The sequence below is a fragment of the Canis lupus genome, chromosome 7 (assembly GCF_048164855.1).
Source record: "Canis lupus baileyi chromosome 7, mCanLup2.hap1, whole genome shotgun sequence".
NCBI classification, from domain to species: Eukaryota; Metazoa; Chordata; class Mammalia; order Carnivora; family Canidae; genus Canis; species Canis lupus.
The window spans coordinates 58,243,606-58,522,489 of record NC_132844.1 but is presented as its reverse complement, the minus strand read 5'-3'; the positions used below and the strand labels follow the sequence as shown (position 1 = coordinate 58,522,489).

General features: G+C 43.1%; 1 protein-coding gene, 1 long non-coding RNA gene, 1 other non-coding gene and 1 pseudogene across 5 annotated transcripts; 3 read left to right on the top strand and 1 right to left on the bottom strand.

Annotated features, from left to right (window-relative positions):
• Positions 1–121,327: 121,327 nt before the first annotated feature.
• CLIC5 (chloride intracellular channel 5) lies at positions 121,328–278,548 on the bottom strand. Of its 3 annotated transcripts, none has more exons than XM_072832797.1 (6): positions 277,946–278,548; positions 168,926–169,035; positions 165,459–165,584; positions 157,917–158,023; positions 132,439–132,623; positions 121,328–126,012 (listed from the first exon to the last, which is right to left on the bottom strand). In XM_072832797.1, the coding sequence occupies exons 1-6, from the start codon at positions 278,468–278,470 to the stop codon at positions 125,845–125,847; spliced, it is 1,221 nt and encodes a 406-aa protein (XP_072688898.1). In that variant the 5' UTR covers positions 278,471–278,548; the 3' UTR covers positions 121,328–125,844. The 3 variants fall into 3 exon arrangements, with proteins under 3 accessions (XP_072688898.1, XP_072688899.1, XP_072688900.1); XM_072832798.1 differs by lacking the exon at positions 277,946–278,548 and adding an exon at positions 221,877–222,290; XM_072832799.1 differs by lacking the exon at positions 277,946–278,548 and adding an exon at positions 221,547–221,749.
• Positions 126,481–126,572, top strand: LOC140637423 (U2 spliceosomal RNA; annotated as a pseudogene).
• On the top strand, positions 222,338–223,613 carry LOC140636932 (uncharacterized). Its single transcript, XR_012034188.1, has 2 exons — positions 222,338–222,456; positions 222,872–223,613. It is a non-coding gene; the product is annotated as an uncharacterized lncRNA (long non-coding RNA).
• Positions 225,203–225,309, top strand: LOC140637417 (U6 spliceosomal RNA). The gene has a single exon (XR_012034536.1). It is a non-coding gene; the product is annotated as a U6 spliceosomal RNA (small nuclear RNA).
• Positions 278,549–278,884: the final 336 nt, after the last annotated feature.

Below are 278,884 nucleotides of genomic sequence, written 5' to 3'. Positions count from 1 at the left end.
AAGACCCTTATTACATATCTCACACCATACACATAAATTCATTTGGAGTGGATCATAGACATGAACATAGTTAAAATCATAAAGTTTCCAGAAATCTTTTGACCTGGACAAGGAACAGATTTCTTACAGAGTACATAGAAAAATAATAATCACAAAAATAATATATTGAAGTTTATTAAAATTTAAAACTTTTCTTCAAAAGCTACTGAACGGGCAAGAAGATGAATGGACAAGTCTTAAATTGGGGATAAGTGCTTGCATTCCATTATTTGTTATAGAACTTGTATTCAGAATTTGTAAAGAACTCCTACAACTCAGTAATAAAAATATGAAGCTTGAACAGGCGCTTCTCAAAAGAAGATAAATGAATGGCCAGTAAGCACACAAAATAGTGCCTAACACTGTTAATTATCAGAGAGATGCAGATGGAAATTACAATCCTGTGCACTATTCACCTGCTTGAATGGCTAAAGCTAAAAATGCTGTCAATAGTAAGTGTTGATGAGGATGTGGAGAAACCAGAACTCATATACCCACTGTTGGAGGTGTAAAGACGGTGGTAACATATTTTAGTTGGCTAGAAATACCATAACAAAGGCTCACAGGCAGGTAGCTAAACAGAAGATATTTACTTTCTCACATTTCTGCAGACTGGAAGTCTTAGGTAGGCAGGCTAGAAGTCCTGTGGGGCCAGGACTGGTTTCTTCTGAAGCCTTTCTCATCGGCTTATAGATAGCCGTCTTCTCCCTGTGTCTTCAAATGATTTTCCCTCTGTGTGTATCTCTTGATCTCTTCTCATAAGGACATCAATCATAGTGGAGTAGACCCATTCTAATGACCTCACTTTATCTTAATTACCTCTTTAAAGACACTAACTCCAAAAATAGTTGTATTCTGAGGTACCAAGGATTGAGACTTCGACATACGAATTTTGGAGGGATGCAATTTAGTTAACACCACACTTTGAAAAAGTTTGACAGTCTTTTTTTTTTTTTTTTAAGATTTTTACTTATTTATTCGTGAGAGACACACACAGAGAGAGAAAGAGGCAGAAACATAGGCAGAGGGAGAAGCAGGCTCCATGAAGGCAGCCCGATGTGGGACTCGATCTCAGGACTTCAGGATCATGCCCTGAGCCAAAAGGCAGCCCCTCAACCACTGAGCCACCCAGGTGTCCCAGCTTGACAGTTTCTAATAAAGTTAAACACAGCTCTATCCTATGTTTAATAGGACTCAACAATTCCACTGAAAAATTTGCCCAAGTGAAATCACATGGTCCCTGCACCTACTAAATGTCTTATAATAAAAATATTTATAGTAGCTGCATTCATAATTGTTTCAAGCCTAAATGTCCATTAGCAGGTAAATGGGTAACTTGCACTATATTCATATAATAGAGTACCACTCGGCAATAAAAAGGAATGGTCTAGGGGCACCTGGGTGGCTCAGTGTTTAGCATCCACCTTTGGTTCAGGTCATGATCCCAGGGTCCTGGGATCTAGTCTTGTATCAGGCTCCCTGTGGGGAGCCTGCTTCTCCCTCTGCCCTTCTTCCTCTGCCTCTCTCTCTGTCTCTTATGAATAAATATATAAAGATCTTTTTAAAAAAAGGAATGGTTTTTTGATACACATGATAATACAGACAACTTTACAAATAGTGCATTAAGTAAAATAATCTGTATCATGAAAGGGTAAATAACAGTATGATTCCATTTCTATGGGGTTCTAGTACAGACAAAGTGGATCTGTTGCCATAGAACTCAGAACAGAAGCTACTTCTAGTCAGGGAAGGGATATTGACGGGAAAGAACTTTCTGGAGTAATGGAAGTATTCTATATCCTGATAGGGGTGTGTTACATTAACATATGCCTTTATCAGCATCAACCACAGTTACATCTAAGATAGATACTATGGAAATTATACCTCTATTAAAAGCTTAAATAAATAAAAATTTAAATGATTACAAAAATTGCCTGAGAACTGGCACAAAACCAAATCTGAATAATTGTTTTTGTGCAAGTTTTGTTTACAAAATTGTGGGCAGGTGCTCAGGGCAGCCTCCAGGCCCATAAGGTTGCCTCTTCATTTTCTCCCACTCATAGGTCAGAGATGAGTTCAGCTTCGTGTGGAAGGGCCCCATATCATCAAGGTTGGAGCTGGTGAGAGCTGCACACTGTTCCTCTTTGTTTTGACGTCTCCCACTTTACCTCCTGCCACCTCTCCTGACTGTCTGCTCTGACAGCAGGCAAGAGGCTTATAGAAGGCGCACAGCCTGTTTCTCTGAGTATAACACCCACTCACAGAACATATTCCCTTCTTTACGTCATCATGCACCATGAGGAGATTCACAAAGAGTGGGAGCCATTTCTAGGAAAAAAGTGAAGCATTGTGAGCGCATGTATTTGTGTTCTGGCACCTTTTTTCCTTTCTGTATGACCTCATCCGGGTGAGCCTACAAGATGTAGGTCATCACCCTCCTCTCATTACCTTGCTGAACTCCCAAGGGGGATACAAAATGTCAGTGATGATTGTGATTATTTCCTTCCTACCCTCTAGGAGGTGGTCTTACTCAACCCGGGGCCAAGGAGCGGGTGGCTAGGCCTTCCCTGATCTGTTTTTGGATCCTCTCAAGACCTTTAAGTAAGAGGGAGGAAAAGTTAAAATAGGGGCTAAATGGAAAAATGAGGATCGCAAGGAAACAGGAAACTTGACATGCTGTGGGTTTTCATTTCTCATGTGCAAAGCACATTTTCTCCAACCTATCATTTCTGAAATAAATGATCCACAATCATTTAATGTGAATGCATCCCAGACCTGGGTTGGGCCCATGTAATTTGGAATCAAAAATGACTGACGGGTTGACAGGAAAGTTTTGCCAATAAATTACATACATCCTGTTAGTACAGTCTCATACCTAAAAATATCTTCAGAGACTAAAGAGAAATTGGCAATGGTTATGGATTGACTGAAAAAAGATCGACCATAAAAACTAAGCAAAACTACATCCCCACTCCCCAAGCTGTAGTTAAAATTAATTTGCTTTTAGACCAAAGTCAAATATGCCTGGGCAACATGTCGGTCATTGAATTCGTTCAGTGACATGTTTGTTCAAACTAGGATTTTGGTGTTGTGTAGACTCAGCAGGTAAGATGTGTGTTTCTTCTTAACAGAACTACAAGGTATCACCCTCCCATAGATGTGGGCTGCATGTGACTCCACACAGTGTTTCTGTCTCAGGAAGAAGAGGTGAGTGACAGCAATAAAGATAGCAGGATTCTATTTCTGGGCAATCACATTTACTTATTTGTTTCATTGCTCCAGCTGAAAAGCAGAACCTTTAATTCCTATAATACCAGCTGTTTGCTGCCCTGTAGCTAGATGTTACTTCTACACAATTGGACAAGGTACAATTTGCCCACAGGAAGCAATTTGGGGCTTTAGACCTTTTCAGAGCATAGGAATTGCCTTTTGCTTCCTTGATGGAAGACCAGTGTCTGGTTGCAAAGGCACTCAAGGTGAGCATAATCCGGGCTGAAATCGGGAAGGCCATTCCTCAGCTACCGCTCCCCATCACTGTTGCCAGTTCAGGTCAGGAAAAGCTAAATAATTTGTTTAACCCGAACCTCCTTTCCTACCTTGAGGGAAAAGTCCTATAAGCTCACTGTAAACACAATTATGCCATGTGGGGCTTTCATTAATCTAGTACAAACCACAGCCTGACATACACTGGGCAGGGTGTACTTGGTTTTTTTCTTAGCTCATTTTCAGCACCAGCTTATCCTCACACTTCTTACCCAGGGTGGTTATTTGTATAGTGTGAATGCGGGGGAAGAGAGGAGTTACCAGAGCCAACCTCTGCCATTGCAAACGCATTTTCCAGGATTCGGAGGCAGTCATGGGTTGTCAGAGTAGCATTTGAAGGGACTCAGAGTTCATCAAGAAATGGTGAAGATTCATTTTACAAATGAGAAGAGTGAGTCCCAGAGGTCACTCAGCCAGGGAGTGGATTTCATTCATGTAACAAATATTTATCAGACACCTCCTTTATGCAGATAGTGAGAACGGCATGGGGGATGCCAAGGCGAATAAGACAGATGTGGAGTCTATATTCAGAAATCCTCTTTCCATTACATAGCCCTGTAGGCTCAGACATTAGCTAGTGACAGCCACAGCTTTGGGCTGCAGGAACATTGTGTTTATCATGTTCGTTCGGCCAACACCCACAATAACAGACACTTAATATTTCATTTCAGTCCATGAAGAATATTTATGTTTAGACATACAGGATATCCATGTACATAGCTTTCAAAAAGTGTTACTGTATGTAAAAAACAAAAATTCCAGAAATAATATTTATGTTTATTAAGGATGATTAGCTGTGGTATTTTCTGTTTTGTTTTTTAGAAATGCTGGCTATGACCCTCTGTGTTAGAAGGTGAAGGATTGGTTTGTAATCGAGCATTCCCTGAAGCTTAGGGGTGTGGTGACATTGGTAGAATTGTGATTTAATGAAGGCTTTCGAGGATTTTAAGGATTATGGCGTGGAGGATGAGGAACCAGATGCTTTTGCTTGCTCAAGGCGCTGGGGACCAAGCGGGAGGAAGTAGGCTTAAGTGGTAATGGCTGTGATTTAGAGTAGGCAGGGGCTGCCAGCAGGAGCATCTTCCTGGGAAAATGCCATCTGCTGGAAATGCAAGCAGTTGGGAGGATGACAGGTTCCATAGATCCTACAGCATAGGAGTTTAGGGGCTTGTGGGGAGAAGGGATCAGGCTTATTGGAAAGTGGCCATGTGCCTCAGCTGCAGCAGGACATAGTACACACCCCAGGGAAGCATGGCACATATGCAAAAAGTTCAGGGACTCATGGATCTAGCCCCTGGGAGAATTACCCCCCCAATCTATAATGCAACCCCTTATGCAACCCATCTTGCTCAGTGCATTAAGAGAGAAAGGGAATACAGTATTATTCATGATAGCAGATTGGTTCCTTTGAGCTCTATGAAGAAATGGGAGATATTATTTGGAAAAGAAAAAGCTAAGACCCAACCAATATCTTCAAATTTTCAAAAAAACTCATACTCAAAAGAATGAGTAGATTTGTTATGTTTCTTTGGATGGTAAAACTAGAACTAACGAGTGGTAGAAAGAGACAGAACTTAAGTCAAAGTAAGAAAGAACTTTCTAGGGCAGCCCAGGTGGCTCAGCAGTTTAGCGCCGCCTTCAGCCCAGGGCCTGATCCTGGAGACCCGGGATTGAGTCCCACATCAGGCTCCCTGTATGGAGCCTGCTTCTCCCTCTGCCCCTTCTCTCTCTCTCTCTCTCTCTCTCTCTCTCTCTGTCTCTCATGAATAAATAAATAAAATCTTAAAAAAAAAGAAAGAAGTTTCTGAGGAGTAAATGCTGCCCAACTCTAAGTGAAATCCAAATTACCAATTTTAAGCAATGGTTGGATTCATTTGGTTACTCACTAACCTTTACTGAGTTCCTTCTTGGTGCAGTATATTGCATCAGCCCGAGGAATATATTGCCTTTGTGGGTCTCATAGAAAAAATTTCTGCATTGACTGAGAAATAACTTCTTAGATTTCTTCCATTTCCAGAATATTCTTCAAGGTTGCAAGTGTGTCTATAACTTAGGAAGAATATCAGTTAAAAGCATATGTGATGAGGGCACCCTTGAATAGTTTTTCTGTGGCTACTAGGAACAAGGACTACCACTGACAGAAGTGATCAATATCTTAGATTCGCTTAGAGAATTTTTGATGACTGAGAGCTTACCTTACACTGTTTATCTTTAAGTATTTCCTATTACTAATAGGATAAGTCTGAGTTGCTTAGCCCAGCCAACTGATCTACCAGTCATTGCAATGTCATATTTCACTGCTAATTCTTCTCCAATGTTGGTGCCTATGCTCATTCTTCCAGCCTTTTGGAAGTCTCTCCTTTCCTCTTCACTGTTCCTCTCATGCTCACAACTCAAGCTCTCCTCCATGAAACCTTCCCTGACCTGCTGAGTCCACACTATTCTTGCTCACTGCACACCCTGTCTGTATCAGTCATTTGGCATTTACACTGTCTGATGACATCTCTTGGGTAGATTTTAACTTAGGGCACACATATAATTTACCTCACCAACTGGATAGCAATCTTGGAGGCAGAGGCCATTCATTCAACTTTGTTCTATATTCTTTTGCCACAGGGCAAAACGTGCCTTCAATTCATATGAAGTTGACTGCAGGTAAGTAAGAGCTTTCATCATCCATTCTTGTTACAACACAGTCACAGCTCAGGCCTCTTATTTATATGAATGGAGAAAGTCTTGTAGATAACAATGCTGAAAACATTTTAAGATGCCGGTGGCAGGCTTATATTTCACATGGGTTTTGGACAATAAGTGTTTTTGTTTTTATTTATTTACAAACACTCTTACAGCATTTATCATGAGCCAGGCACCAGCCATTCTGGTCCATGAGCCTTTAAAGACTATGCCCTTTCTTGGTTCCATTTGCTGTTTCTTGGCCCATTAGCATGCCATCGTATGTTCAAGCCATGTTGCTCACTGATTTCAGTTCTACATGTCAGGAAAAAACTAGAATTCTGGAAAGATTGTAGAATCTTCTGAGGTAATCTCCGTCTTCTTGTGGATTTGCAGCTGTCTAGAATGAGTGCACCCCTCTAACTTCTCTTGCAAGACTTCTAGAATTTCTCCATAGCCTACTTCTTTTTACCCCTCTCTGCATGCCATTGTTTCCCCATAGGACTCTGTTTTTCTACTTCTTGAACCATTTCAGGACTGTGGCCTGTGGGCTCTACACTCCAGAAGTTTTCATCCAATAGTGGAGTGGAGGATGGACCTTAAGAACATTCTCAGAAGGAACATTGCTCCTTGGAAGGCTGTCTCATTAATAAACATGAACATGGAAATGTGGTATGAAATGTGGTCACATCACAGAGAAAATCAGTTTTCTTCCAGAATCAGGGGAATTTAAGGAGAGTTTGTTATTAAACTCTTGCCTTATACAACCCTTCTCACCCTCCCCACATCACACACCCATACACATGCATGTGCACACACACAATCTTTTTATCTGGGCTATCAGATACCTTTTGGAGCTCTAATTAAGTTAGCGTAAGTTAGAAAATCTATGTTCTCAAATATAGAACTCAAAATCTCATTTTCTGGAAACAGTATTTTTCTTAACCAATAGATATGAGAAGGTAGAATTCTTGGATTTGGGGGTTATGACCTTAGTCTGTGACCTCTGCATTTTACAGATGAGGAACCTGAGGCCCAGATAGGCTAAATCATTCACCTGAAGCCACAGGTCCTTTTGTGATCGAACTGGATTTAGACTTTCCATCTCTTGTTTCATAGTTAGTTGCTCCTCAAAAAGGATGGTGAAAAGTCTTGATGGCTCACAGATACTCCTTTTCCTTCACAGGCTCAACACCAACACCAATAGTCGTGCTCTGAAGAAAAGTGTAGGTTAACCGCTGTTTTATTTGGATGCATTCACTCTGGGATTTGTTTTGCAATTGATTGGCACTGACTATTTCCTAGTATCACAATAGGCTAAGGTTGAGTTTATTCTCTTGTTATTCAAATTACATACTTTTCTAAGAGGTTTATTAGATGAAAAGCTTGGGAAACCAAATAGGTTGGATCTTTCCAAACACACAAGAAAGAATGTTTTCCAGATGACACAAAATGTAATCATTGTTAGGGACTGATCTTGTGGATACAAAGGGGACATTGAAAGTACCAACAAGCCTTGTTGGGAGACCCTATATACCAGCTCTTGCAATGAATCAATCTAATTAAGTTTGTTTCAGCAAACACAAAAATTTCTTTTGGACAAGACAGTGCGCTAGATGGAGCTTTAGATGGATATAAGGGAAAATAAGACCTGGTCTTTGCCTCCAGACACTAACAAATAAATGGGGAAATGCGAAGACATTTGAGAAATGTTCTCCAAAATGATGCTTTTGTTTGAAGAGAACAACTTTCTCCATAAAAAACTGATTATTTTTGGTCAGAGATATATAGAGCTACCTTCTCCTTCAAGTTCTCATATTTATATTTTTCCTAACCTTTCTTGGATGTATTTATAATGTCTGTTGAATCCTCCTGATGGAATAACAAGTTCCAAGCATTTCTTTTGGATAAATGAGAACAGTATACCTGTGACATATACCTTAAAGATATGTTGCTTTATTGGATAGAACACACTTTTTGTTAATCTCCATACAACTTTCTCTAAGCTTCTGTGAGTGGGAGAAAGGAAGGGAGCCACCAGAGAAAGCCCAAGGCCATCTTATCTCTCCTTCCTTATTTTGTAGATATTGGTAACACCCTCTCTCAATGTTCCCCACTGAAGAATCTTCTATCATTTCAATTCTCTCAACCCCCCTCTTTGGAATACTTCAGTCTGTCCTTCATTTCTCCCTCGGTTACCCTCTTCTTCTTGTTTCTTTTGCTTTATTTTCTCTCTTTGTTTTCTGAGTTGCCTTGTCCTGTTCATTATGTCTTTGCAAGGTAAGAGAATGAGAACAATGCAAATTACCCTAGCTGGGTTAGGCTATGCTTTTATTCAGGAGTTGGACAAAGTATCTATATTAAAAAAAAAAAAAAAGCAATCATGCTGATGGTGTGGCTGGAATTTTATTGGTCTTTTTGGCCCTGGGTACACTTTGGGATGATGTCTTCAGGGAATAACCTATAGAGACTCCGCATTCTTTTCTTGTAACCAGTTACTTATGAGGATGCCAGTCAGGTTATGGAGCTAGTGGATGCCAAGTGTTTCTTTTTGTTGTTAGGCTTCCAGTATTCATGCAGAAATTTTTTTTTCTTATTTTCCATATACTTCCCACACCTGTTGGTTGCCTGATTAGGTGTGCAAATAAATTGTCCCAATGTTTCCTATGCATATGGATTCTCTCCAATCCCTCTAATAAGATTCCTGAATCCAAGGCTTATATCCTTCTTGTTGGAATCTCATTCTGTTAGAGTTGAAGGCACTTTAGCATCTCATCTAGTAGTATCAATTATTTTTCTTTGTAGCTGGGTAAGCCTTTTTACAAACCAAATTTTATTTTTATTTTTAAGATTTATTTATTGATTTGAAAGAGAGGGAGAGAGAGTGTGTGTGTGGGGGGAGCAGGGGGAGGGACAGAGGGAGAAAGAGAATCCTCAAGCAGACTCCCGCAGAGGATGGAGCCTGATCCACAGCTCTATCCCAGGACCCTGAGATCATGACCTGAGCCAAAATCAAGAGTTGGATGATTAACTGACTGAGCTATCCAGGCACCCCCACAAGCCAAATTTTGAGTTTTAAATGAAAGATCATTGCATTAGTTCATGTTTTCATGTACCTGTATGTATTTGTGTGTGTGTGTGTGTGTGTGTGTGTGTGTAAGAGAGAGACAGCCAGACAGATGAATAGATGGATAGATAGACAGACAGACTCAGCCTGCCACGTGGCTCAATAGTGGCAAATGCCAGAGTAATTATGAGAGGGGAAGAGATAACTCTGTTTTTCTTTACCTGGTTTTGGTTCCTTTGGACTTTCCACAATAATATACATTTGAGTGATTTAAGGATTTTTTTAAAAGAGTAATTTTGGCTCTATGCAATTTTCTTTTATAAGCCAATCTTAAAATCTTATAAGTATAGATTCTCATACTGAATTAGGGACAAGGACTCATAGCCTATCCTCATTCTTGCCTCTTTCCTCTCCGTCTTAATACAGGTTCAAGGAGTATGGTTTGTAAGTCAGCGAACTAGACTCATTCTATTTTATATGTAAGAAAACCTGGAATTAGAGATAGCATTGACTAGCTCAAGATCACACAGCTGGTTAGTATGAGCAAGAAATCAATTTTCAACCCCCTGAAACTCAAGGTATTGTTCTAGGAAGAGCATATTGTCTTTTCCTTCCTTCTTTTGGTTTAAAATCTCCTCTACCACTTTGCAAATATTTATTGTTCATGATCTGATACCACTTTAGTTCAAGCTGAGATCACACTTCCTATTGATCTGTTACTAAAGATCTCCCCTTCAACTCTATCCACTTGCTAGTGTCCAGAACATCACTCCCCACTGATACCTTTCCATTTTCTCATGCATTGAAGCTTGAATTGGTCTTTGCCAGCCACTTATCTGGGCCCTGCTCATGATGTAAGCAATGGTTCTAGAACACCTTGTGCATCAAGTCTATCTAGTGTCTTAGTGTCCATTAACTGTTATCTACCTACCACTGGATTTAGGGAGATATTTATAATAGACCTGTCCCTGTGTTAGGCACATTACAAAAATTTATATTAGTCAATAACTTCTGAAGTAGGTCCTATTTTCTATTTTCCAGCTGAGGAAGTAAGACTCAGGGAGACCGCACAGCAAGTAGCAAAGCTGGAATTTGACTGTAGGTTTGTCTGACTCTAAAGCCTAAGCTTTAGACCTCCAGGCACTCCCAACTCTCAGTCATTTGGAGCCAAGACTTCCTTACACCATCCGCTCCCACATTTATTGTCTGAATAACCATAGTGATTAAGGGAATGGTGTGGGGTAGGCTCTTGCTTTATGAAGCAGCCTAAAATGATTTTAACTCCAGTTTATAAAGTAAAGACTGTGGATGGGCTTGTTCGTAGAATTTTGAAATACTAGGGCAAACAGGCAGTTTGGAAGCTTGAGGGAAGTTTAGGGCAAACAAGGAAATAATACTTCTCCTAGCACGTAATAAAGTTATGGAACTCATTACCCTGAGAGGCAGTACAGACAGGAAATGTAAATGGATTAAAAAAGAGTTTGGACAAATTTATGAATGACAGAGTCATAAAAGGCTTCTAACAGAAGCTGGAATATACGAGGTGTGACTATAAAGCAGTAAAAATCTTTTTTTTTTTTTAACAAACACCAGAACTTGTATATCTAAATAAATATATTTTTCCTTCAAAGTAGTTGCCTTGGGAGCATACATGCTCATTCTAATATTGCTGGCTTGCTCAGATGTATTTGGAGCCCATGGGAATTTAGAGGTTTAAGTTAACCTGCCTCCCCTTTTACAGATGAGGAGACTGAACCCTAACGCCATTACGTAACTTGCCAACAGTCACACAGAAGCAGTTCTAGGGTTAGAATCCCATTTGCCTGCTGCTTTATTACCCCGCTCACTGTCACATGCTGTCTCCTGCTCTAGATTTCTTCAGAGTCTGTGACTAATTCTTTAGGATATCCTAATAGGGGTATATCTTGATCTTTTGTGAATGGGTTTCTGGGACAGCCAAAACCGATTAGATTTAAGGTTGTAAATGAAGATGTTTTTTCAAGCTGTATATTAATATTATTTGTTCAAACCTGAAGCTTTTTATTTTTTATTTTTTATATATTTTTAAGAAAGAGGCAGTAAAATCATGTTCTTTTGCTCCCTGTAAACTGACTTCCTGCCGGCCACCTTCTGGTGCCCATAAGGAATGCACAACACACCTTCACTTTGAGATCACTTCATAGGCCAGATCTTTGAGCTGGGCTGTGGTGGCACCTTCTTTCCCACATGGGTAATGAAAGCATAGTCAAGGAAATTGTTCTCTCAAAGACAAAAGGAAATGAGCAAAGAAGTAGCCCCTCTCGGGACAAGAGGAGATGGCTTTGGAGCTCTCAGTATCCCTGGGAGGAAGGCAGCAGGTACCCTGGAGCTCCACTTCAAACAGATCAAAGACATTTTGAATAATGAAGAAGGAGAGGAGAGATTTGAGAAGGCAGGGTTAAAAGCTGAGCATAGACCACCGTTGTTGTTGCGAAGAAGAAAGAGAATTGCAAAGCTCAGATAAAAAGAGGAGACATGGTTGATCCCCCCAGAGGCAGCAAGAATGGGTACAGGAGATGGATCTCATCATGATCCGACCAAAGACAGAGGTCACTGGGAGCTCATTGGTTTGTGTTCATTCATGCTCTGCCAGTTGAATTCACTTTGATCACTAAATATCCTTTTCATTTGGATTTATAAGAAAAGGGGGAGGAAGAGTGATGGAAGGAAGAGACAGGCAGAGAGAAACCCCAAAGTCCATGAAGCATGTTAGACCAGTTTTGCTAAGGCTTGGAAACATTACTTCTCCAAATGGATTCACGGCCTTGAACCAAAGCTAACAAAGAAAAGACAAACATGTCACTGAAAGTAACATGTTGACATGTGTTGATGCCTTAGCCAAAATTTATAACATAACCCAGAAGGAACACTTGAGATGTCTGGCCATGCATTCAGGTTACTGGTGTGTTTCTGGGGAATTCTGGTAGGAGATATCCCAGAGAGGTCAAGGCCAGCCAGGAAAGCTGGTAGCAGTAGCTCGAGGTCCTATGACTAAGGCTGTTAAAAAAAAAAAAATTAACGTTTATTTTGTGATATTTGAAGCAGACATAGCAGAAAACCTGGTTAGGATAGAAATGGAAGAGAATGGTTATTAGATCTGATGAAATATTCAGAAGAGAATCTGTAAGAAGAGAAAAAATTGTGTTTACACGCACACACATACACTCACATGTACATGGGTGCATGCTAAAAATGGTTACACAGGTGTCCACAGTGCATGTTTTCCCTGGGGCTTGGCCAACTCTGTAGGCATTGCAGGTAAGGATATGGTCATGCAGGTCATGTGGGTAGGTGTGCAGATACATACGTGGCCTACTGTGCGTGAGTGCACATGTGTGTGCTTATGCACATACGGACACACACACACACACAGTCTCTCTCTCTTATACAACAGAATTATTACTTACCCTTCTTGGGTAAGAAAGGGAGGGGGAGAAGTTGAGCCTTCGCTGTAGGTGTGAAGTTGCTAATGGTAGGTAACTGCTTATTTGCAAAACTTCTCCAATTCCACTTAATCCCCCCTTGGCGCCCACCCAACCCCACAGAGCCTTGCAGATTTAGCAGAGATAAGAGGTTAAAAAAGGACCCTGGGATGCTATTTGGGAAGGCCTTCATTTTGGAGAGTCCCAACTGGGTTCCTGGAATGAGGAGAGTTTACTTCCTCAGCTTTGTAGATGGGCTGCTGGGGAGGGCGCCACCTGAAGCAGCACCATCATGTTGGGGCACAATTTGGGGTTTACTCTGCAGTGTGGGGAAGGTATAGATATGGCTGTGGAGTCCTTGCTGCCTTTACTTAAGAATTGACATTCTTCTGGCTCAAAAATATTTTTTGGTGTTTAATGGGTCTTCCTCCCCCAACCCCTCATTTCTGTCTTGCCGATCAAGGGCTGGATAAGCACCTCATCTTTTTCCTGATCTTTGGCAGATGTAGCTCTGGATCCTTGGTGGTCACAGGCCACAGTGGACCCAAAGATGCTTTGAGTTCAAAGAGGGGACTTCTAGCCAGCGCATTTCGACCCATCTCCATGCCAACATCTGGCTACCGTGTCTTAGCCTGGGATCCAATAGACCTATTTTGAAAAATGGCAAATATTATTTCTTTAAAGAAAACCCATATTTTCAAATTACAGTGCATGTTTCAAATTAAAAAATAAATCCTGACAGACACTAAGAAATGAGGTATAACTAGTGCTTACCAGACCTGAAGGGGCAGAGAAAACACTAGAATCATTGGGCCCATGAGAAACCTGAGGGCTAGAAGAAGAGACACCTACCATTCTGTTGAGTCAGTCTCCTGCATGGTCATCAAATGGGGCAATAACAAACTGTGAGAGGTTGTTGTCCTTTGATAAAATAAAATAAATTCCTTGCCACCCTTCCGGTCCCTCCATGTCTAAATGGAGAGAGTCCATTCTGGTTCATTGTGGCCCCTCTTCTTGAGTTCAGATGGACAGATCATTGCTTCACATGTTCAGGTTCTGCATGAAAACTTCATCAGTAAAGAATAGTAGGGATAAATAGGGCTTCTGTGGGAATCTCAGAGTCCCACAAGCCCTAGCGAGAACTTTGCAGCCTGAAAACACCCTCAAAGTCTGGTGCAGGCTCTTCCTCGACACTCTCCTCTCTAGATCTTCCTGCTGCCCAATCTCCAGAGTTTCTCATACTCCCTCAATGGCTGACTGGGTCCACATTCTTTTAATAATCTGAAAGAAGATGGAAAATAGAAATTGATACCATGGATCCATTTATCCGATCCTGCTGTTTTGTGAAAAAAGGCCACACCTCGCCTACTTGAAATCCAAGTAGGTTTGAGAAAAAGAGCATCTCTCAGAAAAGCTTCTTCTTGTAGCATCTCTTTGGACTTCATGCTCTTTTTACTTCCCAGGAAGCATTTTTACCCCTAGACATTCTTCAGACTAGTTTCACACAATAGACTACTGAGACATGAACAGGGAAATGAAGGCATGATGTGTTAAGGGACTTGTTCAAGCTGACACACAATCCAGGACACTTGGAGGACAGTGGAGTCCTGACCGGTGAGTGGATGACCTCTGGGCTGTGCTGCTAAACCTCAAGTCCTGTAGGAAATGTGAGGTAGCATGTGGAATGGAAAGTCAAGCACTCAAGCCAACCAACACATGGCTTTGGAGTCAGTGGTTCTGCCACTGTCTTGCTTTGTAAATGTGGGCTACTTATTTGATCTCTGGACCCCTATCTGCAAAATGGGAAAAATAGTGGGTAATATAGCAATTTGACTTGGCATCTTGGTAAGCATGGCAGAAATTTTGGCATTTGTACCAGATTTTCTAACAGTAAAAGAAAAACATCAAAACGCTAGCTTTAAAAAATTATCAAATATTTGATAACAAAGACACCTCCTGCCTCCCACCCATCCCTGAGCCTCATCCTAGGGATGAGAGGGGGTTTGGGGATGGAATATGCTCAGGGAAGGAGGTAGAGGGTCAGAGATGGGCTGAGGGTTACAAATCAAATGCAACATTTAATTATATGACTTCTGAGCTTTATCCAAAGGGCTCTCTTTAAAATGCCCTTCCTTAGAGATGAATTCCATAGGTTTGGAGGAGGTTTAAATGAGACAATATCTGTAAAGAGCACAGCACATGGCAGGTAAGGCATTCGCATTAGCCCTCCTTCCCCACTCCCTTCTTCCACCCTACCTTCCTCCCTCTGTCCCTCTAGCTAGTTTCAGAGTCCATGCTCTTAACTCTAAGCTATACTGTCTCTTAAGCTTACCATCTCAAAAACTGAGCCCTATCACGGCACAGAGAAATTGACATTAATTTTCTTGGCCTCCACAGGGCATGCGGCCATTTTAGTCCATCAGTTAAAAGATTGAACCCTTCCATCACCTTTACACCCTCTTCTTAAGGACCCTTTATGTTTATCGACTCTCCCCAGTTGGGAGTCCCTAGTGAATCATTCATTTGTCCTCAGTTAGATGGAAAGAGGATGTAAGACACTGTCTAGGGTTCTAGGAAGACCCGGGAGGGAGCTGAGTTGATTTGAGCACCCACATCAGCCTTGTTCATCTGAACTACTCCTGGGGCTCAGAACCACACTGATTCAGATCCCACCCAGCACCTAGAAATAGGGTAGTGGGAGAAGTTCACATGCTGTGATCATTTCAGTATTTTAATTTTAAATTACCCAAGTGCTGCAGAGATTTTCTTTCTCCCCATAGCTGATTTTTTTTTTTTTCAAACCCTCATCCCTGTTGGGGGAGAGATCTTTAAGAAAGATATCCAAAAGAGACTTTTTGGTGAACAAACTTATCAGTTACAGTGCCCATGGAGGCCAGCTTGGGCAAGAGTTTTGCTGGGTTTGTCTGAGGATTCCAAGGCCCTACAGCCTCTCCAGCCGTGCAGAGGTCTTCGAGTTCTCCTTGTAGATGGGGCTGGGCTTGGGGCAGGCAGAGGGTTGGATGGTCCCAGAGTTTGGGGGCTGAGTTGCGGAAGAGCGAGGTGGCTGCATTTCACTCTGGCATAGACCATCATGCAACTGTTTTTGTCTTATCAAGTAATTTTGATCACCTTTCTACACTCAGAAATGTATTTCTCCAACATCATTCCTTTTTTTTTTAAAGGATTTTATGTATTTATTCATGAAAGACACAGAAAGAGAGGCAGAGACACAGGCAGAGGGAGAAGCAGGCCCCCTGTGGGGACCCTGATGCGGGACTCGATCCCACGACCCCAGGATCACGACCTGAGCCAAAGGCAGATGCTCAACCACTGAGGCACCAAGGTGCCCCTCCAACATCCTTCTTAAGGCCTGTAGTGGATTCCACAGGACGAAGGCATCCTTTTTAACTTCTTAGTTTGCCTTTCTGGGTCACTTGCAGTGGAGTGCTCTGATCCTCCCTGCATAGGTTAGTGAGAAACATCTCCAGGAAGAAAGCAGAGGCTGCTGGCTGCTGTCAGGTGCCCCTGCCAGGGGTCCATGGTGCCCTGAGCCCCTGCTCCTCACAGTGGGGCGGGTTCCAGGCCTCGATGTTTGCAGGCGGGGTACATGCGGCATTTCAGCCAACACACACAATTATACCGTTCCTTAATTAGAACCCTCTCTTTCTACCAGAGAAAGCCTCAGCTGCTTGTCAACGAAAACATATTTGTACCGTGGCTTTAAAAACACACACACACATAAATGCCAATTATTCCCCATTCATAGACTCTGGCAAGACACTGGGGAAAGCTGTTTGCTTTCCCTTCGGCCAAATTAAGACTTGCCTTTCATGGCAACTTATTTGTGGGAGTAATTTTCCACCTCATTTAATTAGGCTAATTGATTCAGCAGTTCTGTCAAGGGGTAAAGCAGCGCTGGGTGCTTGGGGCAAATTACTCCCGTGCTCCTTGGACTCACTCTGAGCAATGACCTGATTAGCTTTCCTGTTTTCAAACCTAGGGCAGCCCAGACCCTGTGTGTCTGACTTTGTGGTGCACAGGTAAGTACATGTGGAGAGCCACTAATTTATTAAGTGCTTTGAAGAGAGCTAGGTGCTGAGCCTCGGCGGGTGATTCGATCCAAGGAACAATTAACCCACTGAAGCATGAGACTGAGTTGTAATAACCGGATTCTGGGGACCTAGTGAATTGAGCAGATTGCAGTGCCACTGAGTATTGTCATTCTCTTCAACGGTTAGTTTATAATTTTTATAGGGACCATTCTGGAGGCCATGTTCTAGTACATCCAGTTCAGGAATTGTTATGAATGATTTTTAGGAAAAATAAATAAGGGGTAGGTGCTTAGATCTTGCTGAATTACAGATGAGTTTCTGCCCTCTTTCCAGGTTCTCTCTCTTTCCTCTTTTCTGATAAATGTGTGTTTTATGGAATGTTAGGTATAGAGAAATGGGCTATGCAATAAAAAGGGACCACTTAATGGAGAATGTTCATTGAGGCCATATATGGCCTGGCACTGTCCTTGACTCTTTACTTGGTTACAAAACATCTATTCATTAAATAATAATCATTATGACCTGATGAGCTATATGCAAGTGGAATTCCCATATACAGATGAGAAACAGGCATGAAACGTTATGGGACAGGCCCAGGGATATACACTTGGAGAGCATGGAGGCAGGACTCAAATGCTACGCCCTTTGCAATCCCTCTAGGAAATACTTGTGGGTGCAGAAAAACAGTGACACGATCATAAGCAATGTTTTCTCCTTTTGCACTGATATATAAATATCTTCCTGTTAAATTAGTGAGGAGGATGAGACTGTGTTAAAGTTGGCCTAAAACAGGAGTTGGCAAAATTTTCTGTAAAGGGCCAGAGAGTAAATATTTTAGGCTTTGTGGATCACATATGGTCTCTATTGCAACTGCTCAACTCGGCCTTTCTAGCCCAAAAGCAGCCATAGACAATATGTAAACAAGTGGGTGTGGCTGTGTTCCAATAAAACTTTATTTATAAAAACTGCTGCCTGGCCAGATTTGGCCCACAGGCCACAATTTGCCAAACTGTGGTCTAAAAAATAGTGTGGTATGGGCTTAAACCATCATGAAACATTCTGAAATCTTAAAAAGAAAACTTGTAACCCTTCTATTTTCCTTATGATTTCAAGGCATTCATGTCTTTATGCCCAGACTAACCAATTTCTTGAGCCTCATTCTTTCTCTCTGCTTTCTTCTTACAGGTGACAATTCAATGCACCGCATAAACACGGCCCTGATTTTGCCATTTTCTCAACCCGAAAGCAAGGGTGGTCAGGCCACCAGGGGCAATAGTGAATGGTAGATGAGAGGCAGAGCCCCTTTCCAATAAACAACCTGGGCTGTTTATTGGGTTTCTGAGGCAATGAGGCCTTAGGGAAATTCTGGAGCCTGAGGTTGGCAGAGACACAGTGGGGTATACCCTCTTGTCACTGACCACTGCAAATGTGCCTTCATTCTGTACGCGATCAAGAACACCTCTGTAATAATTTTCCTATCCTCATTAAGTTTGAGTTTGCAAGGAGACTCTCTAAAGCCAAGTTAAATACTCTGAGGCTTTATGTCTGTGATTCAGGCAGCTGCCACCCAAGAGAAGGGAAATGCCTGGCATTAGAGCTTCTCCCACAGAACAAGATCTGGGGAGGGTTGTGCAGAGACTTTCTTCCCAGAGAAATCGACATAACACAAGAATATTTTAATTAAAATAATAGAGACTGAAGAGGAAAAGAAGTTAAAGCAACTTGAACATTCATAAGTACAAAAATCAGCAAAAAAATACAGTTTCTATGATAATTTAAAGGAATAAAAAATGTAGCTTCAAAATATGAAAGAAGGGTCAGGAGAGGAGGTAATACATTTTTCCTAATATATCTTTTCTATTTCTCTTGTCATACACATCATACCTTATTTTTTTTGTAGAAAAGCATCAAATATAAATCGATTTTTTAAAAAAGATTTTATTTATTTATTCATGAGAGACACACAGAGAGAGGCAGAGAAGTAGGCAGAGGGAAAAGCAGGCTCCTCACAGGGAACCCAATGTGAACTCAATCCCTGGACTCAGAATCATGCCCTGAGCCAAAGGCAGATGCTCAACTGCTGAACTAGGCATCCCAAATATAAACCCATTTAAGACAAAATAATAAATAATGAATAAAATAATGGCTTCACCCTCTACAATAAAGAAGACAATTTTCCTTTCACAGTATTTTAAAATATTATTTAGGTCATTGTCTCTGGGGTCAGATGCGTTCTGGAATACAGATAGAGACCCATGGCCATATTAACAGAGCTTGTGGAAAGTGGTACTCTGATATCAGATGGAGGAGGGCGAAGGTGTTCAGCCCAGCTTCGTACTACCTCTGCTGGTCTTAAAGATGTTGTTCTTAGAGATGGCTTCAAAAAGGTATATGAATATGGCTGCACATGCCTAAGAAAGGCCTAGATTGAAAGAGAAGTGGGAAGTCCCCCATAGGAGGGGTCGCTGGGAGTCAGTGGGCTTTTACAGACACCATGAGGCACCACATACATGGCATCCCTCAGAGATGATGTTCAGCAGTTGTTCTAGGTTCTTTCCTGGCTCTAGCCTTACTTCTGTCTTTGGGTATCTTCCTGTCTTTTCCTCTCTTACTTCCTCTCTTCTGTATCCCTTCTTCCTACCCCCTCCAACCATACTCCATTTCCCTGCTTCTGTTTTTATCCTGCAGCCAAGGGTGACCAATGACAAATAAGAGAGATTACAATTTCCGCCTAAGTTCCTGACAAAGAATTGCCAAAATAAGCCTGTGGATCAGGGCTGAAGTTCTGGGTAGAAACTTGAGAATCACCAACGTTCCCAATGAAAGACTCTTTCATAAGAAAACATGCGGCTTTGGTGCAGGTACGTTTTAAGCCAAATTATAGAAAGGGCACAGTCCCAAGCTTCAAAATTCTCAGTGCATTATGTAGGCAACTTGATTAACAGGACTATCAAATGTCTCTCAGAGAGAATGCTTTGAATGTTTTACCTTTTTTTTAAAAAAAAAAAAAAAAAGAAAAACACTTCCAAGTTGACATGTAAAAATTAACTACATTTTTCAACAAGATATTGGAGCTTGTTAAATTGTCATTCATTCCATGGGTATTCATTAGCTATCTCCACATCTGACAGACACCATATTAGACTTTGAAATACAAAGATGTACAAGACACATTTCCTTCCCTCAAGGAGCCTCATGACTAATTTGTTTTGTGCTACATCATAAATGTGCCTGGTATGCTTGTCTAGCTCTTCTTCCTTCTTTGGGATTTTCTTCAGGTAGGGGTGAGTACACATCTTGATTTGCTCAGGACAGTCCCGATTTGTGCGCACAGCTGGAATTCTTGCTAACTCTACCCTTTGCTCTCCAGAAAGCCTCAGTTTGGTTGATAGGATGATATAGTAATCCTAACCATAAGCCCTGATGAATGAGTAGGCCTAAGAAGACATGTTTTTATCTGATGACTGGCCCTTCCATCCACATCTGGTTAAACCAGTAGTGAACATCTGTCTGAAGTAAAGCCAATCAGATTCCCTCTCTTGAAAATTTGCACTGAGACTCAGAGGTTGAGCCAGATGGAGTTGAGCAATGGAGCTGAGGTAAGGCAGAGTGGCCAGCCACCAGATCTATGACAACAACCCAGAGCCATATCTGCAACGTATCCTTGTGAGGGAAAAGGAATCAAGAGCTTTGGACAGAAGCCATGTAATGGGGAGTGAAATCCAAATTCCTTACCATTAATGGGTCAGACACCACAACTGGGCTTGGGAAGGAACATAGCTTCTACTACTCTCCATCCCTTCTCCCAGTAGGTGTCAGAGGGCAACCAGGTGTGGAATGAAACTGCCCAGTTCAGCAGGTGCCATGAGCCCTCCAAGCCATCCTCCTCCCTTTTTCGTCCGAGGGGACTTCTGCTTTCTGAAGTCACAGGATGAGACCTCAAGAGAATCACTTGTAACTTTTCATGTAGACCCTTGAAAGTAAGTTCAGCAAGTAGAAGAATTTGGAAATTTTATTCCCTGGTTGTGACACTGAGTCACCAGTTGTGAGAACCCAAACCAGGGCTACCAAAGAGGCAGAAAAATCTCTGGACAGAGATTGCACAGTGTGCCACCAGACAGAGACAAGGGCTCCCTCTATAGTTCCTAAGAATTGTGGAAAATGGATCATGTACATGTCATAAACCCCAGATTTGGGGTTAGGAAGGACAAATGGGATTTAGGGCCATGGTCTTGACAGAGACCAAAGTTTTGGAGCATCAGAGAAGTGGGTGAATCCATTGGCTAGAAGATAAGTGAAACAGATGGCCTAGTCTCCCAAGAGTCCACATATGCCAAGGGGAACACCTCTAAATTGAGCTCCTCATCCATAAGGCTGTTGGAATTGCTACCGGATCCTTCTGAGTTCACAGATACTGAGCCAAATCAGCAATTATGACCGAGCAAGGTGAAGTCTGGAGGAGCCTGAAAGCTCACTATAGGCAACCACTTAAGAAGATACATACCTTCCATCCCTCTGCTCTCTACCCCAACACAAAAATGGAGAAGAGGATGGAGGCATGTGTGGGAGCTGACTGTGTCTCATTCGCCAGCCCCAGCCAGACTCCCCTGTAGGCTACCCTGGAATCAGGAATGTGGAAAGAGAAGAATGTCCTCTTTGATACAGAGTTGAGGCTTGAAATTGGCAGCACTGACTCTCACAGACCTGAAGCGAGGCTGCTCTGATAATCAAGGTGATGGAAAGTTTGGCTACTTCTCAGCAGGTGGCAGATATTCCATAAAGGAAACTATCTCATGTTTATCTTCTAATGACTTTAGATTCTTCATTAAACCAGTTTATGGAAATAATGTTAGAGCCTCCCTCAAACTCAGCAGTAGCTTTCCCTGGCATACCTGGTACCTTAGCATGCTCAGCTTCCACCAAGCAACTTCACTTTCCCTGCTACCTGATGTGACTATGGCTGCCAAAGTCCAATGAAAATGAATCAAAGAAGGCTATGATGTGGGCAAATTGGATACACACCTTTTTTTAATATGTTGCGATGAATGCCCTTGAAAAGTATGTCATGGTTCATGGACCAAAATCTGTTAGACTCCAAGCCTAAGATGTAACACTAGATTTTATATAATGTCTTGGATTAAGCTGGTACACTTAAGAATGGCATCAGAGGGGATCCCTGGGTGGCTCAGTGGTTTAGCGCCCACCTTTGGCCCAGAGCATGATCTTGGGGTCCTGGGATCGAGTCCCCCATCAGGCTCCCTTCATGGTGCCTGCTTCTCCCTCTGCCTATGTCTCTGCTTTCTCTCTCTCTCTCTCTCTCTCTCTCTCTCTCTCATAAATAAAATCTTAAAAAAGAATGGCATCAGAGTCAGGCCATTGAATATTGCAAAAAATGTTGCCATAATTCACCCTCTATTAATCCTCTTTCTTGTCATAACAGTGAAAGGACACCAGAAGGATGTGTGGATGAGGACTTTAGGCATTTGGATTTGTGGAGGAGACACCCAGCACTGGGTGGGAGCCAGTGAGAGCCTTTACTTAGAACCTACTCTGGTGGGAACTCATGTTCCTAGAAGAGAATGCAGATAAGAAGATAGCTGCCTAATTATGACTTTCCAGGCCTTTCCAGACTTCCTGAAACTGACTTCCTTGATTGTAGTAAATCTCTTTCTACTTGATCCTGGAATGAAGTATACCAATAGTTGTGCCCACATAAAGGAGAATAATTATTATAGCAATTCTCAGGACAGGACATGAGAGCAAACTTAGAAGTGGTTTTAGGGTATTTCTTTCTCCTGCTTTCATGAAGAATTTAGACACTCATTTATCTAGGCCATGTATTCTTAACTGGGGAAATATTGCTGCCAAGGGGGGCAAAAACTGATTGTGGGTGGAATTAGATATTATAATCATTTATGGCCCTCCAAAGCTCAACCTTTTCCATCAATATAAACAGATACACAATATATCTGTAGTATCCAAATTTTGTGTGGGCATGGAAACAATTAGGAAAAAAGTGTATAAAAAGCCTCCCTGGGGGAGATAGAATGAAAAAAATTGAGAAACGCCAATCTAGGAAAGAAAAATAGAATATGGAGCCCTTTCCATCTAAAATGCTTGGTAACATTTTTCCACTCTCACTAGACATATATAAATTCCTCACCAGATGATTCAGATGAGAGAATTAAATTTATCAGTGGCCTTTGCTTCTAAACAGACATTTGCTTTGGATTATCTGGCCTCCCTAGGGTTCTTAGGCACAGGGAGAGCCCCCACACACCAGATTTTGCCGGTTTCTTCCAGGTAGCTTAAATATTATATGGACTTTAGGCTAAAGGAATCCTATCCAAGCTTCATCTCTCTCAGATGTGTTTTTCCAGCCTATGAGCAATGTTAGAGGTCTATGGGTATTTTTATAACTGTGCACTAGATTAATGTGACAAGATCTGGGATTTGTTGAAGGCAATTTATTCCACACCACCAAAAATGTAGAATCAATTCCTAGAATACAGCAAGGCAAAGTAAGCGGATATGAGTTTATGTGCATGAGGACTGCATTCCTACAATAGCTGGATGCATTCTCCCCTCATTCTTTGTATGTTTATGGGCAAAGTTAGCCAGAATTAATCAGTTATATTGTTCTCCAAAGAAATGTCTGGCCAGGGGCACCTGGGTGGCTCAGTTGGTTAAACATCTGACTTAGGCTCTCATCATGGTCTCAGGGTTTTGGGATTGAGCCCCACATTGGGCTCCCCACTCGGTGGGGAGTCTGCTTGTCCCTATGCCACTCCCCCAACTCGTGCTCTCTCTCTTTCTCTCAAATGAATAAATAAAATCTTCTTTTTAAAAAAGAAGTTACTTAAAAAAGAAAGAAAGAAAGAAAGAGAAAAAGAAAGAAAGAAAGAAAGAAAGAAAGAAAGAAGAAAAGAAGAAAGAAAGAAAGAAAGAAAGAAAGAAAGAAGAAAGAAAGAAAGAAAGAAAGAAAGAAAAGAAAGAAAGAAAGAAAGAAAGAAAGAAAGAAAGAAAGAAAGAAAGAAAGAAAGAAAGAAAGAAAGAAAGAAAGAAAAAGAAATTACTGGCCAACTGAAGGCTAATACCTCGGTGGGCCCCAAGGCAGCAAGCTTGGCACAATGCATATATCTCCTCACTCAGTCTGATGTATCCACAGTACTCTCTTCTTTGGCATGCTGGCTGCCCTGTGATACTTGCCAGCATCATGGCCTGTGATCTTTGCCTGGATTAGTGTCCTCTAAAGCCAGTCTTGTCAACCTCTCTAGCAGGTAAGGAAGTGCAGTAGAGCTCAGAGAAAGAATGGTTTGGGTGAGACTCAAAGATACTACAAGTGATTTGCATTAATATTCTTATCATTTGTACCTTCCAGGGATACAAAGCTGTTTCAATAGTCAGAAAATAATCATTATAATTCATTATATTAACCAGTCTAAAGAAAAAAATCACATGATCATATCAATTGATTCAGAAAAAGCATTTAACAAAATTCAACACCTATTCATGATAAAATGCTCAGAAAAATAGGAACTTATCCAAATTAATAAAGAGCATCTTCAAAAACCCTGCAGTTAATATTATACTTAATAATAAAAGACTGACTGCTTTCCCCCAATAGTGGGAACAAGGCAAGAATGTCCTTTCTTACCCCTCTTATTCAACTGGTGCTAGAAGTACTAGCCACTGCAATAAGGGAAGAAAATGAAATTAAAGTTATACAGATTAGAAGAGAAGTAATAAAACTGTCCTTATTTTCCCATGACATGATTGTTCATGTAGAGAATGCTCAGGAATCTAAAAACAAATCCTTCTAGAATTAATAATTGATTTCAATAAGGTTGCAGGATACATTAACTTACAAAAATCAATATTTCTATTTATCAGCAATGATTAAATGGACATCAAAACAAAAAATGCAATACAATTTATAAACACTCACTTTAAATGAAATACTTTGCTGTAAACCTAATAAAACATGTCCAGGATTTGAATACTAAAAAATACAGAATACTAATTAAAGAAATCAAAGTTGATCTAAATAAATGGAGAAACATACCATGTTCATGTGTTAAAAGACAGCCAAGTAAACGTGATTCTTCCCAAATTGATACTTAAGTTTAACTTAATCCCTATTAAATCCTAGGACAGTTTTTTAAAGGTATAGATAAAATTAGTCTGTAATTTATCTGAAATCATTTCTTGGCCTCCTGGTCAAGATCAAGTGTAAAATTTATTGAGAAAGACAAAGAAGCTAGAATAGCTAAAACAATTTTAAAAAAATAAATAAGGAGGAATCAGTCTTTTTGATGTAAAGACTTATCTTATTGCACAATAACCCAGACTGTGTAGTATCGGTGGAATGACAGGCACATACATCAATGGTAGATAAGAGGAAACCCATAGATAGATCCACATAAATATATGATTTTTGACAAAGGTGCAAAGGCAATTCAATGGAATAAGGGTAGATTTTTTAACAAATGGTGCAAGAATAATTGGACATCTGTAGCCCTGCCAAAAAAAAGAAACTTGACCTAAACCTCATACTTTATTTTTTAAAATCTCAAATGGAAAATGGACTTAAATGTAAAAAATAAAATTATAAAACTTTCCGAAAATTAAATCTAGAAGTAAACCATCAGGATCTTGGACTAGGGAAAGAGTTTTTAGACATGACACCAAAGGCATGACTCATAAAAGGAAAAATGATAAATTGAACTTTATTAAATTCAAAACTTGCACTCAACAAAAGACCCTATTAAATGGATAAAAAGAGAAAGGACAGACAAGGAAAAATATTTGCAAACTCTGTATGTGACAAAAGGCTTAGTATCTGGAATATATAAAGAACTCCCAAAACTCAACAGTGAAAAAAATCCAATTAAAACACATACAAAAAACATGAAGAGACATCTCACCAATGAAGATATACAAATGGCAGATAAATACGTGAAAAGTTGTTCAACAATCATTAGCCATGAGGGAAATGTGAATTAAGAGACAAGGTATTACTAAATGTATATCAGAATGGCTAAAGAAAAAACTGTGACAACACCGAGTGCTAGAGAGGAAGTGGAGAATCTACATCACTTTTCCATTGCAGGTGGGAATGTAAAATGGTGCAGCCATGAGTTTGGCCATTTCTTTAAAAACTAAACATGTGATTTCTATACCATCCATTAGTTATACACTTGAGAACTTACCCCAGAGAAAGAAAAACTTATGGTCACACAAAAAAACTGTCCATGAATGTTTATAGGAACTTTATTCAAAATAGCCCCAAACTGAAAATAACCCTTATATCCTTCAATGAGTGAATAAATTGTGGTTTATACTTATACCATGGAACTTATTCATCAATAAAGAGCAACAAATTGTTGATGCATGCAGCAACCTGGATGAATCTCTAATGAATTATGTCTAGTGATAAGATCCAATGCAAAAAAGCTATGTACTGTGTAATTTCATTTGTACAACATTCCTGCGATGTCCATCAGTGGTTGCTAGGGGTTAAGGAGGAGTTACAGGTGAGAAGAAAGTGGATGTAGCCATGAAAGGGAACATGAGGGATCCCGTGGTGTTGAAAACGTATCAGTATCAATATACTAGTTGTGATATTGGACTATAGTTTCGCAAATTGTTACCACAGGAGGAAACTGGGTAAAAGGCACAAGGACTCTCTCTGTATTATTTCTTACAACTGCCTGTGAACCTACAATTACCTCAAAATATGATGTTTAATTAAAAAGAGGAGTTATGGGATGCCTGGGTGGTTTGGTTGGTTGAGTGCCTGACTCTTAACTTTGGCTCAGATTATGACCTTGGGGTCTTAAGATTGAACCCCACATGGGGTTCCACCCTCATCAGGGAGTCTGCTTAAATATTCTCTCTCTCCCTCTCCTTCTGCACCTCACCCACCTCCCACTCACATGTACTCTCTCTATTTCAAAATAAAGAAAGAGTTATATGGTGAAAAGTAAACGTTCCATCTATCATTGTCTCCTGATCATCATCCAAACTCTTTCCAAGGGCAATTTTCCCATTTATCTGTTTAGAAAATTCTATAAAGATACAAGATCAGGCAAGAATACATATATATAGTATTTAATATGATAAGTAATATTAATATATAATATAATATATGTTATATACAGTATTTCACCATAGTTTTAACCTTTATTTATTTTTTTTTCTTTTTAGTTTTAACCTTTATTATGAGATAAATATCTTCTCATAGAAGGGTGATTGTAGTCCTTATCCTGTGAACTGTTATTACCTTTAGCCTGTTTTTCTCTTTGAGTCAGTCTTTTTTTTTCTCCAGTAGCAATTTTTAGGGAGTTTATTATATTGAGGGAATTAGCTTTTCATGACATGAGTGGCAATAATGGATTTTTTCAGTTTATCTTTAATTATTTGACTTTTGTGGGACTATTTTAAAATTTTAAAATTTTAATTTGTCAAATTCATTAATCTTCCTTTGTGTGGCTTATACATTTTATGCCCCACTTAAAATGACCATTCCTCCTCCAAAATTATTTTGTAAATTTGCCACCTTTCTTTGAATTATTTTGTGATTTTATTTTTCATCAGGGACCCAGGTTCCTTCTGCCCTCCTCTAGCAGCACCTTTATCATGTGAGCATTGGTCTTTTGGGTCACAGCATGGGTGTGAGCTTTAAGGCATTTCAAGTTCACATTCTGAGAAGCAGGCAGGGGGAAAAGGAAAAGAAACAAATGAACAGAAAAGTCAGGCTAGTGAGTCTGTTCCTTAGAAAAAGCTACCCAGGAAGTTCCAGGGACCAACTTCTGCTTACTCTCATTGTCCAGAACTGGGTCAGATGGCCACTCCTAGTTTCACAGGAGTCTGGTGACAAGAATTTAGCTAGGTTCCTTGAGATCCTCCTCCCCAAGAGTTGGGGTTCTGGGGCACCTAGATGGCTCAGTGACTCAGTCGTTTAAGCATATACCTTTGGCTCAGGTCATGATACCAGGGTCTTGGGAATGAGCCCCACATGGAGCACCCTACTCAGCGGAAGGCCTGCTTCTCCCTCTCCCTCTGCCTGCTGTTCTCCCTGCTTATGCTCTCTCTCTCTCTCTCTGTCAAATAAAGTCTTTAAAAAAAAAAAGAGTTGGGGTTTTGTTAGTAAAAAAGAAGGTAACAACAATATTAGGCAGGAAGCCATCAGAGCTGCCCCCAGCCTCCTTGCATGACACACAGGTGCATTTCCTCTCTTGTCTCCACGTGTGTTTGCACTGCTTGCCTGACTTCTAGCACCTACTGGAACCAACAAGTAGTCTGATGCCAGTCTGTCTCCACTTCCTTTATAAAAACTATCTTTTCTTCCAGAAGCTTTAAAGCTTTTCTCTTTATTTTTTAAAATTCTGAAATCTCCCCTACCCCTAGTTGGGATCCTTTTGGACATTCTTTTGAGACTTCATGGGCCCCTTCCAATCTGGAGATTCCTATAATTCTTCAGCCCAGGGGGAGTTCATCACTCCCTTTTTTTAAAAAATTGTTTTCTCCTCTCCTTTGTCCCTGTTTTCTCCTAAAATTCTTATTCAACATATACTTGATCTCACAGATTTTTTCTATGTCCCCTAACTCACCTATCACATTTTCCATCCCTTTATCTTGTTGCCTTACATTATGAGCTGTTTATAGGTTGCTTCTAGATCAATTTATAGATGTTCACAGATCAGTCATAAATTCCAGACATCTATTTTGGTCTTTAGTCTTCTTTATTCTATTGTTGATATGATGGTTTTATTTTTTAAATTATCATTTTTTAATTTCCTGAAATTCTTTCCTGTCCTTTAAATGTTCCTTTTTATAAAAGATTTTATTTATTTTAGAGACAGAGAGAAAGAGAAAGTGAACAGGAGGGAGAGGGAGAGAGAATCTGAAGCAGACTCTATGCTCAGCACAGAACCCAACCTGGGGCTTGATCCTAAGACCATGAGATCATCACTTGAGCCCAAACCAAGAGTCTGACACCTAACCTACTGAGCTACCCAGGTGCCCCTAAATACTTCTTTCTTGCAGTAGCCTGCTCTTGGCTTCTGAATGCATCATCTTCTTCAAACTCTGCAAATACTAATTATACTTCTTAAAAATGTCACTTCCATTCTCTGAATTATGGCTGCTCTCTCTTTTCACTCGATTCTTCTCTTTTATGGAATCAGCTTTTCTTCAGTGTTGGATGATCCTTGCTTATAGAGTTCCTCTGCTTTTGTTCAGAACTGTGTGCCTAATGGGTCTCTTCCATGAAGAGGACAGACCACCTGCTTTGTTTATGTAGACAGAGCATGGGCTTCCCCACAGAGGAAGAAGCAGGCTGGAGAACCCAGAGGGGCAAAATAAAGGGGGCTTTGGTTTAGGGATATTGCCTTTCAGTATATTTTACTCCTGGATGGAGTTGCTTTTTTGTTTCTCTAAGAATCTAATGTAGATGATGGCTACAGTTACCAGATGATTTATTTTAATATGGCCTCATACTCAAACCCACACCTGGATCCTTCCCAGCAGAATGCCTATTGTCTTCAAGGATCAACTCTCAGGTTTTATTCTGGGGGCAAAAGTTGCCACCAGACCTAAGGCGTTGTAGGAGGGGGTGAGGTCTCATTGCCTCAAGTGTTCAGAATACAGTTTAAAAATAATAAATACCCTGATGATGACTAAAAGTTCCTAAACAGAATCTGAGAGCCTAGTAAAATGACTGATGCTTATAATTAGAACCATCATGATTCATTGCTTACAGTTTACATTATGTTGAGAATTTTTTATTTAAGAAGTTAGAATAGTGTGTATTTTCTTTAAGAAAATTTTGTGATCTCAGTTAAAATATATAACTTTGAAGGGGTGAGCTTTATTTATTTGGGAAATGTACTAACAATAATGTAAGATAAATAAGGCATTAATCTGACTACAGATGTGTGTGTTTGAATGTGTGTGTGTGTGTGTGCGTGTGTGTGCGTGTGTGTACATGAAAGAACTATAGTTAACTGGGCTTCACTTAGCTTGTTCAATAGTCAAGCCTATTTTTCAATTACCTGTTAGGTGCTCAGCTCTGAGCTAAGTGCTGTGAGTAATTCCTAAGAAAGAGGAAAGGGGAACAGAGGCCCCAAGCCATATGCTTTTCATAATCTGGTAGCACATTCATTATTCAGAGTTATGTTTACATTTCTATTAGGAACTTCTTAACTTGAATAAGATTCTTTGTCTTAATGAGATATTTGAGACATGTACATACACTTGAGAAATAAATGTATAATTTGTTTTAAACTAAGGAATCATCACTATTCCAAATATATGATTCTAACAATCACTAGAAATGTACAAAACAAAAACTATAAAAAAAAAAGAAATGTATGCATGACCCTAATTAATTAAATGTCCAATTACTGGTCCCTTGTTTAACACCATTATCCTAAATAAAACTTCTGTAACATAGAAACATATGTATAGCATAAATTACTATATGTCTTCATTGTGAACGGGCTTTTGTGTGTGTGTGTCTATGTGTATGTGTTCATATATATGTGTGTGAGTGCATAAGTATGTACGTATATTTTTTTACAAAGAGGCTCAATGTAATGCCCTGATTAGGTGAATCATATGACCATAAGGGATACGTAGATTTATAAAAATTCATGAGGATTTATTCATAGATTTTATTATTTAAGCTTTTGTCCCATCTTAAGAACTGATATTTCCCCTAATACTTTTATCACTAATTTTACTTTCATTTATTTTGCCCAATCTATATTTATTAATAGTATTGAAAACCAAAAATCATTATTAATATTATTGAAGAAAAAATGTTTATGTCCCATAAAAATGTGTGTTTAAAAGTTTATAAGCTTTGGCTTCTAAAGCAACTAACAAACTCTTATAAACTGACACTAATTGGAGCGTGTCATCTGTCCCTTTAGAGACATCAGCAATGAAGGATTCAAAAAAGATTTCTGCCTTCATCTTCGAAATCTGGTGAGGTAAAGAAAATATCAATGAGTGTTAGGCATTTTTACACAGGTAGAGGTGATAGGTAGAGATGTCTCAAGAGAGAGACAGGCACAGGAGCCAGAAGCAGCAGAGCCATTTCCACCCCGAGGCCTAGAGAAGGGGAGAAGTGAGGAAAGGTTATCAGAGCCAGAAAGGAGATCTCTTGCTTGGGTTTATACAGGCATCAGTCTCTGGCATCAGAGAGCAGGGTGAGATAGACACAGCGGGACAGACCAGACGACCAACACATTAGAAGTGTGTGTGTGTGTGTGTGTGTGTGTGTGCGTGTGTGTGTGTGTACAAGGGGATGTGTATAGGTCGGGAAGAGGCATACACACTTATAAACCTATCAGAGATGATCTTCCAAGACTGAGGCTTAGTTTGGTACAAAATGCAAAGCAGGTAAACAAAGGGAACTCTGTTGGGTCAATAAAGATCTCAAAGATTGTAATGTCTTACAGATAAAGAATACAATGCAGGAATCTTCAAAACTTAGAAGTGGACAGGACCTTACAAATCTTCCAGTTCTTCTCTTTTCCAGGTGGTGATGAGGCCCAGAATGAGGAATTGGCATTTGTGGGTCTGTGCTAAGTAGAGGCCATCCTAGAGTAGGACCTCGGCCTCCCGGCTCCCTAACTTTCCTTCTTTCCATCCCATATAGCTACCATTCTTCTCTAAATTCTGTTGCCTGTCCAATGCAGAGGATTCCATGAAACATAGATAGTTGTATCTATCTACATAGATACATAAATATTAAAATACACCCAGTCTGTATGCTCCTGCTTTCCCGGGGCAGCCTCTGGCTTTATTCTCTACCAATTTTGAACTAGGTTAGGGTGTTTTGTATGTAGCCCTACCAAGTCGATCCAGAGCATCACTGAGAATGCAGATTTTACTGGAAAATAGAGAGGAGGCAATAAAAATCCTCATTCAACCTCTATGATCTGCCCCAAAGTTACTATTAAGCTCTATATTCCTCCTTTTCTCCTGACCCTCCCAGATCTACTTCTGTTTCCCTTTCTTTCACCTCTTCCCCCCACCTCTCTCTCTCTCTCTCTCTCCCTCTCTCTCTCTCTCTCTCTGCCTCAATCTCCCTCTCACACACACATCTGCCCACACACCTGCCCCAACTCACTTTTTCAGTATTTTTCAAACTGTGGGTTGGTTATAAACCAAGAGTGGGTTGTGAAATCAATTTAGTGGGTGAGACTTAATATGTTTTTGAAATGAAATAAAAAATTTAAAAAGTGAAATAAAAAGTGTGTGTGGTGGAAGAGTTGTAGTGTACAGTGCATTTCCTATTATGAGTCGGAGTGAGAAAAGTTTAGAAAATGTTGTCCTTCATCATGTTGCCATCAGTACATGAAAGTCCATTATTCTGAGAATGATAGCATGGGGCTCAGTTTACTAAAGATCCTCTAGTTTCTAGGATTCACTCTCTATAGGAGACCTGGGGGAGGCAGAAATGACAAATAACAAATAATATTTTCCCATCACATAGGTAATGAGCCTATCAGTTAGTGAGCAGCAACTGAATTTTTGGGGTTGTTGTTGAGAGGGATGTGGAGAGGTTTTCTATCCCTGGAGTAAGGGGTGAGATTGAAGAGCTGTCCTTCAGGATGAGTAGGGAGAAGGTGGTCAAGGCTGGTCAGAGTGAGAGGGGGTACCTGAGGAGCATCCCAGAAGGAGGACCAAGCCACGCAACTGGAAACCTCTTGGATATAGAATAAGAGCTCAGACTGTTGTTCAGTTCAGGGAAGGGCCACCCCCACCAGGCTGGAGGTTCCATGGATATCCAGGAGTAAAACTTGGATTACATGATCTTTGCCTTCTTTACATTTTTAATGCATATTGACCTCTGGTTCATACTCTTTCACTTCAGAAAAAAGATTCTATGAAGACAGGAGAAGGCAGAGAAGATGGTTGTAAATGTGGAGGAATCCATCCAAAGCCTGAGGCACTGACATGGTAAGTAAGGAGTTGGCTGGGGTCCCTCAGGAAGGCATTCTTTGTGTCACCTATATGTGTTCTCAGGTCTTTTAAATAACAGAGTTGTGCTTTCTTTTTTTTTTTTTTAATTTTATTTATTTATTCATGAGAGATACAGAGAGAGAGAGCCAGAGACACAGGCAGAGGGAGAAGCAGGCTCCATGCAGGGAGCCTGATGTGGGACTCGATCCCAGGACCCTGGGATCATGACCTGAACCAAAGACAGATGCTCAACCACTGAGCCACCCAGGTGCCCCCCAAGTTCTGCTTCCTTAATGTCCAAATTGTTAAAGCATAAGTCCATGCCTGTATATTTGTTGGACACAAACCACCTCCAAACATCCCTCAGTTGCTTCTGAGAGTCTGGCAGTTGGCTGCGCTCTGAACAAACCCTCAAGTTTTATCTTCTCATCTTGCTTCTGGCTCAGTGCAGAACACTCTGAGATGGCCTTTCTGCTATCTCATCTGGGTATCTGCTGTTGACGACCCAACTGCACCAACAGGATGGGGCACTGCTCACCTCAAGTTCACGGGAACGTGGAACTGTGTTCTTGGTCTTTACTAGCATTACTAAAAACCCAGATGTACCTTCTTGAACCTGTAAGGCTTCATAGCTGCTGCCCTGCATCCTGGCTGCCTAGAAATGAGCCACCTCTCTACATGGTCATTGCCACTAGCTCCTTCCATTGTCTCAGGGACAGCTGACTTCCACCACTGGAATGAATCCGGTGTATCTATGTCTTAGCATCTGGGGCCAGTGAATGCCTAGCTTCCAAAAGAAACAAGAAAACCTTACTTCCAGTCCAAAGTCAATCCCTCATGTCTTCCACAATTCTAACTTCTTTCCAGTAAGAGTGTCAGTTCCTTGGGAAGATTCCACTTATACACACCAAAATGGATAATAACAAAATAGTCCTATATTGGTGCGTTTCACGAAGTCTCAGTTATCCTGTCTTATCCATTGTCATCTTGAGGAAACTTTCTAGAGATGGTCATTCCTTACTCACTGAATGGTTGAAGTTACCTGCAAAATGACTTTACTAGGAACCATTCCCTCTGCATTCCTCCTCATTCCATTCCCCTTTGTACCCTTCCAATGTCTTCTTTTACTTTGCAAACTATGAATATCGTTCCTCTTCTCTATTCTACTTGGTCCACAGGCCCACTGAGTCTTGTTGATATAGACTAATTCAACACATATATTTTTGGCCATTTATTGTGTCCCAGTTACTGCTGCCAGACTACACAGTTTGCTCCTTCAGCAGAGAGAATTCATAAACTCATCTCGCCATTGTACCCTGCATTCAATGGCCCATGTCTGGAAGCTGCCCAAAAGGAAACAAACATGGAGGAAGATCAGAGTCTCTATGCCTGTGAGGGCTGCTAAAGATTTGCCTTCATTCCAAATGGCAAGAATAAAATCCATCTGGGCAGAGCGTCTTAGGAAGCTACAATAAGCCAGAAGTAGTATATTCATGTAGATTTTATGGGATTCCAAAGTGAAACCATGAATGAGTGTTTATTTTTAATCCCCCTCACAGGGGTCATTTTAATTAAAGTCTTAAGTTAAAGGGAGTTGGTGAGTTTATCAGCCTAACATCTGACCTAATGTATCTTCTGTTTCTTTGCAGGGCCATGAAATTCTTCATGCTCTGGGAGTTTTGTTTTCATGTACCCTTTGACATAGAGCTTTCATTGAGAAGGGGAATATGAAGAAAGAAGTGGTGGCTCCAAGTACCATGAATAGCCCCACCCTAGGGGGAGCAGCTCATGAACAGGGGAAGTGCCCTGCGTGAGTCAAGGAGCTGCCATTTTGCTGACAAGAGGCTTACTGTAAAGCACGGAGGGAGGTAAAGGGAATTTCAAGGGAGGGAGAATGAATTGCCGGAAAGCTGTCCTTTCCAAGAGCATCCTCTTTACTAGTTTGCCTTGTTTAAAATTCGATCCTGGACCAGCGACTGCCCAGCCCAAGGCTTTCCCACCCTGTCCATCAGTGAAGAGAGAGTTGAAAAATCACCTAGGGGAGAAAGGTTGTTAGGAATAATGAGAAAGCATTGGGACAAGTTTGGTCCAAACTTCACGATTTCTTAGTTTCATGCCGAATTCAAACCTTTTGGGGCTCAGTTCTTTTTTCTCTTGGCAAACCACAACATCCTTTTTCTAAGAAAGGAGCTTTAAGAAAGACTTCTTGGCCATCAAATAGCTGTTAGAAAACAACATTTTGATGAGTTAAGTGTAAATGAATCAGAAACATGTGGATTAGATTTACCTCAAAGTCCATGTGGGTTTGCAGGGAAAGGAGGAAAAAGCTTAGGCAGAGTCACACTTGGTGTTTTGCTGGAGCTTATATGAGTGAAAAATAGGTTTGAGGGGTCATCAGCTGCCAACACTAGGAGGCTGTGGTTGGTCCCATGTGTACTGTTGTCATTGTTGCTATTATTATTATTGATTGTGTAAATGGGCATTTATTTTGCAGTGTTTCTTTTTCTTTTGTATGCTTGCTGCTCCGACCCTGACTATGAAGTGAACTGCCCAGCATGCAGAAGGGTCATTGGCAAGGCTGGGCTTGGGACACAGAGCTCATCCTTGCTTTATCACTGGACGCTGCTTTATCCCTCCAAACATATGAGAAGAGAATGTATAAAGGAAGTCCTTACAGTGTTTAAAACGGGATTTGTTTAGATATTATGGGAGGCTTTTCAAGGTGAAAACTACCTACTTTCCAAGGCTCAAGCAGCCTAGTGGCTTCCCAAAGTAGTATGGAAGTAGAAGGAAATTTCCAGGGAGAAGATGTACGTTGATGGAAAGATTAAGTAATGCAGAAATGGTTATACTAAATGGTCTTTAATATTCCTTCCATTCTCCCTTATCCATTCAGCACCAAATCTTTAAATCTTCCTGCATCTATACTCTGAGTCCTTTCCCTTTTTCTTTTTTTTTAAAGATTTTATTTATTTATTCATGAGAGACAGAGAGAGAGAGAGAGAGAGAGAGAGGCAGAGACACAGGCAGAGGGAGAAGCAGGCTCCATGCAGGGAGCCTGACGTGGGACTCGATCCCAGGTCTCCAAGGATCATACCCTGAGCCGAAGGTGGCGCTAAACCACTGAGCCACCTGGACTGCCCCCTTTTTTCTCTTTCAATGGGGAAAGTGTTCTTCACTCTATCAAAGGCCAATTAAACCCTCTACTTATGCTCTAGACCTGCATTATCCAATATGGTAGCCATCAAATGCAAGTTGACTACTGAGTGTTTGAAATGCATCTAGTCTGGATTGAAATGTGCTCTAAGTATAAAATACTTAGTATAAAAAAGGAATGTAAAATATCTTATTAATAATTGCATGTTGAAATGATATTTTGAATATGTTGTAGGAAATGAAATACATTATTGAAATTAATTTTACTTCTTTCCCTTTTACTCTTTCTAACGTGGCTACCAGGAAATTGAAAATTACATATGAAGCTTCCATTATGCCATAGACTCAACAGTCCCCAGGGACTTAGGGACATCACTCTTCTAAAAATCTCATTTCTCAGGCACCTGAAGAAATAGCTTAGTGGTTGAGCGTCTGCCTTTAGATCAGGTCATGATCCCAGGGTCCTGGGATTGAGTTCCATATTAGACTCCCTGCGGGGAATCTGCTTCTCCCTCTGCCTCTCTCTCTGTGTCTCTCATGAATAAATAAATAAAATCTTTAAATAAGTTTCTCTCCTATATTTTCAACTTTTCCCCCTTGTCTGGATCCTTCTGTTAGCTTCCCACTTGTATAAATGGCTCTCCTTTGATACCAAAACCCTCCTTTGATACTACCACCCTGTCTCATTTACCTTCGTAATCAAGCTGCTGCTTCTTCTTCTTCTTCTTCTTCTTCTTCTTCTTCTTCTTCTTCTTTTTAGATTATTTTTATGTGTTTGACAGAGAGAGAGAGAGAGAGAGAGGGAGAGAGAAAGAGAAAGCACACAAGCAGGGGGAGTGGCAGGCAGAGGGAGAGGGAGAAGCAAGCTCCCTGCTGAGCAGGGAGCCTGATACAGGATTTGATCTTAGGACCCTGGGATCATGACCTGACTGAAGACAGATGCTTAACTAGTCAGTTAAGCAGCCACCCAGGCACCCTCACAGTCGAGCTTCTTAAAAGCATCGTCTATATGATCTGCCTGCACTTCCTCATCAACCAACCTTAATCTGTCTTCTCTCACCACCAGCCCAAATTTGCTATTGCTAAAGCCACAAATGGCCTCCACAATGCAAAATTCAAAGGGCACATCTTTCCTGATCATCTCTGCAACGTTTGACATAATTGGTTACTCCTTGATCCTCAGGACTCTCTTTCTTGCCTTTTCCTAGATGCCTGCATTCCCTATTCTCTCTGGCCATTCCCATTTGCTCAGTCCCTTTTGTTGTACTTAGATCTTTCATACTGTCTCCAAATGCTGGTGTGCCTCAGGCTTTTATCTGTCCTTTTCACATTGTATATTCTTCCCCTAGATAACTTGCTCCATTTTCATGATTTTAAACACTACTCATGCTGACCTCCTCCAGTCTCAAGGCTTCTACTGCAGCTCTGGAAATACCCCGACCTCTCTTCTGCACTCCAACCACACATCGAGGGCCTATCCAATTCTTTATTTAGGCATCTCTCAGGCATCTCAAACTTATCATGTCCAAAAAAAAACTTAAAGGCATCCCTTCCAACTTTTGTTCTTAGGCAGTCTTTTCCACCTCAGTAAGACATTACTCCTCACTCAAGTTCCCATGTCAGAAATGTGGGAGCTATCTTCAATCCCTACTGCCTCCTCCACATACAAATATCATCAAGTATTCTCAATTATACCTCAGAGAATATTTCTCAAACCCATCAGCTTCTCTCCATACGCCTGGTCCAAGGGGCACAGCCTTTCTCCTAGATTACCACAATTGTCTCTGAGCTGGTTTCAGCAGATAGTGTTAGAGCCAGAGCTTGAATCTAAGGCCATACTGTTGTTCCACACCACTCATACTCCTTCCTTCTACTCTCATCCTTTATCTTTTTCCTACTGTTGGGAAGTGGGGGAGCTAGAGTTCAAAGTCTCTGGATTTTTAGATTGGAAGAGCAAAGAAGGCCTCTTTGCAGAAGTGATATTTAAGCTACCATCAGAATGATGAGAAGGAACCAGCCATAGGGAGATCAGAAGAAAGAGCGTTCTAGGCACAGAAAAGAGCAAGTGCAAAGGCCCTGAGGTGGGAATGTGCTTGGTGTATTTGAGGAACAGAGAGCAGGCTAAGAAACTTGGAGTAGGTGGAGAGAAGAGTGTGAGCCTGCCTTGAGGGTCAATGGCTACTGTGTGACAAGTGGAAGGAAAGGGAGCCAGGTGGAAGCCTCAACAAGTATTGAGAGCCTCTTTGCTAAGTCAGTGGCTTGAGCTAAGTTCTGGGAATAGAGATGAAGAGAAGTGTATTTATTTGAGATGTGCTTTGGAGGCAGAACCAACAGGACTAGCCAGTGGGTTGAAAGCAAGAGAAAAGCAGGACTCCTTTTCTGAGATGGTGACTACTCAAGAATTTGGATTTGGGCCAGATAAGCTATGAGTATGCTAGTCTGAAGTTCAGAAAAGAAGTCATAAATATATTTTAAAGTCATTGATGTGTAGATGGCATCTAAGGTCACAGGGGCAGATGAGAATTTCTAGAGAAGGTGGATCAATAAAAATGAGAAGACGGCTCATTACTGATGAGTAAGTAGGAGAAGAGGAACCAACAAAGGGGGATGAGAAGGAAGGGCTACAGGGGCAGGAGAAAACCAGGGGAGTGTGGGCTTCACAGAATCTAGGAGGAAACTGTTTCTAGAAGGTGGGAGCAATCCCCTGTTATCAGATGCCACTACAAAGGTGACAAAGATGAACTCACAAGGGTCTGTTAAATCTGACTCGATGGAAGGTTGATGGTAACTGACAAGAAACATTTGAGTAGAGATGGAGGGGGATGCTCTTAAATCCTTTTAAGAAATTTGTGTTTAAGGAATAGCCAAGAAATGGTGGCCAAGAAGGCACTTTTTGCAGATGAGAGATGGTAAAGCCTGTTTGCTCGCTGGTAGGAATGGTCCAGAGGAGACAGATAAACAAGGCGGGAGAGTAAGACCCTGTCTGACCTCCTCTAAAACCAGTGCCTTTAACACCTATTAACAGAGTGACAGTCCCCATGGTCATCGCCTTCTTGAGATCAGTTTGGAGGGCCTGCATTGACTGCTTCTGGTCAGAGGAGCCTCTTTGTGTCTCTCCTCGCCTGGACATCCGGGTGCCCGCTGGTGACAAGTATCGGCCAGAGACACCGAAGACTGAGCAAGGACGCTTTGGTCTGAGAGAGCCTATTCCGGGAAGGGGCTGAGAACCTGCAACTTTCCCTTTGAACACAGTATAAATGCTACTGTAGACCTCAGAGGTTAATTCATTACAACAAAGCAATTAAATTTAGGGGCTGTTTGGAAGATAAAAAGCAGCGAGTAATAACCAGTTTGGAAAACTCAGCCGTGATGGATTTCTATAATTTCCTGCAACTTCACAGAGCCACAACTGGTGACCCGAGGCGGGACGGTGTGACTGCCCGGTGGTGTCAGAAACGCGAGGGGGAGATTATTTTTATTAAACAAGGTACTTCTGAAGCGTTGGCCTCTCTGGCTTCCCCTTTCTCTCTCAAGAAGGTCATTTGCCAGCTGGTAATGCCTTTAACCCTTAAACATACAGTCAGCCTTGTTTAGTCGGGAGGATCATTTTACAAAGGGAAGTGATCTAAACTGCTTCTCCTCCTGGCTAGTATTCTGGGTTTGGAATTTGGACTGCCTCCCCTCTGTTGGTAACGCACCTACGTTGATTTGACTGCTTTGCTTGCCCACCCGCCTCTGGCGGATTTTGTATGAATTATTGAGAAATAAGACCCTTGGCTTGTCCTCTTCTTCGTTACAGGCCTTCATCCATGAGAGAGAAGAACACAGTGCTCTCCTGGCAGGGCTGGAGCTGGGATAAGAGTCCGAGATTTGAATTATTTTTTGGCTCTGTTCTCTGCACCTCTTTCTATCTTACTAAGCATGTAGCCGGCCTGAGCTGTTCATTCCACAGACGTTTCTGGGCACCCACTTTGCGCACGACACCGTGCTGGGCCCCACGGCGCAGATCAAGGTATAATCACATGGCCTCTGCCCTCTGGGAACCTGTCACTGCTCTGTTTCGGGGGGGGGGGCGGGGGGGGAGTACAATGAGGTTGCTGACACAGATGTTTTAGGAGATTGTTTTCTCGGAGCCAAATTGCCCTGTCTCATTAATGACAGGCTCAATTTCCATCAGGTTCCTTGCTGGGTCTTGCAGGACGTCCAAGAGGGAGCTTCCTTTCCAGCGCAGATTGTAATTCTCTGCAGATATGTGTTGGCATCCACTGCTCAGGAACATAATGGAGTTAATTTTAAGAAAAAGCAAACACAAATATTACAGCGATCAGGAGAGCGGCCACAACCGTCTGAGCCATTCCTTCCTTCAATGGAGGAATTAGCTCGTTAAGTAATTTGCACTGCCTCTGTTTCCACGAAGGATTTAAGGAGATGATTTGTCCGGTTCAGAGGAATAACGGTTTCAGGTTTGCAGTCAGGAGACTGAGTTCGAGCCCCAGCTCTGATTATTTGCCACCCTTTTAGCCTGTAGGGCCCAGATGTCATTAAATCATTTGTTCTACCGACTTCTCAGGGCTGGTGGGAGGACGAAATGAGATAGTAATACACATGAAAGGGCTTTGTTAAGGAATAAAGCGCTATGCACATGTTAGTTATTATTTCAGAAACCGAAGTTAAGAAGAGATAAAAATCTTAATCGGGCAGGAATTTTTCTACAGAGCTAGTTGGCAGGTCTTCTCTTTCTCATTTCTTCTCTGTTTGCATCTCAGAGAATTAGCAACCAGATAGGAAGGAAATGCCATTATTAGAATATAGGCTGTCTGGGTGGCAGGAAGGTTTTAGCTGAGGCATTTTTAGCGGTGTGGTTTCCAGGACTCTGATTTGCATACCTGCAACTGTCTAGCCCGCTGGTGACAAAAATATCCCCAAGTGACATATATTATGTGTCTGTTTGCCAGGGTAGCTTTGATTTTTACCTTGAAGCTCATTCTTTTGGGTGGAGCCATTGACTCCAAAGAGATGGTTCAGAATAGCGCTCAGTCCAAAGGTCTATAGAGAGTGTCTGGAGGACCACACTTGGCCTTTGCCACCACCAGCTACGTTATCCTCCCTGAGAGGCATCAGCCTGCATCTGATAGGACCTGGCAAATGGCTCCTTAGGCTGTATTTTTGTATTTTGTGAAATCCATGTTAGATGTATCTTATTTGAAAATTAAAATTTGTATAGGTGCACCCACACATATACACATCCATTTATCTATTGTTCCTTTTTAATCTCTGATCTCTTTTTTTGTTTGTTTGTTTATTCACCAATTGGTGTTGACCAATTGTTTGCTCACCAATTGGTTGTTCATCAATGTTCTGTAAAAATGTGTTTCCCAAAGAGCAGGAACCATAAAGGTTCACTTTTATGAGAATAACTTGGGGTGTTAATTGAAAATGCCGGTACCCATCTTTGAGACATAACAAATAAGACTATCTGAAGGCGGGACCTCAGAATCTGCATCTTCAACAGGCTTCCCTGGAACATATCAACCACACTCAAGTTTGAACCTTTTCTTTAAATATTGTCCACATGGGTTTGGTAGTTTTACCACTATTTCTCTTGGGTTAAAAGTTCCTGGACTAGCACTCTTGATTTCATTTACAGCAGCTGGATCAACTCTTATTAGCTCTACATTCATCTTCAGCTTTGGTAGAGCCTTAACCAATTTTGATTTTATTCTTCTTGGCCTAAAGATCATTCTTCTTTCCAGACAGAACAAAATCAAAGCAGGAATCAGGAAGCTCGGCTTTCATTATACCATCCTTCAAATATCCAGCATTGAAACCAGCCACTAGACCTCTCTGTGTAGTTAGTCCATGCCTGCCACCAAAAGGTCTCTTGTGACTCTTGGATTGTTCCTTGCGTCACTCACCATGGATCAGGGTGACTATTCGGGTTTATTCAGAAGTCTCCCAGATTCAGCACTCAAAGTTCCATGTCCTGGGAAGCCAGAACAGCTAGTTACCGTATCAGGACACTGACCTCCCTGACTCTCTTCTTCCAGCTTGGTCTAACTTGTACATTTCACGTCATACAGAGGTTTGATTTGCTGTTCATCTTTGTCCCTATCTCCTGAATACACTTCTGAGAGTATCCTCTGCAAGAATACTGGTTTATTTCAATTGCATTGCTTTTATTTTTTAAAACGTAGTCGCTTGACTACTGTCCAATGAAGGGATGTTTGGGCTTCCATGTAAACCTCTTGCATGTGGAATCAGAGCTGCCCCAGGAACTGGCTGTGCTTTAGCCTCCTGCCTTTTTGCATTGAGTGGCACATCAGCTGGCTTGCTTTCCTTATCTATTAAGTAGGGTCATCCTCTCAGTGATCTTTTGTGTCATCCTTTTGGTCAAAGATAGAATCTGTATGGTTTAGGATTCATCTGAAAATAAGAACCCAAGTGTCAAGCCAACTAGTAACTAAAGTGGAGTTTAACAAGCCACCAAGTGCTCACAAGGATACTCAAGTATCTCTAAGGTGATCCCATGCCTTCTGTTAATACCTCCTCCCTGTACTGCTTACTTTACCCTCTGATGTGGGTGGTTCTAATGTTATTTTGGGAGGGGGCTGAAACCACAAGAAGACTGTGTTGTATGGAGTTAAAAGAGGGGATTTCTTGAGATCTGAATTAGTCATAGTCAGATTGCAGACATTTGCAACAGACTTAAGACAGTACACTGTTTCCCCTGTGATTCCGTGTCTTCAAATGGATAATAAAATTCTCAAACATTATTTCACGCCAGACCAACTTTTAATTTTCTTTAGTTACACTAGGCCCCCTCACTATTAAAAAGAGGTACATGAATCAGTACCCTGTACTGATTTGTTCGTTCTATTTTATATTTGAAAATAAATAACCCCCTCCAAATAAACCATTTGGCCTCCTTGAGGCATTTCCCTCTTTTCTTCCACTTGAGATCAATAGAGAATTTTCCATCACAGTAATAACTGCCTCCCCATTTCTTTTTAAGATCTTCCCACCCCCATGAGATAGGTTTCCTGCCCGACCCACAAGGCCATGAAATAATACCTTCAAGTTCTAGTGTTGGCCAGACACTCTGCTCTTGGCATGTCCCATCATCTACATCTGGGTGGCATCCTCCACACGCTGCAGCTGACCACAACCTCCCCCACCCTTCCTCCTGGCCTGGTCCTCTCACACACGTGTTCTCCAGTAATCTTTCAGCAGCAGGCTTCTGAATTCTAAGAGAGCTATCTCCTTGACTTATGTTACGCAGCCCCCCTTTCTACAAAAGAATCCTCTTCTTTTGAATTCCAGTTTGAAGACTCGTTCCACTGAGACTTGGGGACACCTGAGACAGAAGAGTCCCTATCATCTTAACTTCTGTTCCTTTCTGCATCAAACAAAAGTCCATCTCAGTTTGTAAGTGCAGTCTCCCCTTTCTCTTCCAGCTACAAGGACACCTTTAAATTCCACCTGGAAATGTTTAAGAAAACTAAGAACACTAAAAGCCTTCCACAGTGATTAGAATAAATCCTCGGATTAACCTATCAGGGTGGAACCAAAGAGAGAAAGGCGCTGCTTTTCAAAGTTATAGTCATGCTACTTCCTAGAAGGAAGACAGACCTTCTATTAGGAATGGAGCAGCTCTTTTTTTTTTTCCAGAAAACGTTTTAATGAGGCTTTGATTACACACCATGTTTTATTTATATGAATGCATTTGAATTAAAGACAGACATAAAATAACTTTGCATAGTTTTTATGAAAATTTCAGTGTCCTTTGGATTAGCCCAAGGGCTCGCCATTGGGGAAGAGGAGGAGGTGGCAAGCAGAAGCTTGGCAAAGAAATGTAGTAAGAGAGGAACTCTGATTTGTGAAAGACAAGAAGGCATGTCATGGCCATTCAAGCCCTCTTGAAGGGCTTAGACAATCAACTTCATTAATACTGGTATCTACTATCCAATTATATTCAACAATATCCAGCTTTAATGGTATCCTGTCTTCTGTTGTAATCCTCCTATGTTAGCTCCAAACTGTCAAAGTCTGTTCCACACAAGACAAGTGTTGGGTTTGTTTTGGGTAACAGAAGGAGGCTGATCTACACTTGGGAACAGTGGTGTAGATAAGAACACAGATTGAAATCAGAGATGATTAGGGGAAAACTGGGAACAGGGGTTTAGGGCCGATGGGTATAGGAAAGTTCCAACAACTTGTAAATACCTTATAGAAATCCTGAGAAATACTTGAAAGTTGCTGAATTCCCCACAGTGATAAAGGATAGAGGCCTGGATTATTTTATGTGAATATTAGACAGGAGTTTGTAGAAGGTTGTAGACCTTGGATCACTTGGGTTGTATTATTTATGAGAAATCTTCTTTCTTGAAAGCAGACAATCTAAAATCTTCAGGGAAGACAGCAAAGACTCTCATAAGCACTATTGCTTAGACTCCAATCCACTGAAGATTTAATTTGCATAATAATTTTCTCATGTTTTGCTACTTTCCTCTGACATAATCACAGATACATAGTAATGTTCATGATTCATGGACAACTCCACTTTTGAACATACATCAAGTGCTTGTACTGTCATGGTTGCAAGGCAATCTCGACCTTCAAAGATAGGGCAGCCAAAGAGGGGAGCATGTCAGGATGTGTGAAACCACTTCGAGGACTGGCCCTCAAGGAGGATGGCTGAATGTCTCATGATGTCACTGCCCGAATTTGAGTTGAATGCCTGTTGATGAAAATATCCAAGGGTGCCAATATGGTGGGTGGGGCTCAGTGGCAAGAGTATTTGGAAAGGGCAAGATTTTTGTCCGGAGGGTGGGTGGCTTGTGCATCCAAGAACTCCAGTCTGTCAGAAGCAGAACCCCAGCCAGTAGGGAAGAAGATGATGAGTGGTCCCCTGAACCTAAGGAAAGAGGCCTGGCTAGAGCTACATGTCCATTGAAATGAATTTGTCTAAGATCATGAAACTCTAGCACTTGACCTGCTGCTTATTATTGTCTCAAGCTCCTGAGGTAGAGTGGCAAAGGGAACATGCTTTATTTCTAACTAAGACTTTGACCCCATATTCTTATCTGGTATCATCCCTGAGGCACTGGGTTAGAACAAATAAAAACAGTAATGACCTCATTTTCGTCCCCCAATCCAAGACCTAAAGTCAGGTCTCTTAGGCCTCTTACCCATGGACCTATCTATGGCTTTACTCTCACCACTCTGATAATGAGGATAATGAGGATGCACACAAAAAGGATTCACACAAAAAGAAGAACCCAGGAGAAAGAGAACACTGGCCATGTTCACACCATTGGCATCTCCTCCCAGCTGTAGCTTAATTGCCTGGGTCTGAGATCTAACTTTGTCCTGAGACCCCATGACTTCAGAACTCTTTCTGTTGGAAGTGGCAGAGAGATGAGAAGATCGGAGAAGCCATCTGAAGAAGAGAGGAAGCACTGAGTTACTTCTAGAAGTCACAGGGTATCATTAATGTTATGTGAGAGCAGAGACTCATGTGAGTAGGATGTGGTTCAGAGTAGAGCATTCATCCCCTTGGAATTAATGGGATGTGGAGGACTGATGGCTGAGAGAATGCGGCTAATGTTAAAGGCTTGTGAGGGGGGACCCAGAAATCTCACCTCATTCGTACAAGCCATCAGTTTACACGACTGATTCCAAACAAATTCTAAACATGCCTATTGGTTGGTATGGGGCTTCTAATTTATTGCCTGGCTTGATTAAGGCTGAGTTGGGGTCAGAACGGGTTTGGGGCTGTCATGGAAAATGTTCAGGTCTTACAGAATGTGAGGCTGGGGCAAGAAGGAGAGATAAGTAGTCCCCGTAAGATGCTGTGATCTCAGTCTTTCCCCAGGAGGAAGATTGACATTAGTTCTCTTCAGCTTTCCTGCTCAGGCAGGATTAGAAAAATAAACACTGATCTGTAGCTATTTTGCAATGACATCTCTGATATACCTGGGAGGGGATCCTGTTCTCATACAACAGCAAGAAACTCTCAGCTGAACTGCTCACTGCAGACCCAGCCATGCCTTTGGCTAGCTGTCACCCAGTTATTCTGATACATTATCTGAACATGTTGGTTTCTTGGCTATATTCATTGCATTTAATACATTTACAATATGTAACAATCCGTTTGACACTGACCTTAATAATTAGGAGGGATGTCAAGACCAATTGAAAGGATGCCACACCAAATCAGAATGGACACCACCGCCGATCAAAGTGGAAGCTGACCATAGCAATTGATGTGCCACAACAGTGCAGACCAGCTGAGGAGCAGCCCAGTTCTGATGAGTGCTTGGAATAATTAATTCCAATAGGAGCCTTCCACTAGTGAGAATTTCAGGAAGTATGATGGGCTTGTTGAGTTTGTGGTTCTTTAAATCCTTGCAAGAGCTGCCTTGAGGCAAAGCTGGTCTTCTTAGCACATTGCATGGCATATGCAGTAAAACATCTTCATGAGGGTAAGGCGGCAGCCAGAGCTTGGCCATTAGCCACCACTCTTCTGCTGAGAACCTTAAAGTAAATGTGTGTGGGGGGTGGAGGCAAAAAGATACATGCCAAGATTTACTTTGAATTCCCTTGAGATAGTTTGGAGGCCGATATGCATACTCACGCACATGTGCCGATGCTCACATGTGTGCGCTCACACAGCACTCCGTGCCGGTTAGTGCTATAGGGGTTCAAGGGAGCTGGGCCCAGGCAGAGGCAGCAGCTGGCAAAGGCATTGTTCATTGTATTGTGAGTGACATGAAATCCACCGTTTGACAGCCAGCCCACATAGCTGTGGTGATGTGAAAGGCTCACTTTAGATCACGCATTCCATTGCTCTGCATGGATTAATATGGCTTTGAAAGGGCTTTTCTTTCTTTCTTTCAAATTTAATATGAGAGTATATGAGGAAGAACATGGTAGCAATTAGCTGCTGCCATGAATTTTATGAGCAGTTTGCTAGAAACCACATTAATGACTCCATGGGTAGTGCTGAGATCAGTTTTGCTATGTTATTTTTTCTCTCCCCCCCACCCCTCTTTCCCTCTTAAAAAGGCCAGTTCCAAGCTCCAGGATGGTATCAAGTGGGTGGCCCCAATGGCCAAGATTCTCTTTTTCAAGACAGGTAGCCCATCTCTGCCTTGGATCCTACACAGAGCCTGCTAGGTGGTTCCAGCCTTGTTTTGGGGCCTGGAACAGCTGTACTGATAGGAAATAGTCTGGCCTTGGTTCTGACAGGTCTCCAGAAAGACATCCCTGTAAGAAGTGTCCACAGTGAGGTTGCTACTAAAGAGAAATTTAGAGATCCTCAATTTTAACAAAGGGAACTAGACTAAAATGTGGGCAACAGCTACGGGGGAAAAAAGGCAAGTGAATAGTCTTTATAAATTCTCAGGAGGCATGGATGGAGACGGTTTAAAGATATTGTTACATGAAGCCAAGGGAAAGATTTGGTATTGGATAAAGGGACTAGATGTAAGAAGCCAACCTCCCTGCACAGCTTCTTGGGCATGTGTGATGGAGCCAACTGAAGTCTGTGTTCAAAAGCGACTTTGAGTTTTAGATCTGGAATCTTGAAAGAAACAAAAATAAATTTGTTACCAAGTCACAGACCTTGATCACCTCTTGAGAGGAGGACCTGTAAGCACAAAACAAGTTAGGTACCGTCCCAAGCACAAGAGGCAATCAGCTGGCAGGAGAGGTAAACAAAACAAGACAAAAAAAAAAAAAAAAAAAAACAAGCCAAAAAATACCTCGGTCTGTTTGAGGAAAAATAGATACGAGGGTGGTGAAAATACAGCTCTTATTTCTGATGCTTTTCTAGGACATGAAATGTTAGCAACAGAGAACTCTGGAAGAAGGAGAGATGAGCTGGTAAACTGAGGCTCCCTCTGTGTTAAGAAGACAGGCCACCTGGGGAGGAGAGAGGTAGTGATAGCTGCCTCCTGAGAACAAGCACCTGCATCTCCCTCTCTGTGAGCCTAACTGAAAGTTGTGGCTTCATGTCCAGGAAAATTTCAGGCCTTTGACTCAAGCAGAGATTCAGGTTGACCATAAATGAAGGGCCTAGGATGAATGATAAAATGTTACCTCGGTAGCACACTTTCCCCCCTAAGATATACAAAATGACCATGGTCTGTTAATGTTGCTTAATTTCAAATGCTTTCATGAAAAGCCATCTTTCTGACTGATAAGTAGAAAATTCACGATAAGAAATCTATAGGAGCTTGAATCTTTAGTGCGAGGCACATCTGATTCTTGGCAGTTTGTTTGGATGGTGGAAACGATACCACCAAATACTGTTTGGTAGAAACAATTCAGTGGCCTGTTTCCTGACATTTCCTGATGAAAAAAACACCGTATTTTAAGTTCAGACGTAAATATTTCAATAATAGAGAACTAGACTGTTAGTCAACTTGGCTCACTGAAAACATTCCCCATTTGAAGGTTTTTTGTTTTTTGTTTTTTTGTTTGTTTGTTTGTTTGTTTTTTTGATCTGGGTTTAGCTTTTTTAGAGTGGGTCATCTTAGAAAACTTTTGATGCCTCAGCTAAATATTGTCAGATTTGAAAAACGCTCTATAACACACATGTGTGAGAGTTAGAAGAGCACACTGCTGGTTGAAAATGTAGCCTGTGTGATGGAAATGTAAATGTAATTTAAAATGTGATCAGGGACGACATGACCCTTTGCCTCCTCTCAAATGAGCGAAATCAAACACCAGGTTAGCGCTAACAGAAAAAATAACCGGCGCTGGGTGCATGAGCTCAGCTCTCATTTCATTGTTTTTTAAACCATGCATGTATGTTATACAAACTCTTCTTGATGCCTTTCACAACAACAAAAAAGTGTAACAAATTAACTTGGAACTCTGAGCTAAACTGCCCTCCTACACACACACACACACACACACACACACACACACACACTCTTAGTATCAGTCAAATCCTCATACGATTTCTAGTTTGGGCCTTGACCATCTGAGTGACACGATGAGTCGTGAAATTAAGCACTGGAAATCGGCAGGGATGGGGGAAGGCTGAGGCCATTGGTGGCGTCACTTAACCTGGTGAAGACGAGGACCAGTTGGTTTAATAACGGTCTCCCAATTTATGGAGGGTTATTAGGCAGAAGATGGTGTCCAGCTGTTTTTCATTTCTAGTGAAGACAGAAAAAAACAAAAACAAAACCAAAAAAACCCAGAGGCTGGGATTGCATCAGGGGAGAGAAGAAGCAGGACCTGGTGGAAGGGTTAGGAGACACTGGAATGAACCACCAAGGAAGATTCTAAAATCCCCATCTTTGGAATTCTGCAACTACTGATGTGTGTGGACCAGCTCGGTGGAAGGGGTCAGTTATCTGGCTGCTAGCAGCGGAGGGTGTCCTCGGGCCAAGTCCCCTGGTCCGTGGCTCCCAGTGGCATGAGCGGCCTGCGGCCGAGAGCCCGGTGCAAGGAGCCAGGAGCCTGGGCCTCGTGGCCAAGCCGCTTGTCTGCGTGCTCGGGTAAGCTGACACTTCACGTTCCTTTCCACTCAAATGGCTCCAGAGTTGTTTAGGATCCTTCTGACTGCCAACTGCCACCTTGAAATAGGGCGAATACTTGAAACCAATCCTCCAGGACATGCAGGCCGGGGGAGCATCTGCAGCCCTGGGTATACGTGGTCACGGGGCACCTCATGGAGGTGATGGAAAATATTAAGCACAGGGGGAAGCCCCTCGGAAAAGAGATGTGGGAAGCAGGAAGATCTGGGTATTAGACTTATCACCCCTCTTTCTCTTTTTAAAACATTTTTTGACACAGAAGCTAAATTTTCTTAATGACCAGATTTCTCTCTCTCCCTCCCTCCCCCCTTCCCCTCTCTCGCTCTCATTTTTCCTCCTCCTCCTCTATCTCTCTCTCTTTCAAGCTTTCTTTACTTAAAAACAAAATATTTAAAGTATGACAATTAAGTCTCATGGATGCTGAGAGGCAAACCCAGAGAATTTGAAGAAGGCAATTTGATTTTTTTTGTCGTTGTTAAAAAAAATAAAAGCCTAGAGCTTTGCTTCACTTAGAAAGGATACTCTTACTTGTGTCTGTTTTAAATATATTTTTTAAGGTGATGAAACATCCTAGGGAACAGAGCTGTATGTGAAGAGATTTGTGTGGAAAGGAGGATTTTAAAAACTCTTTTTTTTTTTTCATCTTCCCAAAGCAGCCCAACCTCATACTTCAAAGAGCTGAGCAGAACTTCTACCTAAGGGAGGCCTCGCCTCCCCCAGCGGGCTCGGTTTCCATACCATGGTTTTTCTGGAAATGTCCTCTTTCCATACGCTACCTCTGAGTCACGCCTCATTGAGAGTGATGATTATGATCTACTCTGGACGTTCAGATGCTGCTGAGAATCGGGAGGATATTTTCAGCCCTGGAATTTGGGCTCTGCCACATGTTTGGATTAACAACCAGTTAAACCTTGCAAAGGCAATATTTTTCTATGCAGTTAGTTTTTATACCAAACAAGGTTTGTAGTAATTGGATGCCCTACTTGAGCAAAACTGTTTACCAGAAAATAAATCACTCCTGGCATTAAGAAAACACAAGGCCAGGGATTCGCCAGCACAGCATCATCCCGTTCATTTCTCATAAACCTAGCCCCAAACATGTGCATTCTCATCTATGATGACTTATGCTTTGAATTGTGGTCTCTTTATTTCCATGCCCATTATAATGCTTACCTAAACATTTCCCTCTGTTTAGCTGCAGTGCTTCTGGTAATGACTTCTATTTGGCTGCTGGGAAGCATTTGCCAGCTTTTAGCAAGCCCTATGGAAGAGAGAGAGAGGGAGATCGAAAGGGGGAAGGCAGGGAAGTAGGGAGGGCAGAAGAAAAGAGACATGTTTTTTTCCTAATTGGCCACAGAATTACGGGGAACTAAAACTTGAAGCAACATCAGGATCATCTCAGTTAGCTCTGTAATTTGTGGATGGACAGTGCGGGAGCGTGCTGACCTTAGGTACCATAGGATGCAGAAAGGTAGGATGTGGACTCAGGTCCTCTGATTGCTGTTGACCTTTGCCCTGTCCTGATGTTCCTTCTGTCCTCCAGTAGTCTTCTTTTTCTCCGGACATCTCGGATGCCTAAAGATGAGGTTACAAAAGCAGGATGATAGGCCAGGTTCTCTTGGGAAGAGAGTGGAACCAGGCTAAAGTTAGAGGGTTTCCACCATGGCAGCCAAGAGAGTCAGCGAGTTCCAGGGAGCAGGACCACATGCTGCTGATACGTAGCTGTGCCTCCTACGAATGGTCCTGCCAAATTGCTGGCAGTCATTGAACACCAGTCAAAGCTGTGTTAGAAGAAGCTAGTAGGAATGCAAATGTCAGGACAAGACAGGAAAATGATCAAAACATATGAGGTTTTCAGCCTTTGAGAAATTTGTTGAAATTCCTATAGAAAATGGAAGAACAGCCTCCCCTTGAGTAATGATTTATTTATTCTACTGACCTCAATCAGAACTGGTAGCTCTAATCATTTGAAATGAATCTAATTGGCTTTCCACCAAGAGGATGATCCGATCCAAGTCAATTATGCTCCTAAACCATAAGTGCTCTAAAAGGGGAAAAGGACCCCAAAAGTAATCCAAAAGATTTAGAATCTTTATTGTAGTTTGACTTTGGCACATTGGAATATTTTGGGAGCATTTGCCTGCTAATGTGTATTTTTGACAATAGGGGCAAACTCGTGGTTTTCGTGAATCCAAAAATGAGTTGTTGAGCATGAGAAGACTTAGTCATTAATGAAGTAAACACATTTTTTTCTTCCAACTAGACTTTTTCCTTCACTTTAACTGGGTACTGTCATTTGCAGAGAGACTGGGGTCATGAACGTAGCTTCGAGGGAATTCCCCCGGCTTGCTTATTTCAGTGATAGTCGTTCACATGGAACCACACTGCACTTGGATTCTAGTGTTGAAACCACTTCTTTAGGCTCTATTTGCATAGGCTCAAAATATCTTGAGAGCTGGGACAAAATTATTGAACCAGCCACATTATCTAACATTTTTCTCTGCAAATACTCAGTAATAAATATACGTTGGAGGAATGAATGAAGGTCAGAATGAATCATTTGACCATAGAATAGACAGATATTCCCACTCACTTAATCATGCAGCAGTGACTGTTGGGTCTCTGCTGTGTGCACTGCAGTGTGAAAGGCACAGCGCGAGACATGCAGAGGTGGCAACTATAGCAGATGGCTCCTGCCCTCAAGTAGCTTACACTCTGCATGGGGCAGAGCCGCAATCTGCAGCCTTTTCCTCTCGGTGACATCATGGAACAAGTCAGCTGTGGGATGACCGTCCTCTCCAAGGGTCCCCAACTACCGTAGAGGCCAGAGTTCCCACCTTTTCTCCCTGTAAGCCTTAACTTCCCCTCCTCTCTCTCTCTTCCACCTACGTCCTATATCAAAGCACACAGCAGAAGGACCAGTGCTGATGGTGTGACACTCCATCTACTTGATTGTTTCTGAATATTATTAGGGGGAAAGCATATGAAATTGTAGGTATTATAGGTCAGAACGACCAGCTATCAACAATTTAATATAGTGCAATCAAAATTTGGCATATTTGTATAAAGTGGATAATCCATAAGGTCTTGGGAGCTCAGATTTTAGATTTTTAGATTTTTCTAAAAAGTCCTTCCTCTAGGACTCCCTCTCAGCCAGACAGGCCCAGTGTCAGAGTTTGATAGTTTGGGGTTGACTGTGCTTCTGGGAGGTGAGAGTTGATGAGGTTTTGTTAAATCCAGCTGAGGTACCTGAAATGGAGGGATACTTTTGGTGTAAAAAGTACTTCAGAAACACCCTTTGTTTGCCAAACAATTTGATTTGGATAAATACAGCGTAAAAATTTCAAAGTCAATACAACTATATGAAAAGATCTAATGGCTCAACATGATGTGAGTTAGTAAGGCCCTGTTTTTACTGTGATCTCTCCTGTTTAAACCCATGCTCCCTCCTGCTGGCTTGAAAACCTACTGACCAATTTCATTTGGACTGAAAAACATTCAGTTAAATAAAAGTACTTAGGTAGTAGATAACCATGATATTAAGCCTCCAAAATGAAGAGGAAGAAGAAGAAGAGCAGGAGGGGGTGGGAGAGAAAGGAAGGGGAAGGGGAGGAGGAAGTAAATGTCTACCACCACAATATAGAACTGCTTTTATTATTTCAGTGAAGATGCTTCAGGACTTTTTTTTTTTTCCAAATAGGTAATACTTTGAAATACAAATATTCTTGGGAAGTTGAGGGGAAACTATTAATCACTCATAATTTACTGGGAGCTACTTTAAATCAAATGTTTTCAGAAACGGAAGTGACTTCAGAAGTATTTTAAACCAGTTCTCAACGAAGGGTGATTTTACCCCCGGAGACATCTGGTAATGTCTGGAGACATGTTTGGTTGTCACAGCTTATGGGTGCTCCTGGAATCCAGTGGGTAGAGGCCAGGGATTCTGCTAAACATCCCACAGTGTGTAGGACCATCCCCTCCATAAAGAATAATTGGTCCCAAATCTCAATAGTATGATTTGGTGAGAAAACTTATTTTCAACCAATACCCTCACTTTTGGAGTCAGATGCCCAGAGCTTGAAGATGATTGACAAAGTCACTCAGCCAACTGGTGGCAGGAGAGGGTGCTCCTCTGCTTCCTATCCAGGAGCACTGGACAAGAGTCTTTTCACTGCACTGGAATGAAAGACTTTTCTCCCAATACCTTGTTGAGACCAGCAGTGTGACTTGAGAAAATGCAAATTTTGATAGCTAACAGGGGATTCAGGGAAACAGGAGGGGATCATTCTCATACAGAGCTCTGGGAAGAAAGGCAGATACAAGTAGTAGGTGGCAAGAGTCTGCAAGAAGGAGAAATGAAATAGCCAGAGAGCTTCGTGGTGGTGATGGAAACCAATCCTAGAGGAGGCACAAAAGGCGCAGTGGGGATATACCTCCCCAAACGTTGCTTGCTTAGCAATTTAGTATGAATATTTTTAGGGTGACTAAGTTGTCCCAATTTGCCTGGGACTGATTTTAAGATGGAAAATCCTAAGTTCTGGGAACCCTCTCAGTTCTGGGCAAACCAGGTACGTTGGTCACTCTAGTTCCCATTCCTTTACGTGAACAGACTTGATAACAAGTTTTCCAGCCAAACTGCATAGTAGTTTGGTGAATTGGATGAATTTGGTGAAGAACACATGAGACCTCTTCCACACATTTTTGCAGCTTCCAGTGAATATATGATTATTTCAAAAAATGTTTTAAATAGTTTATTGAATATGATCTGAATGAATAATAATCTACTCTCAACTGAGACACCAGGGCCCTTTTACAGGGCCTGATGGGACACCCAGAGGAGAAAGTCATAGGATGTCATGCCCACTGTGGGCAACAACATCATAGGTACTGAGGCTGTCATCTGGTCATGTACAAATGGTGTACATTTAGGCGTGGTCAGAGGGTTACTTAATCCTGAAGTAGTCCAGATCTTCTTGTGCTGGTAAATAGTGAAGCTTGGGCTATAAGCAAAGTGGGATGGTTTATATAAGAAAAAAAATTATAGGAGAAACTTCCATTGAGACAGTTGTTCATTCATCTAGTCACTTATTCCAGTACCAAACACTCTGCTAAGTGATGAAGAATAAGAGTTGGGTGGGAACACTTCTTGTCCCTTGAAAGGTTTTTAGTTTGGGACTGAAAGAAAGGTGCTGAGCAAAAATGCCCCCATTCTAACTTGAACAATGTAAAATATACTTCTTTCATAAAAGGGAAAAGGGAATACTCATTGAATACCTTCTATATTCATGTTATTGTGTTCAAGTTAGATAGCTCAGTTTCTCCTGGCAGATGAAACTAGACCTTACAGAGAAACCTCGGATTTTTAGTGTTTGGACATCTGTAAAAGAATGTTTTAATGTAATGGAATTTCCATTTTTTAAGGGGAACATCCACAAGTTCCTCTTACGGACCTGGGAGCCTGAGCCTTGGATGGAAGTGTTTGACCAGAAGACTTCTCAATTCATTCGAAATTTCTTATCTTTTTGGGTTAAATCATGGGGAAATTTTATCTAATTTTTTACTGGGGATCAAGGGCATATGACTCTTCCACATGACCAGGGAAGGCCAACCCCTATTCTACAGGGTTTCATGTAAGCCTTGTTCCTGACTCTTAAAAGTATCCTCAGCTATTTTCCTGAGGCCTGTGATCAGTTTCTCAGAGTTACAGGCCTTCATCTTACTGTTACAGGTCATTCTTCCTGAGACCAGAAACTCTTGAAATGAATTCTTTTTAAGCTGCAAATGAATGCTACTATATATTTTGCCAAAAGCAGAAGAAAAGTACAGCGGACACTGGGTTATAGCAAGTGGGTCAGGAGAGAAAGGAAACAGATGGGAATGGGAGAAGGAGGAAGGAAAGCATAAATGTGCCAAAGCAGAAACTAGAAGTCATGGAGGAAAACCTTGGCCTCTTCTTTTCATTGAGAATTTCTCATGGTCAGGAAGTCAGTGCTGCCATCTTGTTTTTAGGTGCTTCCCTCTTTGTCTTTAGTCTTTAGCACAAAACTGGAAGAATCACTGGGGGAAGCTTAAAACAAAAACAAAGAACAACCTACCCCCAAGCCCCCCTTCCAGAGATTCTGATACAATGGGTCCTGGACAGGACTCAAGCATCTATATATCCCTGAAGCCTCCAGGCCCCAGCCCCCAGAAGAGAGCCATATTGAGAACCACTGTTTAGCATCAACCTCTAAGTTTTACAGGTGGAGAAATCAAGTCCCAGAGACGTTAGATAACTGACAGATGTTCACACGGTTGGACACAGAGGTGCATCCAGCCCTCAAGTCTCCTTCCTGCTCCCCATGTAATAGCTTCCCAATACTGCATTTCAAATGCCTCACAAATGAAGTATAAGACCAGGCATGCTATAGATGGTAGAGAAGTGTCACTTCTTTCCCTCATGGACTTCTTTAAAAAAAATACCTAACATGGCACCTGGCACAAAGCAGCACTTAATAAATATTTGCTGAGTGAAGGAACAAGGCACATGTTTAGTTTTCTCCCCCACGCCCACCAGAAGCAGTACAATAACGTGTTCTCAGGCACTAAAGTGAAATGGAATGTCTTTCACATTCAGTCCCTTTCTTCGGGTGCGTACCTTTTGGTGACTCAGTCTATGAGCCTGTGATTGAGTGGATCATAGAATTCAAGGGGATTTCCATTAAAGTAATGAAGTAGCAGTTGGCTTTTCAGCTTCGAATTCTTTCCCTTGTTAAAGAAAGTGAAACATTATCTTGAGTAGGGTCGGCTATTTAAATCCCGCTGAATGGATTTTCAATAGAAGTGATTGAAAAAAAACATTTTTAATTTTTTGGAGGAATTTGTTCCATTCTGTCTTGTGTTTCATTATAAACAGTTTTTTTTAGCAGAAATTATTCTTCATGCCATAAATGTGTGGTGAATGCCTCCCAACCATATTTCCACACAGACCGCAAGTCTTTGCCAATTTTTTTATATGTAGAGCCCCCACTGATGATGGCTCAGAACTGAAACCCGATCTAATGCTACTAAACTCCTGGATTGAGAAGGGTCTTAAAATCAACTTTAGTGGTTTAGACAGAAATTAACCCAGAGCCTCTGGTTTCTCTCTTTTACTAGGATTGTTGATGATGCAAGACAAAGCCTACTTCATGTTGGATGGTAAGCCTTTGAGGGCAGGGATCAATTCTGTTTTCCTCACTTTGATATTCTTCACACACAGTCAGTACTCTAAACCATGCATTCTCAATGCAGGTGACAGTGCCCCCCAGGGGTGAACTGACTCTTGGGGGAGGGGCATGAGAAAAACCTGAGAACTGGTTTACTGCCCTTCAAAGGGCCACAGTCCATAAGTGGATATACAGTATATCTGTGGCATTAAATTTTCATGGGGAGATGGGGTGAAAAATATCTAAAATGCTCTTGAGGAGAGTCATAATTTTTAAAAAGGTTATTTACTGACTGCCTGAATGTTAATGTATGGCTGGAGATAGTGTTTCATGGCTCCATTTTCTAGAGCTGGACAGGCAACCTGAGCAAACACTCTTGTACTTGGAGACCTAGCCAACTGCCATAACATTTTGACTTCAGTTTGAACTGTTCTCTACACATCCCACTGTCATTGTGATTTGAGATTCTAAGTGGAGCCACAGGCCCCAGGGAGGCCTCTCTGGGCCTTCACCTATTTGAGTGTGAAAATGGGAGAATTTCATCAGGGAATAACTCAAAGGTAATGAAGCTGGTACCATGAGAGTAGCAGTGGCAAGGAGCAAGGCAAAGCAATTTCATGAGGAATGACCTACAAACTCTCTCATACAGAGCATTCGATCAGCACAAACTCTCTTATGGATTAGCTATGGCTCTGCCACTTAGGAGTTTTTTTAAAGACATGAATCTCAATTTCCTCGTTTCTGAAATGGGGACAATAGTAGATGTCATCACTACATCCTAGTGCCCTGGTTAGTATCCAATGGGATCACACACACAAACTATAAGTTGTTAATTTCAGTGTATTATTATTATCCTGGTGACTGAAATACTATTTCCCAATGGACTCTCTGTGCAGAAGCGAGCAAGGATTTGAAGGAATAAGATCATTCCATGCCAGGGGCAAGTTGCAGGCCCTGGAAGATTTCAAGTGACATCCCACATGCCCCTATTTGTATGCAAAGGGAGCTCGAAAGTGAGGCCTCACGTGGAGCAGTTAGTTTCGAGAAACAAATTTGTACAATCAAAGGGGGGCACAAGGAGGACAGCTAACAGGCTCTGCATGAAAGGAAACTATTTAAAACTATAACTAAATGTTAATTATCCCCAGTACAAGTGTACAGGAGGTCCAACCACCTTAGGATGGTTGCCTTGAAAATATTCTCAGTTCCGGATCTTGACCCCCATCTCTGTCCTTGGGTCTCAGTCTTTTTGCAAGAGCACCTCCTTCTTTCTGCTTTTATTGTGTAAATCTGTTTTGGGAAGTGCCTTTCTCCATAGTAGTTTCTCTAACCATAGGATCCATCCCTTACCCAACAGGAGTTCTCCCCTAAATTGGAATCGTTCCATCTGGAATAATCTGCCATCTTGGGAAGTTACTGGAGAGAGTATAAGATGACAGGGTATTCCATGGAAACCTTTTTTTAAATAATAATAAATTTATTTTTTATTTGTGTTCAATTTGCCAACATACAGAACAACACCCAGTGCTCATCCCGTCAAGTGCCCTCCTCAGTGCCCGTCACCCATTCACCCCCACCCCCCACCCACCTCCCCTTCCACCACCCCTAGTTCGTTTCCCAGAGTTAGGAATGTTCATGTTCTGTCTCCCTTTCTGATATTTCCCACCCATTTCTTCTCCCTTCCCTTCTATTCCTTTTCACTATTATTCATATTCCCCAAATGAATGAGAACATATAATGTTTGTCCTTCTCTGATTGACTCATTTCACTCAGCATAATACCCTCCAGTTCCATCCATGTTGAAGCAAATGGTGGGTATTTGTCATTTCTAATAGCTGAGTAATATTCCATTGTATACATAAACCACATCTTCTTTATCCATTCATCTTTCCATGGACACCGAGGCTCCTTCCACAGTTTGGCTACTGTGGACATTGCTGCTAGAAACATCGGGGTACAGGTGTCCCGGCGTTTCATTGCATCTGCATCTTTGGGGTAAATCCCCAGCAGTGCAATTGCTGGGTCGTAGGGCAGGTCTATTTTGAACTCTTTGAGGAACCTCCACACAGTTTTCCAGAGTGGCTGCACCAGTTCACATTCCCACCAACAGTGTAAGAGGGTTCCCTTTTCTTCCATGGAAACCTTTGACATTCCAAGACCTTCAGACTAATCCACTGGGAATGTGGACACGATAATTCTGGTCCCCAGGTAAGGGCTAGTTAGACTTTCTTCTTTTTCCAGTTTTCTGGAGTATTATGGAAACAGATACACATATATGCACACACACACACAGAAATCTTCTGAAGACAAATTACTTTTCAGAAAAAACTCCAGTTTCAACCCATAAGGAAAGACAGAAACACTTTTTTAACCATACCATCGTTTGGTAGGTTGCTTCTCTCATAGTAGAGTTCATGTTTCAAGTATTAAAACAGAGTAGTATTGTTTGTTTGTTTTTTCATTCATCTCTGACTTTTAAAAGTAGCCTCAAACCTTTTGAGAATAAGAAATTTGAAGCACTGGAATTATCATTTGCAATAGTTTAATTAAATTCCTAGACAAATGCCATCCTCCTGCCCAATTCCTGTAGGGTATGGGATTAGTTTCATTCTTCCACTTAAGACTTATTTTCACTCTCTTCCAACATGCTTCCTCATGCTTATTTGTGCTTCAGTGCCTTTAACTATTCTGTTCCCCTGACTAGGAATGCCCTTGGAATGATTTTTTTTCATCTTTCAAGACCCACCTCAAGACTCACTCTCTCTGTGAAACTTTTCCTGTCCTCTTTGGCCTATGCTGTCCTCTTTCTCTGACCTTCTACTATGTTCCACAAAATTGAATAAATAATTGTTTTACATATTTTTTCCTCTGTTGCCAGTGTTCTATTTGCCAGTACACATACTAAGTACTTTATACATATTTATTGGTTGAGTGAAATTCCCCAGATGGCTAGAAGTGAGAGAACATTCTTTTTTTTTTTTTTTTTTTTTTGCAAAACATTCTTGGGTAATGGATGAGAGCTGGTGTTTCCTCGGAGCAAGAGAATGATCATATGACTCTTTATTCTCACTAATTGTGCAACTTTGAGCAACTTACATAGCTTCTAGAAGTCTCAGCTAGGATATAAAATGGAGGTAATGGAACAGCCACTTTGTCTATTTTTTGGAAGAATCAAGAATAAGATACGAAAAGTGGCTAGCTCAGTGCCTGACATATAGCAGGTGCAATCAATAGTAACTGTCATTATTATTATTGTTGTAATTATGGTTATTCTCCATAGTACCCAGTACAGTTCTGCGCATGTTGATTGACTATTTAATCCTGAACAATGAGACCGTTCAATGTCCTTCATTGATCTGTTTCTGCATGATTTGTTCAGGGTGCAGGAAATCTGTTGAGGAAAACAAGTTGGAGGAGAAACAGGAGGATCTAGTAGGAGTGCCATATCTAAGCATTGTAGTCCAAGTCAGGTAGAAATGAAGACTTTCCCACTGAATTTCCTGGACTGGCATGAGGTGTGGCAACCATACCTTAGCTTAGACTATATGAGGAGCGTGATAAACCAAGACTTTGAATAGTGGCTTTTATGAAGCAGCTAAGATAAAAATCTTACCATTCAATTTTTTATTTACAACTTAGAAATTCTAGATTGGTTGACATTGGCTCCATACTTTAAACCAACTGATGGGAAGAAAAATCTGTTATTGATTTACTGGCTTTTTTTTTTTTCCTCTTTCCTCCGAGCACTGAGTAAAATTCTCTCCAAAACAAGTATTAGGGCCCTCACAGCCCTCAGGGACCTGAAGGGGTAAGTGTGGGATGGGAGGCATCTCATTGCTGGCTTCTAGGGTTGTGTCCCTCCTTCAAGCATTCCCTCTGGCAGACCACTCTTCTTCCCCATCCCCAGGGAAGCCCTTGCCCAGCAGAGGGTTCCCAAATCAGGAATCAGCAAACTTGGGCTGTCTTCCAAACAAGGCTCCCTCCACAGCCCCTCCCATGAGCTATCCCCATCTTAGTAGACTCCTTTCCTGAATGGTTTCCTACTTTTGCCATCCTGTCCCCAGAGGGAAGAGTCTAGGGCTGGGACATTCCCATCAAGTAGGTCAAGTTACAAGGAGAAAGAAAGGCTCTGATCCATCCATAGAGGCAGTCTCCTGCTCTGCGTTAGGGCTATGTCTGAAATCGGGCACCACAATATGAGTGCCAGACACCATGCTGGGTACTCAGCGCATGTCATTTAATTTATGTTTCATAACAAACATGGAGAGTGGAACTTACTATCTTGAATAAGACTTGGAGAGCCGAAGCAGCTCACCCAATATCATATGGCTAGTAAGTGGTGGAGCTGAACAAAGCTTTTCCATTGTGCTTTGATCTCTCATAGGACTGGCTTGTTGGGGCTTCCTGGCCTTGGTAAGGTTATACAGGTCACTACAGAGAATTGTGCTCAGATAAGTTAGTAAAAGAGAACAGCCTGGAAGATGGAGCCCTTTCCTTGCTCTACATTACCAGTCCTTCAAAAAGCTGGCCTCAGACCAGGCCAGGCTTCACTCCCACCATATCCTATTTGATAAGGAGTTGCAGAACCAGTAAGATGCAAGGGGAGGGGGAGGGGGACGTCTGGGTGCCTCAGTGGCTGAGCTCCTGCCTTTGGCTCAGGTCATGATCCTGGGGTCCTGGGGATTGAGTCCCACATCAGGCTCCCTGCAGGGAGCCTGCTTCTTCCTCTGCCTATGTCACTGCCTCTCTCTGTGTGTCTCTCATGAATAAATAAATAAAATCTTAAAAAAAAAAAAAAGATGCAAGGGGAGGGACATAAACTTTGCCACTCCATGGGGAAAGGGGGAGTAAATGTGTGGTCATATTTAATCCACACTGGGTCTCCAGAACAATTTGTTCCCAGGGGGGCCTGGGGGCTCAGTTCCTTACTGTACTTCATTTTCATATTGTACTTTGTGCTTTGCAAAACATCTCAGGAAGTATTATTTCATTCAATTCTCTTTTGAGAATTGAGCAGCAGGAGAGATTCTTTTTAAGACTCAAGGCAGATTATGGCATACCTCTGCTGAAAACCCTCCAGTGGCTTCCATCCTACTCACAGTCAAAGTCAAAGGCCTTACAAGGTCCTGGCCCATCTAGTCCCACTTCCCTAGGACCTCAGGGTTCCTATACCCCCCATCCTCATCCCCTCCATAGTTCTGGCCTTGCTGTATTTGAATGTACAGACTCACCTTTGGCTCAGAACCTTTGCATTTGCCATCCCTCTACCTGGAATGCTCTTCCCCCAAATATGCTCTGGGGTTACTTCTTTACATCCTTTGGGTCGACGTCTCAACAGCAGCCTCTAAGAGATGCCCTTGCTGATCTCTCTCTGGCACTCCTCCCTTCCCTTCATGATTTACTTTTTGCCAAGACACTTATCACCATCAGAAATTCTGTAGGTTTAGTTTATTCACTTATTTACCTGCTCCCCCGACCCCCGCCATGAAGCTCTAGAGAGAGAGAGACTTTTATCTGTTTTGTTTATGACTATACCACCCCCCATCTTGCCCTGGGTACTACAATAGTACCTGACCCTGACTCATGATCCATAAATATTTAAATTCAATATGAAATATTGAATGAGAGCATGAATTCTTATAGCAATGATATTTTTTAGTCAAAGTAAGTATTGTGTTATCAGTTTTACAGATGAAGAAACAAAAGCCCAGGAGTTTCCCTGGCTGGTCTAAGGTCATGCAGATGGTAGTAGAGCCATCTAGAACCCTGGGCCATGACCTGTAGGCAGTCAATTGCTGACTTCCCTTGTGGCTATTTCCATGCAGGGACATGAATGAGTCTAATATGGGTTCAGGACAGGGCTGATCCACAGTCACGCAGACTTTCACTATAGTGAGAAGAGGGTATCTCACTATTGTCATTTCCTGGACAGAGAAATATGCATCTCTGCCCGCTGGGTTCAGAGCGGTAGTAATTATGAGAGTCTGGAAGGAAGTGAGAAAAGCATCGGGGACATTTAACAACCTTCACTGACCTGCTAATTATTATTTACAGTAAGACAGAGCATTTCCTCTGCGGAGGCAAAGACATAGAACATATTTTATATATATATATACTTGAATCCCCATAGCACTCTCTGGAAGCAGACAGAGAACAGAAAGAATGAATGGGCAGGTCAGAATGGACTTAGCCTTAGGAGATGAAAGGAATGAATCTTCACTGTCCTTTATTAAATTCCTCCCAGAAACTCTCCAAAGATGGTATTAGAAAATATGAGAATCACATTGTAAACTCTTCAGAGGCTGGATCCTATTTTCATGCATCTCCTGCTGGTGTGATGCACAGCTTTGTGATGGCAGGTTGGAGAAGTGTGTCTGAATTGACTGCCAAGGCCGAAAGAGGCTTTGATTCTGGGCTCTTCCAACCCTGTCCCCAGGGCATGGACCATCCCTGGCCCGGTGCTGCCCAAGCCCTCCACCTCCACTGACAGAGGCTCATATCAACTTGTACTTGATTCCTTTGTCTTATTATACTTCTTAGGTTGAATTACTGTGTGGCTCCTGTGAGGCTCACCCTTTAGTTCTCCTTCTGGACTCTGGAGTCAAAGAGGGTAAGTCTACTAAGTTAGTGTCAGCTAAGCACTTGTACCTACAACAAACATGTTCTCATCTCACAGGCTCTAAAAGGGAGAACTCGGCAACTAGTTGTTCTTGAAAGCAAGACTTCCCCGAAAGTCCTCCCGGGGTGTGTGTGTGTGTGTGTGTGTGTGTGTGTGTGTGTGTGTTATGGGGTGTGGACTGAGTGTTTCTAGTGTGATGGTGCAGAGCATGGTGTTGGAGTCAAGCTGTCTGGGCTCTGCTCCTGGCTGTGTCACACAGCTACATGGTTTGCATATGACACTTAGCCTCTCTGTGCCTCAGTTTCTCCATCTGTAGACTGAAAATAATAATAGTGACACCTTCATAGAGTTGTTGTGAAGATCAAATGAGCTAATCATGTCTGTGAAGTATAGCACAGTGTCTACCTCGCTCATTGGTAGCGCTTGATCCTGTGAGCCCTTATATGCTATTCAGCATCCTTCAGGAGGAAGCACTGATTATAATGTGCAGAAGATACCTGGGGGTCCTGGTGGCATTATCCTCGGTGCCACCCCTTCAGTCCTGCTCTTCTTCCCTCCGTCTTTATTCTACTCCATCCTTTCCCTAGTCTAGTCCCAAGAGACTGTACTCCCAGCTGAACAGCCACTCCTTCTAGGGGGATGTGGTCTGAGACACATTCACAGGGGACCAGAGAAATCTGAAATTCTTCAAGGTCCAAAAGAATGATTCAGAGGGTGACACCTGAGTATGGTGAGTGAGACAGGATATTTTGGGGGGTAAAGGGAAAAGTCTGCCCAGTATCCCCTCACACCAAGCACCCCTTGACTCACCCAATGTGGAACATTCATTGGATGTGTCAGCAGCATCATATCTTTCTCAAATGCTTTAATGGTAACATTCTCTACCTCTCAAATCATGACGAGCCTTCTGATATGGCAAGCCTGCATATTTGAATGAATTGCCAGATTCCTTTAGTCAGAACTAATGCTAAATCACATAAAATTAGAAGAAAAAATGATTGGCAAATGGTATTAATGTTCCAAATGTTAGATGGGTTAGAAAAAAAAAAAAGAAAAGAAATATAAAGAAAGGAAGCTGATATTTTTTGAGAGTCTGTTGTCACCAGGCCTGTGTGAGGCGGTTAGCCTGCACCCTCCTTCCACGGCCCATGCGGTGGTGGTCATATTCTCCTTATCTTCAAAGATGAGCAGTGAGCAACCCCAAGGAGCCTGCATTGAGTCAAGAAATCAAGAATCCCAACCCCAGTGGGTCTGTATCTGAAGGGAAAAACCTTGAGGAAGTAGGGGAAGTTTCGAGCCAGAGATCAGGGGACCAGGTTTCTAATCATGAGTACTGATGCAGGCTGGCTTCTGTTTCTTCGCATATAAAACAGGAATGAGAATATCTATTTAAATTTCTCCCAGGGTTTGTAAAGTTGAGTTTTGATCATTTTATTCATTTATGTGTAATATTTACTTATACACACATGAACAGAAACATGCCTCCCCGCCACAGAACTACCAATGTCCATTCCTTGGGCCCCAGCTCTGGTCCCATGCCCTGGATATAAGGCCCTAACTGTGTCAGTACTTAGTTTCAGTGATTCCTACCAGATGCTTAGATAATTCCTTTATACACCTGGGTCTTGAACTTGTTCCCTCTCTGCTATTACAGGGATTTTAGCACATTTACACTATCTGTCCTTTTCTCTGTATTTTTGCATAATACTGTTATCTTCCTAATCTCATGGTTCCTTTCATAGTTTGAAGTAATATACTTAAATTTTTGTTTTGTGATTCATCAACTTTTAGGCAGTACTTATTGTCTTGCCACTGGAACAAAAGTGCCACAAGGGTGAGAATCTCTGTCCCTTTGGCTCCTTGCTGCCTTCCAGGGCTGGGGATCACCCTGACACAAGGAGGCACTCGCTTGCTATTTGTCGGATGAAAGACTGTAACATCAGCCAAGAGGACACCTGCACTTCCTTCCCCACCCCACCTCCCCCACTTCCTTGTCAGAACTGTACTATTCACTTTACCTTTTCAGGGTTTTTAAGATTTATATTCTAGGTCTTCCAAGTTGCATCTGTAGGCTGGTTTGAGAACCTGAAAAGAGATACACAGCATATAAAATACTGTGATTATGAAAATATTACATACTGCAGAACCAAGGAATGTGACCAAATTGCCTTCCTGAACAAGGAGACCTTGGGTAGAGAACATTCCAGAAGCCAAGGCCAGATGGATTTTTCTTTCTTTTTTTTTTTTTAACACAAGCAAATGCCATCGCAGCCAGTTGTTATCTATGGAGGAGAGTTGAGGGCTGTAAAACTCAGAAAGGCCTTTAAATAGTGACTCCAATAGTGCCTGGGTGGCTTAGTAGGTTAAATGTCTGACTCTTAATTTCAGTTCAGATCATGATCTCAGGGTCATGGGATTGAGCCCTGCATCGGGGTCCCTGCTGGGCAAGGAGTCTGTTTAAGATTTTCTCTCTTCCTCTGTCCCTTCCCTTCCCTCTCTAAAATAAATAAATAAATAAATAAATAAATAAATAAATAAATAAATAAATAATAAAAACAAATAAATAGTGACTTTATAGACCACCCCTATTCTTTCTAGCTGTGGCTCTGATTTGGGAGTATCTCCAGTGCTTTTCTGGGAAGGGTGCCTCTTCCAGGCTAGTTCTCTTCCTGTATGTCTTTCTGGGGTGTAGATAATTCCACTCAGCTTTACCCACTAACATGATCTCATCTTCTTTGAGTTCTAGGCATTTGTAAAATCTTCTAGATTGCTGTTGGGATCCTTTCGTGTTTGTTATGGATTTATTCTTTTGCATTTATTTCGTGTTATTTCAATGAGATTTGGGAGGAAGTATAGAGATAAAAGGAGGCTCAAGATACCATTCTGAACTTGAGCATTTATTTTGAAACTTTTAAAATTGATGAATATTTCTTCAGGGAAGAACTATGAGGCCTTACGGTTCAAGTAAGGCAGGTTGTTTCAAGTGGGTGTTCGATGGGGTCAGAGAACCAACATTTGCATCCCAAAAAACAGGGCTGTGTCATGTCCTTAGAAATAAATGAACAGTCCCATCGGTGCTACCTTGAGAGGTCATGTGTCAATGAAATGAGAAAAGAGAAAATAGTACTGGGATGAGAGGAAAGATGACAGGAGCATTTCATAGTTTATTTTCAAGTGCCAGTAATTTGTACACCTGGAGATTTACTTTGCAGGCAAACGAATTGAGACTCATTGAGCGAAAGTTATATAGCAAGAAGTGTTGGGCTGGTGATAAGCAGAAGGAAGTCTGCAACCTAGTTCTGTCTTTTACATGTTCTGTGGGTAAATAAAATTGGCCTTGTAGGTGTGGTGGGGACTGGGTGAAGCGACACATGGAGTGTCCCCGGCACAGTGTGGGTTCTTAGGGACTGTTAATCCTCATTCCTTAGAGGCCATGGGATGGACCAGCACAGAAGAAAGATGAAAGATCTTTATACCAGCTCTGTTTGGTTTATTGCAGTCAGTTTCATATCTTCATTCTGTCATTCTGTCTCTTTTTGTCTGTTTATCTCCCTGTCTCTTCTCCACTCCCACCCCAACCCTCAGAGCTAGTAAAATCTTTAAGCAGACTTTGAAAGAAAATTGCATGGTATCAGCCACAGGAATGTGCTACCATTTCACGGTGGCCATCCGCAGCTCTCTCCCAGGACCCCAGATGGAGAAGCCCAGCTGGGCACAAGAGCCTTTAGTGGGTCAGCGGGGGAGGATGGGTGTTTCCTGGATGCTCTTTTGCCCTCTCAGACATTTCCCTTGAGATAGAATGATCCCCTAGTTAGGGGACCCTAGACCCCTGGTCTAAGGCAGTCGCTGTCGTTCCATGGTCAGGGGCTGCGGCAACGTTCTACTAAGCTCCTTATCACCCCACTTATGGAGGTGTTGCTGGGAAATCACTGTTGGGGCCTGAGGGAAGCACATTATGGCATAATCAGGACTTGGCAGAAGATGATTTTTTTTTAAACATTTTTATTTATTTATGATAGTCACAGAGAGATAGAGGCAGAGACATAGGCAGAGGGAGAAGCAGGCTCCATGCACCGAGAGCCCGATGTGGGATTCGATCCCGGGTCTCCAGGATTGCGCCCTGGGGCAAAGGCAGGCGCCAAACCGCTGCGCCACCCAGGGATCCCCCAGAAGATGATTTTAAAAGTGCTTTGTCTTCTTCTACAACGCTACCTGCAGATCTACTTGGTCACTTTGCCAGCAACAGTTCATAGGTCCACGTGACTGCCAGGAAAACTGGCATGCCCCTTGCCCACCAAAGTCTGAGTTAGCCCTGCCTTGTGCCCACCAGCCTCTTATCTATAGACATTTCTTCTCGTGGTAAAGCAGATGCCACCATGAGCTCCCCAAACTCCCCGAGGTCAAGCCTCTCCCCCCCCCCCAACCTCACTAGCTGTGTGACTTTGAGCAGTGTACCTAACCTCTCTGTACCTCAGTTCCCCCAACTCCAAAGTGGAGTGTTAACTTCAAAGTGGAGTTACCAATAGAGTTTATCTCAGAGGATTGGAATGGGAATTCAGGGAGTTAGTTTATACATGAAAAGACCTAGGACAGTGTTCTCAACTTCATGCTGCCCAGAGCCCCTGGAGGGCTTGTTAAAACACAGATTGCTGGGTCCCACCCCAGAGTGTTCCTTCAGTTTGCATTTTTTTTCTTGGTCCATTCATTTATTTATTTATTTTTTGTATATTTTTTTAATTGGAGTTCGATTTGCCCAAAACCAGACGAAGATCCCACCAAAAAGGAGAATTGTAGACCAATATTCCTGATGAACACAGATGCAAAAAGTCTCAACAAGATACTAGTTTGCATTTCTAACCAGTTTCCAGGTGATAGCTATGCTGCCTGAGGACCCTCCTTATTATAACAATGCTGCCGGGGAACCAGCACTGTATGATTTGTTATTCATCATTTACTTGAAAGATTAAAAAAAAAAGGAATGCCACAGTATCTTTGGAATACATGGCCTGATTAAATAGTACTTTCAGAAGATTCTGGTTATCAAGGGATTAGCTAGCCCTCCTACAGAGCTGGAAGGCCTGGAGGAGGATTAGAAGGTGGTGGGGACCAGAGACAAGCAGAGCAGCCTAGAGGCATTTCAGTACCCAGGAGCCCCGTGGGCCTTCCTCTGCTGCTGAATTTATGGGTCAAAAAATGAGACAGGCTTTGGGGAGCCAGATAAGGCCTGCCTTGCCTCACTCCCCAAGTATTTTGGGCTCAGCGTGGTACCAGGTGCCGTGGAGAGATCATGACACAGCCTGGGCCCCTGCCTTCAATGATCTCACTTACCCAGTGAAGTTTACCACACACCAAATAATAAGAAGACACTGTAGGTGCTTAAGATCAGACACGGTGCCACCATAGATGCTGTCAGAGGTGACTCTGGGTCACAGTGCTGGAGACGGTGCACCCGCTGACCGGTGCTGCAAGCTTGCTCCCCCGTATTCTAGTTGTATGGCCTTGGAGAAGATGCTCTAGCTGGCTGAGCCTCAGTTATCCCCTCTGTGATGGACAGGACTGCCCCCTCCCAGGGTCCCTGAGACAACATGAAGCACTGCGGAGCCCTGGGAGGGCAGGGACCTGTATATCCCAAGCGCTGCGGCATCCCTGGCTGGTCCCCGGGGGTGTGGCAGGTGTGCCTTACTTTTGGTGGAATGAGCACACTCGGGAGTGCAGCGCTCACAAGGTGGGCTCAGCATGGGTGGGGGCTCAGCATGGGTGACCATCCTTGTTATTTGGGGTGAGGACTGGCCTGATTAGGGGAGGCCATTGGAAGATGCAGCAAGGGCTCTGGATCAGGAGGGATGGCCGGGAAGAGGAGGGCAGGAGAAAGAAGATATTTCAGATGTGGCCTAGGGCATAAGGCAAGTCTGGGGAAGCGAGGAGGGGGAAGGCTGAGGAATAAGCCTGCTGGGTAGGGGGCTGGTGAGGGAGGAGAGCCCCAGGGCTGTGCTTCCAGCGAGGGCTGTTCCTCTCCCCAGGACTGCCTTCTCCTAAAAACCAAGAGGCAAAGAGCACAGGTCACAGTTTCATTTTGTTTCCCTTCTAACTGACAACGCGTTTTTTTTTTTTTTTAAGATTTTATTTATTCATGAGAGACACACACACACGGGGGGGGGGCGGGTGCAGAGACACACAGGCAAAGGGAGAAGCAGGCTCCCTGCAGGGAGCCCGACGTGGAACTCGATCCCAGGACTCCAGGATCAGGCCCTGGGCTAAAGGTGGATGCTAAACCACTGAGACACCCAGGGATCCCCAACAACGCATTTTGATAGAAAAGATCAACCCAGGCATAAAGGACCATTTCATAACGTTCTCCCATCGTGCCTCGGAGCCTTAGATCATTCCGTGCTCAGGAGGTTTTCCACAATTTGGCTGCAGCTTAACATTCCAACTTCATCTCCATTTCTTCCCGTATAGGACTTTGCTGGCTCCCAAAACCAGGGTCCTACCTGGAAAACTCCTATTCAACCTTCAGGACCCAGTCAGTGCCTCGTCCCTACCCCCGCCCAGTAAGAAGAGGTAACTTGTGCTCTTGTGCTGCAGCCCGCATTTCCGGGGCCTCCAGCCTGGAAGGAGAAACACAGTTGAGCAAAGCTCCCTGGTTCCAGCCCCAGCCCCCACCCCGCCGTGACTCTGGGAGTCTCAGCCGCCCTTCCAAAGCCTCCTTCTCTAGTTTTCCTCTGAGTCTCCAGAAGGTGTCATCTGTGTGCTCCTGTGTGCAGCTGTCTATCCCCTCGTGACATTTGTCAGCTTCCTTGTCTGCTGAACGGGGGGCGGGCTGCCAGGTTGCGCAGCTCCCGTCAGCTGCTGCCATCTGAGGCCACAGCGTGGAAGGCTGTGCTCCCTTTCCCGCCGTCCCAAGGCCTGACTGCAGACAATGAGAGTGCAAGGCTACGAGCAGCCTGTGGATAGCTCACCCTCGCCTTGCCCTTCGTGCACCAGGACGACCCTGACCGCTTCCGTGGAACCTCCGCCTTCCTCCTCACACTTCCCAGAAGCAAGCACGGACGTTGCTCCCAATCTACAGGCGGGGACCCCAGCACCAGCGGCGCTCAGGTGTCTAAGTGACCGGGTATCTGCGCACGTTTTCAAGGCTGGGAGAGGGCAGCTGTCAGTGGAAACCCAGGTCAGCTCGGCCCCAGAGTCCAGAGCCTTCGTCTGGCCGCCGCGGTGGGCCAGCGGCCCCCTGGAGATGCAGCAATGCAGTCAGGCCCCCCGGTTGCCTCGGCAGCCGCTCAGCTGGAAATCTCTGCCTCGTAGCAGAAGCTCGACAACCACTAAACGAGTGAAGGGATAAATAATCCGAATCTTCTTCTCATCGGACCCTCTCACCCTCAACGGAGGGGTCCAGGGAGGGTCTCCATATCCTTCCCTAACCTTCAAAATCACATCACTGATGTCGCTTAGATGGGTTTCCTGTAAAGCAGGCTGAGGTGCCAACATCTAGGAAATGGAACTCCCATGTCAAAGGTTCAGTGACGACAAGGCCACCCCGGCTGGTTTCTGCCCCCACCTGCTCATGCAGGCCTCAGCCCCCTGCGGAGCCCTGCCCCGTCATTTGGGGAATCCGGGGAGCACATGCCACGTGCGCCAGTAGTGGTTGCTACGTGGTGTCCTCTCTCCCCTCCTTCCCCCCTCGAGGCCCTCCTGACGATGTCCTCTCTATGCATGGCCCCCCTGAGCTGCCTCACTCTGTGCCCGAACCCACTGCAGGAATACAGCCCACCACATTCAGGGCCTTCTCCTCTGAGATGGGGGCTGGTCCTCACAGTGCCAGGGCCATGCTGTCATGCTGTATCTGCTTAGATGTGAGGGGGCCGTTACCCTACTCTGTGTCACACATTCCATCATCTGGGTCAGATGATGATGTGAGCGCCCCATGACTTACCATATCCTTTGGAAATCCTCTCCACCAGCTTCACGTAGCAGCCCCTCTATCCACAGTGCCCCAACCCATGTTTGAGACTGGCAATTATGTGTGTGTGTGTGTGTGTGCGCGCACTTGAATTGCACATGTGACTCCACGCTGTCCTCTGTCCCCTCCTTGCTCCCCACACTACACACTAGGCTGCTCCTTGCTTTTCTTTCCTCATGATGCTAATCAATCCCGGAATATAGATGTTTGCTGGTCTTGGCTCCTCACCCTCCTCCCTGCTCATCAGGCAAATCCAGCCACATATGGATTCGTTTTAAGGATTATCTGGGACCCCCTCCTCCTGACCATCCCCTAGCTACAGACTTAAGAAGACCAGCTCCTCAGTCCAGACATCAGGTGAGCCAGCCTACTGGGGGAGATGAAGGGCGGATTGAGCTTTATCAACAGGTCTGGCATTTCCAGATTTAAGGCCTGGATTTACTATGAAGCTGATGAGGGCTTAGGTTTCAGGACCTCCTTCCCTGATTTGCATGGAAGAGGCCCCAGGGCTCATATGTCTTTATAAAATTGGCAAAAGTAAGTTATTTTAAGGCAGTCAGTTAAGTGCTGGTTTTTCTGTCCCCGTCTTACCTCCAGTACCTTCCTTCCTGTTAAGTGACATTGGAGTGGCCATGGGCATCCTGGGGGATCCAAATAAAGGGCAATTAGGTTGTTGCCATTTCCATGCATAGTTAGGTTATTGCAAACCCTCCTGATGTAGGAATGGCGGGAATATTCCTATTACCTAAGGGGTAGACTTGTCCCACATCATGGCACAAAGATGCAGGCCCAGAGTCATCTCTCACTGTGACTGTGTCCTATGGCACCTGGCACTGGCAGTATGAGACAGCAGAGGAGAAGCCAGATATTGATGTGTGGAGCCAGAAACCATGTTGTGGAAAGTTCTTCTCAACATTACATGTCCAAAATTTTAAGTGGAAGATTAGGCATCTCACCAGTGCCTAATGAAAACTATTACTGCAAAATACCATAAAAACCCGAAAAAGCAAATTTTGATCAATCATGCTGGAAGAAAGACTAAATTGCCTTTCCTGCCCACATAAAGAAAATAATACTTAATAATCATCAGCTACAGAAACGATGCCTCAAAAAAAAAAAAAAAAAAAAAAAAGCAAACAAAAAAAAAACCCAGTAGTAGGGAGGTGTGTCAGAAAGTTAATTGATAAAGATACTACAGGCATCATCTTGGCTTTTATAATATTTTGGTATTTGATGGCTTTTTAAGATTTTTGTAATATCTTGCAGTTTCTTTGCTTCATTGTAAATAAAAATTCACATTTTAAACACATAATTCTGACAGAATTCATTCTTTGTAGCGTACTTCGTATTTTCTTAACTTTAAGTGTAATTAGCTTCAGGCTAGTTCTAATTGTATTAGCCTGAATGGAATGGTATTGGCTTCAGGCCCACATAATCTGCAGCTGTCCTGGACATGGAGTTAGTCTTTGGACCCCTGCCCCCTTCTTGTCTGAATGTCTGCAGTGCTGGGGTAAGGTGGGGAGAGACACCTTTGTCCCTGTCAGTTTCAGTCATGGCAGCCATAAGAAGGTGTCTTTCTAGGTGTCTGGGTGTCTTTGTAGGCTTTTTCTCCTCAGATCTTCTTATTCTCCCCCTGTTTTCTTAGCTATGATGCCTCAGGACTTGCTGCTCAACCCAGCCTCAGTCAAGACTCCAAAACCAGTTTCTACGTGCCTTCTTCTCTGCAGGCTCCCCTCCTGAGTCCAGCCAGACTTCTGTGGGCCCTGTCTGCAAGGTGACGTTGGCCTTTCCCTTCTTTTGTTCTTTGTTCTCTTCACAGAGAGTCTAAAGATGTGCTCAGGGTAGACAAAGCTCTATTACTAAACAAAAATCCCATGCAACATCCTCATTGCCCGCAGTTCTGGAAAGAGAGGCCCAGAAACATTACCCATTGCCTGAGTCTCCAAGACCAGGGTTTGTGAGGGGTAAAGGAAAGGTGTCTCTACTACTTTTTGAATTGGTAATATTTGTATTTGAGGTCTCAACCCAAACATAGAGAGGCATGAAGACACCCCCGTGTCCTTCTCCTCCATCAATGTGACAACTTTTCTGGTTATTGGTTAACTTCCACTCCCACTAGGTGGAAAGACCATTTTATTTGTAGGTAGAAGATGTGATAATGACTCTGCTACTAATTCACTGAGTGTCCCAAAACAGCTCATTTCCCTCCTGGCCTTCATTTTCTCATCACAGGATGAAGCGATTAGGTTATATGATTGCCACAGTTCCCCAAGGTAAAAATTATCATGAGCTATGAATCATTATGACTGCAAATTTCTTTTATTAAGATTTTTAAAAATGTATTTATTCATGAGAGACACACAGAGAGAGGCAGAGACATAGGCAGAGGGAGAAGCAGGCTCCCTGCGAGGAGCCTGATGCGGGAATAGATCCCAGGACCCTGGGATCATGACCTGAGCCAAAGGCAGATGCTCAACCACTGAACCACCCAGGCACCCTGTGCTTGCAAATTTCTAATTGAATGGAGCTTAACTACTAACCTTTGCAGAACTGGAACTTATATTACCTCAGCTCAGCATTGAGAAGAAATCACAAGAAAACAGATCTGCATTAAGGAAAACAGATGGGAAAACAGCAACGAAAACCAAATTTCAGTACAATATTTTATACCAACTACAGCTGTAGTGTTCTATGGTCATCAAAGCCAATAATCTAAAAGGTCAGTTATGTTTATTAGATTTTAGTAACTAAGGTAGGCAACCAGCAGAAGTATTTTAGAAAGATTAGCACCTTCAAGGTGGACTTTTTGCTATTGTTATTTGTGTGGTTGTTATTTGTGTGGTTATTGTTATTTGTGTGGTTGTGTGGTTGTTATTTGTATTGTTATTTGTGTGGTTGTTTTGCTATTTATTTGTGTGGTTGTTATTTGTGTGGTTGCTATTGGTATTTGTGTGGAAAAAAAAAAAAAAGCTTGTTCTCAGGATTCTCTGTCCTCTCAACAGTTATGGTTAGATAGCATCTTGTCACCTCTAAGTATGCACAGACCCTCTGTCCTCTGCCATTGTTAGCAAAAGCCCTACCTACCCTTCACTTTCTCAGTTAAGAAAAAAAATAAATGGCTGAAGGAAGAGAGGAAATCCAGAATATTGGAAGATAGCAGGGACTTCTCTGACATGACTGAGGACAAAGGCAGTGGAGAGAGACCAACATGGCTTCAAACACTGGCTCCAGGAACTTCCAGAAAGAATAAAAACACAGGGGACAGCTTGGAATGGTAGAAAGACAGAAGGAAGCAGGAGTCATCCAGGTCCAGTCAGGAAAGAGGGACATTTTGGTGGAGTTGAAAGGTTCTTCAAGGCCATCTTTCTGCATTTGTTGAGTCAATGCTCTGTGACTAGCCTCCTTCAGATTCCCAGGTCTCTGGGGGAAGAGCATTCCAGACAGGCATGGGAGGCAAAAGAGCATGCCAGCTTCAGAAGAGGGTCAGCCTCGTTACGGAATAGCTTAGCCTCTGGTTTATACATCAGCCCCTTATGTGTTTGGTTGTCAAACACCTGCTTAAAAGAAATTATCTTTCATTTCTGGGTATGTATGGGCCAAATCTAACTGCTGGATATGCCAGGCTGAGGATCGGTGTGTGGACTGCAGAAACTTCATCAAGCTACTGCTTCCCTGGTTACTGGCCCAGCCCTGATGATACACACTCCCTCTCAACAATCTTCGTAACTGTAACAGAGCTCAAAACACATTTTGCAAATAGATGAGGGCCATCACTGCACTTTGGAATATACTACTTAGCCAATACAAATAGTTTTCTTTCTTTTCTCTCTCTCTTTCTTCTTTCTTTCTCTCTCTCTCTCTCTTTTTTTTTTTTTTTTTTTTTACCAAATTTGGTAGTCTGGTTTATCACTCCCTTTTGCCCTCTGGCAGTTGCAACATATGCCAGTGGTTTGTTGTGAAGCACTGGATCTTTGGGGTTGATGATTTGTCGCTTGGGTCTATGTGGCAAAAGAGGTGGATTCCAAGAAATACATGTTTAAGAAATTCAGGAAGGAGCAAGGAAGTGGATATGATCATTGGCTAATTGGTTTGTTAGGCCAAAAATGCCTTTTGGTGCTCACCACAGCACTGGCGCCAACTCTTAAGCAGCAGTGACCTCCCTTGAGGTCGCTGTGTGAATGACTATGATAAATGGCTGGTTTTGGAAGGTTCGGGATTTTTCTCTCTTTGCTTGTTCTTTTTTTTTTCCTCCTTTGGTTGTTTGGGATCTTATTGAAAATCACAAACCAGAAAGAAAACAGCTGCCAAGATCAGTGGTGAACATTTCAAGAGTCAAGTTACTGTGGCCTGTGGCTCTCAGTTCCACTTGAAGAAAATTCAGATTGCTCTGGTGATCTCCCAGGACATTTTCCCTAAAATACTCACTTACCCTTGGTTTACCAATGAGCAGGAGGTGGAAATGGGCAGAAGGGTCAGTCAAAATAATGTGGCAGGATAAATATATATCCCCTCTCTGTACCATCATCCCCCCCACCCCCCACCCCACCAGCCCAATAATTGTGTCTATATGAGACTAACACTGAGTCAGAGGGTTTGGAACAAAAGCAAATCCTAGAGGCTAAGGACATGGTTTGGGGGGAAATTGAACAATTTTGTAGGCAGGCTCCCAGTGTACCTTCAACAAGTGATTCTGCGGCTGCTTGAGGTTAAGGCACTAGGTCAGCCTATGAGCGTTTGTGGAAGAGCAGAAGGACCTGTAGGGAGGAAAGCTGCTTTCACAGAGTAAAGACCAGGCTAGTAGAAAAGCCTGAGACGAGAGTAAAGAGTCATGCTTTCTTTCTAAGTCTTGCTTTCCTTCTTGCTAAACTGAGAGATCTCAGCGAATGAGTTTGCCTGTGTGGATCCTACTTGCCCCACAATCGATGATGCCCTCCATCCTTTGATGACAAGCTTTCCTTCTATGTTAACTCAAACTCACCTCAAATATTCGTGTCCCCCCTAGATGTTTTCACTGTTACCCTGGGGTGAATCACATAAAGCCAATTTCACGCTGTGATCAAACACATCACATCTTCCAGCACAGTATATTCTATAGTAATAATGTTATTAGTTTCTATCAAGTTGTGGCACAAGTATACCCCAAAGGGAAAAAACTGGAATTGTGGAATGTTTTAAAAAATAATTTCTCTTATCAACAGTGCCACAAATAGTGACTAAAAATATATTGTGCAAAGAGAGGCTGTTGGGACAGCTTTGGAGATTAATTTAGGATCATTTATATTTAGCATCTTATTTTCAATGCAAAAAATTTTTTAGCGCACTTAAAACAATGTCTTTTTAAGAAAGCTAAAATTCATTAATTGTCATTTACACCACTAAATTGCTTAGATTTGCCTGTGCCCTCAGGGTGCATAGATTCTACATTGGAGAGGTCTGAATTAATAAGATGTTATGTTTACTTTTGGAATGCGTTAGACCATTTGTTAACTGTTGAATCACCCTAAGCTAGAGAAATGAATCTGATGTGGTCCACAGAATATATGAAGCAGAAATTCCTTTATCTAAAAACTCTAGGATATATAGAGTTAAATTTAATCCAAAGTGAGATTTCCTGAGGTCTTGAATGCTAATATGTACCGCATTAGTCTCGAGATGGGTAGGGTCCTTCATAACAAAATAGAACACTTGCCAAATCTGGTATCTTAAAGGAGTAATGTAGACTCCAGCCTTCTGATTACATTCTTTGGATATTAAAATTCAGTTTGACCTAGATTCAAAGTGACTAGATACTTTTCTTTTTCTTTTTTCTTTTTTTTTTTCCCTATAAATTTCAGGGAACTTCCATATGAAGGCAGAGGAACTGTATCTAAATCTCTCCTTTAAAGACACTCATAAAAATGCACTCAGCGCTAAAAGTTTCCACCCAAGGAAATGAACAAAACAAGTTGGATTCAAAGGCAACAACAGCAAAAATGAAAAGAAGAAAAAAGAATTCCACAATTAGACTTCAACATGGAAATATGTTCTAAATAATTTAAGTAATTGTGGTCAAATAAAGAACAGAACAGGCAAAGAGCTTTCGTTTTTGCAGGAGCAACATTTTGGTTTCTTTCCCTGTGCCCATCAGCATTGTAAAATGTTTGTGCTGGGAGAGACGTCATGAGTCATCCCCTCTTCCAGGCCCCCTTAGCAGAGGAGGAGCCCAGAGAGGCAATGGAGTTGGCCACTGTTGGGGAGCCAAGTAGTGGTAGACTGGATAAACCGGAGACTTGAACTCAGCCCTCTCCCAGGTCCCACACCACTAGCAGTGAGTGCATCCTAATAGGTACATAGTAGGCCTTTGTGGGAGTGAATGAATTTTATACTTCAAGTTCTTACCAGGAACCAAATCAATCAAAAGTCATCCATCCTTTTTTTTTTTTTTTAAAGATTTTATTTATTCATTCATGAGAGACTCAGAGACAGAGAGACAGAGACAGAGACATAGGCAGAGGATAAGCAGGATCCCTGTGGGGAGCCTGATGCAGGACTCAATCCCAGGACCCTGGGATCATGCCCTGGGCCCAAGGTAGACGCTCAACCACTGAGCCACCAAGGCATCTCAAAAGTCATCCATTTTTTCTCAAGGCTGTTTTTTTTCTCCAGACATTTCTTCTCAATCTGATTTCCTGGATTCAAGAAAAGATTAGGAAGAAGGGAGTTGAATTGGGCAGAGGTTTTTCTCCACACTGAAGTTTGGGCTGGGTGAAAAGATGCAAGATAAAGAGAAAAGGATTACTCAGAAAGAGTTATTATTATATGTGATATTATTATATCAGATATTAGTATATCTGATATTATTATATCAGAATGTGTTCTGAAACACATTCTTCCATGTTTTAATAGGATTGGTAGCTAAGTCTGTGTTCTCTGTTTTTGAGGGAGTTAAAAGTCGTCCTCTGTAGAACAGAATGGGTGCTCACTCATTGTTGAATGAATAAGCGAATATGGGAGGGAAAGAGTGCTATGTGTTTTCTGTACAGTATCTTGTTGAAGTCCCTCTAGCTCTCTGGAAGCAGTCATCATTCCCACTTCCTGAGGCTCAGAGGACATAATGGCCAGCCCATGGTGTTAAACAACTTTTTTGTATACTTCATGCTTTCCCCACTTGCTTCCTCATGAAAGAATCCCACTCTTCACATCAACTCCTTGGTTTCTTTATGAATTTTTTTATTTAGGGAGAAAAAGGAAAAAGATAGACCTCTAATGCGTGGCTGAAACCACAGATGAATAGCAAAAATCAAAATGGCTTTGGGTTGGCAGCTGCCAAACGTCATTGAACAAAAGAAGTTGCATGCCCATTTGGAAGGGGAGGAGGGTGAAAATGGGTGACAGCCCTAATGCTTTGTGATTTTTAACTGCCTTACTTAATCCTGTTTCCAATTTAACAGTACACTCGAGGTCAACAGAGTCCTACATTCTAAGAGGCTTTGTGGTGTCTATATAATGATACTCATATTGAATTCTTGAGTTCCTCTTTCTGAAGAACCTAGCATAACTCCATTGGCATGGTCTTCCAGTGAGAGGAGAATAGCAACTCTGTTTATCCCCATATGTCTTGTGTCTGCCTCAGGGAGTGACATCACCTCTCACTGAGTATATTTCAACTAACGGAGAAGGTCAGGAACAATGACTGGCATTGCCCTTTCCTGGATCCCACTCCATCTCAGAAATGAGCTTTTTATAAGGTCAATGATTCACTTACCAGGTAAAGTAAACAAAGAAACATTGTCAAGTTAAAAAAGATTGAGTTGAAATTCAGAGTGGTGTTGAGCAGAGTCAGGTTGGACCTAGCAGACCCTTGTGGGACACAGGTGTCCTTAGATGAGAATGGTTCCAATGAACTTCAGTGGGGAAGGGCTTGCAATAGGGCAAGTTGCTCCATGAAGCTGAAACTATTCATCCCTAGACAGCAGAAAGGCTGATATATGGAGATGGAAAGCTATCTGATTGTAGAACAACTTCACTTTGTAAAACTTTGGAAATCATAGACTCTGATGAAAAGCTGAGCCCCTCCAGGTGAATCCTATCTTTATAAACACAAGGAAACTGGGACTCAGGGAAGCTTGGAGGCTTGGCCAAGGTCCCAGAATAATTAGCATCTAAGCCAAGTCTTAGACCCAAGTTTCCTTAATATCATGAGTAAGGGTTAAGGTTTCTACCTCTGTCATTCCAAGCAAAAATTATCCATGAGAGTAGGAAACTTGTCTGTCTTATTCACCAAAGTACTGGGCACATAGAAGATGCTCAAGAAATATTTGAAGAATAAAAGAAAGCTATGGAGATCTGAATATTGATCAGGTCCAAAGATAAAACCAGACCAGAACTCCATATTATACCCAGCTTGAACCCTGAGCTGGTTCCCAGGATGTAGGCTGGAAATTCTATCCTGTGCCTGGACTATGCATACACCAAAGACAATCTAGAATCAACATTGTTGTGTTGACCAGGATAAAGGTCAACCACTTTTCTCTAGTTCACAGTATTATAAAGATTAAATAAGTCCGTAGCAAAAACTAGTGAAGAGTTTGAGTTCAATAGTTGTTAGTGGTGGTGATGACAATCATGGTGATGATGACAATGAACTTTGTGCTATATCAGATACAGGTCCTCAGCTTGAAGTTCCTTCTAAGCTTTAAAAGCCTGTCTGACTCAACCTTGGCCATTTTTTTTCTTTCTTTCATAAGTAGAACTAGCACAGATATATTCTTTTAAAAAAAATACAGCAAGAAGCAAAAAAAAAAAAAAAAAGCATGTTGGGCTTCCACTCCGGGCTTCCTTATAATTTGTGGTGAGGTAGGTGAACAAGAAGTGAGAAGGAAGAGAATATTCAGAAGGATTTCCAAATGTGATGAAGTTAGAGCAAGAGGCATGTAAGATTCTTCCCACATTCTTCCATTTCACATGACAGGACAGATTAACCTTCCTGAAATTGTGTAAACCTTTCGTAGCGGCTCTCACCATAATCTATCCAGAAGAACACAAAACATACAAATGCATTAGCTGGGTGTTCACAGTCTTACTTTGTCAGCTCCCCATGATATGCATGGAACATGTGCGATAGCCTGGACCCGCTGGCCGTTGCCTGAACGCATCTTGCAACTCCCACCTTCACATTTACCTTTACTCCTCAAATCCTTCTAATTCTTTGATTTCCATCTTGTCTCTAAAGCCAGTGGGAAGATCTTCCCTTCTACTGAACTTGGGGTGGTGTTTTATTTTGTGTTGTTTTCCTTTCCATATGCTTGACTAGACCTTTATGTACTGCTGCCTTGTTTTGTGATCTTTAAGGTTATTGCTCACACCAAATTATACTCTGAGGTTAGGGACCAGTTCTTATTCACTTTTATTCTCTCTAGTGTTTTCCAGGGTAAGCGTTCATATTTTCCTATGGAAGGAATGATGGAATGAATGGTGGATTGGACAAGAAGCCACAGCTTCTCACAGATTGAAGAGATTGCCGGCATCGAAGAATCAAACTGCAGTCTTCCCCACCCTCCACACTTGATTTTGGCAGAAGAAGATGGCCATTTTGCTAGGGGAGCACTAAAAGTGTGGAAGGATTTGTGTCCCCGGGTGTAGCCCCAGTGAGAGAAGGAAAGTATTTGATGTCCAGTGTCTGCTCAGCCTGGTGTTCCTAGAAGGTCTGCCCCAGCACCCGAGGGCTCTCAAAGTTCTTTCCTTGGCTGGAGTCTTGAGCTCACTGGCTTTAAGGATTACAAAGCCCAGGGCTCTCCCAGCAAGGTGCTCTTTCTATTCACTGCCAAATGATCGACCAGCCGTAGCAACAGCTCTGGATGTGCATCTCTATGTGTGTGTGAGAGAGAGAACATATGGGTCTCACATGAGAAAGATTTGCAAAAGCTGTGATATTTTAACCGGAACCTGGCTACGTGATGAGGACTAGGGAATGGCATGCACATGGAGGCAGGACTGTACAGATTTAGGTTCAGGGATTAGCCTAGTTTGGCTAGAGCTTCACACTGGAGAAGAGCGGAAATTTTAAATGCGAGAGTGTAGTCACATTAGAGATAACTCAGAAGCCAGGTCTGAGGCTCTGAATCCCAAGGAAGAGACGACGGAGCATGATGGCAGGTAGGTCTAGACTAGGGATGGCAAAGAGGTTTCGACTCCTGTCCCAGATCTTTAACCTCCCTATGTGATGGTTTAGTTACCAAGTGGGGTATGGCATTTTCCTTATAAAATCATTGTGAAGGTTAAATTATACAATGTACGTAAAATTACTTTTTGTGAAATGAATGGTAAACAAACCTGGCCAATGATTGGTTCTAGTTTCCCAAAGGGTAAGAGGATAGGTTTTACTAACTGCAGAGCAATCAACACGATGGGGGTCTTGGGTGATATTCTAGGTCAAGCTATTAGGAACTTGGTTTATGAGCATAAGATAAAGAATCTCCCTCAGAAGCCAGCAATGGTTCCCTGGGAACTCTTTCTGGAAGCACAACTTCATTCGCTTTGTTACGAGGGTTGCCTGAGACACCGGAAAAAGCAACAGAAGCAGCATGTCTGAATTTCAGTGAGACAGGTTGCAAGATTCTTCCTCATAACAGGCTGAGGAACAAGACAGAAGAGTATAAGCAGGACAATGCATTTGGCTGGCTTCAGAACGTGCTTCAAAAGCGGTGGAATCAATCAAAGTGATGTCATTCTGCGGACGGTTTCTAAGTGGCACCATCTAGTTCAACATAAGAAAAGAACTTGGAAGAATAGGTAGAAAGTTTGCTTATTGAATATGCAGTGGTGAAGAGCCTGGAAATGAAATAAATGGTAACTAATAGGACCAAGGTTTTAAAAACTCTATTATTAGGAATTTCTACAGTATTTAGGTCTTGACAATAAACGCTGTTTATTTCATGATGACTTTTCAGAACACTATTATCCATGCATCCAAATCACTAACACACTCTCCTCTCTCTCTCTTGGCTTCCTAAATTTCTATGAATATTCTGTTCCCCTGGCACTGAACCAGCACCATAGGAATGGAACAAAGACGGAGCCCTCCTTCTCAAAGACCAAGCTGTAAAATTAGCAAAGGAATAAAAAACAGCTGGCGAAATATGATAGCTGTTATTCCGAGCCCATGAACCTGAAAAGATAGTTTATTTTAGAAGACAAACAAAATCTGCCTTCTGTTTGATCTGGGGCAGCATCCGCCTTCAGAGGCAGTCCGTTCACATTTAGTTATTCGGGGGTTTGGGACAAGCAGTACAGGCGCTGTAAACAAAGAACAGAAAGGATCGGTTTCCGTCTTAATTTGACAGTAAACAGTACTAATTTGACTCTGCAGCTGTTTATCGATACCCAGGGAAAAAAAAAAAAAGTTGCAATTCAATAGAGAGAACAGTAGCCAGTGTGTTGAGGCAGAGTTGTTCATGAGATGGCAGGAGCCAGGCTGTCTTGAATCTCCTGATGTTAGAAGAACACAATGTAAATTGCCACACGATGTGGTTTTCATCTGGCAGCACAGCCAGCAATGGGAGCCTATAGTTTTTAGACTTCATAGAGGGCTCTCTGTAGTGGCTTCATTTTGACTTTCCAATGGATTCTCTGTCAATCATGCAATATTTTACAGAAAAGAGGCCTAGCCCAAGGCAAAATTCTTTATTCACTCACTTTCTCATTTTATGTTTATTAAATGCTTACTATGTGCCCATGCCAAGCTGAATATTGGAGATAAAAAGATGTATATCGTTCATGCTTGTGTGACCTTTACGTTCTGGCTATAGAGAAATTTATAAACAAATAATTATGAAACGATAAGCCGGGCAGCCTGGTGGCTCAGCGGTTTGGCGCTGTCTTCAGCTCAGGGCCTGATCCTGGAGACCTGGAATTGAGCCCCACGTCGGGCTCCCTGCTTCTCTCTCTGCCTCTCTCTGTGTGCGTGTCTCTCATGAATAAATAAATAAAATCTTAAAAAATAAAAAAAGAAACGATAAGCTAAGCACAATCATAAAAGCATACCTTGGCTAATCAAAGATTCTGATTGGGCGAGTTTCCCTTATGTAACATCCATGAATTGGTCATATAGAACTTGGCTATAGTATTACAGATTGGACTTGAAAGCTATCGCCTACATAGTTCATTCATTCACTCATTCATTCACTCATTCATTATATTTTCGGTGACTCTGACAAGGATTAATATGCCAGACACCTCAGTGAGTACTTTTCATGCATTATCTTAGTCCTCATAGCTACAATGTACTACATTGAATCTCTGGCCTGTGGCTATGCAACCAGGAACAGGATTCCAGTTTGGTGAACTCCAAGTTTCATGCTCTTTATAGTAATGCTTCCTTTTAAGGTGCTTAGAGTCTGTGAATCCCAGCAGCTCACCATGGACATTGATGATCATTGCCATATATTTTTGAAAAGGCAGAGGTATTTCAATGAATACAACATTTGCTCTAGTAATTTACTACACTTTGTATCTCAAGCCTGTTAATATAATATTAAACTGCCACTTTAAGATGATGCTCAGTGTCTTCGGCTTATAATAAACAGGATAGTATGCTTTAGTTCTTCAAAACACATTTGTTGAGCACTTACTATGTTCCAGGAATGAATAAGGGCTTTGTCATTACTGAGAGCTACACGTCCCATCAAGACATCACCTCTGATGTTATCCTGATTCTTCACCAGGAACTGTTGCCGGCCTGCATAGTACAAAATTTAAAACAAACACAACTCCACAGAATTTTAAACAATTTTGAAGACATTTGCCTTTGTCATCAAATGAGAGAGAATAGTAAGAATGAACAGCTATTAAAGGAAAAAAAATCCTGTCACATGTTCAGTTTAGTAAGAATATGCAATTTTACTACTTATATTTTAATTTATCTTCCTTTCAGATGCAATTAAATCTCCATCATTAGGTCATATCTGGCCTGGCCAAATAAAGCATTCTATTTAGAAAATGGAACATTGGTGCAGCCAGCATCTCTCCATTTCACTTAAAATAAAATAGAAGCATGGACTTGTGACTTGCAAATTATTTCCCACAGTTGGTTTGCCTGTATTCTGACGCACAGTGGATGTAGGCTTTGGAAATCTGGATGACAAGGGAAAGTACACATGGATTTGGAGAAGGGGCACGATTTGCTCCTTTATTGTATGCTATTTATTTAGGACACTTATCATTTGTTGAACAGGAGAATCAGTGGGGAGGCACAGCCCTGAACATCATTCAAGGGGAATAAAGTGTGAAGCTGAGGTAGACTCGGTTACACTGAGAGTCTATTCCTTGTCCAAGGGCTATAGCCCATTGAGGCTTTTCTGGAAATGTTGTTATTATTCTCCCAGTTACACAGAGAATTTGGAGGTTTCGATACAAGTGATGGTTCTGGAGAAACATAAAACTGTACTGTACAGTGCTTTGTCATCTGGGGGATATTAGGTGCCCTCAGTGGCAAGCAGCACAATACCCTGCTCCTACTGCCTCAAGCAAATAATACGTTTGTTATTTCACATGGCAATGTCAGAGATGGAGCATCTTAGAATTGCTTAATTAAAAGGCTCGGTGAGGTTATCAAATACCCAGATGTTTCCATCCCACTTCACTGCTATCTTCAGAGAGCTGGCCTTAGACTCAAGTATGGCCCCTTATGGTAGCAAGATGCCTGCAGCAGTAGGACCAGTATCATATCCAGTCGTGGCCACATCGAGGGGGAAAAGATACCATTTCTTCCTTATGGCTCTTTTTAAAATCAAGAATCCTTTCCCCCTTCCAAACTCCAGAGGATCTCGCCTCACTTCTCAATGGTCAAAATTATGTTACATGCCCTTCTATCGGTCACCACCAGGAGAAATGGAGCCCCCTCATGAGCTTCGGCCCATCAGAACATGTGCCCTAAATGTGTGGCTGGGTGGAAGAGGTAGAAACCTGAACAAAGTTGGGATTTTGTTACCGAGGAGTTGGGTGAGTTGCTGCTTAGGTAGGCAGCAACAGTGTCTGCTACGAGTGGTCAGGCCTGGCCTGTCTAATCTTCAAACGGCTTTGTGTGGAAAGCAAGTCAGGCATTACAACCTCAACAAGACAGAAGAGAAAACCAAGCATTTTAGTTTTTGCTCAAGGCCACCTGGAATTAAATGGCAGTGTGGAGATGCCGAGCAGTCTTCAGTCCTGAGTCCACCGTGTTTGCCATTCCTTCTGTCCTTGGTCTCGGCATAACCGGAGACTTGCCACCCCTCTGCTGCCTCCTATCATCATCTCTCCTGGTGTCTGACTTCAGCCGAGATCTGTCTTCTCACAATGTTGGAAGTATAGCCAATACTCACACAATGCTTAGCATGCCAGGCACCGTGCTACACCATTAGTCCCACAAAACCCCAAATCACTTACGTAGTCTGAGAAGTTGGGGTTCAATCCCAAGCAATTGATTCTAGAATCATGTTCTGAACCATCACACTCCTCCTATCTATTGCCAGGACTACAGTGGGCTGGCATGAAGTTAATTCAACATTACACAAACCAATGAGAGCTTCTGGGTGGAAATTGATTTAGAAGAGCAGATTATATCACTTCGTGGCCTTTCGGCTAAGATCGAGTGTGGAAGAGTAGATTATGTGCTCTTGGAGACCACTCTCATGTGGAATGGCAGGAGAGTCCCAGTATCTAATCCAGATACTCCCATTTATAGGCTATTAGATCATGGAAAAAAAAATCCCTGGCAGCCCAGGTGGCTCAGCGGTTTAGCGCTGCCTTCGGCTCAGGGAGTGATCCTGGAGTCCCGGGACTGAGTCCCATGGCAGGCTCCCTGCGTGGAGCGAGAGCTTCTCCCTTTGCCTGTGTCTCTGCCTCTCTCTCTCTCTCTCTCTGTGTCTCTCATGAATAAATAAATAAAATCTTTAAAAAAAATCCCAACCGAGCCTGTTTTCTTACCTATACAACGGAGATTAAAGTAACTCCTACTTCACAGTTTAATTGTTGCCAAGATCAAGGAACAATCTATGCAGAAATGCTCTGTAAGTTACAGAACATCCTACTAGTTATTAGTAATCATTATTGTCATCACTTGTTTTCAGAGATTAGGGTTTCCCATGCACATGACTCACTTTGTCTGCCCTCTGAGAATCATCAGAGAGTCAAGAAACAAGAAGCTATGAAGTGATCCTGACCGTCTTGCAGATGGCTGGGGACTCTCATCAGCTTCCTCCTTCCTGGGACCCTGCTATCCCCTGTAGGAGTGTCACTTTGCTCTGCACCCCCTCCCCTCAGACCCACTTCCTCACCCCTCCTACTGGTCTCCAGACACCTCACCTCTTGCCCTCAAAGCTGTTTAACGCTCTTCCCATCCTATGATTTTTTTCTCTAGGTGGCAGAGAAGGTAAGGTTGTACATGACACAAACAAAATCAGTGAATGCACACAAATCATAATACAGACAAACTTCAGTACAGGGCACAGCTCTGTATAGGCTGAGTATCTGCTCACTGGAACTGATTTTGCATGTGCTGCAGGAGACACGGGCCAGAGAGGAGACAGCCAGCCTCCCAGGGACCTGAGCTCATCCTTTTGTGAAGGCTCCCACCCTCCCTGAAATTCTTTCCTCCCCTTTGCCACCCTACCTGGAACCCTACCAATTAGAGACTCATCACCATTTTTTTGTTTCTTTTTGTCTTGGTTTGCTCTTTTACAATATAAATGCTCCTGAAAGGGTTAAGAAAGATTGTTGTTCACTTATACATGATCTACTCAGATCAGATCCCACTTCGTACTCAGTTGAGGATACGCTCATGATAGAAGGGGATCTTTGACTGGGTTAAAGAAATTGCAGGGGGAGCCCCTATTTTTGGAGGCTGGAGAGGAACTTTAAAATGGGTTGCCTGGTGAGTGTGTGACATGCCTCTTTCGGTTACTGCTCCTTCCTGTTGTGTTGAGTTATCTTAAATCTTTCTAGCTATTGAACCAGGGGAGTAGGGGGAAAAGAAGAGAGGGGGAAGAGAATGCAGATTTTCCTTTTGGATCACAAAGGCTTGTCTTTATTCAAAGATGGGAATCTAAGGTGGTGGCATAGACCCAAATGACTCCCAGGGCCCCTGGTGACTGAGAGGACTCCCTCTGGTGACAAAACGCCAGATCTGGTAAAGGAGTCTGAGCTCTGGGTGGTCTGTGCCCTGCTGTGCCCTGTGTTCCTGGGAACATCTGCTCGCTTCTTTGCTGAATTCTATTTACCAAAGAGTTTTGGTTTATTCTCTTGCACTATAACAAAGACCACGCAGCCTCTGTCTCCAGTTTCCTTGTTTTGTCTCCCTCCAGATCTTTCTCTCTTCTTCCTTTTACCAGCCTCTCCATCTCTCTCTGTTTCTGGTCTCCATCTCTCTTTCCACGGAGGAGATGTGAAGAAACTTTTCTGGACAGATTTAAATTGCCAGCACCTGGACTATAGCTTTGCCCATTTTCAGGGGACACCATTTGCATGGTAATCCACCAAAATGTTATTTCTCCAAAGCACAGCTCTTGGGTGGCTGTGGTTGGCGCCTTCCAAAGTTCCTGCTCCTGACTAGTAAGGAGGCCTAAGGGTGGGGAAGAGTAGAGCCCCCCTTAGCAGGTCCAATGCCAGGGAAAATTGCAATTCTCTCTCAACATCTCCTCTGGCACCCCAGGACACAGGTAGCTGCTTGTAGGCTCAACCCTACCTAGCAGATGGATGTGAATTTCAGACCCCAGAATACTGGCTGGGGAAATCATCTAGGTCAGAGAGGTGGGGCTCCCACAGTTTTTGGAGTACCTGCCTCACACCGGACCTCTGACAGTGACCTCCAGAAAGCAATTGACCTGCTACCCTAGCCACTGAGGCTTCTGGATCCCCTCAAGGACAGTCTCAAAGCTGTCTTCTCGCTGAATTCCTGTCTTTTTTCCTGAGTCACAGGGCCGTGCACAGCAAGGACCAACAGCCGTGGAGAAGTGTGGAAATCATTTACTACAAGTCCCCAGAGGAATGTAGGATTTCAGATCAAAGTTAGAATGGACTCGTCAGAGGCAGTATTTCTCCTCCCCTTTCTGAGTTCTGATGACTGACATTGTTCTGTTTTTATTACTGGCCCTTGGAAGCAATTGTTTTAGAAAAATATTGTCTAGACCTGAAATTGAGTGAATATGACATTAATTACAGAGGCTTTCCTCTGAGTGTCTCTTTGCCAGCTGTATTCTCTGCGCAGGAGCTGCTGGGGGCTCGCAGGGGATGCGGATGGGAAAGGGCAGAAACCGCCAGCATAGACAGCCTGCTGTAGGCCAGGTTCTGGGCTCTGCCGTTAACACAGGGTCCCTCATCTCGCCCTCCCAACAACCCCGTGCAGTTGGTACCATTTACCCTATTTGACAGATACAGAAACTGAGGCACAGGAAAGTCAAATATTACATTCAGGAACACACCAAGCTAATAAGGTGCTGTCAGGAATCATATCCAGATCAACTGAACTCTGAAAGTTAGGCTCTTTCCATCCCATCCAGCCCATCATAGCTAGGTAGCTTGGAATGTGACATGCTCCATGTAGCAAAGGATTCACTTAAAATAAGAATTCCTTTGTATGGAACTCAACTGGGGTTCAAATTCAAATTCATGACCATGAGATCAAGACCTGAGCCAAGAACAAGAGTCAAACACATAACCGATTGAGCCACCCAGGAGCCCCCACCTTTGTATGGATTTTTAAGGGAGAGTTCTTCAACTGTGAATCTTACTCCATTAGTAGGCTATGGCATCAGTGTAGTGGGTTATGATGACCAGCACTAAAAAAGAAAAGAAAATTTGTTTTTTAATAATACACGAATGAGTGTGTTCGTAGGCCAGGTGTTGTGAGCCTAAGGCTTATGTGATTTGGGGGACCCTATTTAGGAAAAGGGATACAGAATGTTTTTAAAATAAAAGAAAAACCACAAGACATTGCTAATTTTAAAAAGCTGACCACAAACATTATAAAATCCGGAAAACAACCTGATATTTGTATTAACGAATAGTTTGACACACTGTATAACACTGGTTTCCCACATTTGTTGGCTGCATACTTTTTTATCTTTTTGAATAATTGCAATGTTGTTGCATAATTGTCTACCTAAAGAAATAGGTAATTTGACCCCCTTTTTAGTGTGATTGACGGAAAAAAATTATTATTGATGGGAAAGTCTTTTTCAGCATCACCACTTGCAATTAAAAGTGTCATTCAACATTCTAAGACTGTTAACAGTTTGGGGAAGAGCTGTCAAGTTTCTTTCATATATGAACCGTAAGACTGCATAGAATTTTCCATAGACTACTTTCTGGCTTCACATATTTCAAAACTTTTTCTCCCCCATGACTACACACTTTCATTAATGGGAGCCATCAGACATACCCATATAGTGCTAGGACAGCTATGCCTGCACCTTTGTGTCACAGCACCAGTGGGTCAGTGCAGTGGGTGGGAAGACTATCCCTGCAAGTCATTCCCATCCTGGGAGGACTGGCAAGCACTTAACCATGAAGAGAAGTGGCCATGGTAGCTTATGTCTGTCTATCTCTACTTATGTCCCACTAAACTCAAAGTAGACACATCTCCAACTCTCCAACTCTCCAACTCAACTTCTATTTAATTGGATTCACAAAACTCCCACATCCCTTCTAGCACTGTCCAACACGTGGCAAAGACTGATGGAGGCAAAGCTGGAATGGAGAAAGACAATGGTCCCTATACTTTCTTTGTGCAATCATTGCAGAATCATATAACCATGTGAACACATGATTGGGGTTTCTTTCAAGGCCTGGTGCAAGTGAGAGATCCTGAAGTTTAAATTTCACTAGCTTCGTGGAAAATCTGTTTTTCGTGTGTGTGTGTGTACTGCGAGTATCTCCACTACTGGACGTACGATGGAATTACTGATGGGAATATGTCTTTTCCCATCTCTGTGCTGGAGTTACAGCAGGGTTGAGAATCAGAGCTTTGGAGTTTATGAAATGCCAATCTTGGTGCTCTGTGGCTGGTGCTCTTTCTAGTACAAGTGTCGGCAAACTTTTTCTATGAAGGATGAGAAAGTAAATATTTTACCCACTGTGGGCTCTGTGGTCTCAGTTGTAGCTACTCAACTCTGCCTTTGTAGGGTCAAAGCAGGCCTAGACATTGTGTAAGTAAAGAGCATGGCCATGCTCCCATATAATTTTATTTAGAAAACAGGGGTGGTTTGGTGACCCCTGTTCTAGCACATCTCCCTTGAGTTGACAGTGTGCTGTATTGAAGACAGGGATGCCCTCAAGGAGTGGGTGTGGCTTTCACGGCTGCCATGTACATAGAGTCACTTCCAGTTGTCACCATCTTTTGGTGACTTTGAGGCAGGAGGGATTTAAAGGAAGGGAGAGAGATGGCTTGTGAGATGGACAAGATCAAGGATTTTTTAGGTAGGCAGATTTTATTTACTGCTTTCTCCTCCCATTTTTAAGTCAAACATACTCTAGCATATAGAGGTAGACACTTGGCTCTTTTAATCTAACTTGTGTCACCTCACTGGATGTAATTGAAAAACTTGGTCAGTCAAATTTGTTTGGTCTGTAAGGTTTTGAGAGTTCCAGTAATCCTTCCAGCACTGATCCTTGTCATTTAGATCCACCACCATGGATCCATGTCTATTTTGACAACCTACATGCTGACATTACCAACATCTTAATTTTCCTGGTTTGGAATATTAGGATGATTAAGGTAAGTTCTGTATTTATCATTTTGAAGAGAGGCCTTTACAGAGAAAACACAGCAACTATTCTTTTTTTTTTTTTGCTTTGGAAACTTCAAACTATTTCACCAAATCACTATGATTATTGTATACTTCAGAGTTAAAATTAGGAATAAATTTTAGTATTACTTTCCCTCTCTCTCTTCTCTCCCCTCTCATTTTAACTGAGTTATAAGAAAGGACTTGATTAAATAAAGTGGAAGGCATCATGTTATAATTTAAAGCATTTTGGACTTCAGCTTTTCTCATATATACATGTCTTTATTATATTATATTTCCACTCCCCCCAATTAGATGTTTAACATCAGTAACAGATGCATATATTACTTCTAATGCACACTGAAGGGATAACGTCCAATGTCAGTTCAGGGAGCTAGCTAATGTTCAACATAAATAGTATAAAAATATTTTATTTAACCCTTCAGGTATGAACAGTTCCATTTACCAGCTCTACCAGAAAAATACATGACACTGCATTTTATTTCAGTTTTGGCAAAAGAACCTGTCTTGGCGAATGGTGAGTTCGTTTATTAGAGAAAGTTAGTGGTTATGATGTTTACAAATGCAAAGTATTTTGACTTCGTTTTTTTTTTTTTTTTTTTTTTTTTTTTGACTTCGTTTTTGTTTGTAATTGCTTCCCTGGAAATTATTTGAGATGTAATATGGATTTTATGAACCGCATAGGATCTATCAGAAAGGAAGAACCCAGAGTTGCACTTTTGGTAAGTGGTAGAGTTGGGACAGTCTGACCCTTGGTACTTTATCCAAATTTCCCCCACGGCGATTGAGTTGGGACTCAGTGTTGGTTCTCCAATAGCATGGGGTAGAGTAGAGCCTCAGGGTCACCCCAGATGAGGTTAGCATCCTGTCCTTCCCACTCTGGTGGTGTGAAGGGCAGTAACTGATCTCTAGAATTTTCATGTGTGATTGGAAGTAGTAATACTCAATTATTTTTGAGTTAAATGAGATTATTATATCAGAGCACTTGATAAGCTATAATACCTAGTTAGATAAGGTATCTTTTCTGTACCTCAACTTCTATAAACAGTGGTTACTGATGTGGAAAACACATTTGAATTATACCCACATAGCTTTTGATGCCCTGACAGAACCGAGATCAATAAAATCCAATAAATAATTGAAAAAATCAGACTGCTCGTGTCTGAGATCAGATCATGCTTGTGATCACACTGCTTGTGTGTGAGATCATAGACCTGTTCCCACACCTAAAGCAGGCACAAGTGAGCCAGAAATCTAAGCTGTCCACCCCAACAGTGTTTCATTTGTGTGTGGAAATTTGGTAGAAAGGAGGGAGGGAGAGAGGGAGGGATTGTGTAACAATAGATTATATTTTCACAGCTCTTTCTTATTATATTTTATAGAGCTCTTCATATATGTTACTGATTTTATTCTCTTGGCAACCCTGAAAGATTTTTCAGCTTCAAAAAGATTCTCCCATTTGCAAAAGTCCACACAGTTTTAAAGTGGCAGAACCAAGACTCACTCCCAGATCTTCAGACTCCAACTCATTTCCAGTCTCTAAACTTTGTGTGAATCCACTGCCAGAAAATGCTCTGTTACCCATCCTCTCAGGTGTTGCTTCCCTTTGAGCAGCCGGTGAGGGTCGGGGGAAAGGGGCTCCCCCACGTCCAGGAGGAAGTTACCGCCAGTCCTGGGAGTCCTGGGGCTGCGGACAGCTGGAGGAGGGGACCCAGGCACTAGACTGCATCTCATCTGTGGTCTGAGAACCCAGGATAAGTGGTTCTTGGGGGTGTGGCTTTCCAGAGGAGAACGATTTCCCCCCAAACTGGAGGACTAACTACCACGGGATTGCCAACTTTTTCTTTTACTGAATGAGGTCATAAAAAACAAAAAGGAAACCAAAACATAAGTCATCGACAACCAATATCATCTCAATGACAACGTTTAACACCACCTCCAAAAAGGCAGAACACATTCTCAGAAAAAAGGACAGCTCTTTCATGGACAAATCCCTCCCTCCTTATCTGCCTTCCTTTCTTCCTTCCCCCTTTTCCCCCCCACTCTTTCACTTGTCCTCTTTTCCCTTCCCATCTCACTGCTGTCCAGTCCACAAGCAGACCTTTGAGAGCCGGAACCAAGCTCTCCATCGTCCCGGAGAACACGCGCCTCTTCGTTTTGGTAGAGGCCCCTGGATAGGAGGGAACTAAACAAACTGTGTGTTTCTTGGAGTCTCTGAGATCTGTGAATTTCCAAGAAATGTGAAGGATTAAAAATACTAGTGCCCCATGATGTAAGAAAGCATGCAGCAGAGCAGAGTCAGGCCACCAAAGTATTGAAATGTGCCCACAGAAAACAAAAGGGACCCACCTCTCCTCTTCCCAAAGGAGGTGCAAACAGCCCAACTGCCATAGAAAACATGAAGTCTGAGAACTGCCCATGTGTTTGACAGCCCTGGAGGGTTCCCTGAGGAACAGTCTGGGTGGGTCCTGTCAGGAGAGGGTGGAGGCTGTGTTGCTTGGAGAAGGCACTCTGAGTTGGACGTTTCCCTTTGCAGTGAGATTGGGTTTCTCTCTTGCAATCACAGTGGAGCATGAATCACTTCATTTCCTTTATATTGCCCCACCCTCCTACCCATTGCCCCTCGACACACACTTAAACCTCCCCCAAAGTTCCCAGAAACTCCCCACCAAGCCCAGTTCTTTGGTCATCTATATTATCTCTTGGGGTCATTCCTCTGCCCAAATGGGATTGGGGGACACAAGTTTGCAGATTCATTCAGTCGTCTGTGAGGACCGTTTGCATCCTCCAGATGCACTAACATCTCCATGGACCAGCAGAGTCAGCTTTATCTGAGGGCTCATGAGAAGTGCTCCACTCCAGAGCTACCAAATCAGAATCTGCATTTTAACAAGATCCACAGACGATCCGCGTCTATCCTAGGGTCTAAGAAGTGCCACTCTAGCACTCTGGGGGTTGACCTGCCTCTGACACTGGCCTCTGCTCATAGCTGAAATGTAGCTGATAGTTTCCCAAAAAATGAAAGTCGTAATTCCATACAGCTATGGAGTGAGCATGAGTCAAGGATTTATTGAACACAATCAGGAAACCTGCAAGATGCTAAAATTAGTTTCAAAGAGAATTAAAGAGACTGCAGTATAGTCAATGCAAGAAAATCGCTGAAAACAGAAACTTTAAATACAACATTAGCTAATTTTCTATAGGACAACAAAACCTTTGAAGTTTTCTATTAGGCTGACAGTGCTTGCATTTCTATCAGATAAAAATTATATGTGATACATTAATTTTCTATAAATAACATCTAACTTTACAATGACTGAGCTCTTAATATTAAATAATAAGTCAAAAAGGCTATGTCCTCAAGGACAAAATCGAACAGCTCTTAGGAAGGCTTGTGAGACATGCTTTAGTATAATGCTGAAAAGGAACTGGCTAATCTTCTGTGTCATTTCTAACTTTTGGATACGCTTTCTTAACATGGAGTGAGACCAGAGGGGCTGCCAGTTCCCTCTGCCACAGAACATCTCCAATTTCTTAGGACACACATCACATTCTACTAGGGTTCAATTCCCCTCATTGTAGGTTCTTTGGGATCAGAAAATATGATTGAAGTGCTGCCTCCAGAAACAAGCATGAAAAACATGGGGTCTACCTGGGACAGAAATGGGAAGAATGAGGGGCTTCTGTATTGCTCTTCCTTTAGCATGCTGGCATGGAGTTCTTTAACTGGTTGACCACCATCTTAGATGCCAGACAGAGCCCAGTCCTAGGAGATGAGACACAAGATGGGCAAATAACAATGAAAAGGTGGATTCAATGAAAGAATGAGTTCTTGGATGCTAGGATAGGGGAGAAGCCACAGTAAGCAGGTCTATGATAGCCTTCCACACAAGCACCGGGATCAGCAGGCCATTTGAGTCTGTGGCCCATGGAAAGCAGACTGATGGAAATATCTAGGGGCCAAGAAGTAAGGGAGACACAGACTTCATTCATAAACAGTTCATTCAGCCTTTATTGATCAACTGCTGTGTTCTGGGCATTGGCCTACTGGGCTGAATAAAAGTCAATCTATACCTCAGGGATGACGGTTCAGTGAAGGCATTTTAACTTGGTTTTCATGAAGAGGCTTCAGGGGTCCCCTAAAATTACAAGCATAAATTTGTGTTTATGTCAACTTTTATGAGGAGAGAGTCCACAGCTTCTGTCAGATTCCCAAAATGTTTGTGTCACCACAGTTAGAATCCAATGACCAAGTGGAAACACAAAGGGCTCAGACTCACAAAATCTGCATTATTAGCACCCAAGGCCAACAAAGTGGGAAATTTAGACAATATCAAATAAAAGTAATTCCATTTAGAAAGCTTCCTTAGGGAGAACCCAAGAGGCCTCCCAGTGGGAAACTGACCCACAGAACAATGGCCACTTTCAGGAACTGCCTTTCTAGTTTACTGCTACTTCTCCCTGCAAGTTTTCCTGGCTTCTTTCTGCTTCTCTGGGGTCCCGCCATCCTTCAGGGCCCAGATCCTCCAGAGAATCTTGTAGAATTCTCTAGCTATCAGTAGGCCCTCTCACCTCTGCACTCCTGTGGCCCTTGATCTATCTTGCCTTATTAATGGCTCATGTCTTACTTTTCTGTCACTGTAAGCATTTTTAAAGTAGAAGACAGAATGGAGAAAGGTGTTATTCCCTTGTGTCCCAACAGCATATGGGTCAGTGACATGCAGCATTGTCCCTGAATGGTGCTGTGATTTTCTCTTTGGGGGGTTTTGTTTTGTTTATTTTGTCTTAATTTTTGGATCTTGGGCCCTCTGTCTAGGAAAGGGGAAAGCTCTTCCTGGGAGTCTCCCGACAGAAATAGCAAACAGAGAAGGACACAGATACAAATCAAACAGCACAAGGTGATAACAATTAGAAATCAATCCCACATTATTTGTACGGCCCCCATTTTACTCCATTTCTGACTTGAACTGTTTCCTTTGCAAATTGTTTGGCGCAGAAACATTTCAGTGCCGCTTGAGGGAGTGGAAAAGAAGATACGTTAAAGAAAAAATGGAGTTTGGTAGAGCCAAAACTGTAAAAAGAAATACAAACTATGGATTCCAGAGAAATAAACAAAGACAAGGAGCAACTTCTCCAGACAACACGGGCTCATCACCGTGCATGCATTGCCCACAACTATGTTTGCACAAATATATCAGGGGTATCAAGAATGTTATAATGATACTCCAGCACCCATGGTTCTCGTTTTAACCACTGTAATAAGCAAAACATACAGAGCACATTGCTGGCTTTAAAGACTATAATTTTCTCTGAGGAGAAATATTGCAAAAAGGGAAAAAGGAGAGAGAGAGAGAAGAAAACATGATACTTTGTTCTGTTCCTAAAAAAAGCATTTTTCCCTTTCTCTGCTGCTCTTTCCTTTCATTAAACTGTCCTTAAGTGCTTTTAGAGAAAACTAAGTAGGCCACAATTCTGGGCTGCTGACTACATAATTATAAGTCTGGGAGGCTGTAGGGATGGCCAGAGAGAGGCCCGGTCCCCTTCCTGAAATCCAGAGACCCATGGGGATTGTGCCAGTTGTGGCTGGACTCCTCACGTTGAAATGATTTCTCATTTTGAAGGAAAATCAGGGACATTCTTATCCTTATTAGTCCTCTGAGAACTTGGGCCCCTGCCAGATTTTATTGGAAAATTGCAACAAAAGAAATTAGAGATAGTGAGTTCTGCAGGGGTCTTATATTTGAAGGGTTACACTAGAGGCATATCGAAACCAGATTATTTCCAGATCAGTTCTGCTCTGTAAACTAAAATATATTTTTTGCTTTTTAAATATTCATATTTCCTTCAGTTGAAATTCATATTGTTCATTTCTGTATGTGTGTGCATGTGTGCATGTGTGCCTGTGTGTGTGTGTGTGTGTGTGTGCAAGAACTGGTTATACGATTACCATAAAGTTACGACAGAGAGATGGGTGGGTACTCTGCTACCAAGGGGTTCGCTTCAACTGGACAAGCATCTTGTCTGCTGGGGCCCAGGAGATGGCTGGGAGGACACCAGAAAAGAGACCCAACAGGAGTCAGGCTATAATACCCCCTGGGGGAAAGCACAGAGATTTTCATACTCAAGTAGAAAGTGGTCATTGCAAACGCCTCAGAACAAATGTGTCTGATGCTTGCATCTCCCCATAGGGTCAATTTCAGAGCTTCTCAAAGGTAGCCCAGTGTAAGGGAGGAATCTAGGCTTGAAGGTGGACACACTTGGCATTGTGTCTTAGATCAGTTCCTTGTTTATTGTGATCTGGGCAAATTAACTGTCTGGTTTCCAAGATGAAAGGATTACAGCAAAGGATCTCCTAGTCCCTTCTTATCCTGCAATCCAGAGATTCGTTATTTTCTAGGAACATCCAGATAGCAGGGGGGCCTTGAGATAGATGTGTATCCTTGCTCCATACTAGCTGCACCCCCTCAGCAATTACTCATGAATCGCAGCATGCAACCCTGACAGTTCCTAATGGGGTGCCCTCATGTTCCAGAAGAACAATTATTGGGGGTAGGTAAATGTTAGAAATGTGAAATAGAACAAATCATAACATCGAGTAAACTCAACACAGTGAAGTGTGACCCAAGTTATGCATGTCTTGATCCTCTGACAGTGTAAATATCACAAGTATTGAAATCAGGAAAAGAAACTAAAAATGAAGGAAAATCATGAGCACAATCTCAGCAAAAGACTCACCACCAGGTGTCTATCTCCCGCACCCTTGTCTTCATTCTGTTATTCAGCATCTCTGTAAGATGGTAGCATTCATCTCAAGACAGACATCTTGTCCTTCCAGTAATCAAGAAACACCTTCTCACTTCATTTGGTCCTGAGTTTTGAGTTGTGATTAGCGTTTCAAGGTTTCTAAACTCTGTTGAAGTTTCAAATTCTTCCATCCAGAGCTCTTGGCATTAGATGCGCATTCTGTGTAATTCCCAGGAGCCACTGAATGTCAGAGGTACCGCCTCCATCTTGAAGTGTTTCCACCATGCTGGCTCCCCAACATGAGCTGAATTTCCAGAGCCTTTGCACCCAAGGACCATGGCCCAGGGCTTGGGAAGCTAATTTAGGTCAAAGATACTGGTTTGGGCACTCTTCCTTTGCATATGGTATTGCCTTGAGCTATCAGGAAATTGAGGAACCAGTATTAGCAAAGTTCAAAAATGATCAGATGTAGGATAGATAAGTCATAGTGCTAATAAAGAAATCTAAGTGCTTAAAATAAAACAAGAATTAGGTAGCTGAGGGCAAACATGCTCTCCCTTTTTCCTCCAACTGTGATTTTGGAGATCAGAAAGCAATGGATTCTGCTTAAAGGAGCCTCAGCTAGAGACCTAGGCCTTTCATCTCCCAGGCCCAGGATGAGCCTGGCATCCTGCCGCTGGTCTGGCACTGGAGGGCAAGCATCCTGCCTCCTTTCAAAGAGGTGGTTTGTTCATCTCTATGTCCCAGTTTCTCCTGCACCAATTAGAGTTCAGAGAACATATTATAATCCTTCAGGGAAGGGGTCCCTTCAGCATTGTTATCAAATGTTTTTTCTAAACCTTGGCTCTTCTCTTCTTGCTCTCCTTCCAAGAAGTGTTTTGCACCTGAGGATCCCACTTTATAAATGTCAGTCTGGCTTCTCTCATTGTTCTCTCACAGAATGCTCTGTGCAAGGAGGATTGGGGCCATATTTTATCCTGCTTGGCAGTGTTCCCATGTGAGCTGTGGAATGATTCTCCTGTGTGTTACAAGGTGGGTATGAAGTTATCTTGCTTGTGGTCATAACAAGCTGCACAGGAGCAGAGAAAGGGTTGGTATGCTTTGCACAGATAAAGCATTCAATAAATATTGAATGCATAAAATCAAGTAATGATCCCCTTTTAAAACTTTCTTTTGCATTAACAAAGTTAAGATGTGGGAGATGTGGCTAATCCACATTTTTTCACACGCCTTTCTTTGCTAACTTTCTGTTGGCTGAAACTGGAGTCTACCCCGTACAGAACTATTGGTGAAGAACATCTCTTTGTATTGCCTGCCTATTCCTTTCTAGCACTTTCTGCTGTAGTTTTCTCCCCAGTCATGGAGGGGCCAAGGCTGGATAGGGCCACTACAGCTGGTCTGCCACCATATCTAACTTTGTGTTTCTGCTTAAAATGTTCTGTGACTATAAGTCAAATCTTGCTGAAATATATCACTTGGGTCCTCCCTCCTGGGATACTATATTTGCATTTAATAGGAGCTTTTCGGAGATCCTGTGCTCTCACTTCCAGAGGTGTTTTCAGAGTGAGGATTTTGGCAAAGGGAATTTAGCAGCAGGTATTATAATTTCTCTCTCCTTTTGGACTAAAATCCTCTTGAGGGCAGTCCTCTGTTTTATTCATCTAGGTCTGGATGATTACCTCTAGCCAGTCATCAGTAACATTTTGTGAATAAATATTTCACAAATAAATGACATTTCACACTTAGCTTATATAGTAACTTAAGAGATGATATATATGGATTAATATATCTCCATATAGCCTACCCATTTGACGTATTTGCACCTTCTACAGTTCTGTTCAATGGTTTTAATCACTTTTGTTGACAGAGAAAACATTTAACAAAGAAGTTCCCTGTGATCCCTGCATTCTACTATTCATGGCCTTGTATAACCCCTTCCTGTTGAGTAATTTCCTTCTGGCCAATAGAATATGGCAACATTGATTAGGTTTTGTGAGCAGGCTATATTTCTTCTTTTTTTTTTTTTAATCTTTTTTTTTAAGATTTTATTTATTCATGTGAGACAGAGAGAGAGAGAGAGAGAGAGACAGGCAGAGGGAGAAGCAGGCTCCATGCAGGGATCCCAATGTGGGACTTGATCCTGGAACTCCAGAATCATGCCTTGGGCCAAAGGCAGGCACTAAACCACTGAGCCACCCAGGGATTCCCAGACCAGGCTATACTTCTATGATTAGGTTGTATAAGGCTATCACTTCCCTTATGGTAGCAGACACCTTTGCTGGCTTTGATGAAGTAAATTGCCAGGTTGGAGAGGCCGACATGTCTAGGAACTACTAGAGTAGCCTTTGGTTAATAGCCAACAAGGAACCAAGATCCTCAATCCAACAACTCGTAAGGATCCACATGCTACTACCAACAACAACAGAAGCTCAGAGGCAAATTCTTTCCTGGTGGAACTTTTAGATTGGACCTCAGCTCCAGAGGACACCTTGATTGTAGTCTTGGAAGACTGAAGCAGAGGATCCAGACGAGCTCTGCTCCCACTCCTGACCCACAGGAGCTATGAGATAATCAATGTGTGCTGTTTTTAGCTGCTAAATTTATGGCAATATGTTACACAACAACAGAAAACTAATATAGGGGTCTTTTATCCCATTTGTCCTTCAAGTTTTCACACGTTCCCAGTGACATTTTAAATGAAATTAGCCCAGGGGAAAATGCCCAAGATTGAGAGCTGAGTGATAGGCAGGTCTCAGAGAGTGGCCATTTCCATTTTGTCTCCTCCTTCAGCATGAACCCTTCAAGAAAATTCATAGCATTGGCCAAACTTCCCAGTCTCTAAAACCCTATATGGTTCTGAGTCACAGCCAAGACACCCTGCCCTCGTGTCTCCCTGTTTAATTTCATGCCGGTCTTCCTGGAGGTCTGCCTTGGGCCTTAGAGGTGTGCTTCTTCTCGTCCTAGGCATTGTGCCTTATGTCTCAAGGAAGTACCAACCCCTCTAGCAGTGGGTACCGATCCATTTTCTCTCATAAATCACCTGGGAAGTGGGGGGAAGTAGGAAGCAGATTCTAGGCTTACAGATAGAGAACCTGATTCAGGGGGTCTGAAGTGGACTCTAGGAATCCTAATTTTTAATATGCTCCCATGGGTTTCTGATGATTGTAGTGAACTCCCTTGAAAAATTCTGATCTAGAGGCTCCGAAACATTTCCCAAAGTTTCCCAAAAGAGCACTGTTGACATCAAGATGTCCATATTTTAATGACCTGTCAACAGTATCAAATCATCCTTATGACTTTGAAGAGGTCAGTTTTGAACTCTCTAGACCTCAGTTTTCGTAACCGTCATAGGACTGGGTGATCTAGATAGTCTCTGTTAGTCCTATAATCTAGGATCTAAGTAACAAAAGGGATAGTTTAGTAATAAAATAAGAATACACAAATGGCTTTTACTATGCATCAGACACTAAAGTTGTAATCCTATGAGGTAGGTACTACTGTTATTTCATTTTATAGATGAGGAGACTGAGGCCCAGAAAGACCAAGTGATGTATCCAAGGTCATAAACCTAGTGGATATAGTGGGTAGGAATCAAATACTTTCAGCGTGGCTCCAGAGTCCATGCTTTCAGCTGCCATGCTACAACACCTCTCTTTCAAATCCTGTGTTCGTTTTATGAAAAGGTGATATTAGGGTAGACTGCACTTATCAGGGATGAGTATGAGTTGTGATTATCCTTTATTGTGAAATAGGATTGTCACTGGCAAAAGGTATGGAAGAAAGCAATTGTAAACAGAAGGAACCCAGAGAAGAAACGTGGAAGTAGGCCTGAGCATAGTGTACAGGTCAAGGAAAGGGGCGATCTGCTGCCCAAGGGCCCAGTGGGTGAGCAGTGAAAGGCAGGGCTGCAGAAGAGAAGCAAGCTATGGGGTGAGGGCCTGAATGCTCTGTGGAGGAACCATTGAGTACACAGGAACTTCATCCCTACCCCTGCTAAGCAGAATTCCAAGCCTTTTCTGACCCCTCCTTGTGTTTCTCATTGGGATGCTGTGGTGCAAAGACATCATGTTTGGGCCCTCTGGCAGCCATCTTGCAACAAAGGAGAGAAAAGCAGAGAACCATGGCAGTGCTGATCCAACTCCTTGGTGTTTGGACTACTTGGGGTTCCTAGAGCTACTGAACTGATCCTAGAACCACCTCCCTCCATTCTTGAATATATGTCAGATGTTGCAATGCTTTTCTCAGCTGGGCCACTGATAGCTGAGTCTTTCATTGCATGTGGCCAAATGTATCCTAATGGATAGAGATTAACTAGGAAACCAGGGTCTTTAGTGAAATAATACCAACAAGAGTTATCAAAAGTATCATGGTTCTGCACACATTATTTCATTGCATTCAAAATGAAAAAGCACCAGCTTGGGAACTAGAGGAAACCATCTCTCCAACCTACATTCCCCCATCTGTAAAATGTACAGAATGCCATCACCTCCTTCCTGTTGTGAGGATTAAATGAAATCATGTTTTCATGGCATCTAGCTCAGCGTCCAACACTGACTACCTCTAGAAGGTAGATAGGCAGACAGTGATCATGATAGCAAATGATTATTGAGCTCCTACTGCATGCCTGCCTGTGTATCAAGAACCTTAGGTGCCGTATTTCATTTAATCCTCTTGGAGGTAAGTGTTGTTAAAAGCATCAGGTATGATTCTGAGTCAGCAGAGCTCTTGGGGAGCAGGCAGGGCAGATGGAGTCATCACTCTTCCCAGTCTGCAATTCAGGAGGTGGTACAGGGAACAGAAAGGGCTTGCAGGGGGTTACAGGACAGCAGAACTGAGGAGTTCAGGTTTTCTCAATCTAAAAGCCCAAGTCTGAGCTATGACATGTCAGTTGGCCTGTCCCAGTGTCTCGGTATCTCACATCCAAGAGCGATCATTTGCCTTTTGCTGACCTTTCTTGTTAACAAGTGCAGCAACATCTGTGATTGTTATTAACAATATTCATGACCACAAACTCTGAAGGAGGAGAAACTGTGATGCCTTATGTTCTTGGAAGAGGCCTGTGGCTCCCACCTGATGTGCCCAGAGCACCCATCCAAAGGCCTGGATGGACCTGATTTAATGAGGTCGTTAGCTAACCCCCCATGGTAGTAAGAAGGAGCCTTGTTGGAAGAAGTTTCGCATCCCCCAGGAGCTCTTTGCGGGGTGATGGACCAAACTGTCGGCAGTGGGAGGTCTGGAGAAAGATCTGGGACTCTTCTTATGTGGAAAAATCCTCTGAGCAGGTACATGATCTTTTCCACTTCTCTGCGGGGACCACCCACATGCTGCATACACTGGGATGGGGAGGTGGAAGTGACCATGTGTTTTTACTTAGGTGTGGGTCGCTCAATTGTGTAAGTGTCACTGCCTACATTGTTGCAGCCCCACGCAGCCCCCGGATCCTGAACGGTGGCTCTGACTCCTTTGCTCTGGTTTTGATCATACAAGTTGAAAAAGAATCACAGGAGTTGGAGGAAGACTGAGTCATCAGTGTACCTTCCTGACTCGCCAGAGGGTCGAGTGTTTCTCAAGCTCACACATCCAGTTAGTGGCACTGCCAGGCCTAGAACCTGGAGCAGCCTCATGCCAGAGTGGAAACAGCCAGCAATGCCAAAGAGCACCCGGGCCTGAATTCTGCTCTCTTTAGAAAACAGAGTGGCCGGGTGACCTCCTACGTTCAGGAATATATTCAGCATCATTGTGTCATCCTGCCCAGTCCCCTCATTCACCTACAGGGTTTATGCTACTTTTCTATCCCCTGTGCAGATGGCTGAGGCCCCAGGTCACAGAGCAAATAAGGGACAGAGCTGTTGGTGTTTTTTCCCTCTCACACCGCTGGAGGCCAGCCTGATGTTTGAGCAGATCCGAAGTGTCCCAGACTGTCCTGGCCTCTTCCCTTCCAGTATAGTGGGTCTTGCCGTGGCGGCCACCCTCCCTTCTTCACTTTATTTTCATAGACCTGGGAGATTCTGGAGTTACCTTGCAGGTGTCCCATTATCACTCACTTTTTGCCCATGCTTCTCTCCTGACACCCTGTATCCCTTATTTGGAGACAGTTCCATGGGGCCATGAAGTGGAAGCTGCGTGTGGTGGGCTGATTTGAGGGCTGCTGGAAACCCCCGGTCCCAAATCCCTTCCCTGGCTGGAGTCTGCTGTTGATAGCTAAAATTTGAAGCCTAGCTCTCAGTTCCAGTCCCCTTTAAATGCAGACCTTCTTTATGGAGACAGTGTGCCCCATAATTCTTGACAGTTCAACTTCTGTAATTTGTACCTGGAGCTTTCCCAGCGCCTAGCCTGGAAGACTAACAATATGAGAACATTTGGGTCTCTGGGGTGAGGGAGGAACAGGGCTGTGAAGAGAAAGAGGGATAACCAGGGAGGCTGACCTTGGACTGCAAGCACAGCCCCACTGGGACACTTCAGCTCTGCATGAATCTGCATTCAGGGCTTCTCAGCATCCAGCCTGGCCAAGGCCAAGCCCGGACTCTCAGCCTTCAACACGGGGAGAAGTAACACGGCAGAGCAAAGGGACCTGCCACGCGGTGGTGTTTGCAGAGGGCACCGGGGAGGGTGTCTGTGGGTGGCACAAGGACCCGACTCTGGTATTTCCATTCCTGCCTGATGAGGCCAAGGGAGCCCAGTCTTCCCAGGGCAATTCCAGCACAGCTCATTTGTGCATGTTTTACAATGGTGTTGATAAAATCCCCATGGAGCCCTGGAGCATGTGTGAGGAGTTCCCACCAGAAATCTAAACAACGCCCTGGCGTTGCTGACAGCTTAATAATGTGACAAAGTTCAACTCGTTCAATGACAGGGACAGGAATGCAGCTGGGCTGGTCTGACCTGGAGCTTTAAACATACCCCTCCCACAACTCTGACCTAGCGTTTGACAAATAACCTTTTCTTAGCCTCCTCGAAGGCACCAGACAGAACCAAGTGCCACGCAGGGGCCACATGCCACCGTTAAAATGTTAAATGGAGTGGCAAGGGCCACCAGAGTCACTTGGGGCTGACATTTATCTTTATTATTATTATTAATAATAATGCATATATTGCTTTTTGGTGCATTCCAGGGTTTTTTGCACTCCTAAATCACGCGGCTATACATCAGCAGGCCCGATAAATCACCCAATGAACCCAAATTCAATGCAGCTGTCAGCCCAGATCCGAGAGAAGCAGAGTTAGCTTAATTGAGCTACAGCAGGGAACCAACGGGCGTTGCCCAGAAAATCAGAATAATAGCAGTGTTGCTGGTGACATTTCAAGAGCTAGACGTGAACTGCTAGCTTCAGCTTTAATTTTATAAGAGGGAATGGGGGGACGGGTGCAGGGAGAAATCCAGACTTCAACAAATATTTAAGCTCTTTTTTTTTTTTTTTTTTCTGCCTCAAAGCCAGTACAGACAATGAGTTCCACATTTTGGGATTTCAGAAGATGGAATTCCACTTTTTCTTCTTTCTCTAACTTCTTCTCATTTCTCCTGCTTTCTCCCTCCTCTACTCCATGCCCCTTCCCTACAAAAAGAAAGCTGAAAGCAAAGGAACAACAGGATTTGAGTTGGAGCCAATTTAATGGGCCAAGAGGTTACATATGGAGCCAACAAATCATGGAACCATGAAGGATATTACTGATTTAAAGTTATGTATGTTAAAGCCCAAATCTTAACAGCATTCATAAAGGTAAAGGTAACTAATGGAGAGGCTTAACCAACAGAAAATAAGCTTTTCCCCGGCTGCCCTGCCTCAGACTTACGGTACATCTCAGCTGGAGAATGCCTCCCAGCCACAGATTCTCCCCATTAGCTGACGAAAGGGAAGGCCTGGGCCTTACCCATGGAGGAAGGACAAGTTCTGCTGGATCCTGCATTTATACAAGGCTTCAGATACCATGATTTGGTTTATTTTTATGTGCACAAGTGTATGTATTTCTTCTTCAGATGTTTTGGGGTTACCAGAAAAACCATTCCCTTTCCCCCCTTAATTTTTAAAACTGTGTGTAATTTCAGGGAAATTTGATCCATGTGTTTCAGATTCATTTGCACATAATCATGAAAAACCTTTCTGGAAAGAGCTATTTTCTCTCCCAGGAGGCTTTGGTGCCCTTTTTAATAAGCCCTGTGAGTGCCCTTCTACCCCAGGTCACCCTCTCCAAGTGCAGAAGGTTGTGTTTGGCCAGAGGAAAACCAGCCTGACCACCGAGGACATGGGTCTGGTTTGAAATGTCGAACACGTGAATTTGAACTGGGTTTTGGCAAAGGGAAAATGACTTCCCTGGGCCCCAGTGTTTACACAGAGAAAGAAGTCTTCCTTTAAAAAAAGAAAATAAAAAAGATGTCAAGATGTACAGATCAGCTCTGGAGTACTACCCCGTGGCCCTCAGCATGTGAGTGTTAGCCTCTGGTTCACAGAAAGAACAATTGCTGCTTTCCTTTGAGGTTCTTTGAGGAGATGCTTTCACCCAGAGACTCTCAACTACCAAAAACACCCCGGAACCCTCTTGGATAGATTTCAAGGGCCATAGCATGTCTGTGTCCAGGACACACATTTCCCCACCCTCCATCCACAGCAACCCAACCACTGCATTGAAGCCACAATGGCATTCCTTCAATCCAAAACAAACATGTCATTACCAATCTCAGATTAATTGATGCCATTTGTGTGCCCTGCCTGTTGGGTTTCAACTGGAGCCCGCCCAACAGCAATGGCCACCGCCCTTGCAAACCTCAAGGCATCACATCTTTGGCCCTTGGCAGAATTGCCATAGCTGTTCATCACCCTGTGACTCCGAGCCTTCTCTCCTTCCCACTCCCTTCCCACTCTGAGGCTTTGGGTAATTTTGACATGAGTTTCTAGTGGATTGAGGTTATCTGTAGAGCAGAGTTTTGCTTTGAGTAAATGTCTCTGCTGTATTTCAAGAATTTTAAGAGACACATTTGTTTTTGTTTTAACACCCCTGAAATTAGGATATTCCTTACAACTGATGATGAAAAAGCATCATGGCGAAGTCATGGAAAGGGGCTCCCTTTTTAGTGGTACACGTAATAATGGTGCATCTAGTCTGGTCCCCAGAGAGATATATGATTACTTTTCAAAACACAGATAGACTTTTACCTCTCTTACTCATTTTTTCTCCATTCACTCTTCAAGAGGAGTATACTGACCACACGCCTGACTGTGCAGTGAGGGGATCGAAGAGTGTTGAAACGGCCTCTCCCTTTCAGAAAGTTATAATTTAGTTCTAGACATAAGTGAATACATGACCAACCATGCAAAGTGCTAAATTAGTGGTGTGGCCAGAAAGTGGTGGAGAAGAGCAAGATGGAGCCACAGAGTGGGATGGAGAGATTCTGTGCGGGGGGCCAGGAAGCCTCACTGCTGGCTTGGATCTTGGCTCCCACCTGTAGAAAGAGGGGCTTGTAGCAGATCAGAGCATCCCAGTCTGCGTCCCACAGAAGAGAGTTCATGGGAATGCTTTGGAAGAAGAGGGCTCCACAGTGGGCAATGGGGGGCGCAGCATTGAGAGATGTCACCATTCTTTCTAAGAGATTCCCAACACATATTAGCATCTTATGGGCTCTGAGAAGTTGTACCTTGAGGGGCGTGCTTAAATTTTGTTTGACTCAGTGTTTCCCAAATATATTCGTTCCTGGAATCCTTTATTTCACTAAATACAGCTATTGCTGTAATAAACCTTAGTAAAACTGCAAGTCTATTCCAACTCCAACATTCCAGGAATTCACGAGACAATGTGAAGCTGTAGTACATGAGGAGAAAAAAGCCTGAGCAAAGGAGCGTGAGCTGTGCTTGTAGTGTGATGGGCTCCTGGCACGGAGGCATAGTGTACTTCATAAATAGAACTTAATAAATATAGTATAATTTAACCATAACAGCATATAGTATAATAAATATAGCATACTGTGCTGGGTACCAGGAACTCAGAAATAAGTAAAACACTGCCCCTGACCTCAAGTGGCTCCTAACAGTGGAGAAGGCTGGATGTTAACAAATGGTCACAGGAAAATGCATACCCAGCTTGTCAATTGTCACTGGAGGTAGAAAGAAAGGGCCTTGAGATGAAGCATGCCTGGAGGAAAGCAGTGAAGGCTCACTGGAGGAAGAACCATCAGAGCTGAATCTTGAAGAAAAGAGGTGAATATCCAGGTGCCTGAAACAGGAGCAGAAGAAGAGCATTCTAGGCAGGAAAAAGAACGTGAATAAAGAGAAAAAAGGCAAGAGAATGCCTACATAGCTTGTAGTAGCTGGAGGGCAAGATACATGGCGATGAAGGCTGACTAGTGAGGTTGGGAACAGGCCATGAAGGGTCCAGCTCAGCAAGTAACAACAACAAAAGAGAAGACTTAATTATCTCCCATAATAAGGAGTCTGGAGGTCCATAATGAGAGGGTCTAGGACTGGCTCAGTAGTGCAGTGATGCCTCCAGGGGCCTGTGCTCCTACCATCCCTCTCTTTGGCCAGTCCCCACCTTGTTGGCTTTTCATCCACATGCTTGTTACCTCATGTCAACAGATACTGCCACAGAACCAGGCATAGTTCCCTTGGATGATACACCTTAGCCTTAAACACAGGCATTTGGAGATATCTTTTAGGCAAGAGAAGCAAGCTTTTTTTTTGCAAAGTGATATGATCAGTTTGACAGGTGTTTTTGTAAGATGACTTGTTTGCAATGTAAAGGCAGGAGGGAAAGAAGAGGGACTGGAGGCAGGAAACAGTGTAGAATTGAAATTATCCAAACAAAAAATGTCTTGCATGCTAACACCAAATCTTGAGCAGGACTCAGAAGAAGGAAGCAATAGGAAAAAAAAAATGCTTTTCTTTTGTGATCGAAGGCAATGCTAGGCAACCCCAAAGACTCATCTTATTCTTCCCCATTGGCTAGAACTTGGTCACATGACCACCTATAGCACAAAGGAGGCTGAGAAGTCCAGTTTCTGGCAAAGGCCAATGCAGTAGACGTGAGGCCCCTCAGGATTAAGTCACTGCAGCTGAACTATGACCCGGATGAGATATCAACCTTTTATTTCATGAAGCCCTGAGATTTGGCAGTTACTGGTTACAGGCTTTAGACTACTTTTGTAATACATGAGAATCCCAATGCTTAAAAACTAAGGAAGACAATATGGCTTGATGTATGAGGAATGGAATTTAAAACTGATGGCAATTTAAAATGGAATTTTAAAATATGGCAACTGCAATTTTGGGGAGAGGGCATGTTGGGAATCATGTACCCCTCACTGTTTCATCTTTTCTGAAGTTGATAATGATCTGTAATTACCCAAAATGTGATAAGCTGTCAAAAGTATATGAAAAGTGCTGGGTATCTCATGAAATAAGTTTTCAATAATTCCAACTTTTTCATTAAGGGTTAAAAAAAAGATAATTCCGTTGAGAAATCTCATTGAGACACTCCCTATCCCATCCCCGCCCTACTATCTAACTCAAATGTTAGCCTCCCCTAAATATTTTAGTCATGTTGTGCCCACGATGTCAATAGAAGATCATTTTTTTCCCCAAAGAAACATGTCTGATTGACAGGGTGGGGTCTGGTCCATCCCTCAAAGTGGAAGCGTATGGAAAATGCCTCTCTGTTGTGGATACAAATCTGACTGAGGAAAGATGAAAAGACGGGTGGGAACTGCAACTCTCTGGTTACCTCCTCTGAATCTAATTTGAAACAAAAACAAGGCTGATGAAATGAAGTCATGGAAACCCAGGGTTAAAGTGGTCCTCTCATTCTAGAGCTCTTAAAAGCTAAGGGAATGGCATGTTTGGGGGATATCAAAAGTAGACTTTCAGAAGATACATTCAATAAGGTCAGAGAAAAAGAAATATAATGCCATGTCAAGAAGCTTCAAATGTGGAGATGGCCCAAACAGAATGGGAGGCCCTCAAAATTCTTAAAAATCCTGAAAGCATGAACTTTGTGAAGAAACAGAGCTTCTCATGGGAAGTAACCAACATGATGCAAGAACTTCTTTCACAAATTTCCATGGGATGAAAACAGGGGGAACATAACTGAATATGGATGCTAAAGAGTGGGATCAAGTGGCCAGAATAGAATCTGGAAGATTAGCTCCCAATGAACATAGGCTTTTATCCTTACTACCATAAGGGCTTTTCTGGGTCTCTTCAGAGTAGGTCTTGAAATGGGTTGGACTTCCACATGGCATGGGGAAGCCAAATCCTCAACATCTCTCCCAGGTGCAGCCCACAGTCCTGATGCTGCCCAGGCTTCTGGCTCCGCATCTGGGTCAGTACTGGAAGGTGAACCTGAGGGAAGACACTTGCCTAACCCTCCACCCTTGGGTGTGCTCTGAGCCGCCTCCACCCCGTCCTTGTCCATGTAAGTCACACCTGCACAGACCCCTTTCATCAGCACAGTTTCAAGTGGCAATTTAAACCTTTTAAGGCCACCTGTCGAGCACCCACTCGCTAGATTTCCTTTTATCACCAGCTTGAGGGGAGTAACTGGATAACATAATTATGAGGCAGGAGAATGGGGTGTTTTGATTTGTGTTCTTTGAGGATTAGCCAAGTGCCCCACTGCCAAATCCATGATCACCTGAAAGGAAATCTGAAGGGAGAACCTGCCAAATAAGTCTTCCAGGTGCTCTTCAGGCAAACAGCTTTGAAAATGGCCTTTTCTGCCTTTTTCTCATCACTGCAAAGCTCTAAGGCATTTGGGGTGGACAAAGCTGGTGGGCGCCTCCTTGCACAATGAGGCGGAGGTAAGCAAAGAAACCATTTTCCAAATGCCTGGAGCTGGGGCAAGGCAGTTGGGAAGCCCTTTGGATGTGGGATGTGCAAAGTAATGATATGGAGCCAGACCTCTGATCTTCTGAGCATTCTTGGGACATTATCTGTGCCTCCTTCAGTGTGGAGGCTCTTGAATGCTTACAGGGAATGCCAGGGAGGTGGCAGGAAGAGGGAACTTTGTCTCAGACTTTAGGGTGTGCAATGCATAAATCCCATCTTTGATGCAGCGGATAGCCTCTCTGAAGATGCTTGAATGACATTCCCATTTGGGGTGGGAATGTGTGGAAACATATCAAGGAGGGGCACATGCAGGACATTTTTAGAAATGAACAAATACACAGGCTATTAGTTTCCAGGGCTTCCATAATAAAGTATCGTATCCTGGGTGACTTAAAACAACAGAAATCTATCTCTTGTGGTTCTGGAGACCAGAAATCCAAAAATCAAAATGTTGGCATGGCCATGTTTTTCCAAAGCCTATAGAGGAGGATCCTTTCTTGTCTTTTTTCAGCTTCTGGTGGCTCCAGTTATGACAACGTAACCACCAGTCTCTGTTTCTGTCTTCACATGGCCCTGTTCCTTCTGTGTCTGTCTGTGTGCAAATTTTCATCTTCCTATAAGGATGCCCATCCTGTTGGATTAGGGTTCATCCTAATCCAGTATGACCTCATCTGAATCTGATCACATATGCAAAGACCCTATTTTCAAATAAGGTTACATTCACAGGTTCTGGGGGTTAGGACTCCAACCTATCTTTTGGGGGAACATAATCCAACCCATAACACATAGATATATGAAAAAGCAAAGTTACAATTGATATAACTTATCACATGAATACCTACAATACCTGGAATACTGTGGAGTCTTGGACCTACTGTCATTTCAACTTTGGGTTCACCTTCTAAAAGAGGCAATGGCTTTTTACTATTTTGTTCTAATGCTAAAGAGAGATGATCTGGTAATATATAATGTGATGTATAATGAATTCACACGTAATAAAATTATAAATTTATAAGGTAGTTCCAAGGCTGAGGGGAAGGGAAGCCACTGGGGACCTACATGTTACAGGAAGGCTTTAGGAGAGAGGGGTAAAAAAATATTGGGATGAGGGAGGAAAATGATTCACTGATTAATGGATAGATTTTCCCCGGTACCTTCTGCTGATGATAGCATGACTTGAAGGTTGTGATTAAGGAAAACTAACAAAGCAGCACCAAAATGTCACGTGTGGTCCTAAAATTCCCAGAAGGTCCAAATGATGGGTGTTGGTGGGTGACACTGCTGGGTGTTTACAGAAGTAGCAGTTCAGAGAAGCATACTGAAGTGAGAGTAGCTCCAGAGGGTTCACCACTGGGGGACCCCCCAGGCCTTGAAGCTCAAGGCAGTATGAAGCTCCATCTCACCCGTGGGCCCTCACCTGGGCTTGGCAAAACTAGGCTGCTGGGGATTCTCCACAGCCATACGTTGTCTCTTCACCCAACTGGATCTATGTGTTGGTATGAGTATTTTCTATCAATTACATTTCTTAATTTAATTCTGCAGGAAGGATTTGTTAACTGATATTTCTATAATTCCTCAGGTTTCAGAAAAATGATAATGCTAGCAATATTAAATTAACCAACTAGGAAGAAAATTCATGAAAAATGATACTGATGGTTATGCCAAAAGCCAGGTGGAACACAGACCAGTTGAATTTGGAAAAGAAGTATTATGGACATTTATAACTTTGTTTCAAGAGCCTATGGATGCCCTGATTGGCCTATTTTAAAAAATAACTCCAAAATTTTATTGCTTATAAACAGATTTTGATGTGTATTACATACTTTCCAAAATAGGTACAGAATATAACACTATAGCATCTTCACATGACTTAAATAATAAAATATATAAAAAGATGTATAGAGGAAAATCTCTTTCCTACCTTGTTCCCTTCATCCAGTTTCCATCCTTCCCAGTAAAGAACATTATTACTGGTTTTTTGTTCATCTTTTCAATGAATCGTCAAAAACTTGACAGCCAGGAGCACCTGGGTAGCTCAGTAAGTTAAGTGTCAACCTTTGGCTCAGGTCATGATCTTGGGGTCCTGGGATCAAGCCCTGTGTCAGGCTTTCTGCTCAGCAAGGAGTCTGCTTGTCCCTCTCCTTCTCCCTCTCCCACTGTGCTCTGTCTCTCAAATATAAATAAAAAATCTTAAAAAAAAAAACCTCACCAGTCAATACATAATAATAATACATAATAATTCTGCTTTCCCTTGTTTGTTTATAGAGAGAGCACAAGCAGGGGAAGGGGCAACGGGAGAGGGAGAGAAAATCTTAGGCAGGCTCCACACCCAGCATGGAGCACAATGCAGGACTCACTCTTGCAATCCTGAGATCATGATCTGAGCTGAAATAAAGAGTCCATAGCTTAACCAACTGAGCCACCCAGGTACCCTTCCTTTTTTTTTTTAACTCAACTGGTAACACACTATATTCATGTTTCTATATTTGTTCATGTGAGTGTAAAACGAGGTATTTATTCATTACAGCATTTTTGCAGTAGCAAAGCAAAATTAGAAGCAAAATTAGAAGCAATTTTGGTGCTCATCAAAAGGGGATTGATTAAATTATGGGATGTCTCACTATAGTATTCAGCTATAAAATAATGAGGCTAAGCCCTATGTACTTAAATGAAGAGATCTGGAGGGTAAATTAAGTAAAAAATGTAAGATACAGGAGGATGTATATAGTATGTGCTCTTGGAGTAAGAATGGAGGGGATAAGATATATTTGCATTTTCTTGCAACTGAATAAAGAACAATCTGGAAGGATTCACAAGAAACTAATAAAACCTTTACTTACAGATGATGAAGGAAGTATAACGAAGAGGAATGGGGTGGTGAGATTTTCCAATATTTGTTACACTATTTTAAGTTTTGAACCACACAAATACATTTTCTATTTAAAATACAAATGAAAATGAGAATAAATTAATCAAATACATATCCCCGGGATCTGCTAATTATACCACCAGGAATTAATCCTACAAGTGTTTTCTCGTGTATGTTAAAAAATACCACCAAGAATGTTTGCTGCAGTATTATTAAAATGGCAAAAGACTGGAAATGGCCTTATTGTCTATTTAAACGTAGAATGGTTACGTTACATTCAAACAGTGAAACACTATGCAGATGTATAAAAAATGTGACATATATTGATATAGAAAACCCTTTAAGATATATTTAGTAAAAAAATGCAGGATAAAAAATCATTCCCATTTTTTGATAAAATATGATGCATATATATGCACACACATATCCTATATTCTTCCAAAAACAGCATGATGTGCAATGTAATGAGTGCGTGTGCATGCATTGAAAATTTCTAGAAGTTAAATAAGAAATTGTTAACGGGACTATCCTCTGGGAAGTGGGTGAGAGTGTTTACAGTAGGAAGATCACCTACTTCTCATTGTAATGGCTTTTGAATTGCATGAGTTTTATTGTGCATGGGGTTTTTTTCCACTTCAAAAATATTTACAAATCAATCCATCAATAAATGCACATCCATACAATGAAAATTATATACCTATAAAACAAACAACTGAGGAAGTTCTTTATCTACTTATACAGAACAATCTCCAAGACACATTATTAAAGAATTTGAATTTTTAATTTTAGATATTCCAGGAGTTCCCATACTATGTGTACCTGGCTCATATTTCTATCTGGTGATCAGTCACAAAGCTTTTCATTACTGTGGGTTTGATTATATTACAGCTCTGCCTTTCAGACTGAAGACTATTTTTTGTTTCAATTCACCTTTCTCACCTCGAAGACCCACTGTTGGTCTTTTGGGTTGAAATCCTATCTCCTCATGGCTTGTGAACATTAGCAACTTGCTTAATGGCTGTGGACCTCCTACTTTCTTTCTGTAAACAAAAAATGGGATACATTATGGGAATATTGAAAGAATTTGAGATACTTGTAATACATACTTTTAGCACATGAGGATGAAAAGTAGGCTATTGCCACCACTAATATTCTCTGGAATATATCAATTGAAACTGCAGACAGGAGGGACCATACCCTGCTTTTGCACTAGGAAATACAAAGCTTTTTGTGTCATGGCCAATGCTGTTCCAGCATTTGGCTGGTCTTTTGGCCACAGTAGCCTTGGGCTGGTATCTCAGAGAATCAACAATCTATAGATGCTGTTGGGGCTACATGGGATAATTTACCTATATGGGGTATTTTATAGCCCCTCTTAGGGAAGGTTATTCTCACTTTTTTGGACATAAATAGTAACCAGTAGCTTCCCCCTCAAGATGCCTCTTGTTGCCGTCTGTTGCTCCTAGTCCTATTTGTTTGAGTCCATATTTATGAGAATGTCTTTCAAAAGAGGAAGTGAAGATGTCCTTGTAGTCTTTATTTTTAGAGAGTTAAAAAGAAAAACAACTGCCTCTCCATTTTATCTCTCAGTGTAGCTCTAGGTCAAGTGGTCTCACTGATTATCTAGTTGGCTTTTTGCCTTGATGCATTTATAGAATCTTTTATTATTGACTTTGGAGCTCCTTGCAAGGTACTCCAAAAAAGCATTTTAAAATAGTCTCTAGTGGGCAATTTACATTTTAACTGCTCCTTTCATTACCCCCCTCAACACCTTCATATAGTTCCCCTTTCTAGAATTAAATAACCACATGATAGCTTTTGGGCTCCATGTCTCTTTTGGTTGTTGAACTTGGCCCCGTTATGGTCTTAATTGTGCAATGGTTCAGTTGGAGTCGCATGCTCTTTTACATTCATCACCTTTCTTCAACATTTGTTTTCAAGTTATATGGCGTCTTGCTAAATCAAGAGCCAGATAATTATCGCCATCTTGGTCTGGTTTTTTGAGAATCTCTCTGAGAATCGCTAGTACTGTGATAAGACATGATGCTCAAGGAGTTGTGTGATGCATGAAAACGGGGTGAGGCCAACAAGAAAGAATGAAGACAACTTTTTCCAAAAGTCCTTTGGTTCCAGGTGAAGATAAAATCTCTTTTCCCCATTAATTAATCTAGGATTCAAGACTAAAGATCTTCCTGTCTCTTGGATGTTATTTCAGAGGCCATAGTACTCTAGAGACCATCACCCTAGAAAATACAGACTTTAATTTCAGATTTTCTGGCTTCACTTTTCTATCACACTTCCATAAATCCCATGACAAAGCTTACCAATTCACCACTTTTCTCTCTCTTCACTTTATCCACATCCATCTTCCCTAAGGACAGGCCTAATCCTATTCTGAAGGCCAAAAGTTCAATGAATTTCTGGTAGAAATTTCTAGCAGAAAATAGCTCTTCACAAGTCCAAAGGTAATGTTCCCAAAGCTATAAGTCAGAGAAGACCCAGGCCCCTCTCACATACATACATACTCAGCTTCCTATAATGTTCCTAACATCCTTGAGGCTATACCGGCAGGGTATAAACTGGGTTTGGTCTAGGATGACAATCCTGATGTTGCCACAAGTAAGGATTTATTTTTTCCTTTTAAATTTTCTCATGTTTTATTTAAATAAGGAATTCTTCATATGCCAAGGAGTCCTTGGGGTGCCTGGGTGTTGCAGTTAAGTGTCCAACTCTTGGTTTTGGTCCAGGTCATGGTTTCACAGTCATGAGATGGAGCCCCATGTCAGGCTCCACACTCAACAGGGAGTCTGCTTCCGTTTCTCTCTCCCTCTCCCTCTGCCCTTCCCCACAACATTCTCTCCAAAGGGGAACAACTGCCACAAGGACCAGTTTATACTCAACTCATTCCATGATGTGGCAGTTTCATGGAGATGTAGGAGCTAAACTGCAGAGGAGGAAACCAGCACACTCTCTTCTGAGGAAGGAAACCTAAAGACAGTAAGGAAAGTAGAATTGAGAACTGAAGAGAGATCCTCAACAAATGGATAAACAGATAAAGAGCAGATAAATAGGGATCCCTGGGTGGCACAGCGGTTTGGCGCCTGCCTTTGGCTCAGGGCACGATCCTGGAGACCCGGGATCGAATCCCAGGTTGGGCTCCCGGTGCATGGAGCCTGCTTCTCCCTCTATGTCTCTGCCTCTCTCTCTCTCTCTCTCTCTCTCTGTGACTATCGTAAATAAATTTAAAAAAAATTTTTTTTAAAGAGCAGATAAATAGATAATCTTCTCAAATTGAAAAGAAATGAAAAATGACAAAACCTGATACTGGCAATGACGTAAGAAAATAAGCATTCATATTCTTCTGATAAGACAGTGAGTTTGGAACAATCTGGAGGCAAATTTAGTAATATAAACCTGAAGCCTTAAAATCTGCATGCCTTTTAATTTTTTTTCTCTGAATATTTGTTTCTCTTTATTGGCTCTTTGGCCAGATAGGTTTCTGAAAATATAAGCCTTCCCAAGATTGCTGGGACATATTGATGTCCAGCAATCTAATCCTTGACTCTTTTGTTATTACGTCTTCAGACTCTTCCCACACAGAAGTCTTTAGGATATTCTATTTGAATCTTTTTGATTTTACTGACTTGTATCAAAGTTCTCCTCTACTATATCTGCAGAGGATGAGCAAAAATAATACAATTTTTAGTGACCATTTATCATAGTGACTGTTTGTTGGATACTTTCCAATTGCCTAACACTGTATTGAGTAGTTTACACGCATTGTATTTAATTCTCTCCACAGACTTGTGAGATAGATCTATTATTCCTATTTTGTTTATGTGGGTTTTTTTGTATATTTTTTAATTGGAGTTCAATATGCCAACATATAGCATAATACCCAGTGCTCATCCCATCAAGTGCCTCCCTCAGTGCCCGTCACCCAGTTGCATGCCTTTTAATTTAGCAGTTTTACCTCCAGAAGGGGAAAATAGAGGTAACAAAGAATCTAGCTTATCAGAACTTCATCATAGCATTAATTATGAGTAAAAACTTAGAAATATCCTAAGACCAAATAATAGGCAGCTGGTTAAATGGATTACGAAACAGAAATGATGTATTAGATAAAACAGGACAGAGAAAGATGTTCACAATGAGTTTTAAAAAATTGAAAAATAGTTTATAGAATGTTGGTTGACAATTACCAAAGCAAAATTAAACAAACGAGAAAAATCACCAGAAAAAAACTTGATTTAAAAAACTACACTAATTAGATTGATTTCAATAAAAAAGAATACCTCTTTGATAGAGTCTTAGTAATATTTCAGAAGAAGGGAGTCGGGGAGGGTATTTACGGTTTTAGAGCCAGAACCCAGTGATCATAAGGTGGGTCTCACCGGTCAGGGAACTGGTTGGGATGGGGCGGTTTATGACATAACAACTCTGGGTTGGTGGCCACAGTACAGTAAGGTCTTGAAGCAAATATTGTTGAGCAAGCTGCTGGTCCTAGTAAGTAAGCAAGTAACAAATTTGTTACTATTTGTGTCTAGTCCCAGTATTATTTGGCAGAGAAACAGGAAAACATGCTTTAGCCATAACTGTTCATCATAGAGACAGGAAAGTTCATTGGTTTCTGTTCTCAATCATTGCTCTCTTTTTGTTAAAAAAAAAAATCATGTTTATATTTCTATCTCACTAGAAACTCTAGGAAGAGAATTATTTACGTATTAAAAGTAGTTATCTTTGGGTGGAAAGATTATAGGTATTCCTTCATTTCTTCACTTTCGCTTCTCTGTATTTTCTAAATTTTTATCTAATGAACATATATTCAGAAAAAAGATGTATTTGTTTGACTCATATTTAGCCAAATAATTCCAGAGCTATAGTACCCAGAGTCACTCTCACCTCAAAGCTTCTAATCCATTTCTAAATAAAACACCCAATCTACACAGAATCTTGTGGCCAACTTGGAAAACTAGTTAAATCATTACTGAATCACAACTGTGCAGTCCAGTAGGCATCAGGCAGCTTTTCATCTTTTCAGACAGGGAAAGAAATGCTGTGTAGACTGTTTAGAAGGACCCATTGTTCTGAAGTATAGTGGAGATGTGTTTAACTGACACAGATGCCTGCTTTTCTCCTTGACTCACTGTCAACTCTCCATTTTCAGAATCATGGTACAGTGGGAGTCAGGGACTCCAGGAACACGAAGGGTGAGAGTCGAGGTGAACCCAGAAGCCTAGAATACTGTCTCATGACCTCTCTAGTCAACCACTAATAACTATTTTTCAGTACATAATATTTGCTGAGTGCTAGACAAGGTGAGGCATGGTACAAAATTTGGATAATCTACACTTTATCCCTTAAAGGAGCTTAGTTTTTAATTGGGGAAAGGGTGGAAAGGAGTGACTAATACATAGGCACAATTCCAGACACACAAAATAGCATGCAACCAAGCACTGCCCCACAGGTGGATTCTAGGCTGACCTGAGTTACAGTATTTGTAGCCGGGATCTTGGGTGGTCTAGACTTTGAGTCCTATATATGTTGGGACACAGAAGGTTCAGGGCATCAGGATATCCTAGTAAAAGGAGGTTAAACTCAAACTTTTTTAAATTTCCATGATTTTTATTGACAATTTTTCTGAAATTTGATCTTCTTTATTTTCTGCCGTTTATAACTGCAGCTTAATGAACCTTATTGCAGGGCCCCAAGGCCATTTTCATTGTACGTAGATATTGATTTCCTTGATTGGAGATTAAAAAGATAAGAGACTGACATAGATGTGAATTGATCCCAAGATCAACTGAAGTTTACTTTAAAAGAAAAAAAAAAAAAACCCACAGTTCCTGACACCTATGTATTTTCTGATGATCAGCTTCTTTCCATTAGGAAGGACCACGGTGAGACACTCCAATAGATTGATGGTTCTAATTGGTTGAAATGTCATTTCCCTTTATATAACCCTTTATTACTTACATGTACTCTTCATCAGGGACCTCATCATTCCAGATAAGGGGACTTAGTAATGTTGTTGGGGAAACGGGCCCAGGAAGGGTCTTTACTCAAGTTCAAATAGACACATAGTGATGGATTTAGAATTAGATGTCAGATCTCCTGTTTTCAACCCTGAGCTTCTCCCAGTCTGATACCCCAGGCTTTTTCCTACAAGATAAAACTTACCAAGGATTCTGGGTATCTTAGCTACTAGACATAAAAATGAAAGAGACACGGCTCACAACACTTGTAAGTATAATGAGATGCTCTTACTTCCAGGTTCACCTCTTGGCAGGTTCTCTGGAACAGGACTCAGTTCTGAGTGTCAGACACAGGCACTGCTATCCACATGCCCCTTGGTTTTATCACAACACAATTAAGGAAACCAAAATGCAGAGAGATGAAGTCTCCCATGCCCCCAGCCCTAGGTCAGCCTGTAGAGCAAACTATGGGAATGTGGAACACCTCCTGGATGAACAATCTGATGATGATTGACCCGGCTATTAAAGACAACAGCAGCCATAATGACAACAAACTTGGCCAATCCACCACTTAGGATGCCTTTGGCTGCTCATAAAAACAAACCAACAAACACTCTCAAACAATCTAGGATGTATTACAGAACAGGGAATGCAGAGTTAGAGGCAGTACACGGTGGGCTGATTCAGCAGCTCAGTGGTCCCATCCAGGAGGCAGACTCCCTCCATTCCTGGCGCCTTTTGCAGTGTATTGCCTGAAGTTATTGCAGTGTATTGCAGTGTATTGCTCCTTATGGTCTCCAGGGGTGGCAGCATTTTCAAGCCTCAGACCTACATCCAGAGGCAGTGACTTGAGGAGTCCCATCTTCAGAACAAGGAGATCTTTCTCAGAAGCCCCTAAACAAATCTCTTCCCTCAATACTGGGTGGAACTTGGTCAAGAACCTGCTCTGAAACCAATCACAGCCAGGAGGACAGGCTCAGCTCATTCATGATTCACTCCCTGGGACTGTGGTTGGAGCCACTTTTCCCTGAGTCCTGTGTGGGTGGGGACCAGAAAGGGGTGAGGAGGAAGACCCCTGACTCAATCAGAGCTCTGCCAGAGGAACACAGGGGTGGTCAAGATGGAGGGAAACCATCCACAGTATCTGCTACACCTGTTCTGAGCTACAGGCCACCTCTCCCACCAGGACTTCCGTGAATCAGGTGTTTCATCCCTTCCAAGGTGAGGAGAGGCTGTTCTGACAGAGCAGGGAGGACCTAGGTATCTGTGAATGCTTACAGAGGTCTTCATCGGATGTCAATGTTGGCTTCACGTAAAACTTCCTGAAGGCTCTGGGGACCTTAACCTAGAGTCAGTGATGTTCTAGGGGTGGGAAATTAGGTCAGGAACACTTACAGGGCTAGGCCACTGTGGGCCAAGAGAGAGCTTTGGGTGCAGGGAGACCAGTATTTTAAAGTACTCCTTAAATCATACCTGGACTTTCACTATTGGCCTATGCCCAGGTATGACCATACAGATAGGAAATTGAAGTGAAACACATAAAGAAACATCAGGGTTGGGGTTTTTCTGTTTTTTTGTTTTTTGTTTTTTTGCTTTTGTTTTGTTTTTTGTTTTGTTTTGTTTTACCCAGCCCATGTTCTATGATAAAATTCAGCCCTGCTAAAATAAAAATAGATTTTTGGATGACTGGGTTATAAGCTTCTTGCTTTTCCTTTTCTTCTTCCTTTTTCTTTTTCTTTGCTTTTGATTTTTAAGAATAATGAACATATTCTCTTTTATCATGGGAAAACAGAATAACTTTTATTTGGGAAAAAAAGGTGTTTCACACTTATTTAAAACAGCACAGGAAATCCCCACCTCAAATAAGCAGTCTGATGATTGCTTTTGTAATATTTGAAAATAAACCAACTTTATTGAATTAGTCAATACCAATCAAGACTGGAAAACAACTTTATAACTGGTTCAGATTCATGAAGAAAACATTCAGCAATATCTTCATTAAAAGGCAACTTATATTTATTAAGGCTTGAAAGCAAGTCCTGCTATTTTATCACCACAGTTAAAGGTCTTGAGAAAATCAAGTAACCATCATTTGGAGTGTCTTTATAGAATGAAATGTTTGTTCTTTTATAAGGCATCTTTTGCTAATTAGTTAACCCCCAGCTTCTAGAATGGGACAAACAGGAGGTCAGGAAAGTAAGACAAATTCAAACATCAGCTGGATATTTCATTTTTTAAGCATATGCATAATCAATATTGTGAAATCTCTAACTATACATAAAATATTTTAGATAATTGGATCCTTAAAACTATGTTTTTCCAAAAAACAGATTGCTTTTATAGAAACACTGATTGGCCCAAACCCCAGATGAGGCAATCTTTCATTGTATTTTTGGTTGGTGAGGGGAGCATTGGATCTAATTCCTCAAGTAACATTAAATAAAATTATGCACACTTTGGATCATACCTCATGATGAAAGGAAAGCATCTCGAAACAAAGCTGGGAGAAGAATATTGGCAAAGGTAGAAGAATATGCATTCATGAAGGGGGCACGTTACTTGGTTTGAATGCTAAAAAGCACTGGATAGAAGACAATGGGTCTTGTTTGCAGAAAGGGCTCCAGAGCCAAAGATGTGACATCTGTTCTCCTAACTTCAGAACCAGGATGCTTCACGTGCACAATTTTTTCCCGAATGCTTATGATCCTCTTTAATGGCATGTCAAAAAAATAAGGAAGTGATCCCTTAGCAATCACTTAATGAGTTAAATACTTTATCTTTCCAAGGAGAGAGACAGCAACATCTGGATTCACTGCTATATAAATGGTTCCTGGCCACTGGGGATATTGGTGAGTCACAGGAGTACCTACTGGATTCCTGCTGCTTCTAGACCAATTTAATTTTAGACACAGACCCTTTGCTGGTTTCTTACAATGGAAAAGTCTTAATAGACAGACCTGTACCTTCCTCACTCCACCCTTCTTTTAATTCTATTTATCTAGACCTTACTGATTCCTGAGATTCTTAGATATTCAGGGTCTATTCGGGGCTTGATCCATTTTGCAACAATGTGAAGATGCTTGGTGTTGTCTGTCTGCACAATGGCCAGTAGGTACAGGTGCTGTGAAGAGCTTCTGTTATTTCATTTGACAAATGCCAGAAAATGCAGCTCAGGAAACTTCACTCTTGGTGAAGCCTTTTTCTAATGAAAAGACCAAGATCCTTGCTGGCCCCATCAGCAGATGTGAACACTGAAGACTGGCATTTCCTGGGAAGCTGAAACCAGTCTAAGATAGTGTGGCCAAATAAAAGTGTGTTTCACTTTTCATAGCCTGTGATTCTGAATTGTCAGGCATGTGGCTTCCTTTATTGGGATATAAAGACATACAATAGAAGGAACTATGCAACTATGCTCTATAACACTCAAGCTTTTATTATCCAGCTCATCTTATAAGGTTATTAAAATCTTACCCAATACCTTCTCTCTGGGCCAACCTGAGAGGTAGACCCACCTGACAGGTAAATTCAACACAGTTATTCTGAATTTGATTCTTCTTTCTGCCTCTGCCTCTCACTCTGCTATCCCACAAAAATAGAATAAAATAAAATAGTGACATGAAAGTCAAAGGAGAAAAATAAATCCAAAATAAAATAGGATCTTAACTCAAGCACTTTCAAATGCTGCTGAAATGCTTTCTGAGGGATCAATATTCATTCAAGACCAATGATAGGGTGACCTCCTGTCTTAAAACTCTGGAGTCCAAACTGAAAACGTTTAGTACTCCCTGAGTTGGTTCTGGAGACACCTAAGGACCTCATCATACCGATGCCTGAAGATGATTTGCTGTGTATGTGATAGGGTTGTGGCCAAAGCCCAAGGAGGCTGGAGGATCTGGAGAAAAATCCATTTTGGAAAACATAATCAGAAGGTTAATATTATTGTTATTTTAAAATATTCTGACAAATCTGGTCATAAGACATTAAAGCTCTCAGCCAATAGACGGTTGTATTATGCGATAATCTACTATTGAAATAAAAAGATATTCCTGAATTAAGTACTCAGAAGTGCTTTCCATCTACAACTCCATCCCCTGTTTTAAATGGTTATAACTGATCATGTCACTGACCCCCTCCACTGGTGCCTTAATATCGTTATTTATGTAAAACTAAGTCAACTGCAGAAGGAACATCTAGAAACAACAATATTGATTTAGTTTGGCTTGTTTGTTTTTAAAGACTGTTTTTAAAGACTTGCCAACGGCTGGATTCTGACTATCAAATCAGTCATTAATATCAGACAACCCCATGGGGGGAGCTGTGCCACCTGGGCGGCCTGTTTTCCCTGTCCCGCTGGCTCTGCTACACCAGTGTGCTTCTAGAACAGCACCACTGTGGGTCTCTGGAGAGTAAGCTGCCTCTTAGGTCATCGTGCTTGTATTGCTAAACTCAGGGAAGGGTTTCTGAGGACAACAAGATTTACACTAATTAAAAGTCCTCTGGGATCATTCAAGACTTCATCTCCCAAGAGGCCAGTTCGGGGCTTTTCCTTACAGTTTTCTCACCATTCTCCTTTTTTAAACATGCCTAGGGATTAAGTTCCCAGGGAGTCCCTGGAAAGGTTCCTTTAGGGGTGGGAATTAATCAGGTCCTCCTGTCTTTGCAAAGCTCTCAGGCTAATAAAATGCCATACTGAGAACTTTCCTCTTCCTCGGTGGGCTCAAGGGGCTCCTCCTGCTTCCTCCCCTCTGTTCAGATCATCGGGCCACTTGATTTCTTCAGAGATCCCTGGAAGCAGGTTGGCCTAGGGATTGCCAGGGTGAGGATGTGCTGATGTTTCTATGGAAAGGACGGTGCTGCCCTGCTGCCCTGCTGACCTTCCTTGGGGCTTTCTGGCACTGGGAAGCCTCACTCTACCAGTGGGCAGCACAGGTAGGAGAACTGGTGAAGGTGGCTGCCTGTGGCAGGTGGCTTTTCTCGAAAGGCATGCGCTCAGACAACGGGCTGCTGATCAGCTCATTTTTCTTAGCTTCCTCTGCATCAGTGCCCAGGCTTGAGCCAGGCAAGCTTTAAAGGAGGTAAAATTCAAGGAGAATGTCTAAAGAGTGAAATATTAGCTTAAAAAAGTGCCCATTTTCATGTGGCAGGTGAGTCAGATGGCAGGAAAATGAACCCAGATGGGGCATATATATTTCTTCAAGTTCAAACCCTATGGTTTCACAGTTGGAAAGGCCCCTGGACTTTCTTCTTCTGGTGTTCTGTGATCATGCCACCTCTCTACCTCTCAGCCAGGAGGCCCAGCTGGCCGACCCACATTCAGAAAGAGCTTAAAGAGATTGGAAAGTCAATTTTGGCCAATTCTTGGGTTTTTGCTCTAAGATTGGTAGTGACATAACATCAGCAGTTCAAGACTTAATGAGACCATGAGAAAGAAGACCTGTGTGAAAGATTCCCAGGGAACATCGAGCCTCATAGAAGACTTTATCGTCACCTACACCCCCCACCCGCCCACCTCACATCTGCTTTTTCACAGACCAAAATTCACTTGTGGATCAAAGCAGTCAAAACCCAGGCATGTAATCCCCAACAAAACTACCCCTAAGCAAGCAACCCCCCTGGCTGGTAGGCCCTGTGGGCCTTTTGGCATCAACACTGCTCCCTCACCCCCTTCCTGGTCATCCCGGGTTTGCAACTACAAATTCTCCTTCCTCAAAAGGCCTGGACCGCATGAAAACAGAGGTTGGTGTCAGTCAGATGCATAAGGGCATTGCAACGTTCTCAGCACCGCAGCAAACGGAGACGGTCTGAAGTGCTTTTCCAGCCTGGTCTTCCATGCCCCATGTGACTGGAGCGTCAGAAAGCAATGAGGGACTGAAGGTGTGTCTGCCAGGTGCCAAATCCACAGCCTGCCTGTCCTCGATTCATTCCCTCATCGCCCCACCCCACCCCCAAATGCAATGGCTCTCTTTCTCGTAAGAACTATGATTCCATCTGTCCTTGGCCGCCGAGTTAACCAACAAAGAGGTGGGTGGAAGAGGACACCATGTTCCATGTTCCTAATGGAGCTGAGGAGAGATCTTGATATTGGCAGAGAGGCCAGTGACAGTCCCCCAGGTGGGTTCTCCAACACTGACCCCAAACACACTGAACCCAGACCAGCCCCAAAGGCTGAGAGCTTGATTATTTCTATCATTTCTGCTTGCAGATCCCTGTCCGATCACCTCGGGTCGGTTCTGACCTTCAGAAGAGACAGCAGGCTGGAGTCCCACGAGGCCAGCGAGACGTGGCCTACTACAAAAAGATGTTTCCCAAGGCCATGAGCAAGAGGAGTCTGGGAGGCTGGAGTTCCTTTGGGAGAAGCTGAGTCCTTCTGCTGCCAGTGGTGGGGCAAGGTGGCCGAGCTCAGGAGCGGCTGAGGCGCTTGGCGACATCCGCGTAGGCCGACTCGATCTCCTTGTCAGCTGCACAGGTGTTGGTGAACTCATCCCGGGCGTAGGCATTCTTCAGGTACCGCCACAGGCCTGTCATCTCAGCAGGGAAATCGTAGTTGCGGTATTTCTTGGAAACAATCTACAACACAGATGGCATGAAAGCGCGAAACAAATCAGCGAGGGAGACTTAATGGTGTGACCTGGTGTGTGTGTGTGTGTGTGTGTGTGTGTGTGTGTGTGTGTGCATGCGCGCGCAGGGAGGGAGGACCCACTTGCATCACGGCGGCCACTTTGCAGCAAAATGTTTGCCATGCAAGGTGGCAGTGCTGCCTTCTTTTCATCTTATCTTATTTATTTCTTAAGTAAATATAATTTGCCCTTTTGACTTAGCCATTCTGCTTTTTCCTTCGGAAATAATATCAAAGATATAGCTACATATCTGTGATCATGGGACTAATAGTAAAAAAAAAAAAAAAAAAAAAAAAGCAATAGTAAAAAAAATGGCAGAGAACAGAAATGTCCAACAATGCATATGCATATATGGATAAATGTATCATTATCCATAAATACAATGCCATACTGGAGAGCCATTAGAAATGCTGCTGAGATCGCTTCTCGGCCTTTTGGCTAAGATCAAGTGTAGTATCTGTTCTTATCAGAAATGCTGCTGAGGAGTTCCTGGGATCTGGATAACCCTTTAAGATGGATCGTTAAGTGTCAAGTGCAGTACAAAAAAAATGAGAAATAAATAAAAATTTTACAAAGTGCAGTATAATGCATTTGGAGAAATAGGTGTGGTAACTGAAAGTATCTATACCAATATGTCACCCAGTGGCTATGTCTGATTGGTAAAATTCTACATTGTTGCTCCTCACCCACTTTGTTTTACATAAGCACCCTTAGTTATAGGAGAGAATCAAAAACACACAAAGTGAGCTAGATGTTGGAATGTATATGCAGGCTCAAAGTATGATGTGGGAGTGAACAAATCATGATTTCTAATCTCTCCTTGGTTTGCCAAATGTGTAGGCTGTGGATGGGCATTCTGGGGAGGTGATGTTTGTACTGAAACGGTAGCAGGGTCTTAAGAGCATGGGCTGTGGATCCCAACGAACTGGATCTGCAATTCTACTCCACTATAACAGCTGTGTGACCTTGGACTAGTTACTTGGCCTCTCTGAGCCCCAATTTCTTTATCTCTAAAATGAAGATAATAATAGAACCTTCATTGGAATAACAGATTAGTTCATACACATAAAAAGCTTAGAGGAGTGGCTGGCTGCTACTGAGCACTCAAGAAACATTATCTCCTATTATAATTCATTAAGACCCATCTTTTGTCCATTTGCATGCATTCAGAGGTAAGGGTAAGGTGGTCTTCACAGAGGATGACCTGTGTAGTTACATGGGGCCTGGAACTCAGAAAGGCCTGCTCTTGGTTGAATGCTTCACTGTCACCATCTGGAAATTCTAAGTACTTTTTAACGGGGACCTCTTTATTGTCACTGTGCACTGGCGTCTGCACATTAGCTGGTCTTGCCTCTAGCTCTCTGGGGCTGGCGTGGGAATAGCAAAGAGTAGCCTCTCTCCTAAAACATTGGCTTCTGACTCCTTTCCTTGCTTTGTTTTTAGAGAGGTCTTCAGACTGCTGACCCCAGGATCCTCCCACTCAGAGAACTCTGAAGTTCAGCTACTCTGGGCTTTCATCTTCATTTTGGTGCCAGTGATGGTCAGGGTTCCCTGGAAAGCTGTGCTGAGTGAAGGCAACAATGACCTATTGCATGAAAAGACTAGCCTCATCAGTCTGACCACATTCCCAAGGAGGATTCATTTTCCCCTTCCATTCTCCGGCATCAGTTTGAGTGTTCACTGCAATACTAAGAACTATTCTATTCTGAATACTGTTTGTCTCTTCTCTCCTAGCTTGTGAACAGTTTAAGGACAGGAGCCCCACCTTCTTCATTTCCATACTGCCTGATAATCACAGTAACACTATTTTTTTTTTGAAGATTTTAAGTATTTATTTGAGAGAGAGAGAGGGAGAGAGAAAGAGAGAGAGAGAGAGAGAGAGAGAGAAGGGCAGAGGGAGAAGCAGACTCTCCGACGCGGGGCTGGATTCCAGAACCCTGAGATTATGATCTGAGCTGGAGATGTTTAACCGACTCAGCCACCCAGGTGCCCCTCAATAACGTTTATAAGAATAGTGACACTAGCCAGCATTTAGTTACTATGTGCTCTGCTTTAGGCTCTGTTTTAAGCACTGTGCAAGCTACTTAAATCCCTAACAACTCTATAAGGAAGAGTGTATTATATCCCCACTTTACAAATGAGGAAAGTAGGGCAAAGAGAAGTTAAGTAAGTGAAGATTCAATAAATAGCAGTATTGCATCTTTACTGTCTTCAGGTATTCTAAATCAAAGTACATCTAGAGACAAATGAAAGAAACTCACTTAATTTCAAAGAATGAAGATCCTTAGCAATGAGCAGACTAAAGCCACATGAGAGTAAATGCCTTATACAATGTTGCACAGGGAATGAGTTCATTCAACCAATATCTTTTTAAAAATCATTAGTATTTCTTCCAGTTCTTGCTTTTCTTTTTTTATTCCAGTATAGCTGACACACATTAGTTTCAGGTGTACAAGTAGTAATTGGGCAAGTCCGTATGCTCTGCTGTGCTCACCAGCAGTGTCGTTCCCATCTGTCACCCTAGGACCCTATTACAGCATCATTGACTGTATTCCTTCTGCTGTGCCTGGTATTTCCAGGACAGTCCTTCCTTTCTCTCCATGTGGCCACCCAGCCCCTATGCAAATGAGAAAAGAGCCGCTGGAGTCAGAATCCCTTGTGTGCCAGTCATCCAGCTATTGTTGCTCAGCTGCAAACCACCCTAGTGTTTGTGTCTTTGTGACACTGTAGCGGGGACTCTGCAAATCACACCTGTTTTGCCAGTGAGTCTCTGCTGGGCTCTGCCAAGAGGGGGTACTAAAGAGAGAGAGCAAGCCTGCAAAGCTGGAGGAGGGAGAAGGGAGGCCCCTTTTTGTCCTGGGTATCCTGTTCCCATCCACTAGTGGAATCAGTGCCCTCACCCTGGCTGAGAGGCCAGCACTCAATAGTGATCCCACTGCAGGGGTTGGGTCCCAGCCCCCAGCACCAGCTCAGCAGTGCCCCCTGCCCCTTCCAAGGTTCGCTTCTGCAGGGGCCCCTCATCTCAGTTTCCAAGTCTAAATAATTCCAACCTCTGACGTCCTCTGTTTGCGTCCCCTGACCTAAGGGGTTGCGGTGGCCTCGTCAAGGTGGAACCTCCTGGTACATTTTGCCTTCCTAATTCTTCAGTACTTACAGCTGCTTTCTTTAAATTCTCTCTGTGAAGGCAACCAGTTTGGGGTGGTCACCAAAGAAGCCCTCCCCACAATGTTCTGTCCAGCTTAGTGCAACTAATAAGCCAAGGGGATGGGATCTGAGTCCTTGGGAGAGCACTCACCATGAGCAAGTGCCAGTTTGCCAGTTCTCCCATTGCCAGTTCTCCTTGACCTCCCTGTTTACTGCAGGGCTCGAGTTTGCTGGAGAGCCTTTGAGAAGAAGGTGTCCTGGCTAACGAGCAAGTCCATGCAGGAGTGGTGGGTGGGTCACAGACTGATTACAGTGGTCCCAAATCTCTCCATGCTGGGATTTATTTTCACTTTTAAAGGATGAGAGAGGAGATTTAAAAACAGCAGAAGGACAATTTATGATATATATATATCTTGTGTTTATGTCTTTGTTCCTGTTTGCTTCAGGGGCTGAAGCAGGTCACTGTGCTAGGCTGGGGTCCCAGTGGCTGCTACAGAAGGCCCGCCATACCCCTCCCTGCCCGGATCTGCACGCCCGGAGCCTTGGCCACATTGCTCATTGTTTCCTCACATGTTGGCTTGACTTGGGGAGATGAGGACTAGAAGGGAGCCAGACAGCGAGAGTTCAAACCAGGCTCTCAGGGAAAATGAAGATGAACCTGAATGACAGCCAGGCAAGAGAGGGAGAGAGGGTGAGGGCACAGGAGAGAGCAGGCGCAGATGCGCACATGAATCTCTGATGTTCACAAAAATGTCCATGCTCGTGTTCTGAATTTGCTCTTTCATATGAAAACAGTTAGCTCCCACAGCCCAGATTAGGTTTTGGCATCAGGAGCCAAACTGGAGGCCTGACTTGGCTCCCCCTTCACTCTTTCTGCACATCGGGGATTTGCCAGGTCCCTGGGATCTGATAAGCTGGATCAGCAGAAATCCAAGGAGACAGAAGGCGAGGCCCAGCCCTTGTCCCCTTGCAGGCCGTCCTCCTTCTGATCCCCAGCTTCCCCAAGTGAACAGCTCACTGAACTCCATCCAAGAACACGGGCGTAGCATGGTTATTTAGGGCTGGGAGGAACTGAAGGGGTGGTAGGATGAAGCCTGGGGCCTTGGAGAATCCATTTGTTTTACCTTATTCGACAAGAACTTCTTGAGTGGGTAGTCGATATATGTTTGAGTGAGACAGAAGAAAGAAGGAGTAAAGGAAGAGAGAAGAAAGAAGCAAGAAGGGATATACTTACTATCTCTTCATTTACACATGAGAAAAATGGATTCCAGAAAGAGTCAATGACTCTCCCCAGCTCCTGCTGTTAGTGGGTGGCAGATACAGGACCAGAACGTGGATCTCAAGACTTTCTGAAGGGGGGCTTTGCCATTACATCACACTGACACAGTGTGACTGAACTGGAATCACACCATCCCTCCTGGTGTCACTTATTCTTCAGGAAAAGAGAATACAAGATGTTTCCGGGGGTGTGGTGGGGCATGCAGTAATTAATAATGTCATAGACATAGAGCTTGGCTGGACTTACAAGTAACCACTGGCTTGGCCCTGAACCCAAAGTGTCTTCATATTGATAGATTGCATTTTCCCAGCCCCTAGTAATGGCACTCGTGATTCTCGCCCCGTCTCCAGCTCTGCCCAAGTCCTGTGGGAACACCAGTGCTTGCACAGCTCAGATTTCACTTCAAGATGGTTGTGTTCTGATTGGAGAGAAGCCCACATTTCTAGCTCAGGATTTCAGCTGGAAAATGATAGGCAGGTATCCAGCTGACAAATGACTAAATCTGATTCTTTCTAGTGAAGGGTGGAAGGGAAATGGTATGATACACAAGCTTGGTGATCAAATGGTCAATCAATGAGTATTTATGAAAGGGCCACCATATATCCACCATCATGCTTGGAGAAGCCACTATCCCCACAGAGTGTATTGTATTACCAAGACATATGATATAAATGTGTACAAAATGAGCTATATGGTCCCACTTTGTGTTTCTCTAGGCTGGTGAGGGTCAGGAAAGGATGTTAGAAGATGCATTAGTTTAGAGAATGAACATCAGGGCACACAATTATTGTCTTCAAATGAGGTGAAACAGAACAGCCCTGTTCCATGCTGTTCCAGGAAACAGAGGGAAGCAGGGAAGCTGTTTGGGCTCAACATAAGGAAGGGTGTTTTCAGGAGCACTTGTGGGACTCAGTTAAGCATCCAACTCTTGATTTGGGCCCAGGTCAAGATCTCAGGGTTGTGGGATGGAGCCTCACATTGGGCTCTGTGCTGGGCCCGGAGCCTGCTTAAAATTCTCTCATTCCCTCTCCCTCTGCCCCTGCCCGCCCCTGAAAAAAAAAAAAAAAAAGATGGATGTTTTAATAATCAGAGCCATCCAAAATGGTAGGACTGACTTGTTAGGCAGGGAACTCTTCATCATCAGAACCGTGCAGTGAGAACTCTAGGAAGCCTGTCACGGACAGGCAGAAAGTGGTCCCGTTTGGGGTGGGAGATAGTTTTGGATGACCTAGGAATTCCCATCCTTCCAACTCTTGGATCCTAGGAGTCTTTTAGGACAGGATTGAACTGCATGTCGAAGTTGATCAGTGAGTGCAACCATGGCAAGAAAATGATGTCACTTCTTGTAGCCTCCTGCTCTTCAACCGATAGATAAAGAAGATGATACACGGCTGCCCTAGGGAGTTACTAGAGGGAATGAGAAGGCTTGTATATGAAGCAACTTCACAAAGATGTGGGGGTGTGGACAGTGAACACCCACAAGGCAGAGACAAGGAAGAAGTACGTTTGTGCGCTCTCTCTCTCTCTATACACACACACACACACACACACACATATGTGTGTATAATTGTATGTATACATATACATACATCCATGTATACATCCATCCATTTATACATAGACATATATATGTGTGTATGTATGACCATACATGCTATGACAATAGCAGCTGCTATGTATTGAGCCTTTATAATATGTCAGGCACTGTTATGCCATATTTACTCTCCCAGCCAAGAAGTAAGAATAAGTAAGTAATATATGCCTGTTTTACTGAAGCTCAGAGAGTCTATACAGCCAGTAAGCAGTAGGGTTCCTGACTGGGTTCCTATTCATGTGACTTCAGAGCCTGGGCTCTGGACCAGCAGGTGGCACTGTCCTTGACTCCTCCACAGGTGACCGGGACCTATGGTGGAGTTGGATATGGCAAGCAACCTGCAGATTGAGCTGTCTTACCTTGACCACATGGAGTTTGGGCAACAGATTGCAGTCAGCCAGAGTCAGCTCATCCCCATCTAGGAATTTGCGCCGGGACCTCTTGTCTTCGTCCCCGTGAGTGTTGGCGTCAATTTCTTCTGGAAGAGGGTTGTTCAGGTAGTCATCCAGTTTCTTCAGTGCCCTGGTCAGGCCTCTCTCAAGGGCTAGCATGAAACAGCAAAAGAAGAATCTTTAGTCAACCTTCCTGCCACTGGAAACAACCAGAGGGTGTTTAGAGTAGCCTATCCTGAATTCTGTCCCCAGTGTCACACTGCCAGCTCCCACACACTACAGGATAGCCGGCAGCCATGGATACAATGCAGCAGAAGAGTGTTACGTGGCCTGAACAAGCAAACCTTAACCAAACAATAAACACTAGCTAATTTTTTTTTTGAAAAAAGCATAAATGTAGAAATGCAACCATTTGGATGGTTGCTCAAAGTTTTAGAGAGCTTATCTCCAGTAGATACAATAATAATACTTGACTTTGATTTTCTATTTTGCTTCTCCATATTTTGCTAATATTCCACAATTAACCCATATAATAATTTTGTTGAAAGAAAGGGCTATTAACTAAGTATGTAAGTGCTTAAAAATCCTATGACAGAGATATGCACCAGACTTTGTGGAAGCATTAACTATGGAAACACTAACTGACCCAACCTGAGAAGGGAAAGGGACAAAGCTTCCAGGAAGACATGACACAGGAAAGTAAGTTACCCTCTTTGGTGTTGCCCCCTATAGGACTCATGGATCCCAGAAAGGCATATTTCAGTTTAATCGAGAGAAGGTTGTTCTACAAATTAGAGATGTCCAAAATGGAAGGGCCAGTGCACCAGGCAGAGAGCTCCACCAGAAATCTACAAACACAGCTTTATGGAAGCCGGTCATGGACACAGCTCAGAGAATGAACATCCAAAGGACAGTAATGCAGTAGAAGACTTTTACAGTCTTGCTCCAATAATTTCCAATCCAATAATTCTTTCGGACACAGGAGTAGAACAAAATATTCAAAAGAACAACAGCTAGAAGTCACTATCACTCAGAACCAATCCATCCAGAATCTCACAGTCCATTCTAGGCACAGAAGACTGGCCACCCGAGCTCCGAGGACAGAGGTGGGGAAGATGGCTGGTTGGAGCCCCAGCCACTGCACCTGCGTCATCGCCCCCTCCCCAAGGCTGTTTTTCCCAGGCTCTGGTGTAGAGTATGACACTGAGGTAATAGGACTCAGTCCAATGTTAATTCCAGCAGATGAAAGAGGGATGCTATGCTGCCCCTGGAGGGAGATCCCAAAGGACTGTACTCTTATTTACTTGATCCCAAATGTGCCTTCTGTTAGCCACTCCTCCCCTAACCCAAGTTTGTTTTTTCATAGAAGGCCTTTGTTTGAGACAATGAAACAGCACCAGCCCAAGATAAATCCATTGAACACTTACTGGAATGTTTGAAAACAGGCTGGAGGTTGGACGTAGTTTCTCAATACTTCCTTCTCCCTGGTGTGGCATTTGAACTTGTACTCCATCATCTGCTTTGTGTTTTTCCAGTTTGGGAGAATAGAGGGAGCAGGGCTGGGAAAAATGCTTGTGTTCCCCTTAGGAATTGTCTAGACTAGGATGGGACTGCAAGCCTATTCGAGGACAATAGCAGAGGGTGGGTACCAAACAATAGCCATTATGCTCCCCATCCCCAACTGAAGCACTTGTGATATATACTGGGTTTGTTTGCTTCCTTAAATCCCTCCACCCCTTTCAGTTATGGCGATTATGCCAAAATCTTGATTGTAACGGAGAAAGGAAATATCAAATAGAGTGCCTGTTGAAACCTGACCAACTGATATCAATCCAAGGGAGAGAGACAGATGAAGAGAAATGAAATGTTGCAGATTGTAATTCCAAAATGCCCGCTGGAGATCCCAAGCAGGCCACTGCATGAAGCTGTGTGCAAGTGCCCCGGTGTGGGAACTATCTTGATATTGGGTAAAAGAGGTCTAGAACAGCAACTGGAGCTCCTTGGGAGGACATTTCTGAATACATTTCAATGATGTCTCCATGAACTCTTGAGGTGGAAGGATAAAGTGTGGTAGTGGGCATGGCTGTTGCCTTATGCCATAACTCCGACATCCAAGTAGGTGTGTGCCAAGGATGTCCTCTGCGTGTCAATGTCATCGCCTGAGTCCATGTATTTTTGATCAGGAATGTGAAGGGGGCAGTTGGTGGTAATCATGATGGAGAGAGAAGAGGTGAGGCAGCATGGAAGAGATCTCATGGCCTGGAGCTAAGCCTGCCTTAAAATTTTGAGCCTGCCCAGGGTGGATATAACTGTGATGCTCTCAAGTTGGAGCTTCAGTTCCCTTAATCCTATGGGCCCCTTTTAAAGCCTTGAACTTGATTTTTTAAAAATTCCTTATTTGTATTTATTGTATGGGCTTCAGATCCCCCGCTCCCCAGCCAAGTCTTGGGAACATCCCTGATCCCAGAACTTACGAAGAAGTGTGACCTTGGGTAAGTTCCTCAACTTCACTGAGTTTCAGTTTTCTTATCTCAACTGTGAGATGAAGATCCCTAATCTTCCTAAGGCCATAGTGAGGACTGATTGGGATCATGCAGGGAAAAGTGCCTCAGACACCTGCTCCATGCTAAGACATCCTTGTGATCACCCTTGCCAGTGCAGGTCCAAATGCGGTGACCATCGCTCTCTGCCCCTGACCCTATACCCTCAGTCAGTTATATTCCTCAAAAATCCAAGGTGCAGCAGAGAAGGAGAGATTCTCAGAAGCTCCAGTTCTGAGGCCCAGTCTCTGGAGAAGACAATCAACAGCCCAGAGCTTGACTTCCCTTCTTGATTTAATGTACAGCCACACTCCATCGGGATCCATCTTGGTGACAAGCTGTGTGAGAGTCATGGCCAGAGGGACACAGACAATGTGTCTCTGCTAACACACTGCCATTATTATGGAATAACCCAGATGCCAGCACCAATACATTCTCTGCCAGTTCTTTTCCCTCCTATCTGCCAACTTCTTCCTCTGACCCTGGCTCAATCTGGCATCCATAGAATTTAATTCTCTCTTTTGGCTTATAGCACCCAGGTCATGAAGACACTGGTGGTGATACTTTCTGCTCTGGTAAGAGTGAAGGGATGTGAAAGAAACCAGAGTGACAAGTAGATGTTAATTCTATCAGTGCTCACATTTGAAACCCTCCCTCCCAAAGACTTCCTCTGAGTAGCAGGATGGGGTAACCCTCGGACCACAGCAAGCCTGGGGCCAGGGGACCCTGAGACCCAGGAGAAGTAACATCCCAGGCACTTGACAGATACCCTGTCCTTTGATTGCTTTCTACCCCACTGCACCCGCCCTTTCCGTAAAGATTTATTCTGTACCACACACAAACGCGCTGGGTAAAATATGTGATGAGGAAACAAGGGGAATAGTTCATAAATATTCTCAGCCATATGCAAACAATCTCAAATTTATTTTTCTCCTTTTTAAGGAGGAAAAAAAATCCACCCATTCCATGATCACTTCCAGATTCATTGAGGTTGATATTACATAAGAACCAATATTGTTTTCTCGTCGTAGAGAAATAATGACTTGGAAACGGCAATTTGAGCTAAGAAAATAATATACTCTTACCAGGGCATGGAGGCTGAATGAGGACCAGGGAGCCAAGACTCTAGCTCAGCCTCCAACTAGCTCTTGCAAGCACAGCTCAACCCTGCTTTGCTGGCATGCTTTGTGCAGCAGGGGTATCAGCAAGCAGCCACGCAGACTTTTTGGGGCTCCAAATTCACTTAGGGTGGAACACATGTCAAAGGTACTCTTTGAAGGGACAGGAGCTGCTCTGTGGGCCCAGGGTCCTATATTCTCAGCTCCTCACGTGTGTTTTCTCTCTGGCATGTGAACTTGCAGAGAGATAAGAGCCAGGGAGCCACCTCTGACTGCCGGCTGCAGCCCAGACAGGCGTCTGTTCAGCTCTCCCATGGAGAAGACGATCGGGGCTATTGGGAGCTGGCCCCAGGCCGAGGACCCTCCGTCCCACTGTGCTTCTCTCATGGCTCTGATCCAGCACCAGCAAGAAAGACAGTAACTGAATTTCTGAAGTAAGACCAGGGATGTTTACACAACCTATCATTTAAATAGACAGTGAAGCTATGTTGATGGGAATTATTATTCATATCCATTTAACAGATAAAGAAATTGAGTCTTAGACTTCCCCAAGGCACACATGCATGTGCAAGCAAACTGGGGCCAGGAGGCACACTGAAATTATACCTTGTTTGGTTTTTAACTACTGTTGTCTTCCTTACGAGCCCCAACCCCTGGGTAATGGGAGAATGACAATTTTATTTTAGTCCGTTCTGAATTACAATCCAGTCTGATGTAATAAATAGTCCCTCTAGAGAAATCTCAGGTTTCTTTTTGTTTGTTTGGGTTTTTTTTTTTCTTTTTTTTTTTTTTTTGCATGAAAATGCTCCTTTTCTCAGAAAGTCTCCATCTGCTCTGTCTTTCCTCGATAAGTAAAATGAAGGCAAGGGGATTGTTGTGAGCTCATGGCCTTGGGGAGATAGAGGTCCTGGGATCTAGCAGGTGGAGGCTTTGGGAAACTACCACAGGTCCTGTGTCTCTTTGTGTTTACTTTTTTATTTTTTTAAGATTTTATTTATTTATTCATGAGAGATACACAGAGAGAGAGGCAGAGACACAGGCAGAGGGAGAAGCAGGCTCCATGCAGGGAGCCCGATGTGTGACTCTATCCCAGGACTCCAGGGTCAAGCCCTGAGCCGAAGGCAGACGCTTTAACCGCTGAGCTACCCAGGTGTCCCAGTTACTTTTTTCTTTTTTTTTTACTTTTTTTTTCTTTTTCTTTGTTTTTACTTTTTTCTTAATGAAACCTCCACTTTCTTCCAGAGTAAGCACAGGGATATTGACGGTAGGATGGTGGTCAGAGGTTGGCTGTTTGGTTCCCTCCAAAGCCCTGGAAGGATTCCCAAGCAAAGTGCCACATAGAGCTTTCTAGATGCATCTCTAGTTGCCTGACCCTTCTACCTGTCTCTTCTCCTTCATCCCCAAATCCTATGGTCCAGGAAGAGTATGCTTTCCTTTACATTTTCCTATGTCAAATGGTCCATCAACCACTGAACAGCAAGCTTCCCTGGCCCACTGCATGGACTGAAGGGCCATTTCTTCTCTGTGATCTGAGGCCTTTCGGTATGGTTCTTGATGTGCTAAAACTGAGAGATAAAGAGATTTAGAGCACTTTAAGACAAGAGCTTGGCTTGTAAGGCTACTGTCTTGTTGAAAATGCTATTTTGAATCAGCAGCTAAATATTGAATACTTTTTTCTATCTTAGAATTCCTTCTATAGAATTCTTATCTGTCATGGGGCCAATGGATGCTCAGGGCAGATTAGAATCATGTACTCAAGAAAGACAAAGAGAAAAAGTACTAGCCCTATTATCCAAGTAAGGAGGAAAACCAGTATTTAAAAACAGGACTGCGGGATCCCTGGGTGGTGCAGCGGTTTAGTGCCTGCCTTTGGCCCAGGGCGTGATCCTGGAGACCCGGGATCGAATCCCACGTCGGGCTCCCGGTGCATGGAGCCTGCTTCTCCCTCTGCCTGTGTCTCCGCCTCTCTCTCTCTCTCTCTCTGTGACTATCATAAATAAATAAAATTAAAAAAAAAAAAACAAACAGGACTGCTGGATTCCAAAACTTAAATTTCTTTCACTCTGGGTGCCAAGGACTAACCTATGGCTCTTTGGGAGTCCACTCAGCCTTCCATCTTCCTTTCATGCTACAGACTTTTCTCATAAGCCCTTATTTACCTAACAAGAGTGTGGCTATTAGGACACCACTCCTTATGCCTTAACTTATAGTGAATTTGATAAAATATTTGTGTTCTTCTGTTAATGGCCTGATTTTAGCTGGAATTCTTGGTGCTCCTCTCAGTGACTATCATTGGGTCTAGAAGGAGTTATTTCTGAGGAGCGAGCCTACCAGGACCCTTAACATCATTTCTCAGCAACAAATACTAACTTAGCCTGTATGCAAGGCCAATGGTGTCACATCATCTGTGCAAGCAGAACATCTTGGTGAAAAGAAAGGAATTCATACGAGTTTTTCTTATGAAGAAATAAGTATCTAGATAATGAGAAATACCTGAAGGACTGGATGAAGTTTTTCCTTTTCATCTCTTTCGATATGTCAATATAACAAAAAAAGCATAGCTGTGGTTTGAGGGAGACCACAAAGGAGATTTCTCTGGCCATCGTGTATTCTTGGACAGAAAATACAAAGGTGGCCATGCCTTGTTGACATTTGATAGTTTTAAACATGAATGATAATGTGATGGGAACAAAAAAAAAATCAAATAGTAAGAATGTAATATCATCTCTATCTCACCTTTCTGGAAGAAGAAGCCTTTCTTCTGAAACAGGGAGGTCATATTGCTTTACACAAGATGCCCAAGGGCCAAAGATCCAGGAAAGAGGAAGAGGTTGGAGAAGCAGTAAGGCTCAGGAGAGTTACAGGGGTGGGAGAAGAGGAGGTGCAGGTCAGGTGGGCAGGAACATAAATGTTGTCATAAAGAGGACAATTTTAAGGAGAGACAGAGATGTTCTGGGTGGGGGTCAGGTGAGGTTGGAACATTTGGCTTTGTGCTGGGCAGTGTGGTTCCCTCCTCAGTAAGAATCCCTCCATAAAGATCTACATTCGTCTTTCAAGTTTAGGGAATTGGAGTCACATGGCTTTTCTCTGTTGCAAAAGCCCTTAAAGATAGAAAACGTAGCCCAGCGATAGTTGAGTTACATTAATATGAATGACCACATAAAGGCAAAATTATAAGCAGGTGGGAACTGGGGTTCATACCCTCTGACCCACAGTGACCCTTCTAGAACACACAGCAGGTAAGGCATAGCTGAGCCGCATGGTCATTTTATCTCTCAAAGCGTTATCAATGCCCAGTCCTTCAACCACAGAGGCAGAAATGGCAGCAGGATTGCACAAGATGGGAACTAAATTTTGTTTCAGGTTAGTGAGCCCTACTTTCCTGTGCCTGGGCCCTTGGGGTATGTTCACATGTCACGGCTATCAACAGGGAAGGGACGGAGAGATCCTGAGTTGGGGTGTCATATAGCCCTGCACTAGGCTTCCCTGAGAGGTCTTGTGACCACAATCACAGGGTGGTACGTCCACTTTGCTTTTCAAAAGATCTGAGTTTGAATCCTGCACTGGTTCTGGTTGTTGACAGGCTGCTTCAAAGCATCTTCTACAGACTCTGGTGCATAGAGGGACTTAACAAAAATTAGCTATGACTATTACAGCTGTAGAGCTTCAGTTTATAAGAGGATGTGAAAGGAGGAGAGACTGAAGCCAGGTGTCTGAAGTGAAGCTTATTTGAGCATCCAGGAACTTCCCAGGTGCAAGGGGAATCCTGGCCAGCTCGGAGGATGGAGCTCACACTTGCATTTCCAATGTGTCTGCAATCCCAAGTTGCCTGGAATCATCTCTTTTGGATCTGGCTTTGCTCTCTCCAGGCTACAGGAATGAGTCAAACTTTCTTGGTCTGATAGTTTGGAGACCATTGGCTCTAGCTGTGAAAGACCCAGGAGTTCCCATGTGGGAAGCCATTCCCAGGCCTTCATTTCTAGGTACTGGTGAAAACAGGAAAGGTGGGAAGACAAACAGTGGTTTATGAGAAAGGAAAATGCAATGGCAACTTCAACAGATTCCCTACTGGTCCCTCTTGCAGCATCAGCTGAGCTCAAGAGGAGTCTGTAGCTCCTGCTGCCGTGGGTATTATTTGTTTGTTCTAGAAAAGATTTCAGCCTTGAATGGGAGGGTGACTTAAATGACAAACTCACATAGTTCTTTCCAGTAAGGGGTCAGTAAATGATTCTTTAGTCCCAAGGCAGGATTCAGGTCTTACGACTAAGGTGGACTGGGATACAGGACATTGTTGGAAGCCCCCTACCCACTCCCCTTTGGTGGAGAGATCACCAAGTGAATGGATATATATTTCTTTGAGATATTTCTAAGGTAGCCAGGGCTCCCTCCTTGAAGAAGAGACAGGACCTCTGAAGAGCTTCTTCCTCAAGCCCTATAGCGGATCCTTGAGAAGAATCATCTTTTTTATACAATTCCACAAATCCACCTGATATTTGCCCCATATTTAGATGTATGACTCCCAACAACAAACTACATATGTGTATATATGTAGTTATGTCTTTGGCAATCATATATATATGTATATATGGCAATACATATATATATTTATATGTACATATATTTATTTATATGCCATATGTGGCAATACATACGTGTGTGTGTGTGTATATATATAGTTGTGTCTTTGGCAATCATTTGGCTGTGCTTAAATACCAGCATGGTAAAGAATTTAGGACAACCTTGGCATGGCTTTCATAAGATATTTTTTTTTAAGTATGAAGAAGGGACATATGCATAACGTAGACACTTCCCGATTCAGATAATTTTCTAAATCTAAAAGCCACCATGAATTTGAAAAGAAAGATGACCATGTAGGTCTTCAGACTTAGGTTTCCTTTGGTGTACACAGCCTGTACCCTGTAAACTCCCCCAGTGATCGCTTATCAGCAGGAAGAGAGAGAGAGGGAGAGAGACTGACTGAGAAGGAGCCAGCCAGTGGAAAGAGGAAGCAGCAGAACCTCGCTGGGGAGGGTGTAGCTCAGTTGGAGCGTCCCGCAGAGAGCTGTTCCCGTTGGGGAGCCCTGCCCAGACTCCAGCCGCGGGGCGGTGGCGACCCCTCCTGGCCTGTCCTTACCCGACGGAAACCGCGTCCTCCACAGCCAACGTGTGTAACATGTATGTGTGTTTTCTATTAGGCTTTCCAGAAACTCATAAATGGCTGTAAAAACCATTGTGCTAATAGAAAGAGCGACATAAATGCCGACTGGAGCTATTAATGCTGGTTGTAGTTTATGTAGCAGACTGAATCGGGCTGAAAACTTGAGATTTTTATGGTTACTTTGTAACAGGTTATTTTTAAGTATCAGGCCATAGATTAGGCTCAGTCCTCATGTTCAAAGACTCAGGATGTAAAAAAAAAAACAAAAAACAAAAAACAAAGACTCAGGATGTCAAGGGAGATATGTTCTTGGTCTTCTGTCCAGTGTTTGGACCTAGAGACTTTCTTCCTCAACGCTCCCTCCCTCCAAACACTCAGGCTACAGTGAGTTAGTCCCTGGGATGCCTGGGTGGCTCAGCGGTTGGCGAGAGTCTGCCTTCGGCTCAGGGCCTGATCCCAGGGTCCTGCGATCGAGTCCCGCATCAGGCTCTCCGCAGGGAGCCTGCTTCTCCCTCTGCCTCTGTTTCTGCCCCTCTCTCCATGTGTCTCTCATGAATAAATAAATAAATAAATAAATAAATAAATAAATAAATAAATAAATAAACAAACAAACTGAGTTAATCACATTTTATCCTATTCATCTTCAAATGCCTACATCTTTTATATAAGAGCCATTAACAAATTTAAAAACTGCCACCACAGCTCTACATTTAAATAATTACCAGTTTCCAACATTCTGACTATACTGTAAACTCTCCCCTGGCTGCCCGTTCTTTCTTTTGTTAACTCGTTTCTCTCCAGTGCCCACTGTGGGTGGGCCAGGTTCGGTGCCCCTCGCCTCCCATGGCTATTGTGTCAGGACTCCCCAAGTGAGGCTGGGATTGTGTGGCGCATTTGGGAAACACACATGGTTTATGGACTGATTTGATCACAGTTTCCTAAATGACCTCCCTACTCTTGTTCAAAAACTCAGCATCACATACATTTTAAATAATGGATTATTTAAATGTATCACGTGTACAGGTCAGGTGCACAGACTATGGGACCAGGTGCCTGAGTGGGGTTCCTGGCTCAGCCACTTACTAGCTTGGGCGGGCTGCTTAACATCTTGTGCCTCAGTTTCCTCTTCTGCAAAACGGAGATCCTAACAAAGCACACCTTGTAGGGTTGCCTGCAACGAGTGATGCCCCTCTAGGAGGTTTAGAACTACGGCCACCATGCAGTGAGTGGCTCTTAGGTGCAAGGTGTGATATGCTTGATGTATAAAAAAATCAAGCATACAAAAAGCTAGTAAATTCTTAGAGTTACCAGGAAAAAAGTTTGCTTGATAAACATTGTGCTTCACTCACCCTCTACCTTGAGGAAGTCACCCCAGATGAGTTATGAGTTATGCAGCATTTTCTGGAGTACTCAGCTGGTCCTTTCACTCTGAGTCGGCTGTTGTAACCACAGTCTCCCCAGAGTGAGCCTTGTGTCTCATAGTCATGCAAGCGGCAAACTTAGAGGGTAAGTTCTGCAGGAGTTGGGGGCGAGTGATACTTTTACAGAATTCCCCTGATACGCCAAAATTATACCCTCCACCACCCCTCCTTGCTCAGAGCAGCCCTCCAGCTGCCCGCACTTGCCTCCACAAGGATTACAGTCTCAGGGGAGAAGCTATGCACCAGGTGTTTTAGTTGCATGGCTTTTACTACATGAGTCATGCATCTTCTAAAGTTTGAAGTCAGAGTGTTGCAGAATACATGTACAATTTTATACTTCCATTTCTTTTTTTTTAAGATTTATTTATTTGAAAGATAGAGAGCAGGTGGGGGGAGTGACAGAGGGAGAGAATCTCGAGCAGACTCCCCCCTGAGCGCAGAGCCCTACATGGGGCTTGATCCTGGGACCCAGAGACCATGACCTGGGCTGAAACCAGGAGTCGGATACTCCACCAACTGAGTCACCCAGGAGCCCCTATACTTCTATTTCTTAAAAATCTAAGTGGGGTAATGATTCAGATTTGGTCAACCCCAAAGGAGAATTTGAAATACTATTTTGGCATGGCTAGATCAGATATTTTCACTGCAGCTTTTTTAAGTCATCTGAAGTTGAAAGTGAATTATATGCAAAAATTCACTCTCGCCTTTTTTGTTATTTAAAGAACCCAGATTTTTTCAGAGTGGTAATGTGCCCTGGCAAAAATATTTATCTTCCCAGACTTTCACTAGAGAAGGCCAAATGACCAAGTTATGACCAACGAGATAAAAGTGGAATTTTATGGATGGACCTCTGGGAGAGAAAAGCTGCCCTTGCCTGGAGCTCAGACATAATGTCTGGAAGTGGAGTATCTTGTGACATGAGAATGAAAGTCACACATTAAAGATAGACAATTTATGCTCTAAGGATCTAGATCCATGACTTCTTTGAGCAACTACAACTGCCTGGACCTCTCTACTCTCTGGACTTCTTTTTATGTGAGAAAAGCAAACTCCTATTAAGAAGTAAACATTTATAAAGAGTGCTTAGAGCAGGGCATGGCACATAGTAAAATGCTCTATAGGTTTTCACTAAGTAAAATAAATCAAATATTTGGTTTAGTGTCTGTAATCAGGTTTCTATTATATGCAGCGAAACACAATCTCTGCCAATTCACATAGATATTGTCAATATTTCTTTATTACAATATTATTCTAGCACCTTGTGCAGTGCCTGGTACTGAATAAGTATTTGTTGAAAGAATGAGCTATTCAGTAGGGTTTGAGGAAAGGTGAGGGCCCCTAAAATGTAATTCTATATGTCTCTATATGCTTATGCAACTGGCTTTATCTCATTAGAGGTCCTACAATGGTTTCCTTTCTTTGTGTAATGATAGCACTTGGTCTGTCGGGAATGGTTGAAGGGAATTCATTTGTTTGGCTTGCCATGCCCTCCTGGGGGTTCATCAGAGCCAAAGGAGTATAGGTCACCACCAACATGCTCCTCTCTGCCAGGTGACACAAGTAGGGCCAAAGCTGGGGTCGTGGACGTGGGCAAAGTGTTGAGCAAAACCTGTCTTTGAGGTCCTCCAAACAGATGCAAAATATGGGTAATTGTCATTGCAAACATCAACGGGCAAGTGACCATCAGAGTCAGAGAGCCATACAGAGGAATCACGTGGTTCGACCCTCTTCTCCAGAATATTTAGGAATGGAAGGGGTTCGAGACATGAGCAGAGAGAAATGTATTTCTTACTGTGACCCAGATCATTAAATGGTTCTTCGACCAGGGATTTCTAGAAGAATAATCTGACCTCTGACCTCTAGCTGGAAGAACACAGGAATTTAGTCTCCTGTGTTTCCTCTCCTGACTCTTGGTGAAGTTTCACCTTTAACCCCAAGTACAATGTCCCTTGAATGTATTTTATAAAAAAAAAAACAAGGATGACAAGAAAAATACCACTTAAGCAAACACCATCACCGCCTCCACCAACCGATGGTCTTCATGAGGTAACTGTTCAGATTGTTCTTATTGATGGTTTTAAATGTGGTACTTCCTCTTTTTTATTCCACCATGAGGCTCCACATAATACAACAGAGGTTATGAAAGCACTATATGGTCTCAGCTGAGAGACAGTGCTAGTCATAGAACATAATGAAGTGGAGGCTGGGAAGTGTCAAAGGTAGTCAAGAGAGTAGAGGGTGGGTGATATGGGACAGGCTTTAAGGTGAGCCTAGAACAGGAGGCAGGTGGAGGAAATGGCATTAACGCTGAAGAGGCAGGCCAGGCCCTTTTACCAACCTTTTTTTTTTTTTTTTTAGGGAAATGAGCAGATAGCATAGGCATGTCTTGAAGTATTTGGGAGCTGGTTCATTCATTCAGTTCCTAAATGTTTATTGGGACCTGCTCTGGGCCAGATGTGGAGCTGGGCTCTTGAGAGTGCCTTCATTGAGACTGCTGCCCAGAACTCTACTTCTCAAAGCTCCCTCCTCAACCAGCAGCATCGAATCATCTGGGATCCCTCAGGACCCACCTCAGACCCACTGCATCGATATCTGCATTTTTAACAAAAGCCTGGGGGACTCAAATGTGCATTCAAGTTAGAAAATGATCTGAATGACATGGCAAACAAAATGAAGTGCTACTTGACATATTTAAGCCCTAAATAGGTGTCTCTTTAGCTAATCTAGCTAATGCACTCAGACTAAACTCATGAATGGGCTTGAAGTGGCATGGGGTACCCTCCAGAAAGACAGCTCTAGTGCAGATTTTTAAAGAAGGTTAGGAGTTTTAAAGTCAAAGTTATGTGTCATAACTTTTTTTCCCCAACAAATTATTCTAAATAGCTGATAAATTCATCATATCAGACTGGACTGAGCCCCTGGTTTCAATTCCCATGTTTCTGCATCACTTAGTCAACGGCAAAGGAATTTAAAAGCTGAGAAATGCCTGATTTGTCACATCATGGCTCCCTCATGTCTTTGGGGCAATTGCTCCATGCCCCGACTTCTGCTGTGCAAAATGGAGAGAACATTATCCAACCTGCCTGGACAAGGCAGTGACGAATTTGACAAAGAGAGTTTATAATTGAGGTGTTTTGAAGTTTTCAATAGAAGGTTCAAGTCACCGCCTAGACTTCGCATTTTGTCATTCCCCCAAATGGGGAAACCCATCCTACATGCTCATTTACCCAGAGCCATTCTCCAGTGAGAGTCAACAGAGAAGAGAGAATTTTCCCTCAGAGCTATATGCTAATTACAGATGAGAGGTTCTAAGTGCAGACATCGCATCACCAACTGTAATACTCCTGACCCACACGTGCATGACGAAGTGTAGACAGGTTCACACACACACTACTGCACTTCTGTGGTCTAAACACCATTATGCTTCATAGTGAAGCTGTGAGACCCATGTCATATGTCATCACTGAAACAACGGTACTTGCGAGCCCGTGTCTTCAGATGAATTGATACATGCCATTTATTTAAGGAGGTACTTACTGGCCTCTGCTGGTACCTGGAAATACCAGAACACACAAGAGCTGTGTGTGTGTGTGTGTGTGTGTGTGTGCACGCGTGTGCACGCGTGTGGGGAGAGACAGAGAGAGACACACTTAGCGCCCACGTGTAGACTGCACAAAGACAAGAGGTGTCGGTTGCACAGGATGAGGTAACGGTAGCCAGAGGTGAAAGAGGATTTAACTGGTGTTCAAATTAGTCATTTAATGTTCCTTTATTCCCCAGGCCTTGATCTGAGGCCAGGCCAGGCCAGGCAAACTGGTTCTGGTCAGACGGCGGGAAATTCCACCACATGGAATGGTGTTGGTGGTCTCCGCTCCACTCCAGCCGGGGAGCCCACACAGCGATCGCCGGCTCCTTCCACTAATGAATGCGCCCACCCACGCTGGACCTTCCCCCTCATTGCCTCCCCCTTGCTCCCCGTCCTCATGCCATGCCACCACCAACCGCCCTCCAAAGATTCGGTTCAGAAGCAAAATTTGTTAGATTATAAATTGCCGGCATCCGCCTCAATAATGAACCAAATCAAAGACCCTGTGGAGGAATCCCCTGGGCAACTCCTGGGAGGTGCCAGAAGGAAATACTCACTCCCTGCCCTCGGTCTTGCGCCCGGCTTCAAGGACCTGCCGCCTTGGGGGGGGGGCACCTCTACGCAGGACTTGCCAAGCCTGGGACGTGGGTCCCACTGAGCCCAGGCTATTTGTTTTTCCTTGTAAGAATGCTAATCAAAGCAAAGCTTAACCCAACAAACAAACAAACAAAATATCCTGAGTTTGCACGCAGGGGTGGCCAAGGAAGGCGGCCTGAAGGGTTCCTTTATGACCAGAGGCGTTTTTGAAACGAGACAGCAATGGCTGCTTTATGAGGAAGTGGCAAGACAGTCACCTCGTTATCCTCACCACTGTGGTGGTCCGGGGACCACCCAGGAGCTCCACCATGATAACAGCCTGGGCTGAGGACTTCGTCCAGGGAACCAGTTGTCCTGAGTGGGGACACAGCTGTCTTTCTCCGAAGAACAGGTCGGTGTGGCTGAGAGGATAGACCTGGAACCCCACTGCCCCCTTGCTGGCTTCTGTTTCTCAGCAGAGTCATTACAACTCACATTCCTACCTTTTTCATATTCCCTTAGCTCCCTCAGAGCATGAGGCTGAATGGGAGGCGGCCCGTGCCCATCCCCCTGGAAAGGCCAAGGCCTCCAGACTGGGCCCACCCTGACGTGGGGCTGAGGCCTGGGAGGGAGGAAGAGGAGGAGGAAATCACCACCTTGTGATTGAAGTGGCTGGAAATAATAAACATACACTCTCTTTTCAACATGGCTTGCCACATCCTGGGGAGTCTGGAAAAACGCTCCACCTCACGCCTCCCCACCCTCACCCCCAACAGCAGTCGGCTTTCAGGATGCTTTGGGAGAAGTCCTGGGGCTGTGATAGGAAGGGGCTTGTTAGTTCTAAGCTAACAGAACAGCCCTCCCCGGCTGCTTTTGAATCCTTTCATACACTTTCCTATTTTAGGTCAAGGAAGTTGAAAAAAACTAAAGACTGGAGGTAGCGGGAGGGGAAGAGGCGGGGAGAGAGAAGCATTGAGGGCAGCTAGTTAGTTAGCAGGTAGCCAACGACCTCTCTGGAGGACCCTCTGGCCTGCTGGACATGCCCCATCCTGGGTGTGGGGGACAGATAATGGAAGACAGGTTCGAGCCCCCAAGGGGAGACCTGGCCTCTTCTTGAACCCCCCGCCAAGGCTTGGGCATAAGTGGGTTCTCCTTTGCAGAGGATGCTTGAACATCCCCAGGCCTCCTCATGCTGAACATGATTAGCCTCTTCTAGGCTGATTCCTCCAACTGCCAGAAGAGGGCAGCACATGCCGCCATATGACAGCAAGAGCTGAGCCACCCAGGCCCGAGGGTGGACACCAGGCAATTTGGGGGAGGATTTGTGAAATTAGCAGTAGCAAAGCAGCAACAGCTATTGCATATTGTGTGCCTACAGTGTGCCAGGAACTTTCCTCAGGGCTTTACTGCATTAATTCATTTCATTGACATGACAACGCTACAAGAAAGAACAGTATTATAATCTCCCCTGTTACAAAGGGAGAGTCTCAGAGGTAGAGAAATGAAAAGAACTTGCTATTATACTCGGAGCCTGCCTGAGACAGAGGTCAACAAATTATAGTCCAAGGACCAAATGCAGCCCACTGTGTATTTTTGCGCTCAGGATGGTTTTTACATTTTGGGATGGCTGGAAAAATTAAAAAGAAGAATAACATTTCATGACCCCTGGAAATGATGAGAAATTCAATTGTCATGTGTCCATAAGTGAAGCTGTATGTATCAGAACACAGCCACAGTCACTTGTTCACATGTTGCCGTGGCTACTTTATCATTCTAATAGCAAAGTTGGGCAGTTGTGACAGCCTAGGTAGCCCAAAAAGTCTGAAATAATTATCATCTGACCCTTTACAGGGAATATTTGGGGGCATCTGAATGGCTCAATTGATTAAGTGTCTGACTTTGGCTCAGATCATGGTCTCGGGGTCCTGGGATGGAGCCTCCCATATTGAGCCTCCCACCCCCATGGAGCCCTACATTGAGCCTTCATAGGGCTCTGTGCTCAGCGAGGAGTCTGCTTGTCCCTCTCTCAATGCTCCTCCCCCTGCCCACACACACTCTCTCTCTCCCTCATATAAATAAATAAAATCTTGAAAGAAAGAATGCAAGAAAAGAAAAAAAGAAAGAAGGAAAATGTTTGCTGATCCTGAACCTAAGATAGAAGTTCTACCTGTTTCCAGACACAAGAAACAGGGACACAACAGACACTCGGCAGATATGGAGTTAGGACAGCTAGCCTAGAGGGATCTGGAAGTAATACTGACCTCAATTCACTTTCTTTCCAAAGGTGTAGTTCAAGGTCAAGCATAAGGAGGATCTGATGCTTCACTGCAGAGCCTCTAGGAAGTTATAGAATGTTCCATTTGGGAAAGTTTATGAGAATAATCTACTTTTCATATTTCATTTTTTCACACTTGACCGTCTCTGAAATCAGAATCTTTTTTACAATCAAAATGTTATAGTTTAAATGAAAGGGTTTTTGTTTATTTGAAAGCATATTTTGTTTCTTACTGGTAGTTAAAATAATAAGGTCTCATCTAAGATGATACCTCGGATCCGGCAGTTCTTATCTTCAAAGGTCCAGCATCTTTCCATGCCCTTCCAATGATGGGACACTCACTTTTGTTGGCAGCCCATTCTACAGATTGAGTTGTAAACTTCTTAATACTGGGATGAAGCCTGTGAGCCTCAACCCCCATACATCAAATGATGGTCTTGTTTAATCAGAGATTTTATTAAAAGGGAGCAAGGGGTATGGCTAGGAAGCAGGTAGTTGGCAATGGGACAAGGAGCACACAGAGAACAGGCTGCAGGAGGAGCCGGTCTCTTGGTGCTATCAGCCAGCCAGCCAGGCTGCGAGGACATGAGCTTGTGTGGACACAAACCACTGGGAATCTGGCAGAGAAAGAAAGATTGCCAGTGCTACAGATAAATTCTTTTTCCACTAGCATCAGGCAGGAGCATGGCCAACCCAGAGGCTATGGCCAACCTTTTAGAAAAAGAGAAGAAGAAAAAAAAGAGAGAAGACAGGACAACTTGAAGATTCAGGCCTGATCAGAGGAAGGAGCAAGGAAAGCAAGTGCATCTGGCTTGATCTTGCTACCATTCGTGAGGGCTCTGGGGGAAGATGAAAGGAAGAGAAAGAGGCAGGATGGGAGTAACTGATATGATAATATCTGGAGTATAATCCTTCAGTCACATTTTCATCTAGTGGGAATGATCACCCCAAGGATGAGATGAGCTGGCTGAGGTTTCCAGAACATTCCAAGAGTCCTCTTCCTGATAGGTGGCTATGATAGCCCATTTTCTCATAATAAATCCAGAAGGCCCACTGCTTGCTTCCAGGTTTCAGGAAGTGAAGCCGCTGATGCGAGCCTCAGGAAGGAGGAAACCTCTGCCCTCATTTGTAAACACCAGCACGATTGCTCAGAGACCTTCAAGGCTAACGGCAACTCCTGTGTTTCAGCAAAGGATCTGAGGCCAGGAGATGGTAGGAGCTGTGATATACTCTCCTTTTGTTCATGGTGGCAGCTAGGTTTGGCTTTGGGTTGGGGAGAAGAGGAAGCAGAGGGCTAAGCCCCAACCAGGTGCTTTTCATTTGGGGACATGTGTCCTGGATTTTCTGGGACAGTACCAATTTCTTATAATTTGATTCTTTTCAATGAAGGCAATTTGTTAGACATATGATCTTCAGCGCAGAAAATACGGCTACTACACTTCGAACTAAGGAGGGGCAAAAGCTAGAGACACAACTCAGTCTCTGGTATGGGACCTTACTCTAAACACAGCACTGCGTCTAGCATATCACAGGCAGCCACGGAAGGCTTTTAAGACTTTATTTAGGAGGTCAGAAGTATTGTATTAGGACAAAGACTTCAGGAAGAGTATGGTAGGAGAGCACAGTGCCTTCCATAAGCAGCAAGGGGCACATCTTTGCAAACACAGGAGCATGAGAGTCGTGATAAAAACAGACAGGCATGGGCAGGCTGATCCGAGTCCAGCAATGACTTGGTGACAAGGCCAGAAGTTGCAGGGGGCTCTTATGGCCCTTCAGGTACATGGAGAAAAAAAAGAAGAAAATGCATTTCTGGGGGAAAGAGGGCCCAAGTGAAGACCAGTAGGATGGGGAGAGGGGCAGGGTGCCTGCAGGAGAAAGATTACAGAAATCAAAGGAGCGGGAAGGCAGCAGATGAACAGAAGGGAAATCCCACAACACATAGGCCAAAGCAAAGAAGCAGGTCCCCCACACCAGGACTCCAGCCCCCAGATCGATAACGTTTCCCATACTTTTGGGAGGTTGTTATGTTTTTGTCTTACAGGGAGAACCAACTGTAGCTGACCAGGAGGTCGCTCCTGGCTCTGTGTGCTAGAAGGTTTGGCATCCAATTTGTGGTCTGCGTCTACGTGCAGCATCAGGGCTCTGCAGAGCGGCTTCTGCTTTTTCAGCAAACCCTGAGTTCTGTTTTGTGCTTGTGCCTTGTTCTTTCTCACCTCGTTCTCCTGTATGCTGCTTTGCCGTGCATTATGCATCCCTGCGAGCAGTTATAAAGTCTTTCTGGAGCAAGTGGAGTGAAAATACATTTGAAAATAAAAAGCAGGCCCCTCAGACAGAAGAACATAGAGGCAAAAATACAAGAGAATGCTACTCTTGAAAGAGGAAGACACAAGGGAATTCCAAGGAAGCCTGTTAAGATGGAAATCATCCAAAGTGGGAAAGTAATCATTCAGCTCAGATATATGAGGTACCAGCAACCTGACATGTATATGTGTGATGCGTTAAAAAAAAAAAAAAAGAGGGACGCCTGGGTGACTCAGTGGTTAAGCGCCTGCCTTCAGCCCAGGGCGTGATCCTGGAGACCCGGGGGGATCCAGTCCCGCATCTGACTCCCTGCATGGAGTCTGCTTCTCCCTCTGCCTGTGTCTTTGCCTCTCTCTCTCTGTGGGTCTCTCATGAATAAGTAAATAAAATCTTTTTTTTTTTTAATTTTTAAAAATTTTAAAAGTATGCAAATGTGGCTAGGCAAAGTCATAAAGCTTTACATGATGAGATAAAAGAGACTGGGGGTGGGACTTTTATACCTCTTAGTCGGGGAGAGGGAAGCGGAAGTGTGCTCGAGGATGGACACAGCAGGTGCGGGTGGGAATGGATCAGAAGAAACATCGGGGTCTTGCCTTAGTCTACATGCGTGTATGTCCACTCCCTCTCCAAAAAAAAAAGAAAATGGGGAAAGTACATAAAAATACAACATGAGCCAACAACGACATGGTAATGATACCGGGCGGGAATATGAATGGTACCTGGGGAAATGTGATAGGGCTGGAAGAAACGTAAAGAGGGCTTTAAAAATAGTAACAGAGAATTAAAGACACACATTAGACCCTTCTGTTAAGCACCCGGAACACACAATATGTTCAAAAACTAAAATAAATCTGTAGACTTAGTAGGATTGAAGCATAAGGAAAAAGGAGATTGTGAAAAGTAAAGTCAAAGATAGTATTTTAAAGCCAGAGTAGGGTAAGTAGCTAAATGAATTTCTTGAAAGCCAAGACGCCTGGCAGAGATTTTTAGAGTCTGTTCAAATGGCAGTTTGGGGGTTAGAAATGCACAAAGTAAGATGGATATTCAGAGAGGAAAGCCCAGGTCCTCTTAGAGAGGACTTGTTTAAGGAGGGAGTAAAAGCAACCCCTCAAGCTAACAGAAGAGGAGCAGTGGTGTCCCAGTGGCAGAGCAAGGGTGTCCCCTTACTGGAGCAAGGGTGGGGTACCAGAGCCAGGAGAGACAGAGCCCCGGAGACAGGCTGCTGCCTGGTCTGGGTCATGGGGGCTCCATGTGCCGTGATGGCCTCTCAGAAGAAGATGAAAACAACAGAACCAGGAGGTCACACTTGCAGAGAGAGGTGGAGGCTGTGAGAGGTGGAGGCCCACGCACTGCCTCTTGGCCAAGCAGCAAGGCAGACACAGGACTGGGGGGCAGGGGAGACAGAGCTGACTGCTGGTTACTGCCAGGGTGTTACCAGATGTGCCACAGGGGGATGGCCAAAGCTGGAGCCCTCCCTTGATCCTTCTGCTGCAAAGTACTGTCCTGGGGGCTCAGAGCAGAGACTCCTTACAGCCAGATCTAAACCCGGTGCTGCTCTCTCCATGCTCAAAAATGTTCCTTCTCAGAGCCACAAGCAATCTCTTCCGATGGGCTCTTGATCGCACTCCAAGTGGTATCCTCCCGTGCCTATACCCCCTCCTGCCTCCAAGGGAGAAGGGCCCTGCTTCTCCAACCAGACTGGACTGCCTCTTGCTGTGTAGGATCTGAGTAATGCACAGTTGCAGGAGAGGGGAATGCAGTCAGAGAAGAATGCCTGAGGACTCTTCCAGGGAGCTGTGCACAATACGATGCCTCCTAGGATCCTCTGCACAGCATTTGGTATCACAGATCACTCTTAAAAAAAAAAAAAGCAACAACAAAACCTTCCTTCCTCATCTTCAGGATCTTCCCTGCCCTCTGCCCTTCCCAACTTTCTTCTTTACTCCCTGGCTAATCCTTCTTAACCTCCCTCCCTGACTCCTGTCTCGCTGCCCTCCCATAAGTGTGGGTGGTCCTTCATGTTGTCCCTAGTGCTCCTTTCTTCTCACTCATGGACTTAATCATATATTTGTATACACCCTCAAACTCTGCCTTTCTCCCAGATGTCTCTGCTGAGGTGTCACTCTTTGCCCCTGGATAACAGCTCAGAGTAAGGGCTGACATTTGAACCCAGTGGTGGCATTGTTCTCAGCCCACCTAGGAGGGATGTACATACAGTTACTGCACCTATTTTACAGATGAAGATACTGAAGCTCACAGAGTCGATGTAACTTGCCTGGTATCAGGAGGCCAGTAGGAGGGAGGGAAGCTGGAGTCTGAACCCAGGCAGTGGGTTTCAGAGTCTGCAAGTTGAACCACCACACAGTTGCCTGTCTCTGAGCTATAGAGAACACAGCACATCCAGAAACAAAGTCCTGTTTCCCCCTGCAAACCAGGACGGTGGTGGGGGATCCCAAGCAACAAGAAAGTAAGCCCATGGGGATCCTTGGGTGGCGCAGCGGTTTGGCGCCTGCCTTTGGCCCAGGGTGCGATCCTGGAGACCCGGGATCGAATCCCACGTCGGGCTCCCGGTGCATGGAGCCTGCTTCTCCCTCTGCCTGTGTCTCTGCCTCTCTCTCTCTCTCTCTGTGACTATCATAAATAAATAAAAATTAAAAAAAAAAAAGAAAAGAAAGTAAGCCCATGTACCATCCTACTAAGTATGAGGTCTTAAGACTTTCTTCTAGTTATGTATTTGTTAACTAATTAATTTATTTACTAACTTACGTATTTATTTAGAGAGTGTGAGAAGAGGGGGATGGAGAGAATTTCATGAGAAAGCCCATGCTATCTTTAAGTAAAGTGAAGAGCAAGTCTGAAAAGGTGGTGTGGCAGGGTATGGAGGTAGGATCTGGTCTCCTCAGGCCGAGGGGACCCGGATCCAGCAGTTTACCAAAGGAGGAGGTAGGACAGTGATAGACACCAATATAAAGAACAAAACCATGACTTCCAGGTCAAGTGCAACAATCCTGAAGGTGTGACAGGCAGGGCCAGGCCACAGAGCCTCTTTGATGTGAGGAGAGGAGGTAAGGCACAAAGAAAGTGGGGAAAAAAGCAAATGAGATGACATGAGTGGGACATTCAGAAGGGCTGGTTGGGAGCAGAGGGAATATGAGCTGAAGCAGTAGTTTCTGATGCCAATATTCAAGTTTGCCTCATTTTTGCAGTAACAACTATAATCAAAGTTAACTATAAATGAACATTTACCATGTGTTTGGTACTGTGCTAAAGGATAGGCACTGACTTATAAAGGCAATGAATCGCATTACAAACCTGGCTGTGCTCTTAATTGCCTTCTTTGGCAGATGCAGAAACTGAGAATATTAGTATGTTTTACAGATGCAGAAACAGTGGCTCAGAGAGAGTCTCTCTACTAAAGCTAGAAGTAGCAGATGCAGAGTTCCAACCCAGGACGGTAATCTCCTGTTTATGTTTTATAGTCTCCAGTTAGCTCATTGAGGGCAATGACTTGGTCTCATTTGTCTCAACAACTCTAGAAGCTAGCACACAAGAAATGCCCTTTAAGCATTAGTTCAGACTTGTAGCCACCCCATGCAATCTGTGTTGGTTGAATGAATAAATGAATGGCCGAATGTACAAACCCATGAACAGTTCTCTTGTGTGGTGCTAGCTGTGGATGGCTCCCCTTGATGCCCTCTAGATTTCAGTAGCTGGGGACTTTTTTTTAAAGATTTTATTTACTTATTCATGAGAGACACAGAGAGAGAGGCAGAGACATAGACAGAGGGAGAAGCAGACTCCTTGCAGGGCCTGCAATGTGGAGCTTGACCCCTGGGCCCAGGATACAGGATCACACCTTGAGCCAAAGGCAAGGCACTCAACCACTTAGCCACTCATGTGCCCCAATAACTAGGGATTTTTGAGGTTTTGTGAAAACAAGGACCTTTTGAATGGCAGTCCCTGCACTCACCATGGAAGTGAAGAAATGACCCACTAGGCAGGACCATATCATTTTGTTGGGTTTTTTTCATACTTTGATGTCAAGAGGCCAGGAAAGGAACACCACCATGGCCAGCTATATATGGGATCTGGGAGGCATTAGGTGGCAAGGTGGAAGGGAGGGAGAGCTCTTTTCAAGAGAAAAAGAAGCTGAAAACACAAGAGACAATCTGAAGAAGGGACATTGAAGAAATAGTGGCAGAGCTGTAGATCCCCAGGGAAAAATGGGAAAGTAGTGTAGGGAGGCATGTCCAAGGAAGCCTAGGGTGTCTTTCTGCAGCTGCCATGAGGGGTTGCCAACTACAGAGCTGGCAGAAAGCAGAGAGGGGTGGGGACCATCAACGGGGCAAGTGGGTGTGGGGGTGGACCACGGTGCTACTCTCTGTCTTGGCTTCTGGTTTGCTGAGCCTTAGAACCGTTGGACCCAGTAGACCATAACTGGGGGTAAGGGTCGAGGGAAAGAACAGTGAAGGAGGAGGGCTGTGGGAGGGTACCCAGGCTATGGTTACTAGTATGGAGTTACAGGCAAGACAGAAGAATGGCGCAAAGGACTGTGATGGGGATAGACTCTCCAGGAGAACAGAAATGCCTGTACTCTGACATGCATGGATGAGCTAGCGGGTGAAGGAGGCACGAGGGCAGATCGCATCCCAGAGTCAAAAAGGGTGAAAGAGAAGAAGTGGAAACAGTACAAATTGGAGAGCTTTGAGTTTATGAGAAACTGATACGTGATGTTCAGTGGAAACTGCTGCTTTGGGTTTGGGGAAAGAAGAACTGTAAATATGGATGATATCTAAATGCCATTTGTAACTTGAAAACTCTGGAACGCTCAGATGAGATAATCCTTCTGAGGGTGCTTTGACAAGTCTGAGGGAAGGGATTTGTGGCTGAGAGGAAAGGGCTTTGGATGTGGAATCTGCAAACTAGAGTTGACAGCCAGTTTTGGCCTGCTGGCAGGCAGGAGCTTCTCATTCTTCTCCGGGTCCTCGGCTGCTGAGCAGTGGCAGGCCCTCGCTCATGCGCAATGAGGGGCTGCCTCAATGTCCCAGCACCAGCACAACAAAGCACCACAGATGGGTGGCTTCACACACCAGAAATCACTTCTCCCAGTATTAGAGGCCAGAAGTCCAAAATCAATGTGTCAGCAGGGCCACACTCCCTCCCCAAGGCTCTGGTGGGGAGGGGGTCCTTCCTTGCCTTTTCCAGCTTCTGGAAGCTCAAGGAGTTCCTTAGCTTTTGGTCATAGCACTACAAACTCTGCTCCACCTTCACATGAACCACTCCCCTGGTCTCTGTGTGCCTTCCCCCAACCCCTTTTATTCCCGTCTCCCTTTCTTACAAAGACACCAGTGTTGGATTTAGGGACTACACCAAATCCAGGATGATCTCATCTCAAGACCCTTAACTACTTACATCTGCAAAGACCCTATTTCTAAATAAGGCCTCATTCTCAAGTCCCAAGCAAACATGGCTTTGTGGGGGACACTCCTCTACCCTTCCTGGTCACCTTGTCCAAAAAGATGCCTTTCTCCTCCAAGCTCCTGGAGCATGTAGCATATCCCACCTTCTTTGGGTCCATTGTGTATTCATCTGATGGTCATTCATTCACTCATTTGTTCACAAAGATCCATGAAGCCCTTGCTCTGTTTGGCTCTGTGCTGGGCCCCAGGCTCCCACCCATAGGGCAGTCTCATTCTCCCACTGAGAGTCAAGCAAATTTTCTCATCCTTCTTCTTTTTCCTCCCAGGGCCTGACACAGTTCTTCAGATGTTATACATACTCAATTTGATGGTTCTATTCACATTGCTTTGTCTCATTCTTAAAGGAAAGGCCAAATGAGATACTTAAAGTGCTATAAGCTTAAATGAGGCATTGAGACCCCTCTGAGAAGGCCTCATGGGAGAACTAGTCTTGGGCTCTGTAGCCAAGGCCAGATGGAAGATGAGCCAGGTGTTGAGATGTGGGTTCCCCAGTACCCTCTGCACTTGCAGTAGGGGAGAATGCAAAGGGCCAGGCTCTGCCTGCAGCATTCACCAACATGGTGACCATGCTGTCCCACCATGGCCTCTGCACAACTTCTTGAGGAGGCTTTCAGGGACGGGAAGGAAGCTGGGATATGTGGTTCTGGTCAGAGCCTCCCAAGAACACAGGCAGGGTTGTAAATTTGGGACAAATGAACAGCATATGGCCAAAGCAGGAAACCTCTGCGTCAACCATTATGCTGTGCAGTAAGGCAGGCCGGAACACCACGTGCATCCCTCCCTCCAAATTCAGCACAAAGGCCCATTGGTCTTTACTTTTGCACTAGACAAAAAGAAGGATCTACCACCCCTCCCTGTGTCAGAGAGGACTCGGGTGTGGGCAAACAGTGAACAGCACTGGTTCCAGGCGCTTCTCTGACCTGAGTACCTGAGATGTCCTGGGTAGCAGACACTACTGCCAGGAGCTCTGGATGGAAGGGGGCCACTCACCAGCATTGTTTTGCTGCTTTGTGTTTTTGATGTAGGCAGAGAACTTGGAGAAGATGTCGATGCCTGCCGTGTTGGATTCCCGGTGTTTTGCAGCCAGTTTGGGGTATCTGGAATGGAAAGCATGGTTTTCTACAATCAGTGAGAACCTGGAGCTCCTTTAAGGGAGAGACTGTGCCCAACACGATGAGCAACATTCCCCTTTCTAGTGTCATCTACAAATCTTTCAGGGATCTTATGTAAATCCTATAGAGAGGGTGGGTACTCTCTGTCCCAATTAAGTGATAGAGAAAATAGAGGCCAGTGAGGTAAGGAGTGCTGCCTGTGGGGGACACAATCTGTGGGCAGGAAACCAGAAAACCCTTCAGGGGGCCTGAATCATGTCCTCTTCTGAGACCACCATACAGTGCTACACCAAAGAAAGGGCTAATCAAAATTCTGGAGGAGCGTGCCTCAACATTGGGTGGGGTCCCTGACATTTCCCCAACCCACATTAAAATAATATCCACTGCCAGGCCTGTGATGATAATCCTAACTGTACAGAACTAATTCTGGAAGCCAGGAGATAGTAGGCACCTTGCCACTGAGGTTTTGAAACTGTTTCTCAAAAGAAAAGGTACCCTTGGTCCTCTTCTGAAATATCTTCGCACACGTCTTATTTGTGTGCATAATGAGATATGAAATCTACCTGCCTCTAACAGCAGGACAAGTGTTTCTGATTGCTTCATTTCCAGGCGTGGAGCTAGATTTGCAATGATCCAGCCTCTCACCTTGGCACAGTCTTTCATTTGAAGCCAGAAGAATATAAGAGGCAGACTGGAGTTAGGACTGGTTTCTATTGGCTCTAAAATTGAATGAGATAAACTTGTGTGGGAGTCCACGGCTTAAAGCCCCTTAGCAACATCGAATTTTCTAGAAATGTTATTTCACAAACATTTTATGTGTATGGCCTTGCAGCGGTGGAAGGAGATGGGGAACGGTTGCTTACTTACCATCATTATCAATTATGTGGACCTTTGTGATCTCTGGGTGAATAGTTGTCTACTGCCCACTGTTTGACTGCTTTATGTTGAAAAGCAAAATGCTTTGTAAATTTCCTTTAATGTTGTAAATAATGTGAACCAAAGAATCTTTAAAAATTATTTTCTCTTCCTTCCTTTCTTTCTTTTTCTTTCTTTCTTTCTTCTTTTCTTTTTTCTTTTCGGTTCTGTTCTTTTCCTTTCTCCATCCTTTCCTGTCCTTTCTCCCTCTCTCTTTCTCTCTCTCTCTCTTTAGTTGCTGCTCCTCGATTGGCCCATTATCTAGCTAGGACTGTCCACTCTTGAGCCATGCTAGGTAACTGTTTAATTTCAGATGTTGCCATCAGAAGAGTCTTCAGAAAGTCACAGGACCCAGCCCTCTGCAATAAGGCAGATACGGAAGGCATTATGGTCCTCACTTTACAGGAAAGACAACTAGAGACCAGAGAGGTAAGATGGCTTTTTACAGACCCATGGATAATAAATAGTTGGGGGACCCTGAGAACCCGGCCTACCCCCTGGAGCAGCGTTCTTCCTATTTCATCTCACCACTTCTCTGATACCAGCAAAAGCTAAATCGTATCGAGTGCCTGCTGTGTGCCAGGCACTCCTCTAGCCCCTTTACATGTATTCATCATTTATTCTTCACAGTTCTATTGGTACTCTGATTGGGTTCACTTTCCACATGAGAAAAATGAGGCCCAGAGAAGTTAAGCTATTTGTTTAAGGTCACATGGCTAGAGCCTAAGATCACTAGAGAGGTTCACTCTGAAAGACCAGTTCTCCACTTCTGTGTCGTGTGGCCTCTCCTGAGCTCTGCTATTTACTCTAAAAGCTCAAGTCCTCCCTCCAGCTCTGCTGAGCACCATGGATGAACTCTCTCCATTCACCTGCAGAGGGCGCTCACAGGAAGACACAGGTCTTCCGGAATAAACTGGGAGTTATCGGATTCATCTGCTGCAATTGGGGGGCAGCAGGCAAGTTATTGGCAAGATGCTAGTTAATCCAAGATTATGGCAATTGAGGATCATCCTTCCCTATTTTGAACTTCGCACCTAGAATCTGGCAGACCCTCAGAACTGATTGCCTTAAATTATTATTATTAATAGATACCGAGGGCCCTTGATTTTTGCTTGAAAAGGTAAAAAGAGAAGGGCCTAGAAAAGGCATTTTAAATAAGCTTTTTGTTTGGGTTTATTGTTTTGGTTTTGCTTTATGCCATCATTTGATTAGGCTTGCGATAATCTGACCATATCTTCACAATTGATGTGGGCCCAACATGAGTAAGTAGAACCAAATCTAAGATGGGAGAACAAAGGGCCATGTGTTCAGGGAAACCATGCCAGTGCTGTCCTGTTTCCTAAGCACTATGATTTACTGAGACTTTATTGTACAGCTTAATGTCCCATTTGAAGTTTGTCTTTGTGGGGAATGTGTATCCAAATACTAATCTCACTGATTTTGGTAACTAGACTTGAGGAGACTACTCTCCTCTAATATCTTGAGGATGCTAAGGGCATTCATTTTAACTCCACATTTACACCATATTTTGTATATCCAAATAACTGGGATACAAGTACATTCTGCTTCTCTTGAAGGCTAAAAAATAATGTTTCATTCATGGCAACATCTTTGAAGTAAGATTGTGATGTGGTCTGATGACCATCAAAGAGATGGTGAACCTAATAACTCAGGAGTTAATAGCCTACAACCATGGACCAAATTCAGCCCAATATCTGTTTCTATACCTCTCATGAGCGAAGAATAGTTTTTTTTTTAACATTTTTAAATGATTGAAAAAATCAAAAGGAGGTTAGTGTTTTGTTTATGACATGTAAAAATATGAAATTCATATTTCAGTAGTCATAAATTTTATTAGAACACAGCCACTTCCATTTGTTTTTGTGTTGCATATGGCTGTTTTTACTCTATAACAGCAGAGTTGTGACACAGACTCTATGGCCCCCAAAGTCAAATACTTACTATCTAGCCCCTTACTGAAAAGTTTGCTGAATCCTGCTCTAACTGGATGATAGTTTCTCTCCATTCTAGTTTTTAAGATATCTTATTTCAAATGCATTCATCTTAGACATGCACTCAAGCCTCATTCCTTCATTCCAGGATGCAAAATAGTTGGCTTCTCATTAAAAAATTTTTGTAAACAATAGTGAAATATATGTATTATATAGATACGTATTATTATATATACATATATATTATATGCAGATGGAAGTGCTCTGACTTGCTTAGGGTTCCCACTGACTTCTCACTGACTAGCCACAGGCCACCATGCCATTGAACAAAAGGGTCCCATGCAATAAAACCAGCATGCATTAAGCATCCACCATGGCCAAGTCCTGTCCCTGGCGTTGGAGATGCTTTGGAGAAAGGGAGACAATTCTCTTGCCCTGATGGAGGGGCCTTTGCTGATCTTAAGGGCTCCCCTGGCAGCTTTAGTGTTTATCACCCTTTTTCTAATGAACTGAAAAGCTCTCTCCCTTTTCTTTTATTCCTGCTTCCTCATCTCAACAAACCTTCACTTGAAAAACAGGTCAATGCTTCTGACTCTATTGATCCTTGACTGTGTCCTTGCTTGTCTTGTCTCTGTTAATTAAGCAAATGATCCTTAGAGGTAGAAAAAGTCAGGCTTAGCCATTAAAAGACATCCCTTGGGATCTGTGGGTTTAAGATTGAGGTCCTTATGATTACATCTGGAAGACAGTCACAAAAAAAGGTAGTGACTTCCCTTCCTAATGCTTCAGGGTGCCACTTAATGAGCTTTTACTCAATGTCTGGCACAAGGCTAAGTAGTATTATCTTCTATGATAGTCCCACGAGATCAACATTGTGAGAATTAAAGATTAAATATCCATGTGCTTCCCTGCATTTCCCAGCTTCTACCTCTCAGTTAGATTGGGGTCATGCCACTGGATTCTGGCCATAGGATGAGAGGGGAAGTGATGTAACTACTCACAGCCCTGGCCCTTAAAACATTTGGCATGAACCTTCTTACTTTATCTCCGGTGAAGGAGCCTTGGGAGTCACATTTCCAAAGGCTACAATACAGTCATACTGCTCACTTAGATTTTGCCATAGTGAACAATAAACTGTTATTCTGTTAAGCCACTGAGATTTTGTGGCTAATTTTTGTGGCACAATCTCCAGGTGTGGATTAGAATAAATGCCGTTCTGACCCCAAAAGTCTACCTTCTCAGCCACCAGGCAATCCTGTCCTTGGTACCAAGGAGGCTTCTCTACTTCCCAGAGAGTTAGAAGAAGCATTCATGGTTTCCACTACTGTGTGCTATCTATAAACACTTCTCAAAATAATGAATTCAAAGTGTCTTCCAATTCTTACAATGTTCTGGACCCTGTTGACACTCAGTATATGCTTGCTAGTTGACTGACTATATATGCTGTGCCATGTTACATTATCAGTTTACCCTCCTGACTTCTTATCATAGCATCATCTACGCATGAGGGGTATTTTAAATAATTTCCAGCTTTAGAAAAGTGCTTTGAGCCCTTCATGGGATCATAGAGCTTCTGTTGAAAGGCATCTTAGGGACTATGCAGTTTCACCCCCTCATGAGGAAATGAGAGAGAGGTTTGCCCAAGGCCATACAGTAAAATCTGCAGAAAGGTGGCTAGAGTCTGGTCTCTGGCCTCTCGGCTCTGGATCCTTGGAACTCTGGCCATTCTATGGAGGTGAAAGATGAGGCCCAGCATGCCTCAACAGTAATCGAGACGTTGATCCCAGTGCTTCCCTATTGAGTGTTAACTGGGCCAGTCTTAGGAAAGAAATGGAAGTTAGTCCCATTTAGAAACTACTTGAGACTTCCTGAATTCCATTTGACACGAAATTCTTTGTGGGACCAAATGTGACTTAAAAAAAAATGGTTGGAGTGTTCGCATGAGGTTTTTTCCTTTAAAAAAATAAAGCTAAGGGGAAAAAGGCTACCACAATTTCTTGGCTCTCTGGCAACTTTCACAAACAGTGGTGTGATGAGAAACACATGGCAGAGCTGTGTTCAGTGAACAGTTATGGGGGTTTTGCTGCCCCCTAGAGAACCAGAAGGTCAAGCTCCACTCCTCCAGGGGCCTTCAGCTGCGAGCCACCTGGGCCTTGCTGCTCCAATCAGTGGGCAGCCGGCCAGGGCTGGACAGCAGGTCTCCCTCTGCGGGGCGGAGGCACTGGCTTGAGGGCATTTACTGATTGGTAATTGCAGCATCTGCCCCGGGATGACCCATCCAAAGGCCTCTAAAGCACACTCCGGGGGCTCTTGAATGGTTGCCAGTCTATTCAGTAGGGCCTCCATCTCAATGGCATTATCCAGACATGCATTTAATGGTTTTGAGGTTCTGCTCCTTGGGTGTGGTGGATTGTTGCATCACTGACACATTAGGAATGCACTGAGGAAAACCTCCCACATACAAATGCAGTCCAGAAAAAGACATGAACCAGAGGAAGCAGAACTCAGGACAGGGAATGTGCATGGACAGGGAAGAGAGGAGGGAGTGTCAATGTCTAACACTGGTTGGATCATGGCAAATTTTTGGAATCTGGTGAAATGATGATGGACCTGATGATGGTCCTCCTCTGGAAGAATGTACACGTGTACTGGGGGCATGAAACTCCAGGGGTCTCATGAGCCCCCTTGGCCCCACTGTGGATATAGGACTGGAGAGCCCTGAGTAAGAGAATCAGTCCAGGAAAAGCACAGCCAGTTGGGGTGGTGGGAGCCTGGCTAAAGTGGGCATGAAGAACAGGAGGGAATGGAGGGAGAGAGCAGAGAAGGAACATTCGAGGGTCACAGCACACCACTGGCAGGATTAGGAGAGCAAGCCTCAACCCAGCCCTGAATACCTCCAACTATTGGCCTGGGAAAGGACTGGATGGGACAGTCTGCTCCCTGCTGCTTCTGTTTCACATCTCCCACTGGCCTAGACAGAAGTGGTCACTCCTGAGTACAAATCTTACTTCAAGGAAAATAGCTTCACCCTGGACCTTCTCTTCTGGGTCTTCCACGCAAAATCTAAACTCTGTTCAGTTACTGCAAACAGTATTTTTGCATATGGGATTTCCAACCAGCAGCCCTGAGGCTGAGTCCTAAGGGAGGGAGATGGCACCTGGACCCCCTCAGGATCCTTTCAGCAAAGTGGCTGACTGGTGTCCTATTCAGAGATGCTGTGGCTTCTGGTGGTGGCTGAGATGGAGGTGATGGCTGATTTGATCAATGCACTCATTTCAAGTCTACACTCAGCTGCTTCCAATGGGCTTGAGGCAGCTTTACACTCAGTGTGAAAATAAACTGTCTTAAGGTGAATGACAAAGAATAATTTTTAGGAAGAATGTATAAATGTTAAGGCTTAATCACAGCATGACCGGGAGTTTTAATTTAACACTGATTTGTTGGATGTGTGACTTTGGGAAAGTTACTCAACCTCTCAATGGCTCAGTTTCCCCAGCTGTAAAATGAGGCTGCATACCATCTATCTCCTAGGGCACTTGGCAAGGGCTATCTATATAACTATTGATAAATAAATAAATACAACCTCAAAATAAATGCAATATAGTGGTTTCCAGTGGTCAAATTCTGTTTATTTTATGAGCTAACTAGAGATTCTGAGTCCTTCCTACCTCTCTGCCCCCAGGTCACTGTCGCTGCCTTAGTTCAGCCACATGGCCTGTCACCAATTGGCTCCTGCTTACTGATTACTCCACTTCCAGCTTTTTTACCCTCTGCCATCTTCATCCTCTCACCCCCCTGAAGTAAGCTTGAAAACTGACTCTAAACACTTTCGGTTTAAATTTTTCAGTGGCTGTCCTACAGGATGGAGTCTATATATGCCTTACCTATATGAAATCTTTTCCTGGTTAAAACAAAACAACGTGGTTGTTTTAATCCCTGATTACAATATAGAGTATAATGAACAAGTTTAGTTTCCAGTAACTTCCAGAATTCATCTTCTTTCCCTTTCCTTCCATTTTTCCAACAGGAACAGCTGGTCCACCCAAGAACCTACAGCTCTCTGGTCTCTCTTCTACTCCCAACCCCCAGGCTCACGTTAGAAGAAGAGTCAGTCTTTTCATCTTTGATTATGGGCTCCAACCAGACATGGTCAGATTCATGACTCCTATTCATACCTAGATGTGGCTTTAAGTTATGGGGTTAGCTCTCTCCTGGCTTATTCTCATTTTGTAGCCTTCTAGATCTCGTTCTAAAACTGGGGAGTCCTGGCCCTCAGGACTTTAGGGTCTTTCCAGCAAAATGACCTGAAGAGGACTCACATAGGGGGACAGAGGGGTGGCACCCTTCCTGGTGCTCTGTTTAGGAGGCATATCCTGTTCAGAGGGGTATCCACTCTTGGAGTTAGACTTTGTGGAGACGTTTTAAGGTTGGGCAGCTCTCTGGATTGATGAGGCTCCTTTGGAAATCTGCCTCCTCGAATCTAACGCTATGCTTCTCTAGTTCCAACACAGACCCAACCCTGCCATTAGCTTCAGAAATAAGCAGCTCATTACTTTTCAGGAGCCAGAGCCTCCTCCAGGAACTCTTCAATCTTATTGACATCCGTCTTCACATCCCCGTTGAAGGTCAGGAAGGGCGGATGGGTGCCAGGTGCAAGGTTGTGCAGGTCAGCTGGCTTTCTGTGGAGAGAACAAGATTCAGGAAGTGGCTTACACCAGGGCACCTCAATTTCAGGGAACCTTCAGCTTATAAATTAGACTCCCTGGGCTGTCCAGCACTCCTGTCAGCAAAATCAGACTTATGGTGATGGTGGTGGGACAGTGAGTAGAGCAGGGGAGATTGGAGAAAGTTCCGATGGGATGTGGTGTGACACAGGAAGTCTGTCCAGTGGGAGTCATGAGAGTAAGTTAAGAGGAAGAGTCAAATCTGGAAAAGCAGAGAGAAATGGCAGGTGGCTATCTAAAGGAGTGCCAGGCTTTTAACACCCAGGGCAGAGGATGGGCTTTGCTTTCCAACATTCCTTCACCACTTAGCTTAACAAAAATGCACTATACAGAATGCCAAACTTTACAAATCGATTAATTCAATCATACTTTTATACTAAGAAATGTCTTCTGCATTGTCAAGGGGATGTGCAACAGGAGAGAAAGTGGCCTTGTGTTCACCGAGGCCCAGATAGTGTCCAAGGGCATGCTTCCAGGCTTCCACCAGCTGGTGGAAATGCAAGCCCAAGCCTGGAGCAAAGCGAAAGTTGGAAGGTTGGCGGAGGGGGGTGGTGAGGAGGGGGCGTGGGGTGAGAGCAGTGAGGAAGGAAACAGTAAGGAACAGGAGGAGCAACAGAGGACACGCTTCCCTGCTAAGGGAAGACTCCCCCCAAATGCTCTCGCAGAGAACTCAACACTTGTGGGAGTCTTGATCAAGTGGAAAACATTAGATGGAGTAACCAAAGAAAAGTAAACAAGGGGGAAGAGGAGTCTGTAATGAAACAAATTCCTGGCGTCACCAGTTTGGGAGGGGAAGGGAAGAATTTCAATTACGGTGCTCCTCCCATATCGCTCCCCAAACACACATCCTCTCCAGCTGCATTGTGTGCAGCACTTGGAACTCCCAAGACAGCTGGGACTGAGGAGTTTTAAAGTCTCATTCGCCTGGTCCCTTTGTTTGCTCAGCATGCGTCCCTCCTTTGGACAATGAGAGGACATTCTCTACCTTCTCCTCCTGTTTTTCAGAGCTGACACAAGGCAAGAATGTTTGGGTTTGCAGCTGGGAGGGGAAATCTATACTGATTATATTTTTCACCCATCACCTCTCTGTGGCTTAAAGAAACAGAAATTATTTTGTTCCTCCCCCCACCCCCACCTCCCGCCCCTGCCGTGACTCAAGAGAACAGTGGCCTCTGGAGTCTGGAATCTCTGGGGAGGACTGCCTATGGTGGTAGCTACTCAGTTGGACTTAGCCAATGGGATGCTGGCCAGTTGCAGACCTTTCTCTTTGTTGACCTTCTCCAGCATTTATGGTTGAGATGATACAATTTGCATTTAATTCCATATTGTCAAGTCGAATTTATGGACTATCTCATCCATATCAGTCCTCTTTCCCTGACTGCATCACCTGCTCAGTGAGGGAAGGGAGGGTGCTAAGGATAGTCAGCTTGTGTTCCTGCTGTGAGCCAGGCACAGTACTGAATGTAAATGCCTCTGTGGCCTGCCTCACCACCTCCTCACACTCTGAAAGGAGGCAGTGCTTGTAACTCCATTGTACAGACGAGGAAATGGAGGCCCAGACAAAGGAAGGACCTTGTTCAAGGTCACTCAGTCAATAAATGGTGTGGTGCCAGGATAAGAAATTAATTTCTTATGAAATTTCTTTGAAATTGCTAATCGTCACCGTATCACACATTTTAAAAAGTCCTTAACTCTTTATTATACCTATGTTTTTTCTGTTTTTCTTTCTTTCCTTTTCTGTCCTTTTTTAAAAAATATTATTATTATTATTATTTTGCAGTAAGAAAGTTTCCTTATCTATTCAACTGGAGTTGGGATATTGCCCGGCCTGCCTCAATGGGCATTGGCAGGGTCAGTTAACAGGTATGAAAGAGCAATATAAGCATCTGAGGAATGCTGAGGTGGCTTCCTTTCCCATTCTGATCCTCAGCAAACATGCAAGCTTGCTCTCAGAGATGATGATCTAGCGGAGGGAGCTGAAGCTGCACCTGGGGGCTGAGCAAGGTCTGTCCATTCAGGAAGGCAGGAGAGCATATGTGAGGCAGAGGGAGCATCCTAGCCAGGGGCTGGAAGCTAAAAGGGATGGGACGAGGGGGAGCTGATAGAGAGGTAGCTAGGCCCTGGTGAGAAGCATTGGGAGACAATGTTGGCAAAGCTTAAGATCAAAGAGCTACAGATGACACAGGCACGATTCCACAGGTAATGGAAGTATCAGGAGCTTTTCTGAGAGGGGTGGAGGCGCACATGATTAAAGGACTATTTTAGGAAGAATAACCTTAGGACAATATAATAATAATAATAATAACCCTAGGATCAGAGAAAGAGCAAGAGAACCGGGAAGGAAGACACCCAGTTGGAAAAACAAAGAGACAGTCTCTGGCTGGCAGTGATGGGACTTTACCCCAGTGTGGGCTTTGAGAACGGATGAGAGGGCTCACAGGTAGCACAGTGGGACAGTGCCCTGCCTTTGGGGACTGGTTGACAAGGAAGGGAGCAAGAGAAGGGACCTGGAAAATCTCCAGTGCTTAGAAAAATGGAAGAACACAGGAATTCAGGAGGGGAGCCCAATTTAAAGGAGAAATGACAGATGGAATCTTTGACATTTGGGTTTTAAAGTGATAATAGAAAATGCAAGTGGAAATATCTAGAGATTTCTAGGTGGTAGGGTCACGGGTATAGAATAATTTACGTAAAGGTGACATGGAGAATATGCTAAACTCACCAGGGAAGAGGCTACAAGCAGCCATAAAGGCTCAGGGAGTGAGCCTGGAGCCTGGATTGAAAGGACAGGAAACAGGATACAAGCCTGAGATGAGTGGCTCTTGATAGTGAATGATGCCTGGCATTTTTAACAGCCATTAAAACTGCGTGAGCAACTCTCCATCCCAGCCTATTATCCAGAACTTTCACACTAAGGAATTCTAAAAATGAGAGCAAAGCAGACCTGAAGTCCTGCCAGGGTCCCCAGGATGGGACGCTATTACTGCCAGAGGGGCTGACTCCTGGATTTTAACATATGCATGTCCACCTCTGGCCACTCTTAGTTGCATATCCAATATCCATTCCTTCCCTCTTCTTCCTAATCAAACCTTGTTAATTGGGGCAGAGAAATGTTCAGTCCCAGGTGCCTCTCTTGTAAGGGGGAGGTGGGGGGGGGGTCTGAGACACAGTCTGGCCAATGAGGTGTGAGCAGGAGGCAGCACTGCTGGAAGACATGGGCAGGTTTTCACCTTCCCTCATAGAAAGTTCTCTGTTCCTGCAGCCAGAACATCCCTCATTAACACAGCATCGTTTACCTTTTCAGATCCACAGTGGTGACATTGAACACAACGCCTTTCAGCCAGAGGATCATAAAGAGACGCTGAGAGAAGGGACAGTTGCCAATGCTTTCCCCATCAATTCCAGCCTAGAAAGAAGAGAACCAGAGTCCTACGTCAGCATGTGCATATTAGCAAGAGGGAATATACCCCTGTCGGAGAACTGACTAAAGCCATGACCCAGCCTAACTTCGAAGGGCAGTTGCCCTATCTTATTGTTGTCTTCCTCATGTCTATGCAGGGCAATGCCTGAGACACAGCAAGGACGCAATAAATATGTGCTGAACTGAATCTGAGTTCCCAGCATGGTGATTATGTATCAAAGCTTTCTGAAACCATAGAACCCTAGCATCTCAGGGTACAGGGAGACCTGCAACATCACACAGTCCAAATAAACGATGTTGGACCACCAACTTCTATACCTCCAAGTCATCATTGAGTTTATGCTTTAATATCTCCATGCACCGTCCATTCTGAGGGTAGTTCTAACAATTAGAAATGCTTTCCTTTGGCTATACCTAGCCAAACTATGTTCCTCTCTAGTTTACTCTGTTCTACCCTTTAGCCCTTGCTCCATGATATATCAGAGTACAAATACCTCAGACTCTGACCTGACCTCATCTATGTCTAGATAGCAGACTCAATATTTGAATCAATAGCTCCCTGAGCTATGACTCATCCTTGACCTCAGTGTCAATAAGCCATCACTTGTTAAACTATCCTTTTCCTTGATAAAGGCATATTAGTTCTCAATTATGTACAAGGCACTGGAGGAAATTTACACAGGGCATTCAAAAATGCATTTAGCTAAGGAGCTGGTGGCCTTCTGTGGGGTTGGCTGGCGGATAAGGTGGGAACAAATACATAACAATAACAGATGGCACGGTTGAGGGCTTGCATACTTCTGCTGGCTAGATTTCCCTCTCTCAAAATTACACTACATTTTTTTTGTTTCTGGTTTGTTTGTTTGTTTGTTTTTATCATCTGAAAGACAAGTCTAGCTTTACTTCTGAGTGGGCTGCAGAGACATGAATTTTATAAGGAATTCATTTTCAGCAAACACATAAGCAAACAGAAAGGTTGGGAAATTGATCTCTGTATAATTCATTTCCACTGAGTGGTGTAAGGGCTCGTGACATGGCATTTAGAGGGAGAAATCACCCATTGACTCTAGTTTGCTGGTGGATCCCCCAGAATGGGTGGCCCCTTTCTCCAACCAACAGGGAGCACCAGGAGAGTGAAGGTCCCTGGGGATTTCTGGCAAAGTTGCAAACAATCCAAACAACATCCTGGAATGGGGGCTTATAAAGATTTTTTTTTAAGAGAAGGAGGGGAAAAATGCACTTCCAAAATGCAACACAATATTTTCCCCTCTATGGTTTGTTTTGCTGTGGCATTTGGATGGGGAGGGGCCGATGTCCCCCTTCATACAGGAGAGCCTAATTGTGCGCTTATTTCTACCTTGCAAATTGCTCCCAGCAGAGGCTCAGGTTTATCACGGAAAACTGGCGCCTTTGGCGGTGTTGGTTGTAGGTAATTGCTATGAAATTACAGTTATTTTACCTCTCTCTTAACTACGCCAAAAGCCCCATCCTTATTCAGGTCTCGCTTTTCCTCCGTGCTGGAAACAGACCCACTCTTGAGTAGCTGAGACACCATGGGCTCCGTTATATAAAATCTGAAAGGTGGGAGGCCACATTGTGGGTTCCACACCTACCCACAGAGCTTAAGTTACTGATAAAGCCACACTCAGACAGGCAGCTATTAATTTAATAATAGCTTGGTGCTAACTGGAGTTTATGATGTCAGCTATCTAAGACCTTCTTCCCAAGAAGTACTCACTCGACAGGCACCTGGTTCCTGGTCCTTCAAGACTTCCTGACAAAGGAAATCTTCCCCAGGGCCAGTTAAAAGTGATAAGCAGAGAATTAAAAACCAAAACCAAAAGCCACATCCACATACTGTCACCTGTTTTACCTCTGGTAGGGGTACAGGGGTGGGTCGGCAGTGATAAGAGAATTGAAGGAGGAACTAGTAAAATACTGGAAATCTTACTAGCTGGACAGGAAATCATGTAATAATAACAACCACGTCTACATTTTCGGGCACTGTTGGAAATGCTTCATATATAATATTAACTCATTTATTCCTCACGAGAAGCCTATGCAGTGGCATATCATCACCCTTTTGCACGATGTGGAGACTGAGGCCCAGAGAAAGGAAATGACCAGCCTAAGCGTCCCTGGATTGAACCCAGGTGATCTGGTTCTAGATGTAGAGCTCCTGCCACCATGCCCGGAGTCCAATCTGAAGCCCCAAACAGGTAACCCAGTGGCCACAGGTCACAGAGCTGAAGGTGACAATGCTGGGAGTGGTGTGCACACCGCACCCTTCAGCCCATGTGCACACAGCTGTGCCAGAGAGGCAGAGGATTCAGGCTTTCACAGATTCCCACACTTTCCCTATTGTCATAAATTACGCTAGACCAGGAAACTGGCTATCACGTTGTAAATTGTGATGCAAGGCCCAGGAAACGAAAATTGCCAAAGGAGCAACAGAAATAACATGTAAGGATTCTCAGCTTCTTCTTTTTTCTTCTTCTTCTTTTTTTCTCTTTTCTCTTTTCTTCTCCTTTCTTGTGGCCAAAACATTTAACATGAGATCTACTCCCTAAGACATTCCAAGGGGACAATACATTACTGTTGGTCACAGGCAGAGCGTTGTACAGCGGAGCTCTAGAGCTGATTCACCTTGCTTACCTGAAATTTTATTCCCACTGAATAGCAGCTCCTCATTTCCCCTCCACCCAGCCCTGGCAACCACTGCTCCACTCTTTGATTCTATGATGTTGACTAGTTTAGTGACCTTATATGAATGAAATCGAGCAATGTTTGTCTTTCTGAGATTAACTCAACTCATTTAGCATCATGTCCTCGAGGTTCATCCATGGTGTAGCATTTTTAGAACTTCCTTCCGTATTAAGGCTCAACAGTATTCCACTGCGTGCGTACACCACAGGTAGTTTCTTTATCCATTCATCTGTCCGTGGACACTCAGGCTCCTCCCACATCTTGGCTATGGCTAATAGTGCTGCATGAGGGAGGTGCTAGTATCTCTTCAAGATCCTGATTTCAGGGGCGCCTGGGTGGCTCAGTCAGTTAAGCGTCTGCCTTAGGCTCAAATCATGACCCCAGAGTCCTGGGATTGAGCCCCACATAGGTCTCCCTGTTCAGTGGGGAGCCTGCTTCTGCTTCTCTCTCTGCCTCTGCCTCTGCCTGCCACTCTGCCTACTTGTGTTCTCTGTCTCTGTCAAACAGATAAATAAAATCTTAATTAAAAAAAAAAGATCCTGATTTCAATTATTTTGGATAAATACCCAGAAGTAAGATTGCTCCATCATAGAGTAGTTCTAGTTTTTTGTTTCTGAGGAACCTCCATACTGTTCTCCATAGCAGCTACTCCAATTGCATTCCCACTAACAGTGCACACAGGTCCCAATGTCTCTGCCTCCTCAGCACTGCTTATTGACATTGGGTTTTTTGATGGTGGCCATCCTGACAGGTGTGAGGTAGTATCTCATTGTGGTTTTGATCTGCATTTGCCTGATGATAAGTGACGTTGAGATTTTTTCATATACCTTTGGCTTTTTACGTCCCCTTTGGAGAAATGTCTATTCAAGTCCTTAGCCTGTTTTTTTTTAATCAGGGTATTTGTTTTTTTACTATTGAGTTGTTTACCTTCTTTCTTTCCTCCTTCACAAGTTACCAGTTACATGGCCCGGGTAAGTCCTGTGTTAGACTCATAAGTTAAACGATGGGAGCTTGTGGCAACCACTCAACACACCAAGAGAGAATGGCCAGGTGAGGCTCAACGGGATGCTGGGTCCTGAAATGTGTGAGGGAAAATGTGAGGGATGCTCCAAAGAGGCGGTGAACAATGAAGGCTGGGCAGGCACACAGTGTACTTGGTTAAATAATGCCTCCAATTCACACTAAATTCATGTCTTTCCAGAACATGTATGACCTTATTTGGGGTCTCTGCCGATGTAATCGAGTTAAGATGAGGTCATATTGGATTAGGACAGGCCCTAAATATGACTGATGCCCTTATAAGAATAGAGCAATTTGAACACAGACCTGCAGGAGAGAAGTTCATGTGAAGACAGAGGCAGAAATTAGGAGTCCTGCATCTATAAGCTAAGGAACACCAAGTATTGCCAGACACACCAGAAACAAGAAGAGATGAGGAAGAGAATCCTTCCCTAGAGCCTTTGAAGAGATCATGGCCTTGCTGACACCTTGATTTCAAACTTTTAGCCTCCAGAATAAATGTGTGTGTCGTGTGTGAGAGAAGCCAACCAGTTTATGGTGATTTGTTATGACAGCCCTAGAAAACTAATGCAAGTCAGAAAGTGTCAGAAGGAGAAAGGTATACAGCTGGTGGCAAAACTTCCCAAGCTCACAATTCTGCTCTGCCGTGGGCCTAGGGTACATGCACAAAATTGTGACCCCAAAGTACTGCCTGTTTCCTAGATAAAGTAAATGTATTTACTATGAGTTCTATTCTACTATATTATATGCTATGTATATAATAAAACTTATATGATATGCAATATTGATATAATAATGGCATGTTGTGGGCAGCTCGGGTGGCTCAGTGGTTTAGCGCTGCCTTCAGCCCAGGGCGTGACCATGGGGACCCGGGATCGAGTCCCCCGTCCGGCTCCCTGCATGAGGCCTGCTTCTCCCTCTGCCCGTGTCTCTCCCTCTCTCTGTGTGTGTATGTCTCTCATGAGTAAATAAATTAAAATCTTTAAAAAAAAATAATGGCATGATGTAATTATGTAGGTAGTATGAATATACATCATGTTATATGGCAGGTAGGTCAGGTTATCTGCTATGAGATATTGCCTTTCATATCATCCTCCCTCTAAAGGGTGAGCTTGGTTACCTTCAAAACATGGGCCATGTTTTATTTACTTTGCCCTCAGCAGCAACAAGTACAGGTGCCTGAAATTTAGCTGGTGCCTGTCCGTGCCTGAGCTGATGCATGTGGAGGGGAGGATGGTATTGCTCCCTATTTAGGGCTTGAGTATCTCAAAATTGTGATGTTTGCACTCTGAAGAGGGTCCTGGGGAGAAAGTTTGGATTGTATAACACACTGTAGTAGGAGATCGTGGATCTAGACGTATCTCTGCCTCTAATTCACTGTGTGACCTTGAGTAATAAAGTCACCTTCCTCTCTTGACCTCCTTCATTGCATTTATAAATTTTGTGAATTTAAGTGACTAATGGGGATTTATTTAAGACAGCAATCCTTAAACATTTTGGTCTTAAAACTTTTACACACTTTTAAAGATCATTGAGAATCCCAAAGAGCTTTTGTGTTTACTGTATTATAACTGAAAGCTAAAAAATATTTTAAACAGTCATTTACTTATTCTTTTATTTTATTTTATTTTTTTTAAAGATTTTATTTATTTATTCATGATAGTCACACAGAGAGAGAGAGAGAGGCAGAGACATAGGCAGAGGGAGATGCAGGCTCCATGCAGGGAGCCCGATGTGGGATTCGATCCCGGGTCTCCAGGATCGCGCCCTGGGCCAAAGGCAGGCGCCAAACCGCTGCGCCACCCAGGGATCCCTACTTATTCTTTTAAATATAATGATAGCAATGATAATAAACATATTGTACATTAACATAAGTAATACTTTGAAATAAAGGAAATGTATTTTTTAAGAAAAGAAATTGAGTGAGGAGCAGTATTGTTTTATATTTTTGCAAAATCTTTAATGTCTGACTTAATCAAAGCTGGCTTCTGCGTTCAATCTTTTGCTTTTTGGTTGAAGTATAAAAAGAAAATCTGCCGTCACTCAGATATGTAGTTGGAAAAAGGAGGAGTAATTTAATAGCTTTTTCAGATAATCCTGGGCATTTTTCTTTAATACCATACCGAAACTCAAGTGGTAGTTTCTTAAAACCTCGTTGGTAGATGGAATTTGAAACCCTATCAGTGAAGTTCTTCTGTTCCACTAAAACCCATTCATCTATCTCGCACTATGAATGGATCTTTCACCCATGAATGATTTGTTTTACATCACAAATTCGTCATTTGGAAAATAGCATTTCACTGAGCTATGCAGATCTTCCCAATGCTGATACATGTCATCGTACAATGTCAAAATATTTCATTCATTAATATCATCACTAAGCTCATCCGAGAAGTTTCAGAGAAGCCGTCAAATGCACGGTGGCAGGGATGTGTTTCCCAATATTCTAATTTTCTCTTGAAAGCTTGCGTTTTATCATAGGCAATAAATACTGTCAGTTGGTATCCTGGAACCAACAAGCTCTTTCACTGATGTTCCAGAAAATGTCTGGCAAATACCAAGCCTGAAAAGCCACAGTTTGTCTGCCACTTGCTCTTTCAAGTAAAAACCCTGTTCCGTGAGAGAAGTGGCTGGTTCAGCTCACCACTCAATCAAGCAAGGGCTGATCTTCCGACAACCGTTGTACTCAGAATGCAGCCCAACAGCTTTATGTGGATTTCCCATTTCATCAGCCAGAATGTTTAAAAGACATATACCCAAGGGTTGATATTTTATTACATTATATACTTTTTACTGCTTCATCAAGGACATTCATAAATAAGACTGGCTTCTTTTTTTGCTGCATGCACGTGACTCCTAGTACTGTTTATACCACAGCCTTGATTTGTGCTAAAACACAGGTAGCTGTACGCATGAAATTTCAACCCCAGGGAGAAATTACATTTCTTTGAAAATGGGTATGACCTCCCAGAATTCCTGAAAGGGCCTTGGGGACCCCAAGAGGTCATGAGCGACATTTGAGAACTGTTGATTAAAGACACCCCACGAAAGGACCAGGTACACAGAGCTTTGTCTCCGCACAAGAAGAAGCTGATAACTGTCCAAAAGTCACTTGGGGGGACTCCTGGGTGGCTCAGTGGTTGAACATCTGCTTTTGGCTCAGGGCGTGATCCTGGATGGAGTCCCACTTCCGGCTCCTCAGGGAGCCTGCTTCTCCTTCTCCCTGTGTCTCTTGCCTCTCTAGGTCTATCATAAATAAATAAACCTTTTTTAAAAACAAGTCACTTGGGGGCACCAGGGTCTGGAAGAGGGAGGAATTTTTGGAGAGGAATATATTCCCAAGAGGGAATAGCAGACAATGGTCAGATGGCATTTGGACTTGACAGCTATATGTTGTTTATCAATTTATTGTCTCTCAGCTCTGAATGCACACTGTAGGAAATGTTTTATGAGATTAGGGGGAAATTCCTTTCAGCATTTCTACAGTGAGCGTAATGGTGTCTTTCTTAGGAGAAAGCACGGGAGGGACCCTGCAGAAGGAAGAGGCTCTTCTCCTGTCTCTGGTGAAGGCTGGGGGGCAGCTGTGTGGGTGTGATGACATCCAGCAGAGCCTGCCCTAGCCACAGCCCAGAATGTGATCCCTCTGGCACTTTGTGGCCAGAGGAGCCTCCACGGAGCCTGTACAGAGCATGCTTCTGCTCAGGATGGCCACACAGATGTGATGCTTACTTTGCAAGCCTCATGTGGCCTGAAGGCCTCCTCCTCCTGCTACCACCTGGTTCCCACTTATGCCTATGACACCATTGCTGACCACCTGTTCCCCAGCTGAGCTCTGGACAGTAGCCTATTACTTGCCCTAACAATTCTGGGCCAGCTCTGGCCTGGCCAAACCAGAGAGCTTCTGTGCTTTTTTACTGGGCTGACCAGTACTTCTTCAGTGAGCTTTTTGAAAGATTTTATTTACTTATTCATGACAGACACACAGAGAGAGGCAGAAACATAGGCAGAGGGAGAAGCAGGCTCCCTGTGTGCTGGTGCAGTACTCGATCTCAGGACCCTAGGATCATGCCCCGAGCCAAAGGAAGGCACTCAACCACTGAGCCACCCAATTGCTCCCCAAATGAGAGTTGAACCCCTTCCTTGGCTATTTTCCTATAGCTTCAGAATTCTCATAGATGTCATAGTTACTATTTATCATAGTTATACTTTATGTTAAACTTCTCCTGTTTAAACTACTGCATGGTTTCTCTCTCTTGGTGGGGCCCAGAGTACTACAGATGTTTACATGTCTGATATTTCAGAATGCAGTATTTTTAGGCTCTTGGTTTGATTCATTTAAAAACCTAGCAAAGATAAGTCCTAGATGAAGAAACCCCAATTTTGTCCAGAAAATTATTTTATGGCACATTTCAACTTTTTGTTGCTTTGGCCCATGAAAACTATCCCCAGACTCAGGTGATTAGGCAAGTTTTTCAAGTTTAGAAATAAAAATTCTATAGTAATGACGTTAGAACTGAACTCAGGGATGATATAGTCTAGCTCTTTCATTTTACTGGTCAGCAAACAAGCCCAGAAAGGTTAAACGACTTGTCTATGGTTGCACAGCCTGGTGCCATGACAGAATCAGGGATAGAATTCCTGATTTCTGATTTGTAGCTTTCTGCCACACTAGGCTGGTTGTTATCTTATGGGAAAGAGTATCAAGGTGACAAAGGCCACAGAAAGAGAACTTTCTTTGGATATAAAATGACTCATATATAGAGCAATAAACTGATTCCCATTACATGAAAGAGAAAGAATTTTTCTATACGATAACAATATTTAGAGCTGCCCATTTTTTCCTTATTAGTATAACTCATAGAGTATTCCTTATGATGATTTTTATTTTTATTTTTTTAAGATTTATTTATTCATGAGAGACACACAGAGAGAGAGAGAGAGAGAGAGAGAGAGAGAGGCAGAGACTTAGGCAGAGGAAGAAGGAGGCTCCATGCAGGGAGCCTGATGCAAGACTCGATCCTGGATCCTGGGATCACACCCTGAGCCGAAGGCAGATGCTCAACCCCTGAGCCACCCAGGCATCCCAACGATGATTTTTTAAATACTGAATGGTCTATAATAATTTGGTTGGTAAGCCTTCCATTAGCAGGGATAGGTCTTGGTTGTTTGTGGTTCACTTGAGGACGGGGAGTTTTATCCTAGAAGGAACAACAGCTCTTTCCTCGGCTGCCACGTGAATCTTCACTCACGGGCATCCGGGCATTTTTCATTCAATAAATAGGTAACAAGTACACACTGGAGGCTTCAGATACTGTCAGCATTTATGTAAAGTGGATTATAAAGCCTGAATCAGCCTATGCAGTGTGACATGAAGAATTTCAAGTGCGTTAGTCAGGGTTCTCTAGAAGTAGAACCAACAGGATACATGTGTGTGCATGATAGATAGAGATAATTAGGGACACCTGGGTGGCTCAGTTGGTTCAGCATCTGCCTTCGGCTCAGGTTACAATCCTGGGGTCCTAGGATGAGCCCCCATGGGGTTCCCTGCTCCACAGGGAGCCTGCTTCTCCCTCTCCCTCTGTCTGCTGCTCCCCATACTTGCATTCTCTTTCTCTGTCGAATAAATAGATAAAATCTTTTTTAAAAATAGAAATAATTTTTAAAAGTAGAAATAATTATTTTAAGAGATTGGTTCCCATGACCATAGAGGTTTGGTAAGTCCATAACCTGATGGAATAGGTCATCAGGTTGGAGACTCAGGGAAGAGCAGCAGGTTGACTCCAAAGGCAGTCTGCTGATAGAACTTCCTCTTCCTCAGAGGGGGTCAGTCTTTCTGTTCTGATGTTCCACTAACTGAATGAGGCCCACACATGTTAGAGTAGGTAATCTGCTCTACTCAAAGTCTATTCATTTAAATGTTAGTCTCACCCAAAAAACACTTGTAGCACATAAATATCTAGAACAATGCTTGACTAAATATCTGAGCACCACAGCCCAGCCAAGCTGACACACAAAACTAAACATCACACAAAGTAAATTTAAAAGTATTGCCTATGACAGGTAACCCATCAATCCAGTGTCTGTCATCCACACCTTAGCTCCCCAGATGGTTTTAGAAACAACTCAATAGAGTTATATAAATATCCCCGCTCAGAGGAACTTGTGGGTGCCATTCCTAGAAGGCTACTCTGTTAAGGGTCTGACTAAGAGAGCAGGGTCCAGTGGTGCCTTTGACCCTTAGTAGTTACTGCTCTGGTCTGAGAGTGGCTTTGGGGCCAAGGACACCTACAACTCTTTGTGTTGTGTAATATTGCTGTGCTTGAGGCCTCTTGGCAGTGGCCTTCAGCCTACCCTGAGTGCTATGTCAATCTGCCCTGAGTCTGTATTCACCGCCTATTCTTCCGCACACTCTGAGAAAGAGCTGCCCTTTCCAACCCAACACTAATGCCCCTTCTCCTAGCCCCTTTTTTCACTCCCACATGGCTTTTTATTTTTATTCTTTCATGTCCATACTGTTTGATTAAATGAATGGGTCTCTTTTAAACCTCTTGCCAGTCCTGCTTCTACTTCACGCCCTCTTTTAAAATGATTCTCAATCCCTTTCTGGGCCTCAGCAATTCTTTTTTTTTTCTCTCTCTCTCTCCCTTTCTTTGTAATTTACTCCTCCTTGACTTTTTTCTTGCAGTTAGAACTTTTGACTTTCCCTACTTCTTAAAGTGTCCCTGTCACCTGGTGCCCCCTGCCTACTGGGCTGGTTCCATGGGCAGGCCATCTGTGTGGCCGCATGAGGCCCTGGGCTCAGAAGGGCCCACAGTTGGCTTAGTGCTCCACTGTTGCTATTGGTCCCACATTTGACCCTCCTGTTCTTTGGCTGACATCCTCCTCTTCCTGACCTTGGTCTCTCGGTTAACCTCCCCCCGCACCCCCCGGCACCCCCCTTGCTCCATGCTTGATGCCCTCTGGAGAACTCCTCCACCCCCAAGAACATGATTATCCTTCCTAAGTCAGCAGTAACACTGGCTCTTAGAACTAAACACATGCTATTCAACCCCCAAGCTTAAAAAAAGAAAAGAAGGAAAAGAAAGAGGAAGAAGAAAAAGAGAAAATGTTGAAATGCTATAGGGTTCACTTGGCTCCATCCTTCCTTGTGACTTCCACCTCCCATTCTCTCACTCCCTTCTACATTATTCTAGACTTTGCCTCATTTCAATTGAATAGTTTGCCAGTTATTAGACACCTGACATTTCCTTATTAGTAAAAGTCAGGTAGTATTCTTTGTTATTACTATTTTCCATACCAAACAATCTCTCTTTCTAATAAGATAGTTGAGAAGTCTTTTGTTAGCATAAGGCAACTGGTGATTGATTGACTTAATGAAACCCTGGGAGCCCAAGAAATGTTCAAGAAGTATACATTTAAATATATGTTTAAAGATTTTATTTATTTATTCATGAGAGACACAGAGAGAGGCAGAGACATAGGCAGAGGGAGAAGCAGGCCCCTTGCACACCCTGAGCCAAAGGCAGATGCTCAACCGCTGAGCCATCCAGGTGTCTCAAGAAGTATAAGTTTGACAGTCCTGTTATGTCTTCCAAGTTACCCTATAGGGTTTCAGGAGGCAGAATGGCTCTCCTATCATGAATTTGCACAAAGCCCGGGAGGTCCCAACATCCAAACCTCTGTTTCTGGGTTAGGCTTTTTCTGATCTACTAGCCCCAGGTATAATATTTAACAACTAAAGTCCATTGCACTAGAGGCAGGCTTGTGTCCTTGACTCCACAGAGTTCTGGAGTACAGTGTAAAGGGCATGGTATAGAGTCAGGCAGACATGGGTTCAAATTCCAGCCCTGATATCAAGCAGCTGAATGTGGCAAGTTTTATTTCCCAAAGTGGCTACAGCACTATGTCCAGTTCATATACTCTCAAGAGGTGGAGTCCATATTTGCCTTCTTCTTGAAATTGGGTGGGCCTTTATGGCTGTCTGGATGAGTAGTAGAATGTCAAATGTATGACTTCTGAAACCAGGTCATGAAAAGAACAGATTGAGCCTGGCATACTCTCTCCTTTCTGATGCCTGCCCTTGGAAACCATGTCATGAGCAATCCAGAGCACAAGAGTCATTGTGCAGTGTTCCAATTGACAGTTCCAGCTGAGTGCTCAGCTGACAGGTGGCATCACTGACCAGACATGTGAATGAATGTGACTTCAGATGATTCCAGGCCCCAGCTTTCGAGTTGTCCCAAATGACACCTAGTGACGTCACGAAGCCTGATTGAACTGCAGGTTCATGAGCAAAATTAATGTTTTCATCATTTAAAGCCACTAATGTTTGGGGTGGTATGTTATCCAGCAAGTAACACGTACCCACTTAACCTCAGGTTTCTTATCTGCAAATTGGGGGCAGAAATATTTACCTCACAGGGTTGTTACACCACTGAATGGTAGTAGGCATAAAACACATGGTTTTCACTTTATAAATTTATAGTTATAGTCATTATGACTACAGAAGACAAATACTTAGGAAGAGCTAATTAAACATCCCTCTTTATGAAATGCTATGCCTTGGTCAAGGGCCAGTAGACCTCTCTTTGATGGCACAAAAACTCAACAATACCTTGGTGCTCAGGGTTTTGTGTGCCAAGCAATGCATTCAGGAGAGAAAGCAAACACAGGAAGAACTATGGTCACTGTCCACTGGCTAGAGAAGTGTTCCTAAATGAGGACAGTGTCACATGGACCATAAGGGAGACAGGGAAAGGGACATATGTTGGGTGACTTGTAGGTATGATCACGGGCACATGTATGTCTGTGTTCTGTAATGTCATTGAGTTTCTGTGCTGAGTTACATTCTTCAGCCACTGTTTTCAAGGGGCTCAGGTGCCAAAGACAAGAACTCAAGGAAGATAGATCGATGAAGGTGAGACTCAGGTTGTGGCCAATCCCTGGTGATTTTCTACTGAAGCCTGGTGGAAGCCTGTATGTCCTCTCATCACCAGGAACCTCTGCTACACATATTTATGGGATCATCATGCTGTTCTTTCAGGCTTGACTATGGCTCTCAATGCTTGAATCAGGAAAGCTAAAAGCTGGAAGTCTCCCACATCAGAAATATACCAAAGCACAGGAAGCCAAAGAGCGATATAAATCTACAGCCTCAAATAAATGGAACTCTGTCTCACATGGGTTTCATTTGAAGACATCTTCTCACCTAAGCCTGCCCCAGAAGAATAGCAGTCTTAATGAAGAAAACATGTTTTCCATTTAATCAGGCCACTGTCAAAAGTGTTGCTTTCCTTCCTTGACCTATTTCATATTTATTATTTGAGATACTAGAGATACTAGTTCCAACTTTTGATCATGAATCCATTTCTCTTACGTTCACGGAATGAACCTGCAACTCCTATAATCTTCACAGCAGACAAGAGTATCTTGACACTGAACTCCGCATCTCCCACAAAAGTTAGCATTTGGGATCCTGTGATAGCAAAGATCCTTCAATTACTATTCATCCCACCCTCTGCTTTAGTTGTCTGAATGTGGAGTTTGGGATATGGCATCTTAATATCACAAGCTGGTCTGGAAAGACTTTAGATTTCAAATCACAAAATCTGCCATCTGGCATCTCACTTGGGTTCAGAAACTCTCAGCTACCCCAAACTCCCAAATATGACAGATTAAAAGCTTATGCCAACTAACATTACATCTGAGTCATGAGATTTATTAAATAGGTTCACTTAAATATCTGGGACCCTTTGGAAAATTTTCTGGCAAAAATGAGTATTTTATAATATGTTGGTGAAGTAGGTTTATAGAACTTGAAAAGGCTAATATTCACTTAAAAATGCCATGCCCAGGACCTGCTCTCAGATATCTGGATTTAATTTATCTGGGGTAGGGCTCAGAACTTTTTTTTTTTTCCTCAAAACTCTCAAAAGGATTCCAATGTTGGACCGGATTTGGCCACGTCTGACCTAGTGGTGCTCACAGTTAGGGATATATATAATAGAACCACCTAAAGGATGTGTTAAACAAAAAAACAGACAAATGAGGTCCCCAGGCCCCCTCCAAACACACAGTCAGAATCTCAGGAAAATTTCAGGGGCCCTCCTTACTCTTTTTGTTCCCTATTTCCTTACACTCCTGTCCTGGAGATGCCATCAGACCACAGCCCTCCTTCTCCCCCTCTTCCCCACCCTGCACCTCTACTAATGCTCCCCCACTGCCAGTCCTTCCATAGGCCCTGAAAGAAAGGCACCATTTTGAGCTGTTCAGGAAATGGAAAGCACATTTTGGATGGAAGATATCTGGAGAACCTTAAATCAGTGCAGCCACAGTGCCAGGAACCTCACTTGCCAGCTCATATCTTCATGGTTGCACCTCCACACAAGATTGCTCTTGATCTCTGCAGATGGGTCCTCCATGAGGGTGACAGACAACACTGTGACCAGGTCCAGGCTCTCACATGGTCATATGGGCTCAACCACATTTCCTCTTCCCATGCACTAACCTCTAGCCACCAATGGCTACAGAGACTCTCTTCTATAGGCAGGATCCCATCAAGTCCTATTTCAGCTTTCCTGGCTGTGTGGAGCACTAGGAGGCTTTAGCCCCACCTTGAACCATATGCAGTCACCTGACCACTTAAGCAGGGGGTGGTCCACGTAGTCAGACAAGTACCTTCACTGAGGGCCTGCTGGGTGCAGAGCCTGGGAGTTCAATGATGAATAAGAACCAGTCCCTTTCCTTAAAAAGCTGGCCCACATGAAGGCAGCAAAAGGTAAGGAGATGATGTCCAGATCATAAGTGAAGAGCAATAGTGACAGAGCATGGGTAGAGTAGGAACACAAAGGAGCCCATCTGAGAGTTCAGGGAAGGTCTTGGGGCCAACCAATGATATGAGTCTAAGGGTAAGAGGATTTATTCAAGCAAAACAGTGGGTGAGGACCTGGGAGAGAAGTGACTGCATATGTGCAGGTCTGGAGGCTTGGTTACAGAGTGGGGTGTTTATAAGCAGGTGGTCTTGTCCTTTGTGCTGTATTCAGGAAACTCAGCCAGGGATTCTCTAGTTCTCTTTCTTCCTGCAGTCTGAGAATGTTGGCTCAATCAAAGGCGAGGCCACAAAGCAGTCAAAAGCCTATCTTCTGGGAGTCCCTATGTCCACTAGGTCTGCTTTTCCTGCCATCACTGGTCTCTTACCCCTTTAGCCATCCATCCCCAACATGGTGTCTTCCCCATTTCTCAAAGCCAACTCTGAAAGCACTCAAATTAAAGAATGAATCCTGGATAATTGTTTGGCATTGATTATGGGCCAGATATAAGCAGAAGGGATAGAGCTCTAGTTCTGGGGTTTCAGGCATCTGCCAGGTAGGTGAGGAGCTGGGAAAGAAGGAAGAATGGTTAACAGTAGCATCCCAGAGTCTGGAGACCAGACTTTAAAAGGGCTTTTCCCTTTTAAATCCTATGTGAGATCCAGTCAATTCTTATCTTTTCAACTTATAAGGCTGGAGCTTCTATAATGAGTAGAGTGCTGGGGCCAATGGGAAGCACTTCTTGTCACAAAGCTGCTTTAATTTCCATTTAAAATACTCTATTTAAAATTACTTCAGGGCTGGTCAGAAAGGCAAGACTTAAAAACAAAACACATTCCTTTTTAATTAATCTGGAGGTGGAGACTACAGGAATGTTTAACTTTGCTTTGATAGGAGTGCTATGAATTTGGGATCCTTGCTTGTGGTAAGACCCTGGCCAGAATGTTTGGAGGGTGTCTGGCTAAATGGAGTTCCTGGGGTAGCCCTTTAATCAAAAGAAGGGAGGGCAATAAAAAGCAGAGATTAGAAGTCCTATGTTCCAGATCTAGTTTGGGCTCAAATAACTGTGCGATCTTGTGCAAATAATTTCCAGCCCCCATGCCCAGCTTTAGTTTTGTTATTCATAAAGTGGGTCGATTAAAAAAGATGCTCTTAAAAGGCACTCTAAAATATGGCCAAAACATGGCTCAGAAAAGGTAAATATCCCTGAGCCTTATATCTGCAGTTAAGGATTCTACTGGCTGAATAGAAATCCTATGAGCCAGCAACGGCCTCCCAGATCCCAGAACCACACTGGCTCCTGCGGGGAAGTGTTCGCTGAGGAGATGGAGCTTGGGGGCTGACCCTCCACCCTGACAGGCAGGCAGCTAGAGCTCCAGGGCAGCAGCCACCACTGCAGCACCAGGAGAAATGAGACATACAGCAAGAACCACCTCTAACCACCTTCACAGGCCCCTTCAAGCCTTTGCCTTCCCACAATTTTCCTCAAACACCTTTCCATGGTATTCTCAGCACGGTCCCTCAAAAAGCTATTGAAGCTTTCCTGTTGGAAGGCTGCCCCACCCTCACCCCAGCCTAGACTCTTCAGGCCTCATGCAACTCCTTCATGTCTCAGATGAGGCCAACAGAGCTCCACAAAGCACAGATGACTTGTCCAGGATACAACTGGTGGGGTGGAGTCTGCAGGAGAGCGGAGAGGATTGAAATCTCAAAGTCATCAATGTACGTGATTCAGACATAATCACAGGATCTGTGAGAACTGAATCCTTCCAAAATTCATCTCTAGAGGTGAAGTTCCTGCTAACCTCTGCTTACCTGTCCTTTTACTCTCTTAAAAGAGTAAAATACTAAAGTCATAGGAGGAAAAATTCTGATCATTGTAGTATACAGACTCTAACCAAGCTTTATTCCCTTTAATATGAAGGATTCACTGAGGGTAAAGACAAGTCAGACTCATACTGAAGGCGCTGAGCCCCCAGGGGAAGTACAGGAGAGAAATGGTATTGCTAGATCCCCACCTTCACTTACCCCTTCTCCCCCATGGGATGACTAGGAGGATCCAGGGAGATCACACACGTGAAATGGGAGCACAGAACCTAGCAGAGAGCAAGCCCTCAACACATCACTCCCCTAATCGTCCCTCTGCCCTCTGGTCCCTGCCCACCACCCCCAATCAGTATACTAAAAGACATAGTCTGGAAAGGCTTCCGCACCACCGTGCAATATGGAAAGATCCCCACCAGCCAGTGCCTCCTATCACATAAGTCCACCCAACTAATTCCTTTCAAGATCTTACAGAATGTGCTGTGATGATTGCAGTCCTCAATGATTCCGTCTTCCACTTTTTAAAAACGGCCTCACAGCTACAGACATAGAAGCTGAGCCAGGTTTTGTGTCAAGGAGATGCAATTTCGTTTTCTCTGCCTTGAGACAACTCAATCTGAGCTCGATCCTGGCTGAGTTGTGTGTTCAAGCTCAGGCTGAGCTATAATTGAAAAGGAGTCTGTCTTTTGTAATCCTCTAGGCCCAGGGGGGAAATGAAAAGCTTTTCCAAATGGCAGACCGAGACAGGAAATGTTCTATTTATTGTACTCCCATAAAAAAAAAAAATAAACTCACTCCAGTGATTATACCACACACACAACGGTCCAGGCCATCTCCCAGGAAGCCATAACCTGAGATGAAATCTGTGTTTCTATTCAGAAAGGGAATTTTTCCAAGACTTAATATATTTTCTTTCACAAGTTCTACCGTTACAAAAAACAGATTGCCCACCCTGCTTTCTGTCTGGCCAGTGGCAGCTGGAAGACCTGTGTGCTGGTCCCAGATGTCCTGCAAGATAAATGTGCCCTTGAGCGAGTGATTGTATCAATGTCGCCTTCTGCATCCTTGCCTGTGAAATGAAGGGATGACTGCATAATGTCCAACTCTGCTCCCAGGTACTCACTAAGCAATACTATTTGGGCTCCAAAAAAGTTGGACATTGGGGCACCTGCGTGGCTCAGTGGTTGAGAGTCTGCCTTCGGCTCGGGTCATGATCCCGGGGTCCTGGGATCGAGTCCTGTATCGGGCTACCCGCAGGGAGCTTGCTTCTCCCTCTGCTTATGTCTCTGCCTCTCTCTCATGAATAAATAAAGTTTTTTTTAGAAGTTGGAAATGGCCTTTCCTTGTGAAGAACGGTCATATAAATTCTCCACTTTGTGCCTCGGAGGAAAAACAGAAAGTGGTCTTTATAAAGATACAAAACTACCTCCAAGTGACTCCAAAATAAGTGAGGTGCAGGAATGGTTCTCCTCTACTGGATCCTTTCTGTAAGTCTCAGAATTTGGCATGATGCTCTTGGGCTACTCAAATTCACAAGCACCAAAAAACCCTACTTTTGCTCTTGCATCCTAATACTGGGATCCATAGAAAGGAGCCCTCATATCAGCCACTTGGTATCATCACATGATGTGAAGGTGTGTTTCCAGCTCTAACAGAAATTGTCCCGTCAATAGTTTTGGAGTAGGGGGATCCCTGGGTGGCTCAGCGGTTTGGCGCCTGTCTTTGGCCCGGGGCGCGATCCTGGAGTCCCGGGATCGAGTCCCGCATCGGGCTTCTGGTGTGGAACCTGTTTCTCCCTCTGCCTGTGTCTCTGCCTCTCTCTCTCTCTCTCTCTCTCTCTCTCTCTCTCTGTGTGTGTGTGTGTGTCTATCATGAATAAATAAATAAAATCTTTAAAAAAAATAAGTTTGGAGTAGAAATTTATGTAACGTCAATTTATGTCAATACTCAGCAAAGCATATAATTTTTATTTCTGTTTAGTTTGAAGGCACCAATTAAAGTAGCTGCATGTGGTTGCTAAAAATCATACTATGGTCCTGCCCTCTAGACCAACTCTCAACCATGTGAACCAATTTAAGCCGAATGAGCTAGTCACAGTAGCTTCACTTGCAAGCTCTACCTAAGGAAGCTCGCTATTGTTTGGCTATGTTTAGGATGGGTGATGCCAAGCGTTGGCCTTCAAGAATAGCAGACAGATTTCTGAATTCTATCAAGATGTTTAGGATCAGCCCCCTTCAAATTATCTTTCTGTGGAGGCTCAGGAATGGCAAAGACGTTTCAACGTGTGCTTCATCTCTCAATTACTGGAAGAGGCTGCCAGAAGCATGATGTAGAAAATTCTGAGGCCTCAATGAGGATCAGTGGGACGGAGTGTCAGTGTCATTTGGTGATTACATGTTTTATTTATAATGGCGACCTCAGATGGGACTCTGCAGACACTTCTCCCCAGAGAGCAGAGGACTGCAGAAAAAGCAGAAAAAGCAGAAAAAATAGGGCACAGCTAAAACGAGAAGCTTAATTTCCCCCTGTGTTCTCCCAATTAGCTCTTATCAGATCTTTTTTTCATGGGACTCTTTCTACCAAGTCATAAAACAGACCCTGTTTCATTGTTCTCTTCTCAGTCTTGTGATAAGTTCAGGGCCAGACATATTCATTCTCATTGTTCAAAATATAGTTTGCATGCAAATACCACAGCCTCAGGGAAAGACTTTGGGGTTGAGGAGGAACAAGGCTTTCTGAACAAATTTACTAGAAGTGGAATGTTGAACATCTGGGACTTTAGTCTAGAGCACCTGCAGTTATGTAACTAGCTGTGAGCAAGGTGGTTCTTCTCTCAATCCTGTCACCCGTGGGGGGATAGTGGAGGAGAGAGAGGTGGCTTGTATTGGCCCCAAAGCTCTGTCCCTCATCTGTAACTGGGAATAACCACAGCTGCCCAGGTGCTTCTCAAATTCTCTGTGAGGTTCAAATGGGGTACAGCACATGCCAGTACCCTGGAAGGATGTGGCCCAATAACACTGCAAGCCCAGATCCCTTCTTTCTTTATGAATAGATTGACATTATAGCTAGAATACCACATCCTAAGAAAGAGAACATGAGCTCATTCCTCAATCAAGTCCCATTGAGAATGTTTTATCTCTGTAGGGTGCCTGGGTGGCTCAGTTGGTTGAGCTTCAGACTCTTGGTTTCAGCTCTGGTCATGTCTCAGTGTCATGAGATGGAGACCCATATCTAGTGTAGAGTCTACTGGAGAATCTTTCTTTCCTTTTGTCCCTTCTCCACCCCAAATAAATAAATCTTAAAAAGAAAAAAGAGTGTTTTATCTCTCCCCTGAGAATCCCCAACAATGTCCCTAAAAGAAACAATTTTCTTGATAGGAGCAAATTCGTAGGTTGTCTATAGCCTTGCTACTCAAAGTGGGTCCACAACCCAGCAATATCAGCATTCCTCAGGAATGCAGATCCTTAGTAGAAATGGAGATCCTCAGGCTCTACCTCAGCCCTACTGAATCAGAGTCTGCATTTTTAACAAGATCTCTAGGTGATTTATCCCTATTGGTATTTGAGAAGGCCTTCAGCCTTGGAAGACAAGGGCCTCGTAGAGCAACAAAGCAAACATACTAGGTCAGTGATAACCAGCTTTTCTTTTTTATTTTAAAAAGTACATCCTTGCACATCTGGATTTCACATTGCTCCTATTTAGAAAAAAAAAAAATCTCTATTTTTGCACACAGTAATCTAGCCCTCCCATGCTCTCAAAATGTCAGTGAATCTCAGCCAAATTTCCATACCTCGTGCAGAGGAGGGCCCTGCTTGCAAATAACAATGGCAGCCTGGTGCTGAAAGTGAACACCGGGGCTGAAACCAGAGCCAGGTTTACATTATTTATTGAAATTCCATGATGTAGCTTGTCCATGAGGAGCCCACAGAGCCTAGAATCATCAAACAGAGCCACCCTGTGTAGGACCCATCCTCGGCCCCCTGAAGTCACCTGCCTCTTTGCCTGTGGGACCAGTCAGATGTTGGACTCTTGCCTCAGAGGTTAAGTTATGGGAACCTGACACGCTGTGGTCAGTGAATGGGGCTTCTTGAAGGCTCTACACTGCGTGTTCCCAGTACGCATCAGGGTGCAATGCACTGGCTTGGCAGGCTACCTGCCTGTAACCCCCAGTATATAGAAAGCCAGCATAGAAAGTTGCAAAAATACGGAGGCCTGGGTGGTGTAGTCAGTTAAAACTTCTGAATCTTGGTTTTGGCTCAAGTCTGATCTCCGGGTTGTGAGAGCCAGTCCTGCATTGGGCTCTGCACTCAGTGCCAAATCTGCTTGAGTTTTTTTCTCTCTCTCTCCCCCTGCCCTGCTCTCTTTTTTCTCTCTCTCTCAAATAAATTAATCTTTTAGAAAGTTGCAAAAATACAAGAAAGTATGTTGCAGCTAACTCTTTAAAAAAGACAACAAACAGAAACAGTATCTGCCTCACGGTTTCTACCTGTAAAATGCAGAGAAAAGGTTTCTTTGCTAACCAACATGTGAATATATATAAAGTGAATTAAACTCCATAGATAAGTTGTCCTTTCAAAATCACGAACATGTGATACTCAAAAGCGAAATATTGTATACATGTCTACCAGTAGCAGACTGGTTGATTATAATGTGGCTAAGTTATGGAATAGTACACAGCTATTTTAAAAGAGTGAGTTTGTTGGATTCTTATGTATTTTCCTGGAGGGAGTGTGTGATGGCTTTTTTCTTTAAAAACATGACAATTGGGCAGCCCCGGTGGCACAGCGGTTTAGCGCCGCCTGCAGCCCGGGGTGTGATCCTGGTGTCCCGGGATCGAGTCCCACGTCGGGCTCCCTGCATGGAGCCTGCTTCTTCTCCCTCTGCCTGTGTCTCTGCCTCTCTCTCTCTCTCTCTCTCTCTGAATAAATAAATCTTTAAAAAAATAGAAATCCTATTAAAAATAAATAAATAAATAAAAACATGACAATTGTATTCTTCGTTGGATCAAATCCAATGGTTCTCAGTGTTAATAATCACTCTAGACTCTTTTGGAATGGGGGATGGACACTGTAATGGCTCAGACCTAGGAATTTTCTTAAAATAACTAGAACAAGAACAGGCAGTCAGAAAAACAACAATAACAAAGGAGTATTGTTGATTCTCTCTAGAGGTGGATCTCACGTGTGCTGTGTGCCTGCAAGGTGCATATTGTTATTGCCATATTGGTCTCATTTTTCACTGCTGAATGGGAGTGTCATTCAGACTGACCTGCCTGCATATCAAAAGAGGAAATTACTTCCTTTTAGGGCTTTGCCTTTGCAAAGAAGCCCTGTTTAAGCTCTATGAGGATTTATAATAAATATTTGTGATAAATATTTGTTTTAAATAAATATACTAGGTAGCTGCTTTCATCCTATCCTGGAATAACAGAGATCATCGTAACAGAGATCTTTGTTTAGGGCCCCATGGTCTTTTGGATTTTGCCTCCCTCTTTCCTATGACAATATGTCAGGCTTCTTTATAATCAACTTTACACCTCATTTTTATCACATGCCACTGCAAGCTTTAGTAACAGGCATATTGTAGTTACTATGACTGCATGCAAATGGTAATGAATCAAAATAGGCAACGATGAGTTTCGTGTTGCCATCCTAGCAAAGTGTCCCAGATCTATAATCCAACCTTCTTCTGTCATTTGTAAGATTAAAAATAATAAACAGATATGTTAGAACACCCTAAACTATTTATTTGGCCCTTTGGAGACCATCCTGAGAACGACCTTTCACGGATAACAGAATAAACTTCAACCTCCTTGGGTTGCCTTCAAACCTCCCACCCTCTCTTTCCAGCTTTATCAATAGTTCCTGTCAGCGGACCTACCTTTTTCCCTCCCCAGGCCTCCAGGGCAATGGCTTGCCCACCGTATCTGTTAGAGCTCCATTTGCTGCATGTATACTTTGTACCCTTCCTCTCATCTGGAGTGCCTTTTCTCTACATCTCTATTTTCCAATGCCAACTCAGATCCCACCCTCTCTGCCAAGCCTCTTCGCCCACTCCTATTAGAATTATTTTGCAGATAGTCCATTTCATCATTCGCTACACAAATATTAGGCATCAACAATGTGCTAAGTGCTATTCTAGGTGCAAGGGACATCGGATGAATCTCCCCTCAACATCTTCCCCTGTGGCTTGCTCAGTGTTCATGCTCATCTCTGGAAGATGCAGAGCACGAGAAGCAAAATGCAAGAGCATGTAAGCCCCTGGGCTTTGGAATCTTACCAGGTTGTACCACTTAACTAGTTTTGTAATTGTGGGCAAGTTTCCTGGCCTTAGTTTTGTTCATTTGTGGGGATGCAATGTGGTATATACCTCTTCTGGTTGCAGTGAAGATTAAAGAAGATAGTACATGTGAAATACTTAAGGATAGCTTGTGGTACAAAATGAGAGCTCAATTAACATTCCCTACATTATGATCTTATACCTGGTCTGCTGTTTGCATCTCTGGTGCCTTCTTTTCTCTCTGAGCTTTCCATGTACAAGGAACACCGTATTGGGCCTCCTTGCTACTCTGTGATAAAATACTCCTTTCCAGTAGGGGATTGGTTAATAAGGAGTGGTTCCTGGGAAGTCACTGGAATGTTTAAAATAAAAATATAAATGGGAGTTCTTGAACATTTAAAATATGTTAATGAAAGTCTGCGGGAATTCTAGGAAATATTTATTCAATAGTATTTTTTGAAAACTTCTAGAACAGTGGTTCTCAAACTTTAGCATGCCTCAGAGCCATCTGAAAGGCTTGCTCAAACATGGCAGGTCTGCATAGAGCCCAAGAAATTCTATTTCTCACAAGTTCGCAGGTGATGATTCTGGTCTAGCAGCCACAGGTTTAAGAGCCTCTGTACTGGGTGCCTGGGATACAGAATAATTATGACAGGGGTGTGGGTCAGCTTTCCAAAAGAGTTGAGTACTGGGGTCTAAAGAAAAGACACAGCAGAGTGGGATGAACCCTGAGTCTGGTTAGACTACCCAAATCCTAGTTCTGGATCCACCCTTCACTGGAATATGACCTTAGATGGGTCATTCACTTCCTCTGAGCCTTGGTTTCCCTATTCATCAAATGAAGATAGAACATTCCCTTCCTATTTCATAGTGCTGTGTGGACCAGGGACAAAGGTGAAGTATTATATGTACTGACCAGATACTAAACTAAGGAGTCAGGTACAGGGACATACCCTCCCTTTGCCAGTTCAAAGTGACCCTTTGAATGGAAGAGAGATTTCTAAACAAGTCACATTCTTTCCCAACTCACCAAAGTATTATTTATTATCTTAAAAACCCAACTTCCTGAATAGAGTCTTCAACACCTTAAAGCAGCTCTGAATCCAGAGCCCTTCTCTCAAAAGTGACAAAGGGAGGTTCCACTAAGGGCTCCAGGCCCTCTGTCTACCCTGTAGCCTTTTGCTTGGTCTTGAATCATGCTGGGCTGCCAACAGTGAAATCCTCCTACCCCTTAAGATTAGCATCTGTGAAAATCACCTCACTAAATTACTTTTTAGTGTCCTGGCCTCCGTGTTCACCAATGATCACTAGAATAACTCCTCATACAAAGTTTCTACTGTATTTGCTATTTTTTTTTAAATTTTTATTTATTTATGATAGTCACACAGAGAGAGAGGCAGAGACATAGGCAGAGGGAGAAGCAGGCTCCATGCACCAGGAGCCCGACGTGGGACTCGATCCCGGGTCTCCAGGATCACGCCCTGGGCCAAAGGCAGGCGCCAAACCGCTGCGCCACCCAGGGATCCCTGTATTTGCTATTAAAAAAAAAAAAGATGAAGGCATTGTTCCTTATATTTCTCCATGTTCTCTATACACTCCACAAAAAACACTATGTGAAAAAAGATTTTAGAACCCAGTGACACAGGTAAAAGGATACTTAACATTAAGAGCAAATGCTAGTGAGGGGACACCTGGGTGGCTCAGTTGGTTAAAGGTCTGACTTCAGCTCAGGTCTTGGTCTTGGGGTCCTGGGATGAAGCCCTGCATCAGCCTCCACGCTCAGCAGGGAGTCTGCTTCTCCCTCTGCCTCTGCCCCTTCCTCCACTCATATACTTTCTCTCAAATGAAAAAAAAAGCGAGAGAGTAAATGCTAGTGATAACATGTTGTGAATAGAACACACTGCAAAATGCATAGGCCTAATTTTATGGGCTGTTCAGGGAAAAGCATGCACGTTCAAGGAAGTGGAAGGATAAGAAACAGTCACACAACAGTAGCAGAGCACCCTTGTGGCATATACTCTCTGAGTATACACCCATACACCTGTTAGAACTTCAGACATCCACCCAGGGGCTTCTTCACAGGCTGACCCCACCAGATCTGAGATTTATGCAGCAGCGTGAGAAGAGTGGGGGTGAATAGCTCCACAGGCTTTGTTACTATTCTTCCTGGGAAGCTATACAAATCCATACCTTCTGAGAAAGGGGTGTGTTCAGTCATGCCCAGAGCCAGCAAAGTGTCATTGAAAGCAATGTCCCCGCACTCCTGGGTGGGGGTTGTGTTTGGGTAAATGAAATCAACACAGGAAGAGGAGTGCTTGCCCACCACATACTGTCGTGGGCGACTGTCATTACAGCCTGCTGGAGCGCTGAACGTGGCACTCTGCAGAGCTCAGCTCAAGCCTACACTGCTCTGGTACATCAGGCTTACCTCAGGGAGTAGCAGGTGTATCGGGAGGAGGATGAAGAGTCACATGGAATTAAGTATGGACCAGGTGGCACAAAGAGGAAGTGGGTAGGTCAGAGTGGATTGTGAGGGGTAAGGAGATGTCTGGTTAAAAAGAAAGTAAAAATAACCATTCACTCATTCATTTTAACTTACACACACATACATTCATTCACCGAATATTTCCTCAGTACCTATTTAGGGCCATAATACAGTGCCTTTCTCAGATAATTCTTTTATTCTCCCCTTCCATCTAAATCAGCCCCTTACTTATTTCCTTAATAATGCTATGGATAATCTGAAATTACATTACTTATTTATGTCTTGTCTCATCCATTAGGATATAAGCCTTGTGAAGACAGGGATCATGTCTACTTTTTTCACTACTGTACTCCAGCACCTAGAATAGTGCCTAGGACACAGTAAGCCCTCAACTGTTGTTCGAATGAATAGCTCAAAGAGATAAATGGAACCTGGGTCCTTGGGAAAGACATTTTAAGAGAGTGTGGAAAAGTACTTACTGGAACAGTAAAGGAGAAACCAGTACAAAGACTGAATTGCCCACCCTCTAAAATTTAACTAGACACTTGGCATCAAAAAAAAAAAAAAAATCAGAGGAGCTGTCAATGTATCAGCTCCCTGTTTCAAGATGAGAAGGTTGAGCAATATTAATTCTTAAGTACTTTCTGGTCCATGATCTACTGTCTTTAGCTAGATGATGCCAATGCTCTTTCCTGTTGTCCTTAGATGCGCTGTGCTAGCATGGCAAAGACACCAGCAGGAGGTCAGAAGGCCCAGCCCCACACCGATGTGTCACTGGCTGTGTGACTTTGAGACAAGATGAATGACTTTGGGACAAGACGCATGACTTTGAGACAAGACGCATAACTTTGAGAGCTACGCGTTTCTCCTATCCGTAAGGTGGTGATAATGACATTTGAGCTAACTGTTCCCATTGCCATAGCTTTGTTTTGAGATCTAAGCTGAAAATGTAGTGCACGGACTCTGTAAGCCATGAATCCACATGCAGATGTTTGCCATTTGACTGTCACCAGGGGGCCTCCTCCTAGGACTCACTTCAGGGGGAGGCCTTCATGGGTTTGTGGCCTTCACCACAACTGGTTACTCACAAAATGGATTGCTAAGAATGGATTTTAAAGGAAAAATATAAATCATTAGGCAAGTGACTTTGTTTACAGCCTATCAATCAAAATCACTCATGAAGAATTCATTGAGTTTTCCGTGATATTTCGTTTCCAAAGATGAGCAGACTGGTGGGCAAGAAATCCTCTTTCCCTCCACAAAGCATCCATTGAGCAGCTCCATACCAGGGAGATAAGGTCAACAATTGCCAGCCTTGACCCTGTGACTGTCTCAAGGGCAGACGCAGAACATTCAACATGCTCTTAGAAGGTAATGGGATGGGAGCAGTAACAAAGCCATGCACACCGTGTTGGAGAAACACCCAAGAGACTTAAGCCAGGGTGGGTGGGAGGGAGAGGCTGAAAAGGCTTCCAATGGCTAAATCCAGGCAAAAAGGATGAAAAAGAACCTCCAAGGTAGAGAGAGAAGCTTGTGCTCTGGCTCCTCTGGGAGCCTTGAGCTATTTGTTCAAGAACAGGAAATATGCGTATTTAACCTCCTCATAAACTTCCTCCCATAGTTACCTTTCTGTAAAAAGCAAGCTCCTCTCAAAACAATGTTTGACCAGGAAGTGCCACAGTGAAGTGATAACTTCCTAACCAGCTGTGTTGGAAATCTCTGTTTGTCCCTCCAGACCCCCTCTCCACCTATTCCACCTGGCCTGCATGCACCCTGGGAGGCTGACATGGGGGAAACTATCAAGGGGCTCCTTACCCTCTGGCTGCTGAGGATGTCGTTGACCAGTGAGGCCAAGGAAGACACAAGGTCCGAAGGAACATAAAGTCAGGGTATTTACTGCCCTGGCTCCACCCTTATCGGGCTGCTTTGAGTAGGCTGCATCCCTTTACTGAAGGGCACACACCTTCCAGTGACTCTCCTGTGTCTAGGTAAAGGTTCAGGCCTCAGAGTGGTAAAGGGTCCTTCCTGTTGCTTTCCCAGGTATATTTCTCTACCCTCTCCTGATAGTGCCTCTAAGCCCTGGTCATACTTTTGTAAATAGCCTCTTTACTAAACTCTCTTCCAAGTGCTATTTCTGAGGATTGTCAATAGTTTCCATTGAGCTCCTGACTGATACACTATCATTATCTTCCTGTATCACGGGTTCTCTGGTGTAAGGGGAATGGAGGTTTGTCATAATCCTTAGCGTTATTAGACAAGACCACCCAGAGGGTAAGGAGTTCTGGCTTAAGTCAGAAAACCCAGGTTCTAGTCCCATCTTGGTCCATGAACAGCTATGTTACCTCAGGCAGGTAAAAAACCTTCTGGGCGTTAATTTAAAACAAAGGACTTTGTTGCCTAAGAATGGAGGGCAGTGGAAGGCATGATCTGAGGTTTGGGGACCATGGTCCCTGGAACTCCAGTGTTGTTCAGAGGCACCTCAGGGCCACTTCAGGGGAAGGGGAGGTGGACCAGAGTATCCCCTCTCCTAACTTTCTTCATAGAGTGAGGTTCTATATACGATTTAGTTTAACAAAAATGACCAAAAAAAAAAAAAAAAATCCTTGGAAATACTTGGAAATTACTGGGCTCGATGAAGCATGAGGTCTTTCCTGATTTTTAGGACTGAGATTTCTCATCTCCCCATTCATGGAGTAGAGAGAACCTGATAAGGATGTAATCTCCACTACAATCCACAAGTATGGTGGCCAGTAACCTAAGGATTCATGGCATCATAAATGCTTAGATTACAAATAGGCAGTCACAGTGATTGTGACTTTGCCCACCATAAAAAGGCTTGTTCAGGGACAGACGACCTGGAGCCATATTTCTTGTGGACAATTCCAGAACAGCATTTACCTGAGTCATCTTCCATGAACTTTCATATGTATCAGTAGCAGTGTGTCTCACTTGAAAGTCAGTGTGGCCCCTGTGTTGCTCATGAAATGGAGACCTGATGCTCTTCCACTGGCAGCCAGTGGAAGATGCTGAGAATAGCAACATGAGTGGTACTATGGACTTAATCCAAGCATTTGACCCCATTAACTTAGCTGGTATGTGGGAAGCTCTGCAAATGTTTGCTTCCTACAGACATGTATTAACATCCTGTCTCACTCTACAAAACCTTTCTTGTTAACTCCCTTGCCAGAAGTCATTGCTGTTTTTCCACACTCAACATTTAGCACTATCTTCTGCTGACCTTTGAAGTTAGATACGGGTTGCTATGGACGTCCAAGCTTTATCTCTTCTGCTAAACTGTGGTCTCCACTGGAGAAAGGAACATGTTGTACATACCTAAAGCCACAGGCAGGGGGCAATGTCCTGGAAAGAAACCGAAGACCAATCTCAGTCTAAGGGATCCTATGAATTCAGTGGCCCACTACCCAGGGCTGAGGCTCTCTCCATCCCAGGTAGCCCATGAATCTCCTGCCCACATGGGTGAAACTGCTCTGTAGACTAGAAGCGCTGACATACAGGACTTGGTCTGCAGTAGTTGATGACCATTCGAATCTTATTTCATACTTGTCAAAATGTTGAGGAAACACATGGCATGATTTGCTCTAACTGAACACTCTCACAGTCCTCGGTGACACTTTCCAGGTATTATTCTGTATGAACCATGTCCCCTTTCATGATCGTCATCACTGGGACCTCACAGACCTCCTGTCCAACTTCTCCTACAAGTATCCCCAGCATCCCCTTGAAGTAGTATTGTTCTGTAAACATCCTAACTGCTGATATTACCTCTGTAAAAAGAAATCATTTTGGCTGGCAAAAGTCAAAGCTGCCTTGAAATTTTGGGAAAAGTATTAAGGGAAATCCCCAAACTAAAATTAAGATCAACAGAAGTAAGTTTCTAGAATCACCACCTTTCTGTGCCTAATATCACTGTTTGAACATTGTCTTGAGTGCTGCTTTTGTGGCATCGTGAAACATGTAACATGTAAATACATAAACCGGGTAGTACAATTTAATCCAAGTAGGAAAAGAGAAATGGCCTAGCTTGCTCTTTACAAGGATTCTCTGCCTGGCTCTGTTTCGTAAATATTTAAGTACACAAAAAATTAGCTTGAAAAAGCTAGGCATCCCATTAAATGTACCAAAATCCCCCCACGGGCAGAGAGCAGGGCAAGTCACATTGCTCTCCAGGATGGGAAATGACAGTAAAAGTACCAGCCCTGAGATAGTGGTTTGAGGATTTTTACCAACAGGGTGTCGATGGCTAAATTGGGGGGCCAACTCTTTGGCTCCATGATTGAATTCATCTCCCATCCATAAGCTTGCTTCAGTGACATCCCCATGCATATATCCATCTTTGCTCATGAGAGGGGAATCCAGATGGAGAGCTTGGTGGTACAGCCTGTGCAGTACACCCAGCTCTTCCTCATATGACTATGTGACCTTGGGCAAGACACTAAGTCTCTCTGTGAAACTTTCCCTTGTCCATAAAGTAGCGACAGGTGAACAGAGTTGTTAAGACAATTTGACTATATAATTATACAGATATGCTTTAGGCTGTAGTCTGTTTTACAAAGGAAAGGTGTTATAAAGATCAAGCAAAGGGATCCCTGAGTGGCGCAGTGGTTTAGCGCCTGCCTTTGACCCAGGGCGTGATCCTGGAGACCTGGGATCGAATCCCACGTCGGGCTCCCGGTGCATGGAGCCTGCTTCTCCCTCTGCCTATGTCTCTGCCTCTCTCTCTCTCTCTCTCTCTCTCACTGTGTGTGCCTATCATTAAAAAAAAAAAAAAAAAAAAAAGATCAAGCAAAATAAGATAGATTCTCTGAGCTCCTCTGTAAACCTCACCCTCTGCCCCTCTGTAGGCAGTACCAGCCTTGTGCTATTATTTTTTAAAGTGGTTTCCATTCATGTTTAAGTCACTAGTTTCCATTCCAGCCACAGGGCAAGGAGGTAAAGAGGCAGCTATACACGTAACTGCCTAAAGCAAATAAACAGAGGAAACCCTCCATCTTGACTTTTATGTTTGTTTCCTTTTTGTTTTAGAAAATGATTTGGGCTGGTCCATGGGTACTGGATGGAATAAAGTGTGATAGAAAGATGGTGGGTTTAACATCTGACTCTGGACAACTAACTATAAGAAGTTCAATGGGGATCCCTGGGTGGCGCAGCGGTTTGGCGCCTGCCTTTGGCCCAGGGCGCGATCCTGGAGACCCGGGATCGAATCCCACATCGGGCTCCCGGTGCATGGAGCCTGCTTCTCCCTCTGCCTGTGTCTCTGCGCCTCTCTCTCTCTCTCTCTGTGGCTATCATAAATAAATAAAAATTTAAAAAAAAAAAAAAGAAGAAGTTCAATGTCACATAGCCTCCCTGAGCCAGCAGCTGAGTTTCCTCATAGCAAAAATTTGCATGATGGCATTCACACTGCAGGACGGTTATAAGGGAATATACACAAAATCCCCTCTTGCATAGTAGGAGTGTTCTTCTTCCCTCAGAAAACCCAATGATGCCAAATCCAAGGTCACAGATTATGCTCATAATCTAAGTTTGGGAAGAAATATAAAGTGAGTAAGCACCCAGGAAGGTCAGAATAAAACTTTAGTTCCCAATATAATGGTGTCCTCGATGGACTTAAGACTGGCAACTCACTTAAGTGGCACATAGAGTTTTGGTTGGCTGGTTTGATGCCAGACACACCCAAATTCAAGACCAACTTCTGCCCTTATTAGCTGTGAGAACTTGAGAAAGGGACTGGGTCTCAAACCTCAGCAACCCTTACTATGAAATGGGTCCATATCAATTCCTTATGGTATATATGGAGTGCTTGGCTAATGTTAATACGTGTAGAGAAAAGTTAGTTCACCTGCCTATGACAGATACACCCTAAGGTGACCCCCACCCCGCACCCTCCCTTGACCATAACTCCTGTCTGCTGGCATTTATGCTGTTGCATAATACCCCCCCTTGAGTGTGGATGGGATCTATGACTTGTTTCTAGCCAAGAGAATATAGTAAAGGTGCAGTAATTTTTCAGAAATAATTGCAGCCCCAAATCAGTTGATTTTAATTTAATCAAAAGGAAACTCTTGAGTGGGCCTGACTTAATCAGGAGAAAGCATGGCAAAGACGGTCTTAAAGAAGCAAGCTGCTAGGATGGGAAGTGTCTATGTAGAGAGTCCCTTGGCAGACAACTGGCAGGGGCCTCAGGGCTTCGGGGCCTCAGTCCCATTTCTGCTAACAACCACGAGGGCTTGGAAAGAACTTTCAGCTCCGGAGGAGATGTTGAGCAGAGAACCCCTCTAAGTGGACATCACACTCCTGACCCATAGAAACCCTTCGATAATAAATACATTGGTTTTAAAACACCAGATTTGTAGTAACTGTTATATAGCAAAGGGAAGCAAATGTACCGCTGCTGCTGGAAGTCACTTCCTATAGATAGGGTTGGATTGAGGAAAGATAGGGTCTACCATTACTCCATCTGTTGAACTCTTGGATGTAGGGATGAGAGAAAGAAAAAGAAGCTTCCCTACACACACCTGTTCTGATGCAGCAGGAGTGCTCTGGAACCTCCCCTGAGCCTCGCCACACTGGTCACAGCCAGGTCTCCATGAGGCTATGCAAGGGCTAGCTGGCTCTGGCTTGCTGACCCACTCTGTACAGTTAGGCTAATCTCTTATTTTCATCTGTGCGTGTGTGTGCGTGGTGGGGTGTCTTAGTTTCCACATCTGCAAAAAAGGTATTATCATATGAGATTCACTCAGCTCAGAAGGATGTCATGAGGATAACAAAGTAATCACTGTGGAAATAGGTTTTTAAAAGTTAAAATCAAAAAGAACGTCAATGGCTCTTCTACTGAAGAGTGGGGGCAGAGGGACAATTTCTGGCCCCTTAAAGGAAGGCATCAAATGCCATCTGGAAGCAGCAATTGCTCTCACATGTAGAAGAGCATCAGGTGCACTAGCTCCGAGGTCTCGGTAACTCAAAGGTAAATAGAGAGAGCAACTATACATTTTTAAGGAGGTTTTTAAAAATTACTTTTTAATTTCGTGTTATTTTTTTCAAAAATTTTATTTATTTATTCATGAGAGAGAGAGAGAGAGATTGAGAAGCAGGCTTCATGTAGGGAGCCCAACATGGGACCTGATCCTGGGACTCCAGGATCATGCCCTGGGCTGAAGGCAGCACTAAACTGCTGCACCACCCAGGCTGCCCTAATTTTGTGTTATTGATTTCATATATTCCACCCACCAGCTTCCGCCAAAGAGTTTCAAGAGGACTCAAAATCAAAACCAGCCCTGCTCATAACGACAGTACTTAACAATCATGACTCAACTTATTTAGTTTAATAACTAAACCTATGAAAACTGCCTCTCAATGCTTACAGAACAAGCCCCAAACTCTTCTACCTTATGTGCAAAGGCTCTCATGATTCCATCACAAACAGAGCAGATATTCGGGCCGTGTCAGCTGTTCAAATATTGAAATATCTGCACTGGTTGGTCACCATCATCCCAGTCACCCCTTCTGGGACCCTGTGGATTTCCCCAGCATCCAGCATTGATGGATTGATGGCAGGCAGACACGCAGCCTCCAGACCTCGCCCCAGCACTAGGATGGGTGCCAAACCTTAGATCACGTGACTATCATCTGGACAATCAACCTTCCCCGTGTAACTCTCAGTCTTGCCTGGGGATAGCCAAAGTCAGTTTGTCACTGGACACCCCCACCCCCACCCCATGCCCTAAACTCTCACACTCTGTTTTATTTTCCACTGCTCCTTCCACCTGAAATGTCTTCTCTCCTCCCCACTGCTCTCTGCCTGACCACATTCCCACTAGCTCTGAGATATGGAGAGTTGGCGACCACCTTTCTAAGCCTCAGTTGCCCCATCCTTAAAGTGGCACTTCTGAGGGGACCTACTCCATGAGGCAAGGATGAAATGGCAGCACAGATGATGTCCGAGTACACTTCAAGGTGCAAAGACATAAAGTGTGGCCCACTTGCATTACCAGGCCTTCTCTTTTCCAGGCTCCTCCTCAAATGCCAGACATCTAGGAAGCCTTCCTCCACCCCTGAGCTTGAAACAGCAGCGACCCCTCTGAATCCTTGCAGTGGCTCCAGGGGGCCTTCCTCTTGACTGCAGCTCCTCCCTGGCTCCCTCTCCCTGGTAGGGAGGCACAGAAGTGGTACCTCCCCCTCCACTCCCATCAAAGGCAGACACCCTGACTCATTCTTGTCATTTCTGAGCCCTAGCCTGGCCACAACATGGAACACTTGAAGGACTCTGTGAACCTTTGTTGATATATGATGAAATCCCAAGGTTAAGTGTTTGTTGAAGGAATTAAGTCCAGAAGCTTTAAATAAGAAATGCCAAGAAAGTCTTAAAAGTTCTGATCACAAGAAAAAAAATGTAACTATGTATGTTGACGAGTGTTAACAAGACTTATTGTGGTGATCATTTCCCAATATATGCAAATATTGAATTATTACATCATACGCTTGAAACTAATGTTATATGTCTATTATATCTCAATAAGAAAAAAAAAAATTAGAGACGCCTGGGTGGCTCAGCAATTGAGCGTCTGTCTGCCTTCGGCTCAGGGTGTGATCCCGGGATCCAGGATCAAGTCCCATGTTGGGCTCCTTGCAGGAAGCCTGCTGCTCCTTCTGCCTATGTCTCTGCCTCTCTGTGTGTCTCTCATAAATAAATAAAATATTTTAAGAAAAAAAGAAAAAAACAATTAAGGCCATAGAGCAGGGTGAGAGCAGCATAGCCATGTGCAAAGCCCAATAATAATAGTCAACATCTACTGAGCTCTTACTATATGCCAGGCACCATTTTAAGCACTTTGCAGACATTAAGTCATGCAATCCTCCCAACAGCCCTGTGAGGGACGTACTGAAACTGCTGAGTGACTGTACGTCTCACAGAGAGCAAGCTCACTATAGGCTGGGAACGTGCCCTTCCTCTCTTGTCCTGCGCCTGACACAAGGTAGCTGCTCACCAAACAGGAAGGGCTCACAGACGTTCCATTTTACCATTCTGTGTGCTTTCCTCACTGCACCTTCACCAGTCCTGTCCCCTTTCCCAGCCCATCCCATAATGACCTCAGGTGCTTCATTCACAGTAAAGTAGAATAACCATTTAAGTCTCCGCTATTTGGAAAAACTTGGGTTTTTTCTTTGTGTGCCTGTAGTCACACCTAATTAACCACATGCAAAGCTGGTATACTGCAAATCCATATTCTTTGAACCGAGACAGAGGGCACAAGAACCCAGGGGATGCAGGGGAGTGTGCATGTCCATCAGAAAGGGGTTTCTTTAAAACAACAAAATCCTGAGCTGGCTTCTAAGAAGGTAAAGTAGAAAGGAAAGAGAGAAGAACTTTTCACGTAAAGAAAATGGTGTCTCCAGAAGCCAGAGGCTGCAACATGAAAGTCGGGCAGTAAAGCAACAGTAAACACAGATTTCTCTTTCCATACCCAAGTTCCCTGGTGGGTCTAGGGGCTTGTATTTTTCATAGGTTCCCTGGAAGGCTCAGATGTGTGGTCATTTGGGAGGGACCTAATGGAGTAAACAAGTAATACCTGGTTTGGTTGCAATCAGAATCGCTAAAGAAGTTTTAAGACATGACATGTTTGGGCCCCACCCCTAGAGACTCTGATTTGATTGGTCCAGAGTGGGGCCAGGTATTGACATTTTTTTAAATTCCCCAGGTGCTTTCTTTTTTTTCTTTTTTTTTTTAAGATGTTATTTATTTGAGAGAGAGAGAGAGAGCAAGAGAGAACATGGTGAGGAGGGGCAGGGGAAGAGGGAGAAGCAGACTCCCTGCAGAGCAGGGAGCCCAACACCTGAGCCAAAGGCAGATGCTTAACCAGCTGAGCTGACCCAGCACTCCTTCCCCAGTGCTTTCTAAGGAGGGTTGGGAATACATCATGGAAGTAACCAGAAGAGTAAGTGTGAGCAGAGGGTCAGCATAATGGCAAAGGAGGTCACTGAGATGAAGTGCAAGGCATTCAACACTGGTTCTTGACAGCCTGGTCGAATAAAGGTATTAGCTGTACAAATACAGAACAAGACTTTTTCTAAAAATTAGACTTTAATTTTATGTTCTGGATTTTATATATACCACCCACTTCCAAAAATGTTTGAAAGGCCCTCTGAATCAAAACATGGTCTGGGGATGCCTGAGTGGCTCAGTGGTCGAGCGTCTGCCTTTGGCCCGGGGTGTGATCCTGGAGTCCCGGGATCGAGTCCCACATCGGGCTCCCTGGGTGGAGCCTGCTTCTCCCTCTGCCTGTGTCTCTCTGCCTCTCTCTGTGTGTCTCTCATGAATAGATAATTAAAATCCTTAAAAAAAATGGTCTGATCATAGCAGAAGTGATTAACAAGAGAAACGTGAACATCAGGCTATAAGATTGATAAGGGTAGTGGGACAGGAGAAAATTGAATCAGGAGTTCCAAAGAATGTGAGGCAAGTCCCTTCCCCTGTCTTGGGCTATTTCCCAAGGGTGACCTCCCCTCCTTCAGTGACATCCGGGGTACTCATGCCTGTAAATGCCATCCCTAGCCCTGACTCTGCCTTGGGGTCCCAGACCCAGGGGTCTAGCACTCCATCTGTGCATACCCCATATGATACCCTGCAACACCAACCACCAGGAAAGGACTCAGCAAATGTCTCATGGAGTGAATTGGTATTCCAGCTCATTTCTAACAGGCAGCCCTTCCCTAAAATGACAGCAAACACAGATTATCTGAGTTTGAAGACTGTGCACAATGTTAATTGAAGTGTCTGCAAATTAAAATGAGAATGGCAGGGGCACCTGGGTGGCACAGTCAGTTAATCATTCAACTCTTGGTTTCGGCTCAGATCATGATCTCAAGGTGGTGAGATCAAGTTCCACGATTGACTTTGCACTCAGCCTGGAGTCTGCTTAAGATTCTCTCCCTCTCTGTTTCCCTCTTACCTTCCCTGCCCCCTACATGTGTGCACGCTCTCTCCCTCATTCCTTCTCTGTCTGAAAAAGAGAGAGAGAGAAGAGAATGGCAGTTCATGGAAAATCAGATCTTTAATGGGGGACATGACAGTGAAAGCAAATCCTTCACAGGGAGACTCTTAGTTGCAAAAAGTTTCACAAACAACACAGAATTCAGTCCTGTCCCTGTCACCAATTCAATTTTGGGGTGAATCTACTATAGCATATATATGTGTGTGTTTATGCCTAATGGACATACATGCACTTACTTGTGGTGTACATGTGTGCACACAATTGCATGGGTATTTATATGTCAGTGTATCTGCTATAAGTCTGCATCAGTGTTTTTCAACTGATTTCTCATTATTATCACCCCGAAAAGCCTTTTCAGATATTTTTTTCTCTCATCACTCCCATGAAAATTTAGTACCAAAAAAAAGAAAAAAAGAAAAAAGAAAGAAAATTTAGTACCACAGATAGATTGTATATCTGTGGATGTGCTATATGTGCATTTGGGCTTTATCTATAAAAAAGAGAAAGGCTTTTCACCCCACATGAACCAATTTTACCCCCTTCAAGAGATATGAACATGCATTGAGAATGCATGTTCTGGGGCAGCCCTGGTGGCGCAGTGGTTTGGTGCCGCCTGCAGCCTGGGGTGTGATCCTGGAGACCCAGGATCGAGTCCCATGTCGGGCTCCCTGCATGGAGCCTGCTTCTTCCTCTGCCTGTGTTTCTGCCTCTCTCTGTGTGTGTCTATGAATAAATAAATAAAATCTTTAAAAAAAAGAGAGAGAGAATGCGTGCTCTATATGTGCATTTGTGCACGCATGTGCACACATACACGCACACACACACACACACACCATGAAAGCCAGCTGACTCCTGGGAAAGAGACCTACAGAGCATTTTGAGCTCCCACAGGAGAGGCTTCCCGCCAATCACAGCCAACCAGGAGAACAGCTCTGGTCCAGTAATCCTTGTAGGAAATAGATGCTGGCAATTAGAAAACTGGGGAACTCTAGCCAGTCTAAGCTCACCGGTCATGACCTCATTTCCAAATTTTCAGAGTTGTGAGAGATTTCAAAAAGCCATGTGAGCAGAAAATATTTAATTGTATATAAGAGGAAATTTTCTGAAATTCTAACTTTTACATCGCCATTGCAAACTATTAAGTTCACATTTTTTTTTAAGATTTTATTTATTCATTCATGAGAGACGCAGAGAGAGAGGTAGAGACAAAGGCAGAGGGAGAAGTAGGCTCCCTGCAGGGAGCCCAGTCCTGGAATCGATTCCAGGACCCATGATCACGCCCTGAGCCAAAGGCAGCTCAACCACTGAGCCATCCAGGTGTCCCCTTATATCTATTTTAAAGAAAGTGAACAGACCACATTTTGGACAAAAGAGAACCATCAGCATATTTAACATTTTCTTTTCTTTTTCTTTTTCTTTTTTTTTTTAACATTTTCTAGATCAGGTCACCAGATTGGCAGGATTTTATTAAACAACAAATCAATCAATTTCTGAGAAACTCCCTGAGGACCTGCCAAACATTTAGCTCTTGCAAAGACTTGCAGGGTATGTGGAAGTAAAGCTTAGCACAACTGCCTTCAAATGCCTTACAGCCTGGTTTTGTTGTAACTTAAACCAGATACGAGGCCTGAGCACATCAACTCCTGCATGAACTACAGCAATCCCAGGACACAGGAGAGATAGCTCCTCCCTTGCTCCTCTGAGTAACTCCAGCACTTTAAAAGCACAGCATCATTTTAACACATTTCTAAACTTAACAAACCCTTCACATAATAGTACTGACTACTTTTATGCTTACCATGAAATAGTCTTACCGCAAGAGGATTAAAATAATAGGTCACAAAAAAAATAATAGGTCACTTGAGTGGGAACAGATTTGCTAACAATTGCTACTGTTTAATGAGCACCTACTATGTGCCCAAGACTACATGCGAGGTCCAAATACATGGATTCTTTCTACATCAAGTCCTATGAAGTCATCCAACCTCTTTTTAAATACATCCCTCAGGAGTGCCTGGGTGGCTCAGATGGCTAAGTGCCAGACTCTTGAATGCAGCTTAGATCATGATCTCATGGATCTCGGGATCCATCCCTGCATCAGGCTGCGTGCTCAGTGGGGAGTCTGCTTGAAGATTCTCTCCCTCTTCCCCTCCCTCCACTCATGCACATGCGTGCATGCCCTCTGTCTCTCTAAAATAAATAAATCTTTAAATTAAAAAAACTGCATCCTTCACAGGTAGTTCACCGTATCTCTCAAGGTATCTACTGTTCGGTTTGACAACTCTACATGCAAGAAGGTTCTTCAGTACATTAAATTAAAATAATTGCCTTTCCTACTTAAAATTTAAAATCAGCCATCAGCACTCACCCTCAGGATTGACCCAATAAGTCTACTTCCTTCTCCATGTGGCTGACTGAAAGCAGGGCTCATGCTCAGCAGACATCCACACCAGGATCCCAGCTTCAGTACAGGCTGAGAGGGGAATCAGTAGGCTGAGGGTGAGGCTGTTGGTTGACTGTTTTGAGTGTCTACATTTGGCTCAGGTGGTGATCCCGGAGTCCAGGGATCAAGTCCCACATCAGGTTCCCCGCAGGGAGCCTGCTTCTCCCTCTGCCTGTGTCTCTGCCTCTCTCTGTGTGTCTCATGAATAAATACATAAAATCTTAAAAACAAATTACTAATACTCTTCACTCTTGAAGGAGACTCTCTGATTATTATAACTTGTTTTCTCTCAGTGAAAAGGCTGCACTTTGGCAACAAACTCCACGTGATCTGCTTTACCTCAGCCTACCCCAGGCTGGCCCACAAAGTCAGATAATTCCATGGCCCTGGATCCACGTTTGTAATAGCCTTTATGGAAATCACCCCTAAAGAATTTACTGGAGTTATGAAATAAATATTCGGTGCTAAATATCCTAATAGGGCATTCTATGGTTTTATCATTGATGTCTTAGGATCTGTAAGACTTCAGGGAAGATTTTATTGTACAATTTTTTCTAAGGAGGTACTGATAAGGATTTTTTCATTGCAAACCACAGAACACACTCTAGCTAATTTAAGCAGAATGAGATTGGTCCAAAAGTCAGCTCCTGGCCTCTGCTTCGAAGAAGCAGGGCTCATGTGGAGCGTGGTCAAGTGGTACGGGGCCGCAGCGGAAAGGACAAATGTGTACCCTACGTGTCAGCACTGGAATCAGTTGAAAGTATTCTCCAGTACATAAATACACGAATAATGAGTAAAAGTGCCCTTTGTTAAGACTTGTTGGCATAGGAAAGAACCAATTTTCCTGGTATCTGAGACCGCTGAGAACGAAGTGCTGAACATGAGGAAGCCAGGTGCGCACATACACGCACACTCATACACACACCCCCCCCAACACACACACAAAGACACACACCCACAGTGAAACTGGCTAATGCGAAAGTTAATCAAAAGAAGTAAACAATAACCAGAGACCATAAGTGGATTCCATGAATTTACACGATTTGAGTTGAGGTCACGATCCAGCAGACCTAGGAATGCAGTTCCACATATGTCAAGAGTTGAAAAATTTCCCAGAGGCCAAGCGTCTTAGTCAAGGGCACAGGGGAGTCTAGGGTATAAAGTACCCCAAGTGGTAACCATCAGGAATGCTTGCCTCAGAAGACAACATTCTCCTTTCTGAGGAAATTAACCGCTGGAGCAGTTGTCTGAGGCCTCACAGATTGGCTTGTCCGTTGGAACTGCTTACCTAGCTCCCTCAGTGTGCAAAACTGGTTTGTCAATGAGGTCATTATTGTATCTTCACCTGGTGACATCTCTCGGCAGAGACCCTGTTGTGTCTCTGCACTGCCAGGTGGCCGTGTCCCAGCATATGGGTGTCAGAGTGTTGCCCAGAGACACAGCCAGTGTGACTTAGCAGCACGGGGCATGGCAGGAGCCAGACCAGATGTAAACACTAAGGGAATCACTTGACAGAACCACCTCCCCAAGTTCAGGGGAAGTGAGAAAAAGCATTCTTTTTACGTATTGTCTACAGTTGCCTCCATGCTACAATGGTGGCACTTGGGTGGCTGTGACAAAGACTGTATGGACTGCAAGGCCAAAAACACTTCCACGTGACCTTTTACAGAAGCAGTTTGCTGGACCCAGCCTTCGTTATGGGGGCTCCAGGATCCTGCACCAAATAGAAAATAACCTGCTTGAGAATCCAGTCCTCTTGGAATCTTCCTCGGGGCTTCACACGGTGCTCAGTCAGTGCACAGTAAAATCAAAGAACTAATTTTTATGGCTCACAGGGACTTCAGCTATCATTTCATCCAATCCTCATGTTTTAGAGATGAAGAAACCCAAACAATCTGTCCAAAATAAGAGACTGGCAGGAAGCAGAAGCAAAGACCAGATTCCCTGAGTTCCCTTATATTGCTCTGTTACTCAACAAACACCTGGTAAATATAGAATAAATGCAGATATGTATTTATTAATTATCAGTAGCATTAGCTGAGCATACAGTGTATGCCAAACACCATATATCTAATGTATGTCTATAATATATAGTGTGTATAACATATGTGATCTTTAGGTATAGCAATAATGAGATGATGGCACGCAAAGTCCCTTGTAGAAAAACAGCCAGCCACAAGGAAAGGCTCCAGCTCATCTGTGACTTCAGATGAACAGTTGGTTACTGTTCTTATTTGCTTGGACCCAACTAAAGGAAACCAGCACCAAGCCCAGAGAGCCGAGCCATGGGAAGGATGACATTTTTATCTTCCATCCCTAACCTCCTTTTCAAGATTCTTGTAGACTCTCCTTTTCCTGTGTCACACACCCTTCATCAACTAGGTGCACCTGATAACCACTCTTTTTCCCTCCTTGACTGATGTCTGGTTATACATTGGGAAGTACTCCTTCACTCCAAAGTGTTAACCAGCCAGGCATTCTCACCAAGGGCCATTTATCTCCCACTCTGGAATGAAAGTTGCCTCGCCCTTGATAGTGTAATTCTTGGCACACAGGTTTAAAAAAAATGTTCTTACTATGGAGTAAGGGCTGGCTGGAATACACACAGGATTTCTTTCAAGTCAAGGGCTTCAGCCTTGCGAAAACGAGTTTTAAAGTTGACCCTAGAATCCTAAGGCACTTTGGCCAATGGTCAGCTCTTGGATAAACTGGCAAGGGGACAAAGTTTGCCTTTGGTAGCCACCCCCACATCACACAGCAGGTACCACCTTCTCTCCTTGCCCTGACAGACACCTAACACACAGCACTCAGAGCATGCAGAGAGACTCCTGGTCTCTCTCTCCCCTTCTGCTGATCTTCTTCTTCCTGCCACCTGATCTGATAAAGAAATCTTAGCTAACGTGATATCTAGAGACCCCATGTCCATGTGCAGCCCATTCAGGGTAACACCTAGATTTGATAAAGGGCCATTGGGGGCCATGTCTTAAGCCAAGGGGTTGATGCTACTACAGCAGAGAAACAGAAAGGAGACTTGAGAACAGGTGGGTCTTTAGGTGGCTCTAATGCCCTTACCTGGCAATCGCCCAAGTGTAGAGATCTGACTTGACCTTGGATTGTTCATGTGACCCACAGAGAATTTAGGAAAAACAGATCCTCACATATCCTACTCTATCTTTAGTACACTTCATCTTCACACAGCTGGGAGGGCCTGGGGGAAATGAGGCAATGGAGAGAGCACAGATTCTGACGCCCAGGGGTGGGGTTTGCAGCCGGTCCCACCATGTCCTAGTTCTGCAGCCTTGGTCAGGAGATGCCCTTTCTCTGCATTGCAGTCTCCTTATCTGCAAACTGGGAGTAATAACAGGATGTAGCTAAGGGAAGCAAGGTATTCAGACCAGCACACAGCCACAGCTATTGCTACTCACCTTCCAAACTGTCTGATTCCCAAAACTGAAGAGAGACCCCGTGCATCCAAGAGAACTGTAGAATGAGGTCTGGGTTCTCTTCTCAAAGTCAAGTCTGTTTCCCTTCATCTCCATCTCCCTTTGGCCACCTGCAATCCTCCCAATACCTTTCCCAACATTTTCTATTTCAAGTACCTTATGATCTAGGGATGGGGATGAGCAGCTGGGGAAAAAACAAAAACAAAAACCAGAAACATGCCAATGACTGTTTCTATAATTGTATAGGGAACGGAGTGAATTTTAAAGACATGGGCCAATATTTAAGATGACTGGGATTCTATGTTCATTGGGGTGACCCGAGAGAAGCTAGAGATGAAGCCCCATTGGCCCCCTCAAATTTCTCCCCCATGTTTGCATGTAACAGGGCCTTCAGTTCCCACCATTAGACTCACTTCTCTGGGTTCTGGATATTCATGTGGGCCCTTGTGATATTATGGGCAATGTTCCCATAAAGGAAATTCTATGCATCAGAATCACCAGGTACTAGTGAATTACAGACGTCTGGGACTTCATCCCTTAAAGACTCTGACTTAGGAGTTTACGCAGGAGTTTAGAAAGTGTCCCACGTGGTTCTTAGGACCACTCAGGGTGGAGCAACCTTGTTCTGGTGGGGACTGGCCAGCTCTAGAGTCAGGATCTCCAGGTTTCTTCCTCCACTTGTGCAGGACAACACAGTACACAGAGCCTAGCGAGCACCTTGTCTGAGATAAAGATTAAATCTCTTTCTTCCTCAAAGGGGCTGGGTGTGAGGATAAAATCAGGAAAGACATTCACCAATGCATCACAAACTGTAAGGACACATTTGGAACCATTTTCGGGAAGCATGGGAAGGAAGGTCAGGAAAGGGAACGCTGGCCTGGTTAGGGTATCTTCAATATCAGGCTGAAGCAACAGAACTTGATCTAGCAGGTAGAGGAGTGGGCATGATAAAGTACTCAGAGTATATTAAAGTAATGGCATCAAACATGGTTGACAGGAGGGGAGAGAGGCTGCAGAGAGGATGCCATGACGGCGGTGGGCGGGGGGTGATGAGGTAAACATGGTGGTGAGGAATAAGGAAATGAATCATTTCTATGGTAGAGAACACTTTATTGTTCACTAACCTGTTCCCCCTTTTCCTAGGAACACTGCTAGATGACACTTGAGTTCTGGACTATGGAAAGCAGGTGACCACTTCCTGACAGAAACCCTGCAAACCTTCCAGGTGATTCTCCACCTTCCATCTCCTCCTGTGCTGGCAAACATAGAGGCCAGCAGAGTTGCTGGCACCCCTATGGGTGGCAGGACTAGAGTGGAAGGAGCCCAAGCAGGGAAAACCATTCACTAAACATTGCGCTGAGCTGTCAGGTGAATAAGCAGATGGGCCATTGTTTCAGCGATGGGCACACAATGACCAATAAAATGCCTCAGTGAAACTCTGGCTTACAGAAGAGATTCATGTTTCTTATCTTATTTGTCCCTTATAATATTCTGTCAAACAGATCAGATCTCTGTTATGCTCCTTAAGTCCCCAACTGAGGAGAGGTCACATAACTTTGCCCATATGGCTCCCCTCTCCCGGAGCCCCGTGGTCAGGCCCGGCCGGGAACTCTTTATCCCCACAAGAAAAATCTGAGGCATTTGTGATAAATGACTACAGACAAATGACTCCTTTAGCTTCTAAGGCAAATTACACTGTAGATCATAAATTTTATGATGTGACTGCAAAATGCCACAGCACCCAAATGTGAAAATGTGAAATACCTACCTGCTTACTCCCTGGGCCTCTGCTCCTCGTCAGCACTGGGTAACAGAGGCATGCATTTAGGAGAGAGGAGCCTCGAGCTGAATCAAGAAAACTATATCTGTTGCTATGGCAACCTCCCAAATTGGATTTTTAAGAGATAGTAACTGGGACATGGTTTTCATTCCTCTTCAATCTAAATAATGGGCTCCCAGTTGGACTCCATTCATTATGCATCCTCCTTCCTTTCCCTGTTGTCATCTCTCCAGCCTGCTACTTGTTGCTTTCCTCCTTTCCACAGAATAATGATAAACAGAAGTGGAAGACATCATCTTAAGGTCCACAGAGGTTGACGCAGCGGGCAGAGTAACCAGCACCGAACTTCAACACACACAGCCTGTGGGTGGCCTGGGACACACCGCGAAGACCTCCTGTTTCAAATCTCCTCAGGTACAACAGGGCCACGCACACCAGCTTCCGGTAATTAAGCACTTTCCTCTCTTTAAAAATATGACTGCCCCACAAGCAGGTGGTACGGCATGCAATCCAATACATCGTAAATAAGCGTCCAAATCTCTTGACCTGCCCTCAGAAGTGCCTCATGATCCAACCCTAATTTATATTTCTGTCACCTTCTGGCTTCTCTTCATGCTCTCTTTGCCACAGCTGCACAGAATCGAGTTCTTCCGGGACACTCTGACATCTCCTGCCTCTCAGCCATCATTCCCATAGTTCCCTTCGTCCAGGACATTAAATTTATTTCCCTCAGTCTCTGCTTCTTCTTCAGCTTCGCCAGATTCTCCTGTGCCTCATTCCTCTCCCTCAAATGGGCATTTCCCGAGCACAGTCCTTATCTCCTCACTCCTTCATGCTCCCTCCTCCTCCAGCAACTTATTCCTTCAACCCAAGCTCTGAGCAGAACTTCAAACCCACGCCCTGCGCCCTGGTCTTCCCGTCATTCTGAGTATGGGGTTTCCAGCACTCTGGCGGACATCTGTACTTGATTGACCTGCCGTCACCTCAAACAAAACACTTGTAACATCAGAAGATTGTTCTCATTAGCAACCACTTCCGTGCTTGCCACTCTATCATAGATTCATAGGGTTTCAGGGTTAAAAGGAACTATAAAGCTCAAGCCCAATTAGTTTATCTGTACTCAGTCCATTCACCATCCGAAACATGGAAACCAGTCTCTTGGGAGGTGAATTTACCACAATACCACTCAATCTGAAGCTCTGGCATCCCTCATATATCTACACTTTTCTTTCAAGCCCTGTGCCCTATTTTGCATTCGTATCTCCCTTCCACAGCATCCCCCTCCTACTTTGAGCTCATTATGGCCACCTCACAAGGAACACTGGAGAATCCTCCTCATGGCCTCTGCCTCAAATCTCCCCTCCTGACATGGTCACAGTGAATACAGGCATGAGAGCAGCAGCAGAAACAGAGCAGCTCACCCACCATGCCCACCACATCATGCAATACAGCAGGTGAACCTTTCCAGACAGGGACCAAATCAAGGTCTTACTCTGTGTAGAAACTTCTGGTTATGTGCCATTTACTTATGAGGGAGCAAAAATCATTTATCTGCCATTCATGATCCTTCCCATTCTTTTTTTTTCCTATCTTATTTCCAACTGTACCCTTCCATATGCCATTCTCCTCAGCCAATCTATGCCAATCTCCTCCCCTGGTCCCTGAATATCCTTACCTCATACTGTTGCTGAACCTGACATAGTTGCCATTCTGTGAATCCTGATCATTTTTCCAAGCACAACGCAGGTCCCACCTCCCTTCAAATTACACCGGAAAGCTCTTTGGGCCATATTGGTCCTTACACTCACACCTCTCATTTCATTCCCTGTCGCTCATGCTTGCTTGAAGTTTTGCTCCTTTAGCCAAAAGCTCAAGACCGTGGGCACCCCCACCATCCTCGCTCTCCAGTCCCCTTCATCAGTTTTCACCGAGCCTGGCACAGAATAGGTGGCTTCATAAACATGTTTGATAATTGTCTGACTGGTTGACTGATCGACTCATTGTTTTCTATCCCTTTACTCTGAAAGTTCTTTACCTTATTAATGCCGCCTGCATACCTAGCTTCTAAAATTACTTGTCACTCCAATGTTTTAGTGCGATGATGTTACAAAGGAATAAAAGCAAGTTATGAAAGAAAGGTCAAGTGCTTTCCTTTCCTCTCTTTTCTGGTTTATTTGTGGTCAATTCAGGATGATTCATCCTAATAAGCTTTCTTGCCTCAGGCTCGTCCACCCTATAAAATGCATGCTTCAAGCAGGGGCTGGACTTCACGTTGCCCTTGGGATGCCCCACTATTTGTTTAGCCCTATTTAAATATTCATGATCTGGGCTCCTGGTTCTCAGTCTTTGATGAATCCTGGAATCACCCAGGGGTAGCTTCATAAGGATACAGATGCCTGGGCCTTATCTAAATCCTCCTAAAAATGAATATCTGTAGAAAGGGCCCGAGCAAGCCTATGTAAAGCAGCTTTGCTGTGACTTTTTCACACTCCAAAGCTGAGCACCATTGGCCTCGCCATTGTACACCATGAGTGCAACAACAAATAGTATACAAAGAATTTTCCCATCCTTGCAGAGCTTTTGAGGGTGCTTCTAGAAGTTACAACTCCATTTCTTTTTCCTAGGAAGGACTCATTTCATTTCTGACAACAGGCTATCTTATTTATCCTTAAAGGATTTCACATCTCAGAACTAAAATACTCCTTGACTACATATATGTGTTTCCAAAGTAGATTCTCACTCAGGGACCTGGAAGACAAATGGCCCCGGCAGGTAGAGCTGACCCCTCAGAATGCAAGCAGCTTCAGATCTAGGATGCTCCAGGTAGAAAGAACCTTGTTATTACTGACCCACATCTTCAGGAAAGCCATGCTTCCACTTTGCCTCTTCACGATTTATAGTCCTCCAGCCCTAATGACAAAGACAGATGAGGATGTCTCCTGGATAACAGCTTTTTTTTTAATACCATCTATTGAGGGTCTACTAGGTTGTTTGCATAGACCAGTAAATACATGTGTATATTTTCTATAAGAGCAACTATGGCTATGCAGAGCTAGAAGGTTGCTGGGAGGGAAGGATCCTCCTGGAACCAAAGGAAGTAGACTCTAGAGCCTTCTTTCTCATCTACAGGTTAAGGTTTTAAGACGCTTTAAGGTAAGCTTGTGAAGTCCTGCCCAGAGCTCAGTGACAAGAAAGGGAATGAAGCCCCTAAAGTAACATCTCCGGGGATGCAAGGTAAGGGCCAGTGCAGCCCCCTACTGGTTTGATGCATCCTGGCCCAGCCCCCAAAGCCATGGGAGAGCTCCCTGGGTTGAAGGACCAACTGACAGGAAGAATCAACTTCCCTTGAGCTCAAGGAGCCCAACCACTGGTCAGGCTCACCACACACCCTCTGCGGCCAGGCCAACCACACTGCCTCAGACCGTGGCCTCTGGGGGCCTCCAGCTCACAAAGCAGCAGCTTCACACAAGCAATCAGATCCAGTGATATTTACACACTGCTCCAGCTCCCAGTGGTCTGTGTCCTGCTCCAGCGACAAAGCAGGGACCGGACTGAGTCTGTGACTTCTTGGACGCGCCAAGGCAAGGGGAGCTCACGGGCTTGGCTTCTCACTAGGCTGCAACGGGTCTGCAAAAGAAGCTACCTTTTTGCAACAGATTATTCAGTGCTCACACCAACTCCATGAACTATGTCTTATCATCATCAATACCACACTGATAAGAAAACTGTGGCACTGAGAGCCATGGCAGCCTGTTCTAGCCCACACAGCCGGAAACCCACAGCCTGATGCCCAAAGCCAGCCCTCCGCCACTGCACCTTCTGCTGCCACTAACATGGGTCCAGTACCTGCCAACTCAAAAGGAATTTAGATGAGAACGTTTTTACCTGACCGCCTAAATAGATGGAGTCTTTGCCCTGGATGGAGAAAGGCAACCTGGGGAGACAACATAGGTCACCCAGGAGGCAGAAGCTGACAGCACTAAAGGTGGACTTCAGTATCTGTGAGCCCGTAGCCCTTACTCCCACCACCTGCCACAGGACCTGGACGCATTCAACACTAGCACCCCCATGGATGTGCTACCAGGGAAAGATGCATTCACACACGTAGCAGGGCAGATGAATTTGTGTATTAGATTACTGGCTGCAGACCCAAACCTGGAGTAGTGGAAAGGAAAAACAGTTGCTTAATGTGAAGGGAACATCAAAACCGAAAGATCCCATGCTTAGGTGAGGTACCCAAGGTGACCAGGCAGCCAGTGGGCAGCTGGGATCTGAAAGGGAATGCCACCAGATTTCATCCTGTCTATTCTGGAAGTCAGAGGATTATACTATCGGTCATCATGACTTGATTTGTGCTCTGCACCACCGTCAGAGCCTTCCGGATCACTCAACAAATAAAACAACTAGTTGTTTCCATCCAACAATCAGCAGGACTCCGTTTTATTTCCCCCACGCTGAATTGATGGTTATTCGACCAGACCAACCCATGCACGGATTGTTCTGGAGTCCCGCGGATAAGGCTTTATAGTCCATCAGCATCTGTTAACTGAGCACAGATTGCGCACAAGCGCTCTATCAACAACACTCTTGATCTCGATGCTCTGAAGCTGGTAGAAATTCTGGACATTAATCCCCTCTAGTAAGGCTACCTCTTTCAGCTGTGGCAGTCAGACCTGCAGTCAGACCTGCCTCTGAGCAGGATTCAGTGGCTCTCTGCCTGAGCTGCCCCCGGGCGTCACCTGAGGGTGGGGGTAAGAATACTGATTCTGGTTCCCCCCTGCAAAGAGTTCCACGCAACTGACCAGGGGGTAGTACTCTTAAGGCTCCCCAAACAGTTTGAATATGTAGAGGAAGCTGAGAACTGCTAGTTTCTATTGAAATTCACACCCCTGGCACCAAGAGACATTTGTAGCAAATTGGTCTAAGCACTTGGGTGGTGTTCTACTTCTTGGGTCAAGGATGGGACTGGGTATCAAGGAGTCAGTAGAGATGGGAGGAATGTCTTGATCTAACGTACTCAGCACATCCTGTATTTGTTTTGCCAAATCACTTTCTGTTTTGCTTTTACTTCCTCACTCGTTCTTCTTCCTATAAACCACACTGGCTGACACTGTCAATTCTCTAACCTGTTTTCTTCCCCTTACAATCAAAGTCCAAGCTGTGTATGATCTCATTTATTCTCGAAATAGCCCTGCAAGTGAGGAAGGAGCCAGGCTTTTGTTCCCTAAGGCATATCAGGGGCCTGCAGATCAGGAAAGGTTTTTATCTGCCATAGAATTCATATCATTATTTTACATCTATGTGCTTATAACCATTTTCATTTACAAAGTACTTTCACCTATTTGCTCCTGTGGAATCTTCAGAGAAAGTTAGTGGTGGCAGCATTTTCATAACTAGGGTGGCCACACATCCTGATTTGCCCCCAACCAGCTCTTGGTGACACCTGTTGTCCTAGCCCAAATATTCATAGCACCCCATTTCACTCTCAAACCAAATGTCCTAGTCTGAGCAATAAATGATATGATCACCATAATATCATTATGGTTATTTATAACCATAGAACTTATGTAATTTGTTCAGTCATGAGCTGATTAGGCAGAGACAAGTCTCCAACTCATGTTCCGGGCCTCTAAACCTCTCCCCGGCCCATGAGGCATCTATGAAATATTAGCTCAGAGCTGATTTACTCAAACCTTTCTTACTGGTGATGAAGAAACTAAAAATGTGGGGGGAAAGATCTCCTAGATGTCACTACTAGAATGCTCCCTGGAAGGAAGGAGTACAGAGCAAGGAGAGCAGGCATCTTGGCAGCATTCGATGACCACATTAGAATGGATTAGTAAGCTATCAATGAATTGTCATCTTGGTTGACACGCGAGAGCCCAATTCAGCAAAAGAAGCTATAAGGCCTGACATATAGGTATTTGGAAAAGTAAGAGTAAGAAATTCAGAGTCCAAACTACAACATTGGGGATCCCTGGATGGCGCAGCGGTTTAGCACCTGCCTTTGGCCCAGGGCGCAATCCTGGAGACCCGGGATCGAGTCCCACGTCGGGCTCCCGGTGCATGGAGCCTGCTTGTCCCTCTGCCTGTGTCTCTGCCTCTCTCTCTCTCTCTCTGTGTGACTATTATAAATAAATAAAAATTAAAAAAAAAACTACAACATTGGAGGACTGGATCTGAATATTATTTACAATGTACTTCTGAGCACGGGCGTTGTTCAGCCATCAAACAGGTGGCATCATCATGCTCACTTCCCTAGGTTGTTACGCAGAGAGTAAACCCTGGTTCACTGAGTGCTCTGACAGCAGGAACTCTCATAAGCTTCCTGTGAGTCACATTTATTTGTTTCCTTCATTTTTCACATGAGTGAGCCAAGGCTTAGAAACAGGGATGCTGAGGATCCAACAAGAGAAGGTCGTTGAATATGCTTCATAAATTCTAAAATGTTGCCATTTATTATTATTATTATTATTATTATTATTATTATTATTGGCGGCAGCAGTAATAGTTAACAGATTATGATAATCAGTTGATGTGGGATAGAATCCCAAATCCTTGAAACTCCCTGGGTGACCCAGGTTTTGAATGGCACACACCCAGGGTACAGATTGTGTGAAGGGGAGGTCTCTTCAAGGAAGTGTTGAAGATGACGATCATACATCTACATCCTGGCTCTGGGTGGGGTCCAACCTGCCCCAGAGGCTTCCTAGAAACCAACCCACCCTGCCCTGCAGAAAGCACCCTAAACACCCCCAAGAGAAAGGCCTTTCTCATGGGAATCATAAAGCTGAGAGATTGTTCAACTTTAGAATACCTGATTTTGTAGATCAGGACATTGTTTCCCTAAAATGAAACCATTCACAACCTGGCCAGGATCTCTACTTCACAATCATTTTCAGCCCTTGCTGGTCCCTGTAAATGATACCAACGACCTAGAATTTCAAAAAAAAAGAGGGGGTAAAATCAAGGGCTTTCCATTCTGAATTTTTGGTTCCACCATCAATCTGGGTTTTGAGCTAATCATGAGGGCCTCCCGGTTCTCATGGATCCCTTTCCTTCAGGGACAAAACAAATAACAACATAGGCATTTTTGAATTCTTGGGGATCCTGGGGGCTGCCCAGTGAGCTTTTTATATAAATGGAACAAACCTTCAAAGCCGCCACCATGAAGTTCCAAAGGTCCAGCTAGAATTGGTCTCTGTACCTACTAGTGGGGCAAAGGGCTTCTTTGGCTTTCTAAAGAGTCAATTTGTGTTTCAAATAGCTTTCAGGAACTTGACACTATGAAACTACCTGCTCCCAGGAAATCTGAGAAAGTCCTAGAATAGCTTTCTTCAAGGAGGGCAGGCAGGGAGACTCATCGCTTTGTTAAAGCCCTCGCCGCTGATTCCCTGGGACACAGACCTGGACGCCAAGGTCCAGGGCTCCCGTTCCCGGCCCTTGGTCCGACACTGCCAAGCTCTGAAGGGGACACGACCTCTTTCATCATTCCTTGGGTCTCCCAGAAGACCTGGTATTCCTGCCCAGAGCGGCCCCAGAAACCAACTGAGGGGAGACAAGAAATAAGCTTAGCAAAGCAAATGTCACTAAACGACAGATGTAATTTCTACAGATAATTTTGAAAAATAAACCCAAAGAAGGAAACACCCCGTCAAAGATAATGTAACAGACTTTTGTGGTAGGCTGGGTCAGCTGGGACAGACCACTTACCAAGTGTAAAGTAAGTCACAACCCGTTGGGGTCTTTTTTTTTTTTTTTTTTGGCATCCAAAGATACCAAAGACCAAAAGGTTGTTACCAAGGTTTATGCAGATCTTACACTTTCTTGTGACAATCTCTCTGTTTAATTAGCTTGGAAATCAGGGTGCTTTGCCCCCAAATAACATCTTTCCCATTGCAGGGAACACCTGCGCCTTTTAAATTCGGCTGGGAGACCTCTCGAAGGGCACCAAGGCGTCTCCCCTTCTCAGTTACCTGCGCATTTCCAGGGCAACCGCAGACCGAGGGTATTTTCCCGGTTCGCGAAAGTCCCAGCGCGCAGGCGGCCCGCGGACTCCCCTCCCCCGCGTCCTGGCAGCGCTTTCTGCACCGCCCGGGAGGCGGAGGCCACCGGCCCGCGGGCGCCTCAGGTTTCCCGGCTCCTGCGGCGCGTCGGCCACGGCGAGCACTGATCAAATGCTTCTTTCTTCCAGCACAGCACCAGCGCCTCCCGGCCTCCATCCCTTCCCTCCCACAGCTTGCAAATGAAGCGCAGCCGTTCTGACGGCGGATCGCTGCCCCCGGGGGTTCCCTGTGCTCCGTCCCATCCCGTCCCGGTGTGACCTGCGGTTTTCCCTAGTGCCAGACCCTCCGCACTTCCTTACACTGCCCTGCGGAATCCTGATTGTGGCAATAATAGTAATGCCGGCGAAGGAGCGTTTGTTTTTCTGCTTTGCAGGTCGGTCACCAAGCAAGAAACACCTTTGTTTCCTCCTGCTTTTCCTTCTGAAGTAGCTCTGGGCGGGAGCGAGGGAGGACGTTTGCAGAGATGTCATTTTTATTTTGCCAAGGATAATTGGCAAAATAATATCTCCGTAAGGTGTCCTTGGCTTCCCTTCCCTCCCTTCCCTCCCCCGTCTCCTCCCCCCTCCGCCCCCCCCCCCCAGTTTTAGAAGAAAGGTTCTCGGGTCCCGCCACGTTCCTGCCGTCTCCCCATACCTCGAGACGCCCTTTAGGACCAGCCCAGATCCCACCGGGCAGGGCTCCGGGGCCGCACCGGTGATGCTCCTGGTCTCAGCCCGCCGACTCTCCAGGAAGACCGCCACCTGCCAGGTTGCACCTGACTGCCCGACCCCGGGGAGCCCCGAAGCGAGGCTCTGCTCTCTGGCTTGCAGCAAGGCCACCCGAGGGAGCGCCGAGGCTGAGCCGCGCTCCCTGGGGAGGCTCCGGCGTCCCAGCTCTGTCGGGGCTGCCACGTGAGCCCGCGCCGCCGCCGGGAGCCCGACTGCAGGCGCGACAGGTGCAGCGGGCGCCGGGACGCCCACCTACCTTCACGAAGAGTTCGATCTCGGGGTCCCTGTCGTCCCCGTTAGCTGTCGCCGAGTCCGTCATGCCGTCGGCGCCCGGGGCCAGCGTCCCGGGCCGGGGGGGCGCCCGGGGCCCGCCGCGCTCTGCGCTCCTGCTCTGCGGGCTTGGTCCTCCTGGAGAGCCGCGCTGCTGCTGCTGCTGCTGCTGCTGCTGATGATGATGATGATTATTTTCAAATCAGTTTCTCAAGCCGGGGACGGCGGTGTCTGAGCGATCCAGATGGGTGTCCGGAGAGATCACATGCAACGGAGGGGAAGTCAGAGGGGACGGGGGCCGAGGGCCGGCAGCCGGTCCCCGGAGCAACAAGTGCCGCGCTGCAGGGAGGTGTCACAGGATCCGCGCCTGTCAGCGATCCCCGCGTCGCCGCCAACGCGCCCAAAATAGCCCGAGGCCGCGGGGCGGGGTCAGGGCGGGGCGGGGCGGGAGGGGCACCCCGCGAGCGCGGCCTCTGCCCCGGCCCGCGCCCCCGCCCCGCAGGACCCCGGGCGCCGCGGAGCCTGGCTGGCACCACCACCCGGGCCGGGGGGACCTTCTGGGAAAGGTAAAGGGCGGGAGCAGGAGGCCCGGCGAGGTGGACGAGAGGAGAGGAAAGATGGCTTTAGGTCTTGGGTTTCATTCGTGATGCGTTAGCTCCTCCGCGCTGCGCCGCTACCCCCGTCACCCCCCCCCCCCCCCGGGAGCCCCTGCCTGCCCCGCCGAGCTCAGAGTGGGGAGGAGCCGAGGGGAGGGGGCCCCGAAAGCAAGGACCCCGAGTACCAGCCCCCCTCGCGCTGGGCAAACAGAGTAGGGGATGGGCAGGGCCGGTGCGTGAGGTGCAGGGTGAGCCAGCCTGGTCAGGGGCGGCCGGAGCCAAGGACCCGTGGCTCCCTCATCTTCGGCGCTTGCTTTGTCTTCCCTTTCTTTCCCTTTTTCTCTTCTTTCCTTTCCTATTCTTATTTCGGTTCTGTGTTTTGTAGTGAAGTGTGATACGCATACGGAAAAATGCACATGTCATGAGCGTCCAATGACCTGAAGCCATCCATGCAGGCAGCACCAGATGAAGAAATAGAGTCTTAACTATACTCCAGAAGCTTCTCCGGGTCTCACTTCTCTTCCTCCCCCTCCCCCCGTCTCCCTCTTCCACCAGAGTAACCATTATCCTGAGTTGTGACAACACAAGTTAGTTTTGCCAGGAATCTTAGAATAGAGGCGCTGTATACTCCTTGATGTCTGGCTTCTTTTGCTCACCATGACACTTGTGAGATTCATCCATTCTGTTGTGTGTAGTTGTAAATCATCCATTTTCGTGGCCCCGATTTATGTATCCATTTTTCAGTGGATGGACATTTGCATAGTTAACTACTGCCATGGATACTGCTGCTATGAGCATCCTATCAAACATCCTTCGGTGATACATAGACACTTTTCTCTTGGGTATATACTTACAAGTGGAATTTATAAGTTACCGAGTATGAGAATGTTCTTCTTGAATAAATATTGCCAGATGGTTTTCCAGAGTGGTTGTACCAATTTGCATTCCCATCTTTCATTTCTTTTAAAAATAGGTACAAAATCTTTTACATCTGAAATCTGGTCAGTTGTTGTTTGTTTTCTCTGCCTTCTCTTTAGCTAATCCTGTTTGTGCTCTGGCTTGCCTTGCTCTCAAATATGTATGTATTTCCCAGCTTTGTAAGAAAATAAATTAGTCAATAAGAAAAACAGGTAACAGTACTTATTATGTACCAGACAAAAATGCTCAGCACTCTACCATCTTCACTTGTTGAGTCTTTACAAATAGTGTTATGAGGCCTGGGTGGCTCAGTGATTGAGCGTCTGCCTTCAGCTCAGATCCTGATCCCAGGGTCCTAAGTTTGAGTCCTTCATCAGTCTCCCTGCAGGCAGTCTGCTTCTCCCTCTGCCTCTGTCTCTGCCTCTTTCTGTGTCTGTCATGAATAATTAAATAAAATCTTTTAAAAAATAGTGTTATTATCCCAGTGTAACAGAGGCTTAAAGTATTTAAGTAACTTGTCTCTAGTCACCCAGCTAGAAAGTGGTGGATTTAAACACAGGAAGATTGAGCCTGTGCTCTCAGCTCCTCTGCTAACTGCCTCTCCCTATCTTAGTACACACTGGGTAAGTCACTTTGAAGAAACAATGACACTGTCCTGGTCTGAACAGAGATTAAGATCCATTTCCAGATTATAGTCACATGGAAAGAAGATGAAGCCTGTCACATGAATTGGGCAGATGCAAGAGCTACATAAATCAGCCTGTAGACAGATTCTTCACCACAGTTGGAGTGGGTAGAGGGAAAGGCCTCGTAAAGCAGAAGGCACTTGGGCTGAAACTTCCTGAATAGGTGGGCATCTAACAGGCGGAGAAGATGGCAAGGTATCCTAACTGCCCTTTATGGCAGGCTGTTTCTCCATAAAGTCCAAGTCCAAATGCTTTTCTCACTGAAGAAACAGTCATCAAACCCAACTTTGTAACCCTCACAGTATGCAACAGCTCAGTCAAAGGGAGGTTTCATCCCTCTCCCCTCCTCCTTGGTTTCAGTCTTACATCACCAAAGCCTTTAGAGAAACAGTCACCTTCACAGCTGTACCTTCAGAGCCAGTGACTGCATCTCCGGGAAGGACAAGGGTACAGAGGGTGGCTGATACCTTTACTGAGTGCTCATCGCTTCCCCACTCTGGACTCTGGACAGTATTTGCAATAACAATGTGGCAGAGGTAAATAAAATTATATGCATAAAATGCCTCTGAGGGTTATTTATTTTTAGATGAAAGATGCTTTACATGTGTGATCATTTTCTTGGCTATGATCTAAACAATGTCTGGTATGACCTCCACTCTCCTTAATTCCAAACGTAGCAGAGTTGGCTTCTATTTCATCTTCTCCAAATATCTACTGCTTATTGAAAACAGACCAGTTGCCTTTTAATTTTTAGATAATATCTTCCATTTGGACATCCCTTCAGACGACCAGTAGTTTTGATATAATAAATGTTCATGTTGAAAAAAAAAAAGGCAGTTTCAACGATAAAATATTTTTGTGCATATTTCTAGTTTTCAATTCCACACTCTACTTTAGTTCAGGATAAATAGTCTTCATTTTGTACCCTTTAATGTCACATCATAATTGGTTAGAGTCAATTATAGCATTGTCCAGAGAAAAACACCTCCTTGATCATACATAGACTGTACTATTTTTTTTCATAGACTGTACTATTAATAATCATAGTTTCACAAAGTTGGTGCAAGTTTTGGATAAACATTTACCAGCAAAGGACTTCAAAAACCTATTTAGTGCTCACTTTGGCTGCACATATACTAAAATTAGAACAATACAGAGAATATTAGCATGGCCCCAGTGAAAGGATGACAAGCAAATCTGTGTAATATCTATACTTGTGTATGACTGTGCAAAGCAAAAATTATAAAATGTCTTATGGGGTTTTAAATATATTCGGATTCCATGATAAGACATAAAGGGTGGAGGTAAAGAGATTTACATAGTGGTAGGGTTTCTATACTTCACTTGAAGTGGCAAACTATGAACCATAAGCAGATTAAGGAAAGTTACGTATGTGTGTTGTAACCACTCTGAAAGCAACAAGTAGAAAAGTTATAAAGGAGATACAAAAAAAAATCCAATAGATATATTAAAATGTAATGGGAAGAAATCTTCAAATAATCTAATAGATTTGACAGGGGGAAAAAAGAGAGCAAACATAAAACTTACTATAAAATGGCATATTTTCCCCCTCTGCCCTTTTCCTTGCTCATGCTCTCTCTCTCTGTCTCTCTCCAAAATAAGTAAGTAAATAAATAAATAAATAAATTCTTTTTAAAAAAAGATATAGCATACCTAATTCCAGAGCCTCAAAATACATGAAGCAAAGCTGACAGAATTGAAAGTAGAAAGAGACAAATCACAGTTATAGTTGGAGACTATAAAACTTTTTTTTTTCAAAACTTTTCTCTTAGTAATTGATAGCACAGATAGACAACAACAACAACAAAATCAGTAAGAATAAAAAAGGCCTAAGTAATACTACCAACCAATTTGGCCTAATGAACTTTTGTAGACTATCCCATCTAAATAACAGTGGAATACACATTATTCTCAAGTACATATGAAATAGTCACCGAAATAAATCAAATTCTGGGTCACAAAGCAAGGGTTACATTTAAAAGAATGAAACAATACAAAATACATTCTCTGCCCATAATAGAATCTATTACATCAATAAAAAATGTTTCTGGAAAATCTCTAAATATTTGGAAATTAAGCAATTCACTTTAAGAAATTTGTTGGTCAATAAAGACGTCTCAAAGATCATTGGAAAATATTTTGACCTGAATGTAAATGAGCATACAGTGTATCAAAATTTACAGGATGTAGCTAACGTAGCACCTAGAAAGAAATTTATGTTTGAAATGTTCTTTTTAGAAGGAAATCGTGGTCTCAAATGTAAGCTTGTACCTTAAGAAACCAGCAAAACCGAAAGCAGGAAGGAATAAAATAATAAATATAAGGGAAAAAAAAAACTAATGAAACTGAAACAAGATAAAACAATGTAGAAAACCAATGAAACCAGAAGCTAATTCTTGTAAAAGACCAATAAAATTGATAAAAATTCTAGCTAGAGTTTTGAAGAGAAAAAGAGAGAAGTTATATATTATTTATCAGTTTCAGGTACAAAAGATGGGCTAGCACTACAAAATTCAGTCATAAAAGGATGATAATGGAATAATATAGGCGACTCTCTGCATGCAAATTAAAGACTTGAAAGAAAAGAACCAAATCTTGAAAGGCAAACTAACAAAACTCATTCGAGAAGGAAGAGATAAAATGAACAGCCCCATGTACACTAAAGATATTGAATTCATAGTGGAATATCCTCCCTACTCAAAAATACCTCCAAGCCCAGAGATCCTCATTATGAAGTCAACCAAATCTTTAAGAAAGAAATAATACCAATTCTATACAATCTCTTTCAAAATTAAGTAGAGGAGGAAATCATGAACCTGCATCCAGAATTTGTAAAGGATTTTTACAGCTCAAAAATAAGAAAACAAACAACTCAATTAAAAATTAGCAAAAATCTGAACAGACATTTCATCAAAGGAGACATGCCAATTGGCAAATCAGCACATCAAAAGATGATCAGCATCATCACTGAGTAGAGAAATACAAATAAAATTATAACATAGTATACCTACTAGAATGGTGACAATAATACATGAATGATAACCCCAGGTGGTAGCAAGGATGCAGAGTATCTGAAACTCCCATACGTTGTCAGTGAGGATGCAAAGCTGTACGGCCATTCTGACAAAACTGTTTGGTAATTCCATATAAAGTCACATATACGCTAACCGTAAGACCCACATGTCATCTCTCAGGTGGCCAGCGTCTCCCAAGTGTTCCCTAGGATAGAGCAATGAAAACAGGTTCTCACAAAAACCTGTACATGAATGTTCATAGCAGCATAATTCATAATTGACACAAACTGGAAACAACGTAAATGTCCCTCAATAGCTAAATGATTCAAGAATTGTGGTACATCCATACAATGATAGAGCACTTAGCAATAAAACAAAATGAATAAGAACAAAACATGGATGAATCTCAACTGCAGTATAAGAAGTGAAAGAAGCCAATCTCAGAAGATTACATACTGAATGATTCCATTTATATGACATTCTGGGAATGTCTGCAAAATTATAGCAATGGACAGCACATTAGTGGCTGCAGGGTGTTGGGATTGGCAGGGGAATGAGACTACAAAGGAGTAGCATAGGGAATTAGTTCAGGTGATCCAACTATTCTGTATCTTGTTTGTGGTGGGGGTTATAGATTAAAACATACAGGACTCTACACCCAAAATGAGAATTATCTGTATATAAATTTTTCAAAGGATCAAGACTCTTAAAAACTTCAAAAAAATGTGAAGCCATTAGATTTTATTTTTTTATCCCCTTTCCTCACATTCTTCTTTTCAAATCCTTAATATCAGATCTCATCTTACCATTGACTTCAGATATATAAAACGAACATTTTATGAGACCTAGTATTTCTAACTATAGTCAATCAATAACGTAGAACAAACCTTCATTGAAATAAAAAATAAAACAACAAAATAAGCATATGTAGACTGAGAGAGCGTGTGTGTATGTGATAAAAGGACATTTATTATGAAATAATGATGATCCTTTTAGGGAGATTTTTTTTGTTGTTGTTAGAAATGTTCACGTTGTCCAGTACCAGAGTATAAGCACATCATTAGATACAAGCTCCAACTTTTATGTACCTAATGATATTTAGTTGAACCCCTTCACTCTGCCCAGGGTAGCAGCTATTTCTAAGAGAATTAGATTGTCCCACTCTTACACTCTTTACAGAGGCTCTCACAGACAATCCCAAGGGCTTGAGGTTCAAGCTGAAGGGACCAGCAGGATTTGATGACAGCTGCAGAAGTTACACAGTGTCTCTGTGGGAGGACCAGGTTGGGTGTAGACAAGGGGAGGAGAGTCCTAAAGCCATTATACCCACATGAAGTCACAGGTTGGGCTGTGAAGAGGATTAGGGTGGGTTGCTAGCTCTATCTATTCCTTTATAAACTATTGTGCCCTTGGGCATGCCTAAGGTTACCATCAATCCTGGTCCCCACAGCAGTCTGCCTCCAGTCTCCCAGGGAGATGCCTGGGAGTGGGCTGGACTGAAGCCAAGCCCTGAGTCCTTGTCAACAACCATCCCTCACCCACTGATTCACTCATTGCTCATTCTTTCCACCAGTGTTTTGGAGGAGTGCTGCTTGTGTTCATTCTAGAACCCTCCGAGAACGTGCATGCATTGTGCATATCACTTCCTGCTGCTAAACAATCATAGATTGCATTTTGTCTTTTCCATGTGAGTGAAAGCTCCTTGAGGACATGTATCCAATTATATGTCTCTTTCGCATGACCCTCAGAACGTAAGGGTTCCCTGCTATAGATTTATAAACAACAACATCCAAAAAACCACTTATAAACAAACTATTCGTAATCCTAGTACAGTGTACATGTTCAAAAAATAATTGTTGGTGGGATGAATTAATGAATAACTGGCAGCTGTTTTATTCAGAGTCCTCCCTGACTAAGGATTCTGTCCTTATTTTACTCAAAGTTTGACATCAGTGAAATGGACATTATAGTGTGGGGCTTTTAAAAAGATTCTAATAATTTTGAAGTAAGACATGAGAAATATTTATGTAATAATAATCATGGTTAACATTTACTAACAGCCCACCATGTGCCGGAAGCTCTGAATCTCTCATAAGCTCACTTCATCACTGTAATAACCCCATGAGACAGGTACCATCAGTCCCATTTCACTAATAAGGAAGCAGAGACTTAAAAATGTTAAGTAACTTGTCCAAGGTCACACAGATAATTATAAATAACACAGCTGGTATTCTGACTCAGGTCTGTCCATCGCGAAAGCCTATCTTTTTAACCACCGTGCTTTCCAGTGTGTGAGAAGTAGGATGAGTTTGGAAGAGGCTGGGATGATGATAGAGACTTAAAAATTGTTTATTGGATTGGAATCAGTGAATGACTGGTCTTGGATAAGGCATGGGTGAATCTGGGAATTCTGGAATCCTCCTTTACTCTGCTTAACCTAAGAGACACCAGAGAAGAACTGAAAAAAAAAAAAAAGTGGCACCAAAATGTGGCACACGAAAAATTTAAAAAATACCTAGCCTCTAGAGAAAGGGAAACCAATGGTAGACAAGCAACCAGAAAAAAGTGATCTGAGGTCATGTTCTGTTGCAGCACCATGAATTTTTGGCAGGATTTACTGCTCTGGTAATTGTCTCACTTAATGGCAAAGTTCATACTTTAGTCACAGCAAGATCACATTAAAATACAACTATTACACAAATATATTTTTAAAAGTCTTGGACAGGATTCAAAATAAATACATGTATAACAAAATTCCCAAAAAGCTGTTGATCCATATTATTTTTATGCACACATCTAATTTTCTTTTAGCCAACAGGCCCATCTTGCCAATTGACCAGAGAGAGCCTTTAATAATTCAAAACAGTGCATGGTGTTAAGAAGGACCCTGCCTGGGGGAGAAGAAAGATAAGGAATTTTGGGAAGGGAGAGTCAGCTTGTCCATGGGTGGGAGGAGAATGAAGAATGAGTTGAGGGAATTGGGGAAATGCCCATAATGACCAAACAGATTAGAATTCTGAAAGGAAAAGCGAAGAGTTGTTACAATGATTGACAACCAGAATCCATTTGCACTTTTGTTAAGGGACCCCTGCACCTTCCTGGAATCTACACTGTTCCGTTCACAGCCCATTAGGTTCGAGTGGAGCTTTGGGGTGGGCAGGTGACTCATGTTGGCCAAAGGGAGCACTGAATCCCTCTGAGACATTGATTGGTTCAAAATGGGCACATGATCAACTTGGAGCCAATGTTCCATTTTTAAAATGAAAAAGTCATGTCTTCTAATAGACTTGCAAAGCAAACTATGTAATGCTGAGTTCATGACATTTATGATCTAGTTGGCAAAGAATCATTTTCTTTAAAACTGTGATTATCTCCACCAGGTGATAAAGTTAGTTGAGGCTGTTTCTATGTAACTCTTAGAAGATACAATATGAATCCTCATTATCATGTGATAAAAAGAGGTCAGACTTTGCTCTGATTTGGGGCTTTTGTCAGAAATGTGCTTAAGAGACAATTTTTCCTTCTGCTGGACTTACAGAGAAACTACAACATGGTCTTGGAGCTGCTTGCATGGTCTTGCCACCACTAAAACAGAGTATAATTAAGAGTAAAGCCAACAGAGAGAAAACAAGGACCAAGAGATGGAGAAACATTATATGTTCTCATTCATTTGGGGAATATAAATAATAGTGAAAGGGAATAGAAGGGAAGGGAGAAGAAATGGGTACGAAATATCAGAAAGGGAGACAGAACATGAAGACTCCTAACTCTGGGAAACAAACTGGGAGTGGTGGAAGGGGAGGAGGGCAGGGGGTGGGGGTGAATGGGTGACGGGGCACTGAGGGGGGCACTTGACAGGATGAGCACTGGGTGTTATTCTGTATGTTGGCAAATTGAACACCAATAAAAAATAAATTTATTATTAAAAAAAAGAAAGCCCAAGTTCTGATGTAGTATTTGAGTGACTAGATCCCTTGGTACCTAAAAATTAATACCCTAGAGTCTCCTGTCCTGAGGGTCACTAAAATCCCCTTTTGGCTCAAACCATCTTGAGTTGGGTTTTTTAATGTTTGCAGCTGGAGGTTTATATCCACAACAGTTAGAACCTGCATGGAATAGAGGGCTATGGGTAAGAGATGGTCCATATGACCAAAAAAAGATCTTAAAAGGCTATTTTAAGGTGGACATGGGTCAACAGCACAGTGATGCACTTTAAAAAGGAAACTGCAGGGATCCCTGGGTGGCGCAGCGGTTTAGCGCCTGTCTTTGGCCCAGGGCGTGATCCTGGAGACCCGGGATCGGGTCCCACGTCAGGCTCCCGGTGCATGGAGCCTGCTTCTCCCTCCTCCTGTGTCTCTGCCTCTCTCTCTGTGACTATCATAAATAAATAAAAATTAAAAAAAAAAAAAAGGAAACTGCATCCTGGGGTGCCTGGATGACTCAATCATCAAGCCTCCAACTTTTGATTTCAGCTCAGGTCATGATCTCAACTTTTTGAGATTGAGCATCAAGCTCCATGCTAGGCATGGAGTCTGCTTAAGATTCTCTCTCTGCCCCTCTCCAGCCCCACTCCTCTCTCTCAAAAAAACCCCAAACAAATGAACAAAAAATGCTAATGCTTCCATAACACCTTATGCAAACCTCTACTCTTGTGCCACTACATTGAAGTTGTTTATGAATCTGTTGCCTTCTAGAGCTAAGATCTTCAAGGACAGAAGACATCTACTCATCCCTCCATTAATCACTTCTTGGACTGTAATCATCACTTTACACATCCACAGCTCCAACAAATCTAAATTTTTGAAAGCAGGACTGGTGTTTCTTATGTGTGTTTCTCTGTGCCCAGCACACAGCCAGCATATGGTATGTGTCTAGATCTATCTGTCCACATGCACTCATTTCTTTGTAAATAACCTAAGATTTTTTTTTATAACTTAAGATTTTATTTTATTCCCAGCACTGTGCTTTGCAGAATATAACATGCTGCTCTAATTCTTAAAGTTTACATACTAAATAATAAAAGCAGTGCTTTTTAATAAGTTATTGGTTCTGATATCTTGATTAAGTGGAAAATGACTCCCTTGCTTATCCCCTTCTCCATGGGATTTGCTCTCTGCCACCCATGACTATTTGCTGTTTATCAACAGATGCCATAGTGAAAATAAGAAAATAAGTGTGGGAAAACACAAAAATGAGCCTTGACTCCTAGATAAAAGGTATGAACCACTAGTTGCAGGATCTCAGGGACTAATAAGTATATGAAAAAGCACACCACTTAGCTATAAAACATATTGCACCAATGGAAGATTTCTCACTTATTTAATTGATAAAAATTTTTAAAGACTTATGTGAAAAATTAGGTAAATATGCAATATGAGTGGTGAGTGTACATTGGTACAACCTTTGGAAATCAGTTATCTATCATATTTGAAGACATAGGGTCATGTGAAGACTCAACAAGCCCATTGATAGGAAACTCCTAAGGAAACAAAGGGTATATGTTCAAAGGTGTTTATTGCATCATTGTTTGAAATAGAAAACTAGAAGTGAACTAAATATCCATCAGCAGATTGATTGGGTACATTTGGTGCATCCATATAATGAAGGATATTGAGAAAAGAATATATATATAGTGACATGGAAAGATGTCAGGATATATTGTTAAATGAAAGAGAAAATAAATTATGGAAAAGTGCATGAATTTATCTCATGTCTTGTAAAATATATAGAATGTTATGGTATATATTGCCTGGAAGGCTGCACATAAAGTGTAAATAATGGTTATTTCAAAATAGTGAGATTAAGAGGGAGAATGTTTCAATTTTTGCTTTTTACAACTTTTACTTCATACATTGGGTTTTTGGTTTGTTTGTTTTTCAAGAAGTGTCTTTTCTAATTAATCCATAGTCAGCTAGACTGTGCATAGCCCTCTTAGTGCTCCCCTGGGCTATGTGAAATCAACCACATTTGCCTTTGGGAAGCCAATTCCCTTTTCTTTGGACCCGTCCCTGGATTCAGAACTCTCATCCCTTACCAAAACTCTCACAATAGCAGGTCTTCACTTTCCCCCTTGTCCCTTCAATAAGCAGGGTACTAAGACCCTTCTACTGCAGTCTTCCTCACATCTGCCCACAGAGAGGAACTTAGTGACTCAGACTGCAGTCATATCTACATTTTAAAAGGGCATCGCAGAAGAAGGCAATTGATAGCACAAAGGCCAGCATTCCAAAAGGGTCTGAGGCCAGAGGAGTTTCCTAGGACAGTCTGAACCAGAATCCCTGAGCAAGCTTTAAAAAATGCATCTCTCTGGGCCCCTCCTACAAACCCTGAGTCTGAGGATGGGGCCAGGAAACCTACTACTTTTGATAAGTTACCTCGTTTTTTTTGTTTTTATTTATTTATTTATTTATTTATTTATTTATTTATTTATTTGATAAGTTACCTCGTGATCCTCATGCCACTGAAGCTCCATCACCATGGAGGCAGAGGGAAAGAAGAGTCTGAGGCCCAGACACTTTCTTGCAGCTCTCCACAGCCTTCGTACTTTATTCTGCACACACAGGAAGACCCACCTCATTGTCCTTGACAATATCAGCACAGGAAACTTTAAGATTTGATTCTGAAAGCTCCATAAAGAAGACCCCAAATACAGAAAGGAGAGATACCAAAGGACAGAGACTTGCATCACTTTGTAAGATGAAATTTCTACCCATAGATGCATTTATCTGTAGATTTATCTCTATCTGGGAAGAGTCTTTCCTATTTTGTCCTTCCTGTGCTGATCATCACTGTAACCAGTAGACTGATCACCACCAATATATCTAATAAGATTAGATAGAGAGCGAGAGAAGAGAAATCCAGTAAGAAAGAAGTTGAACAATTTTTTTTGTCCTTAAATGATATCTGAAGAGCCAGTTTTAAGAATAAGCAGGATACATGGCGATAAAATGCTATGTTAATACAAGGGGTTATTACTTTTTAAGGGTGACATTAGCATGTTTGAGGAAGGCCTAGGGTAGGATCCTAGGACTCCTATTCATCACTTGCTAATAGAACAGAAATCAATCAAACAAACAAAGATGCTACTTGAGAAAATGCCTGAGTAGCTTCTCCCTGTTACTAGAAGATCTTGAAATACCGGGAACCAAATTTGCCCTTTAGGGAGACCCTTCCTCTATCCTATGGGATCAGTGGCTCTAGAACTTGGCTGTACTTGGGGGCTATTAAAATGTTATTCCCATCTCCCATCACCATAGATCCTAATGTCACTGGCCTGGGGTGCAGCCTGGGCACTGAGATTATTTGTAAATTCCTCAGTTGATTCTAATGTGCAGCCAACATTGAGAATGTTGCTTATTAGAGAATCTTCTTAATCCCATACATGGAAGGCAAGATCTACCCTCCCGGAAGCCCTGAGCTGGGAAATAATCTCAACTCAGGCGCTTCTGGCTGAGACATGTAACATACTAAGTATATGAAGGTGGTAGCAGCCTGTGCTTTGGACACTCTGTCACATCTTCAAAACCCACCCCCATTTTCTGCCTTAGCTTCATTAGACAGCACTCTGTGAGCTTGGTACAGGCTAACATTTCACCCCAAGGGCTGCCCTCTCAATTTTCTGTCTCAGATCTTTCCAAAGCAAAATGAGCCCCAAGCTGAGGGAGGATAGAGCAGACATTCAGGCCATGAACTTCAACCTAACAGATGGGCTTTACAGGAGAAAATAGCTCTAAGGTTTGGAGAATTGAATCACAATCTCTGTGCAATGAGCAAATCATCTAACCTCTCCAAATCATTAGTTTCCTTATCAAGGAACAGGGCTACTAACACCTAATATGAGCCATTGTCTTCAGCATTCAATGACATAAAGAATGTGAGATTACTTGATTCAAAGTAGGTGCTCAATACGTTAAGCATTTTCCCCCATATCATTTTACTCAATCCCAAATAACCCTGTAAAGTAATTAAGGTAGACGATATTACCATCATCCTGTGGGGAAAAATGCAGATCTAGAAAGGTTAACTGACAAGTCTCAAGTTTCAAATGGTATCAATGGCAAAAGCAGGACAGGAATTTAGGTGTCTTGGCTCCTAATGGCCATTTCCTTTTTCCTATTTTATATTGTGCTGTGACCTTTGCCTCAGAAGAGAGCAGAAATTTTCAAGTCTTTGACTAATATTAGAAGAAGAAAAAAGAACTAATGAAGCAGAAAATGCTTTCCTTCTAGCAAAAGGCACTTTGACTACAGGCAAGTATAGGCATTTGTTTCAGAATGCATTGTGTACACAAATGTGCTATTTAATGGCTACCTGGCAATTGTCCCGTGCTTCAGTTCCTTTTAAATGACATAACTGCCCCAGCTCCCCCATCAATGCTTGCAGCTCTCCTGTTCTTTGGATTTGTTTGCCTCTGGGTATTCAATCTCTTGGAATTGTGTTTGAAAACTCTAGGATAGACTTGCATCAAGCCTGTGGACAACCTGCATTTATCCTGGGCTCTCACTTTGGCCATTTTGGCGGAAGTCACTGGTCATTTTGCATACTTGGCTTGACTAAGCCACCCTGAGAGTCATTTGTTTGCCTGGGGCACTAGCTGACCCAATGGCTGTGTTTGGAATAAAGCTTCCCCACTCATGGCCTTGCCCATCTCTTCTCTGTGTTCTAAGGCTGCTGAAATCTTACCTTGCCAGGGCAGGGCGTCTGTTCTGACAGTAATTTCTTCCTTTGGAAACTCAGCGTCACTTTTATTTTTTCATTTGGCACTTATTTATCTTTTGGCAATTTATTTATTTTTATCCTTGTTGTTTAATCTTAAGCTGTGTTCTATTATTAGCTTTCCTTTCACTCTGTAAATCTTGTCTCTCCAACCACACTGCAACGTCTTTGAGGGCTAGGGACAATGTTTTATACATTTTTTCATTTGCTCCCAGAGCATACACAGTGCTACAATCATGCTCAGGAAGTATTTGTCAAATAAATAAATGGTTGTTGAACAAATTCAGTGGCATTGCAGAATATCAAGTATTTCATTAGTGGATTCCCAAGGGCTCGAGGCTTATAAACCTGATGTGTTTAATGGTGTAACAGTTGCAATAGCTTGTTTTGAAAATAACATGGCAAGTCTTAGTTTTGGAAATTCCTGCCTTCCAAATTCTCTGTCCATCTCCTTACTCCAAAATTACACATAAGACAATATTGAGGCCTCCAGTATATTCTATAAAAACGGAAAGAATATAGTATCTGATTTTAAGATTCTTCCAGAACAAGCAAGGAAAAATATACCAAAAAAAAAAAAAATTAGTTTTCATCCTTAGTTTACCAGTTCTTATTTAAGCTCTGCTCTTAACATTAAAAATATCTTTTTATCGAAATATAATTAGCATATAACATTATATTAGTTTCAAGTATGCAGTACAATGATTGGATATTTGTATATCTTGCAAAGGTCTTGATATTTTCTGCAGGGGCTGCATTTTACCTCTTTTGCTTCCCACATGAATAGTCAAGGAATTCCTCCATAAGAAGGTCATCACTGTCATTCTGGTTGGTGACTGACCAATTAATTATTTCCTCCTTTACTCAGAATAACATTAAGGAATTATTTTGCAAATGGATATCCAAACCTTGATTTGGCTCAAAAATAAAAAAATACTATCTTTTGGTCACAGTTTATCCTCTGAATGACGTACTTAACAAGCTGAATGACATATTTGATAAGGTTGGGCAAAAAGGTGTAGGTGTGGGGCACCAGGTGGCTCAGTGGTTGAGCATCTGCCTTTGACTTGGGGCATGATCCCAAGATCCTGGGGTCGAATCCCTCACAAGGCTCCCTTCAGGGAGCCTGCTTCTCCCTCTGCTTATGTCTCTGCCTTTCTCTGTGTGTCACTCATGAATAAATAAATAAAATCTTCAAGAAAAAAAAGGTGTGACTACAGGCACATAGACTGTGTTCAGTAAGAAATTGATGAAAGCACAAAAGAATGAATAAATAAGTGAAGGAGTCGTCTCTGGACATCAGAGGGCTTCGTTGCCTTGCTGAACAATTCTTGCCCTTCCTGGGTGTGTACTAGGAATGTGGTCATCACTGTGTGGCTAAGGGTACAGGAAACATACATACCACTGGAGAATCACAGGAAGGACTGATATTTGATCACAAATTCACCAAAAGGTAGATCCCTGGGCGGGTAGAAAGCAAATTGTATTGAGAAGATTAAAGCCAGTGACAATGAGCCTCAGAGTTTGAGGTTGAGACCTGGGCCTTCAGAGCAAACCCAGGACGTATTGTACTCATAGGGCTTACTCACTAATACTAGTTTTTCTTATTTGGAAGAGCTCATTGACCCAGTCTTTCAAGTATCTGTTCTGTGATAGCAAACATACTAATTCTAGAGCGAAGGGGACCCAGGAATAAACCTGATCCAATGATTTTATTTTCCCCCTTTTACATTCACAGATTAAAGAAAAGATGGAGAACAGATGCTTTTATCCAGTTAGTGGCCTGCATAGCTCAGTAATATTTTTGGAATAAATGCATGGAATGTTGGACTCACCTATTTCTGCTGTGACTGCAAAATCTAATCTCCAAACTTCAGGACCCTACCTTTCAGAGAGGTGAAAGGTGGGTCCTCAAACCCCAGGATCCCATTAGTGCTTGGGGGCAGTGCTCTATCTCTGGGACAAAGGGAGCAAACAAGGCCAGCCTTGGGTTGACTTCTTAGAGGTCTGTCTCTGGAATAATTTTTCTACCTTATTTTTTTTTTTTTTTTTATTTATGATAGTCACACACAGAGAGAGAGAGAGAGAGAGAGAGAGAGAGGCAGAGACATAGGCAGAAGGAGAAGCAGGCTCCATGCACCGGGAGCCCGACGTGGGATTCGATCCCGGGTCTCCAGGATCGCGCCCTGGGCCAAAGGCAGGCGCCAAACCGCTGCGCCACCCAGGGATCCCTAATTTTTCTACCTTATACCCCAGTTTTGACTTAGCCAAAGGCAGCACATAGGAGCCCCAGACAGTAGAAAAGGAGAGGAAAAGGAGAAAAGGAAGTTTAGTGCTTTCAAAAATCTCACTTCACATGACAGTTTTTTTTAGAAAGTCAGCCATAGTGGGCGCATCCAAAATTAATTTACATTAATAGTATTCGTGTGCCAGGAGACTCTCTATCTCCCAGATTGGCTCATCTAGGGGCCCTGCGTTTCTGAAATATTTTGGGTTTAAAAAAAATGCCATTGATTTTACTAACTTGGATATTGTTTTTCAAGTGACAGAGAAAATTGTTATAGTATCTGAATTATTTATCTTAGATTTGGCAGTTACAGCAAAAGCTAATGTGTTGGAAAAGATAAATTCACTAAAATTATTCATATCCTGATACTTAGGTGATGAATAACTTCATAATGCCATAAAACCTACGTATTCTTATGATAAAAATACCATTAATTGCTTAGGTAAAAATTTAGTTCCAGATAAAATAATTTTGAAAGGAAAATATAATAGTATGAATAATGGGAAGTTAAATCTGTTTCATGGATGAAAAGCCAAATATTCTTAAAGTAACAAAACTCTTTGTTCATATGATAACAATTAAAGTCTCCATAATATATTTTACAAAATCTGAAACACTGATTTGAAAATTTCTCCAGAAGAACAAACAGGAAAAAAAAATGTCAAAGAAAAAATGTTTTCCAAAAGGATTAATGAGGATTTACTTTCTAAATTTTAAAACAAAGGACAATTACCAAAACAATATTAAAAGCAAGGAAGAAATTATGAGTTAGAATACATATCTCAAAAGTAGATTGAAGCTATAATAAGAACTTACTGCATAAGAAAAAGAATATATAGGAAGCTGGGTAGCTCAGTCAGTTAAATGTCTGACTCTTGATTTCAGCTCAGATCATGCTCTCAGGGTCTTGGGATCAATCTCTATATCGGGCTCCACACTCAGCATGGAGTCTGCTTGAGATGCTCTCTCCCTTTGCTCTTCCCCCTGCTTGTGTGCTGTCTCTAAAATAAATAAATAAAATCTTTAAAAAAAATAGAATATACAAATACAAGAAATAATCAAGTGGGATCAAGTCCCACGTCAGGCTTCCTGCATGGAGTCTGCTTCTCCCTCTGCCTGTGTCTCTGCCTCTCTCTCTTTCTCGCTCTGTGTGTCTCTCATGAATAAATAAACAAAATCTTTAAAAATAAATAAATAAAAATAAATGTTAAAGGGAAAGTCTTACCATAGAAAAGTAGAGAATTGATCTAATTGAGAATTGATCTAATTATTTTAAAGTCAGTATTCAACTTTCATTCAAAATGAGGTCACAAGAAATAAATGAAGGGTTTACACACAAAGAAGTGTCAACAATAAACAGCCACATGGAATGAGGCTCAGTCTCAGTGGTAACTAAAGAGATGTAGACAAAAGAACTTTGGAAGACCACAGTACATCAATTAAAGTAAGTGACGGTACAGAGAAGGGGCTTTGAAGTCAGCTAAGGATCTTGGCTTTGCCATATTTTATCAGTGTCTTTGACCAAAGGTCATATTTTCTCAACATCAGTTTTCTAGTCAGTAACAGGAGGTTATTACTTTTTGTGAGGACAAAATCATTTACGTAAGTACATTATTTGGCACATACTGAATGTCTCCAATAATGGTATGTGGTAGTAGTGACGATGGAATATGATGATGATGGTGCTGGTAGTGGTGATGGTGAAGGTGATGATGGTGAAAATAGCTGACCATAGTGAGAGTAGGGGTTATAAAAGTAATGGTGGCAGTAGTGCTGGTGTTGGTGGATTTGATGATGGTGATGGTAATGAATGACAGAGATGGGGTAGTGGTTTGGTTGATGAAGGTGACTGTGATCTTGGTGACAAGTTGTGATGGCATTTTGAAGGTGATGCTGACAGGGAGGTGGATGATGATGTTGGTGGTGGTATTGATGGTTCATGGTGTTACTTTTGGTTGTCTTGGCAAAGGTGAGGGTGCTGGAAGTAGTCATGTCAGGGTAGAGGTGATGGTGGTGGGATCAAAACAACTTAAATGATAAATAGATTTCTTGGTGGATAAATCAGAAAAATTGAATGCAGAAAATTCAATGTTATTGGACTTGAAATTTATTTTTTTAGCCTTTCCAGAAAGCAATCTAGCAATTTATGGCAAGATCCAATATATTGTACACTTTGACACAGAAATTAAACCCTTAGGAATACATATCAGAAAAAAATTCCCCAAATTAAAAACTGTCTGTAAATGGTATAGCAACGCTATTTATAACTGGAACAACCCAAAGCCTCAACAATAGGAAAGTGACTAAGCAAATCGTGATACATCAAGGTGATGGAATAACATGATGTAGTTATTTAAAGTGAAACATGAGGAAATATCCATATGAAAACAATTGTGATAGAACAACACAAAACTTTGTGTTTGGATAGTCAAGTGTGCATTTGTGTACTTTTACCAAAGAATAGAATAAAATATAAACACAAGGACATAGAGTTCTGCAAAGCTTCAATATGAATTCAGCTTTTTCCTTGTATGTATACTTGATCAACAGACCCTTAATTTATTAAAGACTATGATGGAACCTAAATCTATACCTCACTGAAAAGAACTGACCCCTGGCTGACCAATTCCAAGGCAAGCTGCCTTCCATCTCTTCCCTGGGACCCACTTACCACCATCTTTGAATGCTCTTCCCAGCTCTCTGTGACTCATTTGGTCCTCACAATAGTCAAGGAAGACCTTTCAAAATTGAATAATTTTTTGTTTCAACTCTAAACAGGTCATAAAAAGCCTAGTGGCATCTATCTGAGTATATATCTATGAATTTGAATGTGGCATATGTTTGTGATGATTTACAAAAAACCCACAAGTATTGATAAAGCTGTAAATTTTAGGGTGGTCATATGAGTCCTCTGTGCTTCCATTTCTCTGTCTGTAAAAGGGAAAGAAACAACAGTAACGAACTTACTGAGCATTAAATGAGATGCTCCCTATAAAACCTGGCAGGATACTTGGTAGCCGTTTATTGTCATTTACATTAAGTATTAGCATTGCTCTTACTATTCTATGTAATCTTCCAGAAACTATGAAGAGCTCTGATTTAAATACGAAGACATTGGGTTACCAGCTTCTCCATCTATACAATGGACCATTAGATCAGGTGATTTGTGACATCCCATGACTCTGTTGTCTAAGAGACAATAAATGTTCCTTTTTATTGAGTTTTGCCTCATTTTAAAAGGGATAATAATAAACTCAAAACTATAAACTTAAATGGACTTCCCTCCGAAAACTTTATTTAAAAAAATTTTAAATATCGCATTAGTAAAAATACTAATGTTTACCTGGCTGATATATTCTAAACACTGTCTTAATTCTCTCAATGGAAACATCAAAATGTTATATTTTTCCTTAAATATGATAAACTTTCATATTTGAAATAAAAAACAACTGATCTCTCTGAGCAGGGCTTAATTTTTTTTTTTTTCCAGTATTTCTTACTTGACTTGGGCTTCCGTACCTTCAAGTTTTCTCAAGGGTTTTCATTTTTGTTTTTGCTGGTTTTCTTCCTTTGGGGTTTTGCAATTTTTCAAAACAAATTTATTTCAACCCATCAAGATAGAAGCAACATTGTGAATTCCACTTAAGAAGCAGGGTAGGGTAGGCACCTGGGTGGCTCAGTGGTTGAGCATCTGCCTTTGGCTCAGGGTATGATCCCAGGGTCCTGGGATTGAGTTCCACATCGGGCTCCCTGCATGGAGCTTGCTTCTCCCTCTGCCTGTGTCTCTGCCTCTCTCTGTGTGTGTGTGTGTGTGTGTCTCATGACTAAGTAAATAAAAAAAATTTTTTTTAAAGAAGTGGGGCAGGTAATTGTAAGCCTTAGGAAATTCAGAGTCCCCAGATGCTCACCCTGGTGTTTTTCTTCTGCTCACATCCTTAACACAGGCATGCTTCTGGAAAACCCTAGAGGGCGCTGTTTTCTTGCTTGTTACCACTTTTGCCTTGGCCTCTCAATGGGAAAATGGAAAGGAAAAAAAAGAGGAGTGAAGTAAATAGATCTTAAATGAAACACAAACTGTCCAAGCCTGAGGGGAATGAACATATCAAGTCTAAGTTCCTCTTTGCCAGGTGAGAATGCAGAAGCCCGGTGGGATGAGGAGCTTATCCATCACTCATTAGTGGCAGAGACAAAGTTAGAGTCCAGATCTCAAATCCAGACCTACTTTGCTCTACCACCTGGTCTTTCATAAGGGAAGACACAGTATCATCAAGTGGGAGGCTCAAACAAATACTTCTGGATGCACATACACCCTTGCTTACTAGTCTGTATTTTTAAGGAGTATAGTTGCTGACTGACAGGGAAGGATCTATTGAGAAGTGTATAATTCACAGGATTTTCGTTCCTGTGACTCTCTGCTGGCCCACTCATAAATCTCACTGGATAACTGCCTTATTAGCACCAACAGTGTTGGTTGTTGCTTCTGGATGTGATGGTGATGATATTGATGATGCTGATGAGAGCTTACATTTCTTGACTACCTTCGGTGTGCCAAGTACTGTGCCAGGTGCTTTATATACATCGACTCATTTATCCCTTACAATAGCCTTATAAGGCATGTACCACAAGAAAAGTGAGAATTTGGAGTGTTAAGGAGATAGCCCAGGATCACATGTGTGGCAGGCAGGGAATTAGATGTAAAAATCGATCACGGTCTTCATTCACTTATCTGCTGTGTTCTCAAATATCTGTGTCTATAGAAAATAAGATCAAGATAAATTAAAACAGAGAAAGACTGGAGGTAGTAGAGGTATGGCAGTTAGACCAATTTTCTTTCTTTTGTGCTGCCAAATCAAATAAGGCAAACTCCTAATGTGTTTGGTTCATGTTCTAGTTAGGAAGACGGGATGGGAGAGTTGCTTCAAAGTTGGAGGTAGCACTTGGAAGAGGTTGAGGATACTGCCCATACTCAGGAAAGATCAGAAGAAAAATATATGAACTGTGGAGAGGGGGAAGAGAGAAATATCCTTTACCTGTGTTTCATTTACTTCCTGAGGACAGTTCCCTCACCTGTCGGCACATGGCACCAGGGTAAGGCAGAGAAGCTCTCTGTACATAACTTGCATAGGGCATCATAATTGTGACTACATGCTTAGAGGGAGTGGCAGCCCATCCTTCAGTTCCTAGACTCACGGGGTGATGGTTCAGCCCACTATGTGCAGTGCTCCCTGCTGGGTGCTACGGGGAAGGCAAAGCTAAATAAGACAACATTGCCTACATTGATCTGCTTGTGTTCTGGCTGAGAGAAGAGGCATCCCCAACTAAAACAGTGGGGGCAAAATTGTGCGTGATGTCTGTATTGAGTGTTGCCCAAATCCAAAAGCAGACATAAGTACAATAAACTGTCATTCCTGGAATGCCACTTAGGGTTCCTTTCCTTGCAAAATGCAAAAGGAATTCCTTGCTATGGCTGAAGTCTTTTTGATCAATAAAAAAAAAGCAAACATCCTGATAGAAATCATCACCTCAAGCCATATTTATATCTTGGCATGACTGCACTTGCCAGACTCTTTTCCAAGAGTAATCCTTGAAGAAAGAGCAAAAAGAAGGCAAGAGAGGAGAGATAGGAAGTAGGTATAGGGGAACTGTGGCTTCTAGAAGACAGTTTTACCTGTATTATCACTGTGTTCAGGAGGAAGTTTTGGGATCCCTGGGTTGCTCAGCAGTTTAGCACCTGCCTTCAGCCCAGGGTGTGATCCTGGAGTCCTGGGATTGAGTCCCACATCAGGCTCCCTGCGTGGAGCCCGCTTCTCCCTCTGCCTATGTCTCTGCCTCTCTCTGTGTGTCTGTCATTAATAAATAAATTTTTTTTAAAAGAGGAAGCTTCCTCAGAAATTTACATAAATTTGGAAATTTTATGCTGTGGTTCTGAATTCTTTTCCTTTCGTTATGATGATGAGCTTTCGTGGCAAAGGTAAAACGTAAATGGAGCCTTGGTGATCTTTTGCGTCACATACGAACAGACCTATCTGTCAGTGCCCAGGGATCTAGATTTCTTTAGGTGAGCCTGGATAAAAATATTTTGGGGAATTTGATTCTTTCATTAAACAGTTATCTGTTTCTACCATCTGGTTTGTCTTTGGGAGACCGTAAAGTTACTAAAGCTATAAAAATGCATAGCTGGGGATTCCTAGGATTACAGTGCAATTAATGAAAGCTCCCATCTAAACTTTATCCAACTGAAGCCAAAGAAAGTGGTAGATCAATAGCTTGAATTCAAAATATAACTTGAAAAATCACTGACAATGAAAACCGAATTCAAAACTCTCTTATAAATCATCAGGGATGGGGAGATTCATCTGCTGGGTTTAAGTACTTCATTCTTGGGCACGTTGCTTCCCAGAACCCTGCTGACACCTAGCCCACTTTCCATAAATAAATAATTCTTAATTTGCTGACCTGGAGCAGTGACTACACAGCCCCCTCCACCCCCGCTCTCCTCTGAGAGTAAAATGCCCTCTTGCATTTTTAATGCAACTCCCAAGGCTCTGTGTCAAGTTTCCACAAAGTTTGCCAGAGGAATTAGCTGCCCCTTTCTAAGAGGCAGTTCCAAGAGGTCAGAGAATAAACCTTTTTTTTCCCCAAAAAATGACAGTTTTTGAAAAATTAAGAAAACCAAACACTCAATCCAGCGTACTGCATTTTACATTTTCACAAAGATAGGTTGTTATAATTTTACATCTGGCCCAGCACACTGAAGTTTACTTTATTTCATACAATAACAACCAAGTTATTATTATTTTTCTTGCTTCCTTCCCTTCCTTCCGCTGCAGATGTGGGAAGCATGACTCACCCTGGACTGACTCACAGCAAGTATGACTCCATGAAACACTCGCAGAGTTGGGGACTCGAGGGGCTCAGCCTCCACGATACTGGCCATCAAGAAAACACTGGCCTTCTGGGCAGCAAGATGGTTCACTTCTATATTTGGGGATCTCTTATGGAAATTTACTGACTGCCCTTGGGTCTACGATCCCTGTTTCTAAAACCAGACACCTGAATCAAAGCACTAAACCAGATAAAAATGCATTTAATTATTATTCAAAATCAAGGTAATTTTATTTTCTTAAAAAAACACTGTATCTAATTTTTTTAAATTTAGTAAGTGTCTATGAATTGAAACTGGTATAAAAATAGATTTACAGAAGAAAAAAATGACACGCACTTGTAAGGTGACAACACAAATGTGACTGCTATTAACAAGTTCATCTATCTCCTCCCTATCTGTGTTCTATGCAGGCTTTTTGTTTTTCATATCATCCAAAGTTGAAATTATATTCTATTACCAGTTGGTATTTATCAAAGTACTACTATCTTCCACATCTTATTCTTCTTTCCTAATAAATAGTACCCACAAAATTTCCAACATGCCCTAGTCCTTAGAAGCCCTGGGTAAGTGATCTCCAATGAATATAAATGTTTGGTATTGTTACCTTACAAATACAAGTTTGAACAATCACCTGAACTGTGTCAAGGCAGGTAGAGACACTCTGGGGAAGGAAGAGGGGCAGTGGGTATGGGGGCTGAGGAGAGGGTACCCGAATTACCCCTTGATTTCCTGAACTATCTTCTCCACTAGGATTTCAAGAAAATCACAGTTTGCATTGAAGGTAAAGAAGCAAAGTAGACTTGGCTTCCATAGATGAATCTTGGCTCTGTTACCTGAGTCTACCAATGTCCTTAACTCTGATGTGTCATTTTGCCTGTTGGGACTTTATTTCCCTTGACAATGCATCTCTAAGGCTACTTCTTTTTCCTCTGATGTCCTCTGCTGTTCTCTTGTCTAGCTCGCCTGAAGATCTTCCCAGTCAGAGTAAAACTCTTGGCAAGACAAGCTCACAAATTCTACCTCAACAGAAACAAAAGAAACATGGTGAAGGACTTGCACAGTTTTGCCAGACAACCTGGCTACTAACTAGGAGTACTAAAAGGGTAGAGGAGGTCAAAAGTCTCTTTAATGTCTGATTGCCCAGTATTCCTGTCCTGGAAGTAGAAATTTACTTAAGACTGGACGGTCATCTTCCAATTGGGTACCCCATGATAATTTTTGACAAAGGCCATTTGAAACAGAGTCCATTTAGAGTAGTTACAATGTCTGTCTGTTAACTGTAGTTTCCTTGTGTGGAAGCATGTGACAGTGAAGTTTAACACACAGGAGGGGTTTGTTCCTGAGAGATAACACAGAGCCTGACACCATTCCTTACCGCATGACACGATGGCTCAGCCTTCGTGGGTAAGATTGGTGAAAGATCAGGACTGATCCATCTGTGTCTAAATAACCAGTTGGGGGGCACCTGGATGGCTCAGTGGTTGAGCATCTGCCTTTGGTTCAGGTCATGATCCCAGGGTCCTGGAATCGAGTCCCACATCAGGCTTCCTACAGGGAGCCTGCTTTTCCTCTGCCTGTCTCTGCCTCTCTCTCTCTGTGTCTCTCATGAATAAACAAATAAAATCTTTAAATAAATAAATACCCAGTTGGTAGGGGAAGATGCTTGAAATTCTCTAACCTAACCCAAGCAAGATTGATTGCAACATTAATAAAATTCAAAATCCTTAATCCCCTCTCTTGCATTGGTTCCTTCCAAGTCTCAGAAAGGGACCTATGATAGAGTTCATATAAATATTTGTTCTTGTAAAATTTGCAAGCACAAGATACTCAAGCAGCAATGGTTAAGAACAGAGTCTCTATTGCAACTTGGCCTCCATTATATTTTCTTTGGTTTTATATTGGAGTGGCCATGGGCATTTGAGGGCTCCACGAAGTGGGAAGTTAAATTGAAGAATATATTTTGTTTGGGTTTAGCGGGATATATTTGTGTGGTTCTAAGTCATTTCTGATTGTAGTTATGTTATGTTAGATGTCCTCATGAAGGACTAGCTTCTGGTAATACTCATGCCATCCATGGTGCTGACTTACCCAGGTCATGACCTAAAGGTGCAACATCAGAGATCATAGTACAGTATAAATGTGTGCACCAGATGTATGTGTGTAGTGGCGGAGAGTCAAGATTTGAAATGTGCAGAGCCAGAAGCTAGTCTGCAGAGAGTCCTCTCAGTTATCAGATATGGAAAATCACAAGCAGTAAGTTTAGTTCTTACCAAAGCTTAGTCAAAACAGAAAATCTTTTTAGGCAGGAATATACCCAATAAAGCAGCATATATAATAATAAGGTACACATTGTACATTTTAAGGGGAAGTATCCCCAAAAGACTTTGTGTATCTGTGTTATATCAACCCATAGTAGTTTTATAAATAATTGCATTTTTGCACCCCAACTATCAATCCTAAAAATCAAATGTTGATCAGTTATCCTAGTGGAGGAATTCTCTTTTTCCTCTCCTATAAAAAAGAACATTACAGGGGATCCCTGGGTGGCTCAGTGGTTTAGCGCCTGCCTTTGGCCCAGGGCCTGATCCTGGAGACCTGGGATTGAGTCCCACATCTGGCTCCCTGCATGGAGCCTGCTTCTCCCTCTGCCTGTGTCTTTACCTTTCTCTTTCTCTCTGTGTCTCTCATGAATAAATAAATAAAATCTTAAAAAAATAAAAATAAAAAAGAACATTACACAATTATTATAAAATGGAGAAGCAACCAAAGTGTACACAGCCAAAACAAACAAACAAACAAACAAAAAACAAGGGAAAAAGGTATTGGAAATGTGTGGTAGGAACTTAATAAAACAGTAAGTTACTTTCCTGGATTTTTGATGTTTAATATTTGACAACTATTTTAAGTTGATGGTTTGATTCATTTTCTCATTGCAAATGAATATTCACTTCTGGGTTTAATTTTATATTCACAATTTTGTAACCATCTGTTGAGGACGGCTCTTTGATTACAGAAGCTTCAGGCCCCAAGAAACCTAGAGCTGCCCCTGCTCCTCACCTAACCCTTGGCACGAGAATACTTTTGTACTCTGCCTAATTCTCCATCCTTCCAACTTCAAATGCCCCCTCTGCAGGTTCCTTGGCCTCCTTACATCTCCTTCCCAGACTCTGCCTCCTACACCAAATCCCTGCTGTGCCCCAGCCTGCATCACCTCAACTCCATTCTCCTCCCCTGTTTTTCCACTCCATCTCCCAGAACTCAAGCCCAAATCAGGGCCCTGGCCTTCCTCCTTGCTTGGGAGAGGAGTTCAGATGGGCAGTGGAGACAGCTCAGGAGAGTTTGACCAATTCCTCCATCAGATATTCTTTGCCTTGTGGGGGAAGAATAGGCAGAGAGCCTGAAGCGCTCAGTCACACGGCAGTGGCTTAGCCATCAGAATTCATGCTCCAGACCACGGCGACAGCAGGAAAAATGAGCTCTTCTCAGTTGGTAAAGGGCATACATAATCTGAGAATTCAAATTTGAGAATTTAAAAACCAGAGTAGAGTGGTCAGAGGCAAGGGAGGCAAACAAAGGAGGTTGCTGTTCAAAAGCCCTTTCCTAAAGGCCACCTGTATTAATAACCCTGCGACCCCTAGGCTAAGTAGGGCTCTTGGTAAAGATAAGCCAGTTACACTCATGCTATTTTGCTTTGCAAATGCCAGCTGAGAAGAGTAGTTTAGAGGCTGCTCCACCGGGAAATCTTTGGAGACTAACCCTGGACCACCTCATTCACAGTCACCTTGCCATCCTTTCCCCATCCTGTGAAGATACAAGTTTTTCATCCTTCAAATAATGATGTCCTAAACTTGTGTCCAAGCATAACATTTCCCAGGGAGTTGTGACAGTGATAAGGAAACAAATATTTCTTTTTTTTAAGACTTTATTTATTCATTCATGAGAGACAGAGAGAGCCAGAGGAGGTTCCTCGTGGGTAGCCCGATGCAGGACTCAATCTCAGGACCCCAGGATCACGACCTGAGCCGAAGGCAGACGCTCAACCACAAGTGCCCCACAACCACCCAAGAGCCTCAGAAACAAGTATTTCAAATGCTCAAAAGTATTCCTGTTGCTAAATCTTACCTATGCGTCTGCAAGAACTAACTGCTCCCTCCTTCCCTCTTTTCTTCCATCTCTCTTTTCTTTTTTCATTTCTATAAAGGGGACATTGGGTAGCATAGGAGACAGTGAAAGCCTCCAACTATTGAATTATCTTCAGAGAGGAGTTTATTTTGTTTATTTATTTTTAAAGATTTTATTTAATTGTGAGAGTGAGAGTGTGTGTACAAGCATGGAGGTGGGGAGGGAGAAGGAACGGGGGAAGGGGGAGAAAGATAAGCAGACTCCTCACTGAGCAGGGAGTCAGACTTGGAGTCTCAATCCCAAGACCCCAGGATCATGATCTGAGCCAAAGCTTAACTGATTGAGCCTCCTGGGCACCCCCAAAGAAGAGTTTAAATATGCTCACATACCAAACAGAATGACACACAGTTAAAAATCTGAGCTTTGGAGGCCAACAGGCACAGATATGAGTCCTGGTTTCAATATAGCCTCAGGTCCAGGCAAGAGCCATCCAACTGGTTGTAGGAATAGGTGCAACTTCAACAAGTGGCAAACATCGGGTTGGCTAAGTTATCTTAGGGGCAAATATGTACTGCAAATCTGTAAGAGGAGGAAGTAGTAGGTAATTTTTCTCAAATTTCTTTAGCCATACAATCCAGTTTTTGTGAAGTGCATCAAGGGACTGGTGTTGTGCGGGATATAGCTTTGGAAATAATCACCAGGCATAGAAGATCACACCGTGGCTAGTGCCTGTGCATATCCTTAATGGCAAAACATTTTTGAGCCACATGAATGTCAGAAGGCTGGTTACTAAGTTGCCTTTTGATCCCTCTCTATGTTCCTCTGGATCCCTGTGAGACCTGGGATCACACCTCCGTGCAGAGACACCACAGTTAATCCTCTCCTCTGAAAGCAACTGTCCTCGCATTGTGGACAGAGTACAGAAGAGCGGTCCACCCAGCCTTCACACTGTTGAATGCCCTGTGCTCTGGTTCTGGTTAAATTGAATTTTCCAACATAAATTAAAAAGGGGAGACTTTTTAAAAAGATCTTCTGAGGCACCTGGGTGGCTCCATTGGGTGAGCGTCTGACTCTTGATTTTGGCTCAGGTCATGATCCCAGGGTCATGACCTTGAGCCCCACATTGGGTTCTCCATTGGGTGTGGAATCTGCTGAAGATTCTCTCCATTCCTCTGCCACGCCAGCACCCCCTCTTTATCTCAAAAAACAAAAACAAAAACAAAAAAGACTTAAGAAATGGAAACCAAGACAAAAATGCCATTTGTCCACACACAAAATAAACTTGGCATCCTGAAATATTCAACCACATTATTTTGTTACTCTTGCTAATGGGAGACAGTGCCCACTAATTGCCAAGATTGAATCATTCCATCTGAGGGCAGAGTTACTAACAGACGCCAAACCAATTTGCTGCTCTATAAACTTTAGAAATTAAAATATTGATAGATGCATCAGCCTTCCCAACACAGGCATAATATTTCAATAGTAAATAAACATCGTTGCCAGGAAAATGGGTGTTTTCTACTTCCTTGCCATGAAAGGAATGTGGGCTCTGAGGTACTTTGGCTTCAGTGGAGCAAATATATTTCAGGCAAAATTCACTCCACTAGCAGGTCCCCTTTTCTCCTGAAGTTTTTAAGGTCAAGAAACTGCCCTTGACATTTACAGTAGATTCTTCTGCTTGCATCTGTATATATCTCAAAGTATTCTAAAGATAACCAGAAAGAAGAAATAGGGAAAGAGTAATAGCCTCCACAAATCATATATATACTATATATGTATATACAAATAAAAAGTATATATATTTTATATATAAATGTGTCCGTTATATACATAGTATGTGTGTATTTTATATATATCTATGTGGGTATATTATATATACAGTAGGTGTGTATAACATACATCTATCTGTGTGTGTGTTCGTGTAGTATATATCACTTCATTAAACAATCTTTGAGGTGCAGGGGTAGAATTTCTGGCAACAGCAGGTATCAACTACCAAAAACGTTTCTATCTCAGTGATCAACCAAGGCTCTTTCTCTGAACTCCCAGAGCATGTAAGTGAATGACTCACTCTGTAGTTATCAACTTTCTACCAGTGTTTGCTGAGCACTTGTGAGCTTCTTCAGGGGCAGTGGCAAACCCGGGCTGGAGACTCAGTGAATATTTCTTGGGTTGAGTTATGTTGACCTTGGAGACCTGCCTGCTAGCTCTGCCTCTACCTTAACCTTAATATTGATATGATTGGGGGCAAATTATTTAACCTCTCTGGGTCATAGTTTCTATGTATCTAAAGCAAGCAAACTGGATCAAACATCCATGATCCTCTGCAGACCTAAAGATCTTGGAGTCTCTGTTTCCGTACCTCAGAGTCGTCACTTGCAAAATAAGGATAAAGTCTTGATTTAGCTCTACATACAGGCCTAAGTTCTCTGCCCTGTGACCTGTGGCTGGGGCCATCTATAAATGCAGAATGACAAGGTAACCAGCCATATGATATGTTTAGGGAATGCTTAAATATCTTTCCCTTTCATGTTCTAACTCCTGTGACATGGTAACTGAATTTTGACACAATGATTCCTTGTATTTGTTTAGTGTTTTACATTTTATACAATACAGCAATACAGTCAAATATAGTTTCTTTTTTTTTCTTTTTTTATTTATTTATGATAGTTACACACACAGAGAGAGAGAGAGGCAGAGACGCAGGCAGAGGGAGAAGCAGGCTCCATGCACCGGGAGCCCGACGTGGGATTCGATCCCGGGCCTCCAGGATCGCGCCCTGGGCCAAAGGCAGGCGCCAAACCGCTGCGCCACCCAGGGATCCCCAGTTTCTTTTTTTTTCACATATAGTTTCTTTTGATATGCAGGACTGCTTTACCAAGTAGGAAGAGTAAATACTGTTCCATGTCATAGATATGGAAGTTGGGATTCACATACATTAATTACGAATTCAGCCTGTGTGTTGTACTCATGTCTAAGCTTAGGGATCATGGCTATGAAGTAAGTCTGTTCCTAGGGTGTGGTATTGAGTAGGGGTGGTATTGAGAACTCACGTATCCAGCAAACATTGCTAAAATCTCACACATTTAGGTCCCAGTGCTAGCAGGATACCAGTAAATTAAAACAGTATTTTCCATTAATGTACTTCATGAAACACTAGCATAATGAGATTTCCTTGAAAGAAGAAAATCTTGCAGTTAAACCCATTATATATATTTATATTTAGAACCCTTTGTACATGAAGTATTATTGACAGGTTTCTGCCCACAGACCTTCCTGAGATCCTGCTGAAAAGCAGTAAAGAAGTATGAAAAAGAATAACCTCACAAGAATAAGAAAATGAGACAGGGTCACCAATAGGGGATTTAGACAAACTTCTGGAGGAGAGAAGGCAGCTAGAAGCATATTGACTGATGATAGAGGACACAGAAACCCCAGAATGGGACTGGCCCAGAATAAATCCCAAGGCAGCTGCAGAGAAGGTGGAGGCCATGTTCCCTTCTAGGACCCTGGAGAAGCTGTGGGCTCGGACTTGGCCAGTGGGTGGGAGGTGCAATGTGGGGTTCAAGCAGAGTGACTCACTTGGAACAGCTATACCAGATGACAGCCAACTGTCACCTCCAGCTGGAGCTGGTGGCATTTACCTCCAGGCTCTAGAGGGAAGATTCTTCTCCACAGGAAGACATCTGATGAGCTAGGGGAGAGCTTATGCTTCCACTGTGGGTATGACAACACCAGGGTAAAGCCTTGCTCACTCTGGCATTTGGAGATCCACTTCCTTCCTGCTTACCCCGAAGGGAGAATGGTTGATTTGACTTCTGTCTCTGCCTTCATTGGGTAGCATGGGAAGCTTTGTTCCTAAAAAGGAACAATTAGAAAATAAGACCAGAAATATTAGGAATTTAAAAATGTACCTGCCGGGACGCCTGGGTGGCTCAGTGGTTGAGCATCTGCTTTCAGCTCAGGGCGTGATCCTGGGGTCCTGAGATCGAGTCCCACCCACATCGGGCTCCTTGCAGGGAGCCTGCTTCTCCTTCTGCCTGTGTCTCTGCCTCTCTCTGTGTGTCTCTCATGATTAAATAAATAAAATCTTTAAAAAAAAAACAGTATCTGCCAAAAATGAAAAATCTAATCGAAGAGCTGGAGAATAAAGAGTATATTTCAGAACACAGAGAAAAAAGAGAGAGACAGATAATGTGAGAGAAATAATAGGAAGCAGAAGCCAAACCTGGAATGGACAATATCCGACTAATTAGGGTTACGAAGAGAAAGGCCAGAGAGCAGGGCCATGCATGACACACCACATGCTCAGTACCAGCATTCCTGAGCCAGACCCCAGGCAGGCAGAGTGCCTGGCCCTGGAGCTGGCTGCCATGCTAGTAGCACAGAGAATACCCATCAAGTGCAATGCCTGGTGTTTAAAGGAAATAGGAGGATAAGGGAATAGAGCAACGGAAGGTGCTGCTTGGGTTGTGAGGAGGTGACAGCTGACACAGAATCAAGTGAGCAATCAGTCATGTTCCATCAGTGTTTGTGAACAAATCAAGGGAGGAAAGTATGCAGATGGAAGAGTGATGGGGGGCTAATATAATCTCCCAGTCTGGCATAGTTAGAAAAGGGCCTCCGATCCCACCCAGTAAATCCACTTTAATCGCTGGGGTTGGCATTAGCGATTTCAAGGCACACATCTGATGATGTGTTGGGAAACACCAGGCAACGCTTGATCGCAGTCTGTGTTTCTCTTCTTCTAGAACTGTTTCCTCCAACGCTCCTGGGACTGGGGTTTTATACTGTGGCTATTTTTAGTTGCTTATCCGCAGTGGCTGCTGGGACCTATTGCCTCAAGAGGTTGACGAGAACTTTCCCCTGGGGGAGAGGCATTCCATTCTGTAATCTTGCCCTGAAGAGCTCTCTAATTGAGATTTGACAGTTTGAGACTGAGAACTGGACACCTCCTTCATGAAATGCGAGATCGGGTAGTTGTGCTGTGTACTCAGCAGTCAGCAAGAAGCTGGCCAGATTGTTTTGGTCGGTAGATTCATAGTTGCCATCCAGGACCTTTCCTGAGATAGGGAGACTGTTTTGCTTTCAGGTTGATTGATGCTTAGAAAGTCTTGGTTGGGGGAGGTCCAGGGAGGATGCCCCTCATTGATTTTTCACAAAGGTCTCTCAGAGCCTGTGCTCCAAACCACATGTCCCTTCCTTACCAGCCAAACAGGACACTGACTGGCATTCAGGAAAGCCACTTGAAAGGTCTGGTTGGGAGATTCTGAGCTAGGTACTTAATCTGGGAATGCTGACACTTCCTTCTATGCTCCATGAAAATAGAGGCAGAAGTAGCCATAAACCCCCCTCCCAAAGCACATTTCTGACCTTGCAATTTCCTAGTTCAAAACCCTTGGGAACTCCTTGCTGTAAACAAAATATACTCTATAAATCTTAGTTGCAATTCTAGGCCTTCTGCAGTCCAAAACAATCCCCTGGGATAATTTTGTTTCTCCATGTCTCTACCTTCAGTCCTTTCTGCTCTGTCCAAAGGAATATTTCTTTGGATATTTGAATATTCCCTAAAAACGTATATTCCCATCTCCACGCCTATTATGGACTGAATGTTTGTGTCCTCTCAAAAGTCATATGTTGAAGCCCTGAGTTCCAGTGTGGTTGTATTTAGAGATGGGGTCTATAACGAAATAATTAAGGTAAAAGGAGGTCATAAAGGTGGGGTCTTGAACCAATAAGAGGGGTCCTTGTAGTATAGAAAAGACACCACAGAGCTCACTCTTCTCCCTGTGAGGACACAGAGAAAAAGGCTGCCATCCAAAAGAGATGAAGGAAGCTATCACCAGGACCTTAGATTTCTAGGCTCCAGGACTGTGAGAACATAAATGGCTGTTGTAAAACCTCCTAGTCTGTGATATTTTGTTACATAGCCCAAGCCAACTGATACAGTGCCCTTGTGTGTACAGTCCCTCTTCGCAGAGTGTCCCTTTCACTATTTCCATTAGACCAAATCTTTCAAAGTTCCTGCGTAGGATTTTTTTCACTTTCTGTCTGAGTCTGAGTAATAGTGACTTATAAATATGAAATCCTTCCTACTGAGCTGAAAGTTCTTGAAGTCCTGGATGTTACTCATCTATGTGTGTCACCCATAACTATCCAACCAGCATCTCTATCATGTGAAAAATGATAGTTATCCTTTTATTGAGTGCCTTCTCTGGGTATGTGTGTAATGCCTTCTATACATACTTGGAACCTTCACAATCACCACACGAGGAAGGTATTTTGATTCTCATTTTTTTTAAATGGTGAAACTTACTGTAAAATTCTATTTATATGAGGTCTCTAGAATAGCCAAACTCATCAAGACAAAAATCAGGATGGTAATTGTCAAGGGCTAGCAGGGAGAGGAAAGGAGAGTTAGGATATTACAGGTACTGAATTTCTGTTTTGCAAGATAATGAGAATTCTGTGGATATATAGCAGTGGTGATAAACCATGACAATGTGGAATGTATTTAATGCCACTGAACAATACATTTAAAAAATGGTTAAGACATTAAATTTTATGTTACGTGCGTTTTCCCACAGTTTTTTAAAAATGGTGAAACTGAGACTAAAGTAATTTACCCAAGCCATCCAGTTAAAAAGGAGAAATGCTTGGATTTGAGCCTTCTCTGCCCACTCTGTTTTGTGTCATGTTGGTGCATCTTCTTTCCCCCTTGCATAAATGTTGGTGTTCCTCAATGCTTTATCCTTAGCTTTCTTGGATTTGGGGTACAAAATTAGATAAAGATGGCATCTTTAGGCAAACAAAGTAGAATAATGTGCTCCCTTTCTTCAGAAGCAGCCCTACAGACACCTGGTTTCTTGGGTAGACTTGGTTGGATACCAGCCCTACCTCCCTTAGACAAGCACCCTTGCATGTGGTACAAGCTATACAATTAGTGCTGGGTGGAGTGGGTTGTTCCAGCTTATGAGAGCCAACTGTGTACACCTCTTCCCAACTTGCTGTTCAGTGATGCCACACTGGCAGCTTGCAATTGGCTTTGGTGGGAATATTTACACTATTGAAACCAGCAAATACTAAAAATTGAGACTTTTCTCCTTAAAGAAATTGTTTCTAATCATTTACTAGCACACCACTGTGCACAATGTGTACACTGGCTTCATTGAGGTCTTTACTCTCTTCTGGTATGAACTTCTTTACATCAGTTACTACAACTTTTATTTCTACATACCAGTGAGATGTCTATAGCTAATCTTGTCCCTCTTTCTACTTTTACACCCATATGTCTGCCTGCCTATTGGGCACATCAACTGGTATAGGCCAGGGCACATTAAAATGTTGAAAACAACACCCTTTACCTAAATCTTCTCCTCCCTAATCTGTCATATCATAATACACATGGTCTCCCATATCCTTTTTTTTTTAAAGATTCTTTATTTATTTATTCATGATAGACATAGAGAGAGGCAGAGACACAGGCAAAAGGAGAAGCAGGCTCCTTCCAGGGAGCCTGATGTGGGACTTGATCCCAGGACCCTGGGATCATACCCTGAGCTGAAGGCAGACCTTTTAACCGCTGAGCCACCCCGGAGTCCCTGGTCTTCCATATCCAAGTATATACTCAGTCTCAGATGTTCTAGATTCTAAATAATTTTCACTGACTGTGTGTTTTTCATTGCTCTTTATATTAGTCCAGACTCTCATAGCCTCTCACCTGTGATATAATGTTGACTGTTCATCGTAGCCAGCTAACTGGTCTACCAGCTTCCATACACCTTATTGTATCAAAGTTTTATAGCTGTAGAAATGTGATCAGTCCTGATTCTGCTTTATTTTTCATTACTCCCCATTAACAACAAGGTAAAATCTAGCTTCCCTAGTTCAGCACACAAAACCTTCCACTAAAAGGGAGCTAAACCTCATTTTCGGTATCATTTACTCACTGCAGTCATCATTTACTCCTGCAACACAGTCTCTGAACCACTTGCTGATTCTAAATGCCCTCAGATTATTGCCATTGATACCTGATTTGCATACCTCTCCTCTGCTCTATCTGGGTTCCTACATGACCTTTAGAATCCAACTCACGTGTTAAATTGTGAAATCCTCCTGGGCCTCCTGTCTCCTCCTGAAAAATCAATCACTCCTTTGCCACACATTATCATCGTGCACGGTCAAAGAGTGTTTGTGTGTGCATGAGTGTACATGCATATGTGTGTGTGTGTGTCTTTTTCCACATATGTTGAGTGTTTGTGAGATTCTTGTTCATTTTTATCATTTTAGTACCTCACAGAATCCCTGGCCTATAGCAGGCACTAAATATAAACTACTTGGAGATACAAACTTAAGTTAAAATAAAATGATTTCTGTTCTTAATGATTAGAAAATTTAGAAAGAATTTTCCATCTATTGAGCTCATGGCATGTATCAGTGATCCAGTTAAGCACTTCACTCTCCATAACAAGCTACTGCGGTAGATACCATACCATATTCTCCAAATAGAGATATTAGTGATCAGGGATGTCAATCAGCTTCCTTCAAAGTTAAATAGTTAGTAAATAGTAAATCTGATATTTGAACTCCATTCTAACTTTAAATTCAGTGCTTTTCCCACTATGTCATGATTCAGTTTAACAAGGAAAACCTTTGTGGGAACAAGTAGTGATGATCGAATGTCATAGGGGCACTATCTAGAATATGTGTGAAGTGCCATAGGCACAATCTGAAGGGAGCCACCGGGTATGAGAGGGAGAGGACCAGGGAAGTCTTTTATACTGTGGAAGTGAGCTTGTGCTCTGTGGTAGATATTGCAGAGAGGCTCACTCAAATCTTTCTAAACTCTCCTGGCATGGCTTCCTATACTGTAGAGATCCCTTCACACCCCTCCCTCCAAAAGTTATATTTCTTAGACTCTTTTGCAGCTAGGGTCTAGATGTCCTCAATTGCACTAAACAATTGCATTATGTGTGAGAAAGGATTGGCAGAAGGGAGCATCACATAGCAGCAGTGTGCATGACATATGAGATCTAATGACAAGCACCGTGGCAGAGGTATTGGGTTCTCTGGGTTGCAGATCTGGTGGGAAGTTTAGTGCCTAACCCTTGTGTCACAGAGGCCAGCAGCAAGCAGTGGGGTTTCCTCTAGAATCACCCCTAATATGGTTCAGTGTTTCCCTAGGCTGCTCTGTCCTTGGGTGTATAGCACTTAAGCCTGGCCCCTGACTATCCCAGAAAAATCTGTGAATTTCCTAACACCCTGAATAAATCCCTCTCTGCTTAAACTACTAGAGGGGATTCTGTTGTCTGCAACTAAGACCACTTACCAATACAAGAACTGTTGTGGGCAATGATGGGCTTGCTCCCCATCCTCATGGAGAGATTATTGTAGAAGTGTACAGCCTGTCTTAGCTATTTCAAGAACAAGACCACACTGTACATTACTTAGCAATTTGAGCTCGGTGTTAGGGTTTAAAACAGATACACAATCGTGTTTTATTTGTATAGTTTCTGTTTGGTTTTGTGTTTAAATTAATTCAAAAGGTATGTTATTCTCTCTATAGCTAGAACCAGTTCAGGCTGGAGGAAATGTTGCTTCCTTCTTAATGTGAAATTAACCTGAGGAATTGAGTAGCAGCAATGTGGCTCCTTCTCAGACAGGGTGATAACAAACCTAACTTGTCTATATTTGAGTGAGCTCCCACTGAGTTAGATAACCACAGTTTAATCTTCCAAGCAAGTCTGTGACATGGGCATGGATGGAAATTGGGGCTCCAAGAGGTGAGGAGATTTGCCCTAGTTCAACTGGTTTATAAATATCCTCACTGGGACAAGAACCCAGGTTTAACTCAGAAACCCATGTTGCCAGTCTGCTTACAGCAGGAAAGAGGAAGAAAAGCAGGATCCTCAGCACTAAAACAAGACGCTCATTGGAAAGAAAAGCCCCAGCAACATGGGAGATGGGGAATTGAGGGCAGGTGGCAGGCATAGTTTGTTGCCTATGCAAGAGCACTACCCTTCAACCTTCCTTAACATATCCCTGCTTTTTCCAGATGCTAGGGGAACTGCTTTACCTTGTGGAAGGTTGATCCAGCCCCTGATCTACAGTATGGCCCCCTGTGTGACTGAGAAGAGTAGAGGGCTACTATGTAGCTCATCATGGAGTCAGCTGACCTCACCCCAATAGCCAGGCTCCAAGCTCTCATCACACATGAAAAATAAGCCTTACTTTTGAAGCCATCATCACATTCCTATAATGAGCAAACAGAAGCCCTTCTAGCTCATATGGGGGTTTGCACATCCACAGGTAATCTTATAAGTGTTGTGATGAGGTCACAGTAAGACATGAACAGAAGCCCACCCAGAAGGCAAGGTTTGGAAGTAGAATTCCTTCCTCATCTCAAGCTATGAAATCACTAAGAGCCTGGGTAAATCAGAATTATCTCATCAGCACAGCCTGCCTGGTCCATACACTCTCCAGAATCATTACCAGGCACAGTTCCATCACATCTGGGAGTGGCAACTCTTCTTGCCGACCATAATTCAGATGGTGTTCAAGGGGTTTTTTTGTGCGTGGTTTTTGTTTGTTTGTTTGTTTGTTTGTTTGTTTGCCAGAGATTATAAGGATGGAACAAGGTTCCATAAGATTCTTCTGCATCTCCTAAGGTCTTGTTCTCTTAGGAGAGATGATAGACTGGCCTTTAACTCCATGGCAGCAGAAACTGCCCCTTAGGTGGGCAGTTTGTCTAATGGATATCCATCATCTGGCACTAAACCAGACACAGAGGATATGCTCACTAAGTGTCATTTGAATTGAATGGAATTGAATTACTTTACCCTAGAGGAGCCAGTGGGAGTTAAGCATCACTAGCCCATTTTACAAAGAGAGGCCAGTTTCATTAGGGAGGCATGGACCAATGAGAAAGTGGCATGTACTCTTCAGGATGCTGGCTGGGCACACACAGATGAACACGGCCCTGTTTTTGCCTTCAGAGAACTTGGAGTCCACTAAGGAAGAACACTGACACAACAGAAGGCCTTCCTAAACCAATTAGTCTCTTGAATAATTTAGATATGGCCCTGGGAAACACATTAAGACCCAGCCTCAAGTTTGGTGATTAAGTGGACCCTGCTCAGGGCTTTACAGACTAAGTATTTTTCTTTCTTTCTTTCTTTCTTTCTTTCTTTCTTTCTTTCTTTCTTTCTTTCTTTCTTTCTTTCTTTCTTCCTTCCTTCCTTCCTTCCTTCTTTCTTCTTTCTTTCTTTCTTTCTTTCTTTCTTTCTTTCTTCTTTCTTTCTTTCTTTCTTTCTTTCTTTCTTTCTTTCTTTCTTTCTTTCTTCTTTTTTTATAGAGAGAGAGAAGAGAGCATGCACAAGTGTAGGGGAAGGGCAGAGAGTGAGAGAGAATCTCACACAGGCTCCCCGCTCAGTGCAGAGCCCTACATGGGGCTTGATCTCAAGACTCTGAGATCATGACCTGAGCAGAAATCAAGAGTCAGACACTTAACTGACTGAGGAACTCAGGTGTCCCAGGACATGAGTATTTTGATAAGAAAAACTGAGGTATTCTTAAAAAAAAAGAGGGGAGGCATCTGGATGGTTCAGTTGGTTAAGCGTCCAACTCATGTCTTTAGCTCAGGTCATGATCTCATGGGTCGTGGGTTGGAGCTCTGCCAGGAGCTCCACAGTCAGTAGGAAATCTGCTTGAGAGTCTCTCTCTCTCTGCCCCTTTCCCCTTTCATGTTCTCACTTCTCTTAACTAAATAAATAAATCTTTAAAAACAAACAACCCCCCCACCCCCCCACCCCGCCCAAAAAAAAACCCTGAGGTATTCATGAAGACAAATCTGCAGACTGGTTTGACTTAAACAGGGTATATTTACTAACTGCAAAAGTTAAGTCAGGAAAACCAAACTGACGAAATCATGGAAAGATCAGGTTAATACAAATTACTGAGGCTACTATTAAAAGAAGAAGCTTCAATGTAAATGTAAGTAAAAACAAATAGGCTCTGAGAAAAAGAGATTGGAGGGTGCAGTAATGGTTGTATGGTGACTAATTTATACCTAAGACTTTAACATATATGAACTCGTTTCATCCCCACATCAATCCCGTGAAAGGTTAAATAAATCGCCCAACACTGCATAGCTAATAAGCACTGGGACCAGGATTTGAATCACATTGTCCAACTCCATGGTTTCTACTATAAAATATCTTGTTAGAGGTGCCTGGGTGGCTCAGTTGGTTAAGTGTCTGAATTATCTTTTTTTAAGATTTTATTTATTTATTCATGAGACACACAGAGAGAGAGGCAGAGATATAGGGAGAGGGAGAAGCAGGCTCCCTGCTGGGAGCCTGATGCAGGACTTGATCCCGGGGTCACATCCTGAGCAGAAGGCAGATGCTTAGCCGCTGAGCCACCCAGGCACTCTTAAGTATGTGACTCTTGATTTTGGCTCAGGTCACAGTCTCAGCATTGTGAGGCCTGTGTAGGGCTCCACACTCAGCAGGGAGTCTGCTTGAAGATTCTCTCTTTCTCCCTCTTCCCCTGCACCTCCCCACTTAAATAAATAAATAAAATCTTTTAAAAAAACAAACAAAAAAAACAAAACACCTTGCCAAACTGCCTTCCAAGATGACATGGGATTGAGAAAGACACTGAATTGCTGAGGCCTGGAATCTACTCCTTAATTCCTACCTGCAACCCAGTGCTTGCATTTCCTTCAAAGTTTAAAACCTGCTTCCTCCATGAAGCCTTCCCTGATATATCCAATTCTCTTTCATCTCTGAATGCCTTTAGTGTTCATTTGGTATGATGTGTCATATATTCTAGAAACTGTTTCTCTATTAATTCCTAAATGGTTCACAGTGTTAATCCTTCTTCCTGAGCCAGCTGGTCACAGTCACAGAAAGAAACCCATCTTAGACTGCTTTTCTAACTCTCACAGTATCAGCACGTGAAGTACAGAGTACAGGCTCAATAAAGATTAATTGACCTTTGATTTGAAAGATGAAAGTGACACACAGGAAAGTGAAGACAATTAACTGGAGCTCATTCTCACAGCTATTACATTTTTTATTATAGAATCAGAACTTACCTTACTTGCCAGATAATTGTTCAACCTTCACCCTCACATTTCCTCAATAAACAACCCCCTTCCCTCACTCCAGGTAACTTTCCCTGCTTTAACCTGACAAGTTATTTTGAATATGGAGAAGGACCCTGATCTATGTGGCTTGGTTTCAGGATTAATGTTCCATTCGGCCCTAGTTGCTGAAGGGGCAGCTTCTTCGATCCTCAAAGTTACTGCGGCTTTGATGGATAGCACTTGCCACAGAGAGACTCTGTGAGCCTGGGCTTCGCCCATGGATATTGATAGCTTTATTGAGACTCACAAGAGCTGATTATTAGTTGAAGACCTTTGCCTAAATAGTTGCCATTTTAAGCCAATTGATTTCGATGAACTTGTAGCACAGGTATTGTTTATTTTGTGAATAATTTTCATTGTTGATTTCTTCATTTTGTGGGCATGCCCATTATCTTGTCTCCCTAAAGTCAATCACCCAATCTCTTATGTTCAGACAAAAGAGTAAAGGTTCAGAAAGTGACCTGTGACCGCACAGCTGATTGATGTTCATGCCAGATCTGAACCCTGCTCACCCTATGATAGCACTGTCCTATAAAACATTCTGCAGTAGTAGAAATATTCCATATCTGAACTTTTCAATACAGTGGCCATTAGCCACATGTGGCTGTTGAGCATTTGAAATGTGGATGTCATGACTGAGGAATCAAATTTTCAATATTTTTTCATTGAAAGTAATTTAAATTTAAATAGCCATATGTGGCTAATGTCTATTGTTTCAAATAGCACAGTTCTATAAAAACCAAACCAGTTTATAGGCGGTTGCTACTGAAATATAAAAAGACTATCTACCCAGTGCCTGCCTTTCCTGCCAGTACAGAAGAACAGGGCTAGAATATTTCTGAAGGGGAAATCTCACACTGTTGTAGTGAAGTCAACGAGAAGCACTGATGTCCATTACTCATCATCACCCCACATATTTGCTATGCAGTTGTTATCATTGAAACCTCACAACATTAGTGGTTTCCTAAACAATACATTTTCTTATTTATTTTGGCTGTTGCCATGTTACTGCTATGCACCAAGCCTTGGCAATAATGGGAGGCTGATGGCTTGTGACAGGTCTAGAACTTCTGTTGACCCACAGGCTCATGAAGGGATGTGGAAGGCTCTGCTATAAAGCATAAAAGTGAGGCATGGCTTAAAGCCCAGAATTTTAATCTTTGTCTTCACAAGGTGTTTGTCTTGCACAAAACACTTGGTTTCAAGCCTCACTCACATGGGGGGTCATCTCATATTTTTGAGGGAGTATCATCTGAGAGCAGAGCTACCACTTAGCACACTTTCCCTTGTATACAATACAGTTGGCCCATAAATTCATTCTGGACACTTGGGGCCTGGGTACTGGAAGGTAGCTTGAGAATAGGATTCCCTTTTGGGAGTAGGAAAGCTCACTCCTCCTAGAATTTTCCAGAGGAATTGATGGAATCACCAGAATTTGAATGGTAAGAGGTTAATATATGGCATTGCATTCTGGCTTGTGCTGGTGAGTGAGCTGGGACATTTGTTTTCCTGTCTCTTCAAAGATACAAAATAAAGACTTTGCATGTGACAACATACTCTTAAAAGAGAATGGAAAGAAGGAAGGTCAGCAAGCAACCTTTGTCCGAAGGCCAAAATATTTGCTATAGTTGTCTCCCACAAAATCACTTTAGTGTCATTATCATTAGATTTTAGTACAGTTGGACTTTATGACTACATTCCAAACTGTGATTCAAGTTTGAATTCAAGGGGCCAATGTTTTGAAAGAAAGGAGAAGCAATTCAAAAGAAATGGAAAACTTAAAGTCAATTAGGACAACCTCCCCTTCTGGCCAGAATGGAGGAAAAGGATCCAGACTTACACTTATTAATGAGAAATTTACTTTAAACAACTAGTTATGCAAACCAACTATATGAAGTGATGGTTTTTGAACATTGTAGATAGGCAGCTTGGAACCCAAATAGAGCCTGATTGTCTCTCTCATCTGAATACTAGAGGGGATAGAGCTGTAGAGAGAGAGAATGAGAGAGAGGGAGGGAGAAACTACCAAGTATGGGGAAAGAACTGGAAATGAGTAGGAGAAACAGTCTTAGGATCTCACATAGGACTTGTAGTAGTTTGGTTCCCAGCTATCAGAGTGGAAAGACCTCCTCGAACACATTAGATAGAATCCTCAGGAGGATATTGCTTTAGTAATGGAGCTAAATTAGCTCTAAACCATTTCTAGGATGGGACTTAAGGACTCACCTTTACAAAAATTGTAAGTCAGCTCCAAAAGGATCAAATTAATTCCAAGTAACTTAGCTGCATCTCAAAATAAAGCCTAACATTACTTAAAGACACACAACAAAATCCAGTATCAAACAGCATAAAACTCATAGGTCTGGCAGCCAAAATCTATTACTAGACTTTGCAAATAACTAGGAAAACATAATTCATAATTAAAGAAAAAGCCAATCAATAAAAATAAACTCCATATCATATATATGGATATATAGAGATAAGATGATAGAATTAGTGTACAAGGATATTAAAATTATCATTAAGAATAGACTATATTTAAGAAGGTAGAAGAAAACATGAATATGATAAGGAAAGAATTGGCAGTAAATTCAATACTTAGATTAAATCAACAAATACCTTGAGGGGCAAGATTGACCAAATTCATCCACAAAGAAAAATATCCCTGGATATCTCTGTATCTATTAAGTACACTGAATTTTAAGGGAGGGAAAAACCTTCCCACCAAGAAATCTTTAGTGAAGATGCCTCCACTGACAAATTCTATGAAACTATTAAAGAAAACAGTATCAATTCTACAAAAGCTCTTCCAGAAAACAGGAGAGGAGGAAACACATTCTCAACTCATTCTATAAGGTCTGCATTATCCCTATAACAAAACCTGACAAGTAAATTGAAAGAAAACTACAAAGAAAAGAGAAAACTACAGACTAATTAATATTCCTTATGAACATAGACGAAAACATTTTAACTAAATTGTAGTAAGTCAAATCTAGCAATCTATAATGATAATAATAAATCATGATGAAGTAAGGTTGACCCTAGTAAGGTTGGTTTAGCACCTGAAAAATCAAAGAATTTATTTCACAGTAACAGAGAAATCACACGAGGAGTGCCTGGGTGGTTCAGTCAGTTAGGCAAAAGACTCTTGATTTTGTCTGGGGTCATGGTCTCAGGGCTCATCATGGAGTCTTCTTGAGACTCTCCCTCTCTTTCTGCATCTCCCCCTGCTTACCCATTCTTGCTCACTCATGCTTGCTCTCTCTCTCTAAAATAAAATCTTAAAAAAAAAAAAAGAAAAGAAAAACCGCATGATAACCTCAAGTTTGGCAAAATTCAATAGGCATTCATGCCTTTAAAAACTTTCAAAAAAACTAGGAGTAGAAAGGAACTTAAGACATCTGTGAGGGATACCTGGGTGACTCAGTTGGTTAAGCATCTGCCTTTGGCTCAGTTCAGGATCTCAGTGTCCTGGGATCGAGTCCCACATGGGGCTCCCTGCTCAGTGGGAAGTCTGCTTCTCCCTCTGCCCCTCCCCTTCTGCTTTCTCAAATAAATAAATAAAATCTTTAAAAAATACATCTGTGAAAAGCATATAGTTAACATCAACCTTAATGAGGAAAGATTGAATGTTTTCCTTCTAAGAATGGAAAGCAAGGAAGGAAGGAGTAAAAGAAAGAGTACAGATTGGAAAGGAATAAATAAAGATGTCCTTTTTTTACAGATGACATGAAAATATAGAAGAAAATCTTTGTGATTTTGGGATAGACAATTATGTCTTAGAAAGGACAGAAAAAGCAGAAACCATAGAGGAAAAACATTGAAAAGTGGACTTCTTCAAGATCAAAAACTTCTCTGTTCAAAAGACACAGACTTGTAAACTATTTGTAAAACACTTATCTAATAAAGAAATTGTATTGTTACTATATAAAAAACTCTTAAAATTCAATATAAGAAGATACCATATAAAGTAATAAAAACTGAACATCACTCATAATCAGGGAAATGCCAATCAAAACTACAATGAGATGTCACTTCCCATCTGTCAGACTAGCTAAAATCAAAAACACAAGAAACAATAGGTGTTGGCAAGAATGTGAAGAAAAAAGGAATAGTTTATACTGTTGATGTGAATAAAAGGCAATACCATCACTGTGGAGGACAGTGTAGAGGTTCCTCAAAAAGTTAAAAATAGAGCTACCTTGCAATCCAGTAATTGCACTACTGGGTTTTTACCCCCAAATACAAAAACACTAATTCAAAGGGATACATGCACTCTTATAATTAGAGTGGCATTATTTACAATAGCCAAATTGTGGAAGTAGCCCAAGAGTCCATCGATTGATGAATGAATGAAGTAGAGGTGGTGGATATATACAATGGAATATTATTCAGTCTTAAACAAGAATGGGATCTTGCCATTTGCAATAACATGGGTGGAGCCTGAGAATATAATGCTAAGTGATATAATTCATTCATATGTGTAAATTAGGAAACAAAACAAATGAACATAGGAGGAAGAAAGAGAGACAGACAAACCAAGAAACCAACTCTTAACTATGGAGAACAAACTGATGGTTCCAGAGGGGAGGTTGGAGGGGGGATAGGGAAATAGGAGATGAGGATGAAGGAGGGCATTTGTTGTGATGAGTACTGCATGTTGTATAGAACTGTTTAATCACTATATTGTATACTTGAAACTAATATAACACTGTATAAGGATGCCCAAGTGGCTCAGTGGTTGAGCATCTGTCTTTGGTTCAGGGTATGATCCTTGTCACGAGATTGAGTCCTGCATTGAGCTCCCTTTGAGGAGCCACTTCTCCCTCTGTTTATGTCTCTGTGTCTCTCATGAATAAATACATAAAATCTTAAAAAAAATAACACTGTATGTTAACATACTGGGATTAAATGTTTTTAATGTAAATTAAAGCTGTAAGGAAACACCACTATACATTTACCAATATGCCTAAAACTTAAAAGATTGAAAATACTAAGTATTTCAATACTATGGAAAGAAAGTGACTAGAAATCTCATACAAATTATGGCAGTCATTTGGAAAATAATTTGAAAGTTTTTAATAAGGATAAATACCCACTGACCATATGAGCCAATAATTCTGCTCCTAAGTATTTGCCCAAGAGAAATGAAAACATAGTCAATACAAAAGCTTATGTGTGCATGTTTACAGTCACTTTATTATTATAGCCCCAAAGGAGAAAGAACCCAAGTGTCCATCAACTGATGAATATATGAACAAATTGTGGTGTATTCATACAATGGAATACTACTTAGTAATAAAAGGGAGCTATATATATAAACATGGATGAGTTCAAAAGCATAATGCTAAGTGAAAAAAACCACACACAAAAGATTATACAGAGTTTAACTCCATTTATATGATATATTTTTTTAAGGTTTTATTTTATTTATTCATGAGACGCACACAGAGAGAGAGAGAGAGAGGCAGAGACACAGGCAGAGGGAGAAGCAGGATCCCTGCGGGGAGCCCGACGTGGGATTCAATCACAGGTCTCCAGGATCACGCCCTGGGCTGAAGGCCTCGCTAAACCACTGAGCCACCCGGGCCGCACTTATATGATACTTTTTAAAAAGCAAAACTACAGCAATAGAAAGAGGATCAGTGGTTTCCAGGAGTCAGAGGATGGCTGGGAGGAGATTCATGGCAAATGAACAGGAGGGAACGTTTTGAGATGATGGAAATGTTTTACATGGTGAGTGTGGTGGTTGCTACACAATTATATACACTTGTCAAAACTTATTGAAGTGTACACTTAAAGTTGCTAGATGTATGCAAATTATACCCCAATAAATTTGCCCCAAGGAAGGAAGGTACGGAATAGGGTATATGGTAATATCATAAGTATTAAATAAAATGGAAAAAAAGGAGAGAATTTCAAATATTGGACATACATATATATGCTGGAATGTGCACAGCATATCTCAAGAAGTATATACATGAAATTTTTAGAATGAATTGCTTCAGAAATGGAAATGGGGTATCTGAGTGGGTATGATGGAGGAGAGATTCCATTTTTTCCATCCTCAGATTTTGAATCATGCAAATAACAAACCTATTTAAGGGGGAGAAAAGTTCCAAAACCTAATATTATTCAGTATGATTTGAGTCAAAATCCTGTTTCTATGTGAGAACATCTTTCTTTGTTACTCATCATTTCCTCCTTCCCTTATTTTAAAAATCACAGGACTGCCTAAGAGTAGGTTCAATATATACTTCAAAGTATGGCAAAAATATAAACTCAAGACGTGACAGATGGAGGGTCCCCATGGGTTGGAGACAATTTTACTGTAGGGTAGAACAGAGTTCTGGGCATGGCAGGTTAGAACCAGTGGGGCTTCTTGGGCTCATCTCATACAACCGTCCTTTCTACAGGTGAGATATCTAAGGCCCAGAGAGTGCATGTGACTTCCCCAATGTTGCACAGCTAGTCAATGTCAGAATCCAGATGGGAATCTAGCTCCTCATTCTTATTACAGAAATAATACCAGGAGATCAGGTATTTGAACCACACCATGGTTCAAAGTAAACGTTCAGTAAATAAGAATTTCCCCTTTGGTTCTTCCCTCTATATCAGCTGGTTTCTCATCAGAACTCACCATCCACCCACCCCTACCTCAAAGTGAAATATCAATGGAGGCAGCGTCATAAGAGCCTTTGCTTTAACGCTGAGCACATTTCCCAGAAAAATACAAATAAGGTTTTTCTTCAGAAAATAACTTAACTGCTCTCCCCATATCCTGTTCAATTTCAGTCAATTTGACAAATATTTAAGAGACCCAACTATGGGCCAGGATCCATGCTAACAGTGAGTGTACCTACACAGGTGAGTAAGATGCGGCCCAGAGCACGTTCTCTGTGGAGCTTTCAGACCAATGAAGAGCAGCCTGGATGACTGCAATATTAGGTGACACCTGCTAAGATGGAGGTAAGCACTAAGGGAGTATCACACAGAACAGCCTGGAGGTTTAGAATTGGCTTCCCAAGGTATTCAAGGCCAGAAAGATGAATGGAAGTTGGTCAGTTGACAGAGGGGAGGAAATGCTATAGACAGAGGAGTCCGTATAGGCAAAGCCAGCTAGGGCAAAACAGCATCCAATTCGCAGGGAGCTCGGCATTCCTGGAGCATAATGAATGAGGCACAATGTGGAGGGTGCTGGGACCAGAGAGACCATTAGGCTGTTGGGTCAGGGCTGGGGTCCTGCTCCAGGGTGGACTTGATCACGTTGGCAAGGGGCAGAGCTTAATGCAGAGAAGTTAAGTGTCCAGTATGCAATTTTGTTCCAAGAAATGATCTTAACTCCATTTGGTGAGTGAAAGATACCTGAGAGTTCACTTTACTCTGACCAACATTTAAGGAATCCCTATGACAAGTCCAGCAGCCCACAGGACACTGTGCTGCAGAGATAAAGGAAAATGTGGCCCCTTCCTCAAAGACCTAACAATCTGGCCAGCTACTCTTTAGAAAATGGGAGCCCAGAAAAGGATCCAGCATCCACTAGTCCAGCATTGTGCCCCTCCCCCCAATATTCTGATTGGCAGCCCCTTCCTGGCCAGTTGGTGTTCTCTCCCCCAGTGTTGACACTACTCACTTTCTCCTGGTTAATGTGTTTGGTTTGGCTTCTATGTCTATTGACAGACTGTGTTTGGTCAATTATATGGATGCAGAAGCATAAAGGCAGACCCAGGAACAAGGACACATTGCATTAGCTATGGTGACATTGTTACCACAGGGGGCTCCTTGTACTGTTTAACACTGACAGCTGCGGGAATCCTCAAGTCCCTTGATTCTAATGTTCCTTCAGAGCTCAACAAATCAAATTAAGCACTCAGAATATTGGCTTTCTGCCCAGCTTCAGAATGATGTTAAGAACGTGCCAGGCATTCTCATCCATGTCTGGGATCTAATGAGATGAAGGTGCAAACAGTCCACTGACTTCTCACAGAACCCCTTGCATTTGGTGCAAATATGGATCCCAGGAGTGGCTGTCCGTGTTCCCATGCTTCAACTCAACTAATTCCTACCTGCAGGGGCTGTAGTGAGTTAGAGTGCCTCCCTACCCAAAGATAGGTCCAACCAGAACCTATAAATGTGACCTTGTTTGGAAAAAGGGTCATTGTGGCTGTAATTAAATTAAGGATCCTGAGATGAGATCATCCTGGATTAGGAAGGGTCTTAAATCCATTGACAAGTCTTTATAAGAGAAGAGAGGCGAGAGATGCCTGGGTAGTTTAGTCAGTTAAGTGTCTGCCTTCGGCTCAGGTCATGGTCTCAGGGTCCTGAGATCAAGCCCTGTGTCATTGTCAACTCCCTGCTCAGTGTTAGCTCCCTACTCAGTGAGGAACCTGCTTCTCCCTCTCCCTCTGCCACTTCCCCTGCTCCTGCTCTCTCTTGAGCATTCTCTCTCTCTCTCAAATAAATAAATAAAATCTTTAGAGGAGAAAGCAGAGACAGACACCAGATAGAAGTCCATGCGATGATGGAGCAGAGCCTGGAGAGATGCAGGCCCAAGCCATGGGATGCCAAGAGCCACCAGAGGCTAGAACAAGCAAGGAAGGACCCTCCCCTAGAGCTGTCAGAAGGAATAGGACTCTGCCAATACCTTGACTGCAGACTTCTGACCTCTAGTGTTGTGAAAGAATAAATTCCTATTGTTTTAAGCCTCCTGGTTTATGGTCACAGAGTCTCTATGAAACTAATACAGGTGCTTGGAGCACCACTGGGCCAGTCTTCCTCCTGCTGCATTGCCCTGAGCATCCTGGGGGTAACTCATTTCCTTCCTTCCTTCCTTCCTTCCTTCCTTCCTTCCTTCCTTCCTTCCTCCCTCCATTCCTTCCTTCAACCATCATTTAAGTAGCCATGGATTGGGTATATGAGTATATATAAAAGGCAGATCTTCCTTCAGGGATTCACAGCTAAAGAGACAGATGCAGACACAAAGAGGTTATCCTAACATTCAGTGTTACAGGCTGAATTATGTTCTCCCAAAATGTGTATGATTAATACTAATCCCTAGTATCTCAGAATGTGACTGTATTTGGAAACAGGGTCTTTAACAAGGTAATGAAGTTAAAATGAGATCATTAGGAAAGGTCTGGTCCCATATGACTGGTTATCCTTATATAAAGAGGAAATCAAAAAAAAAAAAAAAAAAGAGGAAATCAGGACACAGACACACACACAGAAAGGACCATGTGAAGACACTGGAGGAAAATGACTATCTACAAGCCAGGGAGAGAGGCCTTGAAAAAAGCCAACTCTTTCGACACCTTGATTAAAAAAATGAATTTCTTTTGTTTAGGCCATGCAGTAGAGGTACTTTGTTATAAGAACCCTGGAAAACTGATATGTTGAGGTAAGAGCAATGAACAGCACCAGAGGAGACTCAGTCCAGCCCTACCTGGAGGGGCCAGGAGATGCACCTGCAAAATATGACTTCTGGGACAGTGGGTTACCTCCAGAAAGGATAGCATTAAAAGGGACAGCTTGAGCAAAAGCCCAGGCTTTACACGGTATGAAGGGTGCAGTAAAATACAAGTCAACATTTTTTGAGGCAAAGAGTGAGTGGGGAGTAGCACCTGATGAGGTAGGTCTTGGCTGCAAGCCTGACGGAACACAAACACCTTCATAACATATTGTCTTCCTTCTGGCCTTTTTCCTGGAGACAGTGGGGAGCCACTGCAGAGCTAGAAAAAGGCATGGGCAGATGTGCTCTTTATGTGGACCATTCTGGTCACTATGTGGGGGCTTCTTGAGAGGGAGATGAGCCTAGAGACAGAGTGACCAGTTGAATAACTGTGGCCAGAATGACGGTGGCCAGTGGTAGCCAAGCTGGAGAGACGAAAACATTCAGGAGGTGAAATTGACTAGACCGTTGGGAAGTGAAGATGTGGAAACCTACGTTAGTCAAAAGTTTTAGTTTGTATAAGTGGTGATACTGCACACTAAGGTAGTTGTGGCTATGTTGACGTGAAGCTTGCAAGGGAAAAATGTCCAAAAATGTCCCCTAGAAAACAGGTGGATCCTAGTATGGAAGTTATGTTAGAATATACTACATTGCCTTCATTTTCAGAGGTGACATAGTCCCCACATGATGAATCAGGGACTGCTCCTTCATTACTCTTTCAGGAGGGTTTCTTCACATAGTTTCTCAAGATACTAAAAGGCTTAGAGCAAGGAGCTGGTTGGAAAGAAAAGGCATTAATTGGGTCACTCATCACACATTCTACTTCCTCCCACATGGACGTACAAGACATGAATACCTAGGTAGGGCAAGTGGAATCCATCACAATGATAAATAATGTTGAGGGTTCATGAACCCTGTTGAGATTACCTTCCACAAAAAAATTTGCATAGACTTTTAGAATGTTCCAGAACCTCCTGAAGCACTTCTGTGAATATCCAGCATCCGAGGCTAGGAATGCCGATATAAAGGGAAGTGCCCTGGATTTAGAGGCCAAAGTCCCAGGCTGCTACTAATTTGCAGGCAGCCATGGGCAAGTTTGTGGGCCCCGCTGGGTTTTAATTTTCTTGTCATAGCACCAGAATTCTGTGACCTCTTTGACTGATGGCATTGGTTCACAAAGCAAACTAATTCATATGGCACCCAGAAAATTATTTTGAATAAAATTGGGATTTGACTGTGTTCCCAGCACCCTAATTAAGAGGAAATTATGATAAGAATAGAAATCTTTGTTCAAACCTGCTCATTGCTCCATTTTTTATATATGCTTCATTTGCCCCATGGAAGATTGGGCCTATGCAACAGGCTCAGACTTGTCTCTTCTCACGGTGTTACCAACTTGACATGCCTTATTATTGACACCAGGGATCATAGAATAGGAAGACCTTTACAGGGCTCCAGCCATTTCTAGACATGTAAGTGCTAGCTACAACTTTTAAGTAGTTCAGATCGCTGCGACAGATCACACAAACACATTTTTTTTTTATTGGAAACTATGCTAAAACAATATCAATAAAAACTTTGTGCTGAATCTATATACTCTCCAGACCAAATATAACCAAACTAGATATACACATAGATAATATACAAATCAGCATCACACTGACTAGCTTTTTCCAGAAATTTATGTGTGCGTAGCCAGGTATCTAAATATTGGACATACCCAGATGCTTAGTTGAATGAATAAATTAACAAAAAAATATATAGCTAATCATTATACGCAATGGGTTTACATCTAAATGCTTGAACTCGTTTTAGAAATGAAGCTTGCAAAAACAAAACACGAAAACAAACAAAAAGAAATGAAGCTTGCTACACGTCTGTTTGGTCCTGATCCACACAATAAGTGACAATGCTATTTAATTTGCTTAACCGTCACTGTAAACATTGCTTTACTCTTGATCTCACTCTCAGTTGCTTTCAAAATAAACTGCAAGCCCCCCAGTTTGCCATGCAAACTACTTTCCTAGGCCTTCAATCTCATCATCTGCTTGAACCTATGCATACCTCTCTGCTCCAGCCAAACAGATGGAGTCATACACATGTTGGTATTTGCTGTGCCTTTGCTTATGCTGAACCCAATGCCCACAATGTCCTCATTGGCTCCTCAACTAAGCCACATAACAATATCCCAATCCAGCCAAATTTCCCTCTTTTCCTCAATAAGATTTTATAGTTTCTCACCTGCAATGATGAATTTTTATTTGCCCCCCAAAAAACTTTAGCTTTTGAAAACCCAGGAAGTTTAAGGGAGGTGGACTGCAACTCTCACTAGAGACCTTTTTCCCCCACTGGATCTCAGTAAATGACCAAGAAGCAACTATTTATTTCCTTTTATTATCTTTAAGAATTGTGTTTCTCTGTCTTCCCTTACAGGACAGTTGGCATTAAGACGTGGTGTGTTCATCTCTTATCCAGTACCTGGCATGTAGTTAGTATGTTGTAAATGTTGAATGGATGGATAGATGGCTGGATGGTAGGAAGGATGGAAGGAAGGAAGAAAGGAAGGATGGAGGGAGGGAGAGAGGAGAGAGGGAGGAAAGATAGTGTATGAGTGATACGAGCACATTTTCTTGCTCATGTGGTCCTGGAGAAGAGGTCCATAGGTGAAATGGGAATAACATCTCCATTCACTCAGTGGCTCTGGTCAAAACCCTTAGAGTCAGCCTTGGCTTTTCTCTTTTTTTATGTCACATCAGCAGAACCTCTGGGGTCACTCTTCAAAGCCATTGTAGTCCTACTTTGTGCTACCTCCATTGTGGTCACCATTGGCCAATCCACTATCATCTCTTGCCTAGTTTTTCACCTGCCTCCAAACTGTCCTTTCTGCTTCTATTTTTTCTTTGTTACAGTCTGCCATCAAAAGGGCAGCCACAGGGTGCCTGGGTGGCTCAGTTGGTTCAGTGACTGACCTTGATTTCATCTCAGGTCATGGTCTTAAGGTCATGGGATCAAGCCCTGATTCGGGCTATGCACTCAGTGGGAAGTCTTCTTGAGATTCTCTTTCTTCCTCTTCTTCTGTTCCTTCCCCAATGCTGTATCTCTGTCTGTCTGTCTGTCTCTCTCTCCCTCTCAAATAAATAAATCTTAAAAAAAAGAAAGCCAGCTCCGATGACTCCCCATATCACTCTGAGTGAAAGTGAAAGATCCTCTTCCACATGCTCTGTGCCCATCTCCATCTCTCTGGCCTTACCTGCTGCTACCTTACCTCTCTCACTCCCCCACTCCGGCCACCCTGCCTCCTTGACTTCCCTCCTCACTGTCACTCTGTCCCACTGTGGGAAGCTGAATAATGACTCCCAAGTATGTCCATGTCCTAATTTCCAGAACCCATGAGTGTTGCTTTCTGTGACAATAGGGACTTTGCAGATGTGATTAAGTTAAGGATCTTAAAATAGAGATTATTCTGTATTATCCAGATGGACCCAAACTAATCACAAGTCTTTTTATGAGATGCAAGAGGAATCAGATCAGAAGAAGGCAGGATGAGGAGAAAAGCAGGAAGAGCCACTGTGATATGATGTGAGCCATGAGCCAAGAATGAGGACAGCCTCTAGAAACTAGAAGAGGGAAAGAAATACATTGTTCCCTGAGCCCCCAGAAAGAACACAGCCCTGCTGACAACTTACTGTTAGCTCCATAAGACTTATTTCAGATTTCTGATCCCCAGAACTAAAAGAGAATAAATTTGTGTTGTTTCAAGCCACAAAGTGTGACAGCAATAGGACATGCTCACACCCATTATGCCATGTTATATTTCTTAAAGGCACTATCACCACCAGTAGTTACCTATTTGTCCATCAGTTGTTTTTCAACTACAATGCAAAGTGCAGGGGAGCCAGGACTTTGTTTTCTTCATTGCTGTAAACCAAGGCCTGGCACAATATCCGTTTAATTAAATAAATAAATGATATTTTTTAATTAAGTAATCACCCAACACCCTGAAATGGCTGCACCTCAGTAAAATGTTAGGTAAACCTGCATGATATTTTCACTGGTTTGCCTAGAACAGCTGAAAATGCATGCAAGTGAGTATGGACTTAGATGCAGCCAAAGTGGTCTACACTGAAACAGCTCAGGGAAAGAATAAACCCCAGGACTCCATGGCAACAAGCCCTGCTAAAAAGATGGCGAGCCATAAAGCCCACTCGAGCTCCATCCAAGGTGGGGCATCCAGCATTTTGCCATCCCCTCACCCCAAAGCTGGAAGGAGGAAGGAGCCTGAACAGGTTACACTCAGACTCTCCACTCCCAAGTAAGCAGAGAAGCCCCTGTACTCCCTGCCTTCGTGTATAATTTCCATTCAACACTGAATAAAGAACGGCAGTGGGGATGGGTGGAGGATTGGGAAGCAGGGATTATGACTGCCATTCTTCTTACTGAGTGCTGCTGAGTATCTTTTAAAGAGTTCACACATAGGAGCTGAGGTCTATTAGTTAACAATTATGGAAAAAGAATGTAAACCTAAAGAGTTAATTAGCTCCAATATTTGCTTTCGGGAACTACAGATCTTAAATAACATAGGACCGCACATTACTACCAAGCAGTTTTTCCTGTTGCTAATACCAGCTGGAGACGCCAATATTTCTGTTCCCCCCCACAAACACACTTCTGTTTTGTTCAACACCAGTGGCAAGCTAATTTCTGGTGAAATCAATGCTTTGTCAAATTTACAAATGTCTTGATGTGTCCATAGTGATGACGATGATCATAATGACGACCCACCTTGTCTGTTGCATAAAGTTGCATGGACGATTCTGTCCTGAAAAAGATACGCCTACCAGTCCTCACCGGGTGTGGGATTTTGTGGGTTATTTTGTTTGTTTGTTTGTTTGTTTGTTAACTAATATAACAGTGATGTGGATTTGGAAGTGGAAGGCTGCTTGAATGCACCTGCTTGAATGTCAGTGAGCTCCTCAGTAGAACCTCTCCTGATTCCTTCCTGCACACTTGAGCACTCCCTCCCAGAATACCCACAGCACTGAGCTCCAGCCTCGAGTTCACCAAAATTAACCATGTGCAAGTCTGTCTCCTGCACCACATCGCTGATTTCTTGACATAAAATCCTGCCCTGTCTTCCATACCCCTTTTCCCCACCAAATGCTCGGGTATCTAAGTATGAGTCAAACACTCTGCTAGGTGCTTTTTAAAGACTTCATGATAGAAGAAAGGAGACACAATTTACACACAAAACATCTAGGGAAAATTACAAAGTAAAAAAATCAATATATTAAATTAGCAAATAAAGTATATTTTATTGGAGTTATTGGAAACCACAAAGGAGAGAAATAAGCGTGAACTGAGTGTTATGTAGGTTTATTTTTATCAAGGAATAGCAGTATTTACTAATATGCCATCTTCATACTAAAAAATGTGTAAATATGAATATTGTGAGGGAGTGGATGTTGGGGAAAAGTATTCTGCATTCTTGGTTCATAAAGATGATTTGTCTAGCCCTGAAATGCTTTTTTATGTTTTGATAATATTGTAATAAATAGTCTTTATCACGATGTCAGTATAAAACCAAGATTACCAAAGTTCTGAGTTTATATACCATAAGCATTAAACTTTAACACTGGCTATTAGTATCTTACTACTACTACAACCAAGATCATATTACTTCATCAGATATTTTAGTTATATTGGTGCCAAAAGGGCAGACTCAGTGACAGAGGTAACGTTTATTAACCATGTATCTGAAGTATCTGTGACCTTGGAAATGCTAAGAAGGAAACCCCAGTGCCTGGCCGACTACTGATTTGACTTCCTCTCACAAGACTTGGTTTCATTTTTGAAAATCAAATTGACAAAAAAAGTTTAACCAGACAGAAATGTACTTAACGTCTGTCACACTGTCACAAAGGTAAGGATTTGAACCGCATTTTCTGCTCACTTGTAAGTAAACTCTTAAAAACATGCTTTGCCCGTGGTATATAAAGGTCAGTGATTTGACACACAATTTAAATGTGCTTTCCAATTCTTATACCTTTGAGCAGTCCTGAGTGAACTCTGGCATTGACTATTTAACCAACCTCACTCTTAAATATGTCTTAAGATGACATCATTCATCTTTCCCTGGATGCTCAGAGCAAAAGAAAACCCCAGTTATGCCATCTACACATGCAAGTGTGCCTATGTAGAGATAGCCTTACCTTCACAAACAGGCTTATCTCAGGGTCCATGGAAGTTGATTGATTTTCTTCCAAACCCTCATTAGCAGAATTCCTGGCGACGAAGGCTCTGCCCTCCTGGATGGTGAAGTTTGCAGGGGAAGGAAGATCTTCCCCCATCATGCCTCCATCCTCTTGGGACTCCTCTGGGCCAGTCTCCTGGTCCTGGGTTGCTGAATGTAATTCTTCCATTGAGATGTCGTGGTCTTCCTGCAGCTCACCTGGTTGAAGACCCTGGGACTCAGGACATACCTCATCAGGCAGGAGGTAGTCTGCTGCTTCTGGTTGGGAAGAAGGCAAGCTGTCCTCCTTGCCCCCAGCAACGTAAACTGACACAGAGTCATACTCATGGGTTTCCAGTTTGCTGGCATATACGTGGTTTTCTGTCAGGCATTCATTGATGTTGTCATAAGAAGGAACCTCATTTTCTTCTGGATCATCTGGAAGCTCATAGATGCCTATTCTTTGGACTGTGTCATAGATGTTGTTACTATCTTCATCATTCATGTTCCTGAATCTGATAGATCTTTTGCAGGCAGACCTGAATGAACCAGAAATGAATAAAGGGATAGAGGATACTCCAGCCCCTTGCAGAGGAATCAACAGGCTTTTGAAACACAGCAACTAGCAACAGCTACCAATGATACGTCTCTAACAATCATTTACCAGAGACTTTCATCGGCAAACCACAAGTCCATTGGATACAAGATAAAGCTTACACACTCAGTTAACTCCTTCACTCCTAAGGATAGTTTCAAGCAGACTCTGGGTTTTCCTCACTGCCAGTCACTCTGAGATTCTTTGGTCTGGCAAGAGGTTGAATCATCTTCCTGGTACACATTGAAATTCTGAATATTTAGCCATTTGTCACTAATAGGGCTCCCTCTTCCAATTGTCTCTAAATGTTGACAACATTCAAGA

What these genes read in the sequence shown, in the direction of transcription:
- CLIC5 (XM_072832797.1), bottom strand. Translation starts at nt 278,470, where the DNA reads ATGAATGATGAAGATAGTAACAACATCTATGACACAGTCCAAAGAATA. An exon ending in AGATAAGCCTGTTTGTGAAG is followed by an intron (nt 169,036 to 277,945) that starts GTAAGGCTATCT and finishes TCTTCTTTCTAG; the next exon opens with GCTGGAATTGATGGGGAAAG. An exon ending in ACCACTGTGGATCTGAAAAG is followed by an intron (nt 165,585 to 168,925) that starts GTAAACGATGCT and finishes TTCTCTCCACAG; the next exon opens with AAAGCCAGCTGACCTGCACA.